The 288,358-nt window shown below is 42.4% G+C and overlaps 1 protein-coding gene across 16 annotated transcripts; it reads left to right on the forward strand.

The window, feature by feature from the left end:
* Nucleotides 1-2,708: 2,708 nt before the first annotated feature.
* pard3ab (par-3 family cell polarity regulator alpha, b) lies at nt 2,709-208,855 on the forward strand. 16 transcript variants are annotated; one of them, XM_067528697.1, is made up of 26 exons: nt 2,710-3,118; nt 34,903-35,004; nt 76,336-76,519; nt 80,348-80,535; nt 80,713-80,856; nt 99,486-99,577; nt 101,210-101,293; nt 103,532-103,657; nt 105,243-105,640; nt 107,584-107,723; nt 108,173-108,301; nt 109,951-109,986; nt 112,189-112,236; nt 119,444-119,632; nt 120,160-120,342; nt 123,694-123,844; nt 129,954-130,140; nt 131,555-131,706; nt 133,010-133,054; nt 141,332-141,562; nt 142,968-143,211; nt 151,249-151,377; nt 159,902-160,198; nt 196,121-196,244; nt 201,723-201,865; nt 205,418-208,855. In XM_067528697.1, exons 1-26 carry the CDS (start codon nt 2,999-3,001, stop codon nt 205,803-205,805), a joined length of 4,254 nt encoding a protein of 1,417 aa, XP_067384798.1. In that variant the 5' UTR covers nt 2,710-2,998; the 3' UTR covers nt 205,806-208,855. The 16 variants fall into 16 exon arrangements, 14 of the variants coding, with proteins under 14 accessions (XP_067384809.1, XP_067384808.1, XP_067384798.1 ...); XM_067528698.1 differs by having other exon boundaries at nt 2,711-3,118; nt 120,160-120,330; XM_067528708.1 differs by lacking the exon at nt 159,902-160,198 and having other exon boundaries at nt 2,709-3,118.
* The last annotated feature ends 79,503 nt before the right edge of the window (nt 208,856-288,358 follow it).

Consider the following 288,358-nt stretch of genomic DNA (forward strand, 5'->3'; position numbering starts at 1 on the left):
GACAGCGTGACAGTAAAACTAAATCTGAATGAAGATTAGGGTGCATTTGTATTGATACAAATACATGATGCATTTTATACACAGTAAATGAATAAAATTGAAATCGTCACACTGCTCCAGAAGGTGTCGTTCTCTACATTTCAAAATAAATATGTTTTACACATAATTTGTTGTCTAAAAGCACATTTCCAGTTGAAATCTGACGAGTTATTAATTTCTTTCTTCAAGATGTGCAACTAATTGACCATTTTTATTGTGTTCATATTTCCACTTACTTTTAATATAATTATTGTTTAGGTGCAAAGATTCATTTTTATTAAAAGCATTTCCTGTCCCTCATTTTGTAAACATCGGTGTCTCGTTTTTTAAAACATAATTTTTTAAAAATGTATTATTCTGTCCTGTGTTCCTCTTCCGCTGCTGGTCGTCCTCTGTTCCTCCTTCTACTCCTCCTCCCTCATCTTCCATCTCCTGAGCTTGTTCTGTGGTCAGCAAATGGAGGCTCCAGATGGTCGGGTGTACAGCAGCAGAAGGGAGCTCCCTCAGGGGGCTACAAAGGACTGACCACAGGGAACCACATATGACACAGGCCAGACAGCTCTTTAGCACAAAATTAGCCTGGGATGAACGCCTAACACAATTACATGCCGTTAATTCCATCAAAGAGCTATGTGGGCGTCCGTTGTGGCCTTGTGGCTTAATTGGTCTAATTCATATGATTTCACAGCCCCTTAAAAGGAAGCAGATAGTGATAGTGTGCCCATCATTATTACCTGCATAATAATTTAAAGCATGAGTTATGAGGATGCGGTGATTTTAGTGCTGTTTTTTAAGATACAAAAAGGGTCAACAACAAAATGTCTGCTGTAAATTGTAGTGTCTCAAACCCCAGAGATGGACAATGTTAATATCCATTATGTTATTGTTGTAATTAAAAATAACATGATTTAATTGTTAAAGTGACGAAGACAGAGTTGTAAATGAGTCACTGTCTATTCTTTGAGTGAGTTTGAAAGCACTGCCTTCTACTGGACAGATTCATGTGAATTCATTCAAGTGAGTGGAGTGACTGTCTGCTGTGCACCACAAGATGTCAGCACTGATTCAAACACGGTGTTTTGTCAGACAAATGTCACCTCTGATAACATCCTTGATATATTTATATAAATATATAAATATATCAAGGATGTAACCAGGTGGTTTCCTGACTGTCATGAAGTGACATTCACTGAACTTCCTCTCCGAGCAACGGTGCAAATAAAAGTAACAAAATAAGTTCCTACTCCAGAGATTATTTCAGCCTACTCACACACTGTGGTCAGATAGAACATAGTCGAAGTACCACCATGGAAACAGTAAGTAATCTTAAGGATACTATGCGGTATTTTCCTCTGGATCAATAAAGTATCTATCTGTCTATCTAACAATCTATCTAATTTGAAAATCACATACATGTATGACAAACATGGTCAGCTTTTAATTGTGTGCACAGAGCCCAAACAGCAAACATGGTTGGTAGATGTGTACAATAAATTGTACTTTACATACTTTAGATTTTTCAATGCTGGGCATAAGAAACAGTTTCACAGAGGGAAATGGGAAAAATTAGTCAAGCTCCACGCAGTAGTGTTTTGGGATACCCATGCCCTGAATGACTGATGTATATGTGTCTCAAATGTAAAGTCTAATGAAGAACAACAATACTTTATTGATCCTTTGCAGGAAATGACTTTGTTACAGCTGCCTACTAAAAACAAAGACAAAAAAGATAAAGATAGCAACAAACTAGCATCAAAGTCAGCATTAATGGCCGCTGGCAGGAGGGACTTCCTGCTGCGTTCAGTCCTGCATTGTGATGGTATAAGTCTGTGGTTGAAAGTGCTCCACATATCCATGTGGTGCAGTGGTGGGGAATCATTGCTCAGTATACAGAACTGTAACTTTGAAACACAGACAACTGTCCAATCAACTAAACGTAGCCAGTTTATTATTATTATTTGTGGAATGTTTCATCCCACCTGTGTGATGTGCGCAAACCCACACATATTCCCTAAAGGTGAGGCTGTTTCATTCGTTGTGACAGCTGCGGAGGTTGTGGCCAGTTGGTGCTCCAGCTGTGTCCAGGGTTAAAACTGTGTCTCAGCTGCAGCACTCGACAGCAGCAGAGAAATCCCATTTACGCAGTGCCTGTGTAAACCACACACACTTTCCACATACTCAAAATTCTGGCTTTCCACTCTTTTCTTGTCCCCACTAAACCTTGTGCTGCCATCCTTCTTGGCCTTATGGGCTCTGCAAACCTACACTGTTCAATCAGGGGACAGAAGTGACTCCGCTCACAGTCTCAGAGATCTTTAACCCTTTTTGTGTGAATGCTGGGATGCCTACCTGCGCGCCAAAACTGACCCATCCTGACCACAGGGAGGGGGGGAGGGGGCAGAGCAACCGGCTTTCCCTGCTGCTGAGCTGATGTCTTTAAAAACCGCACGTAAACTTCACTTTCGACCTGTGGAATTCTACATTTGACAAATTACGCACATGCCAATCAGGATACTAATCAAGGTGTTGTCCAAATAGAAAATATCAATCATTATTTCATTAATGTTAACCTACTATTTTCCATCCAGAAATACGCCTAAAACAACTTGTTGCCGATTTAAGCAGGACGCTCAAATGCGATCCCGTCATTCCCACCGGCCCCTGAAGGCAACACATGACCGAGCCTGAGCTCAGCTCAGCACAGAGACAGGGAGAGAGACTGGGATCGCGAGAGGGAAGGAAGGACAGGGACAAACTAAACAGGTGGTCTGGAAACACTCTCAGCACAATGTCGACCGGCGGGGAGAAGCGGAAAGACCCCTAGTCGTCGCCTCCTCGGTTAGGGAGTACCGAACAAACAAAAAACCCCATGCTCCGTTTTTGCCTCCACACGGATTTCTCCTCACCCTCCTGCTCTTGGTTTGACGCCGAATCTTGGCGAGATCTCGGATACTAAACCATGAAAGTCACGGTGTGTTTTGGCAGGACGCGGGTGGTGGTTCCGTGCGGGGACGGGAACATTAAGGTCCACGCGCTCATCCAGCAGGCTGTCATGAGATATAAGAAGGCTATCGCTAAGGTAAGTGGCGGCTACTTTGTTTCCTCGCGGCTTTTGTTTTTCTGGAAACACTGTTGCGACGTGCGGGCGCTCTGCGTGCGCACTCAATATGGCGCAAACTTGGAACAAACGCACAGAGCAGGGATAGAGGTGCCACTTTCCGCTCTCTTGCGCCTGTTTCTGCACAGTTTGTCCACTTCACGAGCACCCGGGGCGCTGCGTGCGCCCATTATTCACCGTGTGTCGCTACTTTGAACGCGAGGCTCACCGCCATTGTGGTGCTTGTGTTTGTAAACCCACAAATCTTCCTCCGGGACTCGAACTGGCCACCGAACCCAAAGGAGCGGTCTGCGTTCGCGTAGCAGCACAAAACACGGCTTCCTAACACGTTTCTGCACAAACACACGCGTGTGGACATAACCCAGTTGTAAGACCTGACTTCATGCCTCCAGAAGTTGCCAGCAGAGATTAGCCTACTAGCAAGTTAGCCAGCGGGCTGCAGGAGCAGCTTTGCAGTCTGGGGCGTTTCGGCTTCATGCACGGCAGCCTAGTTAGCAACAGGACAGTCCCGGCAGCTTAGCCCACAGTCTGTTCATGTGTTTATGAGGGGGAAACATGAAAAATGCTTCTTTTTCCAACTTTTACTGAGCTCATGGTGGCCTGGGGCTCATCAGGGGTGTCTACAGACAACTGATTGGATAGTCCTGGGTAGTAAGTGATGCTTCAAATACAAAAAGGAGGAATAGCAAGAACACAGGCACATTTATGAAAACTAGACCACATGCACAATAATCAATAATTAAGAAGCAGCCTTCAGCTGCAGGGTAGTCTGGCCCTGCAGGATAGGGAGGGAAAATGCAGTCTGAAGGAAGGAGGCATGGACCTGATGCATTACAGAGCCTAAAGAAAACCTGTAGCAGCACATTGGTTGTTCCTTGATGTAAAAAGACAGTAAATGTAGCTCAGTCATAGACTTAAATTGTTTAAAAAATTAACCAAGTTTTGTTTTTTAACACGCAGCTCGTGGGGGCTCATCGGTAGTGAATGCTTCGATCCTCCATGTGCTAAGTTTAATGCCGTTAGTGGCCCAGAATTCGTGCACTATGCCCCTCTGCTTTTAATAAGTCAGCGTGAGCAGACAGGAGAGTGCAGGGGAACATGTGAGAGCCTATAATAGCAAACTTTCTCCATTATTTTTATGACGAACACACAAACTCCTAATAACTTGGGACACTCATGCAGTTGTCACTTTTGGTTTTGCCTTGCTGTAACGGATGCTCAGTGACACTTCACATTTACGGTTAAAACACACTGTTCACTTCATTTTCACTAGGTTGTTATTGACTTTTTCCCTTTTGAGTTTAATCCCGCAGTGGACAAAAACCTACAAAAAAGTATTGTTATAAGATTTCAAATATTCCCGCTGATATAAATGTCCCACGCTTACAAACTGGAAGATTGTAACTCAAATCCATTACATATTAGCATATTTGTAGATGTTGACTTGCACATGATGTGACAGTCTGTTCCATGGTAGATGTCCTAGGTCCGGGGATGGATGATCTTGCGTTTTACGTTGCAATTTCCTGCGAATTCAGGATGGGTTCCTATTTTTTTTGAATGTGTCCTAAGACAACAGTCAGATGCCCATATGAACACCTACAAGAGGCCTCAGGTGCTGTAACCCTTACTGCGTTTCATCCTGTGCCGCCATCGGGAAGCTTATCCCTTATTAAAGCCCTTTCAGAGGCACTGATGTGGGCCAAAGCCACAGTTTTGTGTGTCACAACCTAAAATAAGGCTTACAACGTGTAGCTTTTAATAAAGAATTTCCTTTTCCCTCGACTATATTTCATTGTTGAGTAGAAAGAGAGTTAACTTTGAACTAAATACTGCAGCTTTGGAAGAGCTCCACTCAATGAAGCTAATTTGTAAGACTTTTTATTATGTTTCTGCACAGATGGAGCATTGTGGATTGGGTCCCTCATCACTTGCCATACAGTCTTTCGCCTGAAAGACCTGTATTAATAGCAACATTTAGTTTTACAGCAAGTTGCTTCTTTGAGAAACCATTTAGAAGTCAAATACTCAGATGTATATTAGCACTGGTGACAAAGAGTCAGACATTGTTTCGTTTTTGAGCACATCCACTGAAAAGCTCAGATACTGAAACAACAGTTTTTTGGGATTATTATCATAATTTAGCAGTTGTCAGTGAAGCCCGTATGACTGTGCTCCTCATGAACTTCTCAACCACAACAGGACAAACTTCACCTCCATTTCATCAACTCACATCTGCATTTATTGCTCCAGCCCCACCCAGCCTATACATTTCATCTGACCTGGGCCGGCCATTTATGTTTCTTGTCAAGTGGAAGGGTCAGGAAGCCTTTCTGGATGTTGTGTTGAAGATCGCATCTATTTAATTTTTTCTGGTCAGCCTTAGTCCTTAATAATAAGAGGCCCAAGTTTAGTTTGGGTGTTTTCTCCTGCTTTAGTGTTTGTATGGACCTTCTTGTGACTTCCCCTGTCATTAGAGAGGAATGTTTCCCGCAGAAGAGAAAAAGCACTCCACTTCTGAGCCCCGTAAGCAATCTCATAACTGTGGAATTAGAAAGAAGAGGACACCAGAGAGAGAGAGAGAGTGAGTGTTCAGATACTGTTTGTGTAGAAACTTGAGAGGGAATAATTTGCGAGCTTCAGAGTCTCCGATTATTTTGAAAAGTGTCAAGATTATCCTCTGCTGCCCTTTTTTCCTTGCACAGACTACAGGCTGCAATCTCACCAATGCTCACCCATTTGCCTAAGTGTGGCAAGGTTTTCAATTGTCATCTGTAAATGGGAAAACGCTCTGTTGATTTGATTCTCCACTGGCATGGCAGAAGATGCATAGGCCTTGGTTTGTAAGGCTCTGCAGCATCCTGGGGGTGAACCAGGTGTGTGGACTGTCATGTTCACACCAGCACGTGGCAGGTTTCCATTCACAGTTTCGCACTGCTGGAGTTTCCCCTGGAGAAGTCTGGCCTTTTGTGTGCATACTTGACCGCTGAGGCAGACAGACTGAACTTGACTCTGGCCGGATAGACAATAGGAGCCGGTGTCGGTTGAAGGATGTGGTTGAAAATAGTCTTATAGTGTTGTTATTTTCTACACATGTATAAGTCTGTGATGGCTGCAGCTAAGAATAATCTCCATAATTATATTCTGATAACTTGGCAGCAAGTTCTTGCATTTTTGTACATGACTTGCAAAAAACAATTTCTTTCCTAGTTAATGGGTGTGCTTTTCTAAGGAAACTGTCCTTTTTTTTTTTTTTTTTTTTTTTTTTTTTTAAGTAAAGTATTGGTTAATAACGGGAAAATAAAAGTCTTTATTGTGGATTGATCTCAATAGTGAATCAAATTTGAGCAGTGCTGACTCAAATCTGTCAGTGTTTTTTGATCAGTTCTGATGCAAGATATTACACAACTTATTAGACAAATCGTTGGTTAGTTTTTAATTAGTGTGCAGTGGCCTTTGATTGCAGAGATGCACAGTCCTGCATGCTGTGGGAATTGACTGCTGCTAATACAGTCATGTTCTAGAAGAATAACGGAAATGTACCACATCTTCAAAGGCAAAGCTCCAACTTTTGAAGTTGATCCCCTTTTATTCAAACGAGCCACATAAACATATGCATGAAAGGGACTTTATAGTCAGTATGATAATGAGGGTGGGTTATATGCCCAAGAGGGCTAAAAATGTCAGGACCTTAGTGGGAGTAGTTGTTCAAACTTATAACATTAAGTGTGCTTTATTCACACTGGCTCATATTCACCTCTAGCCTCACTCCTCTGTTATAAAGTTAATCTGTTGTTTCTTATCTTGGTACATACCTGTTTTGTTGTGAACATAAAAATGGGGAAACTGTAAAAATTAATTTAGAAAGAAGACAACATAATTTGCTCAGACACGAAGTAAAATTTTGTTATGGCTTTGACTAATCATGCATTTAACTCAACATGGAACCATCGCGTAGCCTGCGTTGATTTGTAACGTCAGAAATTAATGCTACCTGAGATGCCATTCTGTGAATGAACAGTGAGGCAGGGGTCAAACGGTCTCAGCAGCAGCTTAAAATAACCTCAACAATGGTGGGAAGTTTGCGGAAAATTTGTTGTTTGTCCACAACTACCTGTGTCCATATAATTGCTCTTTATGTTGCCATTCTATCTGTTGTGGTCTTAACATTTAACCACTTGCACTGTTGACATGGCTTCTGTTATGTAGAAATACCAACCCTACTCACATAGTTATCGACGTTAGACTGTGGTTGCTACAGCCAAGCGTGGAACATAACGGCTTGTATGGAGCTTCTTTAGAAAATGTCTTTAGCTTAAATAGCCCATAAGGAATTGTGTTGCATCTTCCTGGTCACAATTCGGGGGCCTGGCTGCTCAGTGCTAGAGAGTTGGGTTGGGAGGTGGAAGACAGCAGGTTTGAAACCCACCCCACCAGGTGTGGCCATAGGCCAGTCACTGAGGGCCACCTTGGTGCCAGTCCCGAGCCCGGATAAAAAGGGTAAAAGTGGGAGGGTTGCAACAGTAGAGGGCATCCGGTGTGTAAATGCCACATTCCGCTGTGGTGACCCCTGAAGGGACAAGCCGAAAGCCGTTGATCTTGCCGGTCACAAATCGCCCAAGCCTTGGCTTGTTTTGTTTGCTTTAGCCGTGCAAAGGTTCTAATTAATAAAGACACAGCACTGTGTTGCTGTGCTGATCAGCACAATCTAGTATCTATCAAACCGAAGTATTTGAACCATTTAAAATGAGCTTGAAAACCACTTCTATCAATTAGCTAGCCTGGCACGACCAGAAGTATTAAGTTCATAGATACATTTTTACAAATTTGTGGTAATTTCCCTTTTGTGATATTCATTTTACCGGGAGCGTAGGTGCGGTTGATCTACCTCACATCAAGTCATAAGCCCTGAATAATTTAGCAATTCATCTGTGTGATCCTCATGTCACCACCTAGTCATTCCTGCTTCCAAAATATGCACAGTGCAGGATTAAAAGCTCCACCGATGATCCCTGGGCGGCTGACTTTGCCCTTGACCAAAATACTGTGAAAAACAAAAAGTCGTGACCTGGCACAGCGTTTAATTTTCTAAAGGAGGCGGTTAAAGACACGCTGCAATTAATTGAAGAAAACTAGCCATGCGAGTATTTCTGGCTTTTAAAAAAAATAATGATTGTGACACCTCATATTCCCCTTACTTTCAAATCGCGTTAGTGTTAAAATTTTAAAAACGTATCACATCAAACTGGAACAATGACTGCAGTCAAAAGCTGTAAAGAATAAATATTCCATGTGACTGGTAATTATTTGTAATGTTGCCAATTGATGAAGCTTGCATTACCAGCTTTCCTGCAGTGATTCATTGCTGTGCATTTTGCATTGATTTTTTTTTTTTTTTTTTTTTTTTTTTTTATTTGGAAAGATGCCGCCTCACTGTTGGGAACTTGCATAAGTGAGCTGTCATCCTTATCAGTGCTTGACATCATGATGTTAATGTGATGATGAAAAACACGACTTTCGTCATTTGCCAGCCGGTTTTCCCGGGAGCAGAGCGAACATGGCTTGGATTCAGCAGTAGAACAAAGCAGATGTTTGGGCCTGTTAATGCAGAAGGGAGAGGGAGGTGTGAAGCAGGAGGCTGTAAAGTGCTGAATGCAGAGTTCTCAGGTGGTGCGAGCTGCAGTGTTCTCCCTTTTAGAATTTGAGCTCATGCTGTAAGAGGTAACAGCTGAATATGAAGACATTTCTTAGCTCTTAAGTGTTACGGAATGTAAGAACCAAAACCTCAACACCTTGACAGACGATGAAACAATATTCCTGCAAGTGTTACTCCAAACCTGCCATATTTAATGAGTAATTGTGCTTTGTGTAAGTCGTGTCCTCCTACAGATGGTTGAAATAATATGTTAAACAGGTTTGACACGTGCATTGTTGAGACTTAAAGTGGATTGGACTTGGAGAATTGAACTAGCCTCGACTTACTCTCCAAAGGACAGAAGAGCACACAAGACAAAACTGTAAAGGTTTTCTTTAGTGCGAGACATTGCAAACTGAAGTCCTGACCGCAGCTGGGTTAATGGGAGCCCTGATCCTTATACGTAATGACGCAGAGAGCATAAGTGGTTTATATAGAGGGCTATGAAAATCAGTTACTTGCACCCTGGCATGGTTCCAGTGGGCTAAACGTTGACACCCTAACCATGTGCAACAAAGATGGCTACGTATGCCTGTGGACCCCCACCCAGCCAGGCCTAAAGATAAAGTAGCCCAGAACTTGACTGACAGCAGCCTATTTCTGGATGATGGATGCTTCAGAATTACCACCACTGCTTGAAGTTCTTTTGATGAGTGCCAATGTTTCGAGGTCAAGTACCCCCCCCCCCACACACACACACACATTTGTTCCAGCTGTAGCCGTCTTCCATAAACAGAGGAAACTCCTGAATGTAAACTAGTGCAGGGAAAAGGGTTATAAAAGGGTTTCATGAAATCTGTTCCGTTCTGCTCTGCTTTGTTTATCTTTGTCAACCAGGATTTTTAGCTGGGCAGCACAGATTATGATGGAGACTCTTACTGCGTCTTCTCAGACGGGTGGAAAACCAGGGTGTGATGCTGAGAGAGCTTGTGTGTTTCAGGAAGAATACAGTCACTGCAGCAGCCAAGCAATGTACTGTAAGATGATTTCACCCTAAATTGAGCCCTTTGAAATTAAGACTACAGTGTTTCACAAATAAACATCAGCTTCATTCACTGTTAAAAACACATGTGGCATGGACTGAAACTCACCAGTCCATGTTCTAGAAGTTACTGGCAATTTGAACGATGGCTTACAGAACAGTGTCATTACTTGTGTGGAGAACACTGCGTAGTATTCATCTTTGCGCTTTTTTTTTTTTTTTTTTTCGTTTTAAAACTCTGTTCAAATTGACTCGGCTTGCATTTACTCAGGAGTTCTGTGGTTTGAACCACGGTAACATTTAAATATTTGCAACTGATAGTTATACTAAGCTGGCCAAGTATAACTGGGTAGTCATCAACTTTCTCCCATAATAAACACGGAGGTTACAGAGCCCTGACATTGTCTCCAGTTGCAGAAAGGCGCAATGTTCTCTTTGGGCTTCTAGTCTTCTCTCTCTCTTTTTTTTTATGCCAGCAGTATTAGTTTGAGAAAGCTATTACCTTTTTGAATAGTCTTGTCTAACTAAGGAAAAATTCACAGGTCAGCCAGTAATTCAAACAGAATTAGTTAGACATTAGCTAAAATGGTGCTGCCTGTCTCTACAGCTCAATATTAATATACTTTGTGTAATGAAATGGCTGGAACTACAAATATAGTACTTTGCACATATTTTGTACACTACTCAACTAGACCTCAGTTTTCACATATATTACCAACCTAAGTTATCCTGTAGGAAATTGTTGTGCTGTACTCGAGCATGCACATTGCACACGACGCACAGATTGTAAAGCATAGATGATGATTGTGGTATCAGATGCAGTATAATTGTCCACAAGCAGCAGGGTAAAGGGAAGCCATTGAACTGTTTTGTTGCCACAGGGACAAATGATCTCTCAGCTGTGTGTGCAGATGTGGTGCACCATAGTGGTTTTCTTTTAGGCGTTTGAGTGGTGTCCTCCTCTGCATTTCTAATGGGGAAACACTGCATAGAACCTGTCACTGACCACCATGAAGTAGTAGAACATCTGTGGTAGAACACCTGAGCCTTCCTGTCCAGGGTCGCGGTGTTTCTTCTACATTCCAACCTGTTGTCAAGGTCGACTCCCAGGTCTTTGTAGTTCTCAACTACCGCAGTATTTGTCTCCAGTTTGCCGTTAAAAGGGGATATGGGAACCGTTTTCCTCCAGAGGTCCCTGTTTATGTGGTTGGTTGTATTTGAATGCCTCCTGGGTGTCTAGGCGTGCCCAACTGCTTGGAGGCCTAAGCATGGTCAGGTGGGGTATAGTCCTGTTAATGCATTGGGGTCCCACTGGAGGAGCTGGTTTGAAGAGCTGTTGCTTTGAAGAGGAACGTTTGCACTGCCTTGCTGAACCCGCTGCCACCGTGACCCGTGATAGTGAATCGATATTTAACAAAATTGCCATTCCATTAATCATCTGCCTGCTTACAGAAATGGCCAGTAAAACATTTGATTTACTGAAGTAAAGTGCATTTCCTATTTGCAGGTACATTGAAAAAGATGCTTAAACTCAAAGTGTTGGAATCTTACCCAAAGGATTTCAGTCATGTTTTATTTCCCGTTTTCCCTTAATTTGGCCATTAAATGACACAGCACGAAGTTGAGCCCTCCATCTGCCCTGCCCTGCCCCTCCCAGCTCACTCTGTGTGACTGGCCTTGTTCACAGGCCTGAGTGTCCCTTGTCCACCACGAAATGTCAAGGACTCAGTGTATGGAGCACAGGGAGAGGATTGTCTCTGTGGAATGTCAAGACACTAAACAAACAGCAGCAAAACTCAGATATACTGTATCCCTCAGTTCATTCTGAGGACTTGTATTCCTGCACAGCTGTTATTCTCTACTGTATCAGCAATACTGGACTAGATCTTTATTTCTGGCTCTTTGTTTAGTTGCTGGTTTATTACTTTCTTTCTCTAAAATTCCTGTGAGATTGTTCTTGCCAGACTCTTAAAATTTCATTTTATTTTCCCCCTCCCCTCATAACACAGGCGGTTGTTTTCAACCAGCTGCTAATTGCTGGCAGCTAAGTAAGAAGCCTTGTGTTCAGCGACGCAAAGAATAAAAAAAGCAGAGCTCAAATCACCAAGCGTGTTCGCCATGGAAACCCCAATGAATTTCAAAGGATGGAGCTCCTGTATTGGCATAGTTCAAATAGTGAAACCTACTGTGAGAAAAGGCCATGGCTTAGCTCGGACATGGAAAACCACATGCTGCTCAGAGGAATGAAGCGCCCACATTAGCATAACCCAAATGATTTAGGAGCGTAGATTAATGGTGTCTCTTGAAATTGAATTCAGTACTTAGGCTGATGAGGCTTTGTCTGCTAAATATAGGCCAGGCCAAGTGAGAGCTGTGCCTTTGACAGATGATTACTGGCCTTTGGGCAGAGCACAGGCACAAGGGTCTTGAACTTGGTTCTCTACTTGTGTGATATCTCTCAATGTCTGCTGCTTGGGTGTCTTGCTTGTGCCTGGTGTAGTTCAGAAGCAAATGCGCACACACACACAGAGGCAGTGAAATAATCAGAACCGAGAGGCTTCACAAACCTTAAACGTGTTCTAAAACGTGACCTGTACAGGAAGTTTAAATGGGATGTCATGTATGTACATAAAGTAATAATGTAGAACATGGCTCTATTTATTGTTGTCTTAAGGGTTAAGTGGAAGCAAATTTTAACAAACATCAAATTGTCTAACTTAGTCCAGTGTCCGCCGGAGGTTCCATTTTATGTATGACATACATGCAACTCAACAGGAAAATCTGCCATTTTAATGACAAGCTGATGATTCAGGCCTCGATGTATGTACGTCCTTCCTGTTGTGACACAGGCTGACAGACAGTCATTTGGGTTATGCTAATGTGGGTTTTTCCCTGTCACCGGCAGGTATTTGTGTAGATTTGGCATGTTGGAATCTTTGTTTGATTTTGTCCTTTGTGTCCTTGCTTTACCACTGCAGACGTGTTGAGTGGCAGATCCGGGCCAAAGCGAAGATATCAACTACTTACTTGACAACTTTCATTGTACATCCAGATGTTTAACATTTCATGTATTAACTAGAGCTGAGGGATATGGCCTTTAAATAATATTGCAATCTTTTTGGGCTATATCGTGATATACAATATATATCTGTATTATGAAACCACCTCTAAAGCATTTCCTAAAAGCTAGATTAGCTCCTGCTACAGTCTGCATTGAAACTTTTCTCATTTTATCAATTAATTATTTTTTTAAATACTTTTATCGTGCATTTGAAAAATGGGGGCTCACAACCAAGAAACTTAACAAAGCAATATTTATTCAATCTAGGCAAATATTAATAGCTTTGGAATGAAATAAAAATGTTAGAGTTTATCCCTATTTTGAAGTATCTAAGTAGATTTATGCCAGCTTCCAAATCTTGAGTTTAATTTAGATTTATTTCATTTGTTTTGAGTTTGATTTCCGTTCACCTTCTTAAAGTGACCTTCTTCTCCATGTTTCTGTAGCACAGGAGTTTTCAATCCATTGTGGCACTGGAATGACTAGAAGTTGTAATGAGTATGGCCAAAATTTCTAGGCATATACAGTATTTGATTTATTTATTTGTTTTTATTTCTTTCACCTCCATTCAAAGAAAAACGTTTTATATTTGCTTACATTTGATTATTTAGAAGCAATAATATAGAGGGAACTGAGTTTTAAAACGTGACATAAGCATATAGTGTTTCCCACAGTGAAACTGCATTACCACCTGTTGTAGCAGTCTCACTGTTTCCTCCATTTGTGTTTCCTCTTCCCTTTTTTTATTTTTTTCAAAGCATCACCCCAAAGCCTCTTTCTGGTTGACAGCAAGATGTTTCTGCAGACAGTGAGCTGGAGGACCAAAGCTCCCATTGAGTCCAGTATGCAGGACCTGGGGGTCAGCAGTTTGTGTTTACTGGATATACTGAACTCAGCATCTCATTTGAATACATGTTTAAAAAGTAAATCACCACTTGATTCAGCTGCATAGCAGATGAAAGGAAGTGCATCTGCAGGAAGGAACAGGAGAAACAAATCCCAGCGGTTAATGATCAATAATGTAGTGAACTGAAAGGCATTTAGGTAACTGTACAGTTTGTTTTGAGAAGATGGTAAGAAAGACAAGGGAACTGTATTGAAGCTGTACACATGCAAGAAGGTTATAAATGGAAACTGTACTCGTCTAGCTTTGCACCAGTGAGACAGTGGAGGAGGCCCCCCTAACTTGATAAAACTGGAAATGGTGGCAAATAAAACCAGCGGAAGAATAGCAGTGGTGCTTTTTTAAGGTGTAGGAGTCAAGTAATTGTTACTGTGGGAATCTTCAGCCAGTGAGGCTGATGCTACTTCATGTTTTGTCTGCTCAAATGTCTTTCTGCAACAAGGGCCGTGTGTTGCTTCCTTCACAGAATGTCACAGCACACGTAGTATAAAAAAAATCACTACAACATTGCTATGAACGTAAATTTTAGGATGTGATGTGGTCGATCATTAGCTTGTTCCCTGGCTGTGAGCACCAGTGATCAAAAGCTACTGAGCATTGGTGTGTACACAGTGCGATGCTGCAAGAATAATTGCTTTAAAATGCAGATGTTGTATTTGAATATTTGCATGAAGGTGTTGTTGCTTGTACAAACCTCTTCAGTTTGGTATGAACGAAAGATTAGAAAAAATTGCCTTTTGTGATGAACAGTGATGGATTCTGAATGTGTCTTGAATGCAGCTTTTCACAGTGTGACAGTTGAGGCAGAAAAAGGCCTTCGCTGGATAAAAAGCTTAGTGTGTGAATGAACTGTGTCAAGTTAGACCTGGGACTGCTGCCTCTTGTGACATGATCAGACAAGAGTGTGTGTGTGTGTGTGTGTGTGTGTTCAGCTCCTAACTTTGTCCTCTCACACACATGAATTAGGACACCAAACCCAACACGCCTGGCATTTCAAAGAGGGAGGCCATTTGTTGGAAACAACTGCCCCATTTAGACTATCTTGATCCATGAATTGCACCGTGTCCAGGATTTCTATGCATCTCTCTTTAGCTTGGACGTGATTACTCTCCTGTTGGACTGCTGGTAAATATATACATGCTGGGTAGATGTAAGCTAAGGGAGCTTAGGATAGTCCTGTCCTGTCCTTAGCTGAAAGAGAGGATGTCGCAAAATATGTGGTTTTATATTGCAAAACTGTCAGTGTTTCTCTTAGTGTTGACCATGAGGTCCCCCATAACTTTGAGGATTTATTCTTACTTGCCTAATCATAAGCAATTTTGACTCTCTGCAAAGCAAAAAATTGCCCACAAACCAAAATGCAATATAGGAAGTTGTCAATCTTTTCTGAGCTGTCTACATTTTGCCTCCACGAATGAAATGGAGCATTAGGAGCACAAACAATAAGTGGTTTCTACTCACATTTACTTTCTGTCATTGTGCAGCGATGATTAGCTTGTTCATCTGTGCTGCAGACCTCTGTTGCTGTCGTCCCAAAATGCCTCAGCCAGCTCCGACACACAGTACTTTTGCAAAGGGGTCTGAGAACACCAGTGGAAATGGGGGCAACTAGGAGCATTTAGAAGAATTTGAAAGCGGTGTGTTTGGCTGATGTTTCATAATTGTTTTGCCTAAACGGAGGTCGAGGAACATGCTAACCAACCACTATTGATAATTAGTCTTGGTGTCTGGTCATTTTCTTCATACTTCATACAATTGTTACCCTTTAGCTGTTGACCTGTGCAGCTGAAAGGGATTTTTAAGCATTTATGTTACTTGATTCGCATTTAAAGTGACTTCAGCTTCAAAGCCACACGCCCTACTTATTACCCAATTACATGCCCGCTGCAGTAGCCTGGTCTGCTGTGTCGCAACAGGAAAACCCTGAAGGCGCTCTGAGTTGATGCCTGTGCATCTCTGGACCTCAATCAAATGGCCACATTCCTTACTAACCCATTCGTGTGAGCTGCTGAACACTTAACCGTAGTCGTGGCCACTGAACCTATGGTTTTCACACGTTTTGCAGTTTAGATTTGGTTCTTTTGTCTGTCTTGTGTTCATCTCATGATCCAACAGTGAAATTTGTTTCTTGGAAAAAAGTGTGTGGTTAGATTCTCTTTTCCCCTTGGTTTAGAGCTTAGTCAAAGCTTCATGTCCAGGGAGGCTTGTGAAAGCCTGGCATGGAGACAGATGCTGCAAATACCTCTATCTTCACCATCCAGCTATGATGGATGGAAAAAGTCTTGCTCCTGCCAAAGATTGTGACAACTTGTGCCAGAGTCCAGCTGGTTCTCTATAAACAGCACATGAATTAGTGTCTCTTCTTTTTTTTTTTTTTTTTTTTTTTCTGCTCTCATTTTGTTTTGATTTACTCCCATTTCTTATTTTTAGAGAGGATTACTCAACCATTACAGAGAGGGGGCCTGGTTGAGAAGTGGCAAAGCATTGGGTTGGTATGCAGAAGACTACGAGTTCGAATCCCACTCCACCAGGTGTGGCCCCAGCCCCCAAGGGCGACCTTGGTGCCAGTCCCATGCCTGGGGGGGCAAAAAAGGGAAAGGGTTTCGGCAGGAAGTGCATCCAGCGTAATAACTCATGCCAAATCAACGTGCGGGACACGTTTCGCTGTGGTGACCCCTGCATGGACGACCTGAAAGCTGTTGATCTTTGTCTCAACCATTTCACATGTCAGATGAAGGCTACATTTCCCAATAAAGCACTGAGTTATTCACAGATCTTTGTTGGAAGGAATATGGAAGAAAGTGGGGGAAAAATCTGGCAAATTGGAGGATTTGGGGCAATATTAGTTAAAAATGTGCTGTGTTTAGTAACAGAGAAACACGTCACTCAGTGGAGCGGTGTGTCTGGCTGATGTGTACTTAATCGTTTTTGGACAACGGAGGTCTACAGCACAGGCAAATGCAGACTTGGCTACACGACAATGGAGGGAATTCATAGGTGGGTTTAGTGTCTGTATGAGAGTTGCTGATAATGTAATTCATTTAGAAAATGACCAAAGTTACCCTTTAAGAGCCTAAAGCCAGAAAGTGTATTTGTTGACGAACGTTCTAAAACGGCTTTAATGCTTCATGTATGTGGTCTACGTTAGAGACTAATCACTTTCTGATTGTGTTGGCTGTTTTGACTCCTTGTTTAAAAAAGAGAGAGTCTTCTGCTCTCTTGTGTATCCATGTTTGCTGTCTCACAGAACCAGGCTGTGTCCTGACCCCTGTGGTTTATCCTCTTACATCACAGCGCTGGAACTCGCACAGGGTATGAGTGCAGTGGTGCTTGTGCTCATAGATGGATTTCAATTTCTGTAAAGAAAAGGAGGACAGCTGCTCTGTTGAAAACATGTTTTGGAAATCTTCATCAAGGGGGGATCCTTAATGAATTCTGTAAAGACCCGTGTTCCAACCACTCCTGTCTGTCTGTCTTCTGTTGCTGTAATTAACACCTCCCACCCCCCCAGTTCATCACTAGACTCTGGAGGAAAAAATGTCTCCCTGTTTCCCTTCTGCCTACACCCATCTCTGCATCCCAGCTTTACTTCCCTGGCCAGCTTTACACTAAAGTTGTCAGTAACCCACCCCCCAACAAATGAAAGCGTTCAATAAGCCATTAAATGGTTAAAAAAAAAAAGTCTTCTGCACAAATGCTGTGCTTTCTGGCACTAAAGACGCATCCATTTTGTCCAATTTAATTGTAACCTCAAATGTTCTGGAAGAACTAGTAATGCAGTTTTGATTATTACAACACAGAACAGATGACTAAGAACGTAGGAGTACAGTGTCTTGCATGTGAACACGTGGCTGTTAAAGCACACGCAGCAGCTGTTGTTAGCATCTAGCATGCAGGATAACCACACTCCTGCCCTGCTGCCCCGCACATGGACACAAGCACACTCTCTCCCCCTTTTATGTCTCTCCATCTCCTGTGCAATAAACTTTGAAAGGGGGTTGTTAGACCTAGCTGTCAGAGTTGTCTGTGAAGCGCGTCCAAAATTACACAACAGTGTCTGTAAGCCATCCATGACTGTACTGTATTGTGTTTTCTGCCTGTCGGGGCCTGTATGTCCCATTTTCTGTCTGTACAGGCCTCTGCAGTCCCCATAGATTTTAACTCCTGGGTCCACACACACCACACCTTGACTTTGCAGTTCTGCTCAAACCACAAACACTCTGCAACTGCACTCGTGCACATTTGTTGGTGTTAATGTGATCGTACATGCTGTAATTAGCTAAATCACAAGCTAAACTGCGGGATGTGTGATTGCACCTGCATCTCGACATTTTTAAAGCAGTCGCTTTGTGTGGGTCCACCAGCTGCTGTGACATGTGGGGGCCCGCATGCTCAGCATCCAGCAGAGTCAGTTAATGATGTAATCCGCGAGTGATGCTGCAGATCCACTTTGGTTGGCTTACTGTAGTTTGAACCAAAGAAAATCCAGTGCACGTTGTTGTACTGACTGATCATTTTGCAGATAGTTTTTGTTGTTTTCCATACAATCAGTGATACAGTTTTAATGTGCTTCTATCGCCACAGCCAAACATTAACAAAGGGTGATTGAAGACTTAGACTTTAAAATATATTATTGGCCAAACACTGGACATGGAATTAAAGGACATTTACAGGCTTGTCTTCAGGAAAAAATTCTTTTTTTACTCTTTTGGTTACTTTGCATTCACTTGTTCAAAGGAAGAAGATAGATGATGCTTCATATTGCAATTAATTTTAAAAACTAAAACGTTGTACTTTTTCCTAAGAACACTGGCAAAATTTGGGTAATTCTTTGAATTGTTTTTAAAGTGTCATAAATTCAAAGCAAGTTATATTCGGGCACTGGTGGAAAAGTTAAGAGAAGTGAGTAAGTAGGACGAGTAAAAAAGCAGCACTTCCCTCGTCGCCCTGAATAAATAAATTAAATAAGTTAAAAGCATTGATACACCCCTCCCCCATTTTTGGGTGATCTATAAAATGATTTAAACTACACATCTGGTCGACAAAGGCAGAGAAGGGCAGTTGGTATAAATGTTATTATTGAAAATAATGGAGTTGTAGTGTCAGGAAAAGTGTGTAACACACAGCCTCACAGGAGAGAACCCCTCTGGCACCCTGCGCCTCTCAGTGGAGTAGGGGGCTTTTGTTTTTCCAATTAGGTTTTTTCACCAGGCCTCCTTAATTTTGCCTTTTACGTTTTGCTGAGCTGTAATGTGATACAGTCCAGGTGATTGGCAGTTATTCCTCAGCACTATCAAGCGGACACATGTTGCTGGCAGACCGAGCACCGTGAGAGTCCATGTTTAACAAAATAATCCCATGCACCACTGTCTGCCTATTACCAACTGTTCCTACCACTTCATGCACCCGCAAATCCTCTTGTACAACATCCCCCAATCCCTCAGATAACACCGGGCTTCGTAAGTGGACCAGGAGGGGGTTCGTGCGTGCGTCCTTTTTATTCAGAGACCGGTGACATTTGGAGGTTAGGTGTCACCAGATGCTCTAATAGGACATATATTTTGATGTGACTCACATCCTGAAAGCCTCCTTTTCATGTGGGAGGGAGAATGGCAGAGGTGTGTGCGGCCCGGGTTGCGACATGTTCGGATCTGATGGAATCTAATGCCAAATGACAACAGTTCCATTAGGAAAAGCTTTGTTTGAAATGGGTTTAGTGTGTATTTGTATAGAAAGGCTCCAATGGCTGCAGAGGTGTTTGCAGCCTGTGTGCTTCAACCTGCAGTTGGTTTTTCTATATATGTCACATTAAGGGACTTTTTCTAGTTTTATCAGACATTCAGAGCAATGCAAACAGTTTTAATGGCTTTTGTAGAGTCTGAGAATGTGCTCAGTTCACATCTAACTTCCTAATGCACAACATGTTGCAACTCAAAGGTAATAAAATGCGTGGAAAATGGAATAAAAGTGTCGTGATTTAAATCTGGCAATGTTGCATTATTACAATACGGCGTTGCCTCAAAATGTGTGACCGCATCAGTGAGTATAGCAGTAATGTGGGAGAGTAGACCTAAAATTAGTAGTTGTTGTTTTTCCTTCTTTTTTCCTTAGTTGACACATGGAGCTGTTTTTCCATTGTAATAATGATGCACATTGATGATCTTGGATTTGTTTTTGTGTGATTTACCGTCATAGTTGAGGGCTTCTGTATTTAACTCCATTATGCAGGGCTAATACACACAGTGGAGTATTTATTGACATGCAAATAGGGTTTTGACACTTTTACCCAAGGCTGCTTGTGATTGGAAAAACTGGTTTAGCTTCAGTGTCCTGTTATTTATTGCTGCTGCTTAGTAGGAAAATCTACGTTTATTGAACATTTGTGTCGGTCGCTCTCTCGCTATTTTTGCAAGCTTTGCTCTCATTTGTTTCATCGGTTCCTCATCTTATGCATTGAGTCATATTTTTGAATTTGTCATCACATATCTGGTTTTCCAGGTTTTTGGCTAACCGGCACCGTACACCTCCCTCTACCTTCCACCTATCACCTCCACGCTCCAGCACTACAGACGACCGTATCCTCCTCGCAGTCCCAGTTCGGTTCTCCAACTGGCAGAGGCGAGAACTCCTAGTGAAGTCTAGTCTGGTTTGTGTTTGTCACCCAAAGACGACAGCCTGGGAAGTGTCACCGACGAAGCTTTTGTCGGCTGACCTTCTATCAGTGCTGGTCAGAACAAAGCCGAGTCTGAGGCTGCATTTGCAGAGATTAAGAGGTTGGAGTCTTGGTCCAGGATCCACTAGTCGGTGTTTCTGAACTCATGGCTTCAGCTGTGCTGTTAGTATCTCCTGCACAGCTTGTGGATCCGAGCCAAAAAGCATGACTTTGAACAAATGTTTTAGTCTCTAACCATTTCTATTATCAGTGCACATTTTAAAATGTGTTTGGTTAAGCATTTAAGCTACAAAATGCACATTAACACGTTTATAATTTTTCTTGCATCTGTGTAACATACATTTACATGAAATGTGTGTGTATAAGAACAATAAATCGGTGTCTGACACTAGTTCTTTAAAGGAGCTGGGTGTTGTGTGTAAGACTTCCACCTGACAGGAAATTCTCATGTTGCTTTCTGCCAGAAACTAGATGAGAGCAACCGCAAGATTGTCTCCTGATAGCAGTCAATTTTTTGTGCCATAAGTAGTGCTTCCAGTGACAGTGTTGTGTAACACGATACGACTCTGACCGCAGTCCAATACAATCGACAATAGAATCCAGATGCTCACTCGTATCTGGTTAAATCTGTAAATGGGGCTGATTCCATTGAAAGGAGTTGAGGGCCAGGAACAGAAATTTCCAGTGACCTGACTTGCAAATGTTTGTCCAACTGCAGAATTTTCTGGCCAGTCACCTTGTGAAAAAGGTGAGTGTCTTTAATCTGCAGGATGAACGTGATTTGAAGCCAATGCACAAATCCCGGAAATCTAGAAATTATTAGCAGACAGACTGAAAATTATATTTGTTCCCTAATTTCTTTAAGATTCCTTGGCTATGTTTTTTATTTTTGCAGTCTCAACTAGAACTAAATTGGTTGATTTACTGAAAATGAAAAAGCAACTTTCAGCTTCAGGACCAGAACTACTCCTCCAAAATAATCCTCATTCCTCACTGGGTAGAGTTTCTTGTTGTTGTGCCTGACTGTCAATCAGCAGTGACTGCATGGAAACCTGATACACACTGTGTAAAGTAAGAGAACAGGTTATTGTGTTGCAGTGTGTGTCTCAGGTCTCTGGTCATGAACTGGAGTGGAGTTACACACACACACACACACACACACACACACACACACACACACACACACACACACACACACACACACAAATGCAAGTGTGCAGTTTCTTTGCAGCGTTGCATACTCAGCTGCTTGCTGCAGGACAGGACACTCAGTGAAGTGTGTGTAGTTTAAGAAATAAGATGTGAATCCATCACAGTTTTTTTTTTTTTTTTTTGTCAGAGCCAGTAAAGAGCCCTGATATGTTTGAACGTGACTTTTTGGCACTTTGCATTATCTGTTATCAGTTTGTGTGTTGTGGTACTGCAGAAATCTGCTTTTCCGCACTCTTCCACATCTTCCTATGCACTTACATCATTTAAAAAAAAAAAAAATCTTCCTTTCTGCTCTTTCTTGTACTTGCATCTCGCGAACTGTGAACACTTTTCTGATAGGACTTTGCTTTGATGTTTTCTCCTTGACATACATTGTTGCTGCCTTGTACCTCACTTGTAAGTCGCTTTGGATAAAAGCGTCTGCTAAATGACTAAATGTAAATGCTTTGGACTGCTCACTTCTGTTGTGTATTCAGCTGTATCTTCAGTCAGGTTTCCAAATAAACTTGTTTGCTCAGTAGGAAGGTCCTGAGCTGAGCTACAGAATTGGGATTGTGTCTGATCCAGACTTTTTTTTTTTTCCCTTCCCAGTTTCATTACATGTCCAGAATGCCAGCAGTTGAATAGTGCCATGTTTGACCAGTGGAACAGCACTGTATGACTATGAAAGAGTGTTCGAGCAACTGGAAAAAAGTTCTGCATTCTGTTGTTCTGTGGAATGAAACTTTTGCAGAACCTGGCTGTTCAGACTGCGGTGCCTCCTGCCACAGGCCAGCAGAGAGGACGGTCCTTGATTGGGTCTGAGGGTGCGAGACAGCCAGCGTTTATTGCCTTTTGCTCTGCCACAAAGAATCCGTGACAACAAAGTCTACGTTGTTTTCGTAGATGCACTACATCCGTAAAGGGGGAAAAACCTCTAATTTAATTTCTTGAGACGCTTCTTAAGTATCAAACGATCTGAAAATGTCCTCATTTCCCTTCTGACCCCAGCTGCTGCTTCTGTTCTAACCTCAGCATTTATTTTTACTGATCTGTGAATGCATTTGATTTGTTAAGAAAAAAAAAAGAAATTCTGAAATTACCTGAAGGAACCAGAATTCAGCCACTGATTCAGCCTTCAATTGCGAAGTCTTCTTGTTTTCATGATGTGTTTGAACTTTAAGTAGTTTGAGCCGAAGAGACATTGTCTGAACTTGTCTGTTATAACATAGTCGTTATACACACCATATATGGGACCGTACAAAAAATAAGCAGAAATTCAGTCTGCTTACCTAAATCAGAGTGAGTTCACTGCATAATGTATACAAATGACTATACAAATGTTATTGTTACATTATAAATTGCATTATGAAATTTATAAATTTGTATTATGTAAACAGCGAGCTGGTGTAACTTGTATTAACTTGCATCAAGGTTGTGATTTGGGCGTTCCTACTAATTACTAGTTACCTTTGCCTCAAACTCTCCTCGAAAACAAATAGAAGTTGAACTGAATTTGTGACAATCTGTGAAATGCCATGGAAGCAAACAGGGCTTTTTCACCGCGTCCATTCTAATTTCAGAGTGAGACTTTCCGACACTATCCAGGCTTGATCTGGAGAGGGTGCATGTGTGAATGCAAACGCCCGACCCCGTTGTCCCTAACGTTACTCGGATTCTAGCCATCTCCCTAGTGCAAATACCGTATTATCTTCAACCAGCTCATTTGTGAATAGAGGAGGTAATACTCCGGAGATTCACCATGAGTTTGTGTCTGAAACGGGCTCAAGTTACTTTCGGTGCAACACAAAACATCTTGCCAGGTGGAAGAGGGTTGTCCAACTCTTTCTGTCTGTTATTTGATGTCCATTTGCAGTTCTGTCACACATGTGACTGATTCATCTGTATTCTGATTCATCATTACTAGTCTTATCACCAACATGCCTGCGATGCTCTTGCATTGTTGTCACTGTCCTGCTCTGAAGGCAACTTTTGGTCATGTTTGCAAAAGTGGGTCTGCAGTGGCTGTTTAAATGTCTGAAGCTGAACTTCAGACGACTGCTTCTTTAAGCACCTGAGCCAGTTGCCTCTTTTGTAGTTGATCTTGTGTTTTTTTTTTTTTTCATGGCTTTGATTCTGTTAATTCCTTATAATCACTTCATTTCCAAATCTTAGTTTTTCTTTAAAGTGCAAATGATGGGATAAGTGTTTAGTCAGATTTCTTTCTTCTCCCATGCCCACTTTTAATCTCCATGCCAGGACGTTTGCATGTCACACATGGAAAACAACAAATACTCATTTGGAAATGTCTGATAGTATTGAGAGTCAGACACTGATATAAACCATATTGATAGATCAGTCCATGGGCTCTGTTGTGGTTTTGCAGCTTCCAGGTTAATCAGCTATTGATGCTTTCTCTGCTATTCTTTCTCTGCTCGTCTGTTGAAAAGTTTTTTTTCTTTTTTTGTGTAAATGCTGCTTTACTTTGTGCCCTCTGTTGGGTTCTTATAAACTGAAGAACTCGTGGACTGTTGCCAGAATTTGCTCTTAAGTTTGCCTTTCTTTAAGTTTCTGGATCCCTTTTTTTCCACTTGGACTTGATGCACTCTTGTTTGAGGATTAAAGGATGTCGGGTCAGGGGCAACTGTTGGCGTAACTGGCGACACCACTTCAAGTTTAATGTCCACATTTTCTGACCATTTAAAAGAACCCAGCATTGACAGTAATCTCCTACATTCTGCTTTCCTCTGGTCGGCCTTTGTGTTCTCAAACAGGCTTTAAGATCAAGCAAGAATCAGGGTCTGGTTATTTTAAAAAAAAAAAAACTTTTTTTTTTTTTTTTGTAAATGTTTTTTTGTTTATCGTCAGGTCTAGGTTTTTACGAAAGTTCAATTTAGTCTGATGTCAGAAAGCAAAGTCTTCTCATTCAGCTTCCACTGCATATATAGCAGTATAATAAATACACAGCATGTGGACTGTGTCACAGGACAGTTGGTGAAAACTATTCTGTAATGTCCCGATACATTGAAAAGCTCTTGTTCAGTCCGGTTCAATTAAATTCTGGTTTGTTCTCCTTCTTCCTTGGGTTAGTTTGGGCAGGCCTGTGTGGGGACCAAACCACCCCACAGAGACTGTTTACTGGATGTGGTCTCAGTCCCAAACGATCTCTGGAGGTATTTCTTCGTGGTAAGGATGCCATCTGACCTTTTGAGTCGGCCCAAAACCACAGTTGTAAACAAATTGTGTAGTTGTTCCATGTTGCAGAACTTTTTATTTCTACTACTTTCCTGTTTCCACCAAAAGTCTATTTAACCAAAACAGTTTTCACAATCCGAATTTTTGGTTCGCTCAGATTTTTCTTTTGTGTGAATGGAAACAGAATTCAAGAGAAAATAGACCAAGTTTTTAAACCTATAGTTTTGAAACCCCCCTAAATGGTACTATTGCTCTAACAAGATTAAAACAAGCACTGGGAAGTATCTGCTTTTGGCTGTGAGCATGAGTCACAGGTGCTTTGGAATGATGCACTGGGCCCTCTGCCTTACAGTAAGCTTAATGGAATGAAAATGACAACTGCTTTGATGTGAAGGCCGTCATTATTGAACATTAGTTAGGTGGTTAAATTCTTCTGCCCAGCGGAAGTTCCAAACATAGCACAAATATCTCAGCACGGCATTCATGCCTCACTTAAAATAACCACAGACTGCTTTTGTTCTTAGCTTTTATTAAGAAGCTGTGTATTTTTTTTTTTCTCTCTCCACTATCCACTCACCCCAACCTGTAAAGGCAGATGGCTCCACCCTGAGGTGGAGGTAAAGTAAGTGCTTTATTTGTCATTATCAAGGTGTACCACGAAATTTCGAATGATGGGTTAGTCCTGAGTCTCTGCGACTGAGCATGTCTCCACTAGGGGCTCACCCGACCTGGGCCCTAACACACGTTTGACACAGCACCCAGAGGAAATCTTCTCAGACACGAGGAGAACATGCAAACTCTACACAGAAAGGCCCTGTCCAGTCAGGGGATTGAACCCGGGACCTTCTAGCTGTGAGGAAAGAGTGCTAACCATTTTTAAAGGTAACAAGGTTTCTTCCGTTAAAGGGAGTTTTCAAGGAAGATTCACTGGGTTTTCTCTCTTTATCTTTATAGTCTTGACTTTATCACATAAAATTCCTTGAGATGACTTTGTTGTGAATTGGCCCAGTATAAAGTTGAATTGAGTAAAATAAGCTGCTCAGATTCAGGTTTCCTCTACTTTCTGTCCTCTCATCTCTTTCTCACTGCTGTTTGAGAAAACAAGTGCTGCAAGTTCATTGATTAGTAGCATCAACCAGTTAATGTACAAACTGTGTGAAGGTCCTAGTGCTGCTGCCCTGGAAGACAATGTGTCACACTGTTGATGCTAAATGCGTCTGGCGTTTTGATTTGTAGCCCATCTTAGATTTTTGCCATCCCAGCTGCCGTGTTGTAGAAATTTAAATATGCTTTTGTATATCTGCAGAATGCCATTGGTTTTTCTCCAGTCCAGATACATTTTGAATCTCATATGTTACTGGGGAAAAACTGTAATCGAATCCAGTTTTAAGTCTAATATTCACGGAGACAGAAGGTCTTTGTGGAACAACGTGGGAAAAAGTCAACCCAACAGCATGACTCAGTTAGTAGGTGAAACTTCAGGTTGTCTTCCTTACCTCCGTCCTCTATCCCTCCTTTCCTTCTCTCAGGGCGCCTTGGGCGGTTGGTTCTTTTCACTCCACAGAAGGTGGAATTTAAAGACGCGAGGCTGCCTGCCGCCTGATTGTTTCATAATTCATTGCGTTAATCAGGCTACAGGCTGTAATCTGCTTTTGTCCCGATGTTGGATCCTCTCTTCTTTTGCATTTTGCATAGCTTGACTTTTTATTTATTTATTTATTTATTTTTTCGATTCCGCTCTTTAAATGACTAATTTATGTGACGAGGAGCTCTCCACTCCCACCACTCAATGCAAACTGTTTTCTCACGCTGATGCAGCAATAAAGATGGTCTTGTTTGGTGCATTTAAAGCCTAAAGTCTGCTCATGATGTTTACTCGTAGTTAGTGTAATTTCAGCTAATTTTAGAGCGTAGTATGTGAAACGTAGTGTGTGTGTGTGTGTGTGCGCCTGATTTTATCGTACTTGAGTCTTTTTTTTTTTTTATTTTTGAATGGCCACATTGTTCCGTGCATGGAGCGTTGCCATTGAGGTGTTTTGCCTTTTGCCAGTGTTTCCTCTGGTTGCTGTCTGAGTTTTCTGTCTCCAATTTCTAAATGTCTGAGAGCAGGGCTGCAACACTAGTACAGCTAAATGCAAGGACACTGGTGAAACATGGATAAAGTTGGTGGTAAAAGGAGTAGACTCGTGTTGCAGTGGATCCCATTGTAATTGGATTGTAATTATAATTTTTGCTTTTGTTGCTTTGTGCCTCGCTTGTAAGCTGCTTTGAATAAAAATGTACAGTATTACTGAATGTAAACACTAATGCACATTTTGGAGAGAAAGGTGTAAGACATAGATAAAAGATGCATAGTTTAATTTCGCCATTTAAAAAAGCTTATAATAGAATGTAATACAAATACGTTGGTCAAACTGGACTTTGAAAGAAATATTTGTAGGAGACAGCTGTTTGTGAGAGAGCGAGAATGGGTGAATGATAAGCACATTGAAAAGCGCTTGGGATAAAAATGCTATTTACCAGTTTACCATTTAAATCTGATGCATTCATTATAATTTTAATGTGCAATCTAACGGTAAGCGTTGTTGAATTGTAGAGGCCTTTTTGCACATACCAAGATGTTTTTACCACTAACATTATCCTTATACAAATATTGTTTTGTCCTTTCGGCTTATCATGTACGTTCAGGGTCACCACAGTGGGTCATTTTGTCCGTGTTGATTTGGCAAAGTTAATGGTTTTATTTTTGTTGTAGTGGGACAATAATTACTTGTAGTGTATAGCTGTGTTTTTTGGCACCTAACTACTTTGACATACTTTCAGCGACAAACCACGTTTAAACTTCCAAACGTTTTAAAGCTGAAGAAATGTTACGTAGGGACGTGATGTTGACACCCCTCGTGAAGTCGCTGAACATCACTGCCATCAGTCCAATAAAGGGCGACTTCTTCAAGTTTTAACTTGCTTTCTGTGCCTTTATGTTAGGGTGTAAACTTTCCTCTGAATTTCCAGATGACATCACCTGGAGGAGTTTTTCATTATTAGTTCAGATGATGTCATCTGGAGGAGCTCTGGAAAATCTGAAGTGAAGGTTCCTCCAAGTGATGTCATCCAAAGAAGTAGTGAGATATTTTAATGTAGACAAATCTGAGGAAAGAAAATGGCATGTGTTTATATGTGCGGCTCAATTTACGACCAAAAGTTCAACACCAGTGAAGCAGATGGAAGAAAAATGTAGAGCAGGCAGAAGGACGTCTTAGCAGAGCAGAGTGCACTAAAGACATTTTAATTTGGTGTCTGGAGCTTCATTTTTTATAGTTTGTTATAATTATCTGTAAAAGCGAACAGTTTTGGATTCAGGCCAAGACTCAGACTCACTAGGATTGAAACCCCCTCACCCCTTCCCGTTATACAGATGGAATATTTATAACTTTAGACCGTAGCCTTTGCCCTGCACAGCACAGCAGGAAGGGGCAGTTGTTGATTCTGCTGAGGGCAAAAGTCAAGCAGTGAGTCTGGCAGCAGTCAAGAGCCTAGAATTCCACTCGGTGCTTGCATGTGCACGAATGTTTGGCAGTGGAGAGAGAGCCACACAGCCCAGAGGATGCGAACAGCGACGCAGATGATGAATAACCATATGCAAATCTAGCATGATAACCCTTTATGCTGTCACATTGTTTCTTTGATGGACAGTCACACGGACACGTCCGTCATTGCACAAAAATCTGTCTGTGGTTGTTTTGCGACGCGGTCGTTACACTTCAATGAAAGGGTTTTTAGTTGCTGGTGCCAACCTTGAGCCCCGAGCGAAGGTCACGTGCAGCACGTAGCCTCGCACACGTCCAGAACTCAGGTGAGAGATTACTAGAGGAAGATTATTATGGCTGTTCTGTGATTTGAAGAAGGTCACAAAAGGAACATTCACATGCACAATAGCACATTGCTCAAAAGGGTTAATTTGGAAGACTGTGACATACTTACATACATAACCATCTTCACATGCTTGCTCACTGAAATACAGGACTGTTTTAGCCCCAGGCGTCTAGGCTGCAGCCCACCTACACACACACAAACACAAACACACACACACACCGTTTTTACCCAAGGGATTAAACGGTAAACCACAAGATCGTGAAAATGGCACAAAGTTGAATTTGATGTTTTGATTGATTGGTTCTAAAAGACAATCTCGCTTTGATTTGCAGCTGTAAATGATGCAAATATATATATTAATTTGACCTATTTTTTTTTTTAGGTCCCTCTTTTTAGGTTGTATAAAACTTAAAATTCGCCATTGTTGTGGGACAGACCTGAAAACCTCTCCAAATTAAATTGTGGCTGATTTTAAAAAGATGATAACCAGCAGATATCACACTCCAGTGACAGTGACCATACTGTATGTTCTTAATCTGTTTGTCATTAGCTTTTCCTGCTGTGAGGATAAAGTGTGTATTAGCACAATTGTATTTGGTTGCTTTTTTTTTTTAAACCCATCACAAGATAAGTGTCACGCGTCTTAATTTCAACAGCTTCCACTATCTCATTTTCTTAATGTGACTTCTTCCATCTGGCCCTGGTTTTACACACATAATCCTAAATCTACAATCACTTAATTATTCTTTCACATCTGATTGTTTGATGCCTGTTTAATCCAAACACATTGAGAGGACAGATTAAAGAAGCCTGCAGCAAAATGCTGGAAGCACTTCGGAGGGAACCAAACAGCGTCACGTAAAACTTGCAAATTAAGAGTTAAACGAGGCACATTTTGATCTGCTGTTAGGATTAAAGGGAGCTGGGAAGATGGGCAAGCAAGTCCCGGAGAGGATTCACTGCAATGTCCTTGAATATCAAGCAAATCGTAATGTGAGTCAGTTAAAGTTTTATAAGGACAAAAAAAAAAATGGAACTATGAATGTGAGGCAGTTAGTGGTGAGAGATGGATTCAGAAGAGTATAAAAGTGCAGGAGACTTTTCTTTAGCAGTCCTACATCACATTATGTCCAAATGAATTGTAGGAAATAAAAAAACGTCATTGTGTGTTGACGCTTGTGAATCATCGGAACGGATTTGGCGAAGCAGAAACCGAACGTCTTTTTGGCACAAAGAAGGACGAGGCCGCATTTCTGTGCAATTGGAGCCTAAATGATAGCAGAAAGCTGAAAACTGTGTCCAGACAGAACAAAAGGAGATTTTGGACTTGGCCAGGTCTCTGCGTATGCAGTGACCCAGTATGTGACCTTTCAGACTAAACTCACTGCTCACCAGAAGTCTTTTTTTATATCTCCTATTTACCAAAGAAGCTTTTCTAAAGATGCTCTTTGAAAAATACTTGCCCACAACTACATAAGTCTTAGCTCTTAATCAAGAGCCACAGGTGGATTAGTGGCCATCACAGCAGGCTGTGATTCTAGAAAGAACAATTACCAGCAAACTCTCCCAGGTACGTTTCATAGTGTCCACAAAACAAATGTTTATTAATCAATGATTGATGGCCTGACTGCTTTCAGCCCGCGACTTCATACTCCTCATTGTTGCTGCTGTCTGAGACAGCCGGCGGACCAAGTGGAGACGTAGTAATCGCGTCTTCTAACAGCTGGAAGAACTCCAGTATGAGGCTCTCAGCAGAGTCCTCGGTGTCAGTTCCTGACACTTGATCCTCAGGGGGGGCCACGACAGAAGTCGTCGTATTTGTGGGTGACTCATCTTCAAAAACAATCGCAATGTAATCGAAGTCTAAGCTCGACTCTGCTTCATCCTCACACTGTAATACATTTTAAATGCAAATGTTTTCTTTGGTAACTTTACTGCATTGATGGCTAATAAATGATGATGAGCAATTACCAAAAAAATAAAAAGTATGATAGATTAATCAGGTGAAATGATTACTAGCTCTCTTACCTGCCTGTCTATTATTATGTTGTTGGTGTAGATGTGATCGAAACACTTAAGATTGTTGTGCAGCTGGACGAGCTCCTGGTAGTTGGCCTCATTGTTTTCCCCATTATTCGCTCTCTTCTCAGCGTCGTGGTCACTCTCGTCGGACTCGAAGTCCGACTCAACAACTTCCAGAGACATGCTGGTTTTGCGCGCAGCTCCTGGCTGTACTCACAATAGCTTTGTTATTGTTGCCACAGTAAGTTCCAACTGTGTTTGCCTGGCACCATGAAGCCGGTTGCCTGGCAACTGTTGGGTACTTTGGTTTAAAAAAAAAAAAAAAGGCTTGTTGAGTTCTGGACTGCTGCTGTGTGTTCTGCAACGTCATCCAGCCTTAGGATCAGCGATTACGTAATCTAAGATGGACTTGAACCTTCACACACTTTGCGTGAAGGTGAGCCTTCATCGACACTACAAGGACGTCCACAGCTTTACAGAAAACTCCTGGCTTACAATATGCTGCTTTCTGGCTGACCAAAAAACTGCAGGCCGTCTAAGAATGTGCAAAGTTTAATTGTAATTCAGGACATTTGCTTTTTTAAAAAACAAACAAACAAAAAAACCTCTTGTTACAGTTTCTGTCACTTAAAGTCTTGCCTCTGAAATAATTTGGCGGTAGAAGGGAAATCGGGCGACTCGTCGTCTGCAGTGTGTGTACACATATTTACAGTAAGTGGGTTACTTTAGAGAATGTGAACTTCTTCCCGTTACCTAAGAAAACCGGTTTCTTTGAGTGATCATAAGAGCCTGTAAACACAGTCAGTGATCCATCTCCTGCACACATCCCCCGGTATCTCACCGTGCCATCGCTTTTGTGTGTCCCACGTATTCTACAGCCACACAGCAGCCAATGGGTCCATGTGCCACTTTGCCCACCTCCTTTTTCAGCTTCCTGTTTGAGTCTGCTGTATTTTAAAACCGCACCACACTGATGGTTGCTCACAAAATGTTTTTTCACAGCAGCGGCCGAACCTACTTGAATATTCATGTTTTTAGAAATGCATTTATACAATGTGAATTCAAATTAGTTGACCTTAATTTAAAAAAATGCTTGGAAAAAAATAAAACAGTAACATGGAATAAGAATTGTTGTTCTACTTCCAAATGCTTATTAAGTATCGTACACATGCTTCCTTTAGTTCTAGTTTGGGTAGTACATGTTAATGAATGCCATAAAACTTCCCTTTAATCTCTCTCTCTCTCTCTCTATATATATATATATATATATATATATATATATATATATATATATATATATATATATATATATATATATATATATATATATATATATATATATATATATATATATATATATATATATATATATATATATATATATATATATATATATATAATCTATCTATCTATCTAATACACACACACACACACACACATATACTTTTTGGCTGGAAAATGCCTCTAGATGACATCATTAGTTTAGATTATCCTGCCTCGCTACTCATACTATGGAGTTTGTAATCGGGGGTCAACCGGCTTTTCCAGAGCTCCTCCAGATGACATCATCAGAACTCCTAATGATGAAAAAGTCCTCCAGATGATGTCATCTGGACTTATTTGTCACTTATTTAAGTTGGGCCAACTAATGTGACGTTTCCTACGAGTTTAATGTCTACGTTGCAGTCGGTGTAACAGCAGTCTGATTTACTTGCGAAAACCACACATAACTTTCTACTTTGCTGACATTGTCTTCAGTTATCTACGAGCGCTTCTCTTGTCAGTTAGCTGTAATTATCCAGTGCTCAGATCAGTCCCACCATAGTGGGATGTTATTCACATCGTACTTTATCACCATGAAGTAGATTTTACCTGCAGCAGTGTACTTTCAAAAAAGTAGTGTCATTGCCTCATTTGTTGGTAATGTAACAGATTGTTTTAAGTTGGCTTCATATAAAAACGGGTAAAGAGTTTGTTTATTTATTTATTTATTTATTTATTTATTTATTTATTTATTATTTCAACCTGCAATTACCTCTAACTGGATGTAAGAAGTGTGTATTGTTGACAACTGAGTAAAGTTAACTAAAAGATAGACGTTAGGATTGTTTTGGATTTTACAGGTTATTTACTTAAGTCATTTATTAACAAATTAAACTCAAGAGAATCCGTTTGATAAACTGCATGGATGACATATTGTAGAGGTTACACTTCATGTTATCTTTAATAATCAATGTATTGTTCCACAACATCCTGATGTGTTGCTTCATTTTGCTGTAAACACCTTTTTTATTTTTTTAAATTTACTTTGTGATCTCTATCAAAGATTGAATTGCTTTATAATAACATAGGGCAATTTTTTTTATCTTCCATGATCCTTTTTTTTCATGGACCTTCCTTTTTATGGTGCTGTAATGCAGTGCTGGGCCTTTCCTGTTGCTGTGTTGGCCTTGGCCTGCTTCCAGATCTGCTGCACTGATGAGGGCTACACTGGGAGATGTCTTCTTTGATCTGGGTTTTTATGCAATACCTTAGATGAGGGCCTGTCAGATTATCGTCATGGGAAGCACAATTAAGTCAAGTGAATGAGTGAGTGAGGGGTGTGTATCCATTTTAACTGGAGCCGCCCACATCAGAGGGTTTCGTGTGTCGTTGCACGCTATAACCTTGTTTACTGTAGGGCTCTGAAGTTGGGCACCGTGGGATTCGCCGTGAACTATTTTTACAACATGAATTTGGCCACAGAGTTACAGACAGACACAGAGACACACGGAGACACGGGCATACACGGAGACACACAGAGACAGACAGACAGAGACGCAAACACACGTGCCCTCCCTTCCCAGCCCCCATGGTCACAGACTGCACTTATTGAACTTGATGTAGGTATCATCACACACATAAACCCTCATGGACACCCACATCCACAAGTGTATAACTTTTTCAAATCTGAACATAGAACATCTGTAAACAAAAGTATGTAGTCTGCAGAGTCAAATCCTCATTTCTTACTGCTGTTTTACATCCATGATCTTTAATCCTCTATTTAGATATTTCAGTGCAGATATGAAGCATATTGTATGTAATATGTTTTATACAAACACATGATTTATTCAATGGGCATCTGTGGCTATAGTCAGGTTAATGAGCTTCTGTATCCATTCAGCAATACAATATTTATAACACTAACTTATTGATGTAAGGAAATAAGTGTTTTGTCCGCACTAATGATAAACGGTACTGCAATTTCTCGATCTTGTAGACCTTCACCATTGTGCCCAGATTAACGTTCACAACATGCTGCACAGTACAACCAGGGTGTGAAGAAAAGCTGCTCTGTAGCTGTAGCTCTGACTTTGACAAATACTGATGCCAGCTACTTCCTGCAATCTGACGGGTGATGGTGTCAGGGGGGTTACACAAAGTGACACAGGCTGAACCACGACATCGGTCGTGGCAGTCTGACAGTCAGTGTGCACCGCTGACAGCACCCAACACAAAGGAAATGCTAATGGGAACTTGTGCTGCTTGGGCTAATAGGACGTTTTGTGTTCGACTTGCCCAAGTTTGCTCTTCACATTTGCAAACCTACAGTTAATCTTTCAAAAACACACGTTAAACATTTGAGTTTCCTTCTCTGAGTCTTCTCTGCATCTTTCTCTGGTTACTTCGCTTTTGCGTTTTGCTGGTTGAAGCTAATCAACTTTGCTCGACTGTTAAACTTTTGCAGAGTTCATACACTTGCGGTACTGAACACACACAAACACACTTTGCACATTCTGTCTTTGTCTGCAATCATGTTTCTCATTTGGATGCACGGTTGCCAGTTTTTATCACTGTGCTAGAAGTCTTCAGATCGTGCCTCGATCCTTTTTGAGCTGGATTTTTTTCTGTGACTACCTGACTACTTAATATCACTTATGATAATCGAGTGCAACCTTTTCCTGCTGCTTGTGTTGTCATGTCATACATTTATGTTGCAATTATTATAATAACAATAATTGCATTCAATCAGACTGTAGCTTTAGTGTAAGTGGGATTCCCCTCAGGCCCTGATGATTGTCAGTGTTCTTTATGATGAAATGTGTTTTCATGCTGTTTTCATCTGGAGGTGGATTTTAATCTCTTATTTCTCCTTGTGTTCTACAGGATGCTGGTTACTGGCTGCAGGTCCACCGGCTTGAGCACGGCGATGGAGGCATCCTCGACCTGGATGATGTGCTCTGCGATGTGGCTGACGACAAAGACAGGGTGAGAGATTTGGTTTTTGTGTTGTTGTGTTTGCAAGTTCCACAATGCGTTTCACACATGAGGTACAATACATGAGCGTGGTTTGCTGACACTCACATTTTCTGTTTTGGAAGACAAAGTGCTTTCTGACTGGTCAGATAGGGGATATTCTTCTTACCAGGCCTTTCATTAGTAGCTTTGTTTACCATCTCTATGATCTGATTTCCTCGATATATATGGTAATATAAACACCTGTGAGTCTATGTGATGTACCTAGGAGATGTACAACACTGATGCTATCAATGCTGGAGTATTATTACATTTCTGTATATTGTTGTTTTGCTTGAAGACACTTTATTTTTGCTTCTTCTTGTCGTGATGTACTTGTTGCCATTGCCGCACTTTCCAGTGGGGACCTAACTGCACGGGTTATGACAGACGGGCACACTGCACACTGTACAGTCCTGGATCACCTGAAAGGACGTCCTCCTGGCTATGTGTCAAAAGCCTGTTTCAGACATGAACTCTGGAAAGCGCGAGGAGGAACAGGTCCTGACATTGTCAGGAGTTTCCCTTTCAGACATGTAGCCAACATCGGGAGATGCCTTCTCACTTGTGAAGAAATACTCCGCCTAATTGGGCAAGAGGTGGAGCTTGGGTGCTTTGAGCAGGGGGCAGGACATGAGTCAAAAACAAAGCTGAGGAAGTGACAGTGTTTTCCTTCGTAATCTGGTCGTATTCCACAGAATCTCGAGCTGTTCCTTGCATTTGTTTTATGATTTCCAGGTCTGCTCTTACCGACAGACGTTCATGAAGGTCGTAGTCCTTCCATTTCGACATTGTTGTTGTGCTCGTTTGAATTAATGAGTTCTTCTCTGGAGTGTTAACTCCTCTAGTCACAAATGAGCTCGGTTGGAGATGATCGGACTTTGCACTATGGGGCTGGCTGAGTAAAAGCAGAGTAATGTCAGGGCCAACAGACCTGGGTGTTTGCGTTCACACATCCACTCCCTCAAGATAAAGTCTGGATAATGTCTGAACTGCACTGCATCTCTGAAAGAGGCTAAAGTGCCCTTGGGCAAGTCGGGGGCGAATGAGAAGCAACTTTGGTGTAAAAGTGTGCCAAAGATTGCGCGTGTAGGCAACATTTCTGTGGAGATCATTCCCGCACATGGTGGATGTGAGCAAATGAGATTAAATAACAGACGTTTGCTAAGATGATGCATTTTTAGCTTGAGGCAACAGGTTGGATTAGGGGAGAATTACCTTTTTGTGCAGGTGGAGCTTTAAACACCTCCTGTGTTTAAATGTCAGGTAAGGAATTTCACAAAATGATTTATGGTCATTTTATTACCATAAATATTTTCTGTGATGTTATATTAAATTTATTGTGTAGATAAAATAAGGCATTTGAAAGCATCCCTTTAAGCTCTAAGTTTATTCGCTTTTATTTTTTATTAATTATTTTTTTTTAACGGCAGCACTGTGATGACATTCCTGTGATCTCTACATGACTCTGTTTAGTGCTGTGCTCACGGTAATTATGCAGTTAATATGACAGTGTGTGCATCACGATGGAATATAATCAGACTGTATTACTTTGGGAGTTGGTCCATTAACGTTCAGTTTCACATCTGGACAGATGTGGTGTAACATTATCAGAGCTGAGAAAAATGATGTTTATTTTCTTACAGGGCAAATGACTTTCAGTGCTCTAATGTGAATTATAAATTAAGCAAAACTTACACTTCTGCCTTTATGTTTATAAACCTCCAGGTGTGTGTGTGTGTGTGTGTGTGTGTGCATCTGGGTAGGTGTGTTTTTTTTTTCTTGAGCTGTCATTGCGCTCTCTCTCTCATCATTATCACCTCTTTTTCTGAACGCTGCTCTCTTTCGTCCCTGCAGGCGTTTTCCACCACAATGAAACTGTCTACACTTCATACATGACGACCGTTCAGCCTCACTGACATAAACCTGTACCGCTCCCACTGCGCTGTCACCAGGAACATGTTTCAGACACAAAACTGCCCTGGTGTGTGTCTGCAGAGAGCACAGCCATGTTACCGTGTGTGTGTGTGTGTGCATGTGGACAGGCTTCGAGCACCAGCGCCTGTGTGTTGGTGCATGTGTGAGCTGACCTCTGACCTCATGGCGGTCCTTAGTGACGCGTCTGTGTTTAGTTTTGTTAAACGCAGCAGCTGCTGGGAGATAATTAAGTTAAGTTGGACTTTTCTTTCAGTGTGACCTGTAGCATCAATTAGATTAATGTGATGGATGTAAGACAAATTGAAAAGTGGATTTGACATTCATGCAATTACTTACTTAATTCCTTGATGGCTTGAAACTCTTTGGATGAAGCTCCACCAAAGCTGAGGGACTGCTCTGCATGTCATTGTCTGAACGACGAATCCATGAGAAAGTTGAGGATCTCTGTTTTGGATCTTCTGTATTTTTTACTGCTGGTATTTAAGCATGTGTGCGAGCGAATCCGTGTGGCCCACTTAACATGACTGGTGGTCTCTTGGCAGCTGTGACTCATCTCTGCCATTCCACAGGAGCTTTTTAAAGGCTGGAAGGAATTGCTCGCACATCACACACAGGGACGGTTTCTTTATTAGCTTATGTTGGATTAAAACATAGGCTGAAGTTCTTCCTGGTGATGTGCTGCATAAAAACTCTGCGGTGTGTTTGGCTGTTCCTGCGTTTTTGCACTGATATGCATCAACTATTCCAGGGAAAGTGGCAGCTTTCTTCGGACTTGGAATGTTTTTCCAGACGCCATCTTTCCATGTGTTCGTCATCTCTCTTTCCTTTTCTGCCGCTCATGTGAGGATTCATCCCATCCACTCATCTATGAACTTTATTAGCACAGTTAACTAGTAGGAATTCTCTTTCTGGCAGCTGGACCTGTTAAACCAGGCTGATATTGCCACTTCAAACAACCAGGTCTGATTTAGGCTCACGTTGCACATTTTCCGGAGCCTTTGCTCCCAGGCAGAACCTCCGGTGTCTCTGCTCTTGTTGTCGAGCACGGTACCAACTGTGACAAGGCCAATAAAGTTTATTCAAACAAATGGCTGTAGCTTCAGTGTTTAATGACAAGAACTTTACAGTTTGATACTACAATAAAAGGTGAGCAAAAAAGGAAATAGGAATAATACAGTTGTGTGTGTGTGTGTGTGTGTGTGTGTGTGTGTGTATATGTATGTGTATATATATATATATATATATATATGTGTGTGTGTGTGTGTGTGTGTGTGTATATATATATATATATATATATATATATATATATATATATATATATATATATATATATATATATATATATATATATATATATATATATATATATATATATATATATATATATATATATATATAAACATAAAATACTGGTACTGTAGTAATATTAAAACAAGCTCGTTTCTGTTTATAGAAGTCATTTTGGCAGCTGCCGCGCAGAAAATTGAACCGTGCACCTGCTCACATTGTAACACAGCTGACTAAAATTCCTCATGTTCCAGAAATCCAACCATGCAGGTGATTAATCGGGCGCCAAAACCCTGCTCACACTGCATGTCAACCCAAATTTGGCTCGATTGTGAATAGACATCTGCACAGGTCATCCAGGAAAATACTCGTTTCTTATTTCCTGGCAAGTTGGCTGCACATCTAATACATGGCTGGTCTGTACTTTAACCATTCTTCTAAATCTGCATGTGATGTTTATGCTACTGCTGGTAACCATAGCGACAATTATGCTGTGTTACTAGTTGAAGCTATGTGTTAAACTTACCACAAGACAAATAAGTTGAACACAGGTAGAAAATTAACCTAACAATACACTCGGAGGTGTCCTTAGAGAATGTTACACCTGCTCCTGCGATTCCACTGGGCACATTTCAGAAGCGTCATATCAGAAGCTCTCTGCTCTGCTTCACTGCAGATTCATGCCTATTTTGACAGAAGCTATTCTGATAAAAGATTTTAACTCTCCCATCAGGCCGGGTTTTCTATCTCTTACCCCCTCTATAGGCTTCAAGTACGAGAAGAGTTGGTCTCCTGCTAGTAGACACTGTACAAAATACTTAAGAGGATGAATTGCAAACGACAACCTCAGTGTGCAACATGTACTAAAAGTATGTCTTTGTCTTATGTTGCACAGCTGCAGGTACAATAAATACAGAGACACAGACACACACACACGCATACGCACGCGCGCGCACACACATGTGCCCTCCCTTCCCAGCCCCCGTGGTCACAGACTGCACTTATTGAACTTGATGTAGGTGACACCCACATCCACAAGTGCATAACTTTTTCAAATCTGAACATAGAACATCTGTAAACAAAAGTATGTAGTCTGCAGAGTCAAATCCTCATTTCTTACTGCTGTTTTACATCCATGATCTTTAATCCTCTATTTAGATATTTCAGTGCAGATATGAAGCATATTGTATGTAATATGTTTTATACAAACACATGATTTATTCAATGGGCATCTGTGGCTATAGTCAGGTTAATGAGCTTCTGTATCCATTCAGCAATACAATATTTATAACACTAACTTATTGATGTAAGGAAATAAGTGTTTTGTCCGCACTAATGATAAACGGTACTGCAATTTCTCGATCTTGTAGACCTTCACCATTGTGCCCAGATTAACGTTCACAACATGCTGCACAGTACAACCAGGGTGTGAAGAAAAGCTCTGTAACATCTGGAGATTGAGACAAAAACTTTAAGCCTTTGTAAAGACAGGTCCTGTCAATTGACTTTGACAAATACTGATGTCAGCTACTTCCTGCAATCTGACGGGTGATGTGTGTAAATGTCCCTTACTGAAAGCGAAATTCATGGACAACTGCAAACATCTTTCTCACTGACTGCCGTTAGAAGCACTTAAATAACCAGCTTACCCAGAAATCATCGTGGAACAGCGTTTACGTGCACTTAAAAAGCATGATGACACACACACACACACTCTGAATGATGGCACCTGGGCTGTGCCAACTCCACATTCCGGTACGTGTGTGTCAGTGTGCCACACAGCTGCTACTCCATCAGTGACAAGTCTGTCACTGGTTAGCGGGTGGTGTTTCATCGCAGTTGGTGTTGTGCATTTCTTGCTCACAGTCTTAACACATGCTTTTATTTTTCCTCCTTAAGTAAATGAGGATTTCTGGTTTTCACCACCTGTTCTTCGGACACTTGCTCATAAATTGAATCCCCTTTGTTGCTGGGGGGAAAACAGGAGTGCTTGATTTTACTGCACTGGCCTTTTCTTGCTTGAGTTTGTCTTGTTGTGAGTGTGCTTGCTCTTGATCCAGGGGATATCTTGGTCTCAGCTGACTAGACTGAGCTGTCTCGCTGTGTGGGAGACGAGCCGACAGACAGGAGGGGCCACGAGGTTAAATAAACCCGGGGGAGTTTCTTAAAATGACTCCTTCAGGGTTCTGTCGCAGAATATCAACAGACAAGCAGACTAGCAGTCACACATTTTTCTGCGTGTGGTTTGTGTGTGATACTTTGTGGACTGGAGAGATTTGATTCCTGGTTTGTAATTCAAAGTCAGTGCCAGCTTCTGAAACGCTTAACAGTATTTACTGAAAAAGTTATTGGCTTTGAGCTTCTCTTTGCTCAGAATTCATTTGAAAAAGCGCCATTGTATCTTTAAAGACCTCAAAGTAGTTCATCACCCCAGTAGAACTTCCTGTAGAGCTCCCAGAGTGCAAGTCTACTTGCGGTTCGTAGAGTTTCCAAAAGTAGAATGGGAGTCGAGGCCTTTTGCTATCAAGCTCCTCTCTACTCCCCTCTCCAGTTCAGGAGACGGACACCCTCCCTACTTTTATGATGAAACTGTTCATTTCTGATAAAGCTTGTAGTTAGAGTAGTCTCTGGGGATGCTGATCCATCTCTTAGTTATGCTGTTACAGGCGAAGACTGCTGGCGGACCCCCTTGATGCACTGAGCTCCATTAATCCTTTAAAAGGAGTTTTTCGTCTCCACCGTTGCCAAGTGCTGGGTCCAGAGAGAATGCTAAAGTTCTTCTCTAACGTGACCTCACTGTGGAAATGCTTCGATGATTAATTTTGTGATTTGGCACTATATAAATAAGTGAATCTGAAATTCATTTGTATTCCTATAAACGAAACATCCCCAGGACCTTTTGTGACTTTATTTTTCTTATCAGTATATAAAACTAATGAAGGCAAAATTCTTCTGACATTCCATGTTCTCTTGGTCATCATGAAAATATATTGAAGGATGATCTCCCAGCATGCACTGGGTTGTACACATGATTGAAAGCCACCACCTCTTCATATTATTGAGCCTGTTTTAGCTGACACCTGTAAAAACAATGTATTAACACGTATTGATCCTGTGTCTCTGTTTGGCTCTGGTGTCTCTGCGCTAACACACACACACACTCACACTCACACACACCTCCATAGCAGCATAACTATAACTATATGCTATATGACTTAAAAGTAGAGAGGGTGTCTGCTTCCCGAATCTAAACTGGGAGCTGGTTCCACAGGAGAGGAGCTTGATAGCTTAAGGCTCTACCTCCCATTCTACCTTTGGAAATTCTGGGAACCACAAGTAGGCCTGCATTCTGAGATCGAAGTGGTCTACTAAGAGGATATGGTGCTATGAGGTCTTCTATATATGATGGAGCCTGACCATTTAGAGCTTTATATGTAAGAAGCAGGGTTTTGAATTCTATTCTAAATTTAATGGGAAGCCAATGAAGAGAAGCTAGTGAAGGTGAAATATGATCTCTCTTGCTAGTTCCAGTCAGCACTCTTGCCGCAGCATTTTGGATTAATTGCTGGCTCTTTAGGGAGTTACTGGGGCATCCTGAAAGTAGGGAATTACAGTAGTCCAACCTAGAGGTAACAAATGCATGGACCAGGTTTTGGGCATCACTTTGAGACAGGATGCTCCTAATTTTGGCAATGTTCCGTAGGTGGAAGAAGGCTGTTCTAGAGATTTGTTTTATATGTGAGGTAAAGGACAAATCCTGGTCAAAAATAACTCCAAGGTTCCTTGCAGTTGTACTGGAGGACAGACTTATGCCATTTAGAGTAACAATATGGTTGGACATCATATCTCTGAGATTTTTGGGCCCAAATACTATGACTTCAGTTTTGTCTGAGTTCAGGAGTAGGGAATGTGGGACATCCAGGCCTTTGTCTTGTAGGCTGAAAGCTTGATTAATTAATTTGTTTCACCTGGTTCCATAGATAATATAGCTGGGTATCATCAGCATAGCAATGGAAATTTAACATAAATTTTATGTGTCTAATAATGTTGCCTAAAGGAGACATGTATAAATTAAAGAGTATTTCTTTTTTTGTCTTTTTTTTCGCTGTTGTTCATACGACTGCTCATGTAAAGATAGAATGCATCACACTGCAGGTTATGATGGTTTATACCTGCCTTTCCTTTTTGTCTTTCACCACATAGACGGACGTCTTTCTTTCACCAAATCACACCCGGCCTACTCCACCTCCTCCAGCCCTCAAAGATCTTCCTGAGCGTTAGTGATGACCTCATTTATTCCAGGCTAGCCCTCCTTCTCCCCCCTCTACTCCATCCCTTTTTTTTCTTTCCTCTCTCCAGCCTCCTAATGAGAACAAGATGACGAGTTAATACCAGACTCAGATGGGGTGACACACAAACTTCTCTGAGAGTAGACAGAGGCGAGTGAGACTGACTGTCAGTAGAAATAATGCAATTGCGTGATTGTTTGCGTATTCCCACCCTCATGAAAAATTGCTTTGGCTGCACCTCAGCTGTCTGTAATATTGCAACATTAATATATGAAATGTTGATAGTAGTGATACCATCCAAAACAATAGTAAGAGTGATTGCTTTAGCACCAGTCTTAACAGGAAACAGCCAGTATATGTGCATGTGTGCTCTGTAAGAAAGAAATGGGATGGAAAGTGCCAGGATCTGTGTTCTCTGTCAAGATTATGAGGCAATGTGATTGATCACACACTCATATTTTGCTCATCATCACTCTGGAGCATTGTAAATCAAATTATTAAGCATGTGTTGGGTATGGTACAACGATGGCTTTCTACTATTTAGCAACAAGTTCTAATCTCTTGCTCTTTCTGGAGGGCACTTGGCAAACCAGGCTTCAAATATCTGTATTGCTAAACATGATTAAATGAGCCACTTGATACAGATTATTACACAGCAAGTAATTGACTCGCCGTCAACAAGGAGGTTTCTATTTTTGCCCAAACAAGTCCTGCTTCTCATCATCTTTGTATAAATAACTTAGGGTTATTGTTTGGAGTGAAATTCATTTCTGAAATGGCCTCGCACTCGAACATGGAGGGAAACGTGGCAGAAAATGTTTAGAAGCGTTTGAACTGTTGTTTCCACCGGCCTGGATGGTTGTGCTCAAACCGTCCACGTCTTATGATTTGCTTAACAGTGGCCACCACTCACCCTGCTACGATGGCTCTGCAACAGCAAGACGAGAGGCCACAGAACTGCATGTTGTGCACGTACAGAACACAATCGAATTTAGGGGCTTGAAAGTTTGTGAACCCTTAGAATTATATTTATTTTTGTATGAATAGGACTTTGTCATCAAAAAGATTCAATCCTGAATACTGGTGTGGCAAAAATATGTGGTCCTGGTCTCCTCGGGTTTCCTGCATTGTGGTCTGCTGGACTATTCTACGCCTCATTCTCGACGTGCCCTTCGTTGGTCAACCTGACAGTTGACGAGTGGAGCCCAAAATCTTCTTTAACGTTTTCCAGCCTGATGAACATCAGCAACTCCTCTTATAAGCTCTTTAGAAATCATCTGCTTTTTTTCTCTCCAGGCATTTCACTCTTTTACAAACCTAAGTTGACAAGATCCAATAGCTAACGCTGTTAAGAGAACGCGTCCGCGTGTATAGTAGAGAAACCATATCTTCAAATGCATGCAACCATCATCTGCTAGCTGTAATGTCAATGACTTACCTGGTAGTGGACAAACTACTTCCCCTATGATTGGCATAGAACTGAATGTTTGTTTTTTTTCAGGAACAAGTCTAAAAATTCCAGTCAACAATTATCTCATAGGAAATGTGTAAAAAATGATGGCACCTGTACAACCAGTGCAGCCTTAAATGTTGGTCTGTGTTTTGAGGAGTGATTACTCTCACTGATTCTAACAGTGTGCGACTATGTGCACAAATGTCTGCATTCACTTAATGTGTGTTGTGTGTCTTTGTGTGTGTGTGTGTGTGCGTGTGTGTGTGTGTGTGTGTGCGCGCCTAAAAACACACGTGTTAGCACTGAGGTAACCTGTCGCAGGCTGATGTCCTTCTGTGGTAACGGAGCGAGGCGTCTTCGCTTTCCTCCACCCCCCCCACGTGCTTCAGTCAGACCTCAGGGACCAGAGGACCCACAACATCTCAGAGCTCGACAACACCTTACATGGACAGAAAGTCCATGTAAAAGTCCAAATGAAGTCATGTGTTAATATTAGTGAAAGTTTGAGGTTATAAAACTCCTTTATGCTTTAATGTTACTACAAATAATGATGAAGACGGGCGAAAAAAATGAAGTGGGAAAATAATGAGCTTTGACTTCATTTAAAAGTCTCACATTAATCATATGCACAAATACCTGAAGACAATGTACAATATCATATTTTTAACCAAGAAAGAAAGTTAGTTTGGCTCGATAACCAAACCTACACCGACACGTCATTTTAGCCCAGCTTTGTTCTGGCGTCATGCACCGACATCGGCTCTGTAGCACCCACTGAAGTAGCAATGCAGGCGTGTTTCCCCAGACGTGACGCTAAATTCAGACCCATGGAAAGTAACATGCTCAGGGTGCTAACATGAAGTGGGCGATCACGGTTGATGTGATGCAGGAGCTCCCTGGATTTGTGTTTGCTGAGGGGATTTTGAGGTGAGAAAGGAGACAAAGACGGTGTTTAACCAGTTAACATGAGCATCAGATTTACTGCAGCTTGCAACAGATGTACTCTGTGGTGCTAATGAGATTAGGACTCCCCCTCCTCTCCTTGGTTATCTGCTCTCTTCTCTCATCCATTGCTCCCTGCTTTCCTCCTCCTCATCCTTGGATGCATTGGCAGATTTCTTGACTCACTGTTTACTTTACAAACATGTTTTAGCCATGCGTTTTTGTCACATTATGAAGTATTCGACTGGCGCTGACGTTGGACTTACACGGAATATTATTTTAAACTTTGAATCCACTAGCTGACTTCGTCAGTAATGGGATGATCTGCCTAGGTTTTTTCTTTTTGGTTGCTGAAATGCTTGCCAACTGTAAAGCAGCAAGTAAATTCAAAGGACCTCTTCTGCCCTCTTGTGGTAGTAGTGCATCAGTGCATTATGTTATCGGTCCTTCGATGTCGGTCTCTGCAGGAACGTGTCCCAGGTCACTGACATTTCCTGCAGCTGCAAATGGCTTCTTTTTCTCATTGAATAGATCACCAGCAGCCCCCAGACTCCTGCTGACTCCTTCTTTGGGTGCTTCGTTAGCTTTAATCAGAGACTCCAACTTTGACAGTTTGACACAGGCCTCGTAGTAATGAACGTAGTTGGCTTTTTAAAAGTGAAAAGAGTGTTTTAAGAGTGAAAATTCTGCTTCACGTTTCGTGGCAGGAGAGGGCAGGAGCAGTCAGCATGGTATCCCACACGCATGGGATAATCTCAGAAGCAGCTTCTGAAACCACAGACAAACACGGACAGTGATGCTGCAGGCTGTCTGAGTGCTCAGCTCGGCTGTTGGGCTTTATTTTGATGGTCGTGGTTGATGCTGAGGGTTGGACTGTTGACCACTTGTGTCTACATGTGCAGAAGATCAGCTGCCATTTTTGCAAAGTCACTGCGGATGCTTACAGCAGCACTGCTGGATTCAGTGACTACAAACATTAGACATTAGAGGAAACGACTGCACAGTCACTGAACTTCTTGTATTGTTGTAGTTAACTTCTGCATTTTCAACTGTTGAGCTTGTAGCATGTTTCATGTAACAGTAAAATCCTTGTAGAGAGACACAGTGATGGTCTGCAGTGATGAAGCCGAGAGATGCCGACACACCTGCACGATGGACTTAAACCTGTTTGCACCAACAGTCGCAGATTTGTAGTCTGTGAGAACCTGGAAGGAGCATTGATGACTGAGTAAACACACTGAACGATTGAAGGTTCTGAACCTGCAAATCCTGTGAGAAGAGAAATTCTCATGTGATCTAGTGCCAAAACAAACATGGCAACAATCAGCAGCTTGTGCTTTTTTTTTTTTTTTTTTTTTTTAAACGCATAAAAAGAGCAATTTGTGCTAAAGCAAAAAAAAAAAAAAGACACTGAGCATCATCAGACCTGATACCTTACACCCCTACACCCAACTGTTCATCAGTGTTCTCTTTTTTTTTAAAGCTACAATGGCCTACAATTACTGAAGAGAACAAATTTGGTAATTTTCTAAAATGAATTGTTATTTTAATAATCCTCATACAGACACTGCAACCAAAATGATTTTAATAGTTTATGGTACATGGAGAAATAGCAGATGCTGTCGACTCCAGTAATTTAGTCAGTGCAGGAAGATTTAGAGCATTTTTTAAAAAATGAAGCAAACTCTTTCTTCCAAATAACCTGTTGTTTATTCAGATGTAATGTTGGGTTATTTTAAAGGTGGGGATTGATTTTAAATTTAGTTTGACTTGTTGTGAACTTAAGACAAGAATTCAAAGATGGTCACAGAGTTCATCAAAACACTTTCCATTCACTTCCTCAAAAATAAACGCAGATTCCTGTGTTTGGAATAACACAAAATAACATTCTTGACACAGGGATGTTGATATGCTTATTCATTCTTTCTCTCGCCTCTTCTGCACACGCACGCACACTCTGTGTCCGAGAGGTTCTCACCACAGTGACTCAGCCAACCCAGCTGTGGTCTGTGGGAACAGGAAGTGGTCTTTGTCTATTTGTGTGTCACACATCAGCTCGTATGTTGCAGCATGTTTACACACACACACACACACACACACACACACACACACACACACACACACACACACACACACACACACACATACTTTTTGGCTGGAAAAACCTACTCCTTCTTCTGTCTACATTGTTTCTAATTCTGAGAAATAAGTGATGCTGACGGATCAAAAATCCCAACTGGGGCTGAAATAGAAACCACAGTAATGACTTTTGCATCTTTCACTGACCAGAATTTTATGACCCCTCACACTCACACACTCTCTCACACACTCACACACACACCACACACACCCACAGCAATGATAACAGAGCAGTTTACCCAGCCAGTCCACAGTATTAAACTAGTAAATATGACTAACATGAATGTCACAGATTCATTCAAGTGACAGCAGCAGATGCTCTTTGTGTGTTTCTGCAGGCCTCTGTTTTGCCATGGTTGTGCTGAATGAATAAGAAAATGTATAATAAAAGAAAAGTCAATGCTGAAACACATTGATTGTAAATCCATTGATGAGAAAACGTAGTCACTACCTCTATGTACCAGCAGGGGGCAGTGTGGGTTTAGGCTTAGAAGGGCAGAGGCCTGTCTCTTCTGGCTGTCTTCTGCTGATTGTAGAGGGGGTAGAACCACAGGAAGTATGTCGCTGTAGCTCTGAGGCCTGACTTCATGTCCCCTGGGAGTCTTCTCTGCCTGCTGGGACAGTAGTTACTGATACTCTGCCTGCAGGAGGTTTTTAAGTGTGTTTGTGAAAGGAAGGCAGGAAGTGTGTGATTTCATGCCTCTTTTCCTTTATGTGTGTCTCTATATAAATTGTATATACGTGTTTGTGTGCATGAAAGTGAGGTCAGCAGGGGATGTCCAAAGAGCATACAATGACCCATATGATTATTTTTTTTAATTGATAGATGTCAAGTGATGTTTGAAGTCTAACTCATAAGGAGGAAGCATCTTAGTGATGTTGCAACCACCATTTATTCTCACCTACAGCATCAGTTCCTATCTTTAAAAACAAATGAATTTAAATTCCTACAGCAGGAAGTGGCGGAGAAGCAGGCAGGGAGTGTTAGCGTGAATAAACAGGATGTTGTGATGTGATAAGCGCTGTTTGTACGCTCACTTCCTTCCAGTGTTTGTGCTTTGATGGGCTGTGAAGTCATTGCAAACAAATCAAAGTTACAAAATAAATTGATTCCTTTCATCTGGACTAACAGATGGTTTTCAGACAGAAAACCTTATGAAGAATGTGCATTGGTGCAGATGTTTTTGCTGGAATGCAACTCTCGACAAGCCAGAATCGGTATCCAGTGAAGAAATTGAAATATTTATTGGAATTGTTGCAAAGAATGTAATCTAAGGGTTTCTAGTCTTAAAATTTGTACACAGTTTGCTCATATACTGTTTACAGGACACACAAATTTTAGACTTTCTCCCAACGTCCACCTGCACAAATCTGCAGTCACAGATCCCCAAGAATCAGGATCCATGGAACTCATTGTTACACTGAAGGCCACACACACACACACACACACACACACACACACACACACACACACACACACACACACACACACACTGTTAACAAGTGTACGTTTATTCCAGGAGGTAGTTTATGTGCACATATAACAACAACAACAATAATAATAAGTTCAACTAACACAAAACTAAAAATTAAGGACTGTAAGTGATGATGTAGACTCATCTTTGTACAAAACTGTTCCTGTCAACTAACACAACTTCTTATGTCTTTACAGTATTTCATGCTTTTCTGCACTAATAACTGTAACATGAACCTATATTAGCAGCTTACTGTCCTGGTCGCATTTCACACCTGAATAAAAATAAACAGTAAGGGGAAATCTGACCAGTGGTTTGGAATCTTCATGGTGATGGATGTGATGGCTGTTTTAGCCGTTTCTGAAATGTTATGGAAAAGGCGATCAAGTGTAAATGCAGTGGATAATGAGAAAATGGGCCTGAAAGACACAAAACGACTAGAAATGAGGCTGTCACTCATTTGCAGTCATTTTGTGCCAGTTTTAGTAATTAGAATTAGAATCATCTCTTCGGGTTCACTTTGTCTCTTGGCTGGTTGTCTTGGGGTTTCAGGGTTATATTTCAACTGTTCATGCTCATTTTGTCAAATTTTTTTGGCAGTACCTTTCCTGTGGAGCTTTGTGACTTTCAAACAGCATATTTGAACAGTCGCACTGCGCCAGTGGCCCCCCCCCCCCACCTCTGAGACCACAGGCCCATTGGGTAATTCACCTACGACATGACCCAGTCTTTCTAGTGTCCCTCTAGCTGCTCTGATTGATAACTAGCTTTTATCATGACGTTCTCATGGCTTCTGTGGCAATTTAGCACAAAATGAAGAAGTAGTTTGTCTTTTGAGTTCACTGAATGATGAAACGCAAGGAAATATTTTGATTCAAATCACACATTTCGGGTGTTACGTCGGCATGTGGCAAACGAGTGGCTCTCCAGGCGTCTTTTCACATCCAGTAATGCCCTGCATACAACCACAATAGACTTTTCACATCACAGGGTAAACGGATAGCAACACTATCTAGAGTGGCAGGTTGAGGGTCTGCCAGATGTGATGGAGTGCCCTGATATCCTGTCATTCATAAATTCATTAATTCACAGACACCAGCCTGTGAGGATAAAAGACGGCACCTCTCCATTTTCAGCACTTGTTAAATCCATTATAGTTGATCAACAAGTTCCAGTGTGGAGATGTTTTCTGTGTGTGTGTAAATTTTGTCCTCCCCTTCATGAGATCACAAGAACTCTGTGCTAGTGACAAGTAAGCAGATTGTTGTTGACTTCCAGCCAAATGCTCTACTTTGTTTTATCAGATATAACCACATCCTCTGAACCCTAGACAGCCGTAGACCAAAGTGGCAGGACACCCTGTTATCATCTGATATATGAAGAAACTAAGGTTGGAGAGGGCGGGGTGGGGGGGCTGTGTGTGTGTTTGGTTATTTAGTGTGTTTCAGAAGGGCCAAGAGTTCAACTTGTATATGTAGTGTTTCATCTTTGGTCTTTAAAGGACTTTGTATGTTTTAGCTTATTTGCAGCAAATCTATAAGTGTTGTCACCGTCCTCTACAAGCCCTAAGCTCCGTACAGTATAGTCAAAAAATGACACAACAGAAATTACATTACAGAAGTCAGGATTTGCAAGTTTACTTATTAAAACTGTAACAAAATGAACAGTAAACAACATCTTGAAAATGATTAGAATAACACTTGCATGCATATTTGCTTGTAACAAAAACTTGTATTTTTGTTCACCACAAAAATGTATTTGATTTAGAAGACTTCAACCCATGGCTACCTTCTCTGCAAGGCTGCAGAGTTTGGCCTGCCTTCAGGCTACGCTAGTGGGAGAAAGTGCAATCAAATGAAAAAACAGTTTACTGTTCCCAAAATCACAAGAGGCTGCGGTTTTTGTGAGAGTCCAACTATTTCCAGATGTCTTTCCCAAAAAACTTCTTCTGCAGAATCATTGCAAATCAAGCATCACAGGAAATCTTCAATAACATCTGCAATCGCAAACTTGTTGTTCTGAAACTTAAGGCCAAGGTTCTGTCAGTCTGGACAAATGTGAGACCTTTACAAAGACTCTGAAGCCCCTGCCTCATCCCCCAACACACACACACACACGCACACAGACACAGGTTTTAGCAGCCTTGGTTGCCATAACAGAGGTGCTGATGAAGATGATGCAAACGGAGATACAGAAACAGAAGGACACTCTAACGAGCCCAGTTGTCATAACAGAGACGCTGATGAGTCTGACTGAGCATGATGCAAACAGACAAACTGCTCACCCCCATGAAGCCTCCACTGCTGCTTGTTCTCTGAGACCTCCAGGCCAGCGGGGAGATGCAAATCTCATTATCAAACACAAAGTTTGAGAATGCTTTGGTCCTCACGGCACAGAAACGTATGGTAATATCAGCATCTAATGAGAGCAATGTGTATATTTAATCACTCGGTGTGTAGTTTATTAGCATAAAGCTAAGGAAAGAGATGAAGGAGTGGAAATTTGTAGCAGTGCATTTGTCACCAAACGTCTGCAATAGGTTCTGTTTAGAGGCAAGTGGTACATCAAGGGCATCAGCAAATCAAAATGAACTGCCGTTAAGAAAAGTGGGATTATTCTTCACTGCCTAAAACACAAAATTATATATGTATATCTTTGTATTTCAGTGATTCAAAACCTACATTCTACATACTACAGATTTCAAATAAAGCTAACTAATGTTTTTGCTCCTTTACTCAGCCTCACTGCAGACTGCTGCAGTAGGGAGTTATCAGCAGAATTGGCCGCAGTGCCCCCGGGGTTTGGTGTAAATGAGATTTGCTGGGGGGATGATTGGGTCTGAGGCAGGTCTGGAGATGGACCTTTATGAAATAAACTCTGCAATCTCTGACAGAACAGCTGGGAAAGGAGCAGATGCACCACAGACTCTGAAATGCACCAGAGCAAGCTGGTGCACTTAAATAAGAAAAGTGTGTCGTCGTACATTGGCAAAGAGTAGACTGGTTCTTGGACACGTCGTCAGTGGTCTACATGGGTGGGTAAATTAAGCTAATTGGGGTTGTTAAGTTGGAGAGAGTTTAGAGACCTCCTGCATTTTATGTCTGATAAACAGCCCATTTAACCTTAGATGTCACAATTTTACACTGGGACATAAAGCGGAGTGTCATCAGCATAACGCTAAAAGTTAATGTGTTTATTGTCAACTCGGATGTAGATGGAGAACAATGTAGGGCTAAATATTGACTGTTGAGGTACAGCTTGTTTGAGCTCACATAAGCTGTACAAGCTACACCCCCCTCAAAAAAAGGGGTAAAAAAACCACATTTAAAACCCAGACCCCCTTTCCTTTCAGAGAGCGTTTCATGTTTTTCTGTCATAGAAATCCACTCTAAGGGAGCTGTGTTGGATCCGACCCACAAATAACTGACCCCTTTGACAGACCTGACAGATTCAGAGGTGTGGGGTGAGGGGGTCTTGCCTTCCTCTGTGTTGTTTTTGCATTTGCTGTCGGTGTCACTTAGAGCAAAGTGCGGCAACTTATAAAAGGACCTCACATTTCCTCACTTGGTTTTCTATACGGGCCTGTAATTGCGGTCGCCAAAGAAAGCATTGAATGTTGCCAGAGACCTCATTATTATCAGAGGTCGTCGTTATGAAACATGAATCGCCAGGGTCATACGCCTATAGGCGTATAATAATATTATAGCGTTCCGTGGGGAAGTCAAGTAAATGCTGCCATGTCATAAAATGTTCCCGCACATTCACACAGGTGTTAAGACTGAACATATTTATTTATTTTTATAATTTTTTTCCTCGATGAGGCAAAGAAATATCAATGTACAAGCCTCCTTTTAAAATGTTTATATCTCTGTAAGCAACATGGTTGAACACTCGCAGCATCCAAACTATTGGTTATCTGTCAGTGTAAGTGCATTACTCACAGCCAAAAAAGAAGCTTTTTGTTTCTGCTGTCCTCTTAATGTGTCCGGCCTCGTTTCTTTCATTTTTTGCATGTGACAGATTGATTTATTCTTCAGTTTTTGACAAACTAGATGGACGTTCCCTTGTCAGATGCACTGCTTTGAATTGTAGTGTTGTTGTGTTTTTTGACATCTTACACCTCTTTTGTACTTGATTGTTGTCTTTCCAAGTCTGGAGGTTCGATCCAAACACAAGTGTTGGCGTCGTTTTCTCTTCTCGTTTTTGTTGCATGTCCTCGTTTGTGCTTCTCCTCCTGTATGTTTTTCTTTTTCAAACCGTCCCTCCCTCGCTCTTGTTCTGTCCAACTGTCTTTCCCTTCTCCTCCATCCCCCTCTTTCTCCTCTCCCTCTCTCTTCTTGTCACAGTAATTGGCTCAGAAAAATTATGCAGACTTATTTAGCCTTTCTCTGAGATCTCTCTGCTCGGCTCACGCAAGATTAATAGCCTAGAGAAGCAGAGCTGCACTTGTCCATTCGGTGGAATTAACATTAAAGCGCACCCAGCACACAGTTGTCTTTGAAGCAGGACCACTGACAGCCCTGTCTTTCTATTTGTCTACATCTCTCTGTCTCAATGTCCATCTCTTAGACTTGTTTTCTTTCTGTCTGTGTTAAACCAGTTACTGCCACGCCCCATCTTGATCCGTAATGGCAGGTTTGTCTTTGACGCTGTACGACTGGGAACGTTGAACTTCGGTGTGACGGTGCTGATCAGAAATGATCCACACCAAACCTGTCTGAGTTCAGCCACAGAAAGAGCCTTTTGTGGTGTGACGTACTGATGCAATTATTTCATAATTGTTGTAATGGGATTTTATGAGTCTGAACTGAGTTTTGAAGCCTTTTCTGAGAGTTGACATGAGACGTGGGGATACAGAGCTGCAGGTTAGATCCAACATGGAGCTTGAGGGAAGGAAAGCATGTAGAGCTACACATCTGTGTGCATTTTGTCTTTCAGACGTGGTGCAACTCCTGCCCAAACAAATCCTAATTCTTTGGAGAACACGTGGGATTTTCTGTTTTCATGCCCACCTGTTGCTTAATAGTAAATTAATCTGTACATATGGACTATTTCTTAGTTTATCAGAAACCTGCTAAATTCAGCCAGGACCAGTAAATATTTCTTCATCTTGCTTGGAGCTGGTGTTGTACATTGCTTCATTTTTGGTTCATCCTGGTTCATCTTTCTGGGTTTTTTTTTAATACCCCCGTTATAGTTGCCTACAAGAGTTTATATATTACAAATTATAAATGTAGTTATTTTGTAAAACCTTTAGGAATCATCTCAAGTACTGAGGCTGTGGTGAAAGGAGGATAAATACATAATGCATACTTGTTTTTCATACCTGTGGGAAAAGCTGAAATGGAGTCTCAGGGTGTTTTATTCACCGTGTAGCATTTCCCAGAAATGCAGTTGTACCCAAACAAAGTACCCTATTTTACACTTGCAGTCTACATCATTTATCAAACCAGTACTGCCTGCTTGGGGTCATTTGCCAAGATCCAAAACAAATCCTGTAAGATGTTTGTAATCTACAGACCACGTGGAGGATGGAAATGAATTAATTACATAAACGTGTATAAATGTGTAAACCTCCATCTTAAATGTCTGCATTTATGTGATGCCTGTCCAATACCTATTGATTCAATGTACTTACCAGTGGGAGGTTGACACGAATGGTTTTTACTACTTTGCTTTTTGTAGTAATTGTTTAATGCATTGTTTAAAATGCAAATGAATGCAGCGCACGGACAAACCTGGGAACTCCCCTGACAAATATGTATCATCTTTCTTAGTGGTAAGCGATTTGAATAAATGTCTAGCTTTAGCAGAATTAATAAAATGACAAGACGGCAGAGACTTTTTCTCACTGGCCCGATAATTGAAATATTTGACACATTGAGGTCCATCATTACTCTGACACAAAAATGATGTGAAATTCTAAACATATTATTTGTTACACCACGTTAAGATGAAACGATCATAACAGAGTAGCCAGCTCCTTTATAAAGGTGACTCATAGAGTGTTTCTCCAGCATGGATGAGGGATCAGTGTAGGACTTGTGGCTGCTGTTATTTTGTTTCCAGCTGACATGTTTCTGTCAGTCATGTGGCATCTCGTAAGCTCAGATCACAACCAGACAAGACGGGATCACATGCACGACTCTAATCCCGTCTCCATCCCTAATGCAACAGAAACGTGTCAGCGCAGAGCTGTCACAGACATCCTTTTGTTCACACAGCAAATTAGCCCGTTTGCTTGCTCTCCCTTCACAGCTCTGCCTCCGACAATGGCCATTGTGTAAGGTATTGTTGTCAGATTGCTGCTGTCTGTGCGAGAGTAAAAGTGCTTATTTCAACAGCAAGGCTGGCTTAGCCCCACTCTCCTATTCCCCTGGCACTCAGTTAAGTATCGATGTCTCTTAGGATGAGCTTTGCTATGCAGAGGGTGGGATAGTGCACTTTATTTTCCCTGAATGATAGAGAAACTATTGGATCTGGAAAGAGGAAAAAAAAACTATACAATTAAGTGGAATCATGCATTTTTAAGAGGGCGGCTCAAATGCAGACCTTTGCTACCTCACGTTAGAGTCAAATTAAAGAGCATCACCATTATTTCTCAGTCTAAAGAAATAAAGTCTTTGATTACATGACTGTATTTCAAAAGAAACTTATTTTATACTTGCGCTTTCAACTGGAACCAGCTTTTGACTATAAAAATGTTTGTCCCCCACTGGTTGTTCCTACGAAACAGCTATAACCACGCATTTGTTGTTTGGCGATTTAACATTGTGTAATGAGATTTGAAGCCGCGGGGGAAGATTAATTCACACAGCACTTAATGAAATGTTGGCCAACACCAGCCACTGTTGTCTCAAATACCCTGTGGCTCTCACTCAGTGGAGTGTTAAAAGTTTCTGGAGGTTATAGAAAAGCGAAGCCCCAAACAGACTCTAGTAGAGGCCTGTCAGATTCTTCTGGGCTTAAAACCTTTATTTAAATACCTTTTTATTAGTCTCTTTGAAGTCAGTCCAGTGTGGGGAAAGGTTTGGGGTGGATTATACAGCTGCAGTGCATTTCACAAAGGATTATCTTTGGGTTGTCTTGGCTAAAAGACTTTTTTTTTAATAACACAGAAGCCAGGGTCAGACTCAGTGGCTTCAACAACCCATCTTTCCAGCGACCTTTTGTAATGCACCCGAGAGAGAACTTTCACATTTGAAGCAATTTGCTCCAAACAGTTGGGGGAACCTTCGGGCAAAGCTGAGGAAAAGTTTGATGATGAATATGCTCTTTCTCGTTAACGAGCACAGTTTGATGAGAGCCACTTGTGTATCCGTGTGCGACCACGTTAGCTTAGCATCAAGACTAACACCATGGGAAACTTTACAGCAGTCGGGTGCAGTGCGAAGCTGCAAACTCTTAAGACTCTGCTGAGTTCATGATCTTATTTATGACACTTTAATTAACTTGTTTCCTTTCTCTTTCTTCTCTCCTTTCCGCTGGACCATTGTCTCGGCCTGCCCTTCCCCCTGGTCCTGGCCTCCTCTCATCACTGCAGGTAAGTCTTTCGCCTTTCCGCACACATCTCGGCAATTTTGTGCAGTACTTTATCTGCAGGCCAGATTCCACTCCGAATTTTAGCGGCCCTTTGCTGGATTTATCGTGCTATAAAGTATAAAACCTCAGAATTGGTATCCATAATTCCTGAATATCTTAATACCATGCTCTTATCTAATTCATGTTGATTCAGTGTACTTTATGCAGAGGGGTAAGAGTGGAGGTAGACACTTGGCCCCAAAGATATTTTCTCATTTATTGAATAGCACCCAGAGCAACAACCATATTAAAAAGTAATAAGGTTATGCAGCAAGGTAGTAAAACAAAGAACATGGATAGCAATCTATTTTACAAGCGTCTGAGTTTCCCTTTTGGCTGTCGTGCCTCCCTCCACCAAATTCACATCGAGAACTTGCATAAAGGGATGCAGGTAAATCACATGGAGTGGAGACCACACACTGCGTTATTGAGCATCTTACTGTAGTGGTAACTCTGGAAATTAAATCAGATTGTATAAATCCAGGCTTTGTGAAGGTTGCCAACTTTCATATGCATTAGCCATATAAATGACTAATATGACCAGAATACACACTGTTCTTTAATAAAAACAAGACTGAATCCAGTCAGGCTGTGGTGTTAATTCCAATTTTTAAAAAACTATCTATGCAGCAGAGTTTAAACATAAAATGCACAAAGTTTTACTTTTGTAATACACAATATGTTGATGCTACTGATACTAAGAAGTAAGATGAGACATTTAGAATTTCAAATCATATTAATGTTGGAATTTAACTGAACAAACAAAGTGGTATTAAATTAGAAGAACAGGTTATAAAGATGAAAAAAAACTTCCTTATACTTGGACTCAGAGTCATCACAGTTTTTGCTCATAACTATAGTTTAACAGCAGTTTTGCCTCTCTCCAAACAAACAGCACAGCTGTGTCTCAGGGGGAATCGCAGACGTTCAAAATTGTCTCTTTCAGTGGGAACATGTCATCAAACTGCAGCTAATTCACAAACACCAGACATTTAATACAGAGACTCCAGAACAGACTGTAGCCTTTTCTCTTCTCACCTCCAGTCAAAGCGATGTCTGACTGGTCTAATCCCAGTCCAGGTCGGCTCGGGAGTCTCCGGGGTGCAGGAGGGGATCTGCCAAAGCTCTCCGTCTTATTGATTTGTGTCATTCTGTCCCAGCGGTGACTTTGATGTGACAGTTTCATTTGAGCTCTGCTTATGGAGCCTTTAATTAGATTTTAGTGCTGGGGTCCTCTCCTGGGGATGGAGGTGGAGCGAGGGAAAGAGATTAGATGATGGGTTTGGGGAGATGGTGTGTGAAAAAGAGATACTTTTAAGGTAAGAGTTAACTTCTGTGTTGCTGCGTATTTAGGTTAGAGCTCAGAAATTGCAGAGAGCGTATGTGTGGGAAAGAGATTCAGGCAGGCAAAGCCTTGGTGCTTGCACTACCTGTACCTCGCCCTGGATTAAAGCCTAAACTCGCAGCTCTAATGCCACTGCATCTCAAATCCACCAACTCTTACCCCTGACTGTGCAGAAGCACTTTTAATCACAGGAGCAGTATCTGAGGTAATGAAAGTCTCTCGCTGAAATGACAGCAGCCTGAGATATGAGATATCAATGCAAACTTCAGGTCTCCAATTATCAGCAACCAGCTGGTACAGCACAGAAGGTGTTAGAGAAGCACTTTCATGGAAGGAGTTCCCAAAAGATATGAAGGATTTAGGCGATAAAATTTATCGCAAAATAACTTTTCCTCGATAGACACTTAAGACCTGATCGATAGAACCTATCATCAGAGAGCTCCAGCCACACGGAGCAGTCTAGTGTCCATTGCAAAGCATGTGTTCACAAAGACCATATAAATCTGTGGCATCCTCTAGAGAGCGAACGGTGCAAGACGTGACAATTCCAGACTTTGCGTCAGAAAACAAATGATATTGAGACTAAGATGAACCCTGTATCTTCTCATCACACTTACAGCAAGAGTAAAAAGGAGCAGAAAGTGTGATATACATTGATATCGACTGATATGAAAAACAGCCCAGCCCGAGATTGAGGTAACGCCTGCAAATTCTGGCAATGTTTTTGTTCTGTCCTTTTATGCTTGTGTACATCAATATTAAGAGATGTGACACCTTCCTGTTCTGTCTTTATATGATGCTTCTCATGTTATTTGGGTTCATGATGAAGCAGATTCAGTAGAACAGATTGCAAAAACACTCCCAGCTAAAGCCCGTACAGTGTGATGTTCACCACCGTAGTCCTGCGATGAACCTTCACACCGTAAATCCTGACGTAATGGGACTATAGGCAAATTGACAAAGGAATCTGAGGATAATTTAGACACATTTTCCATCCAGTTTTAACATCTCTATGTGCCCCGACTCGCTGGGCTTATTAAACCTCATTCATTTACTGCAGTTTCTGAGTGTGTTGTGCAAGATTGGTGGGGGCGGGCACGAGGATGTGTCTCCGATGGCCCCCGATCCCAGCAGAGTTTATCCTCTCCCATTTCAGTCGTAATATTTCCTAATCCAAACACGGAGCCAGTGTAATGAAACCATATAAGATGTAATTACTATCAAATGGAGTCAAGTTTTCTGAAAGCATCAGCACTACTATAATTTCTCATTAAGCAGCCGTCACTCTTGAGGTGCTCCCTTGGCCCCCAATTACAGCAAAGCTTATGAGACCTCCGCCTGGCTGGAGAAGGGCTGCATATGTGGGTCAGTCTCACATCTCGAGGCCTCAAATCCTCGGCCAGACATATGCACAGAAACTCACAGATGCCTCCTAATGACACAGACGTGCAGTTGGAAAATGAAAACGAAACCCTCCACTCGGTGAAGTATTCCTGCAGATTTTACAGGGCAGATCGAGGCGCTAACACGTCCAGAATTAGTGGAATACAGCCCACACAGCTCAGCAAATACACTTAATTTTCTTAAATGAAGTCTTGAGAACAACATGTTGGTGTTTAAAAAGTGACAGTTTCCTCTATGGAGGCTACTATGGTGGATTTTTGCTATTCTTTACAATTAATGGAGAATAGTTGGTCGGATGCGATGCCAACCTGGCCTTGCTCTTCTCCCCACTGATATCCAGGCCATTTTATGCTTCACGTGTCTGCAAGCTCATGTGTGGATTTACAAAGCGCCATAAGAAAACGTACAGAAATGACACTGCTAATAAACAATGCTGTAAAAAAAGTTTAAATAAAATGGGGCTCATGACCAAAGACGTGATCTTTTATTTGGCATTTCACTCTCCTTAACCGAAGTGTTGCATCTGCTCTCTCTGTCGCATATTATTGTTTTGATGTGCAGATGCAAGTGCTGCAGTATGACATCTGCAGTGTGTACACACATCTGTCTGAAGGCAGGCAAAACCATAAATTCGTCTTTCACTCACAGCTAAGTGCAACTAATCCCACCTTTCCTTTAGGGACTACACGAACATGTTCAGGATAATGTGGAGAGAAAGTGGATAACCTTCATCCCAGGATTGCATGTTAAAGTAAAAGCTGGAATAGGGTCACAGATGGTGGAGACAGAAGCCTAAAAGTTATAATTTATCAGTGTCTGTATTATTTACTCTGTTTTAGTGGCTTTGTATGGTCTCGCAGTGAGAAGGCTTTAGTGCTCTAGTTGATCCTGAGATGGTTACTTATGGTTGGTAAACCTCTGTGGGGATGGCACAGATGCAGTTCGAGATCTGAGCCAGTCAGAATCAACCAGAGTTGGCATCAAATATTACTCCTAATTATAACTGATATCTCAAATATAGCAGATTTTATGCCCAGCAGATATAGGATTTCTGAACCAATGCAAACTTGGTGATTTTGATGTCTGCTGAAACACGTTTTTACAGGAACAGTAGCTTTGATCAAGCTGTTAGTTTTGAAATTCAAGGACTGTGTTGGCCCATTGTTGTACACCTGACTTTTAGGCGAGGTTTGCAGTAGACGCTTGTGAGACCAAAATGCCTTTTAAAAAAGCAACGAGTTCTGGGTCAGCACGCTCAGAGAGGGCTCAGTGTATAGTGACAGTTTCCTTTCTCTACAAGCACCTATAAACGTGTCTAAATGCACCTTCTGTATATTGAGTACTAACAATTACATAAAACAGTAAACAAATGTAATTAACTGTTCTGTTAACAATTATACGTGGAAATTAAATAATGGGTTCCATCACAATCTGTTATTACCAATCTGATTCGCTGTGTGTAGTGATTCTGGTCATGACGACTGGTCGGACCTGGTCAGTCAGTCGGCAGAGAAAATCTTTAAGTTTGTGCTGTGTAAATATTCGATTCTTTAGTCTCTGTCAGTCAAGATTTTTTAAAAACATGCTTAATTTTTATAGTAACTACAGCGTTACCTGAACGCACCGTCGTTATTTTACCTTCACTTCCTTCTGTAGACTCTATAATCCGCGTTCTCCTCACCTTCGTGTCCAAAGCCGTGTTCATGTGTGAACTGTCCCATGCTTGCTAGTGTTCAGGTGTGTCCCCAGCTTGAGCTAATCAGCTCAGGTGATGGGGGAAACTAACAAAATAAAGCAAACAATGGTTCCACGTCTACATTGATAGAATGCCGTTCATCTTCATCTCATCGGAACATTCAATCAAATGGCCGCGTGGAATGGAGAAACTGCAGCCCACCTGACTAGCAAGATTCAGAGGGGCCAGCAGTGAATGCAGTCATCACCACCTACTGCTCCTCGTTTTGGCCCGGACGAGTCACTTCATGTTGACTTTGCTGTGTCTTTGGTGTAACGCCGTAAATCTAAAGTATGCACTGAGGCACGATACTTCATGCATAATAATGCTCCAAATGCAAAACAGAAAATGCTGCATATTAAACACTTTGTGCTTCAGTGTATTTTTGACAGTCGTGCTAACCATGATTCATGTGTGACGACTTACAGTTGCTAATAATATGAGCCTCGCAACACTTTTCTCGTGCTTTGTGTGTAAGGAACGAGGTCCACTTGTGTAAGAGCTCTCTTCTGAAAGTTGCAGCATCCTTTTCTCCCCTCCAGTCTTCGTAGCCACGTCCACAGCCAGCTAGTCCAACTTAAACACGAGTTGGTTTTGCTTTACATGTTGCCTGTCAGCAGCTGTAATGATAAATACAGACAGAATGTGTAACGTCTGCCACTCTTTGTCTCCACCACGAATCTTCATCCTCCTCGCCTCACTCCTGCTCAGTCTTAAACTCCCTTGTCCTCTCTGCCTCCCCCTCACTTCCCACCTCCTTTAATTCAGCTGATTTATTGCTAAAGAAAGAGCAGTTTCCTGTGTGCTGGCGATTGTGCAATAGAAACTGCCTGGTGCTGCAGCCAGCTTGAGCCGTGCCAGTTGTGTTGCCACACACGCGCACACAAACGCACGCGCGCACAGATCTGAACTCACACTACCCTGACACCCCCAGCACAGCTTGTCCCGGCCAAGGGAGTGACAGAATAATTCCCAGCAAAAACAGAGGGATGCTGTCCAGTTCGCTGTGTTCTAAGCGTCTCAGCCAGACTCAAAAGAAATGAAAAAAAAAAAAATCTTGGTTTAAAGCATCGTTGGCTCGATCCCGAGTGCTCGCCGTACAGCCCTTTCTCACGGATGATTGGTCTCGCCTCCTTCCTCCTTTCACCCACTTCCCCTTGATTCTCCAGCAGCCCATCATACTCTTTTAAAATCCCCCCTCACCCCATGAGCTTTATCCTAGTTTCCCCTCTCTGCTTTTTCCTTACCTACCGTTTACTTCTTATCATCCACTTGACTTTATTCCTATCACCCCAGCCACATTTATGTCCATCATGCTTTCCCTTCCTCCTCTTCCTTTCAGGACTGACATTTCAAGCTCTTTTTTTTTTTTTTTTTTATGCACCCATAAAGGTGGTGTCTGTTTCCTGTGTTGTGTCGTGGAGATGAGCAACTTGTTTGTTGTCCTTAAACAAACGCAGCAGAAGAAGAACAAGCCCTGTGGCCTATGGCACCATTACAGGGTCACTCCAGACGTCCGCTGTTCTGTTTAGGTAATGCTGGTGCACTTGGTGCTCCCTCATGGCCCACAGGAAGGAGCTGCTGAATAATGATTTCTGAGAGTGATAATGGCAGAGTGAGGTTTCTAACATGTGTACAGTAAGTTATATAGTGTGAACTGGTTTTGTTTTTCTTTCCCAGGCTGATTTTAGAAAGGAACAACAAGCTTTCTGAAGCCTGCAAAAAAAAAAAAATAGAACAGGAAGTGCTGAATGTATTTTTTGGCAACTAAACGGGGAAGGACTACTCTGAAGTTTAAATATTAATAGAGATAAAGCAGTGCCTGGTTGGGAAAAAAAGGATACAAAGAAAACTAATAAAGCTGCGTGTCACATATTAACATCGAGTATATAGTTTTACATAGAAAACGTTAAAATGCTGTGAATGTGAACCCCGAGTACATATAATCAACAAATAATTGAACTGTGACTTATTATTTTGTTTCAGCAATATTGTGATTGCACTTTAGCTGACTCTCTCTGTGTGTATCCCTTTGTTTGTACGCTCCACTCTTCCCCACACAGTGTTAGCTGGTGTAAATTATACAAGAAAGAACGGACCAAAAAGACTGATGTTACTTTACTGTTTTGCTTTGACACTACTCTGGTCTCTGTCAAGGCCATATTCACTAAACTTAGCAGCATTCAAGTTCATCTTTATCGTGTCCTAAACTTTTTATATTGTCCATCCAGTCTCACTACCTCTGCTGGGAGTGGAGGGCAGATGTGTGCATGTGAAGCCTGCAGAATGCTTCTCTTAGTACTGTAGCATTTAAAAAACACTGTAATCGCAGCTTTTGTGATTTGAAATTTGCATTCTGTTTTGTGATATTGATTTTAACCAATGTATTGTTCATTCATACTTCTCTTAGTTGTATTATACCTTTAGTTTAACCATGGATTGCACGGACATCAAAAGTTATAAATATGCAGATTTATCTTGGCTTAGTGCAAGTTTGGAGCAGGAGCTGCGGTTTTCTTCTAAAGGCTATTAAACGCCTATGTTCATACACAGGTTGCCCTACTTTAACACACACGCGTGGATGGTCACATTTACAGCAGCAGTGTCACCTGCAAAGTGTTGATTAGTCTCCTAGAAAACAGGTAATGGAAGCTAAACGACTAAATATAGCCTAAGTGTGATTAACACCGATAGCATGTGATGTATAGTCCTCATTAGTGCGATTGCTAACAGCCCCACATACTCACGCTCGCTCTCTCGCACGCACGCACACGCACACATGCACGCTTGTCTTTGTAGCCATTCATTTTAAAGAAGTGTTGAAGTGTTTTTCACCGTCTCACGTTTCACCTACTATGTCTTTAATGGTAGGTCACACAAAGATGCGTTTACAACCCCAAATCAAATTGTGAGGATGTGTAAAATAAAAACGGAATGCAATGATTAGCAAATCTCATCAGCCGATATTTTATTCACAATAGAACGTAAACAACATATCAGATGTTGAAATAGACTTGGATGGCAGCAAGTTGGTTGGTTAGTTGGTTGCCAAACCTGTTAGTGATGCGACCAAAGCAGTGCTACAGGCTGCAAAGTTACACGGTTCATTTTGCTTGAAAAACCAAGAATACAAACAGAAAAACATAAAGAGCTCCACATATGCAGAGAAGAGGAGGATGCTCAGGTTGTTCCTTTACGACCAGATTCATTTTCCGTCACGTTTCAGTTGTATGTGTGAGTGAACAACTGAAATCTGATGTTTCCACTTAACTCTAGAAGCAGCTGTACTATTATTACTACTGTGCTAAACACAGGCATTGTATTGCTTCAGCTAATCCTTCCCAGTGTGCACCAAGTAATATGCAGAGGATCCATATATTAGCAAGCAAGTTATTGAGCAGTTAGACCAACTGGGAAACAGTTTGTTTATTGGCCAGGAGTGGGTTGGTTAGAATGAATAACAGTACTATGTACCACCATCCATAACGTGCATGCGAATGTCAGCATGTCAGTTTGTTATCAAAAGGTATATGTGCCTCACTGTGCACCGGCCTGTATAAATGTAAAAATAATCAACATGGTAAAGTATTGTAAGAGTGCAAGTTAATCAGAAAGTTGACTTGACATAATTAGAGTTTTTCCAGCTCATTGTGTTTGGGCATCTTCACTGGGAAACACTTGTGAAGGTGCTAGTGCTCTGCTCGCCCATCAAGGTGCAGGACAAGAGGACAATCTCCTCTTTCCGAGGTTTCAGAAATGGGTTCTCGGTGTAATATCAAATGTTTGGCCACGAGAAGTAGTTTCTCTCAGAGTGTGATTGTGCTACTTCAGTGGATTGGTTATAGTATTTTCTGTGCTCTACCCACATCTATCAGCTTCCAGCAGCTTGAATTAAATAGACTTTTCACCCAACTGCATTGTTAGTTTACTTATTGCAACTAACTTAATAAGCAGAAGGGGCTAACTCATAAAGGCTTTTTGAGTTTTACAGTGAAAGGGTCAGTTGAAAAACAGAAAAAGGAAAATTTCAGGTTATTTCTTTCAACCTCAGCCTTGAATAAAACCCATCACTTTTAATACTGATCAGGTATCATTACAGTGCACTTGTAACAGCAGAAACAAATGAGGTCATTGAAATATATTCTTTGCCTCTCAACATGCTAGAGAGCACAATGTTACCTCAAGACATGTGTGACCTTAAATAGCAGTTGCAGAATAGCTTCAGCTTTCTGTGAAACACTTTTGATTAATTATGTTAATCATTAGTGTCCTAATAAAGGAATAGTTTGACATTTTGGGAAATGTGCTTTCTTGCCAAAAGTATGTTACCACTCTTAAGTATAAAGGCTGGAAGCAGGCTGAAATGGCTACCTCAGGTTTGTCTATAGGTGAAAGTGCTCCCCTGCCAGCACATCTGAATATCATTACCTGACCAGTCCCTCCAGGAACTTTAAAAAAAAAAAAAAAAAAAAACAGAAGAAGAAATTTATGATGCATGTTGTAACATTTTAGAATGTTTTAAACTTCATGGTCGTGCACGAGTAGAGTTGTCCGGATAGCACTTTTTCCCAGACTGAGTTAAAGTACCGGCATTTGAGTACTCGCCCCTACAAGTACTGATACAAGTACTAAAGTCTTTTGCTTCTAGTATGAGTTGCTGTACAATGAATTTCTCATCAATCCATTGCAGGTAAGCAATAGATTGTCCTATGAGAACAGAAAGTTCTGTGCGTTGTTCTGTCGAAACAAATATGTCCTCGACTGGCGTTTAATAAACGGGGCAACTTTAAAACCGCTCTGAACTACACAAGTTTTTCCACCTCTACCTAAAGTGTAGAGGTGCAGTATCTGAGAACTTTTATGAGCACATAAAGGTAGGATCGGGCCCGCTGCCCAATTGGTATTGTCATCCGCACATCCCTTCTTCGAAGTCCCAGGGGATCGATTAAATTATTTGTTGCAATCGCCACCTAACTGCAGATGCCACAGTTCGGTGGCAGTAACAGATGCTGATGTGGGATTTACTTCCCTGCCTCAACTGGTTATGCGACGTTCTAAATGTTCACTCGCTCTAACTTTATATTTAGTGTACAGACATGAGCTTCTCACCTCGTGGTAAGAAACTGAACAAGCGAACCTTCCAAACCATGAAGTTCTTTCTGTCAGTTAATTTGTTATTAAGTTTGAAAATAGAATTCATTGAAACCTCTTGAAATGCGTGTGGACTGATGGGGAAAGAAACAAAGGTAAACGTGCATCGAAATCTAATTGTAGGCACTTCATGCTATATCAGCCATGCCCCCCACCACCGCCACCACACACACACACACACACACACACACACACACACAAGTGAAAGTTGAAACACAACGCAGTGTAACATGAGCATCATCTTTCAGAGAATAGTCAGAAGCCAGTGCCTCAGTGCCTCAGTCCCTGACTCCTCGCTCTGTCTGATTGTCGTCCTCGGACAGTTTTCCATTGTGTAGATTAAACTGAAATGGATATCAAGTCATTATACGTTTGCTCTGTATTGTCCTCAGCTTGATTACAACGTCATCTGTGCTCTGAATGTCTGGCTGTGTGTTGAAGTGAGCTCGTAGCAGAACAGGATCGGTCTCCTCCTCGTTTCTGTGTGTGTTTGTGTCTAAACTCGCCGAGGTCAAGGTCACAGCGCCTCCCCCCTCTGTTCACTCTGTAAACGTCTCTGTGGGAGTTGCGGTTGCGCTGCTCGTCCACCAGGCTCAGCTAACCTTAGCCCCATCTGTCACACATCCAGACCACTGCCCCTATGGCTTCTGCTGCTCACTAACACTTTTCTATAAAGTCTGATGGATTAGTTAAAAATTTAATTACAAAAATTGTTCACACGCATTTGAAAGCCAGGGAATGTTTTCATGAATTTTCTACTATTGAATGTCTTCTTTACTAATATTCATCTGCATTAGGGGCAATTTAGCTTTGTCAGCTAATATGACATAACACTCATATATATATATATATATATATGTATATGTATGTATATATATATATATATATATATATATATATATATATATATATATATATATATATATATATATATATATATATATATATATATATATATATATATATTATATATATATATATATATATATATATATATATATATATATATATATTTATTTATTTTTTGCTGTTTAAGTAAATAGTGCAGAATTTTTCCACAGCAATCTGCATTTGCAAGCTGTTTTGGTTACCAGTTATCAGATAATATAATATTTACGACTGACATCGACAAAAAGACGTTTGAAAAGTTTGAACTCAAAAATTTGTGCAGCATTTTGCCTGAATCCTACGTGTGCAGCAGTGTGTTTACAAGTATTTGGTTAAACTTGGGACCTTTTTTAAAGACAAGTGTGAGCAAGTCCAGCAGATGTGTTCACACCCCGAGCTGAGCTGAGTTGTTTGCCACCAATTAAAATTAAAAAAGATTGTCCAGCTATTGGTTTCTTTCTTCTGAACATTGTTGGTGTACTTAAAAAGTTTATTCTTTAAGTAAAAATACCCTTTTTTCCAAACTACTTGATCTGCCGTCAAAACCCTGCCATCTACAATATGTGTGGATATTTCACATATGTCAGCTTGTTCTCTACACTTTTGTGGATCTAAATTAGTTTTCTTTTTTTTTTTTTTTTGATGGAGTAGGTGATTTGAAGTCACTGTTATTCTTTCCTTTTAGTTATTGTAGCTATCCACCGGCTGCCTCGTGGAGAAATTCCGACTTTCGTGTAACCACTCGGGTAACAAATCAGAATGGACGTATGTAAGAGGAGAAAACAACTTTCCTTTTCCTCTGTGGCCTAAGGTGAGAACCTTTGCTGCCCTACTCATCGAGCGGAAACCACGGAACTACAGGACCCGTCACAGCTTTCAAACTTTTACATCTTCTTTTTTGACATTTAGTCGCAGCCAGTTTCCTAATTTACCCAGTCAGTCATCTCAACTCCAGTCACTGCAACTCAAAGATCATCTTTCAACATCTTTAAACGCAGGCAGTTTTCTCTGAAAAAGTATTATCATGCTGTCATCTAAAGTCTTAAGTTACCAACCAACCATCTTTTTTTTTGACACATGTCTACTTCCTTCTCTCCACAACGAGACAGTTTGAAACTGAATTCCTCACATAAATAATCCGGAGTGCTGACCCACAAGTAACATCGGTCACTGCCTGTCTGCACTCTGTGGTTTTTGGCTGCAGGAAATGATGCAGAGCGTTTTGATGGCTGTCGCTTTTGGGAAAAGGGCCTGTTGCAACCTCACACATTGTCCACCGTTCTTAAAGCGTGACACACAGGAAAATGTGGTGGGCTGCAGTTTCTTGCCCTAAGACGAGAGTCGGGACAACATGTTTCGGATTATACTGCTGTGTGGGCCAAACTGAAGTGGTCACTTCAGTTGTTTTGCTGACAGCTTTGCCTTTTGGATTGTGCATTCCCTGGCATTGATTGGTTTAGTACAAGCCAGGTCTGGAGGATTTGGTTTCCTGGAATCAGGGTTGTATCTATTTGGAAAGTTAAAATAAAGTCCTGGTGCATACACATGGCTTGAGTGTGTGTGTGTGTGTGTGTGTGTGGGACTTGGTACGTCTGGGATAATACTCTGCCTTCTATTGTTACTTTTAGTATGTTAATTTCCTGTTTTTGTATCTTAGTGTTCCGATTCTTCTCTGGTCTTTCTTGATTCACTGTTGCAGAATGTGAAAACACAAGCGTCAACAATGGGAAAAACCTTTTTTGAAACTCGTTGGCCGCCATCTGTAAACCAAACCAAATACAACATAATTGTGGCTATTTGTTTACATTCCCCAAACTGCTTCCAGTCTAAGTATCTACATTTTTTCCACCTGCACACATCGAGTCCAGTAAATTAATAAATATTGTTGGCAGATAAATCAACTAGGGGTGGTAGAGACCCTACCGACTGTAGGGTCGGAGGTTCGCGACCCGCTCTTCCCAACCACATGTCATAGTGTCCCCGGGCAAGACACTGAACCCCCGACAGCCCATTCCCATCCCCAGCCGTGTATACGTCTGATAAGAAGTTGCACTGGCATTGATAATACCATAGGATCTTCTCATGAGCCCAACAGCCAATCGGAGCTGAGACTGAATCAACAAGTCAAAAAAGCTTCTGGTAGGGAAAAAAAGGGATCTGAATTTTAATAATAATGCATTTGGAGAAACCCATGAATGATTGTAAACGTATTAAAAGCCAGAGCTGAATTACTATTTCACTTCATAGATGGAACTATAAATCTTTTGTAATTGCCTTTTCACATCTACTAATCCTATTAAGGCCTGAGCTGATGTTTCTCTTCTTTATAAGAAGCTTCAGGCTGAATTTAGAACTGTATAAAAATGTAATGGAGTTGATTTATCTGCCAACAATAATGATTAGTTTACTAGATTTGATGTGAGCAAGTGGAAAAAAATGTTGATACTGGACCTTTTTAGACTGTCTTCATTCTCCATCTACTTCCAAATAGCAGCAATCATTTTATATTTGTTTTGGTTTACGGATGACGGCCAACGCATTTCAAAATCAGTTTTTCCATTGTTGACACTGGCGTTTTCTCAGTCCAGTGACTCCTCCCACTCGGACGATCGCCCGCTGTGTACTACACGTGTGGACAAGGATCGGGGTTGGTTTCTCCTGATGTTTTTTGGAGTTCGTATATCAAACAGGCTTTGCTGTGTCGTGGCCCTGAATCGAGTACTGCATCAACCCAAAATAAGCCGACCCAAAATGGGTCACTAGAGCCACAAAAGAAACATATCAATCTGAAATTATGCATAATCATTACCACAGGTCTAAGAAGTTGGCTCCATCATGTTGTAAACAGGATATTTTTAGGTTTGGCATTGTCAAGGAAAATGAGCAGGTTACAAAATGAGAAAATTAGATTTAAGAAAATGTTTTGTGCCAATTCTTTAAACAACTTTACCCTTAATTAGTCACGTTGCATTAAATCTCAGTGTTGATTTGTAATTCAAATAAAGCAAACGTTACTGGTGTGAGGCAAGTCCTCGCCCCCTCGGACGGTTCCACCATGACTGATGAGTAGATTTCCACATCTGGTGAAATAACCCATCCTGCTCTTTTATTTTTATGTATCCACTTTTATTGATATATATGTTTTAGATTAAATGATTCAGAACAAATTTTACACTACGTGGAGCTGGACATGAAGAAAAATGTGTGAAAGTGTAATGACTTGACGTATTGTTGGGGGGGGGGTTGATGGACAAAAGTAGCAGCTTTAGCAGATTAATGTTTTAGGAGTTGGTAGATGGATCTTAACGAAGTGTCATTTTTGGACGAATAAGCTCTGGGATTTCTTATGAAATAATACTGGGAGATTGCTGGTGTGGTGCAAGCAGAAACTGCATGTTTGTCCCTGTGTCTCCAAATTCAATCCACACCCTGTAAAGATTAATTCCCCTCTGAGAGACCCCCGGTTCTCGCTCTCTCGCTGGCCTGGCTGCCAGTGTGTTGTTCTGCTTGGAGTTACAATGGTGATTTACGAGCTGTAAGTGACGGCTGAAAAGTGGACTGACTCACACTTTCCTTGTAATTTACTTTTAAATTACTGTTACATTTTTTTTTTTCAATTTGACTTTAAGGGGATGTGTTTGCCCCAGAGGAATAAAGGTGATATAATAAAACCAAGAGTTTTCTACATTTACACATGCATGCAAACTGCTATACTCTGTAACAGCGGTGGGCGTTTATGATTTAAGCAGCGGACGACACACAGCGAGCTTCCCACAGGAAGGATGAACATTCTGGATTAAAGTCCGGTTTTCTGTGTCAACCTTCCGCCGTTTAGTACAAGTCATACGACACACTGATTTACAATTTTGCGGCTTTTTCCCCCACATATTTTTCTCTCCCTGTCGCTGTCACTGCGGCTGTTTTCACTTGGAATGAGGGTTTTCCGCCCCTCTATTCAGCGAAGGCCCACCCTACTCTGTGATTGGCTGACACCACTCACTCCACCAATGTCAGTCCCCGTTGCTGCATAGCGGCGTAGAAACAAGAGTCGCTGGTCCACATGGAATCACTGCCAAAATAGCTTTAAAAGCTCCATATGTTGGTTCTGGCTTTGGGTCCAGACAGGGTAGAGTCTGAGCCCAGACCACTCATGACCGCTGCTGTTTAGTAAACTGTAACGGGCTTTGGTCAAAAGTTCCCACAACTGCTGTACATTAGAAAAGAAATTCATTCAGGCGACGTATAAAAAAATTACGGCTTATCAATCTCGAATAACAGCTTATTGTTATAATTTTTAAGGTGGATATGAAATGATTTTGAAAACCTTTCTTAGCATGAGAGAAGAGCTGTTGTCTTTCTTGTTGCTCTTTTCTTGTTTGTCCACCCTGCACCTGGTCCTGCTGGAGGTGTATTTAACATTGAAGGAGCTTTTTTCTCACCTTGTGCTTGCTCAAGGGGATTTGTTGGGTTTTCTCCAGAACTCTGTAAGGTCTTGACCCTACAGGATTCTACCTTCTGATTGTTATTGACACTGTTTCACAGACCAATCAACACATTTCTCTTTCTTCACATCCTGTGTTTTCCTGAGGGAAGGCCAAACCCGCTGATTGGTTGTCACCTTTTTGTGTGTGTGTGTGAGTGTGTGTGTGTGTGTGTTGATGGGTGGCAGCAGTTCTCCTGTAGCAGGGTCAGGGCTTGTCAACAAACCTCAGCAATTAGCTTTGAGGCTTGAGTTTTTTTTCATAGCTCACAGAAAGACAATTCCCTCAACATGCTGTAACTCTGAACAGAAGCGGCACCAGTCCAGAGGGGGCAGCTGTCAATCAGAGCCGCGCTGTTTACGCTCCGACACGTTCACAGACATTGATTAGAAAAAGGGAACCGTTATTAAATCATCACTTCTACAATTTGACTGATGGTTTGTTGACATGTCAATTATTTTTCCTTAGGTTAATGAAGAAACAAAGCTGAAATAAAAGCAAAAAAAAAAACTTTTTCCAGTGTAAAACTAATTTTATCAGAGGTAGACACATTACCATGACCAAAGGGTCAATAGTTCGATTCCCATTTCCTCCAGTTCATTTATTGAGTATTGAATTGTCCAGAAACTGCTCAAAAGGTTTCTCTCACATTTTACTAAGGGAAAACTATAAATTGTATCGAACTGTTTAATAGAAACATGTTATCAGTATTTGTTCCTGAAAGCTCTAAAACAGCTTTGCTTACTGTTCACCACATCAAACTTACGGCCGTGGAGCTTGGACCGTTTGGCTCTTATCAACTTCCTCCTGGCCAGCTTTTTTTATTTATTATAAATTTGTTATTGCCAGGCGCTCATCTCCATATAGATAAAGCTCATATGCAAACAATTTTTATACCACGTAGAAAAAAAAATGTAATGCAAATGTTTTTAGCAACTGTTTCTGGTTGGTAATAATTGGATGATATGAAGCTTCAGATCCCTGTGGGCAAACACGGCTTTTCCAATTTTCCAGAGTGTTACAGAAACATAATCTTCTGACAGCTGCAACTTTCCTACATTTACATGGATGGACTTAATATGGAAATAAGAAAAGGTTATTATGGAGGTGCACAAAATGGCATTAGTCCCAGTTATTGGTGATATATTTAAAGGTTTGTGGAATTTTGAGGCCCAATCAGTGGATCAGTCAATCTACAACACAATACTGTAAATATTAGTGAATTAATAAAACAAATAAATACATGTAAAAGCTGTCAAATGGGAAATAGCCATTTCCATGTTTATTTCCTTTTCCTTTGAAAGGCCTGGGCTTCTGTTTGTATAAACGTGGGGAATTAATATATTTGGAACTAAACAAATGTATTAATGCATCATAATGACTGAAATCACCTAATTTATTATTAATTTCTTCTGTTTTTTCCTGTGTTCTCATTTAGACCTCCACAGTGGAACATTGTAGTTAGGAGAATAATAAACTGCGATATCACTGTAATACAGTTGCACTACAGTTACACCACACTGCATGTACTGTGCTGATTATTTCTACTTTTTAATTATATCGGATCAGCTCAATGTTTGGATGCCTGAGCATAATGAGCTGCAGCTGAACTGATTACTGTGTAATAACAACCACATGTGCTATGAAAGTGCATGTGGTTGTGGAAGAGGCGGGGGTATTTCTTCTGTGCTGTCCTGAGGGAGTGAACCGGGGCGTTGCTGACTAAGCTGTTCTGGCTGATGTGCGCTTTAATGAGGGAGGAGTGGAGGACTCTGACAGACGCACACACAATCACATGGACACAACTGCCTTCTCCCATGTATGTCACCTAAACACTCTCTCTCTCTCTCATGCTCACACTCTCACCTCCACGATCCCTCCACAACTCCCCTCCCGCACTTTGACCTTTATTACCCACATTACACATTAGCCCCAAGCTGCAGCAAGGTTTAATTTAAAGTAAATGTGTGCACATTTATGTAAAGAAGCAAATGGGTGGAAAAAGGAGGTGTGTGTGTGTGTGTGTGTGTGTGCATGCCCTCAAGAGCCTGTTCCTTTCACCAGGGAGCTTGTCCAGCTTACTATAAAACTCCATAGCTCTCAGACTAAGTGCGGTTGAAATGAGGGTTTAATGTGCTGGAAAACTGGTACTTGGATTTGAATGGTGTGTGTGTGTGTGAATGTTAATGGATTGCGTGGGTGTCGCTGTAATTGTGTGTATGTAAATGTATCTCTTGCCCTTTGGCCACATTTGTGTGTGGAGGGGTGTGTATGTTTATAAAGCGTGTATATGGGCTTTATTCATTAAAAGTGAATGGTCTCAAGAATAAATCTTTTCTGTTTGCATTCAGTTCTTTTTATCTTCATTCTCATCAAGATGCACACTAACAAGTGTATTGGTTTGTTCTGTCACAGCAAGCTTGAATGACCATGGGAAGCACAAATAAACTTTCTAACACATTTCTACAAATTCAGTAGCAGAGGAGATGGTGTGTAAGTCTTTAAATTCAGTTGTGCAAGAGGGTGGATGCTGGACCTACACTTGGCGAGGGGCCATGGCCATGTACTGTTATCGCCTAGGGATGTCCCAAGACCACCTTTACTGAATACAAGTAGTTACATTCGAGTACTTGCTGATACCAAGTACTGACAAAAACATGGTTTTGCTTCTAATAAGAGTTGCTGAACAGTAAACTCCTTTGCACTTAAGCAAATATCGCTAGAATGGTTTTTCTTACACGTTGTTCTTCCAAAACAAGTAGAGGGCGACCGGTGTTTAACAAACGGAGCAACTTCTGTTGAAAAGAATAAAAAGAAAAGATGACCAGAGGTCAGATTTATGGTGAGATCCTGGACGTAGAAGCATGGACAACATGGACTGTAGTGTCTCCACAGGAATATGAAGTTAAAATAACTTTGGTTACTAAATATAACCCTCATTGTTGCCAATGTCAGTTGCAATTATCAAACGTTTTTCTTTTATCCTTATTAAATGGAGTGTTAATAATAAGATATTAAGACTTTATCACAGCAGAGTTTGAAATCAGCTTCCCTTTTGTCTTCATCAATTATCTTTAAAACGGCTCTAGACCACACACACTTTTCCACCTCCGCCTCCCTGCAGAGCTAACGTAAAAATTCTCAGATACTGCACTTGATACCACAGGTACACCAGGGGAGGAATAGGCCCAATGCCCAACCCTTTTAGTGGTGGAGACACGTGCTGACTGGGAGCACATGTCTCCAAGTGGACAGCCCCAACCTACTCTTTACTAGTACCTGGATTCTAAAAGCCATAAAGGCCAGAGGTCAGAACACCACATAGTGTGGATGCCTCATATGCAGTGGTTTCCTCTATTTTACATGTAAGTAGATTTCCAGTTGTTTGTGGGGGGGAAAGTCTTTCATAGCTGGATTAGGTATCACACACCGCACGGATTCTACAAATGGGTTCTTAGTAGACGGCGCTGCGGCCCTGCGATAAGTATTAGTCCACATCCATTTTACATTCATGGAGTAGGGTGATTGCAGTAATAGACGCGAGAGCTGCACCACTCTGGTGGATTTCATTTATTCGTGCAGTGGTACTTTACTTTCAAATTTGTGAGTGAACATGTGTTTCCAATTGCGGCTTCCTGATCATAATAGCATCACGATGCTCATTTTATTGTAAGTTTTGGTTGGAGCCTGAAACATATTGTTTGGTTTAAAGGGTAGAATAGAAGGGGAAAAGTCTTGCGAATGGCCTAATGTTTGCACTTAATGGACTGGTGTGGCCCACTTGTTGAGGTGCACCATGACCCAAGCATTACCCACAGAGCATTCCAGTGACTTGGCGTGGTATCGCTGTTATTAGAGGAAACACAAATTAAACAAATCTGTTCTGACTTTTGTTTCTATGATCCCTTACTCTTGTAAATGTAAGACCAGTTCTAGACCAGAGAACCGTCATCATACATCTTTTTAAATTCTTTGCCAAAGTGTCTAAGGCTGCTCTTCATCAGCTGCTTCCTGCCTCAGGGCCATTTGGTCTAAAATTCTTTTAATGTTCAGTTTCTTTCTTTTTGCTGAAGATCGTGTACATAAGCCCAGATGTGCTCCTGTGGTATCCTGAAGATATTCGAGCTGCGAGTTTTTAATGTGGGTGAAATGTTATGGACTTTAAAGTAGACAGTCATCACGGTCGTGCCTATACATCACATCTCACCACGAGAGACAGTTAGACCACATCCTCTGAACAGGGGGAAACACTGGATGGATTTTTCATTCTCTCCTCTGTTAACTGAGGCCAGCTGAACACACAGGTGTGGCCTGCTGGGAGTCGCAGAGAGAGACCACATAAGTCTCATCTTTAATCTAATAACAGGACTGGAGTTAATCAGATCTATGAGGAGAGAAGAGCTTTGAACGTGAAGATGTGGAGGGAAACCAAGAAGGGAGTTTGAGTAAAGAGAGAAAATGATTGGATGTAACGAGCCCCCGGGGTTGTGATGTAAAATAGAAATTCTAAATCCTGTCCACATTCTTTTGGACTTTGTGTGATCCCCGTGCATTTAAACAAAAGACCAACATGTGTCTTTTTACTGTCAACCAGGTTCAAGAAGTTTAGCTCTGATTGCAGTTGTGGATGCAGCTTCACAACTAATTGCACCTAGTTTGACATGTTCCATTGCAATCTGGGTCAGTCTGGCCATAAAATGAAATGGTGACCTTTGACACATTCATTGGGCTCCAAGAAACCAGCATTGCATTCTTTTAGAAAGTCACCTACTTCAGACAATTCTACGTCAAAAGCAAACACAAACACTCTGTTACCCTGTCTAAAGATTAATGGGAACCAATTTCTTTTCGATGACCTTTCACTCATCTTGCCATCACAGACTTCAGCTGCAAGCAGACTTAAGGTGGACTTGAGTTGAAGTAGATTTTGTTTTTAATGAGTGGGATTTGCCTCCTGAGTCTGTAGTGGACCAAATACAAAAGAACTTTCTCCTAATTTATTGTGCTTCAAATGATTGCACTTTAAAGTTATGGCTTCACAGCTGATTGAAACCAGTTGGACCAGTTCCATTCCTTTTAGCATCAGCTGTTAGTGTTTGATGAGCCTTCTAATGAATGTATTTGTCATGCATTTTGCCTAAGACAAATGAAAGCACTTCTTAACATCCGGCCTGTTGCGCTTTCTCTCTCCTGCAGCTGATAGCCGTGTACGAAGAACAGGAGCCACATCATGGGGGCGACGGTACCAGCGCCAGCTCCACGGGCACCCAAAGCCCCGACCTGTTTGCTGCAGACCTCAGTGCTGGCAGCGGATCCTCTGCCTTCCAGCCCTTCCAGGCTGCCAGCGAGATTGAGGTCACACCCTCCGCCCTGCGCACCAGTAAGTCCTGACACTGCAGGGCGATCGAAGACCATCAGATGAATTGTGGATTAATGCGTTGCTTGGAAAGAGATGGCATATGATTAATAATTCATTCTCTTCCTCTTATATTCCTCTTAAATTACGACCCCCGTTGTCTTTATTTGCGTCAAATGTCAGCAACTTGCAGCTGCATACAGCAAACCCAACAAATTACCTTATCACGGCCTGGCGGTGCCTTAGCCCTGTCCATAAATTCTGTTAATTGGACAGGAGACCCTTTTTTTTTTCAGACACGATAGCCATTTGATCCCCGGCCAAAGTGGCTAATTGGTTCTGTTCGCTTCCTCCTAAATCAAATGTGACGCCGCGCTCGTCCACCTCTGCAGTTTCGCCAGCCAAGTGTCCTCTTCTACTGTAATTACTGAGAGTTTGGATGGGACTCGTGTAGGTGATTTCTCAATTTGGATCAAGCAAAATCTTACGCACACAGGCAAAAAACGCATGCCCACCCCATGAACGCTGTAGAGACAAACGCACAGTCACTGTCTCGCAGTGATGGTTATCTTCTCAGATTCTGTGTTTTTCTCTGGATCTGAGTGGGCTCAAAGTGGGGGGTGTTGACTCGCATTAAACGCTTTAATTCTAACCAGCAGCCTAAAGAAGAAAAATGATTCAATTTCCCTTAAGTCTACTGCATGTAGGTGTGTTCAGAGACAGATTTGGGTGAAATGAAGTGCCACTTTTAGATGTCACTTAGATTTGGTTGTAATGACAAATGTTATGTAAAACAATATGTCTTATTCATAATTAGAACGCTTCCATTAACATTAATAGCTGGCGTTGGTCTTAACAGGCACTAAAGTCTCTTTTTATACTTGTTTTTCCTGATGCATCTGCTTTAACTGCAGCAGAATTTCACCACTTCTTTAGTTCAGCGCAGGCACTAACATCGTGTTTGTATAGCTGACATTTTAGAAATATTAAAGGTTTGTGCATGTGATTACCAGTTTCTCTCTAAGCATGCAGATTATAAGTCTCCTGATCTGAAAGCACAACTTACTTCCAAAGGCAGTTCAGTAAAAGCTCATGCACACACTGCAAATTGCTGTGCATATATTTAACGTGACACGTCGTCCGAAGAGGAAAATAAAATAATCTTACTGTCCCTGCCAGCACCTAAACACGGCAAAAAGAATATATTATCTCCACTACATCACCGCCACACGTGCTGCCTCGGTTTTTCAACATTTTGCCAAAGGTCATTCCTACTGTTCACTATTTCTGTGAATAGGAGAGAGCTGCTAGATAAATTGGTTATTCTTCACTTTTTAGAGTGCATCTTTTAGAGTGCATTTTAGAGCATCCACTTTGATAAATATAGACTCTGACCTTTTTGTTTCCATTCTTCACACACATTAAGAAGCCCACACTCCAATAAGCAAATACAAGTTCCAAACAGAGTATTTTTAATTAGCATTTCATCACGCCAGGGGTTGCAGTAGCCACTAATGACTAGTGAACTGACATTCATTGACATAGCTACCACTACATTTGACTCCTCTGTCTCCAACACACACAAACACAGTGCACAAGAGGTCGTGCTCGTCCTAATTGGATTTCTGGTTGCAATGCAGAATATAAATCTGCAGTAAGAAATGGAAATCTCGCGCATAATCACACCTGCCAGTTAGGTCCAATTTAACCATCTCTGTAATAAATTCTAACCCTGCTTAATTGACATCACGGAATCTCATCAAGTGAATTTTAATGGGATTTGAGAGAAATGTCTGCCATGGAAGAAAAGGGATTTGATTAAATTTTTTTTCATGACTGCTTAATAAGAGTGGTTTCAATCACTGATTTATGGTGGATGAGAGGAGAGGCTTTGGACTGTGGGTATTTCTTGTTCGTCCCACGATCTCAAAAGAAAAACGATGAAGCTTATTAGACGGAATGTTCCATTGAAATTCACAAACGGATTGATGTTGGCGTCTTGGCTTTGTTCAGCCTAAAACCTTGATGGGAAAATGTTGATTAAAGGACAGTGTTGTGCACTTGTAAGATTCGGAAATGCCAAATTGAAAAAAGAAATGCCTAATAATTATGGGAGAAAAGTCCATTTAATTTGGTATTTTTTTCTTTTTGGATGTAGTGAATACAGTCATAATGATTTTTGTTATCTCTGCATGATTTTATTCAGAAGGAAGTTATCAGCTTATTCACTAAATCTTCATTAGAGACAGAAAAGTAGCAAAAACCATTATATTGTGCTTTACAAATGTTTATCATAAGGCAAAGTTAATACAGGTTTTTACCTTTAATAAAGGTCACGTTATTTACAAGAATCAGCTTTAATTGTTGCCATGTCCTGATTCAGAAATGGATAGAAGCCTGGAGTGGGGTCATTTATTGATCAGTGTATTGTCAGCTCTGAATATTAGTATCAGCAGTGGAATCATAAAATAATAAATAAATAATCCTCTTTGGTGACTTTTCCTTCCCTGGGTCTCACTACAACCATTGAGTTTAATTGGGAAGTGATGATCTGCTATCAGCTAATGAAGGAGTCCTGCTATATCTTCCTCGGATTTAACGCACAGCGTGGACTGATTTCAAACGCCTGACCTTTACTGAGCCATATTCAATGCTCCCTGTAACACAATTTGATCTGCCATCACCAGGTAGGGTGTTAGATTAGCTCACAGTACTGTGCTTTTGTGCCCCAGTTCTCCCTGGGAGCCGGAGCTGTGTAGGTGGTCCTGAGAGCAGCCCCGAGACCTTGTTCTCTGTCCCCCACAGCTTGGAGTTATTTAGTTCCCACACTCCGGCTGACCCGGCGACACACACAATAACACATTTATAGGTTCTTAAACATCATTGTAGCTCTTGGCTCTGATATGTCCTAACACATGTGTATAAGTTTGTGTGTGTGTGAATATAATCACACATCCTTTGTACACAAAGGGCACTGCAAATCAACACACACACACACACACACACACACACACACACACACACACACACACACACACACACACACACACACAGCCACTGTGGTTTGGTACATATTTCAACCCCTAAACATTGACTGTACAGAGACAAACAAGCTCTTGGTTGTTGGTTGGAGAGTACAGACACATAAACAGGAAAACACAGATGAACACGGTTCATGTTTTTACAATACACACAAAATCGGATCCTTCTCGTTTGTACATAATCTCTCTTGTGTGTCCGCTGGGCGCCTTTTCACCCAGTCAGAATCTTTGGAAGTGGGACCTTTTGAAATGTCGTAACGCTGTGTCTTGTGCACAAGTGCAGGCTTGTTGGAGTTGTTGTTTGGACCTTGGGTCACTTCCCACTGCGACGTTTAGACAGAGGTGAGCGTTTTAATGGAAGGCTTCCACTGGTGCTGGAGTCTCTCCATAGGCTCGTCCTCGTGTTGTCGTTCCCACACGGTGTGCTGCTGCCTGCTATGGGGGGGGGGGACACACTGATGGTAAAAGTAGAAGTTAGAGCTGCTTGATGAGACTCTGTGATTAAGTCTGATTAATTCACAATGGGGTGGAAATAGAATCTCAGTGATGAATTGCCTTTATTTGCCCACACTGTTTAAGGAAGAAAAGAGTCGTTCCAGCATATTCACATCAGTCATACTTAACTTAATATTAAATCCTTGTCTTATCAGCTACAGCAAGGGTGTGATTTTATTTTTTTAATACATTTATCACCAATTTGGCACTTTTATAGAAACGAGTTGAACAAAATTTCCTACCAGAGAATCAGGGAAAGCAGATCGTCCTCATTTTATTCCTGCAACTTTCTGTCTCTGCACCTGCTTTCTCTCAGATATGCCCTTGCACGTCCGGCGTAGCAGCGACCCCGCCCTGCTGACTATCGATGGGCCATTCGTCGGAGTTGATGCGCGGGCCCAAACAGAAGAGCCGCCGTCGAGGAAGAACCCCACCCGCTGGTCCACCACGGCGGGCTTCCTGAAAGCTCGGCACTCCTCCGGCACCAACAGCCTGGAGAGGAAGGTGGGAAACAACTGCTGCGTGTGGTACAACAGTGTCATTCTTGTATACCGTCAATATGCTAAAAGCTTGTGTATATATAATCATTATGGTGGAAAATCATGTCCTGATGAGCTTGCAAATCATCCCTGCTGCTAAAAGACCCCCGAATGTGTTCTCACTTGGCCTGCTTTCGTACAGGGTAAAGGCAAGGACACGTACCGCAGTCTGCCACGGGATGCAGGGACCTGGTCCAATCAGAGGGAGTTTCAGAGAGAAACAGCCCGGTCGTCACTCAGCGCCAATCACCCCATGGTGGACCGCTGGCTGGGGAGACAGGAGCAGGTAAGACCCCCGACTTCTACTGCACGTGCCCACAACTGGCACATACATTTGAAACATGAAATAATTTGGTTGCTTTCATGTCGAGTGTCCTACATGATGCAAGACTATATGACCATAACAGCCCAGATGTAACTTCTTACCACGAGAAACTCTAGTAATACTACTAGTATTTATCAAATGATGTGAAAATATACACAGTGAACCTGAGTATGTCTTTCATTTGGGTTATGTATTGTCGATTGGTGGTGTTTGTGTACGTATCTGCTGGTGAACCCGTTTGTTAATGAAATGCCAACCTTTGATTCAGATAAACAGTAGAAGGTTTAATGCTGTTTGGCAGTTTATTCCTTAATATTAATGTCTAATAACGTCTGTTGGATAGTTTTAGGAGCAGACAGTAGCTTCATACTTGAGGGCCTCAGATTATGTAAAGGTTGATTTGGGGGTGGGAGTCATGAACTCCTTTTCTAATGCAAGTTAAATATCTGCCATTTGTAGTTTATTCATTTTTTATTCCTTTTAGTACTTGAGGTATTAAAGCACGTAAAATGGCTTGAGTGTCGTTAAAGCTTATAATTGAACAATTTTAAGACTGAACTAATGGTAATATTTCTTTTATTTAATGGTAAATTTCTCAAAGTCCAGCTCAGGGTCAAATGTAACAGATTGTTAGAAGTAGGAGGATTGTTGAGTGAACTAAAGTGCATCAAGAATATTGCCCAAAAAAGTGCCAACATTACCTAAATGTTTGATGCTTTTTGTTCCAACATGAAGTGAACACTTGATACCTTCATCTACCCAGAGCTCAGAGATTTACAGCCGCCCTCACCCCCAGACGACCCATCAGCCCCACGCTCTGAGAAAGCCTGTCTGAGTGGCCTAGTTCCACTCCAGAAACTGACCCACTTCCACGCCTCCCCTGGCCTTTTGCAAAGAGATTAAAAAGTGAAGAAATTCCACCATAAATCCACAATGACACACGTATCATGGAAGGACAGATAGTGTAATGTTGACTCAGTAAATAACACGAGCCATGTACAGTACATATGGTCTCGTTTAAATGGATGTTAAATGTCAGGGACTGTTTTCCCACAGGGTTCTGTGAGAATATAATCATAAAATATGTTAACAGGAGTCCGTCTGGTTTTTGTATGAGATGTTTTATACAAAGTGCTTTAACTTTTCTAATGTTAGGATAAAAAAAAAAAAAACAGAATCAGCAAAGTGAAGAAGAAAAACATTTAACATGCGCGCACACACACACACACGCAGGACGTTCCCACCATCAGAATGCAGAGCTGCACTAGTTTCAGCCAGGCCTTTGTATGAATGGAGTTGAGTATTAGAGGTCACTGCAGGACGGTGTAGTCAGTATTAATGACCTGCTGAAGGCCATCTGCCCTCTTCAGCTCTCACACACGACTCACACACACATCCCACACCGTCCTCTCCTTATGCTGACACACCTCACGGTGACTCTGACAGCCACATTAGTCTGCGTGGCCTTGTCCTGTGTGTGTGTGTCTTGTTTAATGCTGCTTCTCTCTGCTCGTCAGTGTGAGACTGCTCGTTGACTAGGTGATGTGCTGCGTATTCTTGCTCGAACGGTGTACAGCCGGTGTGTGTTCACACTGAAAACGACTCAAATAGTACGACTCCCAGTTAAAAGTCCGATTTCTTCTTGGCACTGACACGAACACAGTCCAATTTGAGGAATCATGTGTTTAGTATTTTTCTGCTTGCTGTAACTGTTTTATGTCTCATCGATTTGAGCTCCACGTAGCTTGTTTCGAAGGAAGCATGTTGCAACTCTGCTGCATGATGAGACAAGCCTGGTTTGGTTCCAGACTGGATAATCAAATAAAAAACATTTACTGTCAGTTTACTTTATGGGAGTCCAATGCATTTGAGGACTCTCCTGTATTTTATTATGTTGTGATGGACAGCTAAACCTACTCATCACTGTTTTCCTTTAATTGAATTTGAATACGGAAGAAGCCAAAGAAAACCCTTTAAGAAATTCAGGGACTCAAATTGTGCAACAGCAAGACGACAGCACGGAACTAACAGCTCAACTTTTCCCGTTTTTGTTGCCCATTGGGCAAAAGTTGTGGACGGTTTTCAAATCTGCCAAATGTCCAGGTGACGCATGGAGCAGCCTAAAATTGCTGCGTGATTCATGCTCGAGTCCTGTCGTGTATGACCACTATTACATTTCAGATATCATTTTAACTTGTCAAAATGAAAGTGTGACTAGTCAAATTTATAATACAAGATATCTATAACTGCATTCTGACTAGTAAGAATAAACATGAACATATCTACAGGTACATTTCTCTCTCTCTCTCTCTCTCTCTCTCTCTCTCTCTCTCTATATATATATATATATATATATATATATATATATATATATATATATATATATATATATATATATATATATATATATATATATATATATATATATATATATATATATATATATATATATATATATATATATATATATATATATGTTCACTTGAAAGATACCTTTAATTTAAAAGGCACATTTAAAATTAAAAGATGTCTTATCCTTTTGGATGTCTCAACCTTAATATATTACAGGTCAAAATTCAATTATAGATATTTTTAAGTGAAATTATGACTAGTCAAAATGTAATTACAGATATGTTTAATTACAGTTTTGACTAGTCTGAAGAATATTGCAGATATCTAATATATGCTAAAACAGCGCAGTAATGTCTGTGCTGTCATTTTGATTATCTGTCAATTGAATTTTGACTAGTCAGAATGTAATTAAAAATATCTAGAATTCACATTACGGACAGTCAAAATGTAGTTGTTGATATCTTAAATTTGTTTTACCATTTAAAAAAAAAACAATGAGGTGGCATCGCTCTGTTAATGATCTGTCGATGTCGACTTTTTCTGCTGTAGCATCAAATCCGCATAACTACCAGCTAAATGAACTGTTTTACTCAAACTCTCTCACCAACAGGTGTGTCTGAATAAAAAAATTAGATTTTTACAGTTAATATTGCCCGGGTCCATTTAATCGGCTCTATTTACCAGGTGTTTCATTAAAGGATGAAGAGACAGTAATTCTGGAGCTTAACTTCCTGAAGAGGGCGTAGGGGATTAGGAACACTAACACTAACATTAACTTGTCAAAATGAAAGTGTGACTAGTTAAATTTACCAAAGTGCATCGTAGAAGGCAAGAAAAAACTTTTTTAGAATTTGCTGCACGTGTGCTCTCGCCCTGCATCGTCACCCCATCATCTGCACTCTGGAGAATTTCCTACACTCTGTAGATTTATTAAAGCCGTCTTTCGCTATCGTTGCCTTCAGCTGTATGACAGGCAACGTTGCTATGACAACCAGCTACATTGAGGGGCTCCTGTTTCTGCAGTGGAGAATGAAATGCTTGGTACTCAAAGTGTGTAGAGTCAGCCCAAGCTGAACCGGCACCATGTGGTGGGCAAAATTCACAATTTTTATGAGGGAGATTTGATGTGATTCACAAACAAAAATGAAACTGAACTAGCAGATTGAGCTGTTTTTAACACACACTCACACTTTGTACAGCAGCCTGAAGTATGCAAGTCAACGATTCTCACCATTTGGGGCAACAATGATCCAAAAATGTGGAGATCCGGACTTTTGGATTGGAGAAACATGTAACCCAGTGGAGCAGTGTGTGTCCGACTTGTGTTTTCGGTCATTACTGTAAAACAACACAAGCTAATGCGGCTGCAGACTGACTTGTATCGTTAACCACGAGTTGGCTTCAGACTTTGTATGGATGTTATAATACCAGTGATCCAGAAAATAGCCCAACATATTATTTAGTTGTTGCGACCTTTTGTATTTTGTTTTTATTGTATCATATTTATTTTGTCATCTTGTGCCGTTTTGTTGTTGTTTGTGCTGTTTTAAATTCAACAATTCAACTTCATTAATGTAGCTTCAATTCACAACATGTTCATATCAAGCCGTATGTAATAAAGAGAGTTTTCAAGAGAGTCTAGGCCAACTTAGCAAGACAATTAAAAAAAATGACACGGAATAGAAAATACAGTGTAAAACACAATAGGTTCACAAATGGTGTCGCTTCTATTGACCCAGAGTAAAGTAGAATGTAGGAAATTAAGAGGCATCGAAGTGCCTCATTTGCTGCTCGATATGTAAAATGTCAGGAAATGCACACGATCCATCCATCTAATCGTGGGTGAGGTCTTAAAATGTCTTTTTCTTTGTAACTTACTTTCCAGAACCTGAATATATTTAGCGTAGTATCTAAAAGAGCAAGAAAGGCAGAAATATTTACGTTCCGTTCGAGTTAGTTCAGTGATAAACAGACTAAATTCTAAATAGAAAATCCAGTGAAACTTAATCTTTATGGGACATTAAACGCTGTAGAGTTGTTCAGAAGCAGCTAAAGTATTGTAGGAAACAAAGGCTGCACTTTGAGTTGTATAAACTAAAAAAGGAGAAAATGATGATGATAGATAATAATCTCGATCTGCTCTACATGATGTTCCTTCAATAGAGCTGATTTGGGTCATTCCATGCATCTTTTATGGGGCTTCAGCTTTTGTATACTTTCCACTCTCAACAATTCATTAAAGTACAAAAATGAATTGTGTTACGGCACAAATTAGTGCATTAAACCTTTATTTGGCATATAAAATGGAAAGGTTTGGGAATAAAGAATAGCAAAGCAAGAATAGAATAAGCAGCGATTTAATTAGAATAGAGGAGCTTTGAATGATGATCCGAGCAAAGCAATTTCCTCAAGTTCGATTCATCTTATCTTCCTAGAATACCATGGAACAGAGGAGGGGAGGGGGGGGGGGGGGGGAGTGTCACATAATGAAGTAGGCCTATTTTACTGGTGGAGAATTGGGCTTCTCTCATAACAAAACGTAGTGAGCGGAGCATTGCTTTGCACTGAAGGGAACCAGATTGAATCGCATCGAAATGAATGAAACTTATTCTCCTTCCCCAAGCGGGTAATTGTACGTGCCTGCAGCAGCACCGCTGGCTCCCCGACACACAGCAGAAATTGAAGTGTGATAGGGTTGAGCTGCATTCACAAGCCTCACAACTGCCAGTACCACCCCCACCCCCCCCCCATGGCAACAGGTAGGTGGTCGCCATGGTAACAGCAAGCTGTCATTCAAGCTTGTATTAATGAGAGTTGCTTGGAGTCGCTGGAGCTGTGCAGAAACCAGAGGTCTCTCTCTCTGTGTGTGTGTCTGTGAGTCTTAAGGGTGTTTTATGGATCTTTGCATGCGATTGTGTGCGTTTGTGTCCGTTTATTGCAGCAGTGGCTTTGTGCCCCAATGAGTGTGAGTTTATGAATGTGTTTGTGTGAGAGAGAGCTATAGCCAATTAAGTTGAAAAGCCACAAGCTTGCAGAGTTGTCTGCAGTGAGTGTGGACAGCTGAACCTCAAAACACAAAACACACGTACACACACACACAGTCTGTACCCTGTGTGGGTCTGTCATCACCTCTGAGCGGAGCCTCTGAGGACTTGCATGTGATGTTCCATGTTGGTGCTTATTTGTTGTGTGCGAAGCAGTTTATTGTCTCCTCTGTGTGTCTTGATGCACTTTGTGTGTGGAGCTTGCTGTGACTTCCTATAAAGGAGTTTTTGTTTTTTCTACCCTCAGCCCTAAAGACACAGCAACATTGCTTTAAAGAAGGGTGTTTTTTTTATTCAAAGGACTCCGTTTGTGATACCTGGAGCTAAAGCTACCACACTGATCAGTGTTAGTCGGCCACACTCTCTCCTATGACGTCTGGACAGTGGCTGATGTTGCTCTTTCACACATTAAAAAAACAGGAGATGGTCAGTGTTCTCATCGAGTGGAAAGATGTGGGAAAGCTGTTCTGTTCAGTCAGACTTTGTGCTACGGAGGCAGCAGGATGGTTTTCATCCGACTTAGACATTTGCCTTCTCACATGTAATGTCTAGTTAAGATCAAGATAAAGTGTGCAGGAAATTGTGAATACTTCTTTGCATCTTGGATTTGTACTTTTTAACAAGAGGTTTATTGAAATAAAACTGAAGAACTGGATATCTGGTATGAAAAGCCTGATCTGCCACGATTTAGGGGAGATAAAGGGCTGCAGCATGTAGGTCGAAATGTAGTCCTCAAAAAATCCAAAGGAAGTAAGTTGGTACAGCAGCGATCACGGTGATTTAACTAAGACGTGAGAATTTAGCCAAGTTGCCCAAAAACCTGATTTCTTTCTTTCTTTCTTTTTTTTTTTTTTTTTTTTTTATGGAGCAGCACATTAGGCTCGTATATGACAGTACAATAAAATGACTCCTAACTTTAATGGCAGTAAGTTATTTTTTTTTTCACTTACTACCTTCCAAGTATAGTTTCTATTACCAAACTAGGTTTGCGCCTCTTTTTAAAAGGGCGATTTAATGCTGACCACATGGTGTCGGCCTGTGCTGCATGTTTTCACTGCAGCGACTGTGGTAGCGTTCAGTGCAGTAAGAAGTGTGTGTGTTTGTGATGCTGCTGTGTGTCCTCAGCCATTACGCTGCTGGGGGAGCGAGTTATCTTTCACGGTGGGATGGAGGCATCGCACAACTCGCCGGGGATGTTGTTACACGGATGTATGAAGGCAGATGTCCAAACACACACACGCACACTCTCACACCTACATAGCTGTGCAAGAGTACACACACACGTGCACACACACACACACACCTTAACACACTGACACATGCCACTAACTTGTACTTTCATGCCACAAAAGAACAGGCAGGATTTCATTAATATGCACACACACACTCTCTCACACACACACACACTTTGAATACACTGCATTACTGAACTAAAGTGAACAAGCTCCGCACACACTGTAAGAACATTGCACCAGAACAAATCTTATGACCATGTAAGCACACTCACTTTTCTGTGTTGCTTCCTAACTAACAAACCTTCGTGCCATGTGTGTAGTGGAGAGTTGAGTCCCTCAGGTGCACAGTGCAGCTTTAGCAGGGAGGAAAATTATGCAAACCTGAGCCGTATACTCATAAATCACCTCAGACCCAGTTTGTGTGTGTTGTGTGTTCCAATGTGCACGCAAACTGTGCACTGAAACCTGCACCTTCAAGTTTGTGCAATATCTTTGTCTGTGTGTGGATTGGTTTTGTACAGCCAGGTGTGTAGCATACATTTTCTCTGGGAAGGTTCAGTAGGTGTGTGTGTGTGTGTGTGTGTGTGTGTGTGTGTGTGTAATGAGGATGAAAGTAAAGCCTCCACCTCTCAAAGCAGCAGGATGACTTTAGATTCTGAACAAATGACCAGTAGGGGCTGCTGTGGAGCTGAGATAGAAGACAGGTTTTGAGTGTGTGTGGACATCTTCAGCCATGATGGTGAGATCACTCCTATATTGTGAGGACATTGTGGCCATTCCTCACAGCATCTGCAGGCTTGATGTGTGATGCTTAGGACTTTGGTTTCAGGGTTAATGTGAGAATTAGGTCCAGTATGTACTGTAGGAAGAAGGCTGGGAATGTGTTACATCAATGAGGGTCTTCGCAATTATGCAAATAATGGTGTGTGTGTGTGTGTGTGTGTGGGTCCTTCTGCTGGTGCACTGTATGTGAGCGTAGTGTGAACAGTTTGGTGTTAATCTGTAGTCACCCTGCTATTAAGAGCCTTTAGTCTCACTCCTTCTTTTTCTTTCACTTTTCCATCTGCATGTGAGCCTCATTATTTCTTCTCACTTTGTGACCCTTGTTTCGTTACTCACTATTCCTTTTTTTTCGCAGCTCATACATGCCGTACATAATGCTGTCTGCTCTCAGGCTAGCCTACTGTTGGGTTCTTTATTTTGATATTTTTGAAGGTTAGATCCTATTATTTCACCACCAGCTGAAGGACAAGGACAGGATGTAGACCTATGCCTTCTTTAACCTACATGGAAGAAGAATAATAAGAAGAATAGTTGTGTGCATCAGTGCAGTGCAGGAGAATTTGTGCAGTTTAGTCTTTCAGTGCTTCAGAAACAAAGTTCTTATTGATAGATTTCAGCTCAAAACCAGTGGTCATGTTACACCCTAAAGAAGAGTGACACATTGTTGACTTCTATTTTGTTTAATTTAGTATTTTGTCTCGAGATTGAAAAGCAAAGGCATATCAAGACATAATAAATGCAAAGCCTATAAGAAGTTGTTTTTCCCATTTTAAGATTTAGATCAAAAATCATGCAGAGAAATGGATGTAAAGTTGTGTGTCTGTGCATAAATGAAGATGTAATAAAGATATATTGCAATTCTTCACAATATTGCCAAGTGGCAGTGGTGTAATGAGGACTCACATAATTTACTTAAGTGGGGAAAAAAAAAATCAGTGCCACTGTTTAGAAACAATATGTTGCAAAGAAAAGTCCTGCATTGCTAACGTTACTTAACTTAAAGTGCAGAGGTATTCGCTGAAAAATAGTTAAAGTACCAAACATTTATTTTTTCACTTTCATGTTGCAGCTGGTAACAGTGGAGGCTATTTAATGACCTTACTTTAATGACAGTATGTATGTAATGTTATTACTTCAGGTACTGTGGGGAAGCTTTTGAAGATAAACAAAGACTCACTTTGATACTGTGTTTTTAAAAATATTAATCTGAACAAGTGTCATGGAGTCAAAGTACGACGTTTTCCATCTGAAATGCAATGAAGTCAAACAGGAGTAGCAGAAAATCAAAATACTCAAGCAAAGTAGAAACCTCTCAAAATTAAATCTCTAATTGACTTTACTTAAGTAGTTTTTACATTAGTGATGAGAGATTACAGAACATTGGACCAAGAATTTATGGGGTTGGACTCCAGAAACGATTCTGATTGAATTTTGAGTAGTTTTTTGTCCCATTTATGTGCCTCCATCTTTCAATTTGTCATATTTCTCATGCTTTATTTCTGATACCTTCCAATACAAGTCTAAAGGCCTTCAGCAGTGCACAGTGAACCTGGCCTTCATTTTGTCTCGAGCCGTCCTCCTTCCAATTGATCCTCCCCTGCTTTTCCATGTCACCTCCTCCCATCATCACTTTTGTTTTTCATTGATCAAATTTCTCTTTGTCTTTGTCTTCCTCCTTTGCTCCTCTGCTCCTCGTCGCCTTTGATCTTTGGGGTTTTAATATGGCACAGAGCTGTGACAGGCCAGATCCCATCCAGCTGGGAGGGACAGGGTGTGAGTGCAGGAGTACAGAGACAGAAGATGAAAGGAGGCTCTTCCCCTCCTGAGGGTTTGCGCTCTCCGCAAGGAGGGTCTCTACCTCTGGGTGCAACCTGCCGTCAGGAGTCTGCACACACAAGCACATAATTTGAGGCTCATCACCTGTTTCTACGATCTAATTACACCTAAAATAGAGCTCATCAGGTTGGACAGATGGTGGCTCTTTCTCAGGCTTAATCCACCTGTTGAGGTAAAAGGAAAAAACAAAAAAGAAGAAGAAACGGAGTCAAGTCAAAGATAAGAATCCGAGTTCTGTAAACACGCCGTGCTGTGCAGATTTATCATTAGCGCAGAGAGAACGAACAAGAGAGCGTCACTGGCAGATGAAAGGAGGCGAGTGGAGAAGAGGGTATTTTGCAGAGGAGTTTATCAGAGGTCTGTAACATGATCAAAGGCAGACAAGAAGGATGACAACAGCAGGTGTCAGCTGTTATCAGAGGAGAATCGGAGGGATCTGACACAAGAGGGATGCGGCTGATTATTGAGGCCCGGTGTGCTCTGACAATGAATTCCTGCCAATTGAAGACAGGCACAGAGATTGTCCTTTAAATGAAGGATCACGAGTTTCATTTCCAGAACAGCTGAACCCTCACCCTTTTTAGCTGATGCACTGAAAACCACGTTCAGACGATGCAGGCTGCCTTGAAGGGAAATCGTTGACATGAGCACCAAAGAAAGACGCGATTTTACATTACAGTGCATTAAAGAAAAGCTATATTGAGTCAACCATGGACCATATCATTCAGAAACACATGATGTTTGGCACAGAAATGTTGTTTCCCAACATCATATTGTTAGTGAATGAGCAAAATATTGCAAAATTACAGTTGCATTTAAAAATGACATTAAAAGACGCCTTCACTGATGATGAGCTTGCCATTAAACTTCCCTCTGACTTCACTAACTTATAATATCTTCTTCTAGCCGAGAAAAGCCTCCAGGTGACATCACTTGGTGGAACCTTTGGTTCAGATGAGGTCATCTTGTTGTTCACAGTGTGGAGTTTGGAAAAGTAGGCGGATCATGATTACAGAGCTCCTCCAGATGACATCAGCTGAACTCCTGATGATGAAAACCACCTCTGGGTGATGTCATCTGGGGGAGTTTTTCAGCTTGAAGCAGAGAAGTCTTTTAATACAGGGAAGTTTAAAAGCATTAATGTACGTTTACCCCCTAAACTAAAGCCGCAGGGAGCAAGTTGCTGTTTAATGTGTTTGTTCTCAAATCGTGACCACACAGCAGGACACAGGAAGTAATGCAAATCCCATTAGGTTGGTAACAACTAATTGTCTTGGATTTAGTTTTTAAGTCAAGTGGCTCATGGACTATGATGAGAAAAAATCTCCAATATTGTCATGAGTGTGAACTGAACTTTTTAGACGGTTTCATTCTCGGTGTGTATAGTGTTCTGCTGAAGGTAGAGTACAGCACACACACTGCGGCAGGAAGTAGAAAGCAGTGACCGAGTGAACGGATGCAGAGTGACTGTGACTTTTGCTGTTTTCTCCAGGAGTTGTTTATATAGACACTTTTATTCTCAGCAGCAGCCATTACAGTTACTGAGTCAGCCAGAATAATGGCCTTCAATCTGACAACTCTACCTGTGTGTGTGTGTGTGTGTGTGTGTGTGAGCGAGAGAGATGCTTGTCACCATTATCCACAGCTCCCATCCTCTCAGAGGGGTAGTTATTGTGCTCTGTCGATGGAGCCGTGGCATCATATAACAGGCTGTGACCTGCAGTCCACAGTCCACCCTCGTCACCTCTCTTTTGTTTTTTTTTAGGGCAGCAAACCAGAAATGAACCATGACATTTAGACCCAGTTCTAAACGTTCGCTTTTCTCGTTCTCTTTGAAGCATCTTCAACCCAAAAAATATGCAGTTCTTTGCAACGCTGGCTGTTTGGGAGCTAAATGGAGAACCACAGTGATAATGCATGTTTTATGTTTGTGAAGCCATGAAAGTCCAGAAAACAAAAATGTTTCTCCATCTGCTTCATTTCAATCTGTGTGTTGGAGCTTAAATAGTGTCCACCTCCATCCACCTGTGTCATGTTTGACATTGTCAGAAGAGCCAAGTCAAGCTGGTTGTGTGAGTGTGTTGGATTCAGGCCTACATCAACGCTCAGCCCAACTCCGTCTGATTATTGTCTAAATAATCCGTCTGCACGAATGGAATGCAGGACAGGGACCTTTTTGTCCGACTTCGGCCTTGTAAAAACACGTAGCTGCGTATAAAGGCCCTGCAGGTATAAATATACATGTGAATGATATAAACTATTTTGATAGAATTCAAACTGATGTCCCATAAATGCTTTGAAATATTTTATAAATGTTTTCATTTAAGTGAATGAAACTGATGTTAAAACTCCAACCTTTTGGAAACTTTTCTCCTTTTTAAAAAAAAAAAAAAAAAAACATGTCAGATGTCAGAACATCCCTGAATTCCCTCCAGATTGGAGTTGGGAGTTTTCAAAGTGACGTTTTTCATCCTTTGCGCGAGCTTTGTCGTGGCTTGCTGCTCCTCTGTGTAATGTGTCTTTGTCTGTCTCACCGTCTGCCTCTCCGTCATTCTCTTTGACTCAGTCTCTCCGTCTGACTACCTTTCCTTTCATTTCTCTGTCCTCATCACTCACATCATCTCCCCTGCACTCTCAGGAGAAATTGTTTTTGAAGCACTCCTCACTACTCGGGGTATTTACTCTGATGGAAGATATCTCTATTAAGTATCGCAAAGAAATCAACTCGGCGTAAAACATCCCGCCTGTCTCAGTGCGCTGAATCAAGCGCACCCACAGAAGTTGAAAAACAAGTGTCATTCACACCAACCCCGTTTTGAGTGACACTGACTGAGCTCTCAGGGGGAATTGACTCCTAAAATATGAGTTTGGAAATTGCTTGGATTCCTGATGAGGCCTCCACTGTCTATTATTTCAGAGAAGATTGCGATGCATATTGTGCTGTGGTGATACCCCCTTTGCCCACCGCATGTGCTTTGATTGAATTGCATTGCAGAAATTGCATTTGAATTAAATGGATTGCTACAGCAGCACGGTGGTAATTTTAGGAAATGCTGCAAGGCTCATTTTGTTCCCACTGTTAGTGCTACAGCATCGCTTCTATCTGTTGGAAGATGTGTGGAAAATAGACATACTGTGGGCCAAACACTGACCGAAGGTGACAAAGGGTGGACGCCTACATCAGGGTCTATCAGTCATGCTGAATGTACATTAGAAACATTACACACACGGTGCCTGATCTATAAGGTGTAAAACTCAACAAGGTTACGTCTTCTATTATCAGGTAATATTATCTATTATCTACTTTCCTCGGAAAAAATGGCCTCAATTTCGAACCCTGGATGTTCACCAAGAAGGTGAAATGAAATTTAATTCCTCCATTTATAGCCTCCCTTCTCCAAAGGTTGTTGGCAAATAACCGGCCCAGTCGCGTGGTGACGCTTCAGTGCCGTCGCCATGGTTACCTACAGTTTAATATGGGGAGCAGGATTTAGAACGGCCGGCAGGTTGTACAGTCGGGTGCAACAGTTTGCATCCGCTCACTTTAACTTGTTAGAACAAAAAGATAGTTTTCCATTAACATGGTATTTAATGCACACTGCATTCTATTCATAGTCAAAACATTAAAATGTACATATATGACACATATGTATGCAAATTCTTTGCTTAACTGGTAACTGTACTCGCAGCGGGGGAACGAGCCAAATGTAATCCATTATCACATAAATGTGATCTAGGCGTCGCTCCTCTACCAGGCTCCTACAATTGACTCACTGAAATTTAAGTTGTTATGACATTTTCATTGCAAACACCCTTTTCTGTTGCTGCAAACGGAAACTTTTGTGAATACACTATTTCTTCCAAACAATACATGTTACCACTCCCCAGAAAGTACCTTTTAAAAAGAATAGTTAAGGACAGATTCTGGAGCAGTAAGGAGATTTGGAAATGTATTCAAACCCCATCCTCATAGCTAGAGGAACCATATCTCTGCTGAAAATAAAAAAGTATAGGAGCCTGTAGACTTGTAAGAGAAGTGGTGCACAAAAACAACTAAACATTACAATCCTCATTCAGACGTTGGTCAGACCTGCACAAATGTACACTCCCCTCCAAAAGTATTGGAACAGTGAGGCCAATTCCTTTATTTTTGCTGTAGACTGACAACATTTGGGTTTGACAGCAAAAGATGAATATGACACAAGAGATCAACATTTCTGCTTTTTATTTCCAGGTATTTACATCTGGATCGGATACACGACTTACAAGATGGCACCTTTAGTTTGAACCCAGCCGTTTTTCATGCGAGCAAAAGTATTGGAGACTTGAAATAGATTAAGGTGAATAAGACTTGATATTTAGTTGCAAATGCTTGCAATAAGTGCATCAACCAAGTTCTTGCATTCTTCCTTTGTGACGCTTTTCCAGTCTGTCACCGCAGCCTCTCTCAGGTCTTTGTTCCAAGGCTTTATTCCCTTCAGTCTCCTCTTTAGAAGGTAAAATGCAGCTCTGTTGGCTTTAAGTCTAAAACCTTCCACTTCTTGCCCCTGATGAACTCCCTTGTTGTTTTGACAGCGTGTTTTGGGTCTTTATCTTGCTGCATGATGAAGGACCTCCCAATAAGTATAGTTGAATCTTTTTTTTTAAAATGGCAGACAAAATGTTTCTGTAGACTTCTGAGTCTGGAAATCCAAGCTGAAATGTTGACCTCTGGTCTCCTATTCATCCTTTGTCAAACCCAAATGTTTTCAGTCTTTGGCCTCACTGTTCCAATACTTCTGGAGGGGAGTGTACATTCTGTCTCTTCCTACAGCTGCAGCCTGACTGTCTTTCATTCCTCCCCACCCTTCTTTAAAAACCAAAAAGGAATGAGGCAAAGTAAAGACAGACACGAACACAAGCTGCCCTCCTCTCCCTGTGTAATGGCTCAAACGCCAGCCAGGATGATGTAAACTCTGATAACACCCCCGCGGCTCAGTGAATCCTCGAGTTATTGACTATAGTGTCGGCCCGGATCCTATTATCAAAGTGTCTTCAAAGGAGACTAATTGAATTAGCACGGCGAGCCGTAATTGAACGCTCGCTTTTAATGATGCATCGTGGTCTTGCACAGAGCCGAGTGTCACTATCTTTCTAATGACTCTGTCTCAGGACAGATCGCAGTGCGTCGTGCGCAGCAGCAGCAACAGTTTGTGATCCTAAAATCAAAAAACAGGCCCTTAGGAAATTGTCCAAATTTTGTAACGGTAAACTAAATGGATTCCTGAGCCTGAAATTCTGTGGATCAGTGACTGATCCACAGAATAAGGTGCAGAAGGTCGTTTGTCGATCGTTACATCCCCAAACGCAATGTGTGTGTCTCTGTCCGGTCAGGCGAACTGCAATCAACCTTCTGAGTGCCTTCAGTGAATTTTATGGTGGAAATCTTGTTTGAGATGAGTGCACCTGAAGCCCCGTGTGTGTCCCCCCCCCCCCCCAGGAAAGTGTTTTTTTTTTTCTTTTTTTTTTTTTGCTTCTTCCTGAAAGGGGTCACACAGCCACTGACACAGAAGCTATTTGTGGGGTTTTTCTCTCTTTTGTTCCTTTTGTCACTGGTGTTTGTTTTCTCTCGGTTTGTTTTCGGTTTCCTGTTCTCGCACCTCAGTCAAAAATTGTTTTCCTTTTGCTGCTGTTTGCATTTAGCCTCGGTAGCTGCCTGTGCTAATGCTTTCTAGAGCTGCCATATCTCTGGATTCATCATCCTCCGTGTATGAGAACAAAACAATAACAACTCCAGAATCAAACTCTGCTCCCAGCAGCGACTTCTCGTGAAGACACTTTCGACGGTGCCTCCAGTTTTCTCTCAGACCCAGATGGTGTGTGGTGCTCTTAAGGTTACAGGTTAAAGTTTAAGACTGATTTATAGTTTCTAGTTCAGCGTCTCATCCGGCTGTGAACATATGGCGCTCTGCCGGAGAGGATACAGATACCAGGCCAGAGTGATGGATGTCTGCATATCTTTGCATGCATGTGTGTGTCCTTTTCAGCATGTTACCAGTATGCATGAGCGGAGCATGTGCTAAGAAACCAGTGTCCGTGTAAAGCAGGGAGGGGCGTGTGCTCAAACTCTTTAAAGCACACGCAGTTTGCAGCACTGGGCTGAAATGAGGGTTTATTCTTCGGTGTTGTGCACACTTGTGTTGTCTTGTTGGAAAGGCGTCTGTCAGCTGCAGTTTCTGAAATGGTAACAGCATTTGGATGTGGTATAAATTAACACTGTACTAACTTATAGCAATGTTGGTGCGTAGATGCAATTCAGTTTTGTTCTCTGTATGCGAATTGTTGCATGACTTTATTTCCTCTTGCACCTACTTTCACAACGACAGCATCAGACCTAATGATTAAGAACCTCCACACCTATTCACATTTAAACAGATTTGGGTTTTAAAACGTTAATGCAGACTCAAACAAATAATATGATCCAGGTTCGGTGGCTGTACCGCAGCTTGTCTCTCTTTTTTTAAAACTCATGCAAACTCTCATTTGAGCTCAATTCCACATTAGATTTAGTTTTGCTCCTCCGTCCCTGCCAGTGTGTCTCTGTACCAGCGTCCACATCATTTTGTAAGTGACAGAGTGGTCAAAGTGGCAGGATTGGGGGAGTGAGCAGCACTTCATTAAAGGGCAGCATTACTCCACTCACACTCTCACACATACATACGCACTGGCGCACACCACTTCATTTAGTCTGAGAGACAGAAAGGACAGGCCCCAATGGATTCTCCCATTAATCTTTAATGAGCCCCTGGGCCTGAAATCTGCCCGCCTGCCTCTCCTTCTCCACATCCAGGAAACAAACAATGAGTCGGCTGGAAAACGCATCGGCCGCTTGTCCTCATACCTGCCGTCCAGTCTGCCTGTCTGCATGGTAGCCATTAACCCCCCTCCCCCAACTCAGCCCTGAATTATTAATGTGGCTATCTAACCCTCTGCTCGACAAGCCCACTCCCTGCAACGGGAATGGCCGAACTCTTGATGGTGAGGTTGTGAATGTGCAAACTTTGGAAGGCTGAGGTGAATTAGTCCCTGTGTGAATCTCAGTGATCGAGTCAGCAGCATGAGCTGTAGTCTGGACACATTAAATTATTTTTGGTTTGTTTTTGCAAACCAAACTGTGTCTATGTCCATCACGGACTCAAACCCCACTCGCCTCTTTTACCACTTACACAACAATCTCGTCAAACGGTACAAAATAAAAGCCTTCGATGAGCCGCAAAATCACAGTTAGAATATTTTGTGACCTGGTTCTAAACTAAAGAGCAAAATTAATCAGACATCTAATTACCTTTTATCTGTAGTGTATATGTTCAAAATGTAATAAGACATCAGGCTTCTCTTATCCAAGTGATGATTTCACCGAATTGATAGGAAATGTCAAGAGATATAGATTTTGTTACTGGGATTTTGGTCATATCGCACAGATGTGCATTTTATCTATAATTATGCTGTTTTGTTTCTTATTCCTTGTATTTTGCCATCGCTCACTTCAGCCTCTGCCATTTCATTCTTCCTCTCACACACATGCACACGCACCTTCTCAGTCTGACGTTGGTGTAATTGTCAGTTGCTGCCAGATTTCTCAGAGATGGTGCATATTGAAATAAAGGGTCTGTGAGATGCCTGCGTGTGCTGTGATGAATGCCGATCTCATTTACTCTTCCTCAGATAGTGCCGAGCGGCTCCTCTGTCTCTGATGTCTGCTCTCCTGATAAACACTGAATAGTGTTAGATGTGTTTCAGAGACTCTGTGAGTTGTTATTGTTTCTCTATCTGCGGAACTTTCTTTTCTTTATCTGGCCTCTGTGTGATTTACGACGTGCGTGTGTGAGGGTTTCTGCTTTCCTCTAATCAGGGGTCTGTGCAGCTCCAGTACATCGTAGGGTCACCAAATAAAGTAGGACACACATATGGGTGTGTAGAAGTGTTCGCTTTGAGAACAGGCTCGCATTCATTCATTAACACGAGTCCTGTTGTTGTGCTGTGGAATTTGAATGGCTGCTGTGCACTGATCTGGCACTTTGTTTACTGCACATGTGCTCATCAGTGCAGAACAATTTAACAATCTTATTCACTGGGTCTGAGCTCTCTTAATGTGCACTATGAAGCCACATCAGTTGCAGAATCATTTGTATTTTGAACTTTTAACATGTTGACACGTCATCCATGAATATATAAGCATATTGAATGTAGAGGATCGTGTACAATATCAAACGTATTCCCAGGAAAATAAAATGTAAACACAAGTTGCACATCATGACCCAAAGATATGCTGCTATGTCCTGAACCCTTTACTCATGGTTAATTAGGGAAACACACACACACACGCCTTATTTTTGTTTTACCAACAGTCATTTTGCTGTCAGAAAAAATCTGCAAATCCGACTTGTTGTCTTCGTCTCTTTGTTGTGACAGTTTGCACTTGGAGCCAGCAGGAGACGACAGCAGCCAGAACTCCTTACACCGTGTTTCTCTCTCCCTCTCGCACACGCACACACACGCGCTGCCCTGTAGCTGTACGTCCTCTAGGCACCCAAAGTGTCATGGCAACCGTACGGCAGCCACGGTAACAGCAGGCTCATTTTCATACTGATGAGGCGACCAGTTGCCGGGGAGGCCTGCGTTGCTGCTGCTGCTGCTCCTCGCTCATCTATCCTCTCCGGTGTCGCCCTAAAATTTTAATGACCTTCTTTCTCCGCTTCTCATTTTTCCCTTTAGCTCTACATGTGTGTGTGTGTGTGTGTGTGTGTGTGTGTGTCAGCTTCAGTATTCAAACAGACAACGTGTCCTCGGTTAATACAAGAAGAGAACAAAGGCCTTGTCATTTTGAAGATATAAGAATGTTTAAAGGGCATGTATTTTTACAGCTGTGGAAAACCTCCTCCGCTCTGCACCTCTTGGCTCCGTCAGGTCAGCAGCTCAGCTCGCTTTTCAGCTCCTGAACTGTACTTGGGTTGTAACTGTGGCTCGACCTAACGTGAAATGGGTGAAGGAAGGTGGCAGGACCCGACTTTGTAACGTCCGCCCATAAATGGCTCGTTTCAACAGATGTGGAGCATCTGCAAGAGTCTTTGTTTAGACGCATGGAAAACGAGATGGCACCTTACTGTAGCTTTGCCATTACTCATGACCACAGCGTGGCTCAGTCACTTTGACTCCTTCAGTGCTGGAGCTTCATTCCTTTCCTTTAACTTCTGATACACAGCCGAGTTTCTGATCCAGGTTCAAACCCACTTGAATCTGACTGAAACAAATGTATCTCACTTGAAGCCTTCTCACGCTTTCACTGTGTTTCTTTTTCTAGGACGACGAGGCCAGAGAAGAGGAGAACGGTAGGATCGACCCGGTCGGCCGAGCTGACTTCTGCCTGGACCACACCCCTGTGAGATCACTGGAGTAAGTCCTTCTGTGGTGTATCAGCTTGCTTTTTTTTCCTAACCTTGCTGAAATACTGAAACCCACCCACCCACAGTGCTAACACTGGAGTCGCTGCTGATCATTTTGTGAATATTCAGAGAGACTCCAAGAGAAGAGACTCTAAATTGTGATGTTCACCTTTCGAGACCTTCTCAAAAATGTGACGGGCTCATTCATTTGAAGGGTGTGTTTTTTCCTATGGAATCCACACTTTTGCAGAATCCTAAAATAAAGCTGGATTCTTTTGATGATTATTAGCGGTATGTTGACAGTGAACAGGCTCTGATGGTGATGCTGATGTTATCTTATTACCAGCAGGTGCCAGTGGTCAAATGTATGTAAAATAGCATTTGAGTTTGTTTGAAACTAGATTTTCCCTTTTTAAAGTTGCCCCACGTTGATCAGCTCTCTTCTGGCTTTCTTCACATAATAAGCACTTAAAAGGCAGAGCAGCAGGTTTTATATTGTAATCCAGGTTTGTTTGTAGAAAATCTCATTTCAACTCTGCTTCCTGATTTACATAATTCTCTTTTGTGGGAGCAAAATGATCCTCGTCTCGCCATCAGCGCTCTCCCACGCACTAACCCATTCAGCTCCTGTTATTAACAACTGTGTTTTGTTTTGTTGGTTTGCTCTCTTGCATGCTTCCAGTTTAATATGCAGGTATGGTATTGTCATTATATTTCTGATTTTTTTCCAGAGACTCCAGCTTCTCCCGCCTCTTAGTTGTCAACAAAGGGCCCCATTTTCCCCGAGCTAATTATGGTCATTGTATCAAAGCTGTGAGTGGAAGAGATTTGGCATCTTGTAAAATGTGCCTGTATATAGATGTTTTCTGGCCAAACAGACAAGTGAAGAATGCTGCTTCGGAAAAAGTGTTTTTGTGCTTTTAAAGGGTGAAAGGATCACACCAACAACATTCTTCCCTATGAATCCAGTAAAATGATTTACAGCCCGGGGCTCCATCGCAAATACTGGGTAGAAGCCGAAGTTTGGATTTGTTTTTCTTCACTTTCATCAAGCGTGCACTGCTGTACATCTGCAGCCTTAATCACTTCCCAGATAAAAAAGTATTTCCATCTTGATATTTGTAGCACAAATGCGAAGTGTGTCAAATGGTTCAACCATGCGGGAATTCCAAATGAATTTTTCCACTTTGGGCAGTGGTTGGTGCTGCAGCTCAACACACAAAGCAAATAAAAATGGAGGAAGAGCTTTTTGTGTTTTAAAGGCGCAGGCCTGGCAGTGAAATTTGCCGTTTTGACGTGCAGACGTCCTAGAAAATCCACCGGACATAATCCAGAAATGGGATGCAGCAGAAGACAAGATTCCGTTTGAATTCTGTGATGTTTTGAACACTCGTAGCAGAGAGTCGCAACTAGAATTGTAGCTTTTGAAATGATTTGGGCTCCTCTGTTTTACTGTCCTCTTTCTGTTTTATTATTTCTTCATTCACACCTCTTTCTGTTATCATCATCATCATCATCATCATTGTGTTTCTTTCATCATCATCTTATTTCCTGTTTTTGCCCACATGGTGTCACCCCTCTCCAATCCCCACACCCACCCATCCCCCTGTCTCTCCGTCTTCCATCCGTCACCGTCTCCCAGAGACATTGTCAGACTGGTGGAGGTGTCAAACGACGGCGGGCCCCTGGGAATCCATGTGGTGCCTTTCAGTGGCAGGGACCGCAGGTAAAAGCATCCAGAGCGGAGCCTCGCTGCTTTGCAAGCAGACAAGAGGGACCACTTGTCCACAGGGTCTAAAAATGTCCAAATTGTTCAAAATGTGCATGTTAAGAATTTTAAACATCAAACCACCTTCAGACTTCTTCCGTTTGTGTTCAGATGGGCCAGAACAACGGCTTGCTAGGTGTGTACGACTAGAGCAGGGCTGCTTTTGCATTTTCAGAAAGCTTAAGTCTTACACACCTGACAGCTTTCAGAATTGTACAAAGAAGAAAATCGCCCACTTAGCCCCTTTAGGTGAAGTCTTGTCAGCCTTTTTTGTAGGAAAGAAAAGGAATTCACTCGAATTTGGTTTTTTATAAACATTTCTCGTCTTGATTGTGCTAATTTAGGTTCCTTTTTTTGGGGGGGGGGGGGGCGGGGCGGCATGTGAAGAAGCCTGACGAGACGTGTGTTGCGGCCCCTACACACACATACAGACAAACAAACATGCAATCGTGCTGGACATTGTGTCTTTGGGGCCCTTTTTGTGTAATCACTTCATCACTCGTACAAGCGCAATGTCACGTACGTCACTCTGCATCAGGAAGCCATTTGCCAGTTTACAGTGATCAATCATGCTTGTTTAGGGTTTGCAGGTGACTGTCATATTTCTCCAAGGCTGCTGTCATATCAGCTTTACGTGATTCAAAGGATACGCTGAGCAGTGCACACAACACACACACGCACTTGTGCACAAATGGCTGCAACACAGTCAAAAGCACACAGCTGGGACAAAGCTGTGAAGGAATTAAAGGCATTTCACATCTGGTTTAAATATACCCAGAGAGGCATTTTCTGGAGGCGGTGAGCAGTCAAGAGAAGCTAACATTTAATGCTTGTTTTTGGAGCTACACCTAAAATGTTTTAGAACCAGCAAAAACAAAAAAAGCTGATATTTGATTGTTTTCACAGAGTCACGTTGCAGTGAGTTATTCTCTGCAGTTTGCCAGCAGCACACAACCAAATCCAGTCCAAACTATTTTATGTATGACTCTGCTCCCACACGCAAATATGATCAGGGCTGGCGAAGCTCGCCGCTGCGCCTTATTGAGAATCAGCATATCACTGTTCCCACTGGCTGACTTCATCAACCTAAAAGCACATTTAGGAGTCACTTTTCTTTTATTGGGGAAACGTCAGAGTGGGTGTTATCCAAAGATTAAGATGCCTCTCTTTCATCAGAGAAATGGCCCTTCCACGGCAAATCGCATTGTGTTCCCACTCAAATTCAATCATTGAAATTGTCTCTGAACTTTCTTCAACTGCTGAACTTTTCTGCCCTCTCTGTAATCGCATTCCCATTCATATTGAGTTATAAGCCTCGGGCGAGGGCGAGTATTGAGCCCCTAAAATCAGCCCGCTTTACCTCGCCGTCACGCGCTGCTACTACCTCAGAAGAAGCCTCAACGCACACATACGCAGACTATAAAGACTCGGATTAGGTTTGCGCCCATCTTTTTCCAACCCCGCGGCTGATTTTCTTCCTCACACTCGGGTGTATAATCCCCAAAGCGCCCTTTCAGGTGAAGTTAGCCTCTTGCCTTGGCTGTGCAGGGAGGCATAAGCCAGTTTGCCACGGCGGATTACAGGGCGACAACCATTGCAGCTCAGCAGGGTTGAAGTGCTACAGCGTCTCTCTCTAACCCACCTGCTATCAGCGTTCAGTGCTTTGTGTTTTCCCTATTAAAAGGGATGCAGCAGTCCGAGGGGTTAGAAAAGAAACACCTGGGAAAAACACTGACCCTGGCAGAACTACAGCCGAGTTTTTCAATGTGTTGATTGCCTTTGAATAGATGCCACCCCCACACAGCCTCTAAAGCCCCCCGATGCAATGTGATTGCCTTCTCTCACAAGCAAAATTGGTGCACAGATGATGCAAATGGCAGGACCACACTGTACACTCGCTTCAAGTACAAAAGGATAAAGCACAGGGAGCAATTAGGCATGATTTTTGTTTTTTTTATCGAGTGAAAATGCTTTTCATTAAAAAGGCTGACATAGATTTCAACCAACAGTAATGAAACGATGTGAGATCAAGGAATTTCATGTGAAAAATAACTTAATTATAGGCTTCAAAAATGGCAAAATACAATTGGGTGTAGTGCACAGTCCATCCAGTTCATTGTTTTTTGTCTACTTTAGCCTTCCAAGCTTCAGCAAATCATCTTGCACATTGTTGACATGCACTTTTGAATATTTCAGGACTCTTGGCTTGTTGGTCAAGCGTCTGGAAAAGGGAGGGAAGGCCGAGCAGCAAGGCCTCTTCCAGGAGAACGACTGTATCGTCTGTATCAATAATGGAGACCTGCGAAACATCCGCTTTGAACAGTAAGACGGCAGCGTGCCGGAGCCACCGCCGACTCCTGGTGGTTCCTGGACTTTCCTGTGTGAACTTTGCTTCCTCTCTTTAAATACCTCCCCTCCTCTTTGCTGACGTCCTCTCCCGTCTCCTTCCTGCCTCATGCCGCTCTCTCAGTGCATAGGCTCCTCTGCTGCCTGTCACTGCGCTAAGCTAACCTTCCTCTTTTTAACTCCTGTAGGTAACGCCCACAATCGCTGAAGCAGCCTCTACAATGATCCTAGCATTTATTCCCTAACGGCACCGCTGGACTCCTACTCCAGCACTTTTTTTTTCTCCCTCCTTCCATTGGAAGGAATGAGAATAAGGTTTATTCACTGCCTCAGTTTTCCAGCATTGTTCCTGCCTCGTGCTTTCAATTCCTGCCTGACCAAACCCAGCTGCTAACCTTCCTCCATGTTTACTAGATCGTATATGATGCATGCATCTTTGATATTAAGTGTGTGTGTATATTAACATGTGTTTCTACTAATTTCCATCTGTCAGTATAAATAAAATAAATGTGTGTTTTTATTTGCAGTGTAAAATTGACAGGTGATATACATTATGTACCACAACCATGAACTACCACCTACACATGATCATATACAGATAGATAATGTTAATTATCTATCTGCTGCTGTCCCAAGGGATTTACAGCCTCTGGGAAAAAAAAGGGTTTCACACACAAAACAGACAAAAACTTAACAAAAGTTTCCACTTGTGGAATGTAGCCATACAAATATCACTTAGTTTGTATTTGTTGTCAGGCAGAAATCAAGGTAAACACCAGGCAGGGACACTGAAACTATCACCATGTGAGGTATTATGTGTGTCTAGGACCCTGGTGGAGTGAAGTCTAGCAGTGGAAGGCGGCCTCACTTAGTGTTACGCCCAACAGTTGCTCTTGTTATAACAGCATTTTATAAGGGAGCCGATTACATCTTGTCTGCAACTTAATCCTGCGTAAAATCGCGTTGCTGAAGAGACGAGACCGTCCCCAGGCCCAAGGTTATTAGTGTCTAGGGGGGGGGAATGAACCGGCTTGGGATTTCACTGCAGAATTCGGCTGGAATGGAGCAAGCAGCAGAAATTCTGGGGCCCCAGTATTTTCCTGAAAGTCCGTTCAGCTGTCAGGCCATAGCTGGGTCTGTTTTATTAAAACAGGTGGCGCTAACAAGGCTGTGCTGTTGCAGGGTGCTGACAGCCAACAAGGTTTCATTCACACTTACTGTACACGACCTCACTCCGAAATGGCTTTAAGAGAGGATTTTCTTCAAACTATCCATTGGGTGGAGGTCTCCTTCATCTGCAGCCAAATGAGGGAATTATATCGTGGAACTGCCAGGGAGGGTTCAGTCCCTTTTTAGAGCAGCTCACACTCACAAGACGTATTAATTAACATGTCAGAATGTTCAGGTGGATGATGGGTTTTATATTTGTATGAATGTACGTCTCTATGTTAGAGAATCATCAGATGCGATTCACTAAGTTTAAAATCAGTTAAAAAAATGAAGTCTTTCCCCATCATTTCCAATTCAGATCTCTCTCATAAAACATTTCCTGTCACTCCAGAGCCCAGAACATGTTTCGCCAGGCCATGCGCTCTCCGCTCATCATGTTCCACGTGGTGCCGTCTTCTATGAAGGCCCAGTACGAGCAGCTGTCGCAGGCTGAGAGGAACCCAGCGTACGCCTCGGGTCGGTTCAGCCCCGACTCCCTGACCGGCAGCACTGTCTCCAGCATGGACCACACCCCGCAGAGGATGTCTCGGCATGGCGCCCATCCCCACCCTCATTCCCCGGCTAACCCAGATCCAACTGATGGCTACGCCCCCCCGAGGCACCTGGGGATCTCCGCGGCCAAACCGCCGACGGGTCACACTCCCTCACCTCAAAGGGGGCTCACCTCCACCCCGCCTGGGGGATACACCAAAAAAATTGGCAGGAGGCTCAACATCCAGCTAAATAAAGGTAAGCTGAAGAACGGTCCATGCAAAAACACTGTATGTAGGCGAGCTAAAGAAGTGAAGTGCTAGAGAAGAAGTGCCATGACAGGGAGGGGACTGAAACCCAGATGGACATTGGAAACTTTCATTAGCAGAAAAGTTGTTTAAAGGGATCCCAGTCCCTACATGATGCATTACATCATTTTGCTTTTACAAGATCGTGTGATTGTCTCCAAGCCCTCGTGGCTTATCTTCCTCAGGCTTTCTGTGTTTCCTGAGTATATTAGCAATGTCCCTGTTTTCTTGCACATCGAAACGAGAGTAGGAACAGTCTGAGAAATGGCAACAATACAAAGAAGCTTGCAAAATGTGAACAATGATGTAAAAGGCTTAAAAGCATCCAGAGTTTAGGCTTTGACTGACGGCTGGCACAGGTGGGGCAAACTACTGGCAGCAGGATACCAGGTGTCGGTGCCAGGTCTCAGGGCCGGAGAGTTTGTTGCTAAGCAGCCGCTGCTCTCTGTATTCTGTCAACTGCAACAGCAAAGACTCTGACAGGGCTGCACCATATGCCCGTTGAAGTTTGCACCCAAAGCTGTTCACACTCGTGGGCCTGGAATGAAGCTGGAACATAAAACATAAAAACACCCATCTGCCTCTTGCACATTCCATCCATCCTGGCTGATTGCCATTTGCATTTGTTCCTCCATCAGAGTTTCCCCTCCTCATCCCTACTTCTCTGCTGCGTCGCAGCATCGAGGAAAACACTGCATTCTGCACATAGCAGGAGGATCTGTTGTCTTCTCACTCAAAGATGTTATCTTTTCTCATTCCACCTTTTGTTTGCCAACGTTGGAGCAGACACTTGGGCGGATTAACAGCGATTCCCAAAAGGCCGCTTGGCTCATCTGTTTGTTTGGAGGACCGACTTAAGCCCGCTGCTTTGAGCGCAGATTAAAGCCTCCCGTGTTGTTTATGTGCCTGAATCAGACACCAGTCTCCTTGCAAATCCCAGGGAGTATCGAAATCAATCAAAGAATCCCATTCTGCACAGGAAATTGCTTAGGTTTGTCTTAATCAAGCTAATGGGGGTTTTAAAGACCCTCCTCCTTGTTTAAAGCCAGGAACGCTACAGGCATTTACCGGTGAGTATAATACCGCACCTTGTCTGCCCGGTGGGAAGTTGATTGGCTCATCAATGTAGGGGATTAGCTAGAGGATGTGAAACAGAATAGCTAAGTGTTATGTTTTTCTTTGCATCAGCATAGTGCGACAGGCAGTGAGGATTAGGGCCGTGTCTTTGATGCAGCACAGACGCTCATTATTGTTCTTACCGTAACTTTGTTTTACAGTGTTGGACACACTTGTCATTTGGAGCAGCCTCTTCGCAAAGCTCTTGGAAAAACGCATCGATCCAGATGTGGCCACATGCTTGTGGAGAAGAAGGGATAATAATCAGCATGTTCGCTTGATTACAACAGTGCCACTTTATTTCCCCCCTCCATGAACCCACTTTCATGTGTTTGTACTGTTTTTAAGTTCTTGTGTTATGCAAACGTATCAGGCCTTAAAGGTGGACGTCCTCACTAGCACAGAGTAAATTCTTGCACTTATTACAGGATCCAGCCTCACATTTTAAAAGGTTAAAAGCCTTCGAAGTTGCCTTGCCCAGCAGAACTTCCTCTGTTAAGTTTTCACTGGAAAAGTACTTAAGCTCTCTGTGGACAGGATGCAAAATTTCTCTTGGTTCTAAGTTGGTTCTAATAAGGGGAAGTGGTTTTTCTGTCAGCGTTGTTGATCTTATGACATTATAAATGTCTATTCGTGCCAAATGCCTGCCTGAACACTTACTGTACAGCTGAGAATGAACTTACTTACAGTAGCTTCAGGTGCAGGCATGCACGGAAGATAGAGGTGTTAAAAAATAGATTGGATCATAAGACTCGCTCTCCTTGTCTCATCCCACAGGTCCTGAGGGACTCGGCTTCAGTATAACATCGCGGGACGTCCCCATCGGGGGCTCGGCACCCATCTATGTGAAGAACATTCTGCCAAGGGGGGCTGCCATTCAAGATGGCCGCCTGAAGGCAGGAGACAGGTTGCTTGAGGTGAAAAAATGTTAAACTTTAGTGTTTTTTTTTTTTTATCATAGCAGTTGCTGTTGTACAGGAGTCTAGTGCTGTCTGTGGGCACTGCATTGGGTTGTGTGGACTTTACTCCTCCAACATGTAGCAGCAGCGCTTCACCTCTGTATCAGAGGAAGCATGAATTCAAAGTGGAGCTAATGGATGGCAGGTAACTGTTTCTAAATGGAAATTGAGCATCCGGGATTGAAATCAAAGGACATGTTTTCACCATGAACATAATCGGCTTTTGAAGTTGTGTGATGGTAAAAAGCATTTGCAGAATTACAGTAATTTTTTTTTTAATTAAACTTTTTTGAACTAGTGATGCAAGAACTAGATGATGACTGTATTAAGGAATCGATTTGTTTGCGAGCTCTTGGATTAGCACAACGCTGGGCCGACCTGGATGAAAATGTGTCCCTCCTGTCTAGGTGAACGGAGTGGACCTGAATGGGCGGACCCAGGAGGAGGTGGTGTCTCTGCTCAGGGCCACGCCCATGGGCGGGGCAGTGGGGCTGCTGGTCCTACGCCAGGAAGATGCCTTCCTCCCCCGAGAAGTGGTAGGTTTGTCACTGCACCCTGCTTTCAAACGTTTCCCACAACTCGTCACCCTGTCAGCGTAATACATTTCACACGGTGACATGAAGTGCATACACTCCTCCACGCATGAATAACTGTAAATTATGGGAGTACGTGTGTCACGAGTCGCCGTTAATCCCCGCGGTCAGCGCCATGTTGTCTCCTCATTTCCACGCTAACACAACACACTAGCCAAGCACGCAGATTGATTGTCCTGCTCCATGGCTGCACTCCCCTCTATTATCAAGCTGTGGCTAGTCTCAGGGGAAACCTGTAGAGCTCCATCTTCTCTCTTTATCTCCATCGCCCGCTCCTTTTTTCCGTGCTTCGGCTCGGCCTCCCCGTCTTTCTTCATCTGTCACTCTCGCGTCCCCGTCCTTTCATTCTCGTTCACCAGGTCCCTCGCTTCCTCTCACTTTCCCTCTGTCGTTGTGTTTCCCTCTCTCTCACTGTGTTTTGCCTTGGAGCTGACTTGCTAGATTGATGGATGTGGGGATGAATAGACAGACGCAGGGCAGGTAGTGGGGGGGGGGGGGGGGGGGGGGGGAACGCATTTGGCTTGAATATCAATCAGGCGACATCCTTGCACATTACTCCGTGCAAACAACCACACAAATCTTCGTGTGCTGGTTTTTGGATGCTGCTGCTGTCACTCAGTCTGGGCAGGTGCCACTCACAGCTTGTACCTTCAATGATTCATGCAAACCGGTGCTAATTGAGTTGTTAAGTTTGTGACAACTGTTTGCAGTCCTCAACATGCCAGATGTTAATTATTTTGCAGAAAATAAGGTTTGATGTACTGCACATTGAGTTATCTCAAAGTTGTAGTTTGCAGAGAGGAAAATAAGTGCGTTTTTTTTTTTTTTATCAAATCCCATTAGTGTTGGCTTCACAGCAGTGGTCAATGATTCTCTAACTTTCTAGCTCCACTAGCGGGCTTTAGCACACACCTTATCGAGTACTAGCCCCAAACAGCCTCCCTGTTGTCATAAAATGGTCTCTACTAGCACCGTCAGCAGTCAGCGGGGCCATTAGAGGCATGGGCATCCATTCTCTAGCAAGCAGTGCCAATCAAATGGCTGACAATTATCACAGGAAGGGATGCAGACAAGGCCATTGGCTGGCTGTTGCCACGGGTGAAGTTAGATGAGGGGAGCCGCCACAGTGGTCGATACGCATCCTAAGATTAAGGCGTACTTGCTAGTTAGATGGTGGGATTTATTTGATCGGCTGTTATCAGCCACAGGGAAATGGACAAGGTGGTGTGAAAGTGTGGAGATAGACGGAGAGCGATGTGAGGTTCATTACGCAAAATGAGCATATTTAGTCTTTATCTAGAGCTTTTAGCCAGGCTAAGCAGGGGCTGTGGAGCCAACATGTTGGCTAACAAAACAAACGTTGTTTCTGACCCACACTTTATAGTCCATGTCTAAGTCTGAACAACAGTAACTATGCATCATTTTCATATCCTGCATGCTCATTTACTCACCACCTGCCATCGGTCAATCCACGCGTTCCCTCCATCACACCCCCTTCTGTGCTCAGATTTATTTTTTTTTTTACAGTCTCTGTTCATGTATGTTTTTGCTTAATTGCTTTTGGTTCTTCTGTCCAACCTTCCACCCTCTAGAACACCAAGCCTCAGATGCAATGCTCCAGAGATTTGGTAAGACTCCACCTCAACACAAGTCTGCAATTAAATCCCACTTCCCTGCTCTTTTACCACCCCTCCTTAATTTTGCCCAAACTCCCTAATGCATGGATGTTATTAATCTCTAAGAAAAACACCGAATGGAATGTTATCACCCATTTGGGATGAAAACACTAGCTTGTGCATGCACTCAGGGTCCACCGCTAAACTAGCTGGTTAATCAAAGTGCAGATTTCTAGTCATGCATATAAATGTTGGTCAGAAGCACAAGTGTTGATGTCCATCCAGGGTTGCTCTAACAAATCACAATTTCATGGTTCATCAGTATGGACTGCTCTGACTGTTCTGCTCCATCACTCCCCTCAGGGCTGTGTTTGTTAGTGAAAGTGGAGACGCACACAGGAGTTTGCTTTATTTGTCGGCTGTGGATAAGGTTGTCAGTCTGGCCTTCTTGCTGCATACTTGCTCTGATGTGTGAGGTGAATAGCAAACAGTCTGTTTAGTTTACTGAGGAGAAAAATGCAGACAGAGCTGGCTGTGCGTGACCCGGCACCAAACGCGCAAAGAAACTTTGACAACTTCAACATATGACGCCATCTGTGATGGAGGCCCTTGGCATGTCGATCCTAATATATCATATCCATAAATGCCCATGCACTGAATGCAGGCAGCCATTCCTAATCTTAGCACTGCACCATGAGAATCTACCTTCTGTGAAGAATCAGCTCTCAGCAGTTCGTACAGTATCTCCAACTGTTAGAGTACAGCGTGGTGGTTGCTCGTCGCACGTTACCCGATGAGGTTCTTCACCACAGCAGCTGTTAAAACCTCATCCGTCTTTACTGCGGATATTAAAATGCACTTCAGATTTCCATAACTCTCAATTTACATACTAAACTTGAGTTGTAATTTAACAGCCACACATTTCACGTCTTCACATCTGGGCTCACCTTCGGGTTACATCTGGCCAAGTGCAGGTAATTGGTTACGTTTTACTGTGGCACATTGGCAGTGTAATTGGCCGTTTAATTTGATGGGCGGTCGTACCTGCCAGCTGTGTAGATGATCCTCATCATGGAGGAACGTTATGGCAGGGCATTGTCGATTATCACGACTGCAGCTGGCACGCCTCACGTGCACGCACGTGCTCAGACGAGACGGCTCGCATCATTCCGTCACCCTTAGAATAAGTACCGGCTGGATTTGTACTTCTGCATTTGTCAGTGAGAAGTGGCAGCACAGTGGGAAATGCAACTGCGTTACTGCGTAGTGTTAGCACCATTTATATTTTCCCTAGTAACATCCCAGAAATAAAAATCCCGGTTAAAGTATCTGGTTAGAGCTGATGTTGTCTTAGTCTTGTCTCGCAACTTTAAGAATTTAGGGGAGTTTTAAAGTATTTTCTCCTGGTTTGGGTGTTTGCCTCCCAGAAATCAATGTGACCGCATGTACCAGAAATGCAACCACGGTCATGCTTCACCCATTTTGTCTCTTCCTGCCTTCCCTAACTTCAAACCTCCAGATGGGCCTCTCCTCTCCTCACCCTTTCCCGGAACATCAGCTGCCATAATGGATTTGGCGCCTTTCAGATGTTATCTGTTGTCAGGCGCCTCATTTTAAACATCTCACCGACAACAACAACATGACACAGCTTTAGATGCAGGGCGGGGTTCTAACCGAACACGGCAGCTTTTAATGGGCAAGCATCTTGTTTTAAGTGACAGATGATGAAGACGAGGGGCCAGTGATGCCATCAAAACTTTAATTTTGACCAACGATAGTGTCCCAGCATATCTACTATTAAGGTTTCGTTACATCTATATTTTAAATCTCTGTTATACACTTAAGAAAATGGCAGTCGGCAATAAAAATCTAACAGCATATAATATCTTTCAAGCTTTTAGACCTGCAGGTTTTTGAGGTTGGCATGGCGTGACTCATCTTGGGAGAGAGCGAGAGCTCTGTCGAGGGATATACGACAGACAACTCAAGTGCCAAAAAAATTAAAAATAAAGCACTCAATTCTCGAAATTGGTCTAATGACCCAAAAATCATCCACATTTTTACAGCAGCCTGCTAGAGGCGGTCGTTAGCTGCCTTGTTGTGTTCAGCTTACACATACTGTGTTAGTACAGCAAAGCTAATGTCTTAGCGACCTTTGGTCCGTATTAAAGCGGCTCCTGTGTCTAACCTGTTGACTTTGATTGCTCCCTTTAGCATCCAAAGCAGCCTGTGACAGCTGGGAAACCCCATTGGCTGATTGAGGTAACAGCTGCATGACATCATCAGCTTGGGTCATTATGCTATATAGGGAGAAAAGGCATCAAAGGCAAATGAGATACTTTGGGTGGCTGCACAAATATAGTGGGAGCCAGTTAATGGAGTCATTGCTTTGGTAGCAGTCTGTGAAAACATAGCACTTTGTTGGGTTTTCTCTGGGTCTTTCTCACCAGTTATTAGCCTTATATTTCCTATTTTCATTGTACTTGTTTCTGTCATTGTGCTTCTCTCTCTTCCTCTCTTTCCTCCCTCTCTCTCACACACACTTAAGACACACTTTTGGATGCCAAACCTCTTCCCTGCACCTGGATTCGACAATGGAGCGCTGATCAAAGACATCCGTCTTTACATGCCCGCCCTGATAGTTCAGTAATGGGCCCATAACGTGAACATTCGACTTCATTGTTTACGCCATTAGTCACACGAGTCTTATGGAAAATTACAGCAAAGCTGTATTGAAAAGCCATCATCAGCAGGAACGCTGCCACAACACTGTGCTATCTATCACACATGCATGTTTCCTCTCCTTTCAACACATGGAGCTGTTACGAGGTGGCAAGCTGTTAGTGCACTTAGAGCATAATTGTTTTTGCTTTTTTTTTGTTTTTAATTTGAGGGCATGATGTAGCAGAACGTGCGCAGATGACACAGCAGTGACAGTTTTTAAGTCAGAGGTTCACTATAGGTCTATGCAGTGTAGAATGATGTAAATGGGCCAAAACTCGTAAGGACAGTTTTTAATTTAGTGTGTTGAAATAACAGAACTTAAATTGCAGCTGAGTGTCAGCGCATTTTACTTAATTCTATTTTAGTAAAAGGCAGTTATGTCAGTGCATTGCACATATTTAGCCACTGCATGACATCACAGATTGTAGCATTACAGGTGGCAGAATAACAACACAGTCAGAAAATGTGTCACCGGTCGAACAATCAGTAGTTCTTTATGCTGTCTGTGACTTAAAGCCACAGCTAAACTTTCCATTAAAGGGCGGAGATGTGCCCTAATGCTGGGGGAGCTCGGGAAAAAGCACGTTGACTATCATTGCAAACTCCACAGTGTGAGCAACAAGATGACGTCAATAGAAGCAGAGAGAGGTTTAAATAAAGAGACGTCAAAGAGATGGTTTTTGCCGTTTATTTACATGTACTGCCCAAACCAGATCCTTTAATATTATGAAGTTTAATGTGGAGCGGGACTTTAAAAGGCTCCCATGACCCAGACTCTCACCAGTGCAGATACAGTCTCTTCTAAAGGCTTGGTGAGGATTGACCTTCTACTAAATGTAAATGTATAATGAATCCAACACGATTGAATGCAGTTGACCAGCTACATCATTAAAATGCTGATCAAATGAGAATCATACTGTTAACTTTTAGGCTGTGGGATCCCAGCTGAACTTGCATAACGTTATTGTAAAACGCTAGGAGCCGCCGTGATTAATGGTTGCAGCTCTGCAGCATCGAGCTCAGTGCTGTTCCTGTTTGCTGTAGCAGGACGCCCGTGACACATACGAGTCAATCAGAGAGGGACGTTCTACCACAGAACAAGCTCTCTGGCTTAATTAAAGTGATGTTTCAAGCTGCCACCTGGCCTATACACACACATCACAGCCACCCATGCAGCCCACTGCACACACACTTCATACAGCTACATGGACTGTACTGAGGATTTTACTTAGTACAGTCTCAGAAATACACCAGGCACATGGCCGACTTCTAACACACACACACACACACACACACACACACACACACACACACACACACACACGATGCACATCCACTGCTACACATGCAAGTATATTCAAACTAGTTTGCACATACGTGACGTGACTCGGAACAGCTGCCGGTGTAATTGCTCGGGGTTGGATGAAGTTATAAATGGTTTCTGGTGGGTTCTGGACTTTTGAAGAGCAAACTGCAAGAGTGAAAAGTGTGACTTTACGTGTGTCTTACGCGGTTTTGTCTGTACTGACATATATCCATCTCCAGACACACAATATGGGGCTGCTTGCTCTCGCTGTTAATCGCTCACTCTGTCACGCATGCAGACACCTGCCTTCCCCTCTTGCTCCACGCTGCGCCAGTCTCGGCTCCAGCCATCACGCAGGCATTTGATATTCATGGTCTATCAGCATGGAGCTACAGCGAGACGCATCGGTAAGGGTGACAGACCGAGCGGGGGGAATGAGGGAGGGTGAGATGGGGGGAAAATGGTAGATACGGTTGGAGAAAATAGAAGAAGGCAATAATGGAGTGTGTAGGAAAGTGGGAATGTAGTTAATGTTAAAAAAGGTGAAAAAGAGGAAGGTTTTGCAACGTGTCCACGTACTTTTAAAGGAGCAAGCAGGATGAATAAAAAGAGATACACTGCGCTACAGTGGACAGCCAACAATACTCTCCACGCCCGGCTTCCTTTCACCAATTACACCCTTCGCAGCCTCCTTCACTCTCCTGCTCCCCCCCTTTAAAAAGAAAATAAATAAAAAAATCTCCCCAGGCAACTCTTCCAGATGTCATCAAATCGACAGGTTTGTTTGGCCAAGGTTGAGCACGCCGCCAATAATCGTTTTAGGTGGTGCAGTGCAGAGGGGCGTGTGCGCACGTGTGTGTGTGTGTGTGTGTGAATCTACACCTGGTTGTTCAGTGTGTAACCGGAAATGGCTGAACAACAAGAAAGTGGCAAAAGTCTCTTTCCTTATGCAAACTGAAGAATTGTGCATTAGGTTTTTCTACACAGAACGTGTCTGCAACACGGAGGAAATGATCTTCAAAAGTACGTCGTTCACTATAATTTTAGAAACAAAGGCTGTGGTGGGAAGAAGGAGGCAGAGAAAAGGAAGGAGAGGATAGAGACGCTGGTGAAAAGGTTAGGGAGAGGAGGCAGCGCAGGGGGGGGATGAGGAGAGAGAGGAATGGTTTTCAAAACGCAAAGAAAAGTAGAGAGCAGCATAAAGAGACAGGTGACAAAAGGTGGGAGGCAGAGAAAGCAAAAAGAGGAGAGAGGGAGAGCGAGAGATACAGACGCGCAGTGGGAGAGGTGGCAGCGTCTGTCTCCTTTTGTGTTCCACATGGATTCATCCCTTTCTGTCGGCCTTTTCATTCACACTCCCTCGCTCGCTCTCCCTCCTTGTCATTGTCATGCTCGCACTCTCATTCTTTTCACCCTTTTTCTTTTCGGCTCCTCGCCTTTTCACCCCTCGCTCTATTTGTCTCCGTCCATCACTCCCCTCGCTGCCTTCACCTTCATTCAACTCAACTTACTTGATGCTTTCTTTCCTCTCTTTGCACTCCCCCCCCCCCCGACATCTGTCAAGTCCTTTTTAAAAATCCTGGAAATGTCTTCAAATTAAACGCAGTCCAAATTCATATTCCATAAATGAATCCCCGGGCCTGCATTGGCTTTACAGTACACTAAATGATTTTACAGAATATTTTTATACACTGATAAAATTATAGAGCTGCTTATTGTTCCCTTGGGTTTCTTTCTTTCAACCATCAGCTGGAGAGAAGACAAGATAATTATTGGCTAGGTTCTATAGGGAAAATATACAAATTTAGCTTCCATTTATATTAATGTTTGACATAATGTGGGCACATTTATCCTTTGCAGCTCTGAAAACTGGGCTTTCAACTTCCTGTTGCCAAACTTAATGCTTTAGTTTAGTTGCTGAGATGATATTAGCCTTCTGCCAACACTGGCTTATGATTGTTAACAAACTGGGTTATTATGAATAATGTTATGAATAAATGTGTCTCACTTTTGACATAATCAAGTAAAAATGTGTTGGCAGACCAGCAAAGCAGCGTACGTACGTCTTATTTACTCATTATTTGTAGTAACAAATGTAGTAATTATTTGTAGTAAATTAATTACAAATCCATGTGTTTTGTTGTTGGTACTTTCCTTCACTGGGATTAAAGTCCAAGAACCTCGTCTGGCTTAGAAGTCCCTCCAGCACATTGTCACTTTTATTTACCCGAAAAAAGCCCCCAGAAGATGTTGAGCCCCTTACTTTTTTTATACTGCTACTCAAATGACCACTGCAGCTGTTTTCTGCAGCAAGCAAAAACAAACCGTGGTACCTGACCAATTAGCTACACTCAGCATGACAGACACCACCCTGAAAGTCCCTGAACCTTCAGTTCTACCCACAGACCAGGGACTTTTTAAAGCGGTAGAACTGTGGCCCACAACTAAATTTAGACCCTGGTTTGTGTAGTTGGACATGCAGATAGAGACTAATGGTGCTTTTGGACCAAACAGTAGAGTGCTGAGAGCTGGTAGCGTTGTCACGGTGCTCAGATCGACGTTGTGAGTTCTGGATCAACCTGATGTGCTGCTAAAACGGACAGAAAGGATGTGTTAGGAGTCAGCTGCTTAATGCTGAAGGTCTTTTTAAAATCTGAAGTCCACGGTGGACGTGGGGGTTTCATGGGGGTAGGGTTTCATCAAAAACGTGGATGTGATTTTACAGCTTTCACAACTTTAAATTTATGATGTGAAACGATCCAAACCACGGGTTTAAACGGGTTTAACAAAACAGTCTGCACAAGGTCATTTGAGAACTTTTAGTGTAATAAGCCTAAATCAGACGACATGCTAGCGTTTACTTTCCACCAGCTATGTGCTGACCTGTCTGACCACTTCAAAAAGACTTTTCCAACATCAGACTGAATCGTCCTTTTTCTTCATCTTTGGCTGAGCAGTTATAGCTCGGGGAAACCCTGATGATGGAGTTGTCAGGTCCGTACTCGAGCTAACACCAGCTCCTTCACAGTTGTTAAACCTAGAAGCCTAAAAGTTTAGATTTTGACAACTGTTTGCTTTCTGCTGCCCGTCTGTCGAGCTGGAAACCCATCTTGAAATCTGCTGGTCTGCAACACGGGGGGAGCTGTAACAGAATTGGTTGCGTAAAACTGAAGGTTGGCAACCTGCTGAAATGGGGTTAATGATGAAGCCTAATAAACATAATTGGATTTTATTTATGCTTTAAGATTCTGATTTAGATGTAAAGTGTTTAATCTTATCGTCTGTTTATCTTAGTTTATCGACTTGTTATATTTTTACCTTTTGCATTGGCAGCTGCTCGTCGATGGGTTTTCACTGTTGAGATGTAACGATGTCCTGATTTCTTTATTCTTATTCTGACCACGCAGTTTAAGAGGATTAAATCGTTGTTTGTTTGAGTACTTTACATTTTGTTCCACGCACAATGAATTGGGCTCGAGGTTACAGAACAGTTGAATTGAATGCCTGCTCCATTCTTCTGCTTCCTTTTTAATTTAGTCTCAGACCTGCTCTAAGTAGCGTTTGTCATTCGGAAACATGCAGACACTCTGACACTGCGCTTCACGGTTGCCTGCCCTTTATCATTCTTCCTTCCTTCCCCCTCACTTCTTGCGTCCTCGTCGTCCTCCTCCACTTCGCCTCACCCTCCATCGCTCCTTCTCCCTCCTCCGTTGCACCCAGAGCAATTCCATCTCTCTCCCAGCAAACAAAGGGAGCTAATGACATGCTGACACCGAGCCTGATGATTGAATTCATTAGGCGTGCACAATAATTGCCAGGCGCAAGCATGCACGCACCCATCTATTCAGAGGACAGCTGTCAAATAACAAGCGAGAGAGAATAGCTTTTTATTGTTTAGCTGGAAGAGAGGAGGAGAATGAATATGGAGAAAGAGGGCGAGGAGCACCTGTTGTGGAGGGGAAAAGAGAGAGGGAGCACTCAGCATGTCAATTAGCCTGCTGCGGTGCAGAGGTGCTGGGAAGTTTACTGCCTGTTAAATGCGCTTGGCATCACGAGGCAGGTGCATCGTGTGTCGGAGTTGTTCTTTAGCCAGCTTCTGTCTGCGTCCTCTTAAAAACTCTCTGACCTTTGGAGTGAGAGGATTTTTAAAGAGACGTTTTCTCTTAGATGTTGAGCGGCTGAAATATCCTCGACAGAGCGATTCTGTGACTGACTGTCAGAGGGGATGTTTGTGTGTGTGCTTGGGATTAACGTGACGGGAAATGTAGTTTCAACTGGTGTTTAAATGGGTTTCATTGAGTGAACAACCTCTGTGGCCTTTTTGATCCAGATGATTTCAAAATTATAGTCTGCATTCATTATGATGAAAGATTTAACGTATTAAATTATTTAAAGTTTCACAGTAACACCAGATCGGACCATCATAAATGGCATTATGCACTCAAAAATATCATTTAAATAGAAAACCTGTTTGAAGCAGTGCTTAGTTTTTTATTCCTGGCAAAGTGGTGACTTACGCCGTTTCTGGACGTGGACACAGCTTTTACTGTGAAACAGCTGGAGGTGCATGATGGACATAGACGTGTCCAGTTAAACACCAATGTCATCAGTCAAAAGCACCGGGGGGGGGCGGTTTGTACTTCAGCCCTGCTCCAGGGGTTTCACTGCTAATTCATTCATTGTGATCGTCGGGGCCGAAACAAGTTAATGTTTTGTACCAAGTCTGATTTGTGGAGGTGGCTGCGGTGTCAACTGTAATTCCTACTATGTGGAAGATGAGGCCCACACACCAGAAACAAACAAACGGAGGGTAAATCTGTTTCACATGCAGATTAGGGACTTCGGTATTCATTTTTCATTACCACAGGTTAAATCTTTATCATGCGGCCTTGCTTTGACTTGGATTTAAGAACCAAACACTTTAATACTGATGAACCTGAACATTGTGCTGCCCTGCCTGCTTCTACTAAGTACCTGATTTAACACTTAAGGAGTGCTGGTCTGTTTAACTCTGGCATATCTGATGCCGCTAATGAGCTTGCACTCTCATGTACCTCTCTGCTATCTGCCCCGCTGCAATTTGTATGCAAGTACTTTTCATTAACCTCAAGTGGCCAAATGAATGTCCTTTCAACTTTGGCCCTTTGGCTAAGCCACAGCACCACGGTGAGCACACTGCAGGGCTAAAAGGGCTTTTGTGTTGCCACTTCAGGCTTGAATAAATCTACCAATGTTTTTACTTTGTGTGATTAAATATGCATTAGACTCTGCGAGTGTATAACTGTAATCAACTGTGAGACGTGTCCTTTGGGGCTTCCGGAAATTGCAACATCTTTACTTCTGCTGTAGCTACTGCTAGTCTTAGGGAGAATTTTAGTAAAAAAAAAAAATTAAAAGAATCAATACAATTAAGATCAGGAATGTCTGGGTTTCTTACAGAAGACGGAAGAGGACGAGTTGGTACTAACTCCAGATGGGACCAGAGAGTTCCTGACCTTCGAGATCCCCCTCAGTGACTCGGGTTCAGCAGGTTTGGGTGTCAGCGTCAAAGGCAATCGCTCTAAGGAGAACCACGCTGACCTGGGCATCTTTGTCAAGTCCATCATCAATGGAGGGGCAGCCTGCAAGGTGTGTAACTAATACACGCATCAGAAGCGTGACCCTTAGTGAGCTGCACTATTTTTATGTGTGGTATTTATTTGTGTGCATTTTAAAGTTTTAATAAATCTGATTTTACTAACTTTTCAAAACAGCAGCTGCAAGTCACGTTTCTGTGAACCTCCTGTGGTGGGAAAGGAAAATGACTTTCCTGTTCTTTAGCAGCTATAAAGAAAACACTATCTGTGATACATCTATGTGCACAAAGCTTCACGTTTTCTGTTGCTGCAGTCAATTTCACAGGTCTTTTAGCTTGATTGTTTTCTGTGCAAACAAGGCTGTGCTGACAGAGCGTGATAATGCACATAGAAGAACACATCTTGGGCGGCACTCTGACAGGGAGACTGTCTGATTAGATAAAGGTTATTGTAAAGTTGGAGATAAGAATTTTTGCCATTTTTCACGTGCATGTTTTTGGTTTGTGGGCATTTCTGTTATTAAACGCCAACAGATCCAGTTTTTGTTACGTTATTGTGTTATTTCTTATTAACCGACAGGACGGGCGGCTCCGAGTGAACGACCAGTTGATTGCAGTCAATGGGGAGTCACTGCTGGGCAAAACCAACCAAGATGCCATGGAGACGCTGCGCAAGTCCATGTCAACAGAGGGCAACAAGCGTGGGATGATCCAGCTCATTGTGGCCAGACGAGTGGCCAAAAGAAATGCGGTACGCAGCAAGGTGAAAGATGGAGTCCATGACTAATGGCCCGAGCCAGTTGTGTTCACAGCTAGGTTTATATGGCCGTAACAACAGGCCACAACGGTCAAGTTTCACCTTAACGTGAAGTAGACATCAAGTGGGTGAATAAAACAATTGTCAGAATATTGATTAATATAGAATAAGATCAGCTGGAAATTTGTAGACGTAACGATTCACCTTCATAATTAACCCTCACTGAGGTTTTGTAGCTGATTGCACAGACACCCTGCACAGTCTGCTTTTTATTGTAGTTTCTGCCAGAACATTGAACTCATCTGACACTGGTGTCTGTGATAAAAACACTACCATGACACGGGGTCATTAGGCACCACTTGAATAGGGTCCTCTCTGTGAGAAAAGTACAAGACGACTCAAAGCAAACCGCTGGGAAAAAGCCCTTATGAGCAGCAGTAAATGGTTTCATGAAATAAAGGGAAGTAGTTCACCAACCCCTCCCACACACACACTCACCTCCCTGGAGGCAGTTGGAGGAAGGAAAAAAAAACACAACATGGCTGAGAACTGAGCTACACAACTTTTTTTTTTTTCCCTTCCCATCAATGTCATGTTTTTACATTCTCTGTACACCTTGGCCTGTCGCTTGAAAGCTGCGGCTGAGGCTGTGTGCAACACGTCTGTGTGCCTGTGAACGCCTCTGGCACAGCCCGGCTTCCCTGCTCTCCTTTTCCAACCTGGTGTGTCAAACTTTTGATTTCCCCTCGGCCCGTCTGGTAATTGAAAGCAGAGGCTAAGCCTGGAGGTGTGTGTTGTGTTGTTTGTCTGCCTCCCTGTGTGCGTGTGTGTGTGTGTGTGCACGCACACGTCGCTCTGACGGCTGGTGTACGTGAACGGCTTGTGTTTTTGTAAATCCAGCTTATGCATGTATGCAGTTATTTTCAAGGATTGCGTGTCTCTGTGCGTGTGTGTGTGTGTGTGTCTTCCACTGTGCTGCGGACATGTCAAGGCAGTGAGACTTCACGGTGAGCATAGTGGATGAATAAAACTCCGGCTCTGTGAGTCCCATCAATCTCTGCTTCACATGCAGAGCTTGAGGCATGGCCTGAGGCTGTCCAAGTGTTTGGCTATTTGTAAGAAATAGTGTCCAAGGCACCATGAGAGAAGGAAAACAACGATTTCATACACTCTCACTCAGAGAGTGCTTCCATGTGCTTATGTAACCCGGTAAAAATGGGCTTTTTTTTCAGTGACTTGATTGTTTAGCTGTCGTGTAGAGACGAAGCCTGGTTACGATATTGGACGTAGGGATTAGAGAAACTGGATTTTCTGAGGTTTCTGTTAGCTCACACGGATTTCTGTGCCATCAATACACATGTATCTCTGGATAAACAGTAACCGCATTACTTCTTTGCATGTGAACACGCTGCTCAAAGCTGATTTCCAATGACTATAGAGTGTTAATACCCCACAACCACCTGTCCATCAAATATTAGTTAAAATCAAATATTACCTAATTACTCTAGGATGGAAGCGATCGATACTTTTGACGTTTTCTGACATATGGGATCAAATAATCCTGTATTTACTTTCCTCCCCACGTCTCCGTCCCCTGACAGCCAAATTCAAATCAATCCCGATGTTTGTTGTTGCATAAATCACCAGCCGGGCCGCTGCCATTCCTCCCTCCATCCCCATAGAAACCAGAGCGTTGGCATCTCGGAGCTCAATTATCAGAATAGAATATGCAATGGGCTGCAGTGCGATTTGTCAGTGTGGCCAATCCCCTCAGCCATCACTGAGGCGTTTCACCCTCGGCCCCCGAGCCGACCAATTCATTAACTATCTCATTTAAAGTCCACAGCAGCTGCGCACCACAGGTCACAGCGCCGTATGTTGACCTTTGAAATTAGCTTGTTTCTGTGTACGATTTGTTGATCTCTTTAGTGTCATTTAAGATCTTTCATTTGTGCAGGAAATGCCTTGATTTTTTTTTTTTTCACCTGCAGTGCGAGAGATGCAGGATGGGATCTTAAGAAATGTGATTTATTTTTTCTGATGCTAGATTTTAACATTCGACTTTTCTTATCGGATCCTTTCATCACACGCGTTACAGTGCCAGGCACATTTGTGTTGTAATAGCTCCTCACATAAGGGAGGCAGTTGTTTAAACGCAAGTATTTAATTGGAGCGTTGATGCTAGTATCATTACTTTTCTTCGAAATCCTTTATGATGCAGTGTCACAGCATTATATACACAGTGTATTTAATTAAAAACCAGAAGGGACAAAATATCAGTTATTTGTCTGCTCCCCTGGGCCCGTCCGCTAATCCATCTATAAGCAGCTGATTACAACATTTAAATGCAACACAATGAACTTTAAGCTCATTTCACTAAAGCACCACTGTGTTATTGATACTTTTGCCTAATTTATTGATCCCGCAACACTGAAGAAAGCTCATTTGTGCTTGGGGTTGGAAATGAAACCGTTTCTAATCTAACGGGGGTCTGAACACCAGCCCCTCGGTCTGTTTGCGTTCGTGTCTGTTTGTCTCAGTTTGTTTCCATCAAAATCCATTCGGCAGTGGTTATTGCAGCACCCCAAACCCTTCAGTGTGTGCAAAGGATCGTTGGGCAAAGACCTTCTCCCAAAATCGAATTGAGTGGGGTAATTTGGCTCCAGTATTGACTCGAGTGCGATAGTGTTATCGCTCGTTATGCGATGCCGCCTATGATGGTGGTCTTTATGGCAAGAGCAATCGTCACCTTCAGCGATAAATGCAGAAACTATAGCAGATCAATATGGTCAACGATCCAATGGACAAACAGTGTGGGCACACGCACACACTCATGTTTTTATGGGTGACAGGGCCAACAAATGGCCTATTTGTCCAGCAAACAAGAAAGTGTCATCATTGGTCCTGAGGGGAAAGTGAAGATGCTAGAAAACCAAGCTTCCCCTGAGGGAGAACGCTGGCTGGCTAAGAACCTACGGCTTAGCAACCTATTGGAAATCCATGCTCATTTATCTTGGCTATTAGACAGCTGGCATTTGCATGGATAGTTGTCTTTTGTCCATCCATAAGTATTTAGCAAATGTTAACATGGGCTTCTTCCTTTCAGTCCCGTTTTGAGACTTGGACTTAGTGCTAGTTTGGCTCTAACTTTGTCTTTGCGTCTTGTTGCAACTGTGACAAGAAGTGCAGCACAATAATTCATGGCTTCCTAGTTGAATACAAAGCTCCGTTTATTCTTTATTGTTTCTCAAAGCATTTTACAAATGGTTAAACTAGTCTAAGATGGTAAAACTTTCCCACCACAGTACTCAACAAAAGTATGGTAATTGTTCTAATAGCAACACTGTCTTTAATCAGGAGACACCAGGGAGCCCACTGGGACCCCAGCAAACCCTCAACACCTCTCTGGATGACCACGAGCGTCGAATCTCCCACTCACTATATGGTGGGCTCGAGGGCCTTGATGACAACCTGATGCCAAGAAAGGGCATGATACCACGCACAATAGGTAAGATGTGCTCCTCTAGTTCATACTGTTACCGCCCAGATTAAGCTTTAGTCTGATTCTGGTATTAGTGCTGAGTATTATTCTCACCATCCACACATGGTTAAGTGTCAGGATACGAGAGCAGCATGTGCAGTGCAGCATTTCCCTCCTGCAAGTTTGTGTTTTCTTTGTGGATTCGATGACCTGACCTGCTGGAAATGTCAGGGGAAAGAGAGAGAAAGATGGGGAAAAAAGGTCCCTCATCAATTTGTTTTTGCATATGCTCTGCATCAATACGTGATTGATTTCTGTGTTTGTGTGTGTGTGTGTGTGTGTGTGTTTTGCACATTCTCTGTCTACAAATGTGTGTTTGTGTGTGTTTCTCTTCCTAAATATATCGGTTATTGCTCCAACTACTTGGTTTGGAAGTGAATTTGTGTTTAAATAAACAGGCATATTTGTGTCCCTGTGTGACAGCTGTGACCACATCTGCTAAGAATGATTGATGGACAGAGGGTGTAGTTGCATAATGTTTTTACAAACGACAAAAAAAAGCTCTCCTGTAGACCAGATGGTGAAAGTGTTCGGCTCGCTCGTGTCTTCATGTGAGTCCATGTGAAGAGCCAAAGAAACCCTTTAGCCACTTGCATTGAATTATTGCGAGCTAGTCCATGAAGGAAGATGCACAGATACCTCATATATAAGTTAAGAAGAGGACCTGAAAGAAGAAGACGCACCGACGTATAGTGTGTTTTTTAATTAGCTCCTTCTAACTCTGCCGTATTAATCAATGCACCGTAATATCACAGCGTGAACTCTGTTTCCTTAACAAATTGCAAATTGGCCAACGTTGACACTAGTTGTTAGTGTAAACAAAAAGAATCAGAGTGATGAGTGACGACGTGTTTGTAGGTGAAGATGGAGCCAGTTTTTTTTCACATTTCAAACTAATAAACATTATGGGATATTTCCAATCTAGTGTTTCCTTCAGCATTTTCAATATTGTGTTTATTGTGTTATATGTGTTTAGTTAATGCAACAATTATTCCAAAAGAGGAAATCATCCGATTCTTGTAAGAGCCAGGGATGGATACATAAAATAAAAGTATTGGTGCCTTTAGATTTGTCACTCAGTTTGGGTTCAGTTTTACTGCAGTGGGTCCTTGGTGTTTGAGTCAATATATACCATGTCTGATTGAATCAGAATGGACCTAAGCATATGTTGTACCTGCTGTGCTTTGACATTAAAGAGGCAAAGAGAGGTCAACATGGCTAAAAACAGCCCCAACTTATTCCTGAAACACTCCGTCATGAGCCTCTTTTCTCCACGACAGGTGATGGATGCCAGCTTACCCGCAGACATAGCAGCAGATTATTATTATTAACCATCTATTGGAGACTTGGGTCTTAATATATTCTGGTCTACTTGGAACGGGTCTGGCTGTTCTCGGGTCTCATGTGGATTGTGAAAATGAATTGATGCACATCAGGTTGAGGTGTGTTTCAGGTCCCCATGGAGACCTCTAACAGACCGACTTGAAGGATGACTTAAACCACAGTTAACTGGTCAGATTGAGAAGGGAGAAAAGAAAATGCGACAAGTGAAATATGAAGTTGTTATTCATATTGGACCTTTTGCCCTCAATCTTCACCTAAATAAGATTAAGTGTTGGAGTGATACATCATCATTATCAGCCACCTCAAGAATAAGAGGGATTATACAAAAGGTGCTCACCTGAGTGCTGTCAGAGGCATCCATCCCTCACACTCTGAGGATTACAAGAACACAAGGTGACAGTCCCGACTCCCTCTCTGCCGTGTGCCTTTCTATGGCTTCTCTTCACACTGGTCAGTTCATGCACTGAAATGATGAGGTCTCCTGCTTATTAAACACCTAATCAGCACAGGGATTTTTTTTTTTCCTGGTAATTTAGGGAAAATATTCGTCAAGGTGGCTTCTCAATCAGGAAAAATCACATTGGTCTCTTTGCTTTTAGATGATTTCAGGCGGGAAAGCGTTAAAGCCTCATGTGAACGGTTTCATTTGTCACTGTGGGCTATAAGCAGCAGAGGATGGAGGTCAGCAGGCTCAGGGTTTAAGCTGCTAGATTCGGCTTGATGCTTTCCTCAGCATGCACCCTTCTTAAAAACGCACTTACATTAACAAGCAAAGGATTAGAAACGTGTCCCTGAATTTAAAAACGACAGATATTTTCTCCAATCTGTATAACAGTATCAGATATCATTTTGATAGTGTAGTTAAGTATCGGCCAGTTCAAATAAGCACTGGATTACCTGCGTTTGTATTAGTGTTTAAGTCGCATCTAAGTATTTCGGATAAATAACACACGTTCCATGATAAATTTAGCGTTTTCTTTATCATTTTCCGTCCTTTACTGTTGCAAACTTCCTGAATGTGGGTAAACACGACCTTTGGTTTGAGGGTGCAGATGTCCCACCTTTCCTGGAAGTTGTGACCGTTTCTTACATATCAGCAGCTGCTCCCTGACGTCCTTAAACTATATACAATATTCCAGAAATCGTTTTCCTTCTCTTGTTGTTCGTGGCTCTATCATCGTCTTTATGGATATGTTTTACTTTAAGCAAGCGGCATCACATAGCTTTACCAAGCTCTCATCAGCAGCTCTGCTGTGAGGCGTTCAGGGACGGTACAGCACTGAGGGACAAATTTGCAGAAAAGTTGCGGTGACAAAATTGCAACATTATACAGAATTCACTGGGATTTGTTGAGCGTGTGTGTGTGTGTGTGTGTCGGGGCAGATTACTGTTTCTATGGGGGAAATTGTCTCCAATTTTAGTACGGTGGGTTTTTTTATGCAGTGAGCATTTGTTCGATTTGTTTTTAAATCTTTCTGTATTAGGGGGACAAAGAAATCTCAGAGAAATGAAATCCAGCGCTGCCTGCATGGCTACATACCCTAGTTAAAACTGGAGTGTTGCGTGTAGTGTTAAGACGAAGCTCAGCCACTGTTTTGGATCAGACTTTTTGATGACACACTAGGGTCAGTAACTTTCAACTTGTGTCATTTTGGGTTGACAATAATGTGGCAAATGGACAAGTTGCCACATGCATTTTCTCTCTTTGCATTAACATGAACGTGGCAATTCGCACGTAGCAGTTGTGCCAGGACTGCCTTGAATACCATGGAGAGGTCTGGAAAGTATTCTGGTCTGCTTTCAGCCGGCGCTGCGCTGCTGTTCAGAAGGCAAATCTGGAAGATGGAGCTGCACTTGGCAGCTCCCAGATGTGACCGTGTGTGAATATGAAGCAGAGCTGTGCATGCTCAGCAAACCTCCTTAGACTAAATGAAAGTGTGTGTGTGTGCGCTCCTAGCCTGTGAGCCTGTTCTCTCTTCGTCAGGTTGCCACTAAACATAAATCATGCATTAGGCTTTCTTAGAAGACAACATCATTCCCATTCAGAACATAGCAGCTTGTGTTTTGGCCCGTGCACCCTCTTAGATCATTCGCTGGCTTTCTGCAATCTGAAGATGCCAGGGATAAGAGAGCGACCTAATTATTCCTTCAGGCCAATAGCTTTCAAGGCCCAGCATCCCTGGCAATAACCTCCTTACTAATTATGCAAATAGACTAAGACAACAACTGGAAAAAAAAAAGCGGGGGGGGACACTTCTGCATCTCTTTTGCCCGGGTTGTTCTCATTACTTGCTATCTCCATTTTCATCCAGAAAATTGCCCCCCCCCCCCCCCCCCCCCCCCACGGCTAGTTAGTGTCCCCCTTTGCCCCCAAGTGCTTAGTAGTTTTGCACAAAGGATGTAATCATTTCCCAGAGAATCTCAAATAAAATGCCACCTATTGTTCCTGTGCAGCTCAGTCACAAATTATTACAGCCACTGGGAAGAATAACGTGTGTTTATTGGTTTTATTCTCAGGTGATGCTGCTCCCTCCACATGGCAGCACTATTGTTGCTGGTGGATTGCTGCCCTCGGGTGCTGGCACTAAAACAAAAGAGGCTTTTTTACCAAGCTAGAGAGTTGACAGATTCATTGGTTTTCTACTCAGTAGCTGCCAGTTGATTGTGCGGCAGTGATTCAAACTGTGACATTGATGGGATTCTCAGTGTTGCGCATTGGACTGCTTAGGGAAATGGGATTAAGTGGTTGTGTGAGTGCACGCATTGGTGTGTGTGTGTGTGGTCTGAGAGTGAGAGAAGTGGCCATGCTGTGCTCGAGGACTCACCCGGACTCCCAGATTCACTGCGAATAATAAACACACCCAGCAGGAGGGGCTGACAGAAGCCCAAGCACACACAATGTAACAGATGTACTTAATGCAGTGAAGGTCTGAGCAGGTGAAGAACGTGAACTCACACTTTTTCCCGTCCAGTCCAACAAACTTAAGACAGTAGACTAATAAGTGATGTAGGATGATGGACATTATTCTTGGGCACAAACTGAAACTATCATTTTTTTGGTGAATTGTCAATCAGCAGCTGAATCAAACTTTGTACCACTGTTACACTGACACTTGATGGCACGAGCTACATTATTGTGGTATTTTTTTTTTTTTTTAAACCCCAAAAATACAAAGTAATAACGGCTTTAATTGAATAAAAGGTCACTTTGTATCTTAATCATTTAAAGCAGTGTGACAAAGAGCAGTGACTGATGACCGATTAAACTACCTTTCCACATGCATACACACACTTTCACACCCCTCCGGCCCCCCTTTCCTTTTTCATTCAGCTCCATTTACATCAGGTCATTCACCCACACTGACTGGAAGCAGCGGTACCCAGTTACGCATTGAGCCCCCCCCCCCCCCCCCCCCTCGGGGCTCCGTTATGAGAAACAAACTGCAGGCCTGGCTCAGACCTCCAGGTCTCTGCTTCTAAAGCCCAAATGCTTTCTGAAGACAAACGCAGTACACAAGGCTTTTTATGAGGCTTAGAAACTGCTCTTCTGTTTATACCGAGCAGCCCCCCGCTCCCAATTTCAAAATATAGATTAAACACAAAGTCACGCACTGCCTATCAATAGGACTTTTTAAGCCTTGCTTTTCACAGGCAGAGAAAGGGGAATTTTTTTTAATTTCTTTTTGCCTCAGCACAGGGAAGTTTTTATCTTTATTTGCGAGAGCACAGCTTGAATTAATCATAGTGTTCTGACATAGGAAACACCATTGTGCCTGCTGCCAAACTCCACTTGGTGTAAGCTGATTAGCCAGGAGCAGTTTCACTCCGCCTTTAAACTTAAAAATATGTTTTGCGGATGAAAAGTAACCCTGCGTGCGTTCGTTTCTTTCTTTCTTTTTGTATTTTGGCCCCTTTAAACAGTCGCTGCGATCACATGCTGGATACGCATTGATAACCATTTACTGCCCGTTTTGCAGAAAACCTAGTAACTAAAAACCACCGAAGGGTTTTGGTGTCGTGATTTTTCCAGTTTACCCGTCGGAAATGAAATGAGCAATATTTAGCCACACAACAGTCTAATTTATTTAAATCTTAATCCTTTCAGGCAAATCCTGAAAGTTTGGAACTCGTACAGTTGTGTCCACTTAGAGAAGAGGTCAGGCATCACTCAAATACCAAACAGAATTAATTTGTCATTATTATTATTGCTAACGTGTACAAGCAACATGGATGCGAATGCCCTCTAGCTCCACGTAAGCAAGCTCTATTTTTCAGCACACAGCTGGAAGCAGTGATTTCCCAGGGTCACATCACTATTAGGTTGCCAGGAAACACAGGGGACACAGATGCTGAATAGACAGATTTAAGACATATTTAAGGCAAGACAGTTTAGTCATTTGGAATCCCAGCCTTTATACTGAGCGAAAGGTTTACGTAGGCCTCGTTGCTTTATGCTAAGCTTATCGCCTCCCACCTCTAGCTCCATACAAACAGGGACAGTTGCATCTTTTGGCCATAATGAAACATCACCAGCCTTCTGGTCAACGGAAGCTCCTGCTCTTCCATGACTCTGAATTTCTTCCTCTCTGATTGTTGTGCTGGTCTTTACTTTAACCTTTTGATATTTCTGCATATATGTGTGTGTGACAGCTCCTACGTCAAAGGAAGAATAACTCAATTTGGGAGACTGAGTGAAAGCAAAGGTTAAAAATATACATCTTCTCTCCTCCAGGTAACTATCAGCTCTCACCCACTGTCAACATGCCGCAGGACGACACTGTGATCATAGAAGATGATCGGCCACCGCTTCTCCCTCCCCACCTCTCTGACCAGTCCTCTTCCAGCTCCCACGACGATGTGGGCTTCACTGCTGACATGATGCCGTCGTGGGCTAAAGAGCTGCCCATTCAGAATGACAGGTGGGCAAAACTTGAGTTGTCTTTTTTCTTCAGATACCCTTCACCTTGTCAAACACAATGTGTCTTACCTGGGGAACCACATGTGTTGTGTGTTGTTCCTGCAACACTTAACTCCCTTGAGTTGTGTGCAAAGTACACAAGCACAAAAATAAAATACATTTGTCTTATTTTTTGCACAAGGTCATAGTGTCCTCTGTTGCTGTTTCTGTACTAAGGGGGTTCTTTCTCTTGATTGCCCTCTGACTAAGCAGCTCTCACTGGCATCTCAGCCTGGTGTGAAGGACCCCTGTTCTGATGAGGACTCCCTGACGGCAATTAAGTAACCAGGGTACTCGGAGAAATCAGCTTTCTCTGGTATTCTGGTTACTAGAAATCCACATATAGATTGCAGCAGCAGAGTACGCTGACTTCTCCTGGCTCACGGGTTTTTACCGTATAGTGAAAGAAAACGCTGCTTTCTGACTTGTGTCCCGGCAAAATGATTTTCTGTCAGGCTTTACGCAGACTTTGCTTACGAAACCTGGGCTTAGTCCAGATACACTCCCGACCTTGCATCACACCCGACCCTAATTACTATCAGGTGGTGGGCCCACAGGGTGGTGGCTCCATGATTTTTCTTCGGACTCTGCCCGACCAGGGCACCAGACGCTTACTAGTTTGGTCCCCTTCCAGATATGGCTCCAGAAAGGTGCCCTGGTCTTCATATTTCAGGGGTACCGCGTTCCTGAATTGCATATCATCAGGGGATCTGTGAATCACACTTAGTCTGGCCCTGGAGGGTGGTCGGGCTCAGCCTTAGCAATAATGTGTGCCTTGAAGGAGCTAGTTGAGCTGGTCGGACATCTTATGAGAATTGCTCCCGGATGCCTCCCACCGAGGTCTTCCTGGCGCACCCAGCTGGTAGGAGACCTTGCGGTAGACCCAGAATTTGTTGGAGATTATAAATGTAACCTTTCCTGGGAATTATGAACGGTGCCAGAGGAGCTGGACGGCTGACCTGACTCTGGGTCAGAGGAAGAGAATGGATACACTTTAGACAGACTGTGTTTTAAAAATAAGGCCACATCACCCCATTTCATTCATCCAGACTGTTGCGTTTTGATATGCACATGTGTGAAATATACCTGGGGAAACCAGGTTTCTCTAATCCCCACCCTGATTTCAGATACCAGCTTTACTGTCGTCAGCTTTCTCGAGAAAGTCGACAACACGGTTACTTAAGTCCATGTAAACACACTCTCTGTTTAAAGTTTCTGGTTTTGGTTGTTACGTGCTCATCCTTCATTCAGCCATGTTCTGTAGCACTCGTCTGCTTTCTGTCCTTTCTATTCCTGCTGTAACTCATATGTTTCTTCCTGTGGGATCAATAAACTTTATCTTTCTAATTGTAATTTCCTTCACGTTCTCCATCCAGCTCCCAGAGTCCTGATGACAATAATCCGGACACGGCTTTCCAGAGGGAAGGTTTCGGACGCCAGAGCATGTCAGAGAAACGGACCAAGCAGTTTGCAGATGCTGCACAGCTGGAGATCATCAAAACGCGCAAGTCCAAGAGCATGGATCTAGGTACAACTTTTAAAAGCTCCACGATTGCTCCAAAATCTGGGTTATTTGTTTTTAGGTGGATGGGACATGTTGTCCAAGAGCCAGAACTGAGATAAAATGCTCAAACCTCCATCAGGTTTATCAGTGACATAAAGTCATATAATTTCCATATTGTTAATATGAAAGCACTTCATATTTTACTCTACACATTAGAGGCAAAGGTTCAGTGCCTCTAAGGATTAAAGTTACATACACCATGATAAGAAGCACCAAACACATCATCAATGAAGAATTCATACTTGTTGGGAAACTCGATTTTTCTCATAGGTTTGAAAATTTGTGTTAAATAATACTGCAAAAGCCTCCAAAAGCATACGAGGGATTCAGATTCCCACAAATTAGATGGATGCAGTGTTCTATTGACCAAGTACGGTTACTTTTGTTTTGTTTATTATATTTGTCATGAATCAAAACCGTGCAAACACATGGCATACATATCCATATCAGCTATAAGAGGTTACCATGTGATGTTTATTAATTTTCGTCCTTCCATAGCCTGCTGATTTGTCAATCTGAGACGTTTGTGGTATATTTCTCCATCGTGTCAGTACTTATTGATGCCATTCAGTAAAAACACTATTTCCTGGGTGATTTCACATATTATAAATCCAGGTATGACAAACTCCTGGGCCAAATGGTGAAATCCACTTCTCTTGTCCCCCTAACAAACTTTGAATATGAGGCACGTTGGCTCAAGCAGCAGCGTGTATGTCTTCTGTACATATTTCTATAGAGTCACTAGACAAAATCAGTGAACCAAGGTGACGCTTAAGTGAAGCCTTGAAGAATCTGATTTCATGTAACCTTGAGCTCATATTCCTGCACGCTCCTCATTTCAAACCTGTTCCTGATGTTTAAATGTATTCCACCTCTTTGCCACTTTGTATGAAAACAGACTCCGCATCTCTTGCCAAAGTCAAGAACCTCACTTTGTTGATTCACCTTGAAATGGCTTCGAACAGTTGCTGATTGCTTTGGCTGCAACAGTCTCTCTGCTCGCACTCTCTATAATCATATCTAATCTTCCTGACGAGATTGCCGCTCTGTGCCGTGTTGATATCACAACAAGTCTGATTGCTACCCTCAAACCCTCTTTTCACCCCAACCCCCACCCCCAGCTCCTTCTCTTGCATGGCGTCCGATCCTAATTGAGATGAAGCGTTTTGTGATGTTTTGCAGCACTACCTGGATGCTGCATGTGGAATGTCATTAGCACTAACTGACCCATACATGTTTGTACCTCTCCCCCCTCTTTCCGTAACAGTAGCCGACGAGATTAACCTCACCCCTCGTCTCGAGACCAACACAGGTAAGGACCGGTGCATTGAAAGGTAGAGGAAAAACTAAACTTAGCCTTCATCGCTTTTTGTTCGTAATGTGCATTTTTACAGCCTGAGCTGAGAGGTGTAAGTTCATTGCTCCATATAATAAACTAAATATTAAAATGTCAGTAAATGCCCATTTTAAAACGATGTTTAATAGCTGACATGGTTGCAAACGTTATTCATCTCTGCTGCTCTGCTTTTACACACAAATATACTTCTCTTACACTATTTATTTCTACTTTGCTTCCATCCCGGATGTTTCTGTCCATCAGTTATTGTCGGTAAAACTCTAAACTTGCTGCAGATTAAAAACCCAAGAACAAGGAAAAAGGTTTTAGCTTTGAGCAACACCTGTGCAGAAATCCTCACAAATGCAGGTATTATTTTCAATAATTGTGAAATTTATATTGGAGTTATCATACAATCTTGAACTAGCTTCACCTTTTGACTCCAGGTAATCACAAGAGCATTGTGCGAACATGGCATATGTTAAATTGTGGCAATAATAAAAATATATTTAATAGATCAAGTTTACAGACTAAATTCTGCTACTGTGAGTCACTTTTTAACATACTTTTATTTTTCTTTCACTCATTATTATCAATTATTTCTACTTTCATTCATCTTTTAGCTACTTTCAGTGACACGCTAAACTTCCTGCAGATTAAAAGCACTAGAAGGGTTTTGCTCTATGAACTGGATTTTTGGTTATGACTTATCCAAATCACTGATTGAAACATTAGCGAAATAGCACCAATTGCAATTAATACATAACTAGAAACCGATAACTAGAACCGAGTTTTTAAAAAAAATGAAATCAGCAAAGTGGTTTGTGTTGCATCCCTCCAGTGTTCCACTGATACCTTAAATATACCTTATCTTGGGTTTACAAAAGCCATCCAGTTAATAAAGAGTACTCTCTAACCACCATATACATTACTGCAGATTGTCAAACAAATGCCAATTTGGAAACATTACCTCACGTGGATCTGAAACATGCAGATTAAATGCTCAACGAAATGCTTTGCTCTATGAACTAATGTGAAACACCTGCGCTCGGAAGTTGGTGATCAAAAGAGCAGCAGATCAATTAGTCAATGAGATTTAATGAAGGTATTGAAAACTAGGTGAATACGAGATCAGTCTGTTGTTGTACCGATAGAATTATTATATTTTAAAATTGGTGCAGAAACAAACTTTCAACTGTGCGTCACCCGCTTTGTCAGTTTGATTAAAACTAATTTGACCTGCTCTGGTTCAAGTCAAACGTATCTTCACAGATCTAGAGCATATTTACAGTCCATATGTTCTTCATTTACTCTTTGCATGATGTGGTTTACTTACCAGCACCGTATAAAACCTTTTGGGAAGCATTTTCCAAGAACTATAAATGAACTACAAGCTGTTTCTGTGGCTTTGTGCAACGAATCGATTCAGAACCGGTGCAGGGCAACAACAACGACACACATTAAATTACACGTATTGATCTGCAAGTATAAATTCAGCAGCTTTTTTGCAGATTAGGTTTCCACTCTTTATGCATATGTGTAGCCTTCCTCTGTGTTTGGTGGTGTTCTTGCTCTTGTGAGACAAATTTGTAAGTGTGCAAGGTGAAGACTTGTAGTTCTCGGTGCAGTTTAAAGGTCGCAGTTGAACATGGGAGTGAAAGCAGTGGGGTGACTGCTGATTTGATTTCCTACCTTTGGCTTCAGATGCAACTATATCACTAATTGTGTGTGAGGAGATGGAGAATGGTGAAAAGCACCGTGTCCTTGGTTGAGGCAGCAAGCTGACAGCAAGTCATCCATCATTGTCCGGTCTTGTGCGTTTTCACTGTCGCCGCAACCAAAGTGAAGGCCTGCTTCTAAAATCAGTGGCATGGACACGAGAGATAGATCCACCTGAGGAAGACAAGTAGAGAAGAGAAAGAGACGGAGCTTTTAAGACAGAACGCTTTTAAGGTTGGTTGGGGGGGGGGGGGGGGGTCTCTTAGGGGAGGTTACAGTAATTTGTGGGCATGGCTGTGAACTCTCACTTGATGACGGAAGTGCGAAGACCGAACAGGGAAAGTGTGAAAAGCAGATTTAAATGTGTGTTCTGGAAAAGCACAAACTGATGCTTTGATTAGTGTTTTGATGCTTTTGTGGAGAGAGGAATGTTTTCAGCAAGGAGGAGCTTGTTGCGTTTGTCACTAACTGGTTCCAGCAGAAGAGTCAGCTGATAATGACCAGAGGGTGTTAACAAGTTAGCATGCCACACCAACTTAACATCATCATCATCTATGATGAAACCATACACTGCTAGTCTGTGCATCAATCTATAGAAATATAAGAATATACAGAGAAATGCACTCGCAGGTACTAAGACGTGGTTCTAAAGTTCACCTCATTCATTTTAAATAGGTTGGCCAAAACATTAGAACCACCTCTTATAATGCACCTCCAGTGCAACTCCACTACCCACTTTGACCTCAGTAATAAACAGAGAGTAGAATTAGCACCTCTGCGACCTTGTAAGAGTAGAATTCATGGCAGAGCTACTGTATTGTGGTCATGTTAGAGATATAGATGGCATAGCATAACTATAGATGGCTTAGCATAACTATAGATGGCTTAGCAGCTCCCCCATTGGTGTGTGATGCTGTGTGATTGTGAGTGCAAATGGGTGAATGAGAAGCAGTGCAAAGCGCTTTGGGTTCCAATAAAGTAGAAACACTATATTAGTGTAGACCATTTACCAGACCATTTATAGATATAGATATAGATATACGTCTGCTGTGGTTACTCATATGGGCAATAACAGCTATGTGCCCTAGTAAACCTCCCATAAAGGGTTAAACAGTGCATCACAGCTGCCCTCACAACTAACCACTGTATGACAACTGGATACCATTCGTTTAAACAGCTACAGTCGCTACAGTCTAACTGTCAGAAGAGTGAAAGTGTTCAGTGAGGAAAAATTACAGGGGGATTGTTTGGGGTCCTCAAAGGGCTTCCATGGTTCTATAATGACAGAGAACAGAGGGAACATCTGCAGAATCTCACCTTAGAGAAACTAGAAACTACACAATCAAGCATCGATATTTGCTAAGTGATTTAAAAGAAATCATTTGTGATTAATCAAGCTAATTTGTTGATTAATCCTCTGTCAATCAATGAATTGATTAACTGTGTCGCAGTACTGGGACAGTAACATGTGGTTTCTGTTTCCATACACACGAACTGGTATCTTAAAGGAAACTGGTGTTTGTGCTTATAATCTCAGAAAACCAACAGGTTTCATCAGGCACCATCGGTTTATCTATAACAAGGCAGCTTGGTCTTTTTGAATTGTATTTTGAAAGTATCTCACCAAACTTGCCGATTCTTCGAGATTCTAGTGTGAATGTTACGAGAACAAAAGTGTCCAAAGCTTAGAATCTTTTCTCTTCAGAAAGTTTTTCTGAAGTTCTCGACTAATAGATTTCCTGCTTTTTTTTAGAGGCCTGGAGTTTATTTTCACTTTGTGGGCCCCTGGTGTTGCATTACCACCTTTTTCTTTTGTAAGAAATCTCTTCTCATCACTAAGTATAAATGATCCATGGCTCATTTACCAAATCCAACACACACAACCAGCCTGCTGCAACCAAAAACCGACAGCTCTGGGAGATGGGACATGTCTCCTGTGCTGTGATAAGCGGAGATGTTTATTGAAACAGGCCTCTGCCACATGTAAGCCATGGACACTTCAGTGATGGAGGACAATACTGGACTGTTGGTGTTGCACTGAGACTTTTTCCAACATTTGTGAAACCTAAAACACGGCTGTGTGAAGGTCAAATTCCTCTAAAGTTCACATTCCAAGCTCATTTAGATTCGTTTTGGAAAGCGCGAAACATGGCCTGGGTTCGAATTTGTCCTCCAAATTATTTTGACCTCCAGTTAGGGATCATCATAACAGAAACCCACAGATTTTTACCAAAATAAACGTGCTAAAATATATTCCTCAAATGAAAACATTGGCCAACTTGATGGCATTCATGTGGTACACGGCTGTAAGTCTTGGTTAACACTTCAGGCCATTTTCTCCGAATAACATTAACTAGGTCAAAATCAATTAATTTAACACATAACTTGTAATGTATTTGGCATCGAGCTTCATTTTGTAAATCCTCAAGAAGAGGATTGTCGCTCTGTCCAAACACTCAGCAGATTGGGCAGAACTGAAAAGCCGGTTGCCAGGTTTGAAATATTCAGTGACCTGTGTTGCCACGTATGATTAGTTCCCATAAAAAATCAAACATAGACAAATGGGCCCACACAAAGTCCACCTTATGTCCAGGCAATACCCCTTGTTGCCAGGTTATTTGAAAGTCAAGTCTTTTAAAGAGAAAAGCAAACTGCTTTTCATGTTTTATCTAAATGCCATTTGTCAGATCTCCAGCACAGTGTAAATTATCCTCCTTTAAGACGCTCGCTCAAGTGTGACTGTAGTGAATGGCACTGGGCAAAGCCTTTAAATAAAGTGGGTGTACAGCGTGAAAAGCCTATCAGCCCGGCTCTCTGCGAGACGTTAAGAGGACAGGACAGGCTGATGAGAATAAATGGGAGGCCGCCAGCCCACTAGCTTGTTCACTCTACATGTATTCAATTTTCAATTTCTGTTTTTTTCTTCTTCTCCAGTGTCTCCGTAAACAAGACACTTTGCAGAAAAGCCTTTTTGCAGCCCGGTTATTTGAAACAATTGCACAGCTTTGGCAGGTCATGTGAATACATTTCAATATATTTGCCCTAGTTGATGTCATGGACCCTTTCCTTTGTTTCAGGACAGCCGAGCGTGCCGTGCTTTTTGCAATTTGCAATTTGGCCAGTATAGAATACATGATGCCACCATCACTGTGGCTTTCAGCTGATGGTGCTTCATTGTGGACTATTTCCAGATAGGAATTGATACACGTTTGAGCCCCCATGCAGTATTTGGACTGCTCCTCCATTTGTCACCTCCTCCCTCGCCATCGCCATCTCCATCTCTTCCATTCACTCTCCTCCCTGATGACACCACATGCTAATTTGTCAGTCCTTGTATATTTTGCAGCCTCCCGCTGCAGTAGCTCTAAATTGACACCACCCAAGAGATTAGGACTTTTCCCATCTACCTCCTCAGCTTATCTTCACACATTTATTTCCCAGTGTACACGGTCTAAAGCCCGTGAAAGGTGCCATGTGCCTGCACCGCTCCACCAGTAATCTTAGTTTAATTAAACTGTCATGTTTCTCCTATTTTGCTGATGGTTATTTTCATTCAGAGCTACATCCTGTAATGAAATTTGTAGTCAGTCTGGAGGAATGTGTCTCTCACGTGCGCACACAAAAACACACGATCGATCAGTTTCCTGCTTGGTCAAACAAACAGCATCAGGGTTTGGGTATTTGTGTGTTACTGTCAGAGTGGCTTATTATCCTCGGAGCCCCGGCTTGTTGATGTGTTTCTTATAGACTCACTGAGCAGAGATGTTCTACCAAGAACGGCCTCTTTATCAGTAGCTGCCTTATGAAGTCATCTTCAGGCATCTAGTCGACTTTGGTCTATAACAAAACTTGAATGAAATAATTTTGGTGATTAAAGTTTCACCTCATCTAGCTCCAGCTTGTCCCTCGTGTATTACATGGCCTCAAAACGCCCCCAATAAACAGTATATGGCAACACAAACCCATAGGGTTTTGGAAACACTTACAGGGCATCCAGAGAGTATTCAGTGCTTAACTTTTTACACATTTTGTTATGTTACAGCTTTATTCCAAAAGGGACTAAATTCATAATTTTTCTCTCAATACTACAAACAATAGGATATAATGACAAAGTGAAAGAAGTTTGCTTGAAATCTTTGCAAATTTATTAAGAATAAAAAAAAAATAATAATCACATGCCTTTGCTCAATACCTGTTCAATCAGCTTTAGCACCAATTACTGCCTCAAGTCTTTTTGAGTTTGATGCTACAAGCTTAGCACAACTTATTTTGGATAGTTCATCCCATTCTTCTTTGCAGTATGTGTAAAGCTCCATCAGATCATATTCAGATCTCTCCAGAGATGTTCAATCATCTTTCCCTTGATCCTGACTAGTCTCCCCGTTCCTGGCGCTGAAAAACACCCCCACAACATGATGCTGTCATGTGCCTTTTACTGAGGGGTGGTTTCTGTCTGGCCACTCTACCATACAGGCCTGATTGGTGAAGTGCTGCATGCAATTACGCTGCATGGTGGAAAAGATTATTTTATAATTTACCCTGACACTCATGAACGATCATGAACATGAGGAAGACTCTAAGGTCACACTTGGCTTTAATTGTTGGTCATTTGAAGTTGGCAGGAAGTGGCTTTTTGTGACGTGTCACTTTGCTTAGTTTTTGTGCTGTATCATCTCTCATCCTCTCAATCCATCATCTTACATCATTCTGCTAAGTCATCTTGGACTAGAACTTCCTTGGTAAAGTTGTTTCTCTTGCACTGCATCATCCTTGATTATTTTTACACTGCTATAATTTCAGGGAAAGGCATTAGGTACATATGGATTTTCAACAGATTTTATTACTGGTTATTGTACTAAAACCTATGATAGGGAAGGTGTTTAGTGTTACATATGGGTAACACCTGGGTGGTATGTAAGTGAGAGCAGTGCATGCAGTACCTCAAGTCCTTTTACCTGTGTTCCACAGTTAAGGATGTGCAGACTTGTTGGGGACATGCAGTGCCTTGCAAATACTAGTCATACCCTTTGAATTTTTTCAGGTTTGGTCACATTACAAACTCAAACATAAATGTATTTTATTGGGATTTTATGTGACAGACCAGACAATTATAAATGATTTTCCAAAGTTTTTACAAATAACTATCTGAAAAGTGTGACGTGCATTTGTATTCAGCCCCTTTACTCTGATACCAGTAGTGGAACCAATTGTCTTTAGAAGTCACCTAATTAGTAACTAGAGTCCACCTGTTTGTAATTTAACCTCAGTTTAAATCCAGCTGTTCTGTGAAGCCCAAAGAGGTTTGTTATAGAACATTAGTGAACAAACAGCATCATGACGTCCAAGGAACACAGCAGAGAGGTCAGGGATAAAGTTGTGGAGTTTAAAGGGCTCTGTTATAAAAAAAATATCCCAATCTCATGGAGCTCTGTACAGTTATCTAAAATGGAAAGAGAGTGGCCCAACTGCAAACCTACCAAGACATGGCCGTCCACCTAGACTGACAGGTAGCATTAATCAAAGAAGCAGCCAAGAGGCCCATGAAAAGCTGGAGAAGCTACAGAGAGCTGAAGAATCTGTCCACAACTTTTAGTTGTGCACTCCACAAATCTGGTCTTTATGGAAGATGTGGGAAGAAGAAAACCATTGTTGGAAGAAAGACATAAAAAGTCCCCAAAAGCCATGTGGGGGACACAGCAAACATGTGGAAGAAGGTGCTCTGGTCAGATGAGACCAAAATTGTCCTAAATGCAAAACATTATGTGTGTCTGAAACCTAACACTGCACATCACCCTGAACACACCATCCCACCGTGAAACATGGTGGTGGCAGCATCATGTTGTGGGGATGATTTTCTTCAGCAGGGACAGGGAAGCTGCTCAGAGTTGATGGGAAGATGGATGGAGCCAAATACAGGACAATTTTAGAAGAAAACCTGTTCAGACTGGGGAGGAGGTTCATCTTCCAGCAGGACAACAACCCTAAACATACAGCCAGAGCTACAAAGGAACAGTTTAGGTCAAAGCATATTCATGTGTTAGAATGACCCAGTCAAAGTCCAGACCTAAATCCAATTGAGAAGACTAAGAAAGTGCTGTTCACAGACGCTCTCCATCTAATCTGACTGACTTTGAGCTGTTTTCCAAAGAAGAAAGTTTCACTCTCTAGATGTGTAAAGCTGGTAGAGACAAACCCCAAAAGATTTGCAGCTGTAATTGCAGCAAAAGGTGGTTTTACAAGGTATTGACTCAGCGAGCTGAACACAAATGCAAGTCACACTATTGTTGTAAAAAAGTTTGAAAACCATTTATAATTTTTCTTTCACTTCACAATTATTTACCACTTTGTGTCGGTCTGTCACATAAAATCCCAGTAAAATACATTTACTTTTGTGGCTGTAATGTGACAAAATCAATATTTATGGAAGGCACTGTATGTTCTGGGCCTTGTCTCCTACACAAACTAGTAGTTAAGTTATGATGTAGGAACATTCTTTATTTTCCTACATTGCATGTTTCTGTACCCTCCTGTCAGGTTCTTCCACAAAGGACGTGGGACCATCACTAGGCTTAAAGAAGTCCAGCTCTCTCGAGAGCCTCCAGACAGCTGTTGCCGAGGTGACGCTCAATGGGGACGTCCCTTTCCACAGGCCGCGCCCCCGTATTATCAGGGGGCGTGGTTGCAACGAGAGCTTCAGAGCAGCCATAGACAAATCCTACGATCGACCGGCTGCCATGGAAGAAGAGGATGAAGGCATGGAAACATGTAAGATATCCGGTGTTTCATATTTACCTGGTGTTTAATGATGCTGTCCTCTGTCTGGGGGAAAAAAAAAATCACAGGTTTAAGGTCATCACGGCCCAGGCGTTCTGGGATTCCTGTCGGTGTCGTTAAGGAAGCCTCTTCGACCTGTGTCTCCCTGTAACTCCTAGAGCATGTCTGAAATGTGAAATTATCCATTTATGACCTGAGTGAAAGTGCATTATGGGCTACTAAACGACTAACACAGCAAAGAGAATTCCTAACTAGGATCATAATTGAAACTGATGACATGTCAGCACCTAAAACCCTGATGTGGCTTCCATACGTTTGCACGGGGGTGACTGCATTCTGACTAATGTGCAATGTCTGGCAGCCTATTTCATCACAGCTTGTGGCAATGGCATTTGGCTGACTCAGGATGTAACCATCAGCTGGATCCAACTTAACTCAAACAAAGACAATGAGACTCTTAATGCAAAACACAATTTATCAAACAGTCCACGTTAGACTGTGATTTCACATGCATACGTCACATATTTGAAAAGATGGTTTCTCAGGAAGGATTTGAGGGAATTTATTTGTTTTTATTTTTTCAAATCTGGCTCAATTCTCCACTTGTTAACAAGGATAAACTGATTAGATTTTGGCGGTCAAAGGTCCACTGGGTCTGCTGTCTGTCTAATTCACCTCAATACAATATCCCAGGAACTTCTACAGGATGTTTCATTACATCTGACACAAATGTCCACTTGGGTTCATGGATGAACTGATTAGATTGGTCAAAGGTTGAGTCCACTGTGACCTCTGTCTGTCCTATTATCATCAGTACAATATCCAATCCATTATCCAGTCAGAGCGATTGAGAGGCCCTATGATTGACAGCAGGTTGCCAGACTGTCCTGACCCATACCTGGAAATAAGCCACAAAGTGACCATCATCCAGCCAAAACCTCCAGATGAGCTGGTTGTCCTCTTCCCCATTTTGTCTCATGTACCCACGTGTATGTCCATTTCTGTGTCCAGTCTAGTTGAGAGCGGCTTCTTGCTCTTAACCAGAACCTGAACAGGGTCCCACTTCCTGTCTAGTTGTTTTAATGCAGATGTTTAGTAAAATGATGAATGTTTATGTAAATGTTGACATCTTTGCATCCATTTTAGAGCCCAAGTAATCGGATACTTTTTAACTGAATTTGTGCCACGAGTCATCCACTCTTATCTTTTCCACGAATACAAAACTATGTTGTTTTATCATAATGTATTTTCGAAGAGCCCTTCAATCAGTTGTAGTAGCTGTTAAACTTTATTTGGCTTCATGCAAGCGCCTCTTGGTTAAAAAGAACGTGTTCTGCACTCTCCCCCATCTTTCTTCTGTGTCCCCCTTTTCTATGTTGTCTTTCCCTTTGTCCAGTGGAGGAGGACACCGAGGAGAGTTCGCGATCCGGGAGAGACTCCGTGTCCACGGTGGCCGACCAGACCCCTCTGTCCGGCACAGAAAAGGCCCTGGTCAACGGCAACAGTCGCACCAAAGAGGACAAAAAGAAAGACAAAGACAAGGGAGGAGGCAAGGAGAAGAAGAAGCAGGAGGGAGGGAAGGAGAAAGACAAGGGGAAAGCCAAAAAGGGGATGCTGAAGGGACTCGGGGACATGTTCAGGTAAACCGTTACACTGAGAGTGAATCTAAGGATGTTAAAATGAACTGCAGACAAGTCGAGTTGTCATTAACGTTTACGTATGTTGCTTTTATCACAGTTATGAAGATATGCCTGCATGTGCGAAATCAACATTTAGCATACACAGTCAAAATGTACCATTACTTTGGGGACTGCACAGACTACAAGTCCATGTTGCTGCACTTATGTCAGGCGTAAATGATTATTCTGCAAGAGAGACAAATGACAGACCTGAGCTATGCAACCACAACACTAAATAGCTTGAGGAAACCTTAATTAGACTCTCAGACAACTTAACCTCTGTGGTTCATCTTCTTGTTAATAATTCTTTCTCTGCAGCCTCCAGCATTTCACCTGTCAAACAAATCCCTCATGACGAGAAACTTGCAGAAACACTTGCACCAACGCATCCTATTAGTGCGTCGTCTCTACAGTTCCTCCTCTTTCTCTCTCCCCATTATCACTGGTGTCCAGGTCATCTGATCTGCCCTGCTTCCCCTTGTTTGCTTGGGATTCCTCTGGGGCCGTCCGTAATACAGCCATATATTATATTAGCCGGAGTGGCAGTGACAGGGAAGGGAACAAAGTGGCTGTTGTCTGAGAGAGGCCGGTAATGAGGTCTGAAAAGTGGGAGAACGAGAAAGAAAGGGAAGGAAGACTGGGTGTGAGGAGTGTTAAAAACAGTTTGTTGGAGGCGGCGAGTTGATGAAAATTGAAAGGGATCAAGTGAGCTGGAAGGTGGTATCAACAGTGAGCTGTCGAAACGCACACAGATCAAACTTATCTTGGACCCGCTGAGGTGTAGAGGTTTATTCTGGACTGTGGAAATGGCAACATTGACAACATAACCTCCGGATTCACTTACAGGCTGTTTTTTTAGATTTAGTTTGTTGTCAAACCAATTTCACGTTTATTTTTGCACTGGAATGTTGATGATGAAGATCAATGGTCCCACAGAACATTTTGACAGGTGAAGGAGACCATGCTTACTTTCTGTACTTCACCTAATTTAACCCTGGTCTGAATCTCAGCTTGAGCCTCTGCATCAAACGTGGGTCTGGAGAAGCAGAGATGCTCGTGGCTGGAACACACAAAAGCACACAGTGAGGTGGTGAATAGCACACGCACGAGGACAAATACTGAAAACTCATTCACACCCGTTCACACGCTGGAATAATTAGTCGGGAACACACACATACAGTACACAGAGATGCGCTTTGTATTGGTGCAGATGTGGGAGAATTCACTGAAGAGCACAAACTGCATGCAAGCACATGCAGTATTTTTAAATCCAATCCACACACACACACACACACACATCCTCCCAGGCGATAACGACTGGTGTGCGTTGTCATATCCTCCGTGTTATGGCGTCCTGATTGGCTCAATATTGGCCACATCAGTTGTGCTCCATTAAAACACTGACTGCCTGTTTGTCTGCTGGCAGAGCTGTGTGCTCCAAAATTATGATCTGTGTTCAACCCATCTGTGTGCCCACTCTGGATCACACGATGCTCAACTCAAAAGGAATAATGCACCAAAATGTTCTGCGTGTGTTGACACCCTTGGGATGTATGTTAGTACGTTTGTTGTTAGGTGGAGTTAAGGAGGAGCTCTGTGCGTTACCTCTGATGGGATTAAACATGCACAGGCACGATACAAGACGGCCGGTGTAGTGCGAGTATGATCTAAGTTGCATATTACAAGTACAAGTACATGCAGCTTTAAGGGGGGTGATTGCACTTTCACCCTGTAAGTAAGTGTGAGGTTGGTGGACAACCGCTCTACCTCCTGTGCCACAGTCGGCCCAAGTATGACTGAGGATTTAAGATAAGGTGCAAACATTTCAAATCAAGAGATTCAATTGTGTTCACGTGGATTTAAAAGACACTTTACTGATGATGAACTTGCTCCTTATGGTTCTAGTTTGGATAGTACATGTACATAAATGCCATTAAACTTCCCTTTGACTTCCAAATACTTCTCCTCTTCTAGCTGAAAAATGCCTCCAGATGACATCACTTGGAGGAACCTTCAGTTCAGATTACACTCACAGTATGGAGGTTGTAACCATGGTCAACCTGCTTCTCCAGGGCTCCTCCAGATGATGTCATCTGGAGAAGTTTTTTTTCAGCTGGACACAGGAATATTCTAATATAGGGAAATCTGAGGGACGTTTAACATCATTAATGTACATTTACACAAGTTAAAAATGAGTGAAGTCGCCCTTTAAGTAACCTGGTTCCAGGTGGCTTTCTCAGGAAAGCTGATTTCTTAATTGTCATCTAAACAGGAAGCTGGTTTCTGAAATTAGGGTTGGGGGATTAGGGAAACCTGGCTTCCACAGGTAGATTTCTGGTGAACAATGCTTATTTCTCTTCTATGTACACGTGTAACCAGGTTTCTAATTGATGAGCTCGTGTGTAACAAAAGATTTGCATGTTAATACCGTTATTGAAATGTTGGATTTTGGCTGAAGTACTGACCTGTGCTGTATTTAGTATTGTTCCGTTCATGTTTTCCGTGTAACTCTGTACATTGCTGTTCACTGCTGCGCTAAATAACAACCATGTGGATCACAGTATGTGAACAAAGAAAAGAAAGAAAAGAAGCAGCTGCAGCAGAAATTCCAAAGAGATGAGTTTGACGGGCAGGTGATAGGTGTAAGCAACAGTTTGGCAAACATCACAGCTCTTTGTAATAAACGTTACTGAAAGAGGAAGTTTTGAGAATTTGCATGTGTCACATGTCAAGATGAAAAAGTTTGTAAATGTGTTTGTTGGCCCGAACCACCGAGCACAGATGTGTCAATGCCGAGTGTAGTTTTTAGGGTTTTTTTTTTTTTTTTTTTAAGCGTATAAAATGTGATGTGAGCGAGTTAGTTTCCCCGAGAGGCTCTGCAGCAAGTCAAGAGCTCGCGATTAGAGTCGTGTTTGAGCGAGTGAGTGTCAGGAAGCTCCTTCTCTTATGTGGGTTCGAATGGAGGGAGGAGGATGTGGAGTGGGAGGCCTGGAGGAGTCAGAGGAGCGAGCGTGTGCGTGTGTGATCAACAGAGCTGCCACCGCCTGACCCTCTCATGTCTCGAAGGCCTCGCGCTCGGTCCCAATCAAAGCCTCATTACCATCAATCGCTGCCAAAAGAACAGCCTGCCAACTCTGCAGCCATCTCCCTCTTCCACTCGCTCGCCCCGTCTCTCTCTCTGATCATCACTTGGACTCTGAATCAACACCCAGTCTGTTAGCTTGGCATCTGCAAAGATGGTCGCTGCCCAGAAATTTGAGAGCTGTGCTAATTTTGCAGTGGTTTTACGGAGAGTGTGTGTGTGTGTGTGTGTGTGATGAACAAGCCTGAAGTGAACAAGCCTGAACTTAGAAAAGACTCACATGTTCACACCCTTCATGATGTGCTGCAGAAGAACTGTTATTGACTCTAATTTTTAAACATTCTATCTCCTTTCCGTCTATAAGAACGTTGTACTGTTTTTTTGTTTTTTTTACTTTTTATTGGACATTTTTACGTAGTTATTTATTACCTAACCCTTGAAATAAAATTCTTCCCAGCATCAATTTTGTAATACTAGGGGTCATATTTTTAAAGTGGCGCCTGGAGGTTGAACCAGCCTTTTTTTGCACTATTTGCCTAATAAAAGTACTCTCCTACAAGTGCAGGCGAAATACTTCACATTCTTTGCTCGAGTACATGCTCGAAATTGTGCTTTACAGTTATTGGTTTAGTAGACGCTTTTATCCAAAGTGTCGTAAACGTAAGTGGCAGAGACTAGAGACAGCTTTTGTTTTTTTATCTTGCCCAGGGACAATTCAGGATGTAGTCAGGAGGACTGGGAATCGAACCATCAGCCGTGTGGTTCGTGGCAACTGCCGTACTAACTGAGCTACAGCCAGCTTTAGGTGCCGCACTGTGCAGCCCTGGTAACGGATACAAAAAGTACTTAAATATATTCAAAATGTCTTGTACTGGGCAAATTTGCCATTGAGGTGAGAAAATCTAACCACTGAAAGACTATGATGAGGAAAAGGTCAAAGTTTCAGCACTTCCTGCTTATTACAACCTACACAACACTATTCTTATTTAAGCTAGAAGTCTCTGCTTCTCTGATTAAGATATAAATTAACTTAATAAAACTTAATGTAAAATTCCTAAGCTTTAAGATGAATATGAAACATGTAAACATAACACATGGCACCTAAATTAATCCACTACTTCTTTCACTTATGGTTTTGCTGGATCACGCCCACAAAATGCATAGTGCGTATTAGCACAGCTGATCTGATTAATTACTCACATGAAACATTATTATCAAATGTAAAAAAACTGAATATGGAGTTAGGAGAGTTAGTTGTGACCACACGAGAATGGCAGTTTGGACACAGCTGCTCCTGCTGCAAAGATGATCAGCAGCTGCAGACTCCAATAACGCTAGTCTGTCTCCGGTACAACTTCCAGCTGCTGCAGCGACTGGTTTTGGAAACTACTTCCTGCCATCTCTCTCTCTCTCAACACTGGCCCAAGTGCATTATAGCGAGCTTGAGGTTTACATAAAATATTATATTTTTCATTGGGTCATCACTGTATATGTGTGCGTGTATGGTGTCGACCGGTTCCAGCGGTTTCTTTGCTCCAGCCTAATGATTGTAGACTAACAGTCACCTTGACTGAAAACTGCATTTGTATAAGAGTCTTAAACTGAGATGTTGTGTCAGTGCTCTAATCTTCAGAATAAGGAAAACACTATGGTTCCTTTGCTGGGACTTGATACTGAGCGTTACTGGTTAAATCAGGCTCAATAGTTGCTGGATTATGTTGTAAGTACCTATTATTATTATTATTATTATTATTATTATTATTATTATTATTTCCTACAATCACATTTTTAATTTCTTGAAATTGCTTTTATTGCAGTGAGATTTCTTTAGGCATTAAACATTTTTCTTTAAAACAATGCTGATGACATTGTTGGTTTTTAATCGTACAGATTCAAAAACCTGCTTTCTGACAATTCACATGGCAAATCATCACCATTCACTAACTGACTCTCAATACCGAGGGATTAATCTGCAGTAATTCATTCGTGGATTTTACTGTGTTTAGAATCTCTATCTGTAGATGCTACTGTAATTAACTGCAGTTTAGTAAAAGTACACGTATTACTCTCTGAATTGTGTTGAAGGAAAAGCAACAAAAGTACCTTCTTGAGTACAATCTTTAAGTAAATTTGCTTAGTTCCATGCATTCACCACTGGCATTCCGCAGTTTCTTGCATATCACTTTGATTTATGTTCAAAACATCACTTTGTAGTGCACTGACTCCTCAGTAAAAACTGCCCCCAACACCAGCGAAGACTTGTCGTCACGTTGTGCCCGTTGAAAGGATTGGCAGCGACACACAGCTTGAACCCTTTCTGTCTTCAAACCACAGAAACCAGTTGAAGCTTCAATGGCGTCGTGAGCCTAACTGTGCCTGGAAGAAAAGATTAATAATTGCCCCTGTGTCATGGTTAATTCTGGGACTTCTCCTCAAAGTTTTCTCGTTCAGTCATAAATCTTGGTGTGTGTGTGTGTAAGAGAGGGGGGAGAGTGAGGCTGTTTTTTAAGGGGCTGTTAATGAAAGTTAGTGGTGTGGAGAGAGAAACTGTCAACCATCTCTTGTTGTGATAGATTGTTCCTGCTCTTAGCATTAATGGCGACCCGTCACTCTTTCAGACAGCTGCAGTTAAATTAATCAGGTAATGGACCTTAGCCGCTCCACCCCCCAACCCACACACACACACACACACACACACACACACACACACACACACACACACACACACACCTACTGTGCATTTACCTACTCATATTTTCAATCTCTGTTTTCCTCAGTTTGTCGTTTACACTCCGCAGCATCAGTATCTGTTGTCAGTATCTGTGGGGTTTCGCTCGATGTGATGGGGGCCAGCTTTGTGCAGACAGGTCATTTTGGCACAATGACTCTTTTACTACTGAGCCACGTTTGATGTAATACATGTGCAGAATGTGGTTTTGCAAAAAAGCAAGACCCCTTCAGGGTGGCATTGTATGTTGCTGCAGAGCTTGTACATATCATTCATTATTATTAGTGCAGGCTGCCCATGCTGTGTGTGTGTCTCTGTGTTAATACTCTCCCATACTGTCACTGCTGCTTGGCTTCAAAGAAGTCACCATGTTCTTCCCGAAATTCTTTTCACGTTTTCACTCATCAGACCACAGGGCAGTTTTCTTTCTCACCAGCTTTTGAGCTCAGAGAAGGCATCTTGTTTATGTATGGTTGTTTCTCTGCATGGTAGAGTTGTAACTTCTGTTTGCAGACAATGTTTTCCTGAATTAGTGCAACCGGTTTTAATTTACATTTTGCACAACATTCCAACTTTTCTGGCAGTAAAGTTTTATAACTCAATAACGTTTGCACCATTAGAGAAAACTGCAACCTTATTTTGAATCTACGGCCTAAATATTTTTTTTCATGCATTTTAGTGCAATTGTGCCTTTATTTTATACCACACGGTAAAGAGGATTTAGAAAATATGGCGAGATGATAAATAAACTTCACACACACTCACAGAGTTTGACAAATCCCCAGCGTGATGATGGAAAACCAGATTCTTCAGTAGCCATTTACCATTGTCTTTTCATATTTTTGTGAGATCCGGACGTGGCGTTCTACAAAAACACCAGATGTTAAAACTCTGGGCAGCATCTGTGTGATGTCTGCACTGTGTGTGGGTGATGCCAAAGTGTTGCAGGATGAAGGATGTTCTGCTAAAGCTCAGATTCTGCTGTGTTTTGGGCTTTAGTCCACGAGGCCACTTGGAGTCTGCAGCGTTCGAGAAACTGATCCCTGAATATCCTGCCACTTACACACTCCCAGAAACTACTTTTGCTACTTTATTTGACTCTATCCTCTTTCTCTGGCTGCAGTGCGAGCTTTCCGAGTAGGATTTATACAGGAGAGCACCACTTTATTTGGCTGCTCATTCATTTAATGTATGAGCCAGCTGGAGGTTGTGAACTGTTCTGTGCAAACTGCGCCCGGATCAGCGTCTTTCTGCCTGATGTGGAGCATCAGGGCCATAGTGGGAACTTTGTTGCATTTTCTTTTTTTCAGCGTAATTTCAGACTCACACACAGATTATGTCTCCTGTTTCCCCTTCCCACACATTCATTCATTCATTCATTCATTCATTTAGTTTTCTTACACTAATATGAAGGGTGTTTAAGATTTAAGTATTTTACTACTTTTTTTCTTGTTTTTGTGGATCATCTGACTTTCTCTTTGCATCACTTTTTTTTTCTTTCACCTAGGGCTTTTTATTCCTGAGACACACACACACACACACACCTACCTCTTGAGGTTTTCTTTGTATTCATCACCGTAGTTTTCACTCTTAATGTTTCATTCATTGAGTTCCTCTTGAGCATGTCCATTTTCTCCCTTCCTGTTCATCATCTTCTGTCTTTCATTAACACACACACACACACACACACACACCTCTTTGGCTTCTTTCTTTCGAAGTCGTAGATATTCTCTGTGGACTAATTTCCCTGTGAATAATCACGGAGCTTCATTGTGGAAGCGAGCGTGGTGCCAAAGTCATTTCTTCAACGGGCTTCAGCTTTATACTGAGTCAATCATGCCGAAATATCTCTGCAATGGTTTCAATTTTGTTCAGCGTCACTCCCTCCCTATGAATATAATTACTATAGATGGGTCACATTTACGCCTTCTTCATTTACTGCTGCCCAGCTTTAAATTAACTGACTTGGTTTTGAAGCAGTCAGAAGTACTTGTTGGCTGCTTTCTTTTTGTGGTCACAAACATTTTGAATCATATTAAGGGAACAGCGGGTCAAACTGTCAAACTTCTGGCTGGCAGCAGTTTGGTTTAAGAGAAGTGCTTTGCATTCATTGTCAAGTAGTCGTCTCAGTTTTAGGTTATCGAAAAGGCTTCTTTGGAGTTTAATTGACTGTGTTATTGTGTCCCAGGTTTGGGAAGTACCGAAAGGACGAGAGGTCGGGGGAAAAGATGGATCGCAAAGGCTCCAGCAAGTGGAGGCCTGACGAGACGCAGGTTTCAGAGGAGGAGACGATGAAGATGAGGATGGAGCAGGAGAGGTAAGGTCTCCATGATGTTCATCCTAAAGGTGTTGGATGGGGCTGAAGTCAGGGTTCTGTTAGTGTTAGTGTACCGGAGCATCCTGGTTTTAAAACCAAACAGGACCTTATCCAACATGCTGCTACAGTGTTGGAGGACAATAAACACATCATTGAATGTTGTAGCATAGTTGAGTTGCAGATTTCAATCCTCTTTAAGTTCAGACAAATGGACGTTGAACTGAGTTTAAAGCACAGGTAGGTCCTGTAGATGTTGATCTGCCTTGGATTCAATAACAAAGAGGACGATGAGTAAAAGAAATCGGCTAGTTTAAGGTAAGACAGCCTGTTCCTGTTAATCACTGTTTTCCTTTTGTAAGCGTTTGGCAGGTTATGATCAACCATTGTGAAATATAATGCATGTAAATTCCTTGTGTTGAGCTAATGTTTGCTTTGTTCCTTCTGGTGGTGCAACGTGATGGCATCCACGAAACGAGGAACTCAGATCTCCTCAAAAGAAAGACAGAAAGTATATGTGCAGCAACGCGGAAATTAGTGGCTGTGGAACCAGAGTTGGTGAATCTAGCAAAGCAACCTAGCAAACCGCTCCTTTCCGTTCTGCCTCATAAAGGTTTTGTGTTTGCAGGATAAAAAAAAACTGTATAGCAAATGAGTAGATGGTGATTAAATCATTAAAATAATGAGTCTTTTACTGTTATCCAGTGGGCGCCCAAAACCAACAAGTCTCTTTCTCACTACGCAAGTGTCTCTCTGTCTTTTCACCGCACTAAATGTCAGGCCGGCACCGTGCCAGCTTTTTGGGGGTGGCGCTTTATAAATGCCAAGGCCATTACAGCCCTGCCAGCTAATTAATTTCCATGCTCTTGGTGTAGGGGCAGGAGTCATTACTCCACGCTGTTGCTCGTTATGAAAATTTAGTTTGTAATTCTTTCTTTATGCCTGCAGAGCAGATAGTCCAATAATATGATAATAGCTAAGTCTTTATTTTTAATTGGCACAAGGTTAATGCAAATGCCACGTCCGTTGATTTGGTTGTTAGGCTGAATATTGTTAAAAGTTCACAACGGTGTCTTTGTACATTAATGCAGCACATAGCTTCTCTGTTATGTCTCACCCTCAAATGTCAAAGTCACATGCATTTATTAACATGATGGATTGCAACCGTTTTAAAAGTGTGCAGGACGGCTGTGACGGTATTCAAACATGCACCTTTTTCTGCACTCATCCAACTCGTTCTGCAGATTTACAGCATCATCAGGACTTGTTGGGCTTGTATCCTGATTCCAAAGTAGATTAAACACAGCTTTTTATTGTTTAGTTTATACTTTTAAAAAAGTGGTTTTCATTCCTAATGTAATTTAAAAATGGTGTTATTCCTAATTCATTCAAGCCAGAAAGCACTAAACACTCGGTATGAGATTGAAATCTAATTTAAACAAACAGTTGTTGATCAGTTGTAGTAGACACTAAGTCATTTCACATATTTCTTTCTCTTACTCCAAGATTTGTTGTTGATGAGATTCTCTCCAAGAGCAGAAAAGAGCTGCATTAATTTATTTTTTGTTTGTTAGGCTTTAGGTGCTTGATTCACTCAAACCAAGCATCTGAAAAGCCCAAGCCCCCTTCTGGCTTGTATTTAACCACTAGCTGAGATACATAGACATTGACCGGAAGATCTCCTGAGGAGGTGGAAGTCTGCGGCTGCGTGTGTGTTAAATAACAATCCAGTTAGCTGCCTTTCGGCCAGCTGCCCTCCCAAGGTTCAGCTGGGAGCTTTGGCATCTCGCTGCAGAGCCTCTATTGATTGACTGCTGCCAGAGGCTCTGATTAATCCAGCTGTGATTGACTAGATGAATGGATTCCCTCATAGGGTTAGCTCTCAGACCCTAGTGCACACCAGTCCCAAGGCAGGAAAATAAATCAAGGCAGACAAACAGTGTACTGATGTGTCCAGGGAATAATACATAAGTGTGTGTGCTCTCTGTGGTGGAGCTGGGCTCTGCTAGGAATTGTACTTTTACAAGGTTATAATTAAAGTTAAAACTGTACTATGTGTTTATTATTGACGTCACAGTGGGTGATGAATTATATTGAGAGGTGGTTCTAATGTTTTGGATCCCTAATTAATGTTAAAGCATGAGAACTACATTAGAAATGAACGGATATTGTAATGTATTTTGGCTGAATCAGATTCATCTTTATATTTTCTGTACTAAAATGCAGATGCTGAACCAAACAAATAAAAAGAAACAAACAAATTACTTAAAACAGGGAAAAATGACCAAAAATACACATTAAATTACCAAAAAAAAAAAATAGAGAGACAAAACCACCAAAAACGAGTATTAACGAGAACCAAAACTAGACCCGAAATCATCCTACAGAGACGGAAAATAACGGAAAACAACACGACAGCCTCATTATAGCTGTTTTTTAGTGTGAGGGTTCAGGTCTCATTTACCCATTTGTGCCCATTTCCTCATGAATGTAGTATCAACCATTTTCTCATTTTGCCAGTCTGTGAATCTGATCTGTTTTGAGAGGCCGTCATAAAGGTTCCCAGGACTTGGACCCCTGCTACTCCTTCACACCATCGACTCAAGCCCGGTCACTTACTGTAAAATGTTTTTCATAAAGTTCACATTGTTAAACAATCCTTGAACAATTGAAATTCCTGCACCAGCACGGCCATGTTAATACATAGCAAGTGCTTCAAAACAGGCTACGGCTGCATGTCTCCACATCATATCTACATATCCGTGCTATCAGCAGCCGCCCTATCCTGCTGGCCCTTCTCCCTTTAGGTACTTCCTGCCTTTCATAGTGGTCTATCAGTTGTGTCAGCATTAGCGCTAAAAGGAAGGTTTATTACCCAGTGGGTACAATAGCACATAATGGAGCATTGTTCTGGCCCAGTGTGGTAGAAAGGTCACTCGTCAAACACATTTCTTCCACCGTAATGTCCCATCCTGCCATTTCTATGCCCCTTTATCTCCTGTCTCTCCCTCTTATTTATTTCGTTTTTTTTTACTCTTCACTCATTTATTCAACCTATGGCTCTGTCTCAACCCCCTCTCTCTCTTTTTTTATCATTTGCCCATCTTACTCAAAGTATTTTCATCTCTCGTTACACTTAGTCACTGGAAAGAAAACAGGCTTTTCCTTACGCAAATATTTTGGGCCCGAGAGGGTAAAGATTAGTCTAAGTGTGGTTTTCCTTCCTGTCCCATTTCAATCAACGTAATTGTACTTGTGAAACATTTTTAGCCACATTTCTCTCTAAGTGCTTGTCACGTTGACATACGTAAAGACTACTTTTAAAGGAGCACTTCACTGAAATCACATTCACATTGCCGCCTTAAAAGTGGGGGCTCAGACGATGTGGCTGAAAATACCACAAAGATCGGGATGCACACAAGATACAGTGGAGTCTCATAGCAACCCAATTCCTAGATGAACAAACACTAGCAATAATATGCATAGAAACCCTTTCAGCAGCATCATCATTTATGGTTAGTTAAGGTACGAATGCTCGGAGAGCACAACAAATGGGATAAACAATTGTCGTTAATCAAATAGAGCGTTTTAAATGTGAGGAATGGCTGTAAATGATCCTAAACTGAGCTTCTAACCACACAATCCTTTTATGCAACGTGGTACTTTCATGTAGCCCACATTGATTTGGAGCGCTGGTCGTGCACGTCAGCACAAATTGGTGCTAAACCGAATGCGATCCTTCGAATGACCAGTTGTTCCTGTTGTTTTCTGTAACCTAAAAATACAATGAACCAATAAAATTCACAGATTAATAGAAACTAAAAACCTACAGTGCAGCCACTGTGTGTTTCAGAGCGGTTTTAAAAGTACAGATGTAGATGGCTGCTCATTTCTCACTCAGACAACGACCCCACTGACCCGTTCAGGGCCTTGTTATGGAAAGGAGCTGCACTGGAGAAGGCCAGGCGCTGGATTGGTATGTCTGGCCTTATCTTATCAGCGACTGTGCTTGTGTTTACAATGAGTAGCTGCTCCCACTTGTGCTGCTGCTGCTTTCTGTGATGGAAAACACAGCTTCCTCTGCGTTTAAAGATAGATCCTTCACGGGGCCTGCTTCCTTCTGCACTATTAGATAATTGCTGAGTCCACAAACACAGACACATTGTGCAAATTCACGTTCTCTGACGTGGGTCGAGCTTTTGGACTAAGTCTGCATTTTGCTGTACAGACGTACCAGAGGGTATTTTTCAGTTTTTCTTCTTCTTTTATTTTTTTGTAGATATGCATTTTGTACCCTTCAATGGGGTGCCCTCATTATTAGACATCCAGCATTGTTTCGCTATGCACAGCATGCAGATTTTCTGGAGGAAGCATTTCACATTTGAGCCCGCTGAGCTCTTGCTGGAGTTTCACCCCCTGCCTCGTCACCACCGAGTCTGTCCCATTCACTTTCCCACTGCCATTAAAAAGGGGCCTGGAGAAAAGACAGCAGTATGATAATTGGTAGTTGTAAAGCTCTGATAATTGGCAAGTCTGTAATTATGGGGCTCCGCAATAGGTAGTCCCTCCCCTATCAGCCCCCCCCCGCTCCCCCCCTCCCTACCCCCACCGCTGTAGAAAATAGTGTTGCCAGTTTTTCACAAGATAATGGCCTAAAGAGAGAGAGAGTATGTGTGATTGCTGTTGTGTGTTTGAGTCTGTGTGGGAGACTGAGAGGTGTCAGGGGTGTGTGTGTGTGTGTGTGTGTGTGAAGAAGTGAAAATGATGGTAGCCATACATTAGCAGCACTCTGCTTTTCTTCTATGAGCTGCTGCGGGGGTTAGAGACTATTAAGCATTGTTTATGGTATTACTCAGTGGGGAAAAACATAAATAATAGACTCCACGTATTTCGCCTCTTCTGTAACGCAAAGTTAAAAAGACAATAAACAACCACTTGCAGATGTTGCAACGATACGGCGTTTTGTTAATGTGACAGCTGAGATTTACTCTGTGTCTCGGCTCTCCGGTGTATAGAATGCAACAGAAAGGCTTTACCTGGCAAACTGAGATCGGTACAGTGCGATATGCCATGTTTCTTCTAAAGCACTAACGTGTAGTTAGGATTCTGACTGAAATGTGTAACGACGAGAGGTTTGTGTCACTGTTTGCTGCACAGTGGTGCTGTGAGTTGTCAATAAAATAACTGGTCACTTATCCCAAATGGAATCCTGAGTTTTTCCAGATATTATCCAGAGGGGCAGTATTTGAGAATTGGATCTTACCCAGGCAGCTCCCCAGTACAAAGCGTGTTGATTACATGTATGCAACTGTGGCGCAGGCAGGTAGAGCGGTCGTCCACAAATCCCGGAGTTGTTGGTTCGAGGCAGGCACCACCCTTCGCTCAGATTAAACAGAGTAGTACCTCATAAGTAGAAACATGGACTCACATGGACTGTGGCCTGATGTGGGGTACAGGCGTGGAAAGGAAACTCTAGAGTATGTCTAGATCTGATTCTCCAGATATTCTCTGGAGTTCATATGTGAAAGAGGCTTTCGATGCAAAATGATTCCTCATAACCAGCTATTACTCGAGGGGAGGCAGAGAGTGAATGGAAACCTTTGAATAACCATCTCTCTTTGTGTCTCCCTTGACCTTTCTACGTCTCTTGCTTTCTGTCTTTCGTCTATTGTTGATTTTACCTCGTTGCCACCTTTTCATTTTGCTGCATTTTCCTATTTTGCCCGAGGTGCAGAGATGCATCTGCTTTGTGTTCGTATACAGCGGCCACGCAGCTGTGTGCAAGATAGACCACTGCAGAGCACAACAAATGGGATAAACAATTGTCGTTAATCAAATAGAGCGTTTTAAATGTGAGGAATGGCTGTAAATGATCCTAAACTGAGCTTCTAACCACACAATCCTTTTATGCAACGTGGTACTTTCATGTAGCCCACATTGATTTGGAGCGCTGGTCGTGCACGTCAGCACAAATTGGTGCTAAACCGAATGCGATCCTTCGTATGACCAGTTGTTCCTGTTGTTTTCTGTAACCTAAAAATACAATGAACCAATAAAATTCACAGATTAATAGAAACTAAAAACCTACAGTGCAGCCACTGTGTGTTTCAGAGCGGTTTTAAAAGTACAGATGTAGATGGCTGCTCATTTCTCACTCAGACAACGACCCCACTGACCCGTTCAGGGCCTTGTTATGGAAAGGAGCTGCACTGGAGAAGGCCAGGCGCTGGATTGGTATGTCTGGCCTTATCTTATCAGCGACTGTGCTTGTGTTTACAATGAGTAGCTGCTCCCACTTGTGCTGCTGCTGCTTTCTGTGATGGAAAACACAGCTTCCTCTGCGTTTAAAGATAGATCCTTCACGGGGCCTGCTTCCTTCTGCACTATTAGATAATTGCTGAGTCCACAAACACAGACACATTGTGCAAATTCACGTTCTCTGACGTGGGTCGAGCTTTTGGACTAAGTCTGCATTTTGCTGTACAGACGTACCAGAGGGTATTTTTCAGTTTTTCTTCTTCTTTTATTTTTTTGTAGATCTGCATTTTGTACCCTTCAATGGGGTGCCCTCATTATTAGACATCCAGCATTGTTTCGCTATGCACAGCATGCAGATTTTCTGGAGGAAGCATTTCACATTTGAGCCCGCTGAGCTCTTGCTGGAGTTTCACCCCCTGCCTCGTCACCACCGAGTCTGTCCCATTCACTTTCCCACTGCCATTAAAAAGGGGCCTGGAGAAAAGACAGCAGTATGATAATTGGTAGTTGTAAAGCTCTGATAATTGGCAAGTCTGTAATTATGGGGCTCCGCAATAGGTAGTCCCTCCCCTATCAGCCCCCCCCCGCTCCCCCCCTCCCTACCCCCACCGCTGTAGAAAATAGTGTTGCCAGTTTTTCACAAGATAATGGCCTAAAGAGAGAGAGAGTATGTGTGATTGCTGTTGTGTGTTTGAGTCTGTGTGGGAGACTGAGAGGTGTCAGGGGTGTGTGTGTGTGTGTGTGTGTGTGAAGAAGTGAAAATGATGGTAGCCATACATTAGCAGCACTCTGCTTTTCTTCTATGAGCTGCTGCGGGGGTTAGAGACTATTAAGCATTGTTTATGGTATTACTCAGTGGGGAAAAACATAAATAATAGACTCCACGTATTTCGCCTCTTCTGTAACGCAAAGTTAAAAAGACAATAAACAACCACTTGCAGATGTTGCAACGATACGGCGTTTTGTTAATGTGACAGCTGAGATTTACTCTGTGTCTCGGCTCTCCGGTGTATAGAATGCAACAGAAAGGCTTTACCTGGCAAACTGAGATCGGTACAGTGCGATATGCCATGTTTCTTCTAAAGCACTAACGTGTAGTTAGGATTCTGACTGAAATGTGTAACGACGAGAGGTTTGTGTCACTGTTTGCTGCACAGTGGTGCTGTGAGTTGTCAATAAAATAACTGGTCACTTATCCCAAATGGAATCCTGAGTTTTTCCAGATATTATCCAGAGGGGCAGTATTTGAGAATTGGATCTTACCCAGGCAGCTCCCCAGTACAAAGCGTGTTGATTACATGTATGCAACTGTGGCGCAGGCAGGTAGAGCGGTCGTCCACAAATCCCGGAGTTGTTGGTTCGAGGCAGGCACCACCCTTCGCTCAGATTAAACAGAGTAGTACCTCATAAGTAGAAACATGGACTCACATGGACTGTGGCCTGATGTGGGGTACAGGCGTGGAAAGGAAACTCTAGAGTATGTCTAGATCTGATTCTCCAGATATTCTCTGGAGTTCATATGTGAAAGAGGCTTTCGATGCAAAATGATTCCTCATAACCAGTTGTGGATGTCATCATGCCTTTAAATGGCTGTTATCTGTTATAAGCATCATAGCTATGGGCCAGTAGGTATCTGCTTTGTGTGCTGGAAGTTTTTTGGTTTTGGCCCAAGAAATAGACTTAAAGACCGGTTTAGACACAGAAATCAGAAGACAGGGATGGAGAAACATTGTGAGGTGTTTTAAACTATGGAGACAACACTCACGGTATCAAATGGGGCCCAATCTGCTCTTGTCTCTGCTTTTGCCGCCCATCCACTCTGACTTTCTCCCAACAAGGACTGTGTCAAAGCTGCTAGATGTCGCAGAGTCTTTTATTTAATTTTTGATTTTTAATTTTTTTATCAAGCTACAGTTTAATATGTTTTTGGTTCTTTGCTGCCATAATCAAAGCATTATTTTAATAACTGAGACAGTTCTAGACCTTGAAATATTTGTTTTAACTGAGACATCAGCCCTGTTGCCCTTTGTCCTTTGTCTGGTCAATTTAACTTACTAAGCTTTACAAAAACTAAAGCCGGTGATTTATTTATGTTTAATTTTTTGGGCTGTTGATATTTAAGCACAGCAACGGATGAATTGGGTAACGTGTCTTGAAAGCAACATAAAGAACATAAAAGTTTGCACACAGCCCCAGTTTTTTGTTGTGACTTGCTGCGAAAAATCATGCTAGGCCCTTTCAGTATGAACTTAATCCTCATCACCACCAGGATCCAGGCAAAGACCAGGGAGCTGCGGGAGCGCCAGGCTAGGGAACGGGACTACGCTGAGATTCTGGACATAAGTCGCACGCCGGAGAGATCCTCTGAGGAGGAGCATCCGTACGCTGGGATCAACCCCGTGAACAGCTTTGTGGACAGCGCTGAGAGCCGACCCCACAGCCCGCGAGAAGACTACCCCTACATCCACCCACACCACCAGCACCAGCACCAGCAGCAGCAGCACTCGGATTCCCTCTACACACAAGTCAGCAAGGCGCGCGCCGACCGGCCTCCCTCTGCAGACAGGTAGGGGTGGATGTGTGCATGCGGAGCTGTTTACTATTTCATTTTCGCTTTTCACTTGAAAGAAAATTGTTTTGTGACACTAATGAATCCCACTGTGGTCACGAACCATTTCCATTCGGACCACGTGACGAGAGCCTGTCATTCATGGTTCAGCAACCTTTTTACCTCTAATTCAAAAGCACGAGGCAGCCAATTATGGTGCTTCAGTGAAGGTCTGTCCAGACCTGACTCTGCCTCACATTTCCAGCTCTCATGACTCTGAGGCAGCATAACTGCACAGGCTATCACACCTGGAGGAGAAAATAATCACAGCAACAGAAAGCAGGCAGTAAATGTCAGCTCGCCGACTGCTAGACACAATGCGTTGTTCTCGGGTGGGGGTGGGGAGGGGGGGGGGTGGGATTACTCGAGGGGAGGCAGAGAGTGAATGGAAACCTTTGAATAACCATCTCTCTTTGTGTCTCCCTTGACCTTTCTACGTCTCTTGCTTTCTGTCTTTCGTCTATTGTTGATTTTACCTCGTTGCCACCTTTTCATTTTGCTGCATTTTCCTATTTTGCCCGAGGTGCAGAGATGCATCTGCTTTGTGTTCGTATACAGCGGCCACGCAGCTGTGTGCAAGATAGACCACTGCAGTGACAGGAAGCCTAGTAAACCGGCGTGTTCTGGAAGCATGCATCTTCTCTGCAGTGCAGATCCGTGCTGAGCTGCTCCCCCGATCCTCCTCCAATCAATAAATGGAGAGATTCGTAGCCCTAAGATGGATTTAGGAGTCTTGAACCAGTGGAGAAAAGCCTGCAGTGTAGTAGAAGGACAAGCTGAATGAACTGGTTTGTCTTAGTCGTGGTTTTCGCACATCCCCAGATGGCCCCAGCAGCCTGTGAGTCCTTCAAGAGTGCTGTTGCTCGTATTGATTCATAATTCATCGCGCTGCTGTTGTTGCTGTTGTGATTTTTATTTTTTAAATCCCCAATGTGCCGCTGTGTTGAAGTATGCAGATTTCATATAAGGAGTCTTATTCATAATACTCATAATTTACAGCCTGTGAAAAAAGTGCGGCTTTTTCACAGTTTCACCGTGAAACATTTAGCAGTTTTTCTTTGTATTCGTTTGTCGCTCTGAGAATTTGCTGATTGTATTTTCTGGAAGTTTCAGACTGAAATTCAGACTAAAGCAACTTCATCTTTCATCATCTTTGGCAGTGGGAGGCTGTGATTGGTCTCCTGACTATCTGTTTACATTTATTGCTGAAATGATTAATCTGTCAGTCGGAGAAATAATGGCTACATCAGTCAACAGTTCACTTCTAACTGTTCCACCGGGTGCACGACACATAACTTTTAATTGCTTTTCAGAAGCGATTGAGCTGAATATTGATCACCTCACTTGAGTCTGATTTTGGTGGCCCTTTGGCCTCACTGAGCACTTGTGATTATGGACGGACGTCTTAAACGTTCCTCTTGGCTAAACATGCTGAGCCAGATGTGAAAGTCTGGCTGTTTTTTTCTAGAGGCTCTGAGGGACTCGGTCTCCGTTCCCTGATACCCAATCAAAAGAAAAATACACCTCCACTAAGAACCAGGAAGCTTGTTTTCCTGTTTCCTGTCGGCCCCCTGCTGAACAGGAAGTGAAGTAGACCCCGTCATGCCAAGCGCAGGAGGTGGTGGGCGGAAGTCGGCCGAGTGCAGGAGCGCTGCTTATGATGGGAAATAAATGGCAGCATGTGAAGAGTGAAGAGAAGCCTTTTGAAATGGCCGCACTCAGTTTAAGGTTTGCTGCGAGTCAGCTCCATAATTAAACTGTTGCTGTATTATGGATTTGCTTTCTTCACTGCTTAGGTCAGGGGTCGTTTAACCGGCTGTGTCTGTTATTGTTTTAGCTTGATAAAGAGGGGAAGTGCATTGATTTCTGGAAACATCCATTTTTTTTTTTTTTTTTTTGCACCAAAAAGCACAATATTGACAGTTGTATGTCTGTGTTTGTGTGGTGTTTTTGTCATGTTGTGATTGGCACATCATCACAACAGATTGGCATATGAGTCAGAGTGAAAGGGAGCGTGCTAAAAGTGGAGCAAACGGGCGTCGCAGAATATTACACGGGGATATTTGCTACGTGTGCATCTTATTTTAAACTTGCGTTAGTGATTCAGGCTGCGAAAGCACACATTTAAAATATAACATCTTCAGACAAACATTAGCTATAAATAATCTATTCTTTAGTAAATACTCTATTCTGAAGTGAGTCTTCATCAGCAGGTTGAGGTTGAGATTACTGGATCTACTTCTTAATTGTTTTTCCTAATGTTGCAGCATTTTGTAAAAGGCGTCTGAGACAGAAATATCACGTGTTACGGTTTTATAGCTTGACTAACTATGCTAGTCAGTATCACAACTGATCTACAGGAGAATCTTAATCTGCTGAGATTTCAGTCAAAGTATCCTGACATTGAAGTTTGAATATTGGTGAATATTCAGTCAGATAAAAGAATAAAATCCGATAATTTTGTAAATAGAAATAAAATAGTCGACACCTTCAATCATCAAAATCATCCTGTTAAGGGATCTGGGCACACAGACTATTCATGCTCACATTTTGCCATGATTCTATTTACCTATAAGGGTAATTATCCTAATCTAAAATGAAAAATAACACGAAAACTTTAAATATTTTCATATACTGGAATAAAATGATTTCACCACAGAAAATTATAAACTTAAACCAAAACAAAACTATGAATGGCAGCTAAACAACAAACGATTAATACAATAAAAATAAAATAGAAATCACAAGAAAATAGATAGATAGAACACATAGTCCGCGGCAGCGGAAAAGATCAGCGATGTCAGATTCCAATCACTACAGACAAAACACACAATCTGCTGTTTGAGATGGTGGAATATGTCAACCAGGTTATGTGACACACAGTCTTCATCTGAAATGTATCTTTCTTAAACTAGTGTCAGTTTGTTATCAATGTTTTGTTGTTGATACCTGGTTCAAGAATTCAGTCCCGATCTTGCATTTTAATAGAATTAGCCAGTCTGAAACCATTGTGTTATAGTTATAATCTTGAATTCTTTTTCATGCCACACTGTCCTTCCCCTCAACCAAAGTTACTTAACTGAAATGCAAATGAGTCCATGAGATAAAACCTAAACTGAAACCACTGGGGAATCTGAGTGAAACTTAAGGGACATTAAGATTGAATCCAAAATGCAAACTAATTTGAACATATAAAAACCTTCTCACCTTTGCATTGCACACATTGCTAAAATGAATTACAAGTGAATTTGTTTTAGCACAGCTGCCACTCACACATCTGCAAATCCTCCCCCAGCACCAACCGCTGATGCAGCTTGGTTTAAACTCCATTACATCTGGTGCAGTTCACGGTGTAAGTGCCTACATGGCTTTAACCTTATGCACTATAAATTATATATTTGTATCATTGTGCTTGTCAAAGGATCAAATCAGAGTGAATGGCAGAATCCCACTGTCCCTGGAGTCTCTGCTCTAATAGCATGTTCAGTCGCCGTCCTTTCAAAACATATAGCGCTGTCAGAAATGTCAATGTTACTGCAAAACAACTGACGAGGCTGGAAGGAGCTTCAGAGGCCTGTGGGGAGCGGTCTGCTCTTCTTATTGACCGAGACGACCAGAGGCTCAACCAGTCTCCTAATGCAAGCCTGAAACCACATTTAGCTTTTTGGTCTCCTGACGTCTGCTCTGTAGGTTTACGTTTAGATGAGTTAGCTGTTGTGTTGTTGTTGTTGTTGTTTTTTTTTTAAATTTCTTTCCCTTTTTTTTTTTTTAAACAGAGGAACAAGATGTTTTCGTTGTGTTACTCTCGCGTAGGTGTTACGGTGTGATATCTGGTTGGGAACATTTGTTTTTGTGTTTTCCTTTTGGCTCCCACCCAAATTGTGTAACCTTGCTGCTGGGACACTGCTGGTTTTTCTTTTTTTTCTTACTTCTCAAAGCTCTATTACATTTTTTTTTTTTTTTTTTTTTTTTTAATCTCCAAACTAAAAAAAAAAATTCTTCACTCTGTTTGGCATCTGGAAACATTTTTCACCATGGTATTTTTCATTCATATCCTAAGAACTGTAAATCATAGAGTTTATTTAAAGTAAATTATACAATTTGTAGTAAATCCGGTGCCAGATCCTGTGTCTTTGGTGCCAATTAATAAGCTGACTGCACCAAAAGCAAACTGTGGAATTAGTCACTATGCATCACACTCCATCCCTGTAAGTTCCCAGAGAGCCAAGTGAATTAGCCACCATTGTTTTATTCCTTTCCCAGCTACAAGGCAGCAGTGAATGCTGGGAAGGCTCACAGGGATTTGCTGTGATTTGATTCTCAGCGTTTCCCGAGGAGGCAGCACTCTTATTGAATCGGCTCCATTACATTTCATCTCCACCGGGGGAATAAGAGGCCTCGGAGGGAGCGAACGCAGCCGTGTTGTGTCATAAACACAGCAGCAACAGCCACGCAGACAAACAAACAGACAGCAGTGGCCTCGCAGCTTTTCACAGGCTGATAAGATGGTGTGTGCATGCATTTACACCCGACGTCACGTATGCTGCGGCCTCGCTTGCTCGAATAGTATGGATCTGCACTGGGGTTGGTGTCGTTGCTCACTTTGTTTACATGCAGCAATTCACCGTGTTTGTTGGTTTTGTGCACGTATGTGTGTTTGCTGGAAATTTACCAAAGTGAGAGTGACAAGGCAGAGGTGTGTGTGTGTGTGTGTGTGTGTGAGAGAGACACAAAGACACACACATCCAGAGAGGGAGGGCAGGTATGCAGCTACACACACTGAATACAAAGATTCTGCCAGTGTTTGTGTTGATAGAGGTTGAAACCACAGTTTTGGGATTAACCGGTGAGGAGATCTGGGGGCAAATGTGAGCCGTGGCTTCCTGTTGACCCCATGTTCCCACCTTGGTATGAATTGCCCACATTGCAGGCTCATTATAATTTGTCTGCAGCCCTTCAGACTGACAAACACTGGCTGCTCATTAAAATGAGCTGTGCCCTAGTTTATAGTTATACCATTAAATATACATTTCATCTTTTCCATCTTAAAATCATTTCCTGCAGTAATTAATTAAAAAGATGCTAAACATTGATGCAAATCTTTGCTGCAAAGCAGCTAAACATCTGCTTCTTAAAGCAGCACTAACTAAATTACTACTATTTAAGTCAAGATTGGGGCGTATCACAGTTGTGTGCAGCGACTTAGCCTCTTTACCTCAAGTGTTTTTCATTTTTCAGACTTTCACTTCACTGAAATTGTCCACGGACAAGATCTCCTGCTAAAACTGTGATCAATCACAGCATTTTGGGGCAACTTATGTTAATAATTTCTTCACTAATTTTAAAAATGGAGAAAGACGTCACCCAGTGGAGCGGTGCACCAGAGCCAAAGATTAATAAGCCTAACCCGGGATTCAGATGGCCAAAAGCTTTAACGTCTGCGAGGTGAAGGTTGAAAACATGTTTCATTTAGAAAATGGCCGCGGTTATGCTTTACCCTTCAAAGCCAACCATAGAAGGATTCCACCACAATGCATGTTCACATGTCATACATCCACGTTTTCCATGTGAGAGTAATTTGATGGAACAAAAATGATAACAAACAATAAATATACACTGTACATTATGAAGCTGAACATACAGGAAAGCACACGTTACATGGAACGTAACAAACTCAGCCCTGGCTGTGTGTGACGGAGAAAGAAATGATGGGAGGAAAAAAACCAAATCGGAGAATTTAAAATCCAAATATTGTCGTAGCGATAAACAGACAAGTGAAATGTTGCAGTTTGATGACATCACCATATGCCACGACATAATATGATGACATGTAAGCATTTTAATAGAAGGAGCGAAAATGAACAACTTCGGATCGCGAAGACCTACAATGGCTTTTAGGGGCTTTTTGTTAACGCGTGTTTACGCAGTGTGTGCTGATGAATCACGGTGGGATAACGACACCACAGGAGCATCTTGGAGGCTTGATTTGAGCGTGACGTCTCTAATTCTGGACGCAAAAATGCGTCCTACATCATTTGGTTAGGATTAAATGGAGAGTCGCAAACGTCGGTCACGTAGGGTTAAACGCTTGGAATAGCTGCATTGCTCCTATTTAACACTTTGAGCACAGCAAGTCCAACATTCCTGAGAGGATCTTCCGCTGGAGAAGTAAAATACTAAGACCAAAGTAGAAGCACAAACTGCACAAAAACAAACACATTTCTTTTGTTTTCCAGCCTGATGGCAAAACTGTAGATGCTGCTATTTCATAGTGTTAGATGGGAGCCTTTCTCGCTCATTATCCCCCATAATCCACTTGCCAACAGACATCATCAGTGTTGTTTATTACACTCTCATTCCCATGCTACTGTAATCCCACACATCTGACCTTAAAGCAGTGCTCAATCTGTTTATCTCCTCTGTTTTCACATTAACATGCATCTGCCCTGTTTGATGATTTAACACCTTATCACATCTTGTTTGTTTCTCTGTTAATTTCTAGTAGAATTAGACCATGAGCAGCCATGATTCAGATGGGGCTGCACAATATGTTGTTAAATCCACAGAATCGGCTTTAAAATCCTTATTTATTTAAATGCTTTGCTGTGCTTAAACGTGGACTTTTATTTAAATTCGGGGTGACACAGACAAATCTGACAGATTGAGTTTTAAGCCCAGTACACGATGTGAACTATTCGGGTGGAGGGAAAAAAAAAAGGTTTGCTTGTTCTCTGCTCTGGCTTTTTTCTCTGCCAGACTAACCTGAAGTTGGGGGAACTTGCAGCTGTGACTTTTCCCCTCTTCCGAACCATTAAAGACCTGAGAAAAAAATCGAGCTCTGTCACATCTTTCTGCGCCTCAGCTGCTGTGCTATCTGGCTCGTAATGTGTGAATAGATCCACAGACAAGATGTTGGCTTTCGCTGCTATGTGTTCTCACCACTCACTGAGCAGAACAGGATGTCTCGGTGCAGCTTGGGGAACATCTCTGCTTCAGGGTCACCACGACCCTCCGAATGAGGAAGATCCAATGCAGAATTGGGATCAGCTGCCGCCATATTTAACCGTTAACAACGAATGAAGTTTCAACACCTGAGAAAACTCACATGAGATCACATGAGACGAAGGAGACAAACACATACACACAACAATTCACACCTATGAAATTAACATGCATGTCTTTGGACTTTGGGAGGAAACCGGAGCAAATCCCAGGCAACATGCAAGCTCCTCACAGAAACGAAAAGTAACTGGCTTGAATTTAAGTCTACATCCACGTTTTAATCTGCCTTCGGGATTGAATCCTGCTGAGAGCAAGTTATAAAATGCAACGTCCACGTTTGAATTTGGTTAATATCGGGTTGTATGTTGCCGTGCAGATGATCACCCAGCACCTAAAAGGATGCATTCAGCTGTTCTCCTGCATCATTATAAAGCTGTTACATTTATTTCAGCAACATTTTCATCTTTGAATTCTAATCTCCCTTTTCCTGTATCAGCCTTTCCAAGTTGCAATTGGCTGCGGGATCATAGTCTTTGAAATTATCCAGCCAGCGATCCATTTCAAATAATTTAAAATGGCCGACATACTCTTTTAGTCAACATGTCACATACAAATGATTATGTATGATTGCAGAGCATGAGATAGGTTATAGTAAAGTTGGGCTCCGTCAGCCTCCATCTGCTCCCATTTGGTGGAACCGGTCGTATATATCATGTTGTATATGAGGGGAGACGGGCGGGTCTTCTTCCACTCGTAATCCCTGGATCCAGGCCAAGAGCTACAGAGGAGAGATGTGTTCTGCCCCGGGGAATCCTTTATGGATGTGGGAGATGACAGCTTGGTGAGGCTTTTTTAGGGGTCATATGTTGGTTCTCCTGTTGGAACGAAAGCTAGTGTGAAGACTTTATTTTCGCAGAGCTCCACGTTTGTTTTTGAAAAACCAGAATCATCGCTCGGCCATGATTTAACAGCTCCAGCAGTGAACGCTCAGCCCTACTTTCTGCAAGTGGGTTTTAAATAGAGAAAGCAGGGGCTCGCAACTAAACTCTCCATTTCGACTGTTAGGTCTGTTTCCCACATGTCTGGGGTCCTGTTAATTTAGATCGTAAAGTGAGAGCTGTTTTAAATAGCTCTGAAAACAAGGTGGGCTAAGCCCTGTTAGAATCCCACTGAGGCCCAATAAATCAAACTTATTATATAAAGTTGCCTCTTAGTTGCAGTATTCAGCATTGTGCACGTGTAGGTGGTGGGAAATATTGTTTTGATCATTTCCTGCTGATTAGAGGCCTAAATTGTTGATGTAACCATTTCCAGGATGCCAGTCGTCCTCCACAAAGCCTGATCGTATGTTAAGGTGCAGTGGTTAAACTGTCCGCCCTTCAAGACCCCTGTGTGTCATCAGTCCTGCTTTTCCAGGATTCCCCGGGGAATGACCGGGGGGACACAGGGACACGTCTGTACGTTCGCTGTCTCATCACAGGCCGTAGGTTTAGATGTCAGAAGAGCGTGAGGCAAATTGAATCTGGAACCTGCCAAGGCCTAAATGAAGATGCTGACCTTTCCCCTTCCTGTACTAGAGTGAATTAGTTTGCAAAGACTTTCACACTATGTTCTCGTTATTCTTTCTTTTATGTATTTCAGTGTTTTTTATGTAGGAAAAAAAATATAATGGTATGTGATGGTTTTCAACTATCGCTAGTGGGATGAGAGGTCTTTACCTGTACCAGGTACAGCCAGCAATGTGTGCCAAGCCCCTGAGGAGGCGAGTGTGATCATATGTATTGGTGCGTCTCTCTTTTTTTTTTGGTGCAATTATTACACATATTTGTGTTAATGCCTGCGATCACATTACACCAGCGCTAACAGATGGCCACCTTCACTCCGTTTAGAGAAGTGACGTGTGTGACACTTTTTTTGGCCAATTAACAGAAAATATGTATTTATTAATTTCCTTCAGTTTGAGTCGGACTCTGAGAACCCTTTGGAGTGAAATAGGAAACCACTACTGCCACCTGCCCCGCACAACGGTGGAAAAGAAGGATCACGGATAGGTGGTAGGCTGGGGCTGTGTGATTGGGTCTTGTCCTTGTAATCAGTCGGTCAGTCAACAAAGTCAAGACAAACGTAGTCGAACAAACACTTTCACAGCCTGTAAATATGTTCATTCACTTGCATGTTTTTCTAAGGCCGGGACTCTGTGAAGCATGGTATTGGTGTCTTCACGATGGAGCCACTGATTGGTTCTAGTATTTATACAGCAAACACTGACTGAAGCACCGCAAGGGGAATTCTGTACAATTGTGAAGTGAGTCTATGAATCACACTGCTTCAGTTAACATGAGTAAAATAGCATCTTCTGCACTCCTGGAAATTAATCATAAAAACAGTCGAGTGATGTCATATAAACATAGCTTCCTAATTAATGAATCGTCAGGACACAAGGATTTTCGCTCCTATTTATTCAGATGACCTGCTGTGATCACACCCAGTGTTGCCCCCCCCCCCATATTGTAATCAGGAGCTGTATTAAGTGTTTGATCTCAGCTAAATGAATATATATAATAATCTGAGATTATGCAGTTGTCACAATAATTGTTTAGCACAGCCAAGGGAACATGCATTATATTAAACTAAGGGGTTGTTGGTATTTTTCTCCACCATTTTTACTTTCTCACCCCATGACACTTTTAATTACTTCTTAATGTGGAAGAGCTTAGAAACCGCTGTATTTATAGTAAACAGTTGGTACTTTCTTAAGTAAATGCAACGGCTCTGAGTTCATCCATTCGATTAGTTTGAAACATATTTTAGAAGAAATGTAAAATAGTTTGTTTTCAGAATTAGTTGTTCCTGCTTCCTCGGAGGTGTAACTGTATCTGAATCTGTCTCCATTTGTGAGGAATGTGGCTTCAAGGCTGAACGCGTAGGGAAACGCCCCAGGGGGACACTGGGAGGTATTATACTGAAGAACAGAAAGTGAGGAGCTGATTAGTGTGGAAACTGCAGCAGACGCATCAGCACAGCAGGAGATGGAGGAAGAGGAGGAGGAGGAGGTTGGCAGCTTTGACTCAGATGGATACAGAAATGTATTGTTACTATGTCTGAATGAGTTTAAAGTTTCTGCCTGTGTGTGGTCAGGGGCATTACGAGGGTCTTCTCCACCCAGTATTGACCAGGTCTGATAGTATGGTGATGTCATTCTCTCCTCTCTGGAGCCAGACAGACTGTCCAACTGAAGACCAGTGTCGCACCACAGCTGAAAAGCTGCTGTAGAAGTAGTTACGCTTAATAACGTACCACTATGCTGTGAAGGACTAGTTATATCCTGCTTTTAATCTGAACCAAAACTGTTCATTTGCTCCTTTTGTGTATGAACCTATTTTTCAGGAATTGAGCTACACAATAAAAATGAAAAATGAGAAGCAGCCCAGGGATGTAATCACTGAGAAAAGAAAACTTTCCTCACATAAAGACACTGAGACACGTGCTGCCACCTCAGCCCCAACCAAATGAGGCTGTTTATTCAATATCATCTTAAAAAGATTCATTATTAATAAATGTTGAATGCTGAGTCCTCACATAGTGGTTACCATGTTCAGATCACTGCTGATGCATTCAGGTTTAACAGAAAGGTGTCACATGTTAATATGTGAACACATTTGGGTTTTATGTCCGCGATTAAACCTGAATATTTAGATTTTAATACACACTGTTAAAGCACAGAAGGTTCGGGTGCAGGTTTGGTGTTTTGATCCCCGTTTTCAAAGCCTGAAAAAAAGGCAGCCATACCTCCATGAGTGTGTCCTTAAGTTCATTGTGGATATCTGTAGTTAAAAATGGTGAAGAAATAAGAAAAAGTGGTTAATGCCAAGCTGTGCTGGGTAGAAAGTTTAAAATAATGTTTTAAATTTCCTTTCTTCAAGCCAGAGCAAAAATGTAAAGTGTCACCCTTCAGGCTCCTGTTATAGAGTCACAAAAGAGCTGCGAGCAGTGCAGCCATTAATGTCACCGGCGTCTCAGCGGAGTCCACTTAAGGTGTTTAATATTCATCAGATCAAAGAATTTGCCAACTTTCCTAACAGCTTTCTGAGAGGTCTTAACTGCAGCCGGGCCGACTCCGGCAGTATGTTGCACATTAGCGTGGCGGTAATGGTGCCGCACTCGCCTGACGTATTCTGCTTCATCTCCCGCTGCGATTGGGATTCAGTCTGTGGCAGTGGGAGGGTGGAGGGGGGTAAGCAGGAAAAAACACTTTGTGGTGGGGGCAGTTGGGGTTTAGTGCAGGCTACAAGAGCTCGGTCTGACCCTAAAAGCCTGCTGACCCATATTTGTGTGTCATGAATGGTGCTTTGCCCCTGTGTGTGTGTGTGTGTGTGTGTGTGTGCGCGCGCTGCAGTTATGCCTGTCTTTACTAAATGCATCCAACTTTTTACATTTTTACACCATTTTTTAGGTGCACGTTGGATGACAGGACAAGTGAAAAGTTCCCAAACTGAATCATACCAAGGATGTGGTTCTGGTTCTGGTTTTGGTTGAAATCCCAGCACAGACTTGTAGGACCTGCTGGTTTTGGTTAGCACAGCCTGCTCCCTTTTAAACCTCCTTCCTCTAAACCCTGTGAAAAGCTCTTGTCAGTCAGTGGCTGAACTCCTCTAAACACAGCGAACCCGCCCCGGGACTCCGCTGTGACAGAGATCAGGGCCAGGGTCAACTACCAAGTAGCTCAAGGATGGATTTCACATTTTTCTTTTCATAAGTCCTCCCTCAGAATGGCTCCTGACAACTAAAGGGCCTTTTGTATGACCTCGTGACCTTATTACGAGTGTCAAACATGCAGGGAGATGTACGGCGGCGTTCCAGGAGAGCGTAAGCATAAGGGACCTTTGTTGTAAATGAGGAGGGCCAGCAAAAAGACTTGTTTGCATATTAAACAGTCGGGTCATTAGGGATGTAGCGGAGGAGTTACAGCGTGTTGCAACATCCTCTGAAATTTTCACGCTCCTGTTCCTCCTCTTCACTGCACTCCTCACCCTCCTCATCGTGTATTCTAGCACTTACTCCCCAACAGCCCATGACATCAGGTATTAATATACTTCATGCTTGCGCTCCCCTCCCCACCTTCAATCTCTGTGGCTTTTCCTGTTTTGCTTTGTGCAACAGCAGAAAGGCAAAAAGGTGAAAAGCTCAAACTTCTCAAACTTGGCAGTTTTGTCAGGTGACACTTGGCGTCTGAAATGTCATTGTTTATGGTGTAGATGTGCGCACAAGACTCCAGGATCCTTTTTTTCGCGCTAGTACAAGACACATCACCTCTCAGCTTCATAATCATTAGATCAGAGCCTGCAGAAAAGATGTGAAATGAGAGAACACACACATACACACACACACACGACAGACCACAGGGCAGCGGTGGAAACGTCTACGTCGCACCCTTGGGAAGCACCGAGTCCACTTTGAAATAAAGATACTTGCGATTGTCTCCCTTTTGTAAAAAAGCCAGCCAGGCTGTGATTGTGCACTGCTTCTCCTGCTGTGGCTCATTACCACGAAAGACACTCTTCATCTCTTCAACCTATACAGTTTTTCCCCAGCATATTCGCAGCTTTTAACATCGGCCTTTTCAACCAGACATGTTCTTACTCCACATAAAAATTACATCAGGGCCCTCATCTTTAAATAGCGTGTGACATTTATTGATGGGTTGAAGTGTGCGTGTACAGTTTTGGCCCGGGGCCTATTAAAGCAATCGAATCTTCTCTGCTTTATGTCTTTGAAGTGCTGTGAGAAGCCGCTGTGCCGTCCAGGCTCTGGTTAATCATTAGTGATAGCAAAGTCCTCCATATGAAAAACACTGCTTTTATGTGAGCAACAGGCACAGCAGAGGCTTTATGGTGTGTGTGTGAAGCAAAGTAAGATTTTGGTGCAGCAGGTGAATTGTGTTGCACCTGTGTGTAGTGTGTGTGTGCTCCCCTGAGGTATTGAACATAGCAGCGGTGATTGGAATCATTTGTGCTGTGTGGGTTTGCAGCCATTAGCACTCGGTGTCACGCTCGCTCTCACGATGCTGCTCTGGATGTGAACTTCCACAGAGTTCACGCAGTTCTCTTTGCCTGTGCTCGTTTTCCAGAGCTCCGATACGGCGCCCGCCCGGAGGCTTTTTTCGCTCATGCGGCGCACGGCAGCAGCCACCAAGCAAAACAATGGAGCAGCAGAGCTCTGTCCTTAACTGGGAATCACCCACCATTTGAACTGTTGGATTGTTGTGGTTGGCGTCTGGGGATGTGAGCTGCTGTGTATGTTGTCATTCGTCCAGCACATCCTTTCATCAAATAGTGCATGGTGGCCAACACGTTATCATGCATGTGGATACACATAAAGACTTGATGAAGCATTTCCTGCATGGGCTTTGCTGTCTGGTAAAGTCCATAGACTTTTGCAAAATACAATAAAACGTGTTTTCCAACTAACATGTCATATGTTGGCTCTGTCCTTATAGATGATCCAAGTTGCGTCATAAAAACCATCCTCAGTTTCTGCTTTGCAGACACTGGCTCAAAAAGCTAAAAGCAAGTTATGCAGGTATTACACATACTGTTTAGACTCATCACGGAAAATTCAATTTTATCATATTTTATTGGCCTTGGTCTTGCTACTCTAGAGCTGCACGTGAAAGTATTTTCCATCTGAGATGCCGATGAGATAACTGCAGCGGTAAATGTCACTCTCTATGTGTTCGGCTGTGTACAAGTGTGTGATTCCAGGAAATGGAGATCCGGCCTCCCAGGCTTGTCTCTGGCCCGGTGTGCTCCCCGCTGCGCTGTCGCCTCAGGTTTCCCCACGTGGAGGGCAGAGAAGAGACGGGAGTTCCTCCAAAGCTGTCAGCACAGCTCAGCCGGCAGGCTCTCCAGCCTGCATTTTATTTAGTGCGGGGAGGCAAGGAGGTTGGGGGGTGGGGAAGGCCAAGAAGGGAGGGAAACACGGATGGAAACATTTATACCTGCACGTTACATTTAAACTAGCACATTAGCATTGAGTTTAGATGCTAGACGTAGTGACGGCAAATCTGCAGAGGACAGGGTTAGATGGAGGCAGGTGATTCGCTGAAAGGGAACAGCCCAAAGGAAGAGAAGAAGTGTGCATAATAGTTTCTAAGTCTTCAGCAATTTTTCTTTGAGTGTGCAGAGTGTGGGAGCTCACTCCAACATCCTGGGACCAGACCTGGATGAGGGAGTTCAGGTAGGCTGATGAAGCCAGTGCACAAATCTGAACGGTGTTGTGACGTGTTTCCCTTCTTGGCTGCTGCATTGCAGATCATCTGGAGGGATTTGATTGTGCTGCTCTCAGCCCCGTCAACAGGGCTTTGCAGTAGTCTAGTGTCAACTTTACAGTAGGTCGAGCGCAAAAGGTTCAATACGCAAACGGAAAAGCAAAGCGAGGAAGGTTATGTTGACAACGGCATTCGTTGTTGAAAGGCGCTCGTTGTCCACGTGAGGGTTTCTGCGCAGAGCAGATTACGTTTTCCTCCTGCAGTGACTTCATAGAGGCCAAACACTCCTCGTTGTTCTCAGCAGCTTCTCCTGTTCAGCTTCAGTTTGGTGGGAGTGTGAGCAGAATAGGACGACCGGTTGCCAGTGAGATAAATCAGAAAGTTTTTTTTCATTGTGTTTGGAATTGAATGGGACCCCTGTTGTTTGCAGCCCCCACCCGTCCCTCTGCGCTTTAATAAGTGTAACTGCATTTGGGATTAAGAGACCCCCTGTATTTACGACTTCAGTGTAATTATCCCCCATCCTCTTCCACACATGCTCACATGCGCACACACACCAAAAGTTGTTTTCTTTATTTAATTAAATGAAATGATTTAACTGTGGTGGAGAAAGAAAAAAACTCATTAAACTAATTAGGATTGCCACAGGAAGACTCTCCAAGCTCTTTTTAGACTCTGTTCTGACGATTGTAGCAGAGTGTGTATCTGCGTGTTTGGATCTTTTATTTCAATGCTCTGCATTTCAATGGTGATATCTACGATCTATCACCCTTTTGTGGCGGCACTGAAATGACTTCGCGGTGCCGTGAATGAGGCCAACAGCTGCTGGGCGGAGATTTGCCAGAGCAATAACTGTCGGAACAAAACCTAATCACTCCTTTTGGCCCTCATTTACTTATGCAAATCTGCAATTGTGAGGAACCATAGTAATTGTTCAGCACAGGGAACGCGGCGCGTTTTCATCACCGAATTGATGTCACAAAGGCCTAGAGAAAGTGTGGAGCTTACAGGTTACAGATTCCTTTTTTCCCTACGGATGAAGTTTGCATTGCCATTTAACAAAGCTGAGGCTTGTTAAAGATGGAAGGTTATGTCCATATTAATTCTCTGCTGCAGCATTGGGATTAGGTTATTTTACCATTTCATTATATTTGTAAAACTTCTCAGATACCGCGACTGACATCACGTTATCCTCTGCAGGTAGACGGAGGTGGGAAAATGTCTGTGGTTTAGAGCGATTTTAAAGATAATTGATGAGGACAAAAGTAAAGCTGAAGACAAAGTCTGCTGTGCTAAAGTCTTAAGATCGAGTTACTAACAACCATACTTGTGTTTTTCAAGAAACTGTTTGTCTTTTTTTTTTTTTTTTCATTTTCTTTTTGTTCTTTTTAGCGAAAGTTGCTCAGTTTTCGCCAAATTGATTTTGGCAGAAAAACGCATACAATTTCTTTCCTTGCAGCATTTGCTTAACTGCAGAGTATTGATCAGGATTTAATTTTCCAGCAACTCCTACTAGAAGCAACAGTTTAGTACCTGTATCTGTACTTGTTATCGAGAAATGGAAGTACTCGTACTCAGTCTGGGAAAAAGTGACATCACTACAAATCTGCTTTAAGAATCCATCTCGGATCCAAATGCAATCAGGTTCAGCTTGTGAATGAAGATGAAAAACTGTTGGTGTTGAAGGCAGTTTTGAGTTACAGCCTAAATAATGTTCACAACCTGTTGCTGCAGTAACTGAACACGAGATCAGTGTCAGATATGAAGATTTAAATATGCTGAATACGGAAAACCTATTAAAACTGAATGAAGGGGTCAAAACATTAGAACCACCTTTTCTTATAATGAACTCAACTACCCACTTTGAAGTCAGGAAGTAAAATGTGTAGAGTGGAATTATCACCTTTCTGACAGTTTCAACCTAAAAACTGAGAGATTATAACCTTGAAAAAGTAGAATCCATCACACAGCTGCTGCATCAAATTGCACAGGTGTACCTAATAAAGTGGCCAGTGAGCTTATGTGACGCAGTATCACAGTTGTAATGAAGTTTTATATTTTGCAGCCTAAATGAAAATACTGACTCAACAAACAGGACTATGTATGTATATGCATCATTTTAAGGGGACCTGACTGGCTGATTACTTGACCTCGGTGCCCTTAAACACCAGGATCCGATGTGTTTCAAACATAAAGGGGCCGTCAGAGATGATCCGAATGAAGAAAAATATCTGTGTGACTCACATTCCTCCTTTATTCTCAGTTGTTCTGGTAGGAACACGGATGTACCTACATTATTTCTCCTGTCAACCTGATGACAAGAGGAGGTTGCTGCTAAAATCCCTCTTTGAGTTTTAATTGGGCTTTGAAATCACCTGAAATCACACACACAGAGGAAACATCCTAGATTAAAGGGATCTCAATTAGTGCTCATTACCTGATGTTTTCAAGGCAGGCAGGCCACGTATCGTATTCCTTATCCCGTCCTCTTGTGGACTTCTGACATGAGCCAGACGTCTGCGAGCAGTGGCCTTTGGCCCGTGGCCCTTGGCCCCCGACCGCTACGCAACTGTCAGACCTGCCAGCTCGTAGCTCTCACGGTGGGTGGAGGAGGAGGATGTGAGCACGAAGGAGATGAAAGTGAGCTCCCCCCCTCCAAATAGCCTCCAGAGACGTTAAGAGCGGAGGGGAGTAGCAGAGGAGGAAGCGGCTATGAAGTGTTGACAGCCGCCTTGTTTGGCAGTAAAGCAGGGAAAGTTTTCCGCTCGGTATTAAAGAGCTTTTTCCCTTTTTATTATTATTATTTTATGCATGGGGATTTCCACCCTTTCAGTCTTTGTTTTGTTTTTATATCTAGTGACATAAAAACAGTCTGAGGAGGAAATATCGCTGCTCACAACCTGTTGACATGCGATGAGCCGGCATTGCTTCAGTTTAAGGGGTCACAAGTCAAAACAGTTGGGGATACTGGTGGGAAATGACAGCTGAGTAGTGGGCCAGTGCCGGACCTATCGATCCCCTGCCAGTGGATTCTTTGTCCTCTTTTAGATAATTCATTAGCAGCACATCCACTGTGGCCCCTCCCCCTTCTCTTATCCCCGTTAGTACAAATAATGACTAATCAATATGCGCTGGAGTCCCCCTGAATGTCCTTTTAACACTTGATTTATGTCACAGCATCAGGGCAGCTCTCTCTCTCGCTCTATCGCTCGCTCGCTCTCTCTCTAGCTCGCTCTGCACACCAGCCAATCAATTTACCCAGTCACAGTGAGGAGCCCCTTCTCTCTGCAGTTAAAGAACGTTTTTATTACATTAAATTTAATTTTCTTAATCAGACGGCACGGAGCAACACGACCCCAGCGACACGCCGTGATTGGTGGAGATTATGAAACGGCACGGCGGTTCGGTCCCACGTTGGAGGCCTCATCGTGTGGCTTTTGGAAAGCGTTATGTAGACGCGTATTGATTTGTGACTTTGCCGCCCCGCTGCTCAACGCTCAGCGTGTCCTGATGGCAGGAGATCACTGCATCAAGAAACGCGTTTTCTGTGCTTTGTCAAAGTGTGTGTATGTCCGTCCTAGTGCATGAGACAGATCCACAGAACGTTTAACGAGAGGGGTCGTCAAGGAGACGGCGAATAATGATTATCCCTGACTGTTCTGCCAATTATTTTTGGTGAATTGAATAATTGTCAGGACAAAGGTGTCTGTTGCAAAGTGTAAGGCCCACAGTGGCATCTTTACAAAACTGGTTTGTGCCTCCTTGGCACTGTAAGAAGCCCCCGCGCCCCCTCTATACGACCCCCTCAGTCATTTTGGGTTTTTCTGTAGCCATTTCTGTCTCTACGTAGCCCATTTGTGCCGAGTTTCGGCCATTTTCTCGTACCTTTTATGGTCACGTTTGACCCCTGTGACTCTCACTCTTGGCCTTGTCGTCTTCTCTGGTCATTTTAAATGTTAGTTTACTTTTTATTCATTTGGCCAAATTGTTTATTTTATTTTTTTTAATGGACTTATTTCTTGGTTTATCATGTAACTGATATATTTTTGTGTTGGAGAAGAGACATGGGGGATGACATATGTGCCTGCCTGTGTATTTCTCTGTACATATACATTTTCATGTGTGGCGGAGACGGAATCTGGAGTAAATGATCTCTCCCTCGAGGGCAGCTGTGGTGGCAGTGAAGCCCGCTTTCAGTGCAGCAATGAGGGGGAGGCCTGCCCTGACCTTCTCCTCCCCGTGGATCCGATTACCGTAGCTCTATTCAGGAAGCGGCGATGACAACCACACACGCAGAAACTATGTCTCTCACAATTGCCTTTTTCATCGCAGTTTGACTTGACACTTGGAGCAAGTCGAGCTTCCAGGGTTTTATTCTGTTCTCTATAATCAGTCTTCAGCCACATGAGTGGGTTGACATCTAGTTGACTCGATTTATACCAACGTTACAAACAAGCCATCATTTTTATGCCTTGTTGTTGATGTTGATGATCCTGAAATTGAGGTTTGTGCTGGTCTCGCACGGAAACCTCGACATCTTGTTTCCAAAAATGATCTGTTTGGTCTAAGTATTAAGTTGTCCAGTTATTTAGAATTCCCCATTGAACCACAGGAATCCCGAAACATCACTCTCAAATGAAGAAAACGCTGAAAAGCTAAAAGGCGGAAAATGAGCTGGCGAATTAACTCCTGCTGTGATTTCCATGTTTTGAAGCAGAAAGTGTTGGAGTTCTGGCATTTCTACCCATGACACACATTTTTCTCGGGCTCCCTTCCATGTCCAAGTGTAGGTCTCTGACTTACAGGCCATATTGTATCATTAAGTGACACTTAATCCTGCACAAAACAAAGCTTATGCATTTTTAGCAGGTATTTCCACGTATTATCGTTTAATGCCCGACGTATTACATCCAAATTTTGTGTGTTAATCCTTCCAAAACAGTAGATTTAGCTGTCCATGTTCCATCACCAACACTAATCCAGAGACATAAATTCCATTATCCCTGTCATGTTCTGAGTTATTTTCAGGGGGAGGGTGGCATGTGTGTCAGTGTCACATGTTGGAAATGAACTAATACTCCTGTCAAATTGTGTGGATTTTTATGCTCCGTGGACCTTGAAAACCCAGTGATCGCACGCTCACAGAAGAAGGTATGACAAGTAGTGTTCATGTCTTAATAGCTAGTTTACTCCGTAGCCCTACGTGCAGTTCTTCTTTCCCGCAAACCGGACGTGGATCAAGAAATAGATTTGCAAATAACAGCCGAGTGGTTTGTTTCCCTTGGTTAGGAGGGTGAAGTCTAACACTTGGAGGCAATGCAGATAAATGGTTGATCACAGAAAAGTGGGCTGCATTGATTGATGTCACTTTGCAGTATTTGAGACTCGTTGCCTCGTTCCGTGGCAAACTTCACTCGTCTGACCTTAAAGGTCACAACAAGCCTTGAATTTGCAAATTCTTCTGTGATCCAGTGCCAAGTCCTACACTATACACTTCATGGAAATGGCAAATACTGAGCAGTATTTGAATATATTTCCCTATGAAAGTGGATGATTAGGTCTATCTAATAGTACTGTGTGTCTGTAAGGTAGTAGATAGTGCTGAAAAAAATATTTAAAATGATAATGAAAGTGTTTCTGTTATCTTGTATTTTACAATTATTTCTGGGGGACGTAATTAACAATTCCCTCTCCTCTCACAACGAGTTGTCTCTGGGCCGGGCTCTAAATCTGAAGAGCTCCTGTGGAGGTGTTTCCCCACCGGCACTAGAAAGTTTGCTTGTACTGAGCCCCTGGCTGCACCTACGTGTGTACATGAGATACTCTATCAGTGTGTCTCAGGCTGCTATAGGATGAAAGTACACACTTCATGCTCTCTGTTTAATTCGATTTTCAGATGAACCCACAGGCTGTTTTCCTGGTAGGTTACCTGGTGCAAATACAGTATCTACTTAATAAATAAATATACGTCTGTGTGTATATTTACACAAACAGTATACAGTATTTTGACTATTTATTAGATGGGTAACAATATAATGTTGTAGTGTGTTATGGTGCAAACTGCACTTGTATCGCGATGCTAATGCTGCTTAACCAGACCACCACAGTAATTGTAGTAGATATTGCACTTCAGTACATTCTTGTGGTAATTAACAGTAGAATTTTAGCTTTAGTTACTAGTTTTGCAGCTGTAGATTAACACAAAATGTATTTGGCTAATGGGCTGATGATGTATTATCATGGATGAAGCGGTCGTCAGTACACAAAGTGGTTAAAATCAGCTCCAGCTTTTACAAGCTGCAGTTTTTAACTCACAGTGAGCATCTATAGGAAGATTTAAAGTTTTCTTCAGCATCAGGGTGGGTCCTGTTTAACATGCATTGCAATATGCTCCAAAACGTTATCGTATTGATAAGATGTGCCGTTAAAGTGAAGTCAGACTTGTTGCGCGGCGCTGGTGACACTGCACACAGCGTAGCAGAGCAGGGAGATGGAGGCTTGGGTGGAGCTAGTTCTACTTCAAGTTGTATATAGTAGCTTTAAGTAAATGTTGGTGTCTACTCAATATATCAGCTTGTAATTAATATTTTTAGACAAGTACTTGCACTTTTCCCTCAGTATTGACAGTGTACGGGTTCCACTCAGCAGTGACCCCTTGAGATGCAGTAGAACAGGAAGGGAGTGGGCTTTAGCACAGAGAGCTGATGGAGAGAAGGAAGTGAGGAATTTATTATATTTCAAGCTTCGTTCGTGTGGCAGATATGAAAATTTAGGAGACTAATAAATGAAGGAAAAAATGCTCTAATATGCACAATCCATTCAGGCTCCCCCAGTCTCCACAATACAAAGTGAAATGCATTGCAAATGATTGAAGAGCTTAGTTCCACAGTGAGATGTTCGCCATTAGACGCCAGCTCTTACAGTGTGATTAAGACGACAGCGGACATAGAAGACGGGAATCATGGTTTTAAGACGGGCGAATCCCTGAGGGCTCCTCAACAGCACAGCCTCAGTGAGGTCACCACACTCCTGCACACACACACACACTCACACTGGTCCATCACTTCAAGGGGCTTGGACATACAACTAATGGCAAAAAGGCCTTTGTAAAGTGGCACACTTAAGCCCGGCACATCCCCCAGTAGCCATAATGCCTTATTTATGGCCTCCTGGCTCGCCATAAAACCAGTCTGTGTCAGCAGCCGGCTGCAAGACCTCCGGGGATTAATTCACTTCATGCCAGAACGTAGCCTGCGCACTTGCCACCGCCATGGGCTCTGTCTCCTCCACAGCAACCCGACGGGGACCGCGTCCACGTTAGGCTGCTAAAAATGTTTTTATTGGTTAAAAAGGAAGAAAAAAAAATCTGTGGACGTGGTCATAGTCTCTGGCTCCCACCTCCCCGTACGCTATCTCATCATCTTTTCCTGATCTCTTTGAAGTCTTTGGTGCTTTCATTCAGCCTTATCATTGCTCCCCTCCTTACTCTCTGGCCTCATCTATAAATATTTCCCCTCCTATCCTCCAGTCCTCCTTTCATCCATTCCTTAACATGTCACTATCTCCCGCCGCCTCTTCAGCTCAGCGTCTCTGCCTACTTTAAATGAAAAATTATCAGAATTTTATATTCACAATTGGACACTTTCCTCCTCAGCCTCGCTCCAAAAGGCCACGTCCACCACCTGAATAATGCAGCGCAGACTTCTGAGCCCAGTTCTACCTATTGAAGGAAAGTTCATCTTGCGGTCACAAGTGTCCACGTTTCCTCTAGACTTCTCGAGACCACAATCGGTGATTTTGGTACCAGATTTTGCAGTTACACTCTTGACAGTAGACACTTACACTTTTCCATTGCTTTTTGTCACTGACGTAAACTTTCTATCAGTAACCTTTGTACTGTTTAGATTTTTTTTTTTCTATTCATACATGTATTTTGAGGCCATGCTTACTGTTAGTAGCCTCGCCACAGACCAGAACACATTGTAACCCTGACGGTGTTCTGGTCTGTGGCGAGGTTAGTGGGTGGAAAAGGTGATTCAGAAGTTGGACTGTCTCCCATTTAAATAGTGTGCACATATAATTTTTACCAACACACACATGTCCTCGCATACTCGCATAATTCTTCTATGTCTGCAGGATCTAAAATATTACTCACCGGGGGGCAACAAGGGGGAGATTAATGTTGAGACAAGGCTGAGAAAACAACAACAACAACGATGACATAAATTGGCAGGTACGTGAGGGCTGTTAGTTTAGAGGCAAGCACAATTAAAAAGATAACAAATAAATTCAGTTCTACACATTCAGCTTTTTTTTTTTTGAGGTTATTCAAAGCTCGTCTGATCATCCGATCATTACATTATCGCAGCATTCGGCTGGCTGTTGACGTTTCTTATAAGCCCATTGTTGCAAAGTCTGGAAGGTAGAGGGTCACCTACTGCACCCTGGTTCTGGATGACGGTGTTTTGAACAGTGTGATACCAGTCACATCAGCTGGCGTGTAGATGATCTCTGCATACATTAGGTCACCATGACGCCCACGTGTAGCAGGAGCAAGCAAATCTCCATCCTTATCCGGAACTACCCTCCTCCTGTGAATAAACACTGCAGACAACTAAAAGGGATTGTTAACTTTACATCCACGGCACTTAATGAAACTCAGATATTATATATTTATAATAGCCTGTTTCTGCACTTTTTGGTGTTTTCAGTTTTTGATTTTTGATCACAGTTTTGCAAATTTGAAATTTTACCAGTGATTAAATTAACAGTTGGTTGCCCTATAAAAAAAAAACTACATATATCCTTTATTGTCTACCTGCTTTGCTCCTTTGTCTGCCACCCTCAACCCCACCCCACCCCCCTGTCCTTTTTTTTTTTTTTTTTTTTTTTTTTCCTTTTACAGCAGCTTTCAAAAACACTTCCCATCTTGGGATCTTGACAGGCTCCTCTAGACAGTAACCAGCCCCCCAGAGGGATTTGAACGGTGACAGGCGTCTGCCAGAAACAGTGTGACAGCATTTGAGTTTTCCATGGGTAGTCTTTGATGGGCTGCACTTGCATGTCTTTCATGTGGGAGTGTGTGTGTCTCTCTGTTGCATCAAGTGGAGTAAAGGATCTCTGTGGGTTTTTCACGCCTTTTTCATGTCCTTTTTAAAGAAACATTTAAAATTAAAATGCCCTAAATTATTGTTTGTTGCAACCACTCTTTGATTATTACAAACATTGTTCCACAAAAAGATGCACATTTAAACCATCTGTGCACTAATGTTTAATGCACCGTGTTAATTTAAATAAAGTAAAAGGCAGCATCAGTTCACAGTTCAGCACAACTTACTCCTGTTTTACTGCATGTGTGTCGCAACGACGCGAAACGTTTCACAAAATGGCTGTTACATGTTCTAAGGAACATCACTATGTCTTAACAATAAAAAACTAATACAAAAGGAATTTTAACAAATAACCAAGATTCAATTCAAAATGTACACACAGTCTCGCTGCAGTCAGTCCTCCATCGGGCGACGGCTGCATCCACTGCTGCCTAGTTAGGAGGTATTTTGACAGGAGCTGAGGAGCTTTGTCGGCCATGAAGCAGACAGTCTGAGAGGAAAGGGCGGCGGCATCTGACAGCGTCACCTGTCTGAATAAGAATGCACCGTGGTCTTTGAGTTTTACACCACACAGGCTTAGATTTGTATTTTTTGGTGCTACAGTGTAGGTAGCAGGTGTGAGCTGTGTAATCAGTTGGTGTAGTATTGAAAGTCCTGAATACTGCGTGTAATTGTGTCCCGTTCATAAGCAGCTTTTCATGCAGTTCTTCCTAACAACTCTGTCATCCATCCATTACTGTAATAATCTGTGTAATACCAACGCTGCTCTCCAAATGCTGGCAGTGGGAGAAGAGAGAGGAATGCTGTATTTTTTTGGAGTGTTGAATTTTCAGTAGTTGAAGACTCTTGAAACAAGATTTGGTTCCAAATGTGTCCAATAACTGGGAAATGCAGCAACGAGAACAGCAACGACAGTGCTGGCATTTCACAGAAACACATAGCAGGTAGTTATCACCCCACTACGACTCGTACACAGTGGCAAAGTTTAAGCTTTTCCATGTTGCTGCTCCCCTTTGCAAACAGCAGTTTCCCCCTGACTCACCAAAACCCACCTGTGAACACTTTTAGTGGTCAGCACAACTGCGATATCAAGCTGTGGTGGGCGTCTGTACCCTGCTGAGGCTAAAATGATTTTTTTTTTTTTTTCTTTCTGTGGGGTCCTGTTGAGGAGAGGGACACTGGGTTTTCTTTAACATGAGCACAGCAAAGTTAAACATGTGTATGACCAGGAGAGGGTGATGTTTAAGATCTAAATATTCCATGAAAATAGGCCTTGAACTTTCGTGCTGCTTTGCATTTTGCTCTCAGGTTCACAAGCTCTGCAAACCAAATTCTGAGTCTCTGCATGTGTTGGGGTGTTAATGATGTTAGTGGACCATTCAGTGACACTTTTGTCAGCTGTTATCGTCGGTGGCGTCTGAAGGTGCATCAGCATGTACTCAGGGGACAAACAAGTGCAGCCCCATTGTTTCTCATCTTGTGAAAGCTCATATTATGGATTTTAAAACATCAGTCATGGAAAAGATGGCTCTGGTTTACATTTCTTTTATAGTTCCAAATCGGAAAAAAGGATCGGTTTTTGAAAAGGGTTCTTCTCAAGCCGTAAAGCTCTTCTTCAAAGTAATCACGCAGCAGGCAGAAAGATTCAAAAGTAACCACCGTAACCATAAAGGGGATTCAGCTTTTTATTTCATTCTAATAATCAAGGATTTGACATCCTTTAACCAAAATATTCAGATTTTCATATTGTGGCATACATCCAATCATCAAAAGGAAGTGATTTCCAAGCTGTTTAATAGTAAACAGAATTTCAACAAAAAACTAATTCATACATTAATACAATGACGTGATAGTGATCTCAGAATGTCCCTTCTCTCTGATTTGGAGGCGTCCGTCAATGATCTGGTCCTTGTCCTTGAAAATCTTTGCTCCTTGCTCAATCCAGTTGCCCTCTCCACTAAACCTTTCACCCCAACCTGCACAAAGTGGGCTACATGTCTTCCTCTGAGTCACCTTTGGCATGTAGGCAGCTACATTTCTACCCTAGGCACTAAATCATACTGTGGGGAGAAGAAAGCCCTGATGTCACAGCCCTCTAACTTTTAGACAACAGTCCTCAGGTCCAGAAAAGTGAACAAAAACAATTCATGCTGTTAGTATTTTTCACCACAGAATCCAAGCTACTGTATGTAACAGATGTGTCATTGATTGGTTTGACATTTTTGCACACACAGTGGAAAACATGTCCCTGCCTTCAAAAGCAGCTGGATGTATTTAAGACCAGAGAAATAGTTTGAGAATGTCTCGTCGTACACAACATAAGGCAGTGGTCCCCAACCACCAGGCCGCACAGAAAGAATAGATCATTTATTTTATTTCCATTTCATCATCATTTTCTCATTCACGTCTGTTCCTATTGACACGTATCTTTTTCAGTCACATGATAACAAACATTAAACCCTAAAATGAGTAAACTTCCAACCTGCCAACATTTTGCAATAAACTCTAAGCAGAATATTCAGAGATCAGCACAAAGCAGTGAAAACGCTGCTTTGGTGTCAGACATCTTGCGTGAAGTGGTGTTTTCTGCAGTGATGGCAACCAAACCAAAGTAGACACTAGGAACACGTTTCGGGGGTCCTCGTCTCCCACCACCCCTCGGTGGAACCATTATTTTTCTGTTTATAGTTTTATCTAAAATTTTGGAACACAATCGGTAAATCAACTTTGAACTGAAGCTACACTGCCACTTGTAAAACAATACAGTAAGTCTGGGCTTTGTATTGTTGCAGATGAAGAACCTGTAGTCGTGTACAGTAGATGGTTTATGGACGTGGTGGCCGTTCCCTGTTTTCATCTTTGCTTTGCTAAATTCCAGCCCCTCTCTCTGGCATCCAGGACACGCATTACCATGGCAATCAAGCATCACGTGTCGCCCTCTTTTTCTCTCAAAATTGCCGCCTGTCACAAGATGCCTCAAGTCTCATTTTCCCAAACGGAGCGAGTTGGGCCCCCCGCCTCATGATGATAATGGATCCTAATTTGACTGAGATTATGATTTATCAGATGCTGCTCATGCTTCCCTCGACCACTTTTATGCAGCTCTCTGAAAGTGTGAACCGTTACAAGTGAGACGACCATCCGTCACCCCCCCACACACACACCCACATACACACACACACACACACACACGCCGGTTGAGCACCATAGGAGCTGAACTATGATGCATGCCCCAGAAATTAGGCCACCCAAATTCGATTTACCTCTTCTCTCTCTATGTCATTCCCACCCTCTCCACCCCTCCCCTTCAATTTCTGCCGCTCTCCTTCCTCCACGGGCCGCACCAGGACAGCAAAATAATCATGCGGCGCTGGAGATACGCATCAGTCAAATCTTTACCTCTCTCGCCAAAAACTGCTATTGGAATTCTAATTTAGTCTTGCTCTACTTATTTGCGTCACTTACAATCACCTCAGCTGCTATCGCCACTATTTCTTTGAATGACTCGTCCCTCATTTCTCTTTTCTGCCTTTAAAGAGTCATCCATTCTGCCACCACAGATGAGATGAGTCCTTTTCTCTGGTTGCTGTGAATAATGTCGCACTCAAACTGCCTGTTTCCTAATGCACAGGTCTTTGTGGCGGCTTCCTATATACGTAGGCTGCATTGAGTAATTTGCTCTCTGATACATGGAAAGATAAATCATCTCTTTCTCAGTCATTATTAATCATTACAGGTATGTATGCTTCCAATCTGAAATGCCCTCCATGCTGCAGCCTTTGTCACTGCTAAGTCTATTATTACCCTGCAGACTTCAGATCTTACACTGGGTTCTGTCTAATGGCATCCATGTAAAATCCTGTTCTAATGCTTTTGGTCAACGGCATTTAAAATGGGGTCGAATAATTTCTGACTGTTCTTGGTACTTTTTGTTGTTCCGTCTCATTTTTCACCTTGTTTGGTTTGATAAGGTTTCTCATAATTCTGCTTAATATAAGGTCCAAAATCCAAAAACCAGGTTTGTGATGTACATTCCTGTACTGTTCCACTTCTGAGGCAAATCGAGACACATTTAGCCATTTAGCTTTTAGATTTACATAAATTTAGCCAAGGTGGACTGTTAGTAGTAGAAAGTATTGGTTGCACCTCCTTTAGTCATATAAATATTTAAAAAGTGGCCAAATTTTGTCTTAAAGGAGAAATATAATTTTCCTGTTTTAAGTTAATGCTCAACTGTAGTCGTGATGGGAGTCTGTGTTAAACAGCGCCAACATTCCAAAAAATGAGATGAACATATATCTTGCCTTCCAGAAGTGTTGGAACAGTTTGCTGTAGCCTGAAAACATTTGGACAAGACAGGAGATCCACATTTCGACTTCAATTTCCAGACTCAGACTTCTACAGAAACATCTTGTCTGCCAATTTAAAGAAAGATGCAACCAAACTGGTTAGGAGATCCTTCATCATGCAGCAAGATAATGACCCCCCCAGTTCATCAGGGGCAAGACGTGGAAGGTTTTATTCTGGCCAAGTCAATCTCCAGACTTAAACCCTGTATAGCTGCATTTTAGCTGCTAAAGAGGAGATTGAAGTGAGTAAACCCCCAAAACAAACAAGTGAAAGGGGCTTTGGTGAAAGTTAAGAAAAGCATCACAAAGGACGAATGCAAAGGTTTTGACAATGGGTCACAGGTTTGACGCAGTTATTGCAAGCAAAGGATTTGAACTAACTTTTAGGTCTTATTCACTTAAATCTTTAAGTCCCTCTGTTCCAATACTTTTGTTCACATGAAAAACGGGTGGGTTCAAACAAAAGGGGCAGTCCTCTAAGTTTTGCATCAGATCCAGATGTAAATACCTGGAAATCAAAGCTGAAATGTTGATCTCTTGTCTCATATTCGTCTTTTGATGTCGAAGCCAAATGTCTTCAGGCTACAGCAAAAATGAAGGGATTGGCCTCACTGTTCCAATACTTTTGGAGCGAGGTGTGTGTACAAGTCACATAGAGAAAGAAAGACTGGAGCTGAAGATGTTTGGTATAAAGGGGAGGAAGAACTGCATAAATTAAAAATTAGCAGTTTTCAAAACGTTCTCAATAGAACCTCAGAATACAAAAACACGGTTTCTTACCTTCACCGTTAAAACAGAAGACGCGATCTGTGAGTGAAATTCTCTGATGCATAAAAACACAGGAGCCAAAAAACCCGTGCAAATGTACTTTCTGACTCCAACTGAACTTTATTCATGAATATGGAAAAGTCGGGCCTCGTTTGGATACGTAGTTTAACTAAGACATAAAAAAGTAAACAGAAAAACAGAAAGTTGGACTCTTTAATGCTTCTCTAATCCACTGCTGATAAGACGCTCATTCACCCTGCCTGTTGGAAAATCCTCTCCTTTTTCCCGCTCTCACTTTTATCGCCCACTTTTATGTCGTCAGCTTGTGCCTGTAATTTGCACAACCTGCAGGAGACACAGCTCTTGTAGGCACAGGCATGTTGAAACTAGTTTTCACTTGTGCTGCAGAGTTGTTAAAGCACCACTACACGTTAATGGGCTAGAAGAGTCCACTTTACGGGCATGTTGACACAGAAAGGAATAATTAGTGGTGTGCAATGCTTACTGCGGTGGAGCCATTAACTCAGAAGACCCTCTCTCCAAGCCGTGTTGCCTGGTTACAGGTTCCCCAGGTGACTGGATGTGCTGAGTCATTGCGATCGGCCGTGAAGCACAGAGACGCGTAGCCCGCGAGCGCGAGTCGTGATTGGTGGGATCATAACGCCGTTTGGAAGCTCAGATGTATTACAATAAGTGGCTCATCTGACGGCACAGATCTGTGCTTTGACTGAACGGCGTGGAGTGATGGATGCCGTCTTCTGTTAACACTCGAGTCAGTGTTGGTGCGTAGGCGTGATGGAGCAAGAGTGTGAGAGGGACGGAGACGGACATGAGGGTATTTGTGGACAGTTTAGACTTCTCAAAGCTGTAAACAGGGCCAGAAAGTAACAAGCACAGTATGTGAAGAGTGTACGTACGGTTGATTTCATCACGACCAATGTCACACTTTTCACACATTGGAGGCTAATGTGGCTAATTAGGTTTGGCCCTGCGGTGGTTATGCTGATCACAATGTTCAGGATTTAGTTCCTGAGAAACAGAAGCCGCAGGAACCTGCTGGTGGAAACGAGCCTCATGACCAAACTATTTGCTTGTCCTGGCCTGTAAAGTGGCCCGTGCAGCAAGAAGCGCTGCTTTTTGTTCAGAAAAATGTCAGATTCTCCACTTAAAAACATCCATGAGACTCAATGAACACAGTCGCTCATTTTATATCTCGGTGTGAAGTCCGTTCAAAGCATCTGTGAGGAGATGGAATTGGAAATCCTGTTAAACCACATGTGATTATACAGCAACATATTCAAATGTGGCTCCACATTTGAATAAAGAAACTCAAACAGCTCACATAGGTCTGCAACCCCCCCCCTTTGTTCAAAGTAAGACAGGATTACAGATTTCAGGGGCTGAGTCCAATGTATTTGTCTTTAACAGAGCAGGTCGGTATCGACACACCGATGTGTACAGGCATGAAATTGGCCCATGAATTAACAGGAGGTATATTGCTGTGTGCCCTGCCCTCATTGCCTCCAGTGGCGCCATAGCTTGAAATCGAAGACCAGTTACACATCTTGCCTTTAAAAGTGTGTGTGTGTTGTTTATGTGCTGAAGCATTAATATCAGTCAAATATTAAATTACCATCTTTGACATTTCTGACCAGCAATGCCCCTGGAAAAGTAGAGACACCATCTAAAACTGAAAAGCAATTAAATTCAATCGGTTCCATCGATGGATTCCAGTGTTTACTGTCTGCTTTGCACAAGTGTTGACACCCCGTGGGATTGCTGAGGCTCAGAATGAATGCTGGCGTAAGTTGCAGGATGGGATCTGTTCACGTGCGGCGCTGAATCAATTCTTTTTAAAGAAGTGCTGTTGGATTAAGGAAAACAAATTATTTTGTGTTTATTTTAAAAAAATGTACAGAGCACTACATGTTTCTTTTTGGATGTAATGTCACTTATTATTACTCTTACTATGATGAAGCAGGAAGCATGTTGTATTATTTTTCAGTAAACCTACTTATAGAGTCATCTTAGCTGTTGAGTCTGCAGAAATAAACTTCCAGCAACTCATCACACATTTACCTGGAATCCTGACTAGTGCTGTCTCACAGTGTGTACTTTCCTCTGTAGAGCTGCATTAGTCATTAAAGCTGCCCGGCGACGGCTTTCTCCTAAAGCAGCAATGCACCAGCTCAGCCACCACATTTCTCCCCTAATGAACAAAACTCCCACAAACCCGTGCACCCAGCCTGATCCGGCACGCCGGCGCTGCACCGGTGCCGTGGCGCTCTGTGAAAAGAGAGAGATTTTAAATCCGAGCCGGGCCGCAAGCGTGCAGATGGTGTCTGATCCGGCCGGGGTTACAGAACGTGTTGGCTAGATTCATTAGCCTCTTAACTTCCCTGTCAATACAAGCACTTACATGGAATGAGAAATTCTGCTTGGACGTGTGCCTTCCTTTGCATACTAACTGATTATGTTGACGAACTGCACAAGCTAAAGTTCCACTTTAGTCCATCTTATACTATTGACACAATGAGGCAAATGACGGTGACTTGCAAAGTGTGTTGATATTGTATCGATTTGCATCTAATTGCCATGTTTCTGCGGAGCCACTCGGTTCAGTCTGTGTGTCGGGGTTAAGCCCACGTACTCCGGAGTGAAAGCGGGATCGGGTTAATAAGAGCCTAAATGGCATCAGACCCCGTGGCCTCTTGGCCTTTCTAATCTCCTTACTGCATCAGACAACACGGTGGCTGTGAGTAGTTAAGCTCAGCTAATCCTTTTTCAGCCATTATGGATCCAAGGAGGGTTAAACTGAACATACTTGTTCTTATTCTGCAACGCCCACTGACCCACGTGCTGCAGCGTCAAAGCCAGAGAGATGTGAAAATTAAACCTCAACCAGCAGCATCAGTCTTCTTTGTTTTTTTTTAATTTATTTTTTGTTCCGTTTTAATAGTTATATTGCATTTTGGTGACAAAATGCAATTGTCCAGCCCACACTGACTGATGAGACACCAGCTATAAAGCTGCAGCGATGCTACGCTCATTAGTGGATGACTTTAACGTCTATCCATCGAATCGTCCTGTAAAGCCCAGAGAAACCAAGGCCATGTTGAGTGTGAAATCCCAGACAAAACAGTCTCACCTGCTACCAAGTGATAGATTTGATGGAGTTTGTTCTAAAATGCTGCACTGTAGTTAACCTTGAAAAGTTGGTAAGACCTAAGATAATGTGAGAATAACTTATGTTTGTGACAAACATTAACAAACCATCTTTAAGCTAATGTCACAAATAGTAAACGGCAGTATGTCTTGAAAGAAATGTCCTAAGTAAAAAATGTCCTAAGTAAAGACTTTTGCAGTTTTTATTTGTTGCTGATAAGTAGCAACTTTTATTCCAGCTCTGTTTAATCTAAATGTGCGACTGTTTGATGAAACGGACCAATCTCGGCTGCAGTAGATAACGGGGGGAGTCGGCTCACAGATGGAGAGTTAGCCGCTGTTCTCGGTTAGCAAGAGCATCAGTCTCCCCGCTAGCTGTCTGTGAGCCTTCGATCAATAGAGCTGGATTATCATCCTCAGCATCTCAGTTCATTTTTCACCGCAGAGAAAGGCTCCACCAGCTGCTCTCTCTTTGTCAGAGGATGTAGAGCCTAGTTCTCTCCCCCCCCCCCATCTGATAAGATTACCCAAACTAACCGCCACAGCTGCTGCGTTCAAGGGGAACACGTATTCATGACATGCGCTGTTTTCTTACTCTGCGTATCGGTACATCAGTAAATGTTTATTTAACAGGCTGCCGAGCTGGTCGGTACAACAGTCACATGTAGAAATGGGAATCCCTCGGCTGCCCGGGCTTAATTAAATGTTTAATTAAGATGGTGGCTTTTAATTACAAAGTTGACTATTATGAATTAAGAACTATTGGCCCGTCACAGAAAACAATCATTGGCTAAGAGAGAAGGTGGGATTTTGATTTGATTCAGCAACTGTCAATCTGCATTAGAGCTGAAAAAGAAAAGATTTAGGAAACATAAAAGGTCTTGACTGGCGTTATTTCTTTGCCTTCGCCACGGCTCGGCGTGCACGCCGTCATCAGAACCTCTGACGTGTGAACCAAGAATGCTGCTCCCGCATGCTCAAGGTCACCCCACTCGGAGCCACTCGCCGCGAGGGCCCTCATCACAAAACAGACGCGAGGTCCACTTGAAATCTCTCCACGAAGGCTTCTGCACTTCACCGGGCTGCACATGCTCGTGTGGTGTGTGTGTGTGTGTGTGTGTGTGTGGGTTATAGCGGGGTCATCACCAGCTGTTTCTTTTTTACTGCCCGAATCCGGGTGGACACCCTCCTGTCAAGGGCACGTCGGTCCACTAAACGACCTCTAGATGAGTGAAAGGTTGTTAAATTTACAGCCGCTGCAGTTAGTGGTCGCTCTGAAACATTCTTCCACAGGCCTGGGAAGAGCAGCTTGTGTGAACGAGTCCATTCCTGTGTAATCACCAGGATTAGGACGCTGTCCATCAGCTGCGTCTGTCACTTACACCACTGTGCATCGCTCCTTCTGTTGCCGTGCTCTCATTGGGATGTGTGGAGGCAGCACTGGTGTCATGTCAGATCTGACGAACCCAGTTAGTTTGTAGTTTGATCGTGTGTGGACCACTTCCTCTTTCATAGCAAACAAAACCAGGGCTTCCAGTGGCCGCGTGTAATTGCGGTCATCGCTCAGCGCTGAGGTGTATGGAATCCCAGTGTTTCAGCCTGCGGCATAACAACATACAACAAACATATGTGGCTTTGTGCTGCTAAGATTGAAGTCTGGCCACCAGGCCGCTTCTCCAGTGCTACAGAAGCAGCGGGGATGTGCTGATGCCGATTCCAGTACCAGGCATTGAGTGGGATCCTGCCTTTTCCTGTTGTACTCGTACTCCTAAAACATCTGTGATACTGCGCCCGGTACCACTTTATCCTCTGCGGCGAGGTGGAAAAATGTCTGTGGTTCAGAGGCGTTTTAAAGATGATGAAGCTAAATACAAACTCTGCTGTGCTAAAGTCTTAAGATCTAGTTATTAACAGATGCTCATAGTAAGTAAAACCTTCATATTCCTGTAGACTGTTCTTCTCCATCCAGGATCTTACGTTAAGTCTTCATCTCCTTTTCTTTTTGTTCTTCTGGTACAAACACTCTTTCCCACGGTGACTAATAGGAGCCACGTTACAGTGATAAGAATTTTCCTTTGCATGTTCAAACCTTCTTTTTGCTGTGTAGCTGCAGCAGAACATAATGCAGCACTGCAGTTCGGAAGCGAACCCACAGTGCAGACGTTCCACCCCCTCACAGCTCCCTCCTTCCCAGGCTTGGGGCACAGACGGAGCATTTCAGGAGGCACGCCCGACCATGAAAGGCAGGGTGCATCTCGGCGTAAACAGTCAGCAAGCCACAGTCCTGTTATCGAGTCCCAGAGAAGCTCCACTCAACAAAGCCACGCACTGCGTGACCTTTCAGCCTCACACGGCAGTGCCAGACATTGAGCGAGTGTGTCCAGAGGATGAAGCTCACCTCAGACTAAATCTCAGCTCGCTGTCTCTGGAGGGTTTTTTGGCACTATAGTCATATTGCAGTGCTGATCTTTTTTTCTTTTTCTTTTTTGGATTGATTGACTTGCAGTGTGTTGTCCGAGGAGCAGACTGTTTCTCTTTTCTTCAGTCTTTTAGATATGATTCTGGATCTATAAATTGCCTTAATGATGAGCAACTATCACATCTGTCACCTGGCAAATACTGGCCTTGCATTCAGTAGTAAGCCTTTGTGTCGAGGCCTCGATCCATGACCGGAGGGCCACACATGTGCCTCCTCTCGGGTCAGCTGCCATCAAAAGAAGCCGAGCAGCTGTGTTACATATCACTGAGATTATGAGGATCACATACGACAGGTTCCTGGTCTTTAGCATGTCTGTCTCATTCTGTGCGTCTGGAGTTAATAGCTTGCTGAGGTCACGGTGCTGCTTTGCTTTAGGTTTGTGTTGGATGAAACGAATTTAAACTGTTGTTATAGTAATTTCGTGCTGGAATAGAGTCAAACTTCATTAGAAGTCCTAAAGAAATTCATTGTAGTAACATCTCATACAGATGAGATGCATTTACTTCAAATGGCATTTTACTTTTTTTTTTTTGGCTGCATCTTAATTGTAGGCTTCAACCAAAGCAAGTTGGGATTTAATGCCGACGTGTTTTCCAACAGCATGTAAGCAGAACAGTGTTCACAAAGCTGAACTCTGAGAAGCTGTGAGCCTGGACAGAAGTGCAGGTTTGACCTTATGACCTTTACAGAAAACACAGTCCCCGGGAATTTCCTGGCAAAGTTAGTAAGTTGAAAAGTCAAGCGTGTTCCCCCACTGCTGCTTGTTCATCCCCGGACCCTGACACTTCCATTCACACTCACCGTTTGAGAGGGGAAACGTGTTAATTGCCTTCCTGTAGGAGACCGTATAAGTTTAACGCGAACTCGTCTGCTCCATTACATGTACATTCCATAATTCTGCTCATTTCTTAGCTGGCGACAAAAGGGGAAGTGGGTCTAAGCTGCAAAATGATTATGCAAATAAAATAAACACGAGATTGTCTTTCTGAAGTCCAGGTGTGTTATAGCTTACGTCCACTGAGAAGTGCTTCTTAAAAGACTGAAACTTTTCATGTTGAACATTTTAGACCCCCCCTCCCCTCCCCCATCCACGGTAATGTAGTTACAGATAGTTGAGCCCACGTTTGTTCAGCGGACCATGAGAAAGTTGCGTTGAAAGCAGGGTTGTGTGATGTAGGCACAGCAGGGCTGCAGCAGACAATAGCTGTGAAAAAGTTGAATGATATGAGGCCGGAAGGCTTTGGGGGGGCAGGGATAAGGGGGGGGGGGGTTGCTGTGGTATTGCTCACCGTTCACCACTAGTCTTTGTTCATTGTTTTGAATAATACATCAGAGGCACATTAGTTTGATTCTTATTGCTCTTGGCTCTGCCCTCCACTTATTATGGTTTATCTGAGTTGCTTTGCCAGTTTCAACAGTGCATTTGATCAACTCGGGGACAAAGCACGTTGGACTTTAAAGGATCCAACCCTGCAGGCAACGTCCGCCTGCACTAATGTAACCAGGTCATCTGTTCACAATGGACCTCTCTCTCTCTCTCTCTCTCTCTCTCTCTCTCTCTCTCTCTCTCTCTCTCTCTCTCTCTCTCTCTCTCTCTCTCTCTCTCTCTCTCTCTCTCTCTCTCTCTCTCTCTCTCTCTCTCTCTCTCTCTCTCTCTCTCTCTCTCTCTCTCTCTCTCTCTCTCTCTCTCTCTCTCTCTCTCTCTCTCTCTCTCTCTCTCTCGTCTCCCTCCTCTCACAGTAACCGACTAACTCCGAGCAACCACGACCGGATACAGAGGCTGCGGCAGGAGTTCCAGCAGGCCCAGAGCGCTCCGGAGGATCCTGAGGACCGCAGGAGGACCTACAGCTTCGAGCAGCCCTGGGTGAGTGTCTGAAAGCACCGGAGCCTCAAATCAACTGCTGGCCAGAGAAGATGCCCACACTGTAAGACTGTAAATGTCAAGAAACGACCTCTACCGCAACTCTGGACATGTAACTTCAGACGGCAGCATGGGGAGAGCGCTAACAATGTTAGCACCCACCTACCTGTGGCTAACTGGAGTATGGTGCTAACCATCACTAACCCCACTACGACCTTCATGGGCCTTCTTGGCTAACCGCGTTAATGCTAACATCCCCCATCTTTAAATGTCCGACCGCCTGCATGCCGGAGTCTCCACATCGCCTGACACAACCATCACTAACCGCACACACCTGTCACAACCTACTGTCCTCATCCACTGTGTCTGTGTCTGTCAGTCATGCACATGGAGCCACCACACCACCTCATGGACTGTGTCTGTGGAAAGAGTGGGGGAGGGGGGGGGGGGGGGTTCTGTGCCTTTTTGCAGTTTAAACACAGGCCTGTGACGTTCGTGGCAGCGGAGAGAGGTAATTAGTGCTGAAGCAACCCAGGGTAATAACAAGCGAACAAAATCTGAGTTTTTTCAGGTGATGCAACTACTTGTCATATGTGGAGTATTTATTTTAGTCCTTCCAGCTTCAAGTGATGTGGTTTCACATTGTTTCGAGTATCAAATTATGAATTACGAGCATCTGTAGATAATTTTAAACCTTTTTACTACTTTTTTCTAATTGCTACCTTTTTTTTTTTTTAAATGTGTTTTTTAAACTGTTTTACACTTAAATGAGTAATTTTCACCACATCGTTTTGTCTAGATTGCGACCACACGTTTTGTTTTTTCACACACACTGTATCACAAACCAAAACCAACATGACTCTGTGCATATCGACATTAAGAAATCCTACAGTGTTCAGAAGTGTTTTCTCGAACTAGACATGCAGATGTGTTGTAAATTACAGTAACGTGAATCGTCCTTGTTAATTGTTTCTCTACACAAGGTCATTTTACACACACGCTTGTGTTTTTTGTATTATCTCTTTATTAACTCTTTTCACTGCTGCTGTCTACACTACGATATTAACTCCTCCCAGTCTTTGGTTTGCACTGGGAGAGTTTGGTCCTATGATCTACAATTGAAATGATAAAGTGAGAGAAATCCAATCCTTCATGCTGTGGCCTTTCTTTTCTCTCTGTTAAACCCAATGAACATGTGCAGTTTTGTTTTGCATTCGGCAGCGTCAACCACGGTTTTGCTGTTTGAGTGGTGGCACTGATGGACGGGCTCCCATCCCAGGCAGCGTTGGCGCAGTGTGGGAAAGGACCATGCAGGTCCCGTCCTTTTGCCCCCGAACAGGCGAGCGTGCTCCCAGTTAAAGAGCTCGACAGCACTGCTACGCCCCAATTTTATTTTCTTAGGAATCCTCACCACGAGGTGGAAGCTTCCACAGATAATTAGTCCCTCGTTAACAATGACTTCAAGTCTGAGCTCCTTAGATATTACATCTCAATTGGTCAGAGGCTTTACATTTTGTACAAAAAAGCATTTTGTAGCCTTTAACTGTGCAGTTTCCAGGAACCCTCGGATGGTGTTTTTTAGAGCCCCTTCTCCTCCCACCTTATTCCCCGTTATTAGATGGGTGCCCTGGGCCCAGTGGTGGCAAATATGGAAACAGGAGAGTGCGTCTTTGGAATTCAATCACCACCCCCACCCGGATATATTACATTTTGTTGCTTCATCTTAGCGATGTGCTGCAAACCTCAAGGAGCCCGTGTCCTTTTCCCTAATTCACCGACGACTGCCCCACTTTCAGGCCCTTAGCAGGATCGTGCTGCGTTTGAGACGCTGCTCACATTCACGTGACGTGTTTTATTTTTAAGGGCAGAAAATACGACACATGAAAATGTCAGACAGACTTTAACGGGTTCGTCCCAAGTAGATTTACAACTGGAAAGCTTTTCAATTTCCCTCTTGATGTTGAGACTGTCCAGCTGTTCAAAGCGCAGACTTTACCTTAGGCTTAGAAACTGCACGACTGCTTTCATACACGGTTATTTGATCAATCAAAGAAAAAAAGACATTGAAGGATAGGACCAATAATCGTGACGTAAACTCATTTTGGCCAAACAGGATGCTGTCAGTGTCATGCTACAACAACTAGACAGGGAGATTAGACAGATCCTCACCTCTTCATATCACACCTTGTGTCAGACCTTCCCAGTTTTCAGCCAGCTGTTTGTTAGATAGTAACATTTCCAGCACAGGTTGTTTTCTTCGCTGTCCCTTTTTAGCCACACGCCTTAAGTCACATGTCTCTTCTTTGTGATAGCAGCTTTAGTCTTGGGGTTTTTTTTCTCCCCATAGTTTGGGGAGCAGGGGAGGATTGTGGGTAGCCTGGTCTAATTCTATCAGGATGACTGATGTCTGCTCTCCCAGCAGCACCGCACCAGGCTTTATTGCACTCATTTATACCACTATGAAAATAGAAGTTCGTTCAGTTGATGTGGGGAGTTTAGAAAAGGCCATAACATTGCGTCTCGTATGTTGCAGTAATACTGCTGGAGGGTATTTTCCCCTCCTCTCTGCAATCACCTTGTTTAGGCGGATGAGGCAGAATTCCCAGGAATGTTCAACGCCCCAAAACTGCCAAAGGGATTTTTTCCCCCCTCAAGTGGAAAATATTAGGACAGTAATTCACCTGTGGGCGTTGTTTTAGTTGACGTATGGACTAAAGTGTGCGTGGGTGCTCAGCCCTCAGCCCTTCCCGCTGTCTGCCAGCCTGCCACAGCCGAGCAATGCACATCACTCCCAGAGACGATGTTTTAACAGGGAATTCCTCTTTAGCAACTCCAATCTCTTCATGAAGGTACGCTGCCCAGACTTTGTGCTACAACTCGCCTGCACACAATCACTGGTCTTCATTCACCAATATCTTATAAGTTCTTTTTTTGTTTTGTTTGAAGTGTTCTTAAACTGCAGTAATTGTAAACCGCTGTGTGTGTCCCCATAGTTGTTTCTAGAAAAAAGCTATAGCTGGACACTGGTGCTAACAAAATGTGTGATTTCCAATCTGCCGCATTTCAAATGTGTGTATATATATAAAACAGAAGAGGAGAAGCGTCTCTCTATCCAAACTCGGAAGAGAGACGCTTGTCTTCTGGAGGACAGACTTTGCCGCTGTCCCTTGGCAGGAGGGGTCAGGACACACATCCTATCGCTGTGGTGGTGGCGGATGGAGGAGTGGTTCACCACGTTTCCTGGTGGTGTTGTGCAAAATGAACTCAAGTGTAAGTGTAGGCTGCTGTTAAATGTGAATGACCATTTTTCAAACTTTCATAATGATAAAATATTACTGTAATGCAAACCCAGTAAAATAATAGATCTGTAGAAATGAAACTCTAATTGTTTCATGTCAGCACCCAAATGTCCCCAATTGCAGTTTTTCCTTTCCTAAGAGCAAATCCCAAATGAATTGTTGATGAATGTTAGAATCTGAAAATCTGAAAACTGTGTTAAGTGGATTTTCAGAAGACATTTGTTGGTGAATGAGGCCCGTTGCCCCTACGATGATGATGACGATCAGAGGAGCGAAGGGGGGCTGGTGAATCAGTAAGAGCCAGACCTCGAGGTGGTTCTCTGCTGCTGATAATATTTGCACACATTCTCTATCTGCCAGGACCAGACTCCCATCACTGAGCTGTGTTGTTTGAGACATGAGAGGTTTTAGGTTTACTGTGGTCTTTAGGCCGAGTTTAGTGTTAGGACTGTGGTCGAGGACGTAGTAGCGATGGCTGAGCTGTCCATCATGGATGGACGTTTGAATGAAACCTAACAACTGGTGATGCTCCTACACAGGTTCAGTGAGCAGCTAAAGTCTGAAGCAGTTTTACAGGTGCTTTGTGCCATGTGTACAACTGCTGAGCAGCCCGACTTGGGTTTTGTACTGATGTGTTAGAGCTGTGACACACCAAGCCAACAGTTGGTCATTGGCCGCTGTCGAGCCAACGGCGAGCGTCCATCAGCCTGGTTTTTGCTGTGTCCTGCACTGCTGTCAGCGTGCGGAATCAGGCCCATCGGTCAGAGGCTCTGATTGGCTGTGTGTCTCTGGCCTTAGACAGCGTCCTCCATCACCATTGTAAAAATACCAATAAAGGGAACTTGTTTTAGAAGAATGATGCTCCATCTCTTCCGGAGTCAGTGCAACACCAAGACAACCAGGCTCAGAAGAGAAGTTGTGCAGAAGCGTGTGTTATCTGCATGTGGACAATTCGTTGCACTGAGATCTCAAAGATGGACAAATAACAGAGCTGCTGGAGAAACATGAGGGAATGGACGACCTACTGTATGCACTGGATTAATTAGCCATAAAGGTGCTCGGGAATCAATCACAATGTAAAGTCTCCTTCATTAACACTCACTAACATCCATCACATGTCATGGCTGTAACCCTCCCCTGAGTCTCCAGCATGGCCCCTCCCTCACTTCTCCTTCTGTCTGTGTGTGACTCACCTTCATTTTGACCTGAGGAGAGACGAGCTCAGGGTGTGTCTGCCGACTGGCTGCTGGTAAGTGTCTGTGGTTTGCACTGGAGAGGGTTGGGGTGGTGGGCGGTGGAGGGAAGGGGTCTGTGGGGAGTGTTGGGAGGTGTCCTGTGTCAGGGAATGCCGCCTCTTTTACTGGGATAGAAATCCTGGCTCCAGTCGTGGTGATTTTTGGATTTGAACTAAGGGATCGTGTGTTTGTTTCTGTTTCACTTGTGGGGACATTTCCAAACGGGATTTTCTCCTTTTAGATGAAATGCAAGATCTGCCTTTGCTCAAGCAGGGACTAGACCTTATCATGCTTTTGCAAAATGTATTGCATATTTGAGCTCGGCCACAGGCAAATCTCCATGTGAACATGCAGTATTTGTGTATTTTTCATCATGGTGAAGCCACAAGATCCATTAGTTTGAGCAAAAAGAGATAATCACCATGACTGGACTGGTTTAAATTAGAAAATGCTTTTGTTGTCAGTGTGCACAGCTTTGTTTTAGACTGTGATGTGTTTCTAATTCCATTTAATGTTTGATCTAAATTAGAGATGATGTCATCGCTCTGTGCAGGACACACATTCCCATTTTAAACCGGACTTTACATAAACTAAAAGCTCTAATTCCACATGTTGCATTAGCACCTCTACAACCTCCCACTCTCACATCTTTCCTGCATAAAACTGCAGGCGATTTGCCATCATGAATGTGTAACTGGACACAGAGAAGTCAGTATTCACTCCCTTTTTTCTAACCTTGCCACACTGCACCAATATCACAAATCTAGTTAAAATCAATGGGTGAGAATTTAAAAGAACTGTGCTGCACTGAGATCGATGTAGTAATGTTAAACCCCGTAAACCCTCTACACATGATATCTCACTTCGTGTGTTTGTTGAGAATCAGTGAAAGGAATTATTGACTATGCCGGTGCTCATGACCGACCTCTCTTCTCGATGTTTCCCAGTCGAGCGCCAGCAGCAACGGTCCGAGCGGGCACAGCCAGCCGGGCCGCCACTCGGTGTCGGTGGAGGTCCAGATGCAAAGACAGAGACAGGAGGAGCGAGAGTCGTTCGCTCAGGCACAGCGACAGTACAGCTCCCTCCCACGGTGAGACCCATGGACTGTGTGTGTTTAATCTCCTCGTGGACCTGTTGTCTCACGTATTTTAGGGCTGATTTAATTTAATGTATCTCAGCAAACCTGTCTGATTATGTCAGATTCATTGTAAGAGCCTTTTGACAGTAATTACAGCAGATCTTATAGAATATAATACGTGTATATATATTTTTCTTGCTGGTCAGTTTCAGACCGCGAAGCTACACACACATTCATAAACAGAGGCTGAGAATGAACAGATCATGTTCCCCTCTCACACAGATCTGACATGATTGCTTTCCTCTCCCTTAATGTAATTCCCTTTGATCTGCATGATGTGCACGGCCTGTTGTTCCAGGAAGTGCTGGGGTGTGTGTGTGTTGGGGGGTGTGTGGTCAGAATTGACTTATTGGAGACATCGAGACATTTTTTTTTTTTTTACGTTTGGGGGAATTGTTTCAATCTGGTTATTTTAGTTCCATCCCCTGTTTCCTTTGCAGCCTCTTACCAAGAAAACATCACATTTATTAGCTCGCTTGGTCTTAAACTGAAATGTCTTCGTGACACGAACCCGTTGGGGAAAAAAAATGTTCAAGAGCACGAATGAAAACCTTTGCAGCTGTGTAGATCACCACTGCTTTTAATCCACGGCTGCACTGACGAAAGTACAGTTTGAATGAAGGAACAGAAAATTTTAGAATCGTCAGAAATATTACTACCTGCAAACAGGAAGAGGAATTAAGTTTATTTTTATTGCATTTCCTTTAAAGATTTTTGGGGCTTTGCGGCGAAATACGCTAAACCTGAACCCAGGACGCTGCTAAAAAGTGACAACCATACGTTTTTACCCATTTATTTCTGCAGAAATTAATTTTAAAGACCCCGTCTTTAACAGTGGAGGTCTATGCTACAGACAAATCACTCTCCTTGTTCATCAGTTTTAATTAGAGTACTGCACAGAAGTGAATGTCAACCAGCGGCTGCTCGGAGCAGTGCAACGCGCTCAGATTGCTAAAACCTTTAAAACCTGCATTAAACACATGAAGACGAGCGAACGCACGATGTGCCATGAATCATTGGAAGAAGATGCTTCTGAGGCAGCACACACAGGAACTTCCCAAGAAGAAATGTTGTTGTTCTTCTTCTGGAAGCAGCTTATAATTAGACCTTTGAAACTCTCTACAGGACCAAGCCAAGCAGAACCATCAGCTGGCACCTCCCATACATATACAACATTAAATACATTATCTTCTGCTACTTCACCATCACACTCTAATCCACTGTTATCGACATAAATCCCTTCCTTGATAAATATTGCAGGCAGCTTTGCTGAAAGATTAATGAACTACCGTCTCGCTCCAGCGGTCAGAGGCAACATCCTGTGGCCACGTCTCCAGCAGTTCCATTAAGAAACTGTTGTGTTTGGGTAAACCCATCTGTGTTATCCTAAGAACACTGGCTGTTGTTTGACTAAGAGCATACCATCACGTGAACTCACACAAAGTGGAGTTCATGAGATCACATCCTTGATGAGACTCATACGGGCCTGTGTTGCTCGTCACCAGGCTCCGGATTGTGACTCATGGTGGTCGCATTCCTTCAGAAAGGTCAGTTCCCTTCTGAGCGAGACCCTTCCCCAAACATGGAGCTGTGAGTGACAATAAGCCACTTCGCTTTGGAATGATGGCGGCCTCATCTTCATCACAGACTAGCACCATTGATCTCTGAGCCAAAGTAATGGCATGAGGGGAGACCAAAGGCCTGGCTGCAGCAGCTGCAGTGGCATTTGGTCGCAGTAGTGTGTGTCTGCGTGCACGCGCAGCTAACTGCCATCCACAACGGCCCCTCACAAAGTCTCGCTTTTATTTTTATTCCCAGTCTTTGACACCGTCAAATCACCTGTCATGCTTCGCGGTATATATGTTTCTGTATTTACCACACATGTATGTGCTCCCTCTTGGCCCGGCATCAAACACACGGAGCAATCTGGTTTGCATTTCTCTGCGGCGGCTTTGGCCTCTTTGTCAACATATGAAATGAGATGGGATGCCGGTCTCTGAAAATTGGAATCACTCAAGCGTGTGCAGAATAAACCTGGGCTATATTCGCTTATCGCACAGATCGAGAAGCCGATCCCATCCAAATTGTGTTCAGCCTCTGTTGAATGAAAACGGGTCTTTTCTATTCTCATTAAGGGTCTTTTCCCCTCCCCTTCCTGTTCGAATCCAAACACGGGAATAATACGGTTTCTTCACAGCTGGCTGACAAACCTGCTAATTATGCGGCTCAGAGTCAAAGGCCCATTGACGTTTTTGTGTGTCTTCTCTGTCTCTGGACTCGCGTTGCTTTGCCCTCGAGACAAACGAGTGGAGCTGTACGGCTGGTGACACTCGCGCATGCCTTACACACACACACACACACACACACACACACACACACACACACACACACACACACACACACACACACACACACACACACACACGCAGCCAAGGCTGCCACAAAGAGGCTAGCCAAGCAGAAATGAGCGGTGATGTCAGGCATCTGGACCCCCAGCCACCCCCACCTCCTTCTGGGAAAGGACAGGGCAGCCATCCAGATGACAACCAAACATGCCTTTAAGACACTTGTGCCTAGTGTCCAGTATCAGCCTGGGTGGAGGAGAGAAGATGCTGGCCTCATTTTTCCACCTGCCATCACTGTCTGTCTGATCCCGCGGTTGTTTCTGCCCGTCTCAGAATGGGGCTAATGGGCTCAAAGGGGACATGGTCAGCGTGCCTGGATGTTGTTACCGTGGGCTAGTACGTCTGGGCTTGACGGCTTCTTGTGACTGACAGTATAACATTTTAGTAAAAATCCAAGCGTCTGTCACAATATGTGGACAAAAGCATCTGGTCTTTGTGTTATAAAGAGAGAATCTGACGTCCATCATTAGCACATTTGTGTGATGTACATGCAGTGTCTTCTGCTGAAATCCATCTTTTTAACGTCACATATAGGGCCATACAGTATATGTTGGTATTAAAACAACCACAGAAAAAGTAGTGACTAGTGTAAATTTGACATTTGTGTTCATTAGTTGCCATATTCCTGTTGATTTATGCACATTTATAGTGTAACTTTTGTGCCATGTGACTTTCCACATTTCCGCTAATGTAATCGAAACAAATGTAAGTGAAGAAAACATGTAGACGTGTGAACCCACGGCTAACACTTCCTGTTCTCCTGTTCTTACCCGGCTCATGAGGGAAAATGACAAAACACATGAAAATGTACCATTTCAGTAGATTTTCCCATCAGGCCGATCAGACTCTGCCTGAATCCCCAGTTGCAGAAGTGGCCTTTTAGGTTTTTCTGGAGGACAGTTTTTCTTTCTCTGGTTGGTGAAAATCCTAACTTAAGGTCGTCCTTAACACTACTGAATGAGTACACTACATGTAAGAGTACTGCGAGTACTCCATCCGCTTGAGAAGGCCATCACAGGAACTAAATTATGGATTTGTGTTATGTGAAAATAAAACCAAGTCTCACATGTTCCTCTCTTTTGTTTCCCTTCTGCACCAGACAACCCAGGAAGAACCCCAGCGCCATCTCCCAGGACTCGTGGGAGAAGGCTTACCCAGCTGGTGAGGGCTTCCAGGCAGCCAAGGACAACCCCAGATACTCCAGTTACCAAGGCTCCAGGAACGGCTACCCGGGTGGAAGCAGTGTCAACGCCAGAGTCCTCCTGGAGGCCCAGGAGCTCTTGAGGCAGGAGCAGAGACGCAGAGAGCAGGAAGCCAAAGGGAAGTTGATGCAGGAGAGCAGCAGCTATGAGGGATATTCCACAGGACTCTTGAAGGACCCGGCGTCCCCCAAGGGTCCCTACCGCCAAGATGTGCCACCTTCACCTTCACAGTTAGCGAGGCTCAATCGATTGGGGTCAGAAAAAGGCCGACTTTTTTATTCTTGAGGAGTGTTGTGGGACGCAGGAGCGAAGGGGACAATCTTGAAGAACCAGCAAAAGTGGACGCTACAAATCTTGACAAACGTGCAACCTAGAGGTCTGATAGCTTAGCGGTGATCTTAGAGGGAAACAGTTGTGAAGTGTACTCAGTATGTGGGTGCTGTGTTCAATCCCTCACTGTGCTGATAGCAGTCAGTCACTCACCCTCCTACAGACATGAGACGCTCAGTGCCTTCTCTGCATTCACGAGCACCATGCTTGTTTACAGTCATCCAGGACTCTGATTCATCACCTGGCACCGCCATGTGCTGACAATCCAACGGGCACACGGGCAAGTGGGCGTTCGTTCGAGCCCACGGGGAGGCGTGAGTTTCTGTGTGGGCATGTGACAAGGTACATGTTTCGCCGTGAAGTCGTGGCTTTGCAGAGTTTCCCGTGGATCAGTCTTCCCGCTCTGTCTTCGCTGCAGCAGGCGTAACAACCCTCGGCGAAGCCGCTGGTGTGTCTCAGTTTTCCCTGTGTCCAGTGATTTCTCTTCAGTGATTGGTTTCTCCCCCCGTCAGCACCCCCCAGGGAGCAGAGACAAACAAGCAAAGTGTATGAAGGAAGCAGGGCGCTGTGTGTGTGTGTGTTTTCTTAATAAAAAAGCCCCCCTCTCATGAATAATTCATATCATGTGTTATCTGTGTGGAGGAGACTCAGCAGAGAGAGAGGATAGACAGCTCTGATCCTCTGCCTGGCCCCCCTGCACCGCTCTGGGCTTGACTCGCTGGCCTGTCTGTCGGTCTGTCTGTCTGGAGCTCCGACTTCAATCCTCCTCTCGTCGTTCTCATCACCTCTCTGTTCATTACGCTTCCTTATTCTACCTCAGCACCCCCCACCTTAATCCTGCTCTCCTCCGCTCACCACTCACATCTCCCACCTTCCTCCTATCTTCCCTCTGCTACCCACTGCCAACCTCCTCCTCCTCCTCCTCCTCATCTCCAGAGTCGGGCTTTGCATTGAATTTTTCATCACAAGCCACCTGCTGCCTGCCAGAGCCAAAGAACGCTGCCACCAAAGGCACCGACAGAGGCCCCCGCTTCTGACATAAAGAGGAACAAAAGCAAAAAAAGGAGCCAGAAAAAAGTGGCGACATTAGCTGGAGTTTTTTTTTTTTTTTTCTCCCATTTTTGACAAAAGGTAAAACTGTTCTCAGGAGTTAATTGCTTTCATTTGGTCCAATTGGTTTCTGCCTTTTTTTAACCTTTTTTAACATTTAGCTGATATTGTTCTTCAGAGATTTAAGGAGAGGGAGCAAGTGGGGGCTGTCTGGCTTAAAAAACAAAGTGGATAAATGGATAAAATCATTCACCATTCACTAAAATGGAGTTTGTGGCATGAAGAGTGCAAAGATGTTTGTTGGAAAACACATCTGTTCTGCTTTGCTGCTAAACTGAATTATTCTCTCTTTGTCGGGCTAAGATTTGCTTGCTCCCTCGTTTTTTGGCTGAAATTATCGTCTGCTAAAAACTACACAGAGCAGTTTCACTTTACGCAGAAACGTCCTTAAACGTGTTGGCTACGTAAAAACAGCATTTCAGAATGTACCTGCCTTCAGTCATTTTCTACATTGATCATATTTCCAACAATCCCCAACAAAGACTTAACTCTACACTCATGGTTGGAGTCTGTCAGTCTCCAGCCTGGATTAGCTTGTTCGCCTGTGCTGCCAGAATAAAGAAACAACAAGAAAAGATGTAGAGCCCAGATCAAAGCGATTCAAAGACTTACTGAATATGATCTTAAATATCAATTTCCCTGTTGCATTTTCGACACAGAACTTTAGAATTTCCTGCCCATGTGTCTTTTTTTGGACCACTTTATCCTCCATATAAAACCATGTGGTGCAGTACAACTTTAGTAAGCGGTTGTGATGGCTCACCTCAAATCTCCAAACCTGCACAAATGAAACCAAAACGAACCCTGACTAGACCCTTAAAGTGGTCAGATAGTTTTATTTCTAGCAGGAACCAACCCAGACTTTAAAAACGCAGTGAAGTCCTGATTATGAATCCTGCTGGCCCAGTGTGTGCAGCATATGTCATTATGATCTGAGAGATTTTCATCCCAATCAAATTCTACAGCTTATTGGGATTTAAATTTTTATTTTTTTTTATTCACTCATAGTGGAGGAAGTAATCAGTGAAACCAGCTGCTGCAGTTGTAGGTCACAAAGACCTTGGGTGTTGATTACACATGTTTAAAAATCACTGCCACGGCCCAGCAGCTCCCCACCGTGACCCCACGCTCTTTTGACATAACTGGGGTTTGTTACATGACTGTTCCTACCTGTAAGTGAACAAATGAGTCCGAGCTGAGGTCTAATGTAAATCAGAAGTGATGCAGACACGCCGTTTTTAAAAACCGCCGAGCTGTGGGCTGGTCATCGCTCCTAGACACTCTGCCTATATGCAGAGTGAACATTACCTCCTGATGGGTAACCAAGACTCAACGCCTCTGCTTTAAGCTCATTTAAAATCCCCTGCTGCGCTTTGGATGCACATTGGTGCAACGAGACAGAAGCGCTAAGGCCCCTCGTCGGTTTTCACATCCGATGAAAACCAAATAAGTTACAAACTGTGCAGATGAGGGGAAAACATATTCTGCTCGGAGTTAGGATTTAGTGAAAAGTGTTTGGTTGTAGCGGCCAGCACTTCCTGCTGTGAACACTAGTGCGTGGAGCACATTTCGAAGGATGCGTACGACCCATCTGCTCTAAAGGCTGTTCGGCTGTCGTCTTACTGGGTCTAATAATGATAAGTGCCTGAGACAACAGCATAATGTTTTACACAAAGAGGGAAACGATGCGACACTACAGCTCACACGCACACACTGCAGTGTGTTTTTTTAACATTTTTAATCAAACAGAGAATGATGTCACAAACCTTTTTTTAAATTCTTCATCATAATGAGCTGTTATCGGTGTATTTGTGTCCCGTTTGACGTCGCCTTGAACCATGCTGTACCATGACGTGTTTTAATGTATTACAAAATAAATGGAAGCTATGATAGAAGATGATGTGCAATTGTTTGGTTTTTCAGAAAACTTTTACATGATATAAAGAAATGTACGCAGCCACCTTTTCTTGTACATATCAAATTGACAATAAAAACCGAAGGCTGTTCCATCCTGTTTACAACCTGCCTCTGCGTGTCCTGCCTCTTCTTGCCTCGGCCCACAGCTTTCAACCAGGATCATACGAGTCTTCAATTAGGCAGGAAGGATTCTGCTGTCAGATGTCAGATCTGTCAGGCCCGCTCGCTGACGTCTTCTTATGAGAGCAACAGACTTTGGCAGATACAAAGGAGAAAACCGTACGATGTGATCTCTCATCATTACGTCCTGTGGAGAAATGATTCAGCAGCAGATGTAGGAACGTAACCAACATTTGGTTTCTCCCTGTGTGACTAAGTCTGATCTCATTCCCACTGTCCCTCACTGGGGACCTGTTGAGTGGCTCCCTGCTACTGTTTCTGCTGAACGGGTCAAAGGTGACATCCTCACCAAACACTGTTAGTTCAGTTTAGGCCGACCGGCTCTATGTGTTGGGACAATCAATCTGAGCTATGAAAACAGGAAGAAGTGGAAGCAGAGAAATCGGTCTGTTCTTTCTATTGACTTCATGGTGTGAGGTTTAGAGTCACGCCGTGCTGTGGTCACTTTCCAGACCACAGAGGGGACAGTTTTCCTCGGTCATTTCCTTTAAGTTTCGCTTAGAAAACCCACATGTACACATTCAGACACAGGCAGCTTTGCATTAGTGAGGCGTGGATTTACCAGAACACAGGATGCACTTTCAGCAGTCTCAGTCCTCGTCACACTGGTGTATAAATACGGCCGACATGTGAAACGTGCGCAGTGTTTTCTGGGTATATTGCAGTTTCTTTAAAACCCGTCAGAACACATTAATGTGCGGAACGAACGGGTGCATTCAGGCTTGATCTCTGAGGACCAGTGTGTTTTATCTCGTGTTGCATATGTTCACCTGTTGTTTACCGAGTTCAAAAGAGCTCCCGTTTTAGTGCAAACAGGGAATTAGAGGGAAGTCAGCCTGATGTTAGAAGCATGTTAATTTTTCTTTACCAGGAATATCATGTTCACAAGAAGAAAAAAATCCAAAACAGGAAATTCAGCTCTGTTTATATAAGTGATCCCTTAACATATCATATTATTGTTGGATTAGATTGTTTTAGTAGAACAGCTTCCACAGCTCAACAGCCCATTTGGATTATGTAACAATAGATCTATTTTATGAACGTTATCAATAACCACCTTTTCTAACCACCTTTTATCCAGGATAAAAATCCATGAAACAATCAACCGTGTGTGCAGAGGACTAACATTAATTAAGCAGTTGTTTCTGTCGGCTCGTGCTGCTGGAGTAGATGAAGTTCTGATACCTTGCTGAAAGGCTCACAGATAATCCTTTTTTTTTTTTTTTCTTTCTTCCTAATAAAAGTCCTTCTTGAGGTGATCCTCTCCATGTAACCTCCGTCTGGTTCTGTTCTCTGCCAAAAGCTGCACAATGAAATCAAAAAACATCCTTGGAAGATGAAAATGGCAGCTCTCCAGTGCAAGAATTAACCTCAATTAAATCATATCTTCATTAACAGTAAACATCAGGCTAATGAGTCTCGGCGTAAAAGCTTTCATCACACCATCATGACACTTGGCCAGTTTTTTTTTTATATAATGCCTGTAGAAAATTAGAAGTAGTCACGATGAGTGGGGGAGGCTGTGCATTTAAAAATCATGAAAACATGAAAGAAAGAAGTGATGTCTGTATGTATGGAGGCTAAAGTGTGGCGTTTTTATTTATGAATGTATTAACTAAAATGGGTTAATACACATTTAAAATAAATATCAAACTCACCATAAGTGGCTGTTCTATTGTTTTTACGTTAAGAAGCCTCATCTAAACATGAATAAAGTGAGACACCTCGTTTTTCTATCTTTTTTTTTTTTACGTTAGGCTGTAATGCATAATTCAAATGCAACACAGCAATTAAGGTTTTCTGTAATTATGTGAGTAGATTTTTTTTTTGAAAATTACAACAAGTTTTGTCGCAAACGCCAGATTCTATTTTTCCAACCCAACGCACATGACAACACAGTGACACACACACACACACACACACACACACACACACAGCAGCAGGACCAGAATATCGTGCTCTTGAGGGCCGTAAACTTTACCTTCTGTAATATTTCTCATTCTCCTTTAGCAGCACTTGAACATTTTAATGCGCTCCGTATCACCTTTCCCCCCCGGAGCAATGTCACGGATCATTTCAACCGCAGCCCTTTCTGTCAACAGACAGCCACAACAAGAGGCTGCTAAAGCTTTTATTTTACAGCCACCGCCGCCATCCGTGCACCATGTCACCATTAACAAAGCCTATTATTTTGTTTAATGTCACGCTCACCTCGCATAGGGGCGGTTTAGCTATTGAGCTTACTGGGAGGTCTGATAAGCCCCTGTTCAGAGGTGACACCTGTTTCTGCTCACTTAGGGTTTTTTTTTTTTTTCTTGTTCAATGTTCATGTTGAAGAAGGAGATGACAACATGCCCCGGGAATTTGTAGAGGAAGTTTGAGAAGTTGCAAAAGAGAGGGAAGACGTGAGGCCGTAAATCAATATGAAAGAAAAAGGAAGCTGTGCAGCTTTAACTGGGTTTCCACTTGTAAGAAAGACTGTTTTTCTTTTTTTCTTATTATCAGAAAGAGTTTGACCTTAGAAACTAAACTGCACTGAGATTGTATCCCACTGTCAAAGTCAGTCCCGTTCCTTAGTTCCTATTTCCTTACTTTTGCTCCGTTCCCTCCTCAGCTTCCTGGCAGTTAAACTCTAGCAGTTATTTGGTGTTTTCATTTCATTTACAAATGGTTTTCTCTCAGTTAATGAGTTTCCTGATTTCAAAGCTTTCACTCTTGTAGGAGGTCGGCCTGTGTACTTGTCTTTCTGGCTGGACCTTCTTGCCTGCTTAGACCGAAGGGAAGATTTGCAGTTGCATAAATCTAAAGGATGAGAGAAAACAAAAGCTGGATGGGGAACAGATTTTAGGAAAAAATCAATAAGTAGCTTTATTATAAGTACAAATAGAACAGAGTGGAAAAGCTGAACATCTTCAGGGTGGCCTGGACTAAACATAACCCAACATTATCTTCACCACAGAACTAATGTAGGCCCAAAAGACACATTACCATCCTAATAAAGTATGTAAATCAGCACACACGGACTGAGACTCGAGCACAGCCAGCACAGAACAGGAAAAGGTATTTTTACGAGCCCCAGATCCTACAAGTGTTGACTCTGATGGGATTGTGGCCAACTTCCCGCTGTCAAATGCTCCATGAAATGACTCTAACATCACCTGCTCTCCTCTGCTTAGCCCCACTTAGGCATGAAACCCCTCTTCCTGGATTTCATGCCTCCCGTATCCGGACACTGAGCTCTCTGATGCTGGCAGCTTCCCAAGCTGGCTTCCAAGAGGATGAGTGGCTTTTCTCCATGTTGCCCTGCAGGAACGCCGAACTGAAAAGAATGAGATGTGGACGTGAGTCACAGAAATGGTACGCGTCCACTGTGGGAAGATCGTCACACCAAAGAGGGATCACAAGTCATCGGCTCACATGAGGGCGAATGTCTGATCCCTGCAGAGGAAGACTTTATCGGCACAAGAACTGTAAAGATGTTATTAAGGAAGAATTTGTTATATTCTTTCTCAATTTCTGGTGAGATGCAGCTTTTGGGCTTTGCAGAGAGGCAGCAGACTGTGGTTGTTTTTCATGGAAAATGTACAGAAAAAGCCTTCATGAACTGAAGATAAGCTGTATCCATATAGTTTTGTCAATTATTAATGGAGAATAGAAAAGCAGCCATAAAAAACCTGCAGCTCATTATATAAAATCACAGCTCATGTGCAGACGTCTGGGGGTTTAATGGTTCTCAAATGCATCTTGTAGCAAATGCATCTTAATGGTGTTGTAGGGCAGATTTAGTGGAATGGACCTGGCAACTCACAGCAGTGAAATAATGATGATTTCAGGGTTTAACTCGAAATTTTAAACCGTAACGGCACCCAGTCTCACACTTAAATTAGAGACAGGAATAAATAAGAAAACCAGATGAACAAATAATCATTTCAAAAATATAAAATCGCTTTATTTCATATGTTTATTTAAATTTTTCCTTATTTTTCTTATTTTTTTTTCGGAAAAAAAAAAACACGTGAGGAGTGGAAACCTTTTCCTATTCGATCCGGATAAATAAAATAAATCCCAAAAAACACTTCCTCAAAAAGGAGAGAAAACTTGGGAGTAGTGACGCCATGAAGTCACATGACCAACCAGCGGATACTACCTGCAACCATGAGCTTCAGTGGATGTCATTGAGCACATATACATATTGCACATACATGTTACAAAAATGTGTTTATTCGGTATTTCCTGTATGTGCATTTTTATACTTTAACTCCACCCCTCATTGAGTGGCCAACAATTTTTTAAATTGTTTTTTTAGTTCTTTTTTCTGGTTAAATAGGGTGTAGAAGTGAGCGCCTGTTCCGCGTTGTATTTTCATTGGTTGTTATCAACCTTTCAGCCCAATTAGAAAGGTAAGGGGCGGGGCTAAAGGACTTAAATGTGCCTCCGTAGTAACAGGTCATGTTGCTAATACTGATTAGCATAGTAGCGCGCTACCAACATTAGCACATATGTGAACCTGATAGCAGCATGTTATCATGTTCGGCTAACGCAAAGCTAAATGAGCTGGTTACAAGCTTCCTAATGAGAGAGGTGACTGACAGCCGTCACGTTATTTCTGCCTACAACTGCCGACTCCCCCCCCCCCCAGGCGTCTTCGTCATCTCATACCACGGGGTCTGTGAGTACTGCCAAACACATGCACGTGCTGCTTTGCTACATGTTGCCCACTAAGGTTTTAACCCCACAACCCGCTCACAGGCGCTCACGTATTCCAGGGACTAAAATGACTGCTGTGTCATTACAGGAGCTCAACAACATCCCCTTATTAGAGAGGAAATAGTATAATTTCTATGATATTAAACAGTGAAGACACAGCAGTACGTTAAATTTGTGTCTAAAAGGTCAAATTGCATTGTCATGGAAATGGGAGAAATATTAAAATGTCCTGGAAAACCTCGTGTTGTCCTGGACAAAAAAAAAAAAAAAAATATTTGGACTTTCTGGTGAACCTGTGAACTGTTATGACTGTACATCTTGAGCAGAAATCGGTGCGATGAAGCTTGAATGAAATCCAATGCGCCGAAGTCACTCGCCTTCCAATATATGTGAAGACACTGTGCACTTGCTGAATACAAATGGCTCAGATAAAATTACAGATGGAATTATGCTCCCAACCAAGAAATGGAAATGTTCCCACTTTAAAATGCTGTAGACAAACACTCCAGTGGCTGGGGAGGAGCAATGATAGCAGTCTGGGTCATGAGTAGTTACTAAACAACTACTAAATTGAGTACTACATAGTAGATATTGGAAAATCGTTTTTTTTTTTCAGCCCCCTATTAAAATATTTATAAAGATTCTACCAAGTGCAGCTTTATATGTACCAGGAAGCTGAACTTTTGAATATGATTTCAGCTTTTCACACAGGTTTCCACTTTGTCTGTACTGTCTTTTGAAAGCTAAAGTAACTCTCCAGTTTGTGTTGAACGTGTGCTGCACACATTGTCGTGCTTTGCAGGATGGATGACATGGCAATTTTGCATTTGCACAAGAATCAGAATAATGATTTTCTGGATCCGACTCAATCATTTTAATTGGTAAGGACAAATAATACACAATAATTTATGATCTTGGCAGTATGCTGCCTTCAGTGCACATTTAAAGTGGGAAATTTCCCAAATGAACGTTCCTTGTTCCAAGAAATCATAAGAAATATTTGCAATGTCAGCAGAGCATTTATTTATCAGTACAATATGGGAAGATGAACAGTGAATAATAAAAGCGGCTGCTGCACTTGGCAGTTTAAATTAATTTAGTCAGAACTTGAACATTAAGTTGCTTTTTGTCCTCATGATTGCTTCAGATTGAAACTTTCCGTTTTGTTTAAATAAATGTCATTGCTAATACCCCTTCATTTTTAACTTACAACAAAGCTTTAGACTGCACTGGGCAATGCCATACACAGAAACGTGCTAAACACACACACATCCATGTGTACACACCTCACAACCACAATGAGAGTTAGTGTTTTCCTCACCTACTGCTTATTCATGAGTGTGCTCTTTGAAGTAACCTGCCATGTAAAGTCCCAGGCTGTGTGTGCTCCTCAAAGCATTTCTTGTCATCGCGGTGATCTGGGCTTATGTACATTTGCATACAATTTCTAAAAAAAAATTAAAAAAAAAACAAGCTTTTCGCAGGGACTTGTGCAGCATGTGTAAACATCTTTTATGTGATTTGAAAGCACGGTGCACAACCATATGCCTGACAGAAGAGATGAAAGGAGGCTAGAAATGGAGAGAAAGAACAGGACGCTGAAAAAATAAGGGACCTCTGGCCTTGTACCGCTGTGCGAATGAAAGCCATTTTGTCTTCAGTGTTTCTGCTCGCCTCCTTTCCCTCTCACTGTGTATGTGTGTGTTGGCTTCCCCTGTTCTTGCACAGGCATTTCTCTTCCTAATGGGAAATAAAGACCGGAGAGTGGCTAAGATAGGGGCGCCAAATGAAAAACATGGAGTTGGTGACCTGAGGCCAATGCTTGTCCATCTAGAGCCCAAAGTCTTCGTGGCTGCCACCGATGTCCACGTGACTCAGAGTAGATGTTATTGAGATGTTTGGGAAAGGAGCTGGAGCGATTCCAGGTGTTTTTCGTACTTTTAAAAAAAAAAAAATTCTTTATGTATGGCAAATTTAGAGCTGACAGGAGCAGCGCAGACACATCATTCTGCTTTACGAGGCCCGGTTCTCCATTGGGATTCATTCTTGTTACTTTATCTCCGGGAAAAGTAGCTTTTATCGGTTTATCCAAAGTTTGCCACTGTTAAAAGGCCCGAGTTGTTGAAAGATGGGAGGCGTTGGATTGCTGTGGAGCCGCTGAGATTTCAATCAATAAAAGTGCACGTTGTAAAAACGTTGCAGAGTTGACAGCGTGATCAATTCAAGTACCCACAGCAAACCTGCAAACTTATCTTAACTTGAGAGATGATACCAGAGTGGATTTGCTTCAAGCTTTAATGTGAGCCTTAGCTCATATTTCACGATAAGACTTCCCTGATTTAAGGAACTTGAATGTAAATTATTTAAAAAAAAGTATATGAAAAACTCATCACTCAATTGGATTACACTCAGTGTCTTCATATTTCACAGCTGTTCGCTTTAACATCTTTGTTCCTCCAGCCTCCAGTGTTTTAACATTGCGGCCTGCAATCATCGCTAGCTCGCCCACCACACCATCATTGTCCAGATTTGGCCCCTACTTGCGGCATGTAATGGCTGAGAGGGTGACTCTGTGCTTAGCTCAAACATCCAGCTTATCTCAGACTGCAGAGACCAAATGAAACAAAGGGCTAAATAAGGGATTTGGCACTAGCAAGGCTGTGGCTAACAAGTCTCCCACTAGCAGAAACGCCGTTTTCAGATAGCGTTTTCAGTCCCACAGGCTATGCTTCAGCTACGGCAGAGTTGTCCTCATGTAGCCCCACTAATTAAAATGGTCCTAAACACTGCAGTCCAGTTTTTAGCTTGAAGCACAACTGTGAGGCTTAGAGCTTTTCGATGGCCACGGGGGTTAGAAGTGGTCAAGCTTATGAGAACACAAATCTCTTGCGTGAAATAATAGAAAAACGTAGCCAACACACACTATGGGAGGTGAAAAATGTACACGCAAAGCGGATTAGGGGCAACAACAGGGTCTGACAGCGCATCCCTGTCAGCTGTCGAAACTTTTACAAATCAAGTTACAGCTGCCATAACTGCATAGTCAACCACAACCAGCTCTTTAAATCAATAATAACTATAAACCTAAAAAATCATACCCAGTCAAAGTGTCCTATTGATTTCATGGGCTGTACTCCAACGGTTGATCACCTGGACATGGTCAACCAACAAGTCCTTGATCCTACATAGCTGCTGCTGTCAAACTCGGCCTTTGTTGTCATTAAATATTGTCATTGTTTAGTTAAGTTTAGAGCAAAATCTGGGTTTGTGCCAAAACTAAACAACCATAGAAATTGACCTGAGCCCACTAGCATGTAGGACTGTGGATACAGTGGTGATAGCAGGTGACGATGACCCTTGGTATGATAACATCCAGAGCAGGCCAGACCTCATCTCAATTGATTCAGTCACGGCAAGTGCTAATATTTAAATGAAATATACAAATAACCACCTCTGAAAAGTCTGCATGTTGCATTGAATGTACTTTATATGATGATAGGAAACAGAATGCAAAGATTAAAAAGAATGTCATTCTTGTTAAAGCTGCCTTTTTCTCACAATCCCTTCATGCTACTCTATTCAAATGAAGCCGTAACTATAAAAATATGTTCCTCTCCAAAACCTGAAAAAGTCACAAGCTCAAGGAAAATGTATATTTTTTTATTACATTTTTATTTTATATAACTCAGTTGATAAGTCATCAGTTTCAAAACAGAGAATGCACTCATGTAACACTTTGACTTTAGTGTGTGTGTGTGTGTGTGTGTGTGTGTGTGTGTGATGTACCACAAATCAGTGGAGTTAACATCTTTATCATATAATATCCATCTCATCTTGTGTAATTGCACTGGATGGCCGTAGTATTGTATATGCTTAACACACCTGTTACAAAAGGCAAAGATTCTCATTACCATTTAAGGTTAAATTGCAAACATGCTGACCTCATTTCCATTTGTGTAATTTGTATAGATTTTTTTTTTCCCATGTGCTTTATAATAGATTATTTTTCTTTGCATTTAACCCCATGTTAATAGAGGGCTATAACAAATGAGAATTCAGTTTCTCCCCTCGACCTTCCGTCAGCAGAAACAATTAGGCTTCCTGTGGTCAGACATGATAGTAAAATGCCTAATTACATTGTCTTCTTAGTCTGCCAGCATTTAGTTCAGCCAACTGTCGGGACAATAAAACTGGTCAACCAGTTCACTAAAGCTGTCTCGAGGAAATTATTGTGTGGGAGAGCTCCCGAGTATTGAGAGCTGCTTGCCCATTGTACATTTTGGCTCCACAAGTTAGCTGTAACGCTTCATGTTGGATATCTAAAAGCTGTTTTTAATATTCTCTTGTAAAAAGCCCCCCCCCCCCCCCCCCCCCCCCCCCCCCCCCCCCCCCATCCCCATCCCCATCCCCATCCCCAGTGTCTCTCTCACTCATGCTCAGTTTATGAGATACATTTGCCAAGAAGGGAATTCCACACAGTGGATTGTGGGAAGTGGACTTTAAATGGGTTTTAAATACAGACTGTGCTGTGTCTCTCCCCCCCCCCCCCCCCCCCTTTTTTTGCACTGGTTAAGCAATGATAGACAGCTGCATTTTGGATTAATGTCGATGCAGATGATGAAATTTTACGTCACAGACATGAAAGTTACAAATTAATTATTTGTGACAGCCACAGGTTAGGGTATTATTATTTTTGGTAAACTGTCTGCTTTATTTCGGCTTATAACCAACGATCAATCATCACTGTTGGTTCTGGATCTGCAGCATGCAACATGCATGGAAATAATACTAAATGCCAAGAAGTGATTAAAACCTAGAGCCTGTTGAAATGGATGTAGGAGGGTGTCTGGGTTTAGAAACTCTGTAGGAATCATAGGTTTGGATGATGTGGATAATCTGTTTGCTTGTTTGCAGCCTTTTTTAACGCTGGTCCTCTTATTTGCCCTTTGGGAAATAGACATTGAATCTTCTTTTTTCTCTCAATACATCATAAATGTCACCCAGTTTTTCCCTGTACTTTAGCAAATCGGTGCGCACTTAGGCCGTCTACAAAGTCATATTGCATGTGTTAAATGCGAGACCATTACTGTAATTAGGATATTCTGTAGTTTTATGGTCTGTTTCAATGCTTGAAACTACACAGATTGTGCCTCCACGTTTTTCCACTGACCTTTCTGAATGTTCTTTAATGACACGTTCATACCCTGCTGCTCACAGATCTCCGTCAATGAGTGAATGTTTTCAGTGCTTTGACACTTAACCTTTGCTCACATCTGTGAATGCCAGATCTTCTGATATCACTGATTTTTGTGCCACATGCAACCAGAGTTTGTTACCTGCTGGTCTTTCTTCGAATGTCACATTTCACACTTTGCGTTGAGATGTAACATGGCTCCTTAATGTTCTGCTCAAAGCTTGCTGACTGTGTTCTAATGATTAACTTTAGGGTATAATGTGAAAAGCCTGCTATTGTTTGTAGCTAAAAGTCGAAACAATAAGGTCTAATTCCCTGAATTCTCTTTAAGTGTGCTGTGGAAATGCTAAGTAATCAGGTATGTTTGTGGGTGTTCAGAATTCTATTGGCCTCTTCAGATTTGTAAATACAGCATCTATACTAATTTCACAGAGCACATTTGCAGGCAGCTCTTATTGAAAGTGGAGACATGTATAAAGGTTGTGGATTGCATTTCAGAGATTGCAGATGTGAAATTCTCAGACTATCGTTTAGCTTATAGTCACATTTCACCACTCTCTGTTACTGTGTGATTCACGGTGGTATGCAGGACAAAATGGAAATGTGACCGGTTACCTAGCAATGTGTTGCATCTTCAAATGTATTTTTGTTATCTGACAGATGTTGCTCGGAATGATAAGACATTTGTTCGGGGCATAAACAACATTTAAATCCATTCTTTCTACATGCTGCAATGTCTATTATCGTGGCCTGCCATGGGGGACTCGCCAGTGAGAGTGAAAAAAACACCATCAAAGTCCTGGATTTAAATGTGGGTTTTGCCCTAAACTAACATCAGTCATATCAGGAAAAAAAAAACTGTACATGCAACAACGCAGTGCTGCGGAAAACCGCTCAGGTTTATGTTAGAAGTGCAAAATTGCATGAGAAAACTGAGGCCCATGGTTGGAGTGAACACAGCTATTTTTTTTTTATGCATGTAACAATTAATCCAGTAGCGGCCAAACAGGAAAAAAACTGAGTCGTAGTTGTGGCATGTAATTAGGGAGGTTGTCTGTTCTCCTTGTGCTTTCAAAGTAATACATTTGTAAAGGATTCATAACGACAATGTGGCCACTGCACTATCAGCCCTTGGGGATTACCAGTGCCCCCCCCACCCGTGGATCTGTCACCTCAGTGTTTTCCATGTTCTTGCCCCAGGGTCGAACCTTTTCTTCTTTCTATTAAATGTTTCAGATGCTCTCGAACCATTTAATCACTTGCTTTCCCTTTTTGATCGAAGATGGGGGAAAAATAAAGCCTCATTGTTCTGAGGCCGGACCCATGGGAGTCGGAGATATTACATCATGTTTCTTTAGCCTTATGTTCCAGTGTCCTGCAGGATGACTTTGATCTTGACTACCTGCTGGTCTTCTGGCTCCCCAGGGTCAAATACAAGTGAAGGCCATAATTTCTCTCAGATTAAAGCTCCTAAACTGCTTTCGCCAAGGGCCAGAGAAGCTGCCCTCTGACCTTCTGACCTGTCTGAAAAGAACAAATAAGCCCCCTGTTAACCCTGCAAGTGCAGAGAGGAGCAGCAGCACGGCTTTGAAGCAAAGGGTAATATAAAAGTATCAAGTCTGCATGAGACCGCTTTCTGTTTTTATCCCTCTCTTTCCATCTCTAACCATTTCTTGCTGTCAAGGCAATGTTGCTGGGCAACAGCTAAAGGGAAAGAGGATTCATCCTGGCAAGGTCAAGACTGAACACATCTCTCTGTTTTACACACACACACACCTCTGGCAGTAGACCTTAAGCAAGCTACTGCAGATCCCCTGAAATCCTCCTTGACTTTTTATTTTCATCTGATTCCGAGCTGCCTGACTCTTTGCTCTGCCTTTATCTGTTTCAGACATTGCCTCTACTGGTAATAAACCTGGAGGCTGGGGGGGGGGTAGCCTGTTAATGTGCCAAGACACCATTTTGATTTTCTACCGCAGAGGTGTGGAGGGATCAGTGCTAAGGTGCTGACCTTGAGCGGACACGGGTCACTGCCAGTCATTATTCAGCCAGGCTTTGACGGTGGTGATTGTAAAAGGGGGAAAAAAAAAAACACTTTATAGGGGTCATGGATGAGCAGCTTGGGGAGTCGGATATTTGTTTCACGATGGTGGAATCGTACTGTGCCTGGATGCTGGTGGGGATTTTGATATGCACTTTTTATTTGTATTTCATACGTGAGGCGTACGCAATGACCATCTGACCAATAAGTGGTTCCCTTGACTATATTTTAAGCAATTCATGAGTCTTAGATGGTTTTCAGTGAAGTGAAGCCGTTTTTTCTAATATATCTATTTTTATTCCATTATTGTTTGGAGCACACTGCAATGCAAATGCAGTTGAAGGGTTGAGTCTCTCACATGCAATTTGCTGCTAAACAACGACCTTATGATTCCATGACTTTTATACACCAAGTCATATCCCCATTCACTAATTACTCCAGTTGTAGCGAGTCCTGGAACCTTGTTTTGGGTTGTTAACTCCTTAGTGTTGTTTGTGCAACTATGTAATTGCTTGTTTTGTGTATTTTCAGTTTATCAATGCCTCTGCCCATAAAATCATCTCACAATCACTTAAATTAGAATCGCATGCCCTCGTGGGATTTCAACTCCTACAGGAGAAGATGTCCTTCCAATATTGTGACAACTCCCACACAAAATCTTACAAAACTCAAGGAAAACTTCTATTAATACGGTATCGCAGTATCTTCCTGAGTTTCTGGAAGGTAAAAACCAACTTCACTCAGTTTCATTTTCTCATGTTACTGCCTCCACCATGTTTCACACCATGATAAAGTTGCTGTGCTGGAAGTAAGAGTTTGGTCGTCACAGGGCTGTGCGAGATGTGATGTGATGATGGGGGAAAAACAACCATCGTTTCATATTCTGCTCTGTCGTTTATATTGTTGTCTCAAATTGCAAAGTCCTCGGCAGTAGGAGGCAGCTTTCGTTCACACGATGTGGATGCTGCAGTTTCACGACACACAAGGAAGAGATTGAAGGTGACACGGAACTAGAGGAGGTGCATTTAGCAGGAAGCTAAACAAAAGATTGAACCTACATACTTGTGTGTATCACATGAAGAAACGTCCACGCTAAGGAAAAGTTACAAAGGTCTACAGCTGCAGAGAGGCTACCAGGAGCTGGGGGCAGATTTTAAGGTGCAGTGTTATCTCACAAGGTACTCGGTGCATCGGGAATCAATCCTCCCACCTTCACTTTTACTACCACTTTGATCATTACATGTGTTTTTATTGCTTCTTTTGCACAGCATACACTTCACTGATGACTGAATTTTTTAAGTGCCTTTAAACATGTAAATGAATTACAACCGGATTATGCAAATCTTTCTCCTCTCTCCTCACAAATACAAAGCTTCTCATTAAAGCTGAACATTCTACTTTGGTCTCATCTGTCCACAGAACATTTTTCAAACAGCCTGGTTTATCCATAGATGGGCTGCAATGTTCCCCTGATGGTGGACCCAACAACATAGATGTTAGCCTATGCAAGCGAGCCCTCAGTGTCCTAAACATTGCGAGGTACACGGCACGTTACACAGGGTTCCTTAGGACACTTTTTGTAACACTGACCAGCCTGGTGAGCATTACCAACTCTTCATCCTAGTAAAACCTGACTCTTAATTTCCTCTTGAAATGCACTTGCCACACACAGATATGTGAAATTAAAAAAGTCCCTGGCTTCCTTCGATGTAATGTGTTATGTTTCTCTTTTTTAATGCAGTTCTCTGCCACTTTGTCTCAGTGTCATTTTTATGAACTAGCTCAACATGCTGTAGTAGCAGAACTCATTGGCAGCAAATGTTAGTATCATTAACTTCTCTCATCAGGTTTTGCTGAGTCGTGAACAGCTGTGCTCTCCTGGCCAAGATGAAACTGAGAGGAGAGAGTCTGTGGTTTTATTCATCCAACTTTTCCAGACTAGATGTGCAAGATCAGATTTTAATGAAATAATTATCATTACAAATAATAATTAAGGTCATAATTACTCATAATTATTTTCTGATTATATTCAAATGCTCTTGCAACAATTTATGCTTTGGCTTTTGACATTCGCTGCAAAATTGCAGCTGCTATTATTTGATTAACCCTGTGCAAAGCAATATGCAAGTTGAACCGAGTCAAGATAGATGTTCTCTCTCTCTCAGCGCCAGCTTGAAGCAGTCTGCTTACACATAAAATAAACTCCAACCTTTTCTGTTTAATTCACCAATTATCCAGAGCAGGTTTCATCAAGAGAGCAGATGGGTAGTTCAGTGAAAAGTCTACAGAACTGTTGATGAGAAACAAGCCTGTGACATTTCAGCCTTCATAAGTAGACCCTTTCAACTTAATGCTGTTTTTTTTTTTTTTTTATCCTCTAGTGCAGGTATTTAATTTGTCTAGAAGGTGCGGAGGGAGAGGAGCGGAGCAGCGAGACCTCCTGGGCATCAGGCAGGAGGATAAACAAGCTTCAAAGCCCCAGCACAAGCCTCAGACTTGACCTGGGGTGAAGCACGACTCATTAGTTACACAGCAAACAGCATCTGTAGTAATCCCACTAAACACCATGTACTATGTCTCTCTGAAGTCTGCACACAACGAGTGAAAGCAGCGTGCTAACACAGCACAGCATTCAGGGAGAAGCAACAACTTTTCTTAGGTTTAATCCTCCCAGCCCCACACGTCCCAGAAGTAAGAAACAAAAGACGCCACGAAATTTGTCAAAATCTGCTACATTTCACATTATTGAACGTGTTTACAGGGAAATTTGACAGTTTGCTAAATTCTTGTTTCATAATGAGGTTTTTGTAGCGGTCACAGCTTTACTGAGGGGATTAGCTCCCTGCGAGCAACCTGCATGCACATAAAGCTCATAAGCTCACATGCACTGCACAGTTCTACCAGAGGCATGTTTATAGAAATCCATCAACACATTGTCTTATCAGGGAATCACTGATGTATTGCAGCCGGATGAACACTGTGGACTAACATGTTCCACTATCGCTTTGATCGTGTAATGAAATAGTGCGCCGACAAAAAACTCGAAAGGTGCTGTTCCATGTCCGCCTACTGCCACGGACAATGCTGCGAAAGCCATCATATCCTGTGATGGCTTCTCTGGTATTCCAGTGATGGATAACCTGGTAGCAGATGTTTCAGGAAGTAGCCCATTGATAATAGTCTCAGCGGAGTCTCCTGATTGGAGTTGATTGCCCCTCCCCCGTCCCACCATCCCATCCATCACCGGCTGAAATTGGAAGCTGCCCTTGAGTGTCAGCGACTAAGTGTTGATGGAATAGGTGCTGATGAGATGAACTGATTTGAGTGCTGCGTGGCATCCAGGGCGAGGACGATCGCTCCTGTGTTTATGGACTCTTGCAATAAGAGGGGTAGCGCATACTTTGGATGCCATACGCCTGTAAATCACACACTAGAACAAATGTACACAGTTTAGATTTCATGCATTTAGCTGCTGCTAGGACGTCAGATGTGGTGTGAAAATGTACCAACATGTGTAAAACGGCTAACTCATTAGCAGCTGCTGGTCTAAACACACTGGCTACACTACACACTGACCCACGTAGATTCTCATCATGTGACACTTTACTTTAATGGGTGAGCGGTGAACACAAACAGCAAGTCAAGCAAGAAATCAGTGCTTCTTGTGAGTTTCAACTGTAGAATATTCTGATGCAGTTCAGCGTGTTTCACCACTAGGAATGTGTGGAGTTGCATGGAAACAACAGGTGTGTGTTTTCATGCCTTATTCCAGCCACAGCAGCAATGTGGGCCCTGTACTAGACCATTGTGGCAAAGTGGGAGTTAATCCTGAATTAAAAATACACTCAAGTCACTAGTAGATGATGGCAGCATGCTCCGTGCTCATTTATTACATGGGCAGTTGGTTTTGAGTATTTGACTACAGAATTAGCCAAACAAGTGTTTCCTCAGAAGGTAGTTTCAGGGAACAATCTGTGGGCTCAATCAGATGTCCTGGGGTTTAAGTAGAACCACCGTTTCCTTTTATTGAACTAATTTGTTGTTCTTGTCATTCAGTGTTGTGTTCGGAGTCTCTGATTGCGATGCCTCTTGGCTCCTTACTTGGAAGCTTTTGGGCAACACCCATCTGGATGGAGACACCCCGAGGTAGACAGAGGAGATACAATTCTTGCAGTATGTTCTCAATCATGCCTGTCTTGGATCCCTAATACAAGTTTGAGCAAGTGGCTGTATTGATGCACACTGCATGTTCTTGTATGTAATGGGGTTTGATGTGATGTGAAGAGATGGATAAATATATACACACACCAAAAAGACAGTAATTTGGTATGTTTCTGCCGTTGGAAGCTATAGAGGATGAGAGAGAATTCTCGTTTCCATCTCTTTTTATTTTGGCCAACCTTGGAAGCCTTCTCCGATCTAGGGAGCTTTTTGTACAATCTTTGGAGAATTATCAACCCTAACTTTGACCATAATGTTGTGGTGGGTTTGGTTATTCCTCCTTCTCATTTGAGTATAACCGCATCTCTGCTCTGAATCACCATTTTATTAGGGACGGTGGTTACCAGTTTTGGAAAGTGGCCCTTTATTTTCTTTTTTTTTTTTTTTTTAGTCAACCAATGCCTTTACTTGTCACCACTTCTCTTAAACTGCATCTTTATAAGCTAAAAAGTTCAACCTTACAGTTTTTAGAGCCGCCTAGTCAGATTTACTCAGATAAGTCCTAGGTAGTAGTCATGGTGGTGTATTGTTGGAATCCTAACAAGACTGACCATGATGTTGGGCTCAATTTTGAACGATTCCACGCATGAGATAAACTTAAAAAAACACAACTCAAGCAAAAGCACCAATACGTGTCACTGGGTAGCTAATGCTGCCCTTTCATACACAGATCTACCCTCCATAGGCTCCTCTTGGTCCTGTTTCCAGCAGCAGCATTACTCTTCGCAGCCTGTCGGTGGGGTGCAAAAAGCATTCAGCTCTGAAGGATTTGAGAAACAGTGCAATCGTCCGGGATTTAAATGGGTTCAGGGCCCTGCGTACAGATGGCTGGGTACAGAGCCAGATACGGCGTTCAATAGTTCAGAGCCTGCTCTTTTCTCTCTCTAATCGCAGCCTCTTTTTCTTATTGCCGTCTTTAGCGTCGTCTTTATCTGCTCTGCCTCTTCGCACACCTTATGCACACACACTTGCGAACACACATGACACACTCGGTTAACTTTTTTTTTTCTTTGTCTTACTGTCTTTCTCACCCTCACCTAGCATCACCTCTCTTTCTCTGCACAGCATCTTCGTTATTCCTCTTCCCTCCCTTCCTGTTTGCCAGTGCTGAGGAACGAGATAAAGAAATCGTTTTCCTTTCACCACCAATCAGGTCGAGACAATTACACAAACCAGCAAACATGCTTCTCTCTTTGTGTCTCTCTAACAGGCCCCCTTTTTCCAACTTTCCAAACACTGAGAGACATAAAGATCAGAGATAAAGAAATCCCTTTTGATTTAAGGTGCATTGGCACAAACTATCAAGCGTACAGCTCGAACTCTACCTCTACCCCCCAGTTTCATCACCGTCGACCATTTGTTTGTTCTTTTTCACACAGGCCTGCTTAAAATCCCTCCAACATGTTTTCTTAGCCTTTCACTGCGGCACAAATTCGAAGTGTGCTGATAAAGCAGTCTAGACTTTCAGGTTTCATATAACAAAGCCTGATGCAATGAGAGAACGCTGCCACTGCTGCAGTGCAACCAAGTGATAGATTAACCCCACAGAACCAGTTTAAAACAAACAGGAACAATTGAAAGCTTCCAGACATCTCGGATCTCGTATGGCGTAACAGGCCACCAAGGGAACCAGTGCCAGTGATATGAAATGTGCTGAGAAGGAGCAGTCCCCCTTCTCCCCATATGCAGTCTTACACATTTCTCAGATCATAAAAATCTTCTACCTCTAAAGCAGATTATAGTATTTCTAATCCCACCCTAAATAACACGGCCTATACAATTTTACATCAGCAAAACACTGACACTGGGATATTCTGCAACACCTATATTCCTGTTTACCGTCCAACAGCATCATTTAAAACTACTGCCCCCCCAACTGTGGCACAGTAATATAATATGTGTACGGTTGGAAAACTGAAACATTTGACTTCTGTATGGTTGGAGAAAATACTTCTGTGTAACCGATGGATATATTACATCATGTGTTTCATCATATTTGTTTAAGGATGGATTATGAAAAAATGGGTCCCTGGGCACAGCAAGAAGCACACGTTTAAAGGAGACTCTATTTGGCAGTTTTGTGTCATTTTTCTTGTCATTTAGTCACATGGTCTTGAATCCATTCAACTGGACTTCTTTGATGTTCGTTTAAAATGTTTTACTGCTCATCCACGTTTGTTCGTCAGTCAGAAGATAGTTGGCTGCACCTCCCAGATTTGACCTGCAGGGTGGCCGTGATGTGCTGTCTTTGGGGTGTGTTCCTCACTGCCTGTGCCACTCTCTCGTTCATGTTAGCAGGAGGCCATAGAGTAAATCCTAATTTAGAAGTAGTTATAGACTGTGGCAAGTGAAAGTGGTGGTAAGCTAATGCTGCTTTGTTTAGTTTCTGCATTTGCTGTCCCAGGTCGCAGCTCGTGCTGCACTTCATGCTACTTGGATGATTTCCTTGGGGTTTGTTCAAGCCCCGTTCATTGGCTTAGGCTGCGCAGCCGACACAGCCGTTGGTCTTTGTCAGCACTAGCTGTTGGACGTCAGCTTGGTGTGTCCGAGTCGTTTGTTTCTCTCCCGATCGGAATAGGCCCGTTATTAAGAACAACCTTTATTGTCACTGACCACATACATGATCTTGATACAACCACAGTATCCCGTAAAAGGGTGTTTCTTTTATTATGTTCTGTCTGCTGGAGCTGTGCCCGGTGGGCCATTCAGAAATCCACGGCAGAGCCCTAACCCAAAGCTGACCAAGTTTAATGGCGTAAATGGAAGTCAGATTTATAGTTGAGACTAAGTGCCACAGTGTGTGAAATCCTAAATCATGCTAATTCTGAAATTTTAAAAATGAAAATCATAGCAGCAAGAGACCACTAAAAGCATAACAAATGAACCTCAAGAGGAAATGATGTCTGCGTTGAGCTTGTGCCAAAGCAGTCAGCAGGTGTGCAGCAGCTTCTTTAGCGTGATGTTTGCAATTCTAATCATCCTTCAGATTATATATGAAGAGAGAGGTTCATTATTTACTCTCGTTCTACGACCTAAACTAAAAATGCTTTGCACACTTGCTACACTTTAATTCGCTGTTTTTGACATTAAGTGTTTATTATTAAAACAGAATCTGCTTAAACTAATAACTTCATACTTTGTCTTGTATGCAGCAGCATTCATGGTGGCCCGTGCTTTTGTTTGCTTCTTTCCTAGGATTAAGGAGTAGACATTTAATCCAAACAAGTTAATTAGCGGGGAGATGGCATCGGCACAAATGAGGCTAATGAAATAAACACTGTCCTAAAAGAAAAGATTAGCAATTAAGCTATTGGAGCGCGGAGTCATTTATGTTCCATTGTGCTGTCTTTTAATGTGGCACAGTAATGAATGCTGCTACTATATCTGTTTGTGTGTGTGTGTGTGTGTGTGTGTGTGTGTGTGAGGTTTAATGTGTGTTATATGCCACAAACCCGCTCTCACCTGTTTATCAGCCTGTATTCAGTGAAGGACGATACAGCTATCTTCAGTTTAACAGCAACACCACTGACACTCAGTGTACGAACTCCCCTGCACTTCCTGTAAATCAGATGATGCTGTGTTTATATTGCACAGGGACAGAGTCGGCACACTGTTATGAAAAGAGGCTGATTTTAAATAAATTGTAGTTTGAGAGGTGACACGCCTGTGTTTCTTTGACAGTGTGTGCGCTCATCTGCATTTGTGTCCACACATGTTTGAAATCACTGCACATAGATATTGTGTGTGTGTGTGTGTGCGTATAAACCTCTATCAGTCATTCTTCGTTTCCTTTGCAAATGTAAGTGTTCTGCATAGTCTTGCGTCACCTGTGTGTACATTGTATGGCATTAATGCACACAGGAAAGACACACTGTTGTCGGGGGGGGGGGGGGTGTGTGTGATGTGTCTGGTCTGGTGCTGTTCTTCCTGATGAATGGAGAGCAGAGGGCTCTGCAGTGACTAGGACACATGGCAACTCCCACTCGGCTTTATCAGCCACAACACCATTTATTCCACACATCTATCTATCTGTCCTGCAGCGGCCGGTGAGGTCATTAACCCGCAGGCCCTTTTCATTCCTGGAAGCTACTCACCAGAGAGAGAGAGAGAGAGGCTGGTGTGTGCTTCTGTTTGGAACTGTGAAAAAAACAATATCTTTTAATGGATGAATGGAGCGGAATGGCTGATGGTTTCTATGAACATATTGAGGGCAAGATGATTAATATAATAGCAAGTCACAAAATAAAATGTTAATAACAACTCATTTATTTTTTGCCAGAATATCTGACGTGGCAGCACGAGATGCAGTTTTCGTCACTGTAGCCTTATCAACATTTGGTGAGGTGGTGTTCAGACTCTCTCATGGGACTTGGTTAAGGTTGGGGAAAATATGTGCTCCATCCGAAAAACCTTTCAGTTTGTAACCTGGATTATCTTGTTCATCTGGGCTGTAGACCTCTTTGGTCCAAAAGTGACTGTGAACACATCAGCCAGATGCACCGCTCCACTGGCTGCTATGTTTCTTTATTGTGATATTTAAAAAGAAAATCAACCTCTGCTGTGAATTGAGAGAATTCCACAAGAGATCATGCACATGTGGAGTTGACTGGGTTACACTGAATGTTGCATTCATGCTGCGTGCAAATGCATGTTCTGTACATTCCATATGCTCTAAGTGGTTTGTTTTAGTGTCTTTGTGTGTGTCTCATGTTTGTGTGGACAAGCTCCGAGGACATTTGACCAGATCTGAGTAATTTAGACTTGGCTTTAGGTTTCAAGTTATAATTTGGTATGTTTGCTTTTATGTCTATGAAACTCCTCACAGCTATGTCTTTTCCTGCACGTTCTGTGTTTTAATTAGAAATAAATGCACATTGATAATCGTTGTCATCCATGAAATGATCTGGGTATTTGTGACTGTTTGCTGTTCTGCAGATTAGCATCACGGTTTGCTTGCGTGTGCATTGCGTGATGAAAACGTCTTCATGCTTTGTTTACTGTGTACACGCACACACACACATGCAAGCAAGTGAGTCAGTGTGTCTCACTGTGTGTGTTCAGGTGTATGAAAACGTAAGAGACAGTTGCCCCAACAGAAGTCATCTCTCATGTCCTCCTCCTAAACAATAGCCCATTGTGGCACCCAGGCAGACTGGCACATTCAATATAGCCACTGCAACTGAAAGCAGATTAAGTCACTGCATCATCGCTTACGGTTCTTTTTAGACTATTAATTGCCTTCATCACTGGCAGTCGTTCTTTAGCTGGAAGGAAAGAGGTTTTAGATAAATGAGCGCTTTAACGACAACGGAGATCACCGTCTTGAGAAGTGGTGGCCGAACTCATTTCCTGTTGGTGTAGACGAGACCTGCATGTTTGTGTGCGTGTTTTCACCGCAGTGATGGAGAGAATAAATGCTGGTGAGACGGGAGTTACAACGGTTATAAAACTTTGAGAACCAACACATCAAGATGGCAGCTGGAGATGGTGAAGTTTCAGCGTAACAAGTTATAAATGATAAACTTGCTCCATATCCTTTGCTTTAGGACAAACTGCCTCAATAAAGTGTTGGTATGAAATGTCCTGATGGATTTAACACACACTACAGTGTCTCTAAAACACACCAACAGCAGCTCAGGGGAGAGATCTAATGCCCTCTGCTCCCAATATTTTTCAGTGCCTTGCCTGGCTCAGTGCTGTGACAGCTCTTGGCTGTCGGCCCCTTTGTTATATCACTGCTCTGGGATTCTGTGTCACTTTTGGCGAGCCTCCATCAACTGTACTCAAGAATACAGTGGTGCAGAGGGACTATTGTCGCTGTCTTACCTTGAGTCATATCATGCCAAAGTTCATCCAGTGACATGAACTTTGCTTGTTCATAGGAAGTTATGTTGCCACAACCTTATACATGCGACAAGACTTTAGTGTGTAGTGATTCAGTGATTCCGTTAGTTACGAATGAAGTAGCTTGCATTACATATTGTGAGCGTTTAGCAAACCTTAGCTATCGCACAGCGTTACAACCTGACAGGAAGGTGACGTCATGGTAGAAAGAAGTTTGTCAGCAGTGATGTGGACCTGTGCAGAAAAGCAAGTGAAATCAGAGGCAGCGCTTCATCTGTAGTGAAACACGTCCGCTTCTAAACTGTGGGAGGATGAACGTGTATTAATCTCCTAATTTCTTTTTGGATCTTGCTGGTACTTTCTATAGTGTCTATAAAACACCCTGTTATTTATTTATTTATTTTTTTATCTGAAAATTGGCATTTTCAATAAAGAAATCAATCCATAACGCACACACAGCATATGCTCTTCGCCCACATCACAGCAGAACGGGAGAGAGCGAAGACTGCAATAGATGAATATTGTTCAGCAAACTTTTTCTCCAGATAGTAAATTGGAAGACTTTGGCTGAGCTGCACCTCTGTGATTAATGGCCTTGTTTAGTGAGACAATCCACGGAGCAAATAACCACAATGGCAAAGATAAAGGCTCTAAATGCTGTGGACCACAACAGCTGAGAGCGTAAAACTTTAAGGAAGGGGTTTGGTTGGACAGGAAAGCCAAGAAGATCGTGGTATTCATCACTTCAAGGGTGGAGGGACAGATTCATGGAACACCCAGAAGCTTGTTTGTAAGCTGAAGGGGAATTCAAGAATCTGAGCTGTGAAATGCCAGAAAGTACTTTTCTTTTTTTATTATTATTTTTTTTTTTTCACTCCGTTGGCAACCAGCAACTTAATTCTTATTCCAAACTTCCATCTACATTTAATTTGCTTGGCACAGGTTTTGATCCACGGCTTAAACCAAATTCCTTTTACAGAAAGCAACATCAGCTTCTGCAAGTTCATTTGATTTTAGTAGATGCTATGGTGCCAGAATTTCTTTCTTTTTTTTTTGTTATCCATCATAACGGGACTAATTCATTATTTGGGGAAATGAAAGCCTTCATCCAGGGAACTTTTGAACCTGAGCTCCTCCTACCTCCTGCATGTTTAACCTTCTTCCTGATGTAGCTTATCTCACCTCCCTAGCCTGTTTCTTATAGGAGGAGTTTAACATTTTCAACCTCCGTGTGTCAGTTCAGTAGTCGTAGGGTTTCCAAGCAACATTCTGTAACCTGTGTGCACATTTCAGGGGTCGAAAATGTCCCACAGTGAATGGTCCCCAATGAGGAGGTAGTTTGAAAAGTTGTTCTAAAGGTTACAACAGCAGGAATCACAAGTAGGCAACAACTAGAACATGTTCCAAGAAGGAATTGTGCTAGTAATCTAATCAGAGCTGTGGATTTATGAAGCTAAGGTTGGTTACACTGACACTGCAGGACCAAACTCCTGTGCTAAAGTAAAACATTTTCCATTTATGTTATTGGATGAATCTTTGATTTTTAGATTTACCCTTGGTGAATAAATGCTGATACAGCTTTTCAGGAATAAAGCTTTTGCAAGTAGCTGCAATATTTTTCAGAAAGAGCAGAATCTTCCTCTATGTTGAAGTTGCTAACGCAAAAGTAAGAATAATGCAGATGCTGAAGTTGTGCAGCAGCAAACAGACCCTATATTAAGTTGGAAAAGCTGCTTATGTACTCGTAGGTATTAACCGGTCGGGTCATGGTTGCTACTCTGATGTTGTATAATCATATTTTCTGCTCGTTTTCTTCCCCCAAGATGTTTGGAGGGGAAAACTGGTTCAGGACACCGTCCAACCCGAACATTCAAAGCTCACTAACACGTTCTCTTTGTTCAATCGGTACAAGAACGAAGTTGGTGACCTCCAGGTGCCAATGTGCTGGCCTGTGTCCTGGTCCAGTCTAATGCCTCCTACAGCCTCATCGCTCTAATGTGGGGACTGTTGGTGGATGCTTCCCATGCTGCTGGCTTCACTTTTACTCCAAATGAGACTTGTGTTTGCATTTGCTGCAAATACGATGCATAGGTGCAGCATTATTTGGTTGTTTTATCATAAACAGTATGTAATTCTGTTAATATTGATTAGGTCATAATGCTCCATAACTCATCTTATTGAGAGGAACAAATTAATCCATTAAAGTGACATTGAGGAAATTCATGCTTTTAGTGCGTGTATCTGAATTGTTAAATAATATGATTCATTTAGCAAATGACCAAAGGTCATTTTAAGGTTAATGTGAGTCCATGTGGTCCACATTCTTTTATGTGGAGGTGAAATCCTCCTCTTTTTGTCTCCACATGGAACATAAGGAGCGATATCAAGTGCATTTAAAGTCTTGCATCTCTTTTTATCGCAAACACGCTTGTTGAAATACAAACAAGCCGTTTTGTCTGTGGACAAATCTTTGTGCGGTGCAGTGCTGTTGAGTAAAGTGAGAATCAGCAGGCAGCTTTTCCCTCTTTTCTTTCTCATCCATATAAAATGAAATGAGAGCTGAGACAACACTGTAAGAGGTGGATGGATATTCTCACCACCTGTGGTGCAGAACATGTCGACTGTTGATAATAACTATTTACAAAAAGCCATTTGGATCAGACACTGACACCCCCCTCCCCCCCCTCAGGCCACAGCAGAGCATCATTTTATGTTGCCACTTTCATTTCAGCCTGTTCACTGCAGAAAAGTCTGATGGAATCTGTGTGTGTGTGTGTTTTGTGGGGTTTTATCAGTTTTTACTGAAAGTTTAACTAATATTTTAACGACACTATAAAGGCTCCTGATGTAGGGCCGTAAAAAAAAATCCCCTCAGTTGATGTAAGGTGGTGTCATACTGGTCATGTTACTGTAAAGCCGAGTCTGTTGCCCAGACATCGAACTGTTGGCGGTGGGCCTCCGGCCTTACTATGTGCCCCGAGACTTCTCACACTCCACATGGATCAGGCTATATTCCTCCCTCTGCCTCCTCAGATGGCCCATGTGACGTCAGAGGCTGACGGCTCTTCTGCTGTCCCCCCTGAGCAGGTCTGACCACAACCTGATCCACCTCCTACTTGTGTACAAGCCCCTGGTTCAAAGGCAGCTCCTTAGGAGGCTGGTTCTGTTCTGGGGGTGGAGCTGGACCCTCTGCAACTAAGTTAGAGAGCCTCAGACAGGGGGTTCCAGAGTTTTGGCACCAAGTTCGAGCCCCCTTGTTTTGTTTTTTTTTACCAGGAAGTTGGAACAGACAACAATCCACTGTGTGATGATCTTTTTTTAATGTCCTTTAACATGACAAATGCACTGCAAAACGATATACAACAATTTCAAATGATTTTATATATATATATATATATATTATATATATATATACACACACACACACACACACACACTAAGATATTTTGACCACTCTGCAGCTTTTTTACAGGAGAACACTAAATTTGTTAGTCAAAAAAAAATTATAATTAATTTTAAAACCTTAAATCTAAATGCAAAATTGTCAGAGTTTTAATTTTTTTTCAGGAAAACAGAAAATATTTTTAGCTCCAAAAAAGTGAAGTCGGTCCTAAACAAACAAACAAAAAAAAAAAACATACATTTTTTTTAAGGCATGACGCTGGGAAAAGTGGACATTGTTGTGCAGGTGGTTGCACGCTGTAAAGTCTTGCACTGTGGAGATCTAGCAGAGATTTATATGGTTAAAATTAGTGGTATTGCATGTGTTTGTGGGAACATGCTTGGCAATGGATGCTTGTCTGGTTATTGTCCGATTTTAATCTTTTTTTTTTTTTTTTTACAATGACTTCCTCTTTTGAACCCTGGGATGTGTTGTCATTTGCTCCCACTGCTGAAGTACTGGTGTGTTCACGGTTGCAGCCGTTACCGGCCGTCATCCTAAGCTCTCTGCTGTTTGCATCAACCCAACAAGATGAACGGTTCGGCGCAGCGCTATTCTCATTGGCTCTTTGTGTCGTCTGTCAAATCACAATGAAATAATTACTGAATCAAGGCAAAGTTATTTTGCGGTAATTATTGTCGTTTTATTGCCCGGGCCTTGTGGTTTTGTTTTAATGTGTGGTTAAAGCAGATGTTGCTGCAGAAGGATCATGTCTGCTCTGCGGCTCTCGACACTGGGTCTACGCTTGTTGTCTGCTTTTGCTGCTGTCATTTCATATTCCTAGGAATATGACATGGGAATGTAAAAGGTAAAACCCCATTTTCCCTTCATGTCTCCCATAAGAGCATTTTCTTTTTTTTAGGTACAAATATAGCACTTAATGCTAAGTGTGACTGACAAATGGCTGGTTTCTAATTATATTTTGTAATCTCCTGATATTTCATGTTTAATGCTTTTTAAGATTTAAACTGAAAGATTGAGTTTATTCCTAAAAAGAAAAGCCTCTAAATCAGACAGGTAATCAGTTATCAACACCTTAATATCCTCTGTCCTTCCATTATCTGAACTCCTTAACATGTGCAGGGTTACGGGGGGACTTGAGGGTGAGAGGCAGGGTACACAGGGGTTGCCAGTCTATTACAGGGTCACATACAGATAGAGACAACAATTCACTCACGTTCAGAGTCACCAGTTAATCTACCTGCAAGAAACAAACTCAACTAAGAGAGGCCACAGCTGGCAGGTGGTTTGAAACCGGAGGCCTTCTGTGAGGCAGCAGTGCCAACCGCTGAACCACCGTGATATGAATTTATCCCGATATTGTCCCAATAGTTGGACTGAACACTTCCATTTCCATCTTAATTTAAACATTTTATTTTATTAAAGTGTTCTTGTTATTAACTCTTATGCTAAAATGTATTTGCTCCATTTTACGAATGTATTACAGTCCATTAATTTAAACATTATCCTGTGCTTCATTTTAGAAAAAGTGAGAAAACCGTAAAAAGACGCTGTATGTCAGACTCCAAATGTCACTGACAGTCGTATCCTTAACTGCATAAAACTGAACATGGACGTGGAAAATGTAATATTTAAAATGAACGTGTTAAATTAAGAGCCCCTATAATTTTTAATGGGGTCTGTGTGTATTTAAATAGCAATTAATTTTACTGCTTTTCAGAGTTTAATTTTAATAACTGACAGCTTGACGACCAGATAAATATTTGGTTTGTAAACTGATTAAATGTATTTGAAGTCATTTTCATTGTCTGTAGGCGGCTGTGCATATTTCCACCAACATACAAACATGTTAAGTAAAAGATTGACTCATAAAAAAGGATGATTGTAAAACACTGAAGTGGCTCCATCTGCAGCGCTTTGTAATTTAAAAGCCTGGAGATTTCATCCACCTTGATTAAATTTAGTTGCAGATCACATATGCAACAAACGTGTGTTACCTCGGCAACTGTTGATCACACTTCAACCCCTTATTATTCGCATAGAAAGGCTGGCATCTGTTAAAGCATATTATCTACAATATTCTGTGTGGATGTGAGACTTCCTTGAGTATTATCAAGAATATTGTTCATTGCATCGACTCCTGTAGAGCGTTTGTGTAATTTCAGTATTTCTACCAAATATTTGCTTTTGTCAAACAGGTACTCACATTCTCATTTTGGAACATTGTGCCATGTATTTCTGCTAAACACGGCGGAACGTGGAGTTCTGAATGTTATGAGCAGCCTCCAGTTTTAAACGAGCGGATGCACAGTGGGAACGGGTCCTGTGGTAAAGCGAATACGCACAGTAACACCCCACGTGTCCTCCAACCTTTTTATGGTATGATCTCCTTATGCACCAACATTGTGTGCATGGATAAGTGCGGAGGGAGAGCTAGAAATGCAGAGAGACTGATTTTGGAGCAGAATGGTGAACATTTGTTCTGACAGCTTTTTCCACTGTGTTTCCAACGTGAAAGTAGCGTATATGATATTCTGTGCTTGGGTACTGTCATTCATTTCTTTCTTATTTGCACTGAATACTAAATTGCAGTCACAATATTACTGTATGAAAATACTGAAAAGAAATTACATTTCAGTGATTTTCCAGTGACGGTGCTAGTTGCCACTTATCCTTTGTAATGTCAGACTAGAAAACACTTCTGTCATTTGAGACATTTACTGTATCAGATGAACTGATTGTGGTCCTGCTTGTCTTAGTGAACGATCTACAGCCAGCAGCAGCCAGGACAGACTTGTGGGATCAGGACCTTGAGCAACCACACTGTCAGGGAGCACATGTGAGAAGGCCAGAAGGCAAAGGAAAAAGAAATCTGACATGCTAGTGTTTTAGTCACGGGACCCTAATCATCGTGGCTGAATTCCTAAGCCTTTGGAGTCGGGCTGTAGTGTCGTGTAGTTTGAAGACTCAGTTTGGCCTCTAACATACAGTGTGTTCCTGCTTTATGAGCTGAAGGATCAAAAGGCTGTTAATTGATGCTCTTCTTACTGATCTCAGCATATGGCGAGCTGATGCACTGCGTAATGTTGATTCCCAAGTGAGATATGCCTGGTGAGTCACACACACACACACACACACACACACACACAGAGACTAATGAACATGTCGAATGATATTGTGCAGAAAGGAGGTCTCTCCAGAGATGGATCAGGAGAGACGCTCCTAAATAGAACACAAGAAACATGCATTTGCACATGTGCACATTCGTTTGATCCCCAGGCTTTGTTCCTCCACATATTCACATATGCAAAGCATAGTCTCACAAACACCTCTTGCACATGCCTGATATCATCAAGTTGTCTCATCTACGATAAGCGTGCTGGGCTCTGTTCTCTCAAAGAGAGCCAAGGTAAATTTGTGACTAAAGCGCCGTGTGTTCACGCATTAGCATAAAATACGGAAGCAGCACGAGGGACGAAGCAGACAGACGACCAAATTAGGTGTGTGATGGTTCAGCAAGGGAAAAGGCAGCATGTGTTTTTATACCAAGCAAAAGCTTTGTGTGTGTGTGTGTGTGTGTGCGTAAGTGGAAGATGTTTACCCTGCCACACCTTGGTCTGTGTGAAGCTGCTTGTTAAATCCCAAACATTTAAAGCCACTCAACGTTTCTTTCTCCGTCGCATCTGACAGAACACGTGGCATCGGAGCGAGGCCTCCTCTGCCCCTGTAAACAAGCTTTGCTATTGTCACACAGCATCACTGAGTCAGAAAGACAAGCTGTTGACTTTTGGTTGTTGTGGTTTTTTTTTCCCCACACAAAACAAATGGCTTATCTCAGCAGATTCCGTACGGAACGATGCAGGGCCAAAACATTAGCCAAGTGACTAATACAGTTCCCTCCTCAACGTCCTGCGCGGTGAAGCTGTGCGGCCGCTTGCTGAGCTGATTTTAACCAATGAAACGACTTGGAGGGTAATGGACAGTTTACAAGTGGTGATGGGAGGCTTTGCTCAATCGCACGCTGTGGTCTACTTCTTTGGGCCCAGCGGTCATGTGGTCAAGGAGCGTGGCCACAGGGCAAAGGAAAATGGCTTCTGAACAGGCTGCAGACGTGTCGTCTTATGATGGAAAAATCAGTATTTTGACAAAATTCTACAGTGAGAACATTTCCGTTGCTATGCTACTGTCATTATTGTCCCTGCACCCAGGAGACACAGCTGACGGACTCTCCGTCTGAGTAACCTTGGTACCAGTGAGTATCCTTGGTAGATGCACAGACCAAACCTGTTTTGTCCATTTGCCGTTTAAATTTAAAGTAAATAATTAAAAAAAACTAAAATAATAGAGGAAGGATTTATGGGAGAGAGAACTGAAAAGAAAAAGTGTTGTCAAATACTAAACTTATAAAAGATGCTATTGGAGGTTTTGGGAACATGCTTTTATTTTGCTTTTGACATGTGACTTGTCCTAACTTGTACTGGGCATCATTATACTGTGCATGTTGTAGCTTTGCCACATGTTGACATTAAATATTAAAATTGGAAATATAAGCGTCATTGAGATTTCAGCCCCAAACAATTCTTGTCATTTGACATAGATACTTTTAGATATATGAGGAACATCCTTGTTTGCTACAGATGACGGCTGCAAAGCCATTTTCTATCACTAATAAGCACCAGCACAGACACAGCAGCTCCACTGACCTTTTATGGTACAAGACAGCCACAGGAAAATGTTTCTTATCAGACCACTTAGCTGGTTTGCTGTCACTGGAAGGCCAGCTTGTTTCAGATCACTGCCCCAGACTGTGTAAGCACAATAAACATGGTTTTGTGTAGTTTAATTAGTTTGACGAGCTGACTATGTTGTGGTCTGCTCTCTACTTTAGAGTGCAATTGAAATGTTGCACTTTTACCTCAAAATTATGGAACAGTTCCACATATCTGCTGTCTCCAAGGTGAGACGAGAACATAAACTGTGGAAGTGGACTTGGCTGCTGGTTAGCCCAGCTTGGCCTGATTAACTCTTCATAAAACCACAGGTTGTTCCCTTTTGTTGAGATGCAACATGAAAGGGTTGCTCTTCATTTATTTAAGCTTTGGAAAGAGCTCTGCCGGTTTTGCCCTGCTTCTTGTCCAGGCCTTTACTGAATGCTAGGCCGAGCTAATCCACCTCCTACTTTTTACTTGATCCAGTAGGTGATGAGCACTGTTGGGTCTTGAGGCTTATTTTTAACGGGGTGTGGGCTGCAGGAGAAAACTGCTAACGAAGAAGTAGTTATGGACTGGAAAGCTAAAGGATGAGCTGAACATCACTTTGTTTAAAGACCATGGATGCATTATGTAAAAGTATCAGATATAATTTGGCCTGGCAATATGCGCCAAATTAGCTATTTTGGATAACAGTTGATTTTAATAACTTGAACAATTTAATTCTGACTTCATTAACAAGTGAATTAAGGATATTGTTACTGGTTTTGCTCTAACAGCTGCCATGATCTCGTCCAGCCTGCTCCTATTCCTGAGGCGTCCAGCCGTTCGTTTCGGGCCCGTCAGTGCCATGTGATTCCTGCTGAAGTTGCACAGGCCACTGTGCCAAACTTACTTCACTGCCAGTGCTGATCTTAGGAACTTGCTAAGACAAAGGAAGCTGCAGATTCAGGTGCTAATCTCTGCAGGTTTATTGCAACACTCCTGCCTGCTACACTTTGTGTGTTAGATCCAGTTCTGCATGTGACATCTTCTACCAAGCTGCAGTCAGTGACCGAGTTATGTTATTGGCAGTCTGGAAAATGTAGACATTAATCTTTGGGTTAAGGTGCCCCACTGTGTGATCATTAAGGCCTCAGACAAATGACGTTTGAAGTTTTATTTGTGTGTGCAAATTCAGTCTAGATCAGTGCTGGTCCATTATTCTTTTCAAATGCTTTGTTTTATGTTTGGAGCTCTGCGTGGCTTTGCAGTTTATGCAAATGGATCATAATTTAAAAAGCTGCGTGTAGAATGAGCAGCTTGCTTCGAGGTCAGAGAGCACGGATGCCTAATTTACACAGCAACAAGGCCTGTGTGCAGTAGGAGTCTGCCTCTGTTTACATGAGATCATGATTTGGAATAAATGTGAATTTCACTGTGATATAAAAACTTGCATAAGCTGGCAGCTTTAGTTTGCATTTGAAAGATCCTTTAACACACTGGTGACTATTTGATATAAATCATTTTCAAACCACCAATGACTTGAGCCCAACCGGATGACATGGAGTTAATGGATGGCTTCAGGCTGCATGGAGCCGCCGCCGCCTCCTCCTCCTCATGACTAATCCAGTCGTAAACAATAGACCTGTCAGTGTTTTCTTAATGTGTCTCGCATGGGTTTTTTGTACAATAACTTTCACAAAGCGGTGGTATCCAAGTTCATGTTTCATCTGTACATCTTTTATTATTGTAGGTGTCGTTTACTGGCTAGTGAAAGGTACTCGTATAACCTGTTGTGGGCAGTTTATTATCAGCATAACCAAGGATAGTGTTGAAATTATGAATGCAAGGCCACACCATCACTATGTGGTTATGTATACAAAGTGTCTGTACACCTTGCTCAGCTAGATGTTTCAAGGATGATATGAAATCATTTTAATAATGGAGTTTTTTATCAGTGTTCACAGTACAGCTCCACGTTGCTTTTTCCCACTAGATTTTATGAAGTAAAGTACACTTCATACTTCATACATAGGAGTTCTATTCTACAGTAGTACTTGTATATTTCTGTCCAGAACTGAGAAATACTGTTCCCCTAAAATATTGAAATATTTTTTCACCATTTCATGCTTCACATTTGCCTTTTGTACAGAATTCCAACAACTATGTACCAGCTAATTTCTTTAAATGATGAGGAATGTTTGCAAGAATTGATCTTAAAAATACAGGACCTGCTAAATAAAGTGTTGCAAGGTTTTCACATGCTGCATCACAGATTTTGGTACATACACATTTTAGGAAGTGTGAAAGAGTTGCATGAAAAAAATGATTACCACTGTCAGGTCTGTTCACAAATATGTTGCTACAGACATCAGCTGGGCAACTGAGCTTAGCTGCTCAGCAACACATCTGAAGCCCGTCATATGAAATGGTTATTTCTAATTTGTTTCATAGGTTCAACTAATGTGATGGACTCGTTCTTGGCAAGGACCAACTTTTTAAAGTCTTCTTGTGACCGAGAGTTTTTTCCCCGGCAACCAGCTTTTGCTAATGCAAATAAGCTGTATATGAACCCAGCATTTAGAAGAGCTGCATTGCAAAGTAAGTGGCTCGAGCACATCCGCGGCCAAAGAACACCGCGTGCACTTGGGTATTATGTTCTTTGAACACTAAAATTGGATGGCAGCTTACAGGACTCCAAGGCTTTTATGACTTTGTTCAGCAACCAGTAATGAATTTAATAACTTGGTCCCCATCCTCTTGCTCACTGCTGGCTCAAACCTCTGGAAACCCCACGTTAATGAAAGTTTTTATCACGTGATAAAAGCCATAAGCTTGGCCTCATCCCTTTATGGCAGCTTTCACTGCCAGTTATCAGCTCCTGAGTCAAACCTAAATATCAGACAAATATGGAAAAATGGCTTATGAGACTCTGGAGTCCTTTTTGAATTGGAAAATATGTTTTTGAGGGTCCATCCGTGTGTCATCATACATTTTTATTATTTAACAAATGTTTTAATTATGTGTGTGTACTATGTGTCTTATCAAATAATCCAATGGTAACAGGTGCAGCATTGTATTGAACTACGTTTGGTATTTTTTATGTATCATATGCCATCAAAGACTATTACTGATCCTTTAGATCACACTCTTATAGATTCAGACTGTGTACTTTGCTTCATATCACTGCTGGATTTGTAGTGAAAAGCAATTTCATGGCAAGTTGATATGAGGCTCCATTGCGTCTGAAAATGAACGGCGTGTTTGAATGTGGCTTTAGTGAGTAGGCAGTAGAAATATAGTGCTGCTTGCATATGAGAGGAAGAGGCCTGATTAGAAGTGTAGAGGCTTGATGTGGACTCAGGTCTTCCTGAGTAGATTGCATTTCTGCAGTTTCAGCGTGTTCCTCTCCACTGAAGTACTGTGCAACACTAATCTGCATCTTTTAGGGGGAAAATGGGACCCGTTTGGGAAAGTTGTGAATACTGAGGCAAACGATGGGATGAGCCGTTAATTGAGCTGGTTAACACAGTTGGGCCACAAAATGCTTTCCTTACCCTCAGATTGAGACTCTACATCAGGAGCAGAAACGCCGTGTGTTGGGATCTGGATGGAAAACATTTAAAATACTTCTCACCAATGGAAACAAAAACTGACATTTCCGGTAAAAACAGAAACCCTTTGAGGTAAACTCAGTTAAAATGCAAAGTTTGGCACAGCAGTCTGAAGTCATCGTCAGTGAGACTCTGCACCCGAGAAATGTCATTAGCATAATTCCAGGGAATATCCCAAAGTTTCCTGTGAAAACTGGAGCTGAACTCTGGAAGCATGGAAGATACAACAACGGTATGAAGATGGTGTTTTTTAGAGTAGTTCTTATGAGGACTGTCACTGAGGTTATTTTAAAAGGCAGAGACAGGAAAAAAAAAACTGTTTCCACGGTTGGTGACCACCACAAACTGGAAACTGTTGTTATTCTGTGATGTAGGTGAACCAACCTGTTTTAAAATCCATATGAAACATATCCATTGTCATTAATTCATTTCTTAATGTGTAGTTTTTGCTTAAACATATTTCTAAACAGGTGATAATTGCAAATTGCAAAATGTCCCAGTTTGCCCTTTTGATACTCTGTGGTGGACCAACCACAACCAGCCACCCCACACTGCCAACCCTCCTTTTTTTTTTTTTTTTTTTCTTACTAACTGCAAGGAGGCACAGTCACACTCGATTACCCTGGAATGGCAGCGGAATTGAATTAGCCCAGGGTGGCTTAAGCATGTGGGCCTGTGTGAACCTGTTAGCGGGGTGTGAGTGCATCATCTTTCACAATCAGCTGGCTGTGCGATGTACCCGAGAAAATGAGGCTGCTGTGGCTCTGCAGATGGAGCGGTGCCTCGCTGGTGCAAATGTATTCGCTGGGGGGGGGGTTTGTGTGGTGAGAGACACTGTTGGCGTGTGGACCTGGTGGTACTGAAGGACAGAGTGCAGAAAACATTTTCATTTTTAGTGATCAGAACATGTTTTTACTTTATGAATAAAACAACCTTTTACATGTATTTACTGTTCAGTGTCCTGCTGTTGCACTATTGCAGTGTGTTACCATATATGTGAGCGGTGGACATAATGAGCATTGTGAAATTTGATTTATTTTGTGCATTGTGTGCACTTGCCCAGAGACTGCATATGGAAATTGTCTAAATCTGGAACAGCACATCTTTCCTCATTCTGACAAACAGGTGATTTTCTTTGTTCTCTCTTTAAATGTTTCATCTAGAAAGAAAAAGGTTACATATGACAAATACAATAGATTCACGCTTTCAGAAAGTGGCATAAGCATGAGCAGGCAAATGTATTTAAAATGAGAATGTTTGCGTGTAGCTGTGGTAGCAGGAGGCAGAACAATCACTAATTGTTCCCCTGTTTCCTGCTCGTAGCTTCCGGTTGCACTGCAGTGGCAGTAAACGATAAATGTTCTGTATCACACCTTTAAAACCAGTCTTTACGGCCCATAAACGGCATTGTTAACCCGAGCTAACTGTACTGATGCTCCCCCACAGCCTCTCATAGAAGAGCATCTAGCTCAGCGTCACCGCAGGTTTTCCCACAGCGACTCTGACAGAGTCATAAATGTGCTTCTAGTCGCTGTCGGAGTTTGACGGCTCTTCCCACACGGAGTCTTGACAGTAGCTTCTCATGGCTGGTTTGCTCTGACTCCCAGCTCTACTTTACTGTCCATGCTCCTGAGCAGTGGTCATTCGCGCCAACCGTGTCCCCAAGACTCCACATCATAAGCTGCATAGTCAAGAGGCTCCACTTTCTACACTTCATGCTCCCTCACTGTAACACTTTTTAAAAATACATTGGGAAAGAGTGGACTCTGGCAGGATGTGTAAAGACGAGAGAGGAAATGCTCTTCAGCTGTCGGTGGCCCGCGTGTTGTGCATCTTCTGGGTTTAGAATGGTGTTGGGGTTTCCGTGATAAAATCTGATAACATCTTGAAGTTATATTACCTATACAACATTTGAAGCAACTTTTAGTTTAGTATTTCATACTTTTTTACATGTACTATTATCTACTGTACATGTACATGTGTTTATTATCTGTCGATATCATTTTTCAATTAACATCTCCAAAATGTCACCATTTTCATACCACAATGTCACTTTTTAATCACTAATTGTCATCATTAGCCTCAAATTACAATTTGTTATTCAGCAGACGATTTTGTCCAAAGAGACTTACAAGTCAGTAGCACACCAGGAGGAACTGGGACTCTTGGTGAAGGACACTTCAACATGTGGGCAAGAGGAAGTGGAAGTCAACCCACTGACACTTGTTTAGGCACATTAGTGTTTAATGATGCAACCTCTGTAAGGATTGAGTCAACCCTTCCTTCCTTGGCTCGGGCGTTGTGGTATAGAAAACTGATATTTTTTGTTTACATCCACATCCTCTGCTTCCTTTCTGTCTCTTAAGTGATTCACAGGCTTGTCTGAAAGCAGCGTAAGGAAGGAAACGTGCTATTCACTGGCCCAACGACACCGTGTGGTTTATTGGAGTTCTACCTTATAGGCTTTTGTCTCTGACGTAGTTGAACCTCACAGCCTTGAAAGTCTATGCATTGACATACTTTTCTTGGTGTTTTCAGTTTCAGGTTTCAGTTCACCAGTTTCAAGGCGGCGTTTGAGGAGGAAGCGTTCACGCTGCTGTGTGACGGTGTTATTACATGGCAAACCAGGGAACGTGAGCCTCCGTTCGGGCAGTAAAACAGCTCTGTGACTGTTCCTATAGCACTGTGTCTACACCAGAGTTAAGTCATAAAGTATAGATGTTTAATCACTGAAGGTAAAATTTGACCTGAATGGAATCGGATGACACCTTCCAACCCGCTTCACTAAACGCACTGATATATTAAGTCATTTTACTGTTCAGCTAATGCTAATTACTTGTTCCCTCTCGCATGTTAGTTGAGCAGTCATAGACCTGTAGTAATACATTTACATTACACTTCCATCACTACACAGGTTGTGTTTTATTGAATTTCATTTACAGGCTTTCAGCAAAGTCGGTGATGACCTTTCAACCCTGCAGAGGGTCCCCATCGACCTGTCGCGTGGCAGCATGTAAATAAAGCAGAACAGAGTTTTAGAAAGAGGACAACTCCACGCATCATTGCTTCATCAAGCCGACAGAAGCGGCTCTAGAGAGCAATCAGTGCTGACTAAACCCGTCATATTGATGGATCTATCAGCCACTGGCTCAGGTCCCGGACGCCCCCCCCGGTTTGGTGGTAGGACCATATTGTAAGCTTAGTTTGAGACACCAACACCAGAGGAGATAATCCTTCTGTCGTGCCGAACCACCTACTGACAATTGTAATTACTGCTCCAAGAATGAAAAAGATGTTTCCAAAGGTCTTTAGAAACATACAGTATGTGACACTTTATTTGACTGTCCAGTGTCAGTACTCACGGCATCGTATCATCTAAAGGCTGACTGCTCAGTTAAACTGTGAAACTTGGTAAAACGTTCATAAGTTTCCTTTTCCCAAACTGCTCTTATTAGATTTCCATGCTCAGAACAATATAGTATGTGTTTATGAAAAATTCAGTGTGGTTTGGAGTTGGGTATGAGAAAACTGAGCATATTAGGGACAATGGCTTGTTCATCTCTACTGCAGGGAACTAATAAGTAATAAGTAAATAATAATAAATACGGGGATTTTTACCTACACATCCCACTCACTGCTACTTTGACAGAAATAATTACATTAAACTCCTATTAATTCACATGTCATTTCAAACGGTCCCTTCCTGTATTTTTTTAATAGTTTATTGGTTCTTTTATATTATATTCATATATACATTTAAAATGATGAGTGATCACAATGTTACAACAATCCGATAAGTTGTGTGGTAGTGAAACTACTCAATAGCTCTACAAACACTAGCATCTTTAACAAAACACTGAAGAGCAGGATCTGATAGTTACTCTGTTAGAAATAAAGAGGTCTAACAAAAATGATAAATCAATAAATCCCTTAATTAGGACTGAGGAGATATTGATGCCGAGATGGATCAGAAAGGGTTTCAAAACTTTAAGGGAAGTAGTGTCTTGGTAGGTTAACTCATCTAAAGTGAGGGTTCTAATATGGTTCTGTGCCATTCTGAGCTGGAAGGCATTTTTCCTGTTATCTACTGAACTCAGAGAGCCTGTATATCAAACATTTGTCATGAGCGAGAGACGTTAGCTATGCTGGGAAGCAGTAGCAGCAAAGGGTCAAACTGAGTGTCGACCTCCGAGATCTCGCTCAGCTCAGGACTCCTGCCAAAACGCAGGATCACAGACAGTAGGTGAGTGTTTAGCAGCTAGGCACTGGGCTGGCATCCTACTTAAAGCTGCTACATTGATTTAGGTAAATGTGGACAGCAATAGAATTAAAAATCCTTCACAAATAGATGTGTGATTTATCCAGGCTTCACGCCAGGTACCACCAGTATTGATTTGCCTTTGAGAATTTGATAAAATGAGTCGACAGGTTTATCACCGTTGCTGAGAACGTGTGATGGGCTGGCATCAGTTCATACCTCGCTTCTTGTTTACAGCTAGTTTTTCTTCCTGCCTAACTCTGTACCTGACAAGCTTCTGCAATAATGGGTGTCCTGCAGAAGATTGCCTCATTAAGACCTGAGGTGCCCTATGTCAACACCTTCTAAAGCCTGAGGGGCTGTTTGAAAACCGCCGCAGGGGCCTCAGAAAAACTCACCGAAAGCTCCATCTCTCAGCCTGTGTAGCAAGTAAATCTATGAAATTTAAACCAATTAAAGGCTTCAATATTTGGTTTAGACCTATAGTTTAATAATATTTGTAAAACTCAATAAACCAATCAGAGGGACAGCAATAGATACATTTGTCATTAGAAAGTATTATTATTATTATTATTATTATTATTATTATTATTATTATTATTATTATTATTTTTGTGTCCGTTGTCATGGCTTAGGGGAAGCTGTCTGAAAAAGTTGTTTCACCGTTTTGGAAATGGCTGTAATGGTGTTGCATCCTAAGGCAGGTCGGTCCGTGCCCCTCATGACGTGGTGATAATTCCTGGTTTTTCGTTCATCTTCATATCGGAGAAACTCGCCAAAGAGTCGTCTCTCGGATCCACTCGCTGAGCCTTCACCATTCAGGGTCCTTTGTTGTGTTCATCAGAATAACTGCTGCACTCTGCATCAGTGTCACTCTCCTCATTTTGCTCCTCAGCCATCGTCGCTGTCCACAAAGCGACTTTCTGTGGTCACCACAGCAGATAAGAGGCTAAAAAAGATGAACGTACTTTTCCCACACTGCATTTTTCCTGCCTATGTTTCAGCGGATCGCAGTTAATTTCATCGTCCAAGGGAAAACGATCACTTTGTCTAAAATGCACACACTTCATATCCAGCTTTAAAGGAAGAAGCGCACAAATGTTGCTGCTGTTCCCGCGCCGGTAAAGTTGTATACATCCAAATGCCGCATCCGGTCCTAATGGGTTAGTGTGATCTTCATTCAGGAAACTGGTCTGATGTCCGCAGACACCACAGTTCCTTCTATTTCATCTCGTTTGGGACCAAACCTGTTGCCAGTTGGTTGTGGAAGCCGCACATAAATTCTCTCCCTTCCTTTTTCTTTTACAAGTTTAAATAAACAATGTCCTTCAGCAAAGCAGCTTGGTCCAACAGCCCAGCTTCTTCCCATCCCATGATAAGGTCTCTCAGCAGTTCTTTGATCTCTAAGTCCAGACTGTTTCCTGTCCCCCGAAGGCAAACACAGGAAGTGTGGGCTTTATGGCTGTTACACTGCGGTAACAATGCGAGCAGAGTAAATCAGTGCTGAGTGACAGCCGCTGCTAAAACACTCGTGGGAAACCTCCCTGTCTGTGCAAAGCAAATGAAGTGCAGGTGAATAATCGCATGATGAGATGCAACTGGGTGCAAAAATTTGCATCCCCTTAATATTAAAGGGCAAAAAGAGTAAGAGTCTCCATCATTATCATACACTATATTGCCAAAAGTATTCGCTCACCCATCCAAACAAATGAATTCAGGTCCATAAAGGCATAGATGAGTGGGTTTGGTGTGGAAGAACTTGACTGGCCTGCACAGAGTCCTGACCTCAACCCGATAGAACAACTGAATTTGCGAGCACTGTGTATTATGTATTTCATAAACACACTTCCCAGAAGAGTTGAAGCCGTTCTAGCTGCAAAGGGCCGACGTCATATTAAAGTCTATGGATCAAGAATGGGATGTCACTGAAGTTCATATGGGTCTAAGGGCAGGGGAGCCAATACTTTTGGCAATATAGTGTATTTAATGCACTTTTAGCTGCCACAAACGTTACTTCACCCGAAACTATTTTTGAATTCTTTTCTCTCTCTTTTTTTTTTTTAAAGGTGGCTGCAAACTTTTGCAATAACTAAATTTTCATTATTTTGCTAACTTACTACTTTCAATCACGAAAGAACATTTATACCAGCTGAACTACCTATTAACTGCATTATTATTATGTTAGGCTGAAGTTTGCATAGTGGGTGCATCTGATTTGTTTACTGATACCGGTGCTCAGATATTGACTGCAACCTCAGTGGCTGGGGTTTGGGCAGTTTGGGGGTTCACTATGTTGCCAAAGGACACTTACACATGTGGCCATGGGGAGTCAAATTGCTGACCCCACTCCATCAACTGAGCCACTGCTGCCCCCACGTACCTGATATGTATAGACGGTATAATGGCCCTAAGGCTAAGAGGAATGTAACAAAGGAGCAGCGCAGCGTAGTATTAATGTGGCACAGTATTAGTCAGCTGTGGGGCCAGAGTCTGTGTCGGTGACTACTCAAACCCTCCCTGGCAGCAATAACCTTACAGAAGCACTCTTCATAGCTCTGGATTAGACCTGCTCAACATTCAGGAGAACATTCTGACCATTGTTCTGACAGAAGTGCTGCAGCTCCGCCATATTCCTACCATGTCTGGTGTGAATGACTCTCCTGAGCTCTTTCCACAGGGCCACTCCAAAAGGAGGGTTTCACTTACTTTCCTTCGTGCTGTATCTCCACGAAGGAGGATTTATTGCAGGTCAGAGTGTTTTTAGTCTCTTATAGCACGTTGTTTTGCAGAACGCAGTCCCAGCTGAAGTATTTGAGCCCTGAGCCTTAATGTGGTGGCTGCTTCTCTAAATGCATTTGCTGAGTCGTGCTGTGGACATTCAGAGCCAGAGTTGTTCCAGTTTGAATGTGAGCTTGGGTTTAGTCCTTTTGTCGAGCTCGGCGTATGTGTGTTTGTGGGTGTGCCAGTCCCTCTTAGGCACTGCGCTTTCTCTATTGATTTGCGGGTGAGTAAGGTCAAAAAACAAAGCAAACAATTCCAAAATATATTAATTGTATTGCTTTAGTCAGGGGACATTGTTTTCATAAGTATTTTTGTATTTCATGTTCTTCTTTAAGTTCTGTGACCCTAGAGGCAGTTAAACTCTTAACCGCAGCAGTGTGGGAGTCGGGCTGCATCCGTTCAGCCACATAAGACCAGCACGGTGACCTCCACTGTCGACATGACCTTTTTACATTCTTACAGATACCAGGCTGTTCAGTGTCAACAGATTATGAAAACAGCTTTGCGATGGCAAGTGGCTGCAAACAGGCCCTTGATCTCAGGGTCATACTCGGTGCATGTACGTGAAGTGACTCTCGCTGCACAATAGAAGGATTGTGGACATTATAAATAATTAAGTACTGTAGTAAGAAAAGGTCTATTTTCATGTCAGAATGAAGCCCGGTTGGGTTTCGGTCGGTCTTTTCCTCCGTTAATCATCCTTTACCACAGGATTTAGAAAGGAAAATTAAGTAGAACAACAACCACCATGAGTTTTAAATGAAGTGTTATGTTGACGGCATCAGACGACTCATGCAGTTTCCCAGTTCCAGACATTCCACTGAAGTAACTAGACAAGTGAAGAATGTGAGGGGCTGAGTTGGTACTTGAACCATCTTGCATTTAAATTTACATTTAGTCATTTAGCAGATGCTTTTATCCAAAGCGACTTACAAGTGAGGTACAAGGCAGCAACAATCTAAGTCAAGGAGAAAACATCAAAGCAAAGTCCTGTCAGAAAAGTGTTCACAGTTCACGAGATGCAAGTACGAGAAAGAGCAGAAAGGAAGTTGTTTATTTTTTTTTTAATGTATAGATTTAAGTCCATAGGAAGATGTGGAAGAGATATGTTTTCAGCAGTTTTTTGATTATTGGGAGTGAGTTTGCTGAGCGTGCAGAGTGCTGTGACCACCAGACGTTCGTTGGCAGACCGCTGCAGACGGGAAGGGTTGTAGACCTGAATGAGTTGAGGAAAGCAGGAGCTGTTGAGGTGATCACCCTGTAAGTAAGAGCCAGAGCTTTGAACCTGATGTGAGCAGCTACAGGAAGCCAGTGTAGACATCTGAAGAGTGGTGTGACATGGATCCTCCTTAGCTGATTAAAAATGAGGCGAGCTGCTGTGTTTTTCGAGCATCTGCAACGGTTTGATTGTGGATACCGGGGACCCCACCATCAAAACAATGCAGTAATCAAGACGAGATGTGACCAGCGCCTGTACAATGAGTCGGGTTGTATATATCGTGAGGTAGGGTCTGATCTCCTCAGTCTCTAGGGCATGCAGATTGTCCCCTACAACATCAGGAGGATGTGGTCCTTAAAGCTCAGTTGGTCGTTGATGATGACCCCCAGATTTCTGGCCGACTTAGTGGGGACAGTCACTGTAGATCCAATTACTAAGCTGAAACTACCACAAACAACAGACCAAATATCCACTTTACCAGAAGAGCAAAACTTTCTACCTACAGTTGTTAACTCTAATAAAAACAGACTAAATCAGCAGACTCAAGAGAATTGACAGAAACTCAGCTTCCTCTGAAACCAACAAACACATTTCAAACAGCACTTACTTGAATCTTAGTTTAGAATCAAAGCTCTTCAAGACACTGGAGTGCATTCGAAAAAAGACTATGCAATTACCAGTAAAGCATTGGCACCTCTTGTGACTCAAAACCGACATCTTATTTGTGAAAACTCCATCCATGACACAAGGCTGACCAACATGGCTGCATGTGCGGAGGCTGACAGGTGACTAATGTCTCCTGACGAGAGCTCCTTGCAAAACCCCTCATGAAAAGGTCACCGCCTTCTCTTGACCTGTGCATTGATACAATCTCAGCCAACCTCTGCAGCCTCCTGAGGAGCAGAAGGGTCACGGAAGTGAGGAGATGGCCGACTAAATGGAAAGAATGCAGAATGAGCTGTCGTCTTGCAGTCTAGAGCTGCAGAATTGTGACTGATGGTGGCAATTTGCTATTAATGTGCAAGTCGCGTTGCTAAATAAATGTGTTTGATGCACTGGAATTGAGTAACACTGCAGAGCTTGTGTTTGCTGCACTTGCTAGTAAACTGTGACCTCCCAAGTCATTTGCTGCAAGCATCCATCATTTCCATCACAGTAGCTAGGTTGCAGAGACGTGACAAATGAGGGCTGGATTGTTGTTAAATACTTTAACCAGCGTTGGCTTTACTATAGTCCACCACTCAGCCCCAACCCACAGAAAGCTGCAATACACCTTTCTGACACCTCACATCTTAACTCTTGCACAATTCTTTTGTGACATACTTTCAATGCTCCTGTGTTTTGAATGCAGGACGATTATCTAAAACAAACTGATAGTTAAAGTGGAGTAGATAGGTGCTACATGTGCCTCTAAAACATGGGGAAGTAGGCGTATAAACCTGGTTAAAGCTCATAGTTCCACCACTCGCTAAAACTGGTACATGTTTCTGTCTATAGATAAATTAAATGTGCTGTACATGTTGAAATATAGGAAGAATTAATCACCTCCAAACCCAACAGGTAAATTAACTTCTTCGCTCAATGCTGCCAAAGTAAAGATGGTTCACCAATATTTATAATGGAATAAGGTGATAAGTTGCGGACTAAATTCTTTAAGTCTTGCTGTTTGCTTTAATTCAGTCCATCAATCTTAGAAGCACAACACATTAGTCTTTTTGGTGTCTGATGAATAGATTAACTTCATCACTTTCTTTATAAATATGAGAAGTCTTCCATGTCTTTAAACTCAATTACTAAAACAATGTGCCATGCTAATGGAAAAATACTCACTAATTCATTACCCACTTGTGTTTTATGATGCCTGCAATAATGACTGCACATTATGTTGCCAAATGCTTTTAATGAACAGAATCAAATGTAAAGGGCTCCACAGAGCACAACATGAAGTTTAATTACTATGTCCTGCGATGAAAAATTATGATCATGAAACCAAAATGGCGAACCGATTCATGTTTTCGCCACATCAAGCACAACATCATTTCAAATCGATATTTTTTTTTTTCCCCCCAGTGATTTGAAATAATAAACAGGATCTTTTCAGTATTATTCCACTGCTGGTTGCTGATTAAACCTGCTCACAATAAAGGAAAGGCTTCCACATAGTTTGGTGAACATGGCAGTGACTGCGAAGGGCTTGACAAAAACAAAAAAATGCCCCCCCACCTCTTGCCAGGACTTTGTAAGGTCTCAGCATTTGTATGATCTGGTTTTGATCTTTAGAAGCTTTTCTGAGCTAAATATCATATTCCCTGTGATATAATTTGATGGACAGTAGATTGTGTCTCTGAAGGTTAGAAACTACAAAAAGCAGGTCATGATGTCTACAGAAACTAGTATGAAGGTGGCATAAATAACATGTAATTATTTAAACAAGTAAGCATGTTCTGTAGAATTGGCTCTCAGGTTTATGTACACACATACACGACTTGAAAAGAAAATGGTAGACTGGTCACATTGGTGTGCAAGTCATGTCACGACTTCAAATCAGAGCGTAAAGTCATTTCTCAACTGTAAACTGGGTGAAATGGTGCCACATGTATCACAGATTATGAGGTGCCCAACTGAGCATTCACGCAATCGCTGCATTCTCACATCCAGAACGGGTCATATGGGACGTAGGACCGCTGAGGCTCGAGGAGGCACCGTGGCCTGCTGTGCCTGCGAAGTCATGTAAGAGTCACAATCTGTGCCGCTTCTGCTTCGCAAGGCGCCGGTAGGCTTGGACAGATGGGAGTGAGAGTGGTGTCATCTGGTCACACCGTGGCAAGAAGGGCGTCAGGGCAACCTTTGTGTAATTAGATAGATGGTCTCTGTGGGTTAGCTGGTGAGCCGATGCGGAAACCTGTAACCAAAGGCTGATGATACTCAGCTCTGCATTAAAGCCATGGTGAGAAAAATCCTCTTTTACTTGTGTGTAACTTGCTTCGGTGCAGTACAAGTATGCATGCTTCCATCAAGATACACCCAACATCCACAATTCGATCATCCTGAATCACAGCAGAAATGTTAAGTATTGAATGGCTGAGTTACTGAACAGGCCCTGAGCATGAGCACATTTTAAGATTTTTACAGAATCAAATTTTCATTATATTCACAGCATATAATTGGATTTATTCTTTGTCTCGCAGAATTAAAGCCATCAGGCATCACATTATATATATTTTTATATATATATATATGTATATATATTTTTTTTTTATATTTTTTCTCCTTTCTTTGTTGAACCAGATTTGCTACTTGATACAAAGGCAGACTTCTAATTTTAAGCTTCAGTCCTGCTTAGTTGAGCACAATGTGTGAAACTGAATTTGAAAGTTTGATCAAATGGTCAAATTCAGTCAAATTATTTAATGTTTTACTCATTTGCTGGTTGGCCAGTCTCTTTTTTTTTTTAGCCCCACTGTACTGTATGAATACTAATTATTCATCATTACCCTGAACGTTTGTTTTGACCATCGCCTTTTTTCTTCTGCGTCCTTCTCTAATTTTGGACGGTGGGAGTTGTGAGGGCACAGAGTAGACCCCAGTAGATGTGATAAAACCAGATGGAATGGATGACTGGGGAAATGGATCTGCCAACTGGGGGAGTGGAGGAGAGTAAAACATGGATGAAGGAATAGATAGACGAAGGAAAAGGGGGGGTGGGGGGCAGGATGAGGGTTATGGCACTGCATAATGCATTGTGGATCGCCATCCCGGGTGGCTTGTTTTATGGGCTGGTGTCAAGGGTGCCACTCCTGCTTCACACTCTGTGGCGATGGGCCTGTTGCCATGGCAGCAGCAAAGCAACTCATTAGCAAATATTACTCTTGGCCCGCAGAGAGAGAGAGAGAGAGAGAGAGCACTAAGGACGTTGACTTTGATGGACAGCACACATGAAATAATAGGTTTACTATTGACAGAAAGGGGACACCGTGAACAGCTCTGCAGAAATGAGGAGATGCTGTTGTATGTGTGCAGAAGAATTGAGTTTGAAAGGTCTCGTCATTTCTGGTAACCAACCATTTTACATGTGTAAGTTCTCCTGTGCGACTACACTGGGCTACATGGGAAGAGGTTAGCTTTTCAAATGACACCACAGATAATAATACTATTAGTATTTATATACTTAACTATGTTGAATGCTTCATTGTACTATTCAATCAAAAGACCAGAAAATTACTTTTTTAAATTATGGTTGAAATACTTAAAATGGACTCCGTGACGTGTCCTGCTGTCTCAACTGTTTGTGGCTGTTCCCAGTGGCCATTTGCAAAGGTGCAGAAAGAATCGATCTAAATTTAGCTCCGTTTATTAAAGAATGAAAAAGGATTTTCTCTCTTTAAAAGCCAGAAGAAATGCAAGTGCTATACTGTACAAAAGTTGGATTGAAGTTAAGTTGACCTCTGTGGCACAGAGAAATACGATAGAGGCTTCAGCTAAACAGGGAAATCCTGGTTAGTTTAGGAGGCACCTGGCTGCAGACAGAGATCACAGAGTTTGCCTTTTAAGCTTAGCAAGAGTTGTCCACAAGGTCAGTGATGAAGGCAAATCACAGATTGTTAATTTCTGCCGGACTTAACTTTTGGGTGCTGTCTACTTCTGGGTGGATGGTAAATAACCTGACCCTCCCAGAGAACCTTGGGATTAAGTGTCTTGCCCAAGGATGAGCTGTGTAACCAGCAGGAAGCAGCAGTCAAAGCACCGACCGTTTGCTTTCTGGTCGACTGCTCCAGTGATTGTGCTACAGATGCCTCCTCTTTTTGCCAACATACGTCTGATTAGTTTTTGTCTTTTGAGATTTGTGCACCATGAAAAATATGATGGTCTCTGCTACACGTGTATTATGTGCCTGTGGAAAACAATAACAGCCTGTCACCGCTGGTCCACTGCATCCAGTTAAGAAGATAAATAAATAAGAAATACCAATTTTCTGCTTTTAAGCCAATTTCAAATGTCCACAGTTTATTGAACTCAACCAACGCCTGCTTTAACCTTCAACACTTTCACATCAAAGATGCAGAAACGCCTAAATTGCACCTTTCTTCCTCGTCTAAAACAGACATGATTGACTGCTTGCGCAGCCTTCAAGCAGTGCAGCATTTGAAACGGCAGAGGATCTTCATTAGCAGGTGATCACGGCTGAGCAAACGACATCAAACCATAACATCCGAGAGCCCGAGCATCCAGAACTGCCTTGAAAAGCAGCCGCTTGAAAACAGCTTGAAAAGAACCTGGCCCTGGGTGTCTGATCCCTCTAATGGAAAATGGTGTATAATCGAGAAGAGAGCTGGTGAGCTAATGAAAAAGGTAGCGGGGTGACATTTTCAGAGTGACGTCTGAAGTAGGATGACATTTACAGAGAAGTCCCAAAGACAGACTTATAGAACGGAGCTCTGTATATTATATGGGAGCAGCAGGGAATGTGGAATGTGATTTCAACATAGCTCAGACTCGTTGGCATAGCTTTCATTGTTGTTTCCAGGTAGTTTCATTATGCTGGACAGTGTTACACAGAGGGAGGATGGTTTTTGTGATTGCTGCTAAATGTGATCAGTTCTGTTCAAAATGGCCTATATTCATAAAAAAAAGTCTTTTGCTGCACATTTAGATAATGTTCTGTTAAGAACATTAATGGAGCTGCTAAGAGACTGGCTCCGTTAAACCATTGGGCTTTTTTGATAATCACTTTGTCCAATTTAACAAATTTACCACCGTCATATAATCAGTTATGCGTACAGTCACTCTGCACACAATCATATCAAGGAAGTAAGGAGGAAGTAAGATGTTGCTGACAAAATAAATCCAGGTGAGGCAACAATTACATTACATGTTTTTGTACTTTGGTCTTTAAGGATTAATGAACATGAAGATAATTTTCCACTTGGTTCTCTGTAGGCTTTCAATCATGAATGTTCCACTAATGTCATATTCAAAGAAAACCTCAAACCAGCAGTTACGCTTTACCTCAACACGTTCCTCTGGACATAGGTTTTGGACAGAAGGCTGTGCTTCGGACCTTGACGTACGCTGTAGGAGCAGCTAGTAGCATGGGTGGACAGGTTGAAATAGCTTTATTGTACAACTGCACGGAAACAATTGGTCATCAACTGGCAGCCACACAGCTGAATGAGCCAGTGATTGTGAAGCATGAATGAACAGCTGATAAAAAAGATGCTGCTGCTCCATGTTTGATTTGACTTTATTTTCGTGTCTCTTTTAACCTTTGGATTCATCTAGCGTAGTTTCACTGATCGCTTTCATGCCAGCTGACCTTCTGCCTCCCAGAAGTCTGAAAAAAGGAGTGACATCTAGCAGCTGTAGAACATTGCTGACTGTGGGGGGGGATGCATGGGGAAGGGGGCAAGGTGGACGAGCGGCAACCGAACACAGGACTTTTTGGGACAGTTTGGAGAGAACTTTTTGTTTTTCACTTCAACATCTCACTACATGTTTGGACATTACAACCCAAATCACCATCTTATACCTTTTTGTGGTCCCTGTCTAAAGCAAATCCCACCAAATGAGCCAAGAAGGTGCAGGCTCTGCACGTAGCCATGTGAAGGATGGAAGCACTGACATTCTGCTCACAAACTCGCTCCTCTAACCTTTAGGTCTCCACTGCCTAATTTGTACATTGCAAAATATGAGATGAGGCTTGTGCATATCTCTGTCTACAGTCTACAATGATTAACATTTCCACAACCAGAAAAACGGTGCGTCTGCATATTTATTTCTCTCTGCATATACACAGTTGTAGACCTCAAACCTGCATCAGGTTTTCTGCATCTGGTCCCAGATGTTCACTAGCATCGAATGGCCCATTGGAACACGATGCACCAAAGTCCGAAATGGCTAAAAATGTTAAAATCGTTCAAATTCTGACAAAGAACATTCGTATTTTGGATTATTAATATGTGATATGTGCTTGTAGAGAGCACCACAAATCCTATTTTTTCTACAGTAGATGCAGAAGCTTTGACCTTCTAAGTGGAAAGCTTTGAAACCAACATACAACCCCACCTTTCACACCCAAAAGGTCACACACCTTCATCGTCTCCCTCGCGAGCGTCCTTTTTCTCTGAAACCTCTTTGTAACCTGTTTCCTGCCAAAAGTTTGGCATTTCTTCCACATCAAAGCTGAATATATTCGGAGTGATCCAACTTTATAAAGTCGCAAGCAACTCATAAGGTCAAGCTGAGAGCGCTGCATGAAGTGAGGACTTAAAACAGAGGCATTCAAAAGACCTAAAAAGTCCAGTCTGGCGTGACATTTAGCTCAGACGCATCATCAAATGGGACTAAATTGCATGAAATCCTTTGGAGGAGCGCGAGCCCCCTTTTCTCACAGAGGACGTGTCCACCGAGAGGGGAATCGGGTCATTTGAGAGACACAGATCAAGAAAGGGAACATTTCCCTGCCACATGGGGGACTTAATCAGGACAGCTTTTCGGGACTGTGGTCTATCTCTAGAGAACAGAGGACAGTACGATTTGAACCTTTGATGTCAGTGCCAATGGAATAATCATATTTTTCTTGGCAAACCTAGAGGTTGGACTGATACTGGGATATGCGACAGATGTTTTCTTAATTCTTCATTCTCTGTAGTTTTTAGGGTCTCTTTAGGGGTTGTAACGATGAGGCGTGTTCCGGAAATTAATTCCGGTGAACGTTGGAGAGACTTACAGTTTACGTGTGGCTCTGCGAGAAATTGATGCATCAAAACAGTTTCAACATCTTATCTGAGTGCATCCTCTGTGAGCAGTCACGGTTTGAGCAGTGAGATTTGAATCCATCACTACTGCTGCTTGGTTGAACGTATGGACATTTACAGAGTTGTCCAAAAGTTTTGGGACAGCAAGGCCAACTTATGTATTTGTTGCTCTACACTGAAGACTTTGGCTTTAAGTTAAAAAGATTGGCATCATCAAATTCCTACCTGACTTTCTGAGGCTTACTGCCGACGAAGTGTTTGCGTCTTGTGGCTTGGCCTCTGTGGTCCTGCTGATAAAGTCTAGATTGTGCTGCTTCGGGAGGTTGTTGTTGTTTCGGGGCTTTTCCGGCAGCTTCCACTGTTTTCCTTGGGTGACCTGTTCTGTGTATGTTGCTCAGTTCAATTTTTTTCTTTGCTTGTTTTTATTTTTGCCCCTCGGATTGAAACTGGTTTGCTTTTTCCTTCATGTTGTTTTATCCTTTTTCTGGAGTAGTAAGAAGTCAGTGTTTGATGCTTCAAATACTTGCATCCATATTTTATGAAACCTAAAATCCTGATTTAGGGTGGGGGTGGGGGGGGGGGTGGGGGGGGGGGGGTGGGGGGCATGTTTGAGCATGTTCAAATTACTCAAACTGTTGTGAGTTACACATTAGTGTTAACACAACCTAAAGATCCATCTTTGGTTTCTCTAGATGAATTACATTCAGGCTGATGATGTATTATCTATTCTGGATGTGCACGCATGAAAATGTGTCCACACCAGAATTAAATTGGGATGAACGAGGATCTACAGGGTCTCAATTAGAGGCAAAAGGATGTTTTTTTTTTCCCACTCGCAGCTCCTCATTGCTATTCAGTCAGAGAAATCCGATGCATTTTAGCATAAAATATTCCACAGTTAATTAAAGATATCACACTTTGTCTAGTGTGTATAATTCAATCATCAGCAGTCGTACAGTTTAGATTTTCCTGGTGAGTCTCTTTCAAACAGCTAAATACTTTCTCTTTAACTCAATCCATTTTTGAGTTGTCTCAGGTCTGCTCTTGTGCTCTCATTGTATTTGCACGTGTATTATCGCCCAGAAACTGGCGGTTTTGCACTTTGTGTATAAGCTGACGTTTACCCAGAGCCATGTCACTTATTGCTCTGTCTCTCTGTGTACCCACTGTATTGGCGGATAAGACCTATGCGCTCTCTACCTGTTTGGTCAGAGAAGCTCTACATCTTATTGTCTCATAACTCCTCAAGCTTTTGAAGGACTTTTCCCTCTTAACTGCATGAATGCACATGCAGGTTTTCATGGTGTGTTGTCTGCACAAAAAGTTGTACTTTTTTATTTATTGATTTATTATGTTTTGCGCCCTTCGTTTCTTTTTTCAGCCTCCCATACCCTCTGTCTCTGTCTTCATCGTGTCAGTCTTTCTTTCTCTCTTTTGCTGCCACTCACCTGCTGTCTCTTCCTTCTGCTGTGAGAATAAAACCGTTTCAAGGTCCTTTGGTCGTAAAACATCAGTGCCTGTCATGTCAGATGCACTGAGCTAGAAAATAATGGATCTTGTTTACTGCAGACCACAATAAAACACACACACACACACACACACACACACACACACACACACACACACACACAGTCCGATAAGTAGACTGGCACATGGACATGCATGCTGTTGACAGATGGGTGCGTTTGCAGAGGCACAGGCGTGTATACTGCCAAAATGCACTAACCTGTTAAGATATATGCCCACGCTGCATCCGTAGCCTGCGTGGCACTTGGAATATTCAAACCCAGATTTTCTGTCCCAGTGTACGCATAACTAATTTAGCGGTTTTAAGAGTTAGATGCATCATTGACATTGGTTAGACTCACCAAAACTACATCAAGAGTATCTTGTTTGTTTTGTTACCTAGTATTTGTGGTGTCTGTCCATGCAGCTGTAGTTTATTCTGAGCCATGTGGGAAATTAACATATTGATCCGATGAACCGTGTATTGATGTAACTCTCTAAACAGTAGCTAGAAGATAAAAATCTTTATTTGTGATGTTGAAAAAACATACATTAATAACCTCAGAGCATCGCACCTTTCTAGACACTAAATCACAGTTGCTCTTAATAATAAGCCACAAACCTCAAAGCTACTGTCTGGGAAAAGGAAATAGTCCCCATCAAAGTTCAACCCAAGGTGTGTGGGTTATCTCCACTAAGAGCTAAGAGGTTCTTAAGTCTAAGTGTCCAGTGCTGTCAGCTTCACATATCAAACCTGACTCGCCCTCTTTGCACTGGGTGGAAGCAGCTTTTTCAGATGCTAATTCCCCAAAACGTAGACGTGCAAAACCAAAACTTTAGCTGTGACTTTCATGGAGCTATGACAGAATAGACCTGCCTCAGAACAACTAAAAAGAAAAGGTGCAGGTTCTGTTGTTTTGGTCCAGCTTTTTCAGGTGGGAGTGCTTGTTCACTGTTTCATGTGAGAAATCACATTTCTGAGCAACATGTCGTGCAATAATGGAAAAGTTCGCTAACATGAAAGAGTGAGCTCAAGTAGAAAATGCTCCTTTGTCGTGCAGGACACCAAGCATTACATTGGACATTTTGCACCTTACGTTGTGTGTCACAAAAACATTTAAATTATATGCTAATGATATTCTAATAATTACTAATTAAATGTATTCATTTTGTTGCTAGAAATTAATTACATGGCATGGGAAATTACACTTGGCGCCCCAAGGTGTATTTTGTGCACATAATGCATTCCGTGCCATGAAATATACATTTTATATTAGGGAAATTGCGTGCATGAAATGCAGCGTGAGACATTTGGTGCTCCATATTAAAGCGGCGAGTCTCGTTCTGAAGAGGCCGGCGAGGAAACGGGAGCGAGAAGCAGATCGAGTGCCTTGTTCATTCACCTCTGTCCTGCAGTTCGGCTCAGTGTCCGTCGTCACTGTGGGCTGACAAGGCGTCACTGTGCATCACTTTTAGGGGGTTTCAATGTCCTTATTTTACGCTCATCTGTTTCTTCGCCTATTTGTCCGACCCAGTTCTTTACCTTATCGTTTGGAAATCGAATTGGCTCTTTCCCCGGCTCGTTGTCCTTAATACTCGGACTGAAAACAACTGAAACATTGTTGTATTATTGTGAATATGTCTATGCTTCAAATCTGCCACATGACCTAATTAGGCCCTTAACTGACCTTGTCCCACAAATGAGTTCTTTTCTTTGTTTACTGGTTCCTCTGTCTATTCCCTCCATAAATGCTCCTTTAGTCACAGCTTCCATCATGTGCTGTCATTAAAATAGTTACTGGATTGTTGTTTACTGAATCCAGGGTTTTACTCCTTTTAAAAACATGGCCTTTCTGAAAAAAATAATCAGTAATGTAAACTAAGACATCTGTAAAAATAATGTAAGAACTGCATGTTCTGTCTTGTTCATCTGTCTACAGAACAGATGAACAAGCTAATCCAGGGTGCTAACTGAAGGAGACTAAATGTGAGCAGAGGCTGTACATTGTTAGGTGCATGCAGATTGTTGAAAATACGATTAAATCCATTTTATTTTCCATCATCAGACCCGGTTTCCAGCTAGACAGAGTTTTTCGTGCTCTGTCTAGTTGGCTTTCAGTCACTGAATGTTGCTAGTTGCTAGTGTGCGTGTTTCTACTTTTGTCTTTGATTAAACCAATATAATCTAAATGCAATAATATCAGAAAATGTTCTGAATTACAATATATGCAGAAAGTCCCAGCACAGGCCAAACATTGTAATTACATTATCTGCAGTTATTACATTACCAGCTTCCACAACATTTCCCCTAAAGCTGTTGCTTCCTAAACACTTCTGTCTGACAGGATGCAGTTTTTTCACTTGAAGGTTTTCTCTTTAACGTCTTGCCTCATGATGCAAATTAATCTAGTGATGAATTACGTGTAACGCCACCAAATCGTTGCCCCACGGCTACTTTCTCCGTGGTGCATCTCCCCAAACAGCAAACCTCACACATCCTCACTTCGCCCGTAAAGAAAACACTAATTCAGTGGCTTTCATGGCTCCTTCAAACAAGTTTCCAGCCACATAATAATTTAGAAAATGTTCTCTAGATTTATTCCTGTGAATTTTTAATATCCTCGTCTGTTTATCTCAACAGTTGATGTTATGTGTTGCAGACAATTTGGGCCTGAAGGTGCATTTCAAGACACATTGTGCTACAGAAGCTACACTGTCACTGAAGATTACTTCAGTTTATGGTGAGGGTCCCCCCCCTGGGATGTCATTACTTTCAACCCTCCTGCAATACATCAATTTCTAATTAACATTTGCATACTAGATCACTGGGGTGTGCCTAAGAGCAGGGGAGGTGGGTGAGTGCTAGTGCTGAGGACTCGCACTCATACGTTTATGCTAATTAATACAAATAAAATAACCCTGGAGCTGAAGATGGGGTGGAGCGATGAAATGCTTGAACGCTCAGTGGGAGGGGCAGGTTGGATGCTCGAGTGCTGTCGGCAACACCCGGTGCACCCAAAAGCCCCACTGGATGGAGGGTGCGTGATACAGTGTGTTTCAGTGATAGAGGGTGTGTGTTCGTGTGACTGAATGATCTGTTCTGTCCCACATAGCATAAATATGGAGCAGATCTCCCCCCCCATGTTTAACTTTTCATTTTAGGGGGGGGATATGTGGCTCTTCTGGATGAAAAAACTGGTTTTAGAACGAGTTACGGGTTGTTGGCAGCACAAAGGAAGCAGCTGAAATGTTTGCAATGACTTAAAATGGCTCCATTCTGTCTTCTATCTAAACCAGTGCTTGACTCCCTGCTTAGTCTTTGGCGCACGGGGACATTTTCTTGTGCTCTCCCTGTGATGGAGCGTGCAGCTAAAGTGACGCCCTCCCAGACTAATTATTTCTAAGGCAAAGAACAATTTAAAAACAGTTGGGTTTATCTGTAATGATTCATGACGTGCGTCTCTAAATGCAGATCGCTGGATGTCGGGTGTCGGCTTCTCTCTGATGTTTATGTCCTTTTAACGACCAGCCGAAACGGGGTTTCATTCATTTCGCTTTCCAGCGTACCTGGGTGCAAACTGCCGGCTGGTAGGGGAAGCACAAAAAGATGATTAGCGGTTGGTGAACAGTACAACATCACTCTGTTGGCTCGTCGGATTTTATCTAGAGCAAACTCTGTAGTGGCGAGTGCAGAGACAGTGGAAAAACTTGGAAACGGTGATGTTTGAATCAAACACTACGTCATCAGTAGTTGGATGTAAATGGTCTTAAAAAATTAGCGTTGTGTGTTGATTATTATTGATTTTATTATGACGGCTGCTTCTCTCAAACTGCAGTCTCTGCTCTGCTGACATCGCCTCTTTCCGACCAACGTCTCTGTTCTCTACAGCTGCTACATGTCATCCCATGGTAACATTGTTAAAAATACACATAAATAGTGGAAAAGTCTCCATCCTCTGTCAGTATGTAATTTATATTGGGCCACAATGTGCATGTAGTGTCTGTGATATTGTATGTGAAAATGTGTGGTGGCCCGTTAGACCAATCACCATCATTTAAAAGATGCCAGGGGAGAGAATTTGTGCTTTTTTCGTTTTTTTTTTTCCACAAATTTGCATTAAAAACCCAATCAGCAACATTCAGCTGATAAACAGATGGACAAGCCTGATCCATAATCCCTCCCTCAGTTTCATCTTGGGAACTATTGTCTACCAGTGCAGGGAGATAATTTGACTGATACAATCTTGAAATAAACTTGGGGGGGATTTGATGTATAGCTTAAGTATCTGACAAAGCTTGTAATTTGCATGCAGTGTACGTATGTGGTAACAGGGAAACGTGTGCGTGTGCTTGTGTGTTTATGTACAAGATGCTGCTAGGAGACAAGTGAGGTGTCGTGACTTTGCTCCAAGGCAAAGATCTGTTGAAACAGACGTGCGGTGTCTGCTCGAGTGTTGTTGTTGCCTCATCTGAGTGCAAATAAGAGTTGGGAGAGAAGCAGATGATAAAGTTCTGCTTTGCATGCAGATGCACCGAGTCCAGAACTGTACCCTGATGCTGGTGGGCTCCTCACTGGTAACAGCACCGTAGGTGAACATTCCGCAGAGCTGCGAAGCCTATTTTTTTGCAACGGTCTATGTAATCGACAGCAGGGGGCCCAACAATGTTGTCCTTAAGTCTCTGAAAGGAAAACATTTAGTCTCGAGTACATTTCTGCTGGAAACTTAAGGCACGGTCGTATTTATAACAGGTGAGCAACGGCTGCAGGCTGTTTTACTGAAACGAGCCTCAGCTGAGTTGATTAATTCCACCTGAGAGTCTTCAGAGCTTGAGCTCCAGTGGATAAAATGTAAATCTGACCTTTTGTAGAAAGACGTTAACCCAGTCAGTGCAGCAAATTACTTTTATATATCTTAATAGTGAAAAAGGTGCCTTCCAAGCACCGGTGGACGGAGAAACTAAACTAAACCAAAGTGCAAAGAACAGACCTGTCTAATGAACAAGCATCACCTCCGGCCACATGTTCAGATGTTTCTGGCACAATTATTTAAAAAGAAAAAAATTGAAGAAAAATCAAATCAGGCCACAACTACCACAAAAAGGTCTTTGTAATACTGGAGGGACTGATAAATATTTAAAGGTAGTGTGTCGTGTTATGGATCGTATGGACTGAGCCCATTGATCTCCTTTGTTTTCTCAAACGAGTGCAACAAGCAATGCAGTGCATGACACGGTTTCCTATTTTCCATATGTTTATGATGCAGCTTTAAATCGGTTCGTGCCTTTAACTTTCACTTCACAAACGAAACGAATTGTCAGCGACAATAATGGGGGAATTCCTTAGGCTCAATTACAGAACCGAAGGACTCCAGCTGCCCCGAGTGTCGCCGACCTCCAATTGCTGCACGCTGTCAATCATCTTAACAAGACAATACTGTCGAGGGTCAAGATATTGACATCCATATGTGGACATGATTGTCACCCCGCTGTGTTTAAGGCCTCGTTGTATAAGCACAATGAGTCCGTAGGAATATTGTCCCCGGTAACAATATGTCAGTGCAACTGTGTTTCACCGTACAAACACATGTTGTTCAAGGACATCAGGACCTTTTCCTAATAATGTTCCTGAAACTGATTCACCCCCTTTGTACCATGTTGAATCTACTCTCCCTTTGGGAAGAAATTACATGTTGTGTGTCAAGCTGAGGCAGAGTAATACGCTCTGATTATCAAGCGACGCACCAAATCTTCGGCTATCTCCAAGGAATGCTAATCATTCTTCTATTGGATTTTTTGGTGACGCCTGCCATTAATCCTCAGCACAGTCTTGTGTGATGAAACTGCGGCTCTCTTTTGAACGTAATTAACTCCCATGATCGCTTTTGAACCTCACTGCATTGAGTGCTCTGTTCGAGAGAAATTACACCGGGCTACTGCGAGTATTTAATGGGCCCACGAGTGTCAATTAATGTAGAGAAGCTTTTCACCGTGCGTTCTTTTCATGTCCACCAGCCCAGGTTTTATTAGAAAGCACTTATCCCGAGCCTCTGCTTTTGAATAGACAGCCTTCTAAGGTAGTACAATAACACGCGTCCTGTCGTGGTTAGACTGAGTGTGCTAGACCTCCATCGCTGTGACATTAGCCCCAACTCTGACTTTAGTGCTTCAGGCGAGAATTTAGTGAATGTGAGCAAATAACAGACTCCTGTGGTTTGACCACTTCTTATATTCTGGCCTCGAGTAACGTTGTCTTGAAAACGCTTTCAGTGCCAAAGTGGTTTTAAGACAGCACAGTCCTTAATATTAGTCAATGATTAATCTTGATTTAGTCTTGACCTTTACGTTTTTCTGTTGAAGCCAATAAAGTTGTCCATGCTGTCGCGGTGAAATGTTCCTCCCTTAAATCCAGTCATCTAAGCTCATCCAAGTGTTTTGAGAGTCCAAACACCACCATGAGAAAGTTGGTTAGTGCTGATCCCAAATCGTGCGTCTCTGCACGTTCAATAAAAGCCACGTGACCCTCGCACTGGTTTACCCTGAGTTTGAAGGGGTGAAAGCAGCTGGGACATTACTGGACTGTGTGATTTGGGATTATTATCGGCCCATCTCCTTCCTGCAAAGCCTTTGTTGATTAGTAATTATGTCTCCAAATCAAACTGTGGCGTCTGTAATATTTGCTACAACCACTGGATTTTAATAACTATGTCAGTAGGTAAAGTACCAAATCATAACGTGGGGCTGGTAATGACTCAGCTGTATGTTCTGTGATAAATCTAGGGCACAAAACGGATCTTTGTCATTGCACATGTTCTAAGTTGAAAGCTAAAAGAACAAGGGCTGTTTTTCTGTTCAGCTATTGAACAAATATTGTTCTGCTTGACACTGTTATTTGTAAAGTGTGTGCGGGGAAGAAATACGGTGGGAAACGGCATAAGGTTGCGCTACAACAGGTCCGCTCATTAACCTCAGCCTTAATCGTCCGCTGCAGTCAATCGACAGCGGAGACATTTCTCGTGTGCGAACCTGCTGTCAACGTCATGTATTGTCTGTTTTTATGTATGGCTGTGGTGATGAAGACTGACATCACAGCATCTGGCTGCACAATTATTCCCACAGCTCCCAGGGGAGCATGCGATTATGTCTTCTCCCCCAGTGAGCACTGCAGCACACAACTCTCTAATTCAGTGTCCCCAGAGGGAAACCGTGCCGCTGAAAACACAGCACGCAAACAGATTGTCATAAATGGCATAAATCTTTTTCACACAATAAGTCTTTGCCAGATGCACGGGCCTGATATTCTCCAGTACACTGGGATATCAGCTTATTTTCAACCTGACTAAGAAAAAGCCTTGCATGAATTGCTAAAAACAACAAAAGCAGATCTCATTTTGTTCATTATTTAGCAAAGTACAGTGTCAAAGTTGTCAGTCTTCAGCTCTTCCATTTGGCAGGAAGTGGTGTTCTGTTTGTGGTGCCTTACACTGGACTTTGACTTTTGTGGTCTTTCCCAAAAGTACGTTGCTCTTTCGCTGTCGGTCTTTTATATTGTCTTGAACCCGGCCGGGCCCCAATCGATTTGGATTGATTTGGTTTGTCTTAGGTCTGTAGAGCCACGACCCCTCACTTCTGGGACTTTACGCAAGAAAACCACACTTTTGGTCACCATGCACTTCTAGGCAGGTAAATGGTCAAAGTGTGAAGGTGGAGCAGACGGCGTCACCGCTTCACCAGCCAACAAAAGCCTGCACATCAATCACAATTGTTCACTTAGAAGATGCGTTTCTCCAGCAACTCTTTCATTGAGTGTTACACACTGCAGAGGCTAAAGACTCCAAGTCGAATTCAGTGAGGACAGTTTAACATCTGATACTGTGCTGTTTAAAAGATGTCTTCTGCCCTTATTGAGGGAAGCTAATTCACTATATGGTGTTTGACCATCATAGCCAACAACTCACTCACTTTGAGTTATTGGAGCTTCTGTTATGAGGGTTTTAAATCGACACCATTATCAGCCTTCAACTGTCAAATATTTACCAAATCAGTTTCCAGTTGTTGTTTTTTTCCCAATCCAAAAACATGGCTGCCATATTGGGCAGCTAATGCATAGCTAATGACTTGGTGATTAATAGCCTAGTGCTCAGCTTGCATAAATATTGTTGATCCAAAGTTGAGAAAGGGGGGGGGGGGGGGCGTAAAACAAAGGGCACATGATGTTCTGTGACGCATTCAAGGCCACGGTACGTTGATGAGCCGCCGCCTGCATCTAATTAGAGAAGAAAAGCTCAGTGCTGGGTGTGTTAATAAGTGATGGGTGTTAATGAGGTTTGTCCAGGCATATGGAGATTTGCTCTGTGGATTAGCATGACTGCGAATGATGACAAAGAGAGAGGTCAGACTTTCGTTCCCTTTCGACGGTAAGGTGACTACATCTAACCAGTTTTAACCCTTTAACCTCAATTCCCAGCCAAGACAAGTTAAGACACTAATTACAGATTTCCTGTTTGCACTACTGTCCTTCTAATTTAAATGAGGGTCAGTGTCCTTGTTTGTATGGAAGCCACACAAAAGCAGATACTAGATGCTAAGATGCTAATGTTCATAGCTGGGTCATAAAAGCTGCCTATAAGGATCCCCCCCCCCCCCCCCCCCCCCCCCCCCCCCCCCGCGAGCAGCAGCAGTACATGATGCCATTATCCCCTGCTGTGTCTCTAACGAAGACAGATGGCTCCGGGGAACCGGCGAAGCGCCGCCATCGGCCTCCCTCCTCTCCCCACAGAAGCTGTCGGTAGATCCAGCCCTGAACGGGGCTAATATTAGCCACAGATAGCGACGCCTGCAGAGCGAAGGACATTTGGTATCAACCAGACATATAGGAAAACCTTGGCTTGAGCTATACATAGCCTGAAGAAAGGAGAGGAGAAAGGCCTTCATGCTGCTGTGTCCTGCCACGTCCTTTTCTGCTTTCAGAAATATGTCTCTGGGAAGAAATGGCTTCATTGGATTCTAATGCAACCTATTCTGGCTGGAATTTAACCCCATTTGTTTTCTACGGGGGCTTTCTTCCACTTTTACCTATATTTTTTACAGAATGAAATGGATGCAAATGCAGATTGTGCCTTCTCAGTTCAAAGTGCACTGAGGGTCTGGTTCTGCCGATTCCTGCTTTCTCGGAGTTTGGCTGGCACCTGAGGCAAACATGGCCCATAACTCCTCTCCGCGCACGTTTGTGTATGCAAGGTGGAACAAATGACGGGAGGGGATGTGCTTCATGTTTTGTGCAATGCTGGGGTTTGTCAATTCCTACTTGCGAAACATGGTTGTTAAATATCCAGTGATTTTCTACTGGAAATTAAAAATTTAGTTCACCACATTAAAAATCTAAAATAATAATGATCCCTATGTTTCCTCCCAGTTTCCCCGTTGTGCCTCAATTTTGGGTCAGTGGCACATTTTTCTCTTGCGGTTTCACTTTTCTCTTTCCGCACTACTACTGTTGATTAAAGGATAAACTGTCATTTTCTTATAAATGAATCCTCTTTAAAACAATCCTCATACAGACACTAATGGCAACAGTCTCTCCACTCGTGTTCGTCAGTCTGCAGCCTGGTTTAGCTTGTTGGTCTGAGCCACACACTGCTTGGTTTCCAAATGTCCCTGACCAACAGCTGCTGATTACCTACATCTTAACCTAAGATGTACTGGATGCTCCGAACACCCCTGATCCAGGTAACGAGCAGCTGTTGGTGCAGAGATCTTTGGAAAACAAGCAGAGCAGGAGCAGATGAAGATCCAGTGCCGTAGTGATGTGTTTTTAAAATGTATGATTGAGATATTGTTGAAAATGCTCAGAATCACCATCATTTGACTGGAGATTGCAGGAACAGACAGTTCTTCTTACTTGAGACTCTGTTCACATAATCAGTTGTTTTTTTTTACCACAAGTTTAGAATAAAAAAAACAAACCATCATCCAGTGTGGCTGTGTGTCTGGCAGGCAATTTGTTGTAGGTGTTCCTGTCCATCTGGGGACTGTTGACAATATGATTAATCTAGAAAACGATGTAAGTCCTCATTTAGAGGCAATAAATACATGAACACAATCATCCTGGATGTTTTCTCTTAAGATGCTCAACACTTGGAGGCGAAGGTCAGAAGTTTCACTTCAGTGCAGCCTTTGAGTATCTCGGGTAATAAAATTTTAATTTATTTGTTGCCAGTTATGAGCAGTTTAAACAAAGTGGATCAGCACAACAATGCACTTTTCCCAGTAGGGATCTTATTTATTACTTTCATATTATTGCTATTTTAAATGGAGTATTTTCAGAGAATTAACACCAGCACTCGTTTTTGAACTGACTGCATCCTCAGACACGACTCGATCAACAGAAAATTCTATGATTCTACTGCGTCAAAGCCGCTACACTGATGATTATACAGACCAGCATAGTGCAGAAATTCACGCCGCCGCACGTTGAAGTTCCATGTGGCTCAGTGGACAGACAATGAATATACCATGTTGGGTTGGGGATTTGTTCGCACTAATGCTAAATATGAATGTGTTGGTGTAATTTGCTTTGCATCAGAAATTCACCAAACAGCATAGCTGTGCAGAGCTGCTGCATGTTTCAGAGATTTGAGCCATGTGATTCAGAGTATTTTTATTTTATCCATTTTGTTTGGAGATCCACTTGAAACAGATGAACTATGAAAGGATTTGATCCACAAACTGATGAATATAAAAATAAGAACTCCTGAACTTTCCCCAATCCTCTCGTATCATACTAGTAACCGGGGAATATTAAGCAGTAAAATATGCAGTCCATGTTTTATGCAAACTTTTAGGAAATTTAAGGTGCTTGACAATGATTAAAACAAGTTTTAAATAAAAAAAAAATCATATCACAAGTGCTTCATATATTATTCAGGAAAAAAGGCATAAAATAGGGAACACTTCCACTTGTCAGCAGTAATCAGCAGTCCGTGATTGCATCAAACTTCAGCGACATGCAATTATGATACTTGATATTTCCTTCGTCTCTGATTTTTTTTTTTTTTTTGCTCAGCCTGCATAGTGCCTGTCAGTCTTTAATTTTTTCTTCTTCAAATGTGTGATTATGCCTGCGTTTTTGTGTGTCCTTACACCTGAGGGTGTGCATATGTGTGATTAGGAAGTGTTTATTTTTCCTGTCAACATGATTTAGGGAGCGTGTGAGTAATGAGTGAAGATTAGGACTCGGGGTTCACGATGAAATTAACATTACATTTATGTTGGGTTGCAGACAGAACAAAGGCTAAATTTCACTTTCGCACAGACTTGCTTGGACTACACTCAACAAAAGAAGTGTGTAAAACCTCTCATGCAGTTTCCAGAGAAATCTTTTGGCACATAAGAACCTCACGTGTAAACAAAGTGACATATTTGCCGTGTTCTGATTTACAGCGGTAGATGTGTTTAGGCTATTTTTTAAAAAGCCATTTAGTTGATGATGACTGGAATGTGCAAGAATGTAAACTAAATATTTTCTCTCTTAGCAAAATAAATCCCATGATTTTACTGGAATACTGAGCAGATATATATTGTTAAAGTAGAGCCACTTAAATGTGTCTTTGCTTAAATGAAGTTAAATGGATGGCGACTGTATGAAGAACACAACTGTCCACAGACTCATCTGGGGTTTAAACAAACAAAAGCTCTTTTGGTTTTCTGCCGAACAAGACGTTATTTCGAAACACTTTACTGTCAAATTATACTTAAATTACCAACATTATATATTTTGTGTGTGTGTGTAGCTGCATCACATAGCTGCCACATCAGGGCTCATTGTGATGACATTGTGGTGTGTAATGTGTGCGCACTGGCCACTTTATTAGGTACAATCTAATGCGATACAATATTAACTCAGAGATGGTTCTAAAGTTTTGGCCTCCCTATTTAAAATGAATGAGAACCACCTCCCAGTAAGACTCCACTACCCACTTCTACCTCAATAATAAACACAGAGTAGAATTATCACCTTTCTGACAATTTGAACTTACAAACCAAAAAATTATAACATTGTCAAATTCATGGCAGAGCTGCTGTATTGGATTGTATCAGACTGTACAGGTGTCCCTAATAAAGTGGCCAGCGAGTGTATTTTGATTCTTGTTTTTTTTTTTGTCTGCTGTTGGTGTTTGTTTGCTGTTTTCTATGCAGATGTTTTTGATTTATGCCACAAAAATCAACTGATAAAATAGAAATAAAGTTTAATTTGGTTAAATGCCATATTTCATATTTCCAGATTAATTGCCTCAAAAAGCAAAGTTGCACTAAGCTTGATTAAGGTATTTTCACAGATGCACTGAAGTCAAAGAAGGAAAAACAATAATTTGCAGCCCGCTGACAATCAGTAGTGAATATTTCCAGCTCATCCAAATTGCCTGGACATTAACCTTGAGCCTCCTGCCACCAATTCTCAACAGGACCGAGATATGTGATCTAAATGGGCCACTAAACGAGTGTCCTTCAGAAAGTTCTGGACACACTTGGATATACCGTTGGCTTTTGGGTCACTGTCTTGATGAAAGACCCCAAAGGTGACTTTAAAGGTAGACTGGCAGTAGACTTTCTCCATGATCCCATGCACCTGAAGATGGTTTCCTGTCCTTGAAGGACCAAAACCAAAAATTTCAGCATCTTATTTTCACAAAAGAGCTCAAGGTTGGTCCCGATGATTCAAATGTTCACAAACGTCAGCCTGTCAAAAGCTTGTCCCAGTGATGTCCCAATGGCTTTGATGTGCCGCCGTGTGACCAGTGGAGTTTCTCTGGACGATGGCTTTGAAGCCCACTGCGGTCAAGAGGCCTCACAACACTCTTCCTTGAAACTTCAAATCATTTTGGCAGAAATCCCGGGATTCTTGTCGCCATCTATATTTTCCTCTCCAAACTTTATCAAATCTTGCAACATGTTTTGTGTTTTGTTTTTTAATTCTGGCATAATAATAATTCTTTACCAAAAATGTACTATACGTCCCTCTTAATCAATCACCACTAGCCCTGTTCATTGGACTCTCTTAAATACCGTTTGGGGGGTTGAAAGGAAAAAAGTCATAAATGTTCCATAGTTTCCCTTGGGGCTAATAAATTGTCCGTCCCTTTATGATGTGTCCTTACAACTAATTTTGAATTGGATGCATTGTTGCAATCAGAAACCAGTAGCTTAAACTCAGAGATGCAAACGGGTGAATGCAGCCTGACTGAGTCTGTTGCAGTTGCATCATGGGTGATCGTCTCCCTGCCTAGTCTCAGTACGCACATGTAGCTCCAGCAGCCTGTATTTAGTCTGCTGGCCTCTTCTTAAACACTCAACTCTTGGCCTCTGAGGGTTTGGAAGGTTATGGGTGGGTGGGCAGGTTCTGTTGGAGCTCTCTGTCGCTGACTCCCAGCCTGTCAAACGTATGACTCCTCCGTCAAGTGCCTGTCACTATCTCTGCGTGTCTGTCGCTGCAGATAGCTAACAGACGTCCACGTCAGAGTGACCTAACATCCTGGTGAGGTTGGCCGGGATTATGCAGCGTCTAACAGGATTACAAGCCAAACGTGAGCTCATGCATATGTTGCTGTTGGCGTGAAACCCACTAGACGGCTTAGATTGCTAGTAGCATTAGGAGCATGTCATCACTTTTGAGTCTTATCTGCATGGACCATCCTTTGAATGTGCCGCTGAAAATTATTGTCAGAACTGTTCCCGTCCTCAGAGGGAAGTTTAGCATTTCAGTACCTCAAGCACAATGCAGTTTGTTTCTGGAGGACTGTTGAAAATGCAAACTACCCAAAAAGACTTTGTCACTTCATACGTAGGTAGACGTTAAAACACAGACACGTCTTCCATCCCGAGCAGTTGGGATTCATTAAATAATTAATTAGAAATGCTTTAGACTTTCCTAAAATACTGTAGTGCTGCAGACTCCATACATTTTGCATTAACAAACTTTGTTAGATCCTTAATTCTGTTACAAAACACAACAGCCGTATTCTACTTCACACAAATGGTTCAATCTAGAAAGTACAGAGAGTCATATTTATTCACATTCCTTTTCTTGCACGGACATATTATAGCGCACAACTTCTGCGTGTCATTACTCTCTGCAATGAAACCGGAATGAAAACAGCTCAAATGTAAAAACTAAATGTTATGTCATTGTTATTTCTTGTGCAGAAGCTTTTCTTATAGGGGTTTTGACATTCACGCTTTTTTTATTATTATTGTGTTGATAATCCTCATGAAACCTATAATTATGCGTTGAATGGATCTTCACCACACCAGGGAAATCAATTAAATCTCAAAGGCTTTTTGTTTAATTTATGAGATGGGATTTTAATTCCACTGGCAAATGAAAACTAATGGAAATCTCCTTTCAGATTTCACTCATAAATCAGCATAAAAGCATATCAATAGCACTGATGCAGGACATTTTTAGATATTAAATAGCCTGATTTGGAGCATGTATCACTGAGTGCTTCTACACTGAGGATTCCTTATCAAATATCACTCTCCAGCTTGTTAACGTACTCTGGGAAGCCTACACACACACGAGCTTGCTATGAATATGTGAGACAGTGCGCTGATACCTTTCAGGACTGTTGATGGGCAGTTTGCAGTTGCAGGCTTTGAACTTTCAGGTTACAGGGTTGCCCTCAAACCACAAAGCCAATCTTCAAAGGTATGCATTTCAAAAAGAAGTGATGATCTAAAACAACAAATGGATTTATGGGTCAGCGAGCCGAGTCACGGCGCATTAATTTTAGGACTGGATGCAGCTACATTGCCAATGACTGGGGCAACTTGAATGAACTGTTGAATAGACTCCCGTCACTCAGTGCTGGTGGACTTGACTTCTAATTGGAGCTCAGTGCTGTTAGGCTTGCTAATAAACCACTCGGAGTGTAGTCCCTGCCTGCCACTGCGAGCACTGAATAAAGACCAGGATCAAGTCCAAACCAGACTCGGAGGTTCCGACCTTGAGGTTGCGAAGTCTCTGTGTGGATGGGCTCAGAATAGTAATAACCCGCTTAAATGTGAAGGCTTCCCTGCATCAACTTCTGTCTTTTATACAAAGACTGCACCTACTGTTGATGCTGCAATTGCCACCAGTGCTCATTTAACTAAACATTAAAAGTCTGCTCAACAGAGCACATCATGACATGAAATTAATAAGGTAAAATAAACTTCAGCTACCACGTCTATACTGTTTTACTACTCAGACATCCCCTAGAGAAAGTCAGAAAGGGACCTTAAATCTGTTGTGTCCCTGTGGGCCTCAGTCCAGAAGTGCCAGAGCCGAACTAGACTTTTACTGTTTTTAACTCAAACTCTGGGCAGAAAAGCAGAAAAGCGAGTCATCGCTCCACTGTGCACAAGCAGCAAAGGTGGGATGTCTGTAATTTTAATTCAATTGACATCACTGTTGAGTGTATGGGATAGTAGGCTTTGATAAATGACGATGAGGGGGTACGTGGTCTGCATCTTAAACCCCCACGGTGAGTCTTTACGCCTCCTTTGTTTTGTGTGTCAAAAACAGACCAAAGATTTCCTTAAGTACAGCGACCGACTGCCCCCTAATTACATGATTGTACCTAATCTGTTAAAACCTCTCTCTCAAGCTTTTCATGTTTTATACCATTAATAAGACAATTCACAATATCGCAATTTCCAGAAAGACGTTTCATCCCTTTTTAAAGAGTTTCCTCTTCAGAGGCCGTTGGATGACGCCTAGTTTGTGTTGAATATACTGAAACGTTTCTACCTAATGCTTTGACTCAATTATGACTGTGTCAGCAGCTTGTGTAGCTGGCTGAGGAGGAGCTATTAAAACCATTTAAAAATGAGTGGCGGGTTCCCTCTAAGGCAGTGCATCGTGTTTCTATGAGAAACATTTTCCTCAAAATGCCGTGGAGTATAAAATCAAAGGTACTTGAGTAAAATACTCCACAGTTGTACAGGAGTACAGCACTTATGTCGGTGGCTGTAAGCTACATAAATAATCCAGATTGTCTCAACAAAAGTGCAAAAATGGCAGATATGATTGCGGCTCCTCTCAGGACCATATTCAGCTGCCTCTCGGTCTCTTATCTCCCAGCACATCACGGCTGAGCCATCAGTCTGCTGTCAGACAGCGCTGGTTTTATTGCAGAGCGGCTTTCATGTCGTGGTAAATAAGTCTGTAAGCTACGACTGTGGCTCACAGAAAGTAGGTGTGTGGCAGTTTTTCCGCTCTTACAGTCTTCTGATCATTAAAAGATTAGATGGTACGAACAGTTGAACTGCTCGCTACCAAACACTGCGTTCGGGAAAACGATTTTGAAAACAGGTTGCATGGATATTCTTGCCATCTTCACACCACGTTTCCTCACACCAGCAATGCGAGATGTAACTTCCTTAGCAGCTTCCTGTTTACAGTGTGATGCATGGATCCATGAGAAGTGTGTCTTCCATGTAAATCTGCTGTCAGTACACACACTATATACACAACTACTCTCTGTATTTATGTGTGTAGATCTTTGTACAGTATATTCCTACAGTACCTGGAGATTCACAATAATATTAAACATATTATACCTGACAGACACATCTCACAGAAAATGTGTGTGTGTTTTTGTAATACCAGTGACATTTGCTTGGCATTTGAATCCAGCTCCACTTTATTCTCATGCAGGACATACAGGAGTCAGATTGGCCATTTATATTGGATTTGAATCCCAAGGATCAGAACTTCTCTCTGAAAAACACCCTCCAGTTGAATTCCCCTCGACATTTCCATCGGCTGATTGCTAATTCCGATAGGCGTGACACACAGCGCGTTACTTAGATGTCATTCAGACGGCCGCTAGCTTTTCAGCTTCTCACAACGATTGCTGTTCAAATTTCCACTCGCCTCCTGCTAGATGGAATTATGAAAATGCGAGCCTCCGTGCAGCTGCCTGGCACAGTGACACATCCATCGCATGTCATGTTGTGACAGCAGGGAGTTGGTTGCAAATGAGTGGGACATGTATGTGTGTGCTTTTGGTGTTTTAGATTGTGTGCACGCTTGTGGCTTCCTACATGTGCCGCATTTGGGTTTATTCGCGAGTGTCACAACAAGTCATTTGAAACGTGTTTGAGCTTATTTTGCGTTCGCACGTCCATCAGCGTCTCTCAAACGGAGACAGATAGCGAGCCGCCTTCTCTTGTTTGCCGACTGGAAATCCTGTGCAGTAACATCCAGCCCTGTATCTTTATCTTTGCAACACTGAATGTGGACAGTGAACATATCGAGCACACGTGTGGTTTAGCCAGTAAAAATATGATTAAACTTCGACAAAGATCGTGGTTTTGGTTCACTTAGGTGTAAAAATGTGTGTAAAGTCTGTAACGGTTTAATAGCTTTACCATCATTTTGATGGTACAAGCTTGAACCTATGACACTTCTGCCCAGATGTTCTGTCATTGCACTATTTTGTTATTGAACACCCTGAATCTTAGAGTCTTTTAAAACTTTGTTGAAAACATATTCATATACGAAGGCATTTTTCTGATCATTTCTGACTATTTTATGTATTTTATTTATGTTTGTATTTGCGTGTCTCATTCATGAGGGTCTGACGCGTGTGTTGGCATTTTCTCCTGCAAAATTAGATTTGTCATTTTGTAACTTTATATTTTTGTTTTTGCTTATAATTGTTTGGTTTGGTTAAATTTTTGATTTATATAGACTTTCACTTTTATAAAGTTCTATACCAAAAACTTACAAACACATAAACCTGTAGCCACACTTTAAGTCTTCAAGAGGTTTGTATCACTGTGCTGTTCATAGGGGGGGGTCTTCACACACAACACGGATGGTTTGTATAATATACGTCACAGTGTAATGTGTGTGTGTGTGTGTGCAGTATGTTTATTTACACATAGCATGTGCAGACACGACTCTGGGTGTTTTCTATGTTCTGAGTGAGCTGCATGCAGAGTTTTTCCTGTGTGTCACACCGTGACAGATTTGCATTAGAAAATTTACCTGTTGACGTGCGAAGGGGGGTCGAAAAAGATAACTATCAATATTGCCATGGTAACTGCCGCCCTGCTGTTCTCAGAGACCCACAATGCCACAGTGCAATGCAGTGTGTGTGCGTGTGCGTGTGAGAAAGACGGAGGGCGAATGCTGCTGTTTGTGGGGGTCACATGTTCTTTTTCAGAGGTATAGTTGGCGACGCAGCGGGTAGGTGACAGGGATTACAGCCTTGGCCAGTGGTAAATAATACGACCGTGCTGCTAGTCCCTGTGCAGAAAAGCCTCTGTATTTCTGAGTGGTTGCCTTGGCAACTAGGAGCAGAGAGTGGCCCTAATTTTGTGTTGGACTCCCTGAGACAGATGAGTTGTTCAACGCAGTGAGGAGGTTCGTGTATGTTTGTGTCAGAGAATATATAGTGAGAGGTAGACTTTTCCATCTGTGCTGGATATTATTCATCCTGCTGCTAAATGGATAAATATTTTCAATATGCACAATATTTTGCCCACTGACAGCTGGGATAGGCTCCTGCCCCTCAGTCAATCTAAACAGGATACGCATGTACAGATAATGGATGGATGTGCAATATTTTATGTCCGAGTGATTCTTATTGTATGCATGCTTCCACAGAGAGGTCAAAGGTCAGTGAGCTGGCTTCAGCCGGTTGGAGACTTGCCAATTATGCTGAGAGTTGTTTTTCTCTCTGCAGTCTGCTGCTTCTGCTTTTTATTGACTGAGACTTCATTCTCGGTTTAAACATTTCTAGTTTTGATTCCAGTCGCTCCTTTGTTTACACTTGAATGAATTAGAGATTATTTAACCCCAACTGGGCCCTACATGCTCACGCAACTCGAAATCTATTACGTCTCAAGTTCTCTGGGTCCCTTGACAGCGGCCCTATGGTGGAAATGTGGAGTTACTTCCATCCGTTAGAAAAATTAATAATAAGCTTCATGCCTAAAATTAAAAGCTTAGCAGCTAATGTGGCTAAAGCTAATAGGTTTATTTTTTTGGTTGATTAATCTATCGATTATTTTCCAATTAAGCGCTTTTGTTTTTCAATTAATATAACAACTAATTTACTAAAAGTAAAAATTGGAATTAATCAGTCATTTATATTGCAATATTTAATTCAAACATTTTCTCTTTAAACAAACCTGCAGCTCTTCCCCAAACAAAAAATAGGCCAGTGATGTGGTGTTTTACAGACTAATGTAAAGTCTCTCCACAATATAATTAAATCAAGCGCTTTTCCATTCAAGTTAAAGGAATGTGGTGCGATCTACATTTAGTCACTTCAACAGCTAAACAAATAAAATGATTAGCAGATATTGCAGAGCACCATGTTGTTCGGTCTCTGCTTAAAATATTCCCAAACTTCAGATGATCTCGGTTGAGTTTTTAATGCTCACAGTGAACTCAGCCATCTTCCTTTCTGCTTTACACGTTATGTAAATCAACGGCTTTACGTGAACATCGACGCGTTGCCCCATGAAGTCCTGGGAAACCACATGGTGGTGATGTGTGAGTGGTTGGATGTCGAGCATAACAGAACTTTTATCACATTGTTGTGTATGTCTTTGGGCTAATCGAAACGTGCCGGCCTAATTTAATTTTCAGGACAGTCAATATGTTCCAGGGGAGACAGTAATACACTGCCCAGTGTCTCATCTCCATACTCACTAATTCATTCGCCTTGTAATCATTAACGACCTTGGAAACTAAGTGGTGGAAGTGACTCAGTCTCCCGGCTCATGATTTGACTTTCCAAAATGTTAAATGGGTTTTCTTTCAGCGTGTGAAAGCCAAGTGCTGCTGATGACAATGTGACAACGACAGAAACATTAATAATATCTTTCCCTTTCTGTCTGTCTTTCCCGTGTCTCTGCTGGGTCAATACGTTTCCATCCCTCTTGCAGCATCTTTCTCCTGCTCCCTCTCTGTCATGTGGGGGGACAATAAATCAATAGTGTATCATTGAAGGAGACATCTGTGGGAAAGCAAGGAAATAGGAGACCTCGGGGTTGAGAGAGAGGAGAATGAAGTCTGTCCCTTTCTCTTTCTCACACTCAGTTGCTGTGTGTGTGTGTGTGTGTGTGTGTGTGTGTGTGTGTGTGTGTGTGTGTGTGTGAGAGAGAGAGATGGTTGACTGTACACAGCCTCAGTTAGAGATGAGATCAAACATTTACTGCCGTTAGTGACTCTCCATCTTACGATGTGGACCACAACTGTCAAACTGAGAGAGAGAGTTAAAAATATCACTGTGTGTGTGTGTGTGTGTGTGTGTGTGTGTGTGCGTATGCCTTTGTTGCAGGTTTCTGCTGGTCGTACCTGAGAGAGGTTATATTTCCCTGCCTGCCGGGTTTACAGTGTCTGTCTTCATGCCGTGTACCAGGCTTTGTACGTCATGTGTTCATACTGGACATGTCTTTACACTTCTGACACCAACTAAAATGCCTGTTTTTTGTACAGTGGTACAATTTGTCTGTTGTCCCCTTGTTTCAGTCATTCTCCAGATGTGTTTTGCTGTAGAGAAGTGACCTTAAATGAACGGAATTGCAAAATTGCTCAGGATTCACAGGGAATACGTGTTGTTGTGTTGTGATCACAATATCACAAATTCCTAGTGGGGCAGATATTTTTCATTGACATTAAAAACCGACTGCTCTGTTTTGTGCAAAGAAAAGTGGAAGCATAGACGTCATATCAGAAGACTCGTGCTTTCATAAACATGCATCCTCACGCGTGACTCTTTCAGTCCGTCCCATCTCTCTGTCTCTGCTATTTTGTCTCTATGATGGAAGGTGAACTTATTCATTATGTATCATGGTGGAAAGTGCATATAAAACATTAGCAGACCCAATTAAACTGCAGACAGTAAACTGTCTGGCACTGGTCCTGCTAGCACTGCCCATAGCAGCCTGACACACACTCACATGGGAGTAAACCAAAGCACTTATATTCAAATATTGATCTGCAGGCTTCTGTTTCCCATTCAGCCACACTCAAGAAACTCACTTTCAAATGTAGCTCTTTGAGCCTGTGTGACTGGCACATATGTTGTTCCCGTGCAGCTTCAACATCCAGAATCAGCCAGTCTGTGTTGTGATGGTGGTTCATGTTTGTGTTCATATCTGCGCTTCTGGAGTCTCTGTGTTGAGAAAGAATGATGCATATGTCTCCTCGCACACGTTGAAGGATTTTGGAGATTGTCGCCTTGTGATTAAGAAACTGCACTAGGTTGGTTTAAGTCTTATTTATCTGGTAGATTCCAATTATTTTATGTTAATGATGAATTTGCCCCGCACACAAAAATGAGTTGTGGAGTTCCACAAAGCTCTGTGTTAGGACCAGTACTTTTTACTTTATATATGTCTCCTTTACCTTGGAGTTATTTTTGATCAGGATCTGTCTTTTAACTCACATATAAGACAAATCTCTAGAACAGCCTTCTTCCACCTACGGAACATTGCCAAAATTAGGAGCATCCTGTCTCAAAGTGATGCCTGAAAAACTGGTCCATGCATTTGTTACCTCTAGGTTGGACTACTGTAATTCCCTACTTTCACGATGCCCCAGTAACTAAAGAGCCTGCAATTAATCCAAAATGCTGCAGCTAGAGTGCTGACTGGAACTAGCAAGAGAGATCATATTTCACCTTCACTAGCTTCTCTCCATTGGCTTCCCATTAAATCTAGAATAGAATTTAAAACCCTGCTTCTTACATATAAAGCTCTGAATCGTCAGGCTCCATCATATATAGAAGACCTCATAGCACCATATCATCCCAGTAGACCACTTCGATCTCAGAATGCAGGCCTACTTGTGGTTCCCAGAATTTCCAAAGGTAAAATGGGAGGTAGAGCCTTTAGCTATCAAGCTCCTCTCCTGTGGAACCAGCTCCCAGTTCAGTGTATGTGTGAATGCAAATGCTTCCCGGACTATGTCCTTCGAGCCCCCTAGTACAATGTCCATATTACGTGCGTGACCTTGCATGCTGCTCTGTCCCGAATCGTCAGGAGGATTAAAGGTGAGCGAGTGGCCGTGAGGCGACTGTGGTTGTGGTCAAGCGATAGAAGCTTTTTTTATTAGATGCACAGCTCAGATGTGCTGTAAATAAAACACTGTTTCCCACAGTTTGTTTTCTATAATGTTGTGGCTCCTGTGCGTGTTAATCGTGCACTAAAACCATGAGTTTCACTTGTGAGGATGCTTCTCAATCGGACGATCTCCTGCTTTGTGTTACGTTGAAACCACTCAAGACAATGTCCTATTTTATTTGTGCACAAAGTCGCTTCACTTTGCCATTTCACACCTGTCACACTGATATTTGCACTAATGTTAATGAAACACTATTATTTACCATCTACTGTAATACTCTTATTTCATAAGATTACAGAAATGTCTGCTCTTACACTGAACAGACATTTACATTTTTAATAACATACTGTGTGTTTATGGCTAAAGCAATTTTTTTAAAATGTCTTCCAGCATGTGGTGCCTTTTTTTGAGCATGGGTCCCCCCGTTTTTAAATATCATAAGCACATCTTCATTGTTCGACTCGACTTTAATTAAAAAAAATTCAATGCTGCAGCTCTTAACAACTCATCATCAGGCTGCTTTCAATCAGCAGTCTTACTTTTACCAGAGGTCTCATTTCCATTCACCACTGACAGCTAGAGGTGTGAAACCTGCTTTTGTTTACTCATGTGACAAACTAAAGAGCCATTATTTGAAAAATTGTGGCAGATTTTGGGTGAAAAACCTGCCACTGTAAACTGCAAACTATGGTGCAAGAACAGCAGGATTTCTCTCTGTGTTATGTTGGCATCAGTCTGTCAACCAAGCACTTACTTACATGAACATAAATATATTTTAACCATAATGTGGGTTCAATATGAAGTTATTGCGGCAACAAAACTTTAAACTTTGCAGTAAACATGCAGAATCACCCGCTGTCAGCATACTGGTCCGGTCAGTGGGTTAAAGGTCACGCATTTAACTAAAGGCCTTGTTTTTAATACCAGTGCACAGACATTCATGCAGTAGAAGGCGCGTACACACACACGCGCACGCACACACACACCTTGCCAACAGTAGATTCTTCATTAAGACAACCCTGCTAGGCAACGAGAGTGCAAGCAACAAGGGCAAGAGGTAAGTCAACCAGTGAAGCATCAGGCAGAAGTGATAATTAATATCGACTATTAAAAGACGTGGCAATAACAGTTTAATTTCTCCAAAGGGACTTAAATAAGTCCCTTAAACAGCTGTTTGCAGTTCATTTTGTTCCAGTGCTGAAACCAGTCCTGCTGAATCAGACCAATCCAATCTGTGATGATTGGATCCTGCACCGTGATTACAGGATTGAAATGAGGCAAAGACTTGGGCCTTTTTCTAGTTTGGACATCAGCTCTACGTTCATGCACAGACCACACTGCTGATCTTAGCACATTTGCAGCAGGGGTAATGTGTACATATGCTGTTCTCACACACACACACACACACTGTACTATGCACTTATGCACTGTATAGATGTGTGTTTACACTGCATCACTTCCTGAACCCGCTCCCTGCGCGCAGTGAATGGCTGGTTTGATTTAATTGTGTGTTGAGTGTGTTAGCAGTGATTACAATTTGCACTAATTATTGATCGGCCTGTAAACAATCATCTGGTCTGACCAAACAATCGATGTGATGGAGTGAGACTGTGTGCTGACATCCTCTGCCTGTTCAGGCCCCGGGCCCACAGTGGAAGTCCACAGTTTATCACTTGTCCCCTTCACCTTAAAGCTACAGTGTGCAACTTTGTGCAGGTATTTTTGAATGTATGTTACAAAGTTTCTCTTATAGACAAGTCAGGTGCTCCTACGAACACTGAAACTGTATTTCCTCGCTGTAACAGTTCTTCCAGGCCTGAAAATGCTACGTATATAACGGGAGCCAAATTCCACACTTCTTCTATGTAAACTTAAAACTTTACATAAAGAGAAGAAACACACACTGATGGGGAAGCTGCTATGCAGGTAAAGGACACGCTCACCGGGAGCAACTATGTTGGGGTTTAGTGTCTCGCTCAAGGACACTTGGACATGTGACCAGAGGAGCCGAGGATCGAACCAACAAGTGCGAGATTGGTGCACAACCGCTCTACCTCCTGTGCCACACTCGTCCGTCGACTGCTTAATCCTTGTTTTAGTTTTTGACACACGGTTGACAGTTTTGCATAGAGCTGTGGATTGTGGACCCAATCACTTCCACTGGACCCGCTTTAAGAAGAGAACAGCAAGAAAAACCTCTTTGTCCACATGGACACCTGACTGTTGTCTCACCTAATAAAACAAAATCCTGTCCTTTTGTGCTCGGAGGCGCTGGTGAACATGACTCACCCATCATTCACTCATCATTTCTGTTTCCTTAGTGTTTATTAGCACTGACATTTGTTGTACTTCATATTGACGGCTCCCCGAAGGGCTGTGCAGAGCGTGGGGGGGGGGGGCTGTTTCAGAGCAGGCAGAGGTGGAGCTGGGCAAAGCTGAGTCCCATTTTAGCACTAGTTTAAGTCTGATATTGGAGCTTTAAACAATGTGGCAACACTCTTTTGTACTCAGATGCTGTGCCCGACGCCAGAAATGTCTTAGGTTTAGAGCTTTTTTAAGATAATTGATTAGGTAATCTGTAATCTGCTGAGCTAAAGTCTTAGGTAACAGTCACACTCGTGTTTCTCGAATATTTAAAAAATGGTTTATTTGTGAAGCAGAACAGTTTGTAACTTGTATTGGTACTTGGTATCGGCGAGTACTCGGTCTGGGGAAAAAGTGGTATTGGGACATTCTTATTCACCTAAAGGTGAATAGCTTATGGACTTTTTATTTGTACAGAATGAAAAACAAAAAGCCAATATAAAAAATCTATATAAATAAAAAATAAAATCAACAATACAAATAAGTACAATCGTAGAGTCATCAGTATAAATCGGTACAATCATCAAACAATTGCACCAGGGTTCATGTTGGCACACAGTGTTACAATCAGTAGTAGGAATGTATATTGGTGAGGGTTAGTTAACTGGGAGCAGCTCTGGTTGTAAAGTCTGACAGCAGAAGGGACAAAAGACCTGCGATATCAGGCAGGATGTAACGGTCTGTCACTGAGGGAGCTGCTCAGAGATGTCACCGTTTGATACAGGGGTTGGGATTCGTTCCCCAGGAAGGATGATAGCTTGCCACCTTCTGTACCGTGACCGGGGGCATCCCCAGGTCTGAGCTGGCCTTCTTGATCAACTTATCTGGTCCCGTCCTGTCTCTGGCTGAGTCATCAGAGAACTTTCGCAGGTGACGGGTTGCTGAGCTGAACATGAGGTTTGCAATGATTGTGAACCGCTCCCTGCAGGGCTCCCGTGTTGCAGAAAGCCATGTCCGACTCACAGTCACAAGCCCTCACCTCAGTTTGTGAGCTAATCCAGCATCCAGATGGAGAGCTGTTGGTCCACCACCACGTTCTCCATCTTGTCCCTCAGAAGTGCAGGCTGGATTGTATTGAAAGCACTGGAGAAGTCAAAAACATGGGTGTAGTCTGTGTTAAAAAACTGTGTTAGGGAAAAGAATTTCAGGCTAAAGTTAAGTTACAAGATAAATTACATAAAAACAAACACATGTACTTCCTTACTATAATAATCACATGTGCCACGTTGTGGTATGATTGTCAGTACAGCGCACAATGTCTCCCACTTAAGTTGAACCCTGGTGGAAAAGTCCTGTAACTTGTACCACCCACCGCTCCATCTACTTCCCTGTGAGACTTCTTCACTTTAATGTTCTACGTCATTGCTTTCGATCCCCGGTGCAAACGAGTAGCCTAAGCATCAGCATGTAACACAGAAGGAATGAGAAGGTGCTGTCAGTGCGATTGCCCCGACCTTGTCTGCCAAGGATATTTGATTTTAAAAGTGTTCTTCATTATTTTACCGTGGTTCTACGTTTGGGTTTGACCACGTAGAAGGGTTTGAAGAAAGATGTCTGCCTCTCCACAAACACAAACCAGATTAAACGACTTGCTAAGATGGCTTTTTCTGACGTCTGCCGGTTAGATTTTTCAGAGCCCGTCTCACCGGGGAGAACAAATCTGCTCCATCACGGCCCAGTGAACCATCCACTCTGCAACCAGCAGAGTCTGCCGGATAGAAAAGATGCATGGTGCTTTAAACCACTGCAGCCCCCCGCCCCCCCGCCCCACTTCCTTTCCATTCCTGGTGCTCAAACCGCTGCTCCATGACACTGGGCATCACACGTAGAATAAAAATGAGGTGAGGCGACTGGGAAATGGAACATCTTGTCAGGCCACAGTGACTGCTTTTAGTTATTTAGGAACTGTGGGCTACACTAGATTAGGGTCATTAATTTTGAGTAATCTAAATGCAGTGATAGTGGGGTTGCTCATCTGAAGAGAGGGAATGTTTGCTGAGGTTATTGGTAATGGCAGTGTAGTATTTTTCAAAATGGTGGTCAATGGGTTTTCCGTATATAGGCCAGGGGGGTTATTAGAGTGGAGAACCACATGCGAGTGGTAAATGTTCACATCTGTCATTTTTGTGAGATGGTTTCACCCAAATGTGCTACACATCATATTTCACTGGGAATCAAACTTTCAACTCTGCCTACATTAGCGTTAGCTCAAGTGCACAAAACATGTTATGTGTCCTTCCCTTCTGTTATTGAATCTGTCTTAGAAGCAAACATGAGCTGCAAACACTGTCTTTGTGGACATTGTTGGAACAGCAGAAGCTGAAAAAAAGTCTAAGTTTTTTGTCCCACAACAGGAAATCGTGGAAAAGGCCTCAGAAAAACAATTCTTGGTCGTGCTGCACATAAGCAGAAAGGTCTGAAATACATCGAGCAGTGAATCATGCAAAAGTGATTTGAAACTCTGAGACAAAAGCCAAGTTAGTTCAACGTACGTTCATTGTTTTGCTCTGAATGAGACCTGGCTGAACATCAATATGATGAATGTACCTGTGGCAGGAAGGTGGGGTCCTGGTCTACATCAGAGGTACTTTTAAAGGCTCTGTGTGTGAAGTGGACACGTTTGGCTTTGAAAGACTAGTTTTAAAAATCAATTTTAACATCATGGTTTTGAAACAACCACCCTCCCATAAAGCTTCTTTCTAACATGATGTCTTGATGAATTGTTAAAACTACTAAAACAATTTTACTTTGAGGTGTTTATATAAGAAGGTCAAATCCCAAACCACCTCGGTCCCGAGGCCCGATAAAATGGGAGGGTTGCTACAGGAAGGGCATCGGGCTCAAAGGAGTCTAGCTCCCAGGCTAAGGGTGACCAGGAGTGGGTGAAGGACCTGAGCCTTCTTCAGTAGGTCTGAACAGCTGCCAACCCCTGCATTCATTCAGTGTCCTCAGCTACAACCCCAGCAAGTTGCTCCAGCCCCACCTCTCTCTGCAGCGCCCTCACAGCCCACACACTACACCGCTCTAACACCTCCCCATCACCAGTCGCCATCACAGAAGCCCAGGTGAGGAGGGAGCTCAGCACGACCAAGGCCAGGAAGACATCCCACAACCGGGACGGATATAAACACAAACCTTTTCTTTACTTGTCACACATTAACAAGTAGATTTCTGCGAAAAATTGCTTCAAAACTGTTAGTTTTGAACTGTAAAGTATCTAAGAGACAGTGGATGCTGTAACACTACAGAACAAGTAGAAGCAAAAAAGCCTGAATCTTTGGAAAATGTAAACTGACTCCTAATAGAACAGATGTTGTATAAATGTCAGTGACTAAAGGTGAACTGAGCTGAGCCTGAGCCCATCTTCTACTGAAACTACAGCCGGTGGATGTGGCTCGCTCTCCCCCCACTAATTACTCACTCAGGTCGTCAGAAGTCAAGTGAGGTGACCTTTGACCCCTGATAGCTGCTCAGCTATAATGGCTGTGTCAGCATCTCAGGTTTTTATTTTTTTAAAGGACAGTGGTTAAAATCACGCTGACAGACCTTTGTCTCCCACTTTGTAAGTTTGGCCTCAG

Source organism: Channa argus, chromosome 14 (genome assembly GCF_033026475.1).
Source record: "Channa argus isolate prfri chromosome 14, Channa argus male v1.0, whole genome shotgun sequence".
In the NCBI taxonomy this organism is placed as follows: domain Eukaryota; kingdom Metazoa; phylum Chordata; class Actinopteri; order Anabantiformes; family Channidae; genus Channa; species Channa argus.

Excerpts from the sequence above, each read along its gene's own strand:
- pard3ab (XM_067528697.1), top strand. The coding sequence starts at position 2,999 with ATGAAAGTCACGGTGTGTTTTGGCAGGACGCGGGTGGTGGTTCCGTGC. Across the intron at positions 80,536-80,712 it reads CCAACAGCCTGGAGAGGAAG|GGTAAAGGCAAGGACACGTA; the intron begins GTGGGAAACAAC and ends GCTTTCGTACAG. Across the intron at positions 196,245-201,722 it reads ACAGCTTCGAGCAGCCCTGG|TCGAGCGCCAGCAGCAACGG; the intron begins GTGAGTGTCTGA and ends GATGTTTCCCAG.